The sequence below is a fragment of the Pimephales promelas genome, chromosome 7, assembly GCF_988280905.1.
Source record: "Pimephales promelas chromosome 7, fPimPro1.hap1.1, whole genome shotgun sequence".
Taxonomy (NCBI): domain Eukaryota; kingdom Metazoa; phylum Chordata; class Actinopteri; order Cypriniformes; family Leuciscidae; genus Pimephales; species Pimephales promelas.
The window spans coordinates 2,089,965-2,378,322 of NC_142775.1; the positions used below are offsets into that span (position 1 = coordinate 2,089,965).

The following is a 288,358-nucleotide window of genomic DNA, read 5'->3' on the forward strand; positions in this document are numbered from 1 at the left end:
TTCAGTGCTCTAGGAGCAATACTTTAAATTCCATTGCATGTGTTTTAAACACAACCCTAAATAGCCGTCTTCCTGTTGGGCTGGGGTAAAAAGTAAGAGTGTGAAGTAGGCTATATATGAAACGATGAGATCTATATGTGTACCAAGTTTCATATTATTACATGCAAGTGTGTTTGATTTATGGACCAAATTTTCAGACCAAGTTTATTGACCAAGTTAATCTGATTAATAAACTAATTATATAAAACTATTGTCAATGCACTACAATTAAACTAGTTATATGTCTTTACTTATAAAAAATAAAAATAAAAACGTATTTAAAAAATACCAGGCTTGAGAAATGTATTTTCTTTATGCAGGTCATACACACAGCAGTGAAATGGTTAAGCCCCCTCCCCCTGCACACTCACACACACACAGACAGCCAGCCAGCCAGCCAAAGACACAGAGACATGTAGGCTCAGAGTGACCATATTCAAACAAAAATATCTGAGTTTCTGTGGGTCCTAGCTAATAAGTGTAAATTAGAAAGTTGTCCGGCTCGAGGAGTACAATATACATACCAATTTTTGTAACTCTAGTTAAAACTAACAACCCCACTTTTGTCAAAAGGTGGCGCTACTGAGCCCTCACCACGCCCGTTTCTGAAACTTTGCACATGTCTACTGGCTAATAAATGTGATGTGTCTGTCGAGTTTCATGCATTTTGAAGCATGCTAAGGGTCTCAAAAGCATCCTAAAAGCATCCTAAAAGAAGGGTAAAGTTTGATGCGTCGCCACGGCAACAGTTTCAAAGATATCAAGAATCCATTCACAGGTCTACATCTATCGTATGTTTACATTATACAGATGAAGTTTGAAGCAAATCGGGTAAAAATAAAAGGGTGATATCAAAGCATTTTGAAAGTGACACACTTCCTGCTGCCAGTTGGTGGCGCTATAACTTTGACTCACAATAGTCACATCCATGTGATCGTCCTCTTACAGCGAACACACTGCTGAAGTTTCATCAAGATCAGTTAATGTATGCTGAAGTTATAACACACTTCCTGTTTCACGTTTCTCGCCATGATTTCGTTTCCTCGCCACGGACAAACCGTTCGAGATATCAAAAATCCCCTCGCAAACTTTCATCCTCAATGTCTTGACTTCACGCTGACCGAGTTTCGTCGAATGTGGATCAAAGCTCTAGGAGGAGTATATGACATTCCATTGCGAGCGTTTTACAAACAAACCTCAATAGCCGACTTCCTGTTGGGCTGGGGTAAAAAGTAAGAGTGTGAGGTATAGATGAAACGATGAGATCAACATGTGTACCGAGTTTCATATTATTACATACAAGCGTGTTTGAGTTATGGACCAAGTGTTCGGACCCCGTTCCAGGGGGCGCTGACGAGCCGCCCTACCACGCCCGGGTACCAGCTTCAGCCCGGCTCTGATGGCCGCGGGTTCTGACCCGTGTGCAAAGTTTCAAGAGTTTTCGAGCACGTTAAGGGCCCCAAAAGTGCCCAAAAGGTAGTAAAATAATAATTATTATAATAATAATAAATATAGCTGCGAGCAGCGATGGCGGGCCCAAGCCGGTGGCACCGCAACCCCGGTTCCTTTAGTTACCTAAAGGCACCCGGGTAGCGGTGCCGAAGGCTTTGGCCCTTTTATGATTAAATGTTAAAACGGCTTGCCATACTCTGTCATTTCGACTAGTCACAATTATGTTACAGATGTCTTAAATGATAATACAAACTATCCAAAATGTAATTACGAATAGACAGAAAGACGTTGTTGATATCTACAATGTTAATTCCGGACAGGCAAACTTAGCTTTTAAATGTTAAAAGGGCTTGCCATACAGGGACGTAGGCTCAGAGAGAGGCTCACCATATTCAAACCAAAATATCTGACTTCCTCTTGGTCCGAGCTAATGACTATGTATTAGAAAGTTGTCCGGCTTGAGGAGTACAATGTATATACCGATTTTTGTAACTGTAGATAAAACTAACAACCCCACTTTTGTCAAAAGGTGGCGCTATTTAGTCCTTGCACATTGCCCGTTTCTGAAACTTTGCACGTCTACTGGCTAATAAATGTGATGTATCTGTTGAGTTTCAAGCAATTTCAATTTCAATTTGACTGTTGAAAAGAAGTGCGCCGATTAGATACTCAGGATCGGTATCGGCTCTGACACTGCCATCTTTGACGAGGCTGATTCAAATTCTATATTGTGCATATACTATTCTGTTAGGCACAAAGGCACAAAAACTTTCTAAAGTACCATAAAGTTTTTGTGTACTGTATTATTAGTGTTCTGAAGCTATTATGTGATATAGAAATTAATATTTAAGTCATTAAATTCAAGAACACAAACTTTTCCCTCTCTGCGCCTGTCAGTCATTCTCCATTCAGCATTCAAACAGCACGTCACATTCGGTTACAGTCAATGATGAAACGATCTTCAATGATTCAATGTTAATCCTATTATACTGGATCTTTAAGATAAAGGTCTAAAGGTCTATATTTTCGAATGAAGAAACTTTTTCTTGCTGGACTTTATTGCTGTAACTTAATCGTGTTACTTTCTACCGGGTGTCGGACACTGTCGGTTAGATCACAACACTAGAGTCAGAGCACTATAATTGTTCTTCACGCACACAGTAACTGAAATTTAAAACCTTTAAAAGAAAAGGCTCAATAAACTATTGCATAGATAGATAATGTATAATACACTGTTCATAAATATGTATTTCCTTTGTGCTTTGAACTTTTCAATACGGACTCAATGCGCTGTAACTTCATGTGGCTTCAAGCACATCATTCTCCGCTCGGGATGCACATAAGTGCTTTGTGCTGCACCGTATTGGAGCCGTAATATCATAATGCAGTGACGTAATGACAGATTATTAATTGCCTTTCAATTATATGTTGCTTTATAGCAGCCATGGCTATATTTTTTTTTAATGATTTTTGTTATCTTGTTTTTCATGAATGTATTTTTCAAAAATAAGAGCAATGTGTATTATCTATTATTAATATGGTTTATAATAGCATTTTTGTCATAGATTATGACAAAGTAATCATATGATCCACCAGCGAGGAACCAGCAGAACAGAGTGAACATTCTTTCTGTTTAGTTCAATCCTACTTAATAGGAATTTATTTAAAATGCTCGCTCTACTCCACACCATTAATGTCTTGTGCGGACATCCGTATTTTGACTTTCGGTTTTAAGTAAGCGATTTAAAAGCTCCCAAGTCCCAGCGGAGTCACACGTTGATTAACCGGTGGGAATATACACAATAGGCCTACCTGATATTGAACACAAGAGGGCAGTATAGCACTACGTATGACTCAGATTATTATTTTTTTATGAATTTTACAACAATTCTGGCTGTTTTTGAACGTAAACACAATTCTTAAATGAAAAAAAAGGAAAAATTGGGGAAGTTATAATATTTGTATAATTTAATTTAGAAACAAATGATGTATAATTACATTTTTAGAAGATATGAGGCTTTTAGTGTTTACTTTTTTGACATTACTTTAATCTTTTGCCATAGTTGCACATGTCTATTGGCTAATAAATGTGATGTATCTGTTGAGTTTCAAGCAATTTCAAGCAAGCTAAGAGTCCCAAAAGCATCAAAAAATAATGTTAAAGTTTGTTTCGTTGCCACGGCATTTTGAAAGTGACACACTTCCTGCTGCCAGTTGGTGGCGCTATAACTTTGACTCACAATAGTCACATCCATGTGATCGGTCTCTTACAGCGAAAACACTGCTGAAGTTTCATCAAGATCAGTTAATGTATGCTGAAGTTATAACACACATCCTGTTCCATGTTTCTCGCCATAATTTCGTTTCCTCGCCACGGCCAAACCGTTCGAGATATCAAAAATCCCGTGGCACTTTTTCATCCTTAATGTCTTGACTTCACGCTGATCGAGTTTCGTCGAATTTGGTTCAGTGCTCTAGGAGCAATAATTTAAATTACATTGCATGTGTTTTAAACACAACCCTAAATAGCCAACTTCCTGTTGGGCTGGGGTAAAAAGTAAGAGTGTGAAGTATATATGAAACGATGAGATCTATATGTGTACCAAGTTTCATATTATTACATGCAAGTGTGTTTGATTTATGGACCAAATTTTCAGACCAAGTTTATTGACCAAGTTAATCTGATTAATAAACTAATTATATAAAACTATTGTCAATTCACTACAATTAAACTAGTTATATGCCTTTACTTATAAAAAATAAAAATAAAAACTTATTTAAAAAATACCAGGCTTGAGAAATGTATTTTCTTTATGCAGGTCATACACACAGCAGTGAAATGGTTAAGCCCCCTCCCCCTGCACACACACACACACACACACACACAGAGACAGCCAGCCAGCCAGCCAAAGGCTCAGAGTGGCCATATTCAAACAAAAATATCTGACTTTCTGTGGGTCCTAGCTAATAAGTGTCAATTAGAAAGTTGTCCGGCTCGAGGAGTACAATATACATACCAATTTTTGTAACTCTAGTTAAAACTAACCACCCCACTTTTGTCAAAAGGTGGCGCTACTGAGCCCTCACCACGCCCGTTTCTGCAACTTTGCACATGTCTACTGGCTAATAAATGTGATGTGTCTGTCGAGTTTCATGCAATTTGAAGCATGCTAAGGGTCTCAAAAGCATCCTAAAAGCATCCTAAAAGAAGGGTAAAGTTTGATGCGTCGCCACGGCAACAGTTTCAAAGATATCAAGAATCCATTCACAGGTCTACATCTGTCGTATGTTTACATTATACATATGAAGTTTGAAGCAAATCGGGTAAAAATAAAAGGGTGATATCTAAGCATTTTGAAAGTGACACACTTCCTGCTGCCAGTTGGTGGCGCTATAACTTTGACTCACAATAGTCACATCCATGTGATCGTCCTCTTACAGCGAACACACTGCTGAAGTTTCATCAAGATCAGTTAATGTATGCTGAAGTTATAACACACTTCCTGTTTCACGTTTCTCGCCATGATTTCGTTTCCTCGCCACGGACAAACCGTTCGAGATATAAAAAATCCCCTCGCAAACTTTCATCCTCAATGTCTTGACTTCACGCTGACCGAGTTTCGTCGAATGTGGATCAAAGCTCTAGGAGGAGTATTTGACATTCCATTGCGAGCGTTTTACAAACAAACCTCAATAGCCAAATTCCTGTTGGGCTGGGGTAAAAAGTAAGAGCGCGAGGTATAGATGAAACGATGAGATCAACGTGTGTACCGAGTTTCATATTATTACATACAAGCGTGTTTGAGTTATGGACCAAGTGTTCGGACCCCGTTCCAGGGGGCGCTGACGAGCTGCCCTGCCACGCCCGGGTACCATCTTCAGCCCGGCTCTGATGGCCGCGGGTTCTGACCCGTGTGCAAAGTTTCAAGAGTTTTCGAGCACGTTAAGGGCCCCAAAAGTGCCCAAAAGGTAGCAAAATAATAATAATACTAAAGAATAACGAGCAGCGATGGCGGGCCCAAGCCGGTGGCACCGCAACCCCGGTTCCTTTAGTTACCTAAATGCACCCGGGTGGCGGTGCCGAAGGCTTTGGCCCTTTTATGATTAAATGTTAAAACGGCTTGCCATACTCTGTCATTTCGACTAGTCACAATTATGTTACAGATATCTTAAATGATAATACAAACTATCCAAAATGTAATTACGAATAGACAGAAAGACGTTGTTGATATCTACAATGTTAATTCCGGACAGGCAAACTTAGCTTTTAAATGTTAAAAGGGCTTGCCATACAGGGATGTAGGCTCAGAGAGAGGCTCACCATATTCAAACCAAAATATCTGACTTCCTCTTGGTCCGAGCTAATGACTATGTATTAGAAAGTTGTCCGGCTTGAGGAGTACAATGTATATAGCGATTTTTGTAACTGTAGATAAAACTAACAACCCCACTTTTGTCAAAAGGTGGCACTATTTAGTCCTTGCACTATGCCCGTTTCTGAAACGTTGCACATGTCTACTGGCTAATAAATGTGATGTATCTGTTGAGTTTCAAGCAATTTCAATTTCAATTTCAATTTGACTGTTGAAAAGAAGTGCGCCGATTAGATACTCAGGATCGGTATCGGCTCTGACACTGCCATCTTTGACGAGGCTGATTCAAATTCTATATTGTGCATATATACTATTCTATGTTAGGCACAAAGGCACAAAAACTTTCTAAAGTACCATAAAGTTTTTGTGTACTGTATTATTAGTGTTCTGAAGCTATTATGTGATATAGAAATTAATATTTAAGTCATTAAATTCAAGAACACAAACTTTTCCCTCTCTGCGCCTGTCAGTCATTCTCCATTCAGCATTCAAACAGCACGTCACATTCGGTTACAGTCAATGATGAAACGATCTTCAAGATGATTGAATGTTAATCCTATTATACTGGATCTTTAAGATAAAGGTCTAAATGTCTATATTTTCGAATGAAGAAACTTTTTCTTGCTGGACTTTATTGCTGTAACTTAACCGTGTTACTTTCTACCGGGTGTCGGACGCTGTCGGTTAGATCACAACACTAGAGTCAGAGCACTATAATTGTTCTTCACGCACACAGTAACTGAAATTTAAAACCTTTAAAAGAGAAGGCTCAATAAACTATTGCATAGATAGATAATGTATAATACACTGTTCATAAATATGTATTTCCTTTGTGCTTTGAACTTTTCAATACGGATTCACTGCGCTGTAACTTCATGAGGCTTCAAGCACATCATTCTCCGCTCGGGATGCACATAAGTGCTTTGTGCTGCACCGTATCGGAGCCGTAATATCATAATGCAGTGACGTAATGACAGATTATTAATTGCCTTTCAATTATATGTTGCTGCGTCATTAAACATCTGTCCTATGCATTTCAAACATTTATAGCAGCCATGGCTATATTTTTTTTATGATTTTTGTTATCTTGTTTTTCATGAATGTATTTTTCAAAAATAAGAGCAATGTGTATTATCTATTATTAATATGGTTTATAATAGCATTTTTGTCATAGATTATGACAAAGTAATCATATGATCCACCAGCGAGGAACCAGCAGAACAGAGTGAACATTCTTTCTGTTTAGTTCAATCCTACTTAATAGGAATTTATTTAAAATGCTCGCTCTACTCCACACCATTAATGTCTTGTGCGGACATCCGTATTTCGACTTTCGATTTTAAGTAAGCGATTTAAAAGCTCCCAAGTCCCAGCGGAGTCACACGTTGATTAACCGGTGGGAATATACACAATAGGCCTACCTGATATTGAACACAAGAGGGCAGTATAGCACTACGTATGACTCAGATTATTATTTTTTTATGAATTTTACAACAATTATGGCTGTTTTTGAACGTAAACATAATTCTTAAATGAAAAAAAGGAAAAATTGGGGAAGTTATAATATTTGTATAATTTAATTTAGAAACAAATGATGTATAATTACATTTTTAGAAGATATGAGGCTTTTAGTGTTTACTTTTTTGACATTACTTTAATCTTTTGCCATAGTTGCACATGTCTACTGGCTAATAAATGTGATGTATCTGTTGAGTTTCAAGCAATTTCAAGCATGCTAAGAGTCCCAAAAGCATCAAAAAAGAATGTTAAAGTTCGATTCGTTGCCACGGCAACAGTATCAAAGATATCAAAAATTCATTCACAGGTCTACATCTGCCGTGTATTTACATTATACAGATGAAGTTTGAAGCAAATCGGTTAAAAATAAGAGATTGGTTTCAAAGCATTTTGAAAGTGACACACTTCCTGCTGCCAGTTGGTGGCGCTATAATTTTGACTCACAATAGTCACATCCATGTGATCGGTCTCTTACAGCGAAAACACTGCTGAAGTTTCATCAAGATCAGTTAATGTATGCTGAAGTTATAACACACATCCTGTTTCATGTTTCTCGCCATAATTTCGTTTCCTCGCCACGGCCAAACCGTTCGAGATATAAAAAATTCCTTGGCACCTTTTCATTCTTAATGTCTTGACTTCACGCTGATCGAGTTTTGTCGAATTTGGTTCAGTGCTCTAGGAGCAATACTTTAAATTCCATTGCATGTGTTTTAAACACAACCCTAAATAGCCGTCTTCCTGTTGGGCTGGGGTAAAAAGTAAGAGTGTGAAGTAGGCTATATATGAAACGATGAGATCTATATGTGTACCAAGTTTCATATTATTACATGCAAGTGTGTTTGATTTATGGACCAAATTTTCAGACCAAGTTTATTGACCAAGTTAATCTGATTAATAAACTAATTATATAAAACTATTGTCAATGCACTACAATTAAACTAGTTATATGTCTTTACTTATAAAAAATAAAAATAAAAACTTATTTAAAAAATACCAGGCTTGAGAAATGTATTTTCTTTATGCAGGTCATACACACAGCAGTGAAATGGTTAAGCCCCCTCCCCCTGCACACTCACACACACACAGACAGCCAGCCAGCCAGCCAAAGACACAGAGACATGTAGGCTCAGAGTGACCATATTCAAACAAAAATATCTGAGTTTCTGTGGGTCCTAGCTAATAAGTGTAAATTAGAAAGTTGTCCGGCTCGAGGAGTACAATATACATACCAATTTTTGTAACTCTAGTTAAAACTAACAACCCCACTTTTGTCAAAAGGTGGCGCTACTGAGCCCTCACCACGCCCGTTTCTGAAACTTTGCACATGTCTACTGGCTAATAAATGTGATGTGTCTGTCGAGTTTCATGCATTTTGAAGCATGCTAAGGGTCTCAAAAGCATCCTAAAAGCATCCTAAAAGAAGGGTAAAGTTTGATGCGTCGCCACGGCAACAGTTTCAAAGATATCAAGAATCCATTCACAGGTCTACATCTATCGTATGTTTACATTATACAGATGAAGTTTGAAGCAAATCGGGTAAAAATAAAAGGGTGATATCAAAGCATTTTGAAAGTGACACACTTCCTGCTGCCAGTTGGTGGCGCTATAACTTTGACTCACAATAGTCACATCCATGTGATCGTCCTCTTACAGCGAACACACTGCTGAAGTTTCATCAAGATCAGTTAATGTATGCTGAAGTTATAACACACTTCCTGTTTCACGTTTCTCGCCATGATTTCGTTTCCTCGCCACGGACAAACCGTTCGAGATATCAAAAATCCCCTCGCAAACTTTCATCCTCAATGTCTTGACTTCACGCTGACTGAGTTTTAGTCGAATTTGGATCAAAGCTCTAGGAGGAGTATTTGACATTCCATTGCGAGCGTTTTACAAACAAACCTCAATAGCCGACTTCCTGTTGGGCTGGGGTAAAAAGTAAGAGCGCGAGGTATAGATGAAACGATGAGATCAACATGTGTACCGAGTTTCATATTATTACATACAAGCGTGTTTGAGTTATGGACCAAGTGTTCGGACCCCGTTCCAGGGGGCGCTGACGAGCCGCCCTGCCACGCCCGGGTACCATCTTCAGCCCGGCTCTGATGGCCGCGGGTTCTGACCCGTGTGCAAAGTTTCAAGAGTTTTCGAGCATGTTAAGGGCCCCAAAAATGCCCAAAAGGTAGCAGAAAAATAAAAAGAAGAAGAAGAATAATAAATAATCCCAAGGAAAACAATAGGGCCTTCGCCCCTTCAGGGCTTGGGCCCTAATAATAGAAAAGAAAAATAATCCCAAGGAAAACAATAGGGCCTTCGCCCTTTCAGGGCTTGGGCCCTAATAATAATCCCAAGGAAAACAATAGGGCCTTCGCCCTTTCAGGGCTTGGGCCCTAACAAGTTCATATCAGGTAATGTTGCCATTCTTATAGAGTAATGAGATAGGATATGTTATGGTTAAAGTTGTTACTGTTTGTGGAAGCAGTTACTGTACAGTTACAGCACTTTTATTAGGGCCCAAGCCCTGAAAGGGCGAAGGCCCTATTGTTTTCCTTCCGATTATTAGGGCCCAAGCCCTGAAAGGGCGAAGGCCCTATTGTTTTCCTTGGGATTATTTTTCTTTACTATTATTATTATTATTATAATAATTATTATTTTACTACCTTTTGGGCACTTTTGGGGCCCTTAACATGCTCGAAAACTCTTGAAACTTTGCACACGGGTCAGAACCCGCGGCCATCAGAGCCGGGCTGAAGCTGGTACCCGGGCGTGGTAGGGCGGCTCGTCAGCGCCCCCTGGAACGGGGTCCGAACACTTGGTCCATAACTCAAACACGCTTGTATGTAATAATATGAAACTCGGTACACATGTTGATCTCATCGTTTCATCTATACCTCACACTCTTACTTTTTACCCCAGCCCAACAGGAAGTCGGCTATTGAGGTTTGTTTGTAAAACGCTCGCAATGGAATGTCATATACTCCTCCTAGAGCTTTGATCCAAATTCGACGAAACTCTGTCAGCGTGAAGTCAAGACATTGAGGATGAAAGTTTGCGAGGGGATTTTTTATATCTGGAACGGTTTGTCCGTGGCGAGGAAACGAAATCATGGCGAGAAACGTGAAACAGGAAGTGTGTTATAACTTCAGCATACATTAACTGATCTTGATGAAACTTCAGCAGTGTGTTCGCTGTAAGAGGACGATCACATGGATGTGACTATTGTGAGTCAAAGTTATAGCGCCACCAACTGGCAGCAGGAAGTGTGTCACTTTCAAAATGCTTTGATATCACCCTTTTATTTTTACCCGATTTGCTTCAAACTTCATATGTATAATGTAAACATACGGCAGATGTAGACCTGTGAATGGATTCTTAATATCTTTGAAACTGTTGCCGTGGCGACGCATCAAACTTTACCCTTCTTTTAGGATGCTTTTTGGATGCTTTTGAGACCCTTAGCATGCTTCAAAATGCATGAAACTCGACAGACACATCACATTTATTAGCCAGTAGACATGTGCAAAGTTTCAGAAACGGGCGTGGTGAGGGCTCAGTAGCGCCACCTTTTGACAAAAGTGGGGTTGTTAGTTTTAACTAGAGTTACAAAAATTGGTATGTATATTGTACTCCTCGAGCCGGACAACTTTCTAATTGACACTTATTAGCTAGGACCCACAGAAAGTCAGATATTTTTGTTTGAATATGGCCACTCTGAGCCTACATGTGTCTGTGTCTCTGTGTCTTTGGCTGGCTGGCTGACTGACTGGCTGGCTGGCTGGCTGGCTGTCTGTGTGTGTGTGTGTGTGTGTGTGTGTGTGTGTGCAGGGGGAGGGGGCTTAACCATTTCACTGCTGTGTGTATGACCTGCATAAAGAAAATACATTTCTCAAGCCTGGTATTTTTTAAATAAGTTTTTATTTTTATTTTTTATGAGTAAAGGCATATAACTAGTTTAATTGTAGTGAATTGACAATAGTTTTATATAATTAGTTTATTAATCAGATTAACTTGGTCAATAAACTTGGTCTGAAAATTTGGTCCATAAATCAAACACACTTGCATGTAATAATATGAAACTTGGTACACATATAGATCTCATCGTTTCATATATACTTCACACTCTTACTTTTTACCCCAGCCCAACAGGAAGTCGGCTATTTAGGGTTGTGTTTAAAACACATGCAATGGAATTTAAATTATTGCTCCTAGAGCACTGAACCAAATTCGACGAAACTCGATCAGCGTGAAGTCAAGACATTAAGGATGAAAAAGTGCCACAGGATTTTTGATACCTCGAACGGTTTGGCCGTGGCGAGGAAACTAAATTATGGCGAGAAACATGAAACAGGATGTGTGTTATAACTTCAGCATACATTAACTGATCTTGATGAAACTTCAGCAGTGTTTTCGCTGTAAGAGACCGATCACATGGATGTGACTATTGTGAGTCAAAGTTATAGCGCCACCAACTGGCAGCAGGAAGTGTGTCACTTTCAAAATGCTTTGAAATCACTCTCTTATTTTTAACCGATTTGCTTCAAACTTCATCTGTATAATGTAAATACACGGCAGATGTAGACCTGTGAATGAATTTTTGATATCTTTGATACTGTTGCCGTGGCAACGAAACAAACTTTAACATTCTTTTTTGATGCTTTTGGGACTCTTAGCATGCTTGAAATTGCTTGAAACTCAACAGATACATCACATTTATTAGCCAGTAGACATGTGCAACTATGGCAAAAGATTAAAGTAATGTGAAAAAAGTAAACACTAAAAGCCTCATATCTTCTAAAAATGTAATTATACATCATTTGTTTCTAAATTAAATTATACAAATATTATAACTTCCCCAATTTTTCCCTTTTTTCATTTAAGAATTATGTTTACGTTCAAAAACAGCCAGAATTGTTGTAAAATTCAGAAAAAAATAATAATCTGAGTCATACGTAGTGCTATACTGCCCTCTTGTGTTCAATATCAGGTAAGCCTATTGTGTATATTCCCACCGGTTAATCAACGTGTGACTCCGCTGGGACTTGGGAGCTTTTAAATCGCTTACTTAAAACCGAAAGTCAAAATACGGATGTCCGCACAAGACATTAATGGTGTGGAGTAGAGCGAGCATTTTAAATAAATTCCTATTAAGTAGGATTGAACTAAACAGAAAGAATGTTCACTCTGTTCTGCTGGTTCCTCGCTGGTGGATCATATGATTACTTTGTCATAATCTATGACAAAAATGCTATTATAAACTATATTAATAATAGATAATACACATTGCTCTTATTTTTAAAAAATACATTCATGAAAAACAAGATAACAAAAATCATAAAAAGATATAGCCATGGCTGCTATAAATGTTTGAAATGCATAGGACAGATGTTTAATGACGCAGCAACATATAATTGAAAGGCAATTAATAATCTGTCATTACGTCACTGCATTATGATATTACGGCTCCAATACGGTGCAGCACAAAGCACTTATGTGCATCCCGAGCGGAGAATGATGTGCTTGAAGCCACATGAAGTTACAGCGCATTGAGTCCGTATTGAAAAGTTCAAAGCACAAAGGAAATACATATTTATGAACAGTGTATTATACATTATATATCTATGCAATAGTTTATTGAGCCTTTTCTTTTAAAGGTTTTAAATTTCAGTTACTGTGTGCGTGAAGAACAATTATAGTGCTCTGACTCTAGTGTTGTGATCTAACCGACAGCGTCTGACACCCGGTAGAAAGTAACACGATTAAGTTACAGCAATAAAGTCCAGCAAGAAAAAGTTTCTTCATTCGAAAATATAGACCTTTAGACCTTTATCTTAAAGACCCAGTATAATAGGATTAACATTGAATCATCTTGAAGATCGTTTCATCATTGACTGTAACCGAATGCGACGTGCTGTTTGAATGCTGAATGGAGAATGACTGACAGGCGCAGAGAGGGAAAAGTTTACGTGTTCTTGAATTTAATGACTTAAATATTAATTTCTATATCACATAATAGCTTCAGAACACTTATAATACAGTACACAAAAACTTTATGGTACTTTAGAAAGTTTTTGTGCCTTTGTGCCTTACATAGAATAGTATATGCACAATATAGAATTTGAATCAGCCTCGTCAAAGATGGCAGTGTCAGAGCCGATACCGATCCTGAGTATCTAATCGGCGCACTTCTTTTCAACAGTCAAATTGAAATTGAAATTGCTTGAAACTCAACAGATACATCACATTTATTAGCCAGTAGACGTGCAAAGTTTCAGAAACGGGCATGGTGCAAGGACTAAATAGCGCCACCTTTTGACAAAAGTGGGGTTGTTAGTTTTATCTACAGTTACAAAAATCGGTATATACATTTTACTCCTCAAGCCGGACAACTTTCTATTACATAGTCATTAGCTCGGACCAAGAGGAAGTCAGATATTTTGGTTTGAATATGGTGAGCCTCTCTCTGAGCCTACATCCCTGTATGGCAAGCCCTTTTAACATTTAAAAGCTAAGTTTGCCTATCCGGAATTAACATTGTAGATATCAACAACGTCTTTCTGTCTATTCGTAATTACATTTTGGATAGTTTCTATTATCATTTAAGATATCTGTAACATAATTTTGACTAGTCGAAATGACAGAGTATGGCAAGCCGTTTTAACATTTAATCATGAAAGGGCCAAAGCCTTCGGCACCGCCACCCGGGTGCCTTTAGGTAACTAAAGGAACCGGGGTTGCGGTGCCACCGGCTTGGGCCCGCCATCGCTGCTCGCAGCTATATTTTTTTTTTTTTTTTTTCTTTTATTTTTCTAACGACTATTCGGGCACTTTTGGGGCCCTTAACATGCTCGAAAACTCTTGAAACTTTGCACACGGGTCAGAACCCGCGGCCATCAGGGCCGGGCTGAAGCTGGTACCCGGGCGTGGCAGGGGGGCTCGACAGCGCCCCCTGGAACGGGGTCCGAACACTTGGTCCATAAATCAAACACGCTTGCATGTAATAATATGAAACTCGGTACACATGTTGATCTCATCGTTTCATCTATACCTCGCACTTTTACTTTTTACCCCAGCCCAACAGGAAGTCGGCTATTTAGGGTTGTTCGTAAAACACTCGCAATGGAATTTTTAATACTCCTCCTAGAGCTTTGATCCAAATTCGACGAAAACTCGGTCAGCGTGAAGTCAAGACATTGAGGATGAAAGTTTGCGAGGGGATTTTTGATATCTCGAACGGTTTGGCCGTGGCGAGGAAACAAAATTATGGCGAGAAACGTGAAACAGGAAGTGTATCATAACTTCAGCACACATCAACCGATCTTGATGAAACTTCAGCAGTGTGTTCGCTGTAAGAGGACGATCACATGGATGTGAATATTGTGAGTCAAAGTTATAGCGCCACCAACTGGCAGCAGGAAGTGTGTCATTTTCAAAATGCTTTGAAATCACCCTCTAATTTTAACTCGATTTGCTTCAAACTTCATCTGTATAATGCAAATACATGGCAGATGAAGACCTGTAAATGGATTCTTGATATCTTTGAAACTGTTGCCGTGGCAACGCATCAAACTTTACCATTCTTTTAGGATGCTTTTGAGACTCTTAGCATGCTTCAAATTGCATGAAACTCGACAGACACATCACATTTATTAGCCATTAGACATGTGCAACGTTTCAGAAACGGGTGTGGTGAGGGCTCAGTAGCGCCACCTTTTGACAAAAGTGGGGTTGTTAGTTTTATCTACAGTTACAAAAATCAGTATGTATATTGTACTCCTCGAGCCGGACAACTTTCTAATTGACACTCATTAGCTAGGACCCACAGAAAGTCAGATATGTTTGTTTGAATGTAGAGAAAATCTCAGAATTTTGCCAGTCTCTCAGTGTCTCTCTGTGTGAGTGAGAGGAGGGGCGCCTGTCAGGTTAATTTTAACCCTTTATTTGCTGTGTGCAACTTCTCTGGCATTTTCGGGGGCCTTAACATCCTCTAAAACTCTTGAAACTTTGCACACGGGTCAGAACCCATGGCCATCAGGGCCGGGCTGAAGCTGGTAACCGGGCGTGGCAGGGCGGCTCGACAGCGCCCCCTGGACTGGGATTCGAAAATTTGTCCATAAATCAAACACACTTGCATGAATTAATATGAAACTCGGTACAATTAAAGATCACATCAGGCCAAACAACTTTCGTGCTCTAAGTTTTAAGAAGGAAGTTGGGAATTATGGGTTGTTTGAATAATTCTCCTAGGAGAAATACATCAAATTACAACGCATGTGTTTACCAATCACAACCAAACTCGGTGTGCATGAAGTCAAGACATTGAGGATGCTCAATTCCGGACGGATTTTTGATATCTCGAACGGTCTGGCCGTGACGAGGAAATGAATTTTATGACTAAAAAAGGACACATAAAGTGTGTTATAACTTTGCTCATTTTACCTACAGTTACAAAACTTTCCACGTATATTGTTCTCGTCAAGTCGATCAACTTTCCAATTTAAAGTCATTCGCTCTGAGCAACAGAAAGTCAGATATTGTAGTTTGAATGGATTTATTTCCCCTGCGATTCACTCTCTCTCTCTCTCTCTCTCTCTCTCTGTGTGGGTGTGTGTGTCTGTGTGGGGAGGGGAGGGCTGTTGTCTGTGTTTGTGTGTGTGTGTGTGCATGTGTGTGTGTGTGGGGGGGAGGGGAGGGCTGTTGTCTGTGTTTATGTATGTTTGAACCACACAGTGTGGCTGGCTGCGATTTTTCCTATAAGTCCTTGTCTCTAAGTCCTTGTCTTTTTGCATAACAATTTAGTATTTTTTTAAATGACAAAATAGGCATATAACCCCCATCTTTTAAATGTATAGTTTGCTTTAAATAAAAGTAAGATTGTATTTGTAATTGAAGCTGAATGAATTTAAAATTCTTGTGCTATATTTCAATATATTTGTTTTCCTTAAGATTTTAAAACACTAACTTCATTCTTTTCTGAATTACAAATATTTGTTTCTGTATAAAAAATACTCTGACTAAAAACACATTTGATGTTTCTTTTTCTATTTTTATTTACATGTATTTATGTATGTGTGTGTGTGTGTGTGTGTGTGTGTGTGTGTGTGTGTGTGTGTGTGTGTGTGTGTGTGTATAAAGTGCAGGTTTTTTTTAGATAAAGTAGAATTTCTATAACTATGTGTTGAACTGATAAATCACTGTGTGTTAAACACAATCTACTTAATACAGACAACTTCATTATAAAGATAAATAACAAATCCAAAAAAATATATGATTATAATCTATGACAAAAAAAGCCATTACAAACTATATTAGTGGTAAATACACATTGCTCTTTGTATTGTTGTAAAATACATTCATGAAAAACAAGATAACAAAAATCAAAAAGATAAATTATTTTAGATAATTATTTTAAATGTATAGCAGAGATGTTAAATGAGGCAGCAACATACAAACTTTCTAGAACAACATGGACCTGAATAGCTGGTTTTTATGGAGGACAGTGAAGAGGAAGAGGGTGCAAATCAAACAGCTCATTCTCAGACTACACAGCAAACAGCTTAAGTTTTTAGTGCTTTGTTTGAGGTTTTTAGTGCTCTGTCCTATCTTTTATCAACACATAATAGATAGAACAGAACAAGAAAGGCAATTAATAATCTGTCATTGCATTATGATATCAAAGGCTCAGTACAGTGTGGCACAAAACGCTTATGCGCATCCCGAGTGGAGAATGATGCGCTTAAAGCCACATGGAGTTACAGCGCATCGAGTCCGCATTGATGCAAGCTCTACAATACACTTCTTTTCGACAGTCAAAGTGGGGGTTACGTTTTTGCACGTCATACAGAATAACCCTAAAGGCACCAAGGTGGCGGTGCCACCGGCTTTATATTAAATATAAATATAGCTGTGAGCAGCGATAAAGGGCCAAAGCCGGCGGTACCACCATCCCGGTGCCTTTGGGTAACTAAAGGCACCGGGGTTGCGGTGCCACCGGCTTGGGCCCGCAATCGCTGCTCGCAGCTATATTTAGGGCCCAAGCCCTGAAAGGGCGAAGGCCCTATTGTTTTCCTAACGATTATTAGGGCCCAAGCCCTGAAAGGGCGAAGGCCCTATTGTTTTCCTAAGGATTATTAGGGCCCAAGCCCTGAAAGGGCGAAGGCCCTATTGTTTTCCTAAGGATTATTAGGGCCCAAGCCCTGAAAGGGCGAAGGCCCTATTGTTTTCCTTAGGATTATTATTAGGGCCCAAGCCCTGAAAGGGCGAAGGCCCTATTGTTTTCCTTAGGATTATTATTATTATTATTAGGGCCCAAGCCCTGAAAGGGCGAAGGCCCTATTGTTTTCCTTAGGATTATTATTATTATTATTATTATTATTATTATTATTTATACGACTATTCGGGCACTTTTGGGGCCCTTAACATGCTCAAAAACTCTTGAAACTTAGCACACGGGTCAGAACCCGCGGCCATCAGGGCCGGGCTGAAGATGGTACCCGGGCGTGGCAGGGGGGCTAGACAGCGCCCCCTGGAACGGGGTCCGAAAACTTGGTCCATAAATCAAACACGCTTGCATGTAATAATATGAAACTCGGTGCACATATAGATCTCATCGTTCATATATACCTCATACTATTACTTTTTACCCCAGCCCAACAGGAAGTCGGTTACTTTGGGTTGTTCATAAAACACTCGCAATGGAATTTGAAGTACTACTCCTAGAGAATTCAAACACACGGCACGAAACTCGGTCAGCATGAAGTCAAGGCATTGACGATGAAAGTTTGCGAGGGGATTTTTGATATCTCGAACGGTTTGGCCATGGCGAGGAAACGAAATTATGGCGAGAAACGTGAAACAGGAAGTGTGTTATAACTTCAGCATACATTAACTGATCTTGATGAAACTTCAGCAGTGTGTTCGCTGTAAGAGGACGATCACATGGATGTGACTATTGTGAGTCAGAGTTATAGCGCCACCAACTGGTAGCAGGAAGTGTGTCACTTTCAAAATGCTTTGAACTCACCCTTTTATTTTTTCCCGATGTGCTTCAAACTTAATCTGTATAATGTAAATACATAGCAGAAGAAGACCTGTGAATGGATTATTGATATCTTTGATACTGTTGCCGTGGCAACGCATCAAACTTTAAAATTCTTTTTTTTATGATTTTGAGACTCTTAGCGGCTTTTGGGGCCCTTAACGGGTTTGAAAACTCTTGAAACTTTGCACACAGGTCAGATCCCACAGCCATCAGAGCCGGGCTGAAGATGGTACCTGGGTGTGGCAGGGGGGCTAGACAGCGCCCCCTGGAACGGGGTCCGAACACTTGGTCCATAAATCAAACACGCTTGCATGTAATAATATGAAACTCGGTACACATGTTGATCTCATCGTTTCATCTATACCTCACGCTCTTACTTTTTACCCCAGCCAAACAGGAAGTCGGCTATTGAGGTTTGTTTGTAAAACGCTCGCAATGGAATGTGCAATACTCCTCCTAGAGAATTCAAACACACGGCACGAAACTCGGTCAGCATGAAGTCAAGGCATTGAGGATGAAAGTTTGCGAGGGGATTTTTGATATCTCGAACGGTTTGGCCGTGGCGAGGAAACAAAATTATGGCGAGAAACGTGAAACAGGAAGTGTGTCATAACTTCAGCATAGATTAACTGATCTTGATGAAACTTCAGCAGTGTGTTCGCTGTAAGAGGACGATCACGTGGATGTGACTATTGTGAGTCAGAGTTATAGCGCCACCAACTGGCAGCAGGAAGTGTGTCACTTTCAAACTGCTTTGATATCACCCTCTTATTTTTAACCGATTTGCTTCAAACTTCATCTGTATAATGTAAAAATACAGCAGATGTAGACCTGTGAATGGATTCTTGATATCTTTGATACTGTTGCTGTGGCAACAAATCAAACTTTAACATTCTTTTTTGATACTTTTGGGACTCTTAGCATGCTTGAAATTGCTTGAAACAGATAGATACAGATAGCTCGACAGATACATCACATTTATTAGCCAGTAGGCATGTGCAACTTTGGCAAAAGATTAAAGTAATGTCAAAAAAGTAAACAGTAAACACTAAAAGCCTCATATCTTCTAAAAATGTAATTATACATTATTTGTTTCTAAATTAAATTATACAAATATTATAATTAAACCAGTTTTTCCCTTTTTTCATTTAAGAATTATGTTTACGTTCAAAAACAGCCATAATGGTTTTAAAATTCAGAAGAAGAAAAAATAATCTGAGTCATACGTAGTGCTATACTGCCCTCTTGTGTTCAATATCAGGTAGGCCTATTGTGTATATTCCCACTGGTTAATCAACGTGTGACTCCGCTGGGACTCGGGAACTTTTAAATCGCTTACTTAAAACCGAAAGTCAAAATACAGATATCCGCACAAGACATTAATGTTGTGGAGTAGAGCGAGCATTTTAAATAAATTCCTATTAAGTAGGATTAAACTAAACAGAATGAACGTTCACTCTGTTCTGCTGGTTCCTCGCTGTTGGCGCGCACAGTTATGAATGCTTGTGCAGCCATGAGTTTTAGTTTAATTTTAAAATTAGCGCAATTTCGGGATTTGTATTATTTGAATTTATTTTTAAAAAACACAATGTTGAGTTTTATTGTAACACTGTTTAATCGCGCCCACGGTTATATTTTGTATATTATATATAATTATAATGTATTTCTGTATAAAATAATACTACAATAAAAAACACATTTGTGACCGAACTGATCCAGCAAAATTAGTCACAGTGACCCAAATTTAAAAATTGAGATTTTGATATTAATGGAAAGAGGACACTGTAAGCTTTCAAATGATACCTTGGTCATACCTTGAATGGTTGTAACGATATACAGATTTGAATTCTGGTCGTCTGCCCTTTTTTTCCAATTGAAAACCTAAGAAAATCGCTTTTAAAGTTTTTTTGCCCGTTTTTTTTTTTTTTTTTTTTTGATATCTTTCAAAATCCATAGCATTTTAAGGGATAAACTATTTATTTTATATAGCTTAATTTGACCTAGATTAACATATAAATGCAATTTAACGAGGCTGAAACTCAACTTATTTTTAATTTTTTTGAAATAAATAATTAAAAAGTCACTTTTACAAAAATGTTCTAAAATCAGAAAGATTAAAGAGGAGTCAGAGAGAAATTCAGTTTTCATACGGATTAGCCCACATAAGCAGAGAGCAGTCTGTTTTCTTTCATTTTGAATGGTTGTGTTTAAAAGTAGACATTTCAATATATATGTCTGTGAGGATACCTTATACGCTGACTTTCGGTTCATGAGACAAGCTTCAGTTCACGTGCCGCGCGTCTCCGCGTCGTGATTAGGCCTAGCCTATTGTCTGCAATTTATTTCTTATTATTAAATCCTAGTAATTGGTTGATGAAACATTGATTTAAATTAAGATAATTATTTTAAAACGAAATTTACTTTAAAGAAAGGCTTTGTGCTTGCATGTTTAAGCTATGTGAAAGTTTTAGTGCTGCTTCCAGAGAACGGTCACGTTCGGATTGTTTTTCCTCATAAATGCGAACACGGAAAATAAAATAAAGATTTTATGTTCTGGAGAGAGTCAACCCTTCTTCATCCGGTGAGTATTACTTTTGGTTTGTGCAGTGTGGTTCACATAGGCCAATTTATTAAAATATTTAATTATCTGGGAATTGGATGCTGAAATTGCCCAATTTAAAAAAAAAAATTAGTAATAATTTAAGTTTTGTGGTGTAAGTCTACGTATTTTATAGGCTAATGTTAACTTCAAATAAAAGTAATAGTAATTTAAAGATGTTGTAGCTAGCATTGGGTCTGGACGTGAAGGATAACTTCGGGAGTTGAAGGGACGTGTCGGTGTCGTGATTCTGTCTTCTCACACCGCGACACAGGTTCGTGGATCTGAGTGTCGCGATCGTTACAGCCTTACATAGGCTATATTCTTCTTGCAGATAAATATACTCACGCAGTTTAGGTTAGAAGCCTCCAGTGAGTTCAACGTTTCAGGGGATACCCGGGAAATGCTCAGAGGTGACGAGGGGAGTTGAGAAGAGCAATGTTTATTTCAGCGAATTTAAAGCTTTGACAACTTTAATCGTTATTTAAATACCTTTACTCAATTATCTCGACTACGAAACCCTGTGAGATTATTTTTGAATGTCTGTTCTTTGAAATTAGCAAAAAAAAAATATATATTTTTTTTTTGTTATTTCATGGTTTTTCCACATAATCGGCCCATATCTTAAAATGGAAGGTTGCAACTTCCGACTCATTTCGCCAGAGCGGGTCACATTTGATTTTTATTTTTTAAACAATGTAATGTGTAACCTAAAAATAAACAGATTATTTGATAAATGATATATTTAAATCTCCATATTGTAGCCTAATATCTGCAGGGCAGCCTAGTCTTAATAAATGTATGCTTCATTTTTCATTAGTAAATTTGATCAATAAATTCAATAATTTAGAATAATAAGACACTATAGGGCTGTTACCCTAGGTAAGGCTGATCAAATTAAATCGGTTACACAATAATGTTACGAGATTGGTTTAACAGGAGTCAATTAAAAATCGCTGTAAAGAACGACACTTTTAAACATAACCCTAAATCACCATAAGGTGTCGCCAGATGACCGTCTTAATGAACGAGTCATGGATTCAAAATGCTGAATCATTCAGTAATGAGAAAACACATTGCTTTGAGATGCGCGATGGGTCGCTGTGATCTTTGTTTAACTATTTTCTCTGCTGAAACAGAAAAAAGTCAATATTGCATCTACAAAGTCAATATTGCATCTAAAATGTAAGTGACTTGACTTGTGTGTGTGACTATGTTTGTTGTAGTGATAAGAGTTGCATCCTTGTTAAAGTTTAAGGCCTTGTGTTTTTGGATATATATCTTTCTTTCTTTTTTTTTTCTTTTTTTACAAAATATGCATATAACCCATATATTTTAGATTTATTATTTGTTTTAAATTAAATTAAGATTGTATTTTTGGTAATTGAACCTGAATGAATTTAAAAATGAATGTGCTATATTTCAGATCATATATTCGTTTTTCTTAAAATTTGAACTAACTTTATTCTCAGCTGAATTATAAATATTTTATTTCTGTATGAATTAAAAACACATTTGATTTATCTTTTTTAATCAATGTAGAATGTGTAACTGAAATATAAACAGATTAGGGCTCTGTTCGAGGACAAGTAACTAAAACCAATGCGACATGATGAATGTTTGTTTCCCAAACCATCTGAGTAACAGCTTACTTTTCTTTCTTACTATATTCTTTCTTAATATAAACTGTGCTGTAGAGCTTGCATCAGTCAAAGCAGGGTTACATTTTGCATGTCGTGCACAATAAACCTAAAGGCACCAGGGTGGCGGTGCCACCGGCTTCATATATATATGTATATATACAGTATATATATATATATATATATACAGTATATATATATATATATATATATATATATATATAGCTGTGATCCGCGATGAAGGGCCAAAGCCAGTGGCATGGCCACCCTGGTGCTTTTAGGTAACTAAGGAACCGGGGTTGCGGTGCCACCGGCTTGGGCCCTTCATCGCTGCTCGCAGCTATATTTATTATTATTATTATTATTTATACGACTATTCGGGCACTTTTGGGGCCCTTAACATGCTCAAAAACTCTTGAAACTTAGCACACGGGTCAGAACCCGCGGCCATCAGGGCCGGGCTGAAGATGGTACCCGGGCGTGGCAGGGGGACTAGACAGCGCCCCCTGGAACGGGGTCCGAAAACTTGGTCCATAAATCAAACACGCTTGCATGTAATAATATGAAACTCGGTGCACATATAGATCTCATCGTACATATATACCTCATACTATTACTTTTTACCCCAGCCCAACAGGAAGTCGGTTATTTAGGGTTGTTCATAAAACACTCGCAATGGAATTTGAAGTACTACTCCTAGAGAATTCAAACACACGGCACGAAACTCGGTCAGCATGAAGTCAAGGCATTGAGGATGAAAGTTTGCGAGGGGATTTTTGATATCTCGAACGGTTTGGCCATGGCGAGGAAACGAAATTATGGCGAGAAACGTGAAACAGGAAGTGTGTTATAACTTCAGCATACATTAACTGATCTTGATGAAACTTCAGCAGTGTGTTCGCTGTAAGAGGACGATCACATGGATGTGACTATTGTGAGTCAAAGTTATAGTGCCACCAACTGGTAGCAGGAAGTGTGTCACTTTCAAAATGCTTTGAACTCACCCTTTTATTTGTACCCGATGTGCTTCAAACTTAATCTGTATAATGTAAATACATAGCAGATGAAGACCTGTGAATGGATTCTTGATATCTTTGATACTGTTGCCGTGGCAACGCATCAAACTTTAAAATTCTTTTTTTTTATGATTTTGAGACTCTTAGCGGCTTTTGGGGCCCTTAACGGGTTTGAAAACTCTTGAAACTTTGCACACAGGTCAGATCCCACAGCCATCAGAGCCGGGCTGAAGATGGTACCTGGGTGTGGCAGGGGGGCTAGACAGCGCCCCCTGGAACGGGGTCCGAACACTTGGTCCATAAATCAAACACGCTTGCATGTAATAATATGAAACTCAGTACACATGTTGATCTCATCGTTTCATCTATACCTCACGCTCTTACTTTTTACCCCAGCCAAACAGGAAGTCAGCTATTGAGGTTTGTTTGTAAAACGCTCGCAATGGAATGTGCAATACTCCTCCTAGAGAATTCAAACACACGGCACGAAACTCGGTCAGCATGAAGTCAAGGCATTGAGGATGAAAGTTTGCGAGGGGATTTTTGATATCTCGAACGGTTTGGCCGTGGCGAGGAAACAAAATTATGGCGAGAAACGTGAAACAGGAAGTGTGTTATAACTTCAGCATACATTAACTGATCTTGATGAAACTTCAGCAGTGTGTTCACTGTAAGAGGCTGATTACATGGATGTGACTATTGTGAGTCAAAGTTATAGCGCCACCAACTGGCAGCAGGAAGTGTGTCACTTTCAAAATGCTTTGATATCACCCTCTTATTTTTAACCGATTTGCTTCAAACTTCATCTGTATAATGTAAAAATACAGCAGATGTAGACCTGTGAATGGATTCTTGATATCTTTGATACTGTTGCTGTGGCAACAAACAAACTTTAACATTCTTTTTTGATACTTTTGGGACTCTTAGCATGCTTGAAATTGCTTGAAACAGATAGATACAGATAGCTCGACAGATACATCACATTTATTAGCCAGTAGGCATGTGCAACTTTGGCAAAAGAATAAAGTAATGTCAAAAAAGTAAACACTAAAAGCCTCATATCTTCTAAAAATGTAATTATACATCATTTGTTTCTAAATTAAATTATACAAATATTATAATTAAAGCAGTTTTTCCCTTTTTTCATTTAAGAATTATGTTTACGTTCAAAAACAGCCAGGTTGTAAAATTCAGAAGAAGAAAAAATAATCTGAGTCATACGTAGTGCTATACTGCCCTCTTGTGTTCAATATCAGTTAGGCCTATTGTGTATATTCCCACCGGTTAATCAACGTGTGACTCCGCTGGGACTCGGGAACTTTTAAATCGCTTACTTAAAACCGAAAGTCAAAATACAGATATCCGCACAAGACATTAATGTTGTGGAGTAGAGCAAGCATTTTAAATAAATTCCTATTAAGTAGGATTGAACTAAACAGAATGAACGTTCACTCTGTTCTGCTGGTTCCTCGCTGTTGGCGCGCACAGTTATGAATGCTTGTGCGGCCATGAGTTTTAGTTTAATTTTAAAATTAGCGCAATTTCGGGATTTGTATTATTTGAATTTATTTTTAAAAAACACAATGTTGAGTTTTATTGTAACACTGTTTAATCGCGCCCACGGTTATATTTTGTATATTATATATAATTATAATGTATTTCTGTATAAAATAATACTACAATAAAAAACACATTTGTGACCGACCTGATCCAGCAAAATTAGTCACAGTGACCCAAATTTAAAAATTGAGATTTTGATATTAATGGAAAGAGGACACTGTAAGCTTTCAAATAATACCTTGGTCATACCTTGAATGGTTGTAAAGATATACAGATTTGAATTCTGGTCGTCTGCCCTTTTTTTCCATTTGAAAACCTAAGAAAATCGCTTTTAAAGTTTTTTTGCCCGTTTTTTTTTTATTTATTTTTTTTATATCTTTCAAAATCCATAGCATTTTAAGGGATAAACTATTTATTTTATATAGCTTAATTTGACCAAATAGATTAACATATATAAATGCAATTTAACGAGGCTGAAACTCAACTTATTTTTAATTTTTTTGAAATAAATAATTAAAAGTCACTTTTACAAAAATGTTCTAAAATCAGAAAGATTGAAGAGGAGTCAGAGAGAAATTCAGTTTTCATACGGATTAGCCCACATAAGCAGAGAGCAGTCTGTTTTCTTTCATTTTGAATGGTTGTCTTTAAAAGTAGACATTTCAATATGTCTGTGAGGATACCTTATACGCTGACTTTCGGTTCATGAGACAAGCTTCAGTTCACGTGCCGCGCGTCTCCGCGTCGTGATTAGGCCTAGCCTATTGTCTGCAATTTATTTCTTATTATTAAATCCTAGTAATTGGTTGATGAAACATTGATTTAAATTAAGATAATTATTTTAAAACGAAATTTACTTTAAAGAAAGGCTTGTGCTTGCATGTTTAAGCTATGTGAAAGTTTTAGTGCTGCTTCCAGAGAACGGTCACGTTCGGATTGTTTTTCCTCATAAATGCGAACACGGAAAATAAAATAAAGATTTTATGTTCTGGAGAGAGTCAACCCTTCTTCATCCGGTGAGTATTACTTTTGGTTTGTGCAGTGTGGTTCACATAGGCCAATTTATTAAAATATTTAATTATCTGGGAATTGGATCTCCTCCATAATGCTGAAATTGCCCAATTTTAAAAAATTTAGTAATAATTTAAGTTTTGTGGTGTAAAAGTCTACGTATTTTATAATGTTAACTTCAAATAATACTAATAGTAATTTAAAGATGTTGTAGCATTGGGTCTGGACGTGAAGGATAACTTCGGGAGTTGAAGGGACGTGTCGGTGTCGTGATTCTGTCTTCTCACACCGCGACACAGGTTCGTGGATCTGAGTGTCGCGATCGTTAGAGCCTTACATAGGCTATATTCTTCTTGCAGATAAATATACTCACGCAGTTTAGGTTAGAAGCCTCCAGTGAGTTCAACGTTTCAGGGGATACCCGGGAAATGCTCAGAGGTGACAAGGGGAGTTGAGAAGAGCAATGTTTATTTCAGCGAATTTAAAGCTTTGACAACTTTAATCGTTATTTAAATACCTTTACTCAATTATCTCGACTACGAAACCCTGTGAGATTATTTTTGAATGTCTGTTCTTTGAAATTAGCAAAAATATATATATATTTTTTTTTTTTGTTATTTCATGGTTTTTCCACATAATCGGCCCATATCTTAAAATGGAAGGTTGCAACTTCCGACTCATTTCGCCAGAGCGGGTCACATTTGATTTTTATTTTTTAAACAATGTAATGTGTAACCTAAAAATAAACAGATTATTTGATAAATGGTATATTTAAATCTGCATATTGTAGCCTAATATCTGCAGGGCAGCCTAGTCTTAATAAATGTATGCTTCATTTTTCATTAGTAAATTTGATCAATAAATTCAATAATTTAGAATAATAAGACACTATAGGGCTGTTACCCTAGGTAAGGCTGATCAAATTAAATCGGTTACACAATAATGTTACGAGATTGGTTTAACAGGAGTCAATTAAAAATCGCTGTAAAGAACGATACTTTTAAACATAACCCTAAATCACCATAAGGTGTCACCAGATGACCGTCTTAATGAACGAGTCATGGATTCAAAATGCTGAATCATTCAGTAATGAGAAAACACATTGCTTTGAGATGCGCGATGGGTCGCTGTGATCTTTGTTTAACTATTTTCTCTGCTGAAACAGAAAAAAGTCAATATTGCATTTAAAAAGTCAATATTGCATCTAAAATGTAAGTGACTTGACTTGTGTGTGTGACTATGTTTGTTGTAGTGATAAGAGTTGCACCCTTGTTAAAGTTTAAGGCCTTGTGTTTTTGGATATATATATATCTTTCTTTCTTTTTTTTTCTTTCTTTACAAAATATGCATATAACCCATATATTTTAGATTTATTATTTGCTTTAAATTAAATTAAGATTGTATTTTTGGTAATTGAACCTGAATGAATTTAAAAATGAATGTGCTATATGTCAGATCATATATTTGTTTTTCTTAAAATTTGAACTAACTTTATTCTCAGCTGAATTATAAATATTTTATTTCTGTATGAATTAAAAACACATTTGATTTTTCTTTTTTAATCAATGTAGAATGTGTAACTGAAATATAAACAGATTTGGGCTCTGTTCGAGGACAAGTAAATAAAACCAATGCGACATGATGAATGTTTGTTTCCCAAACCATCTCAGAGTAACAGCTTACTTTTCTTTCTTACTATATTCTTTCTTACTATAAACTGTGCTGTAGAGCTTGCATCAGTCAAAGCAGGGTTACATTTTGCATGTAGTGCACAATAAACCTAAAGGCACCAGGGTGGCGGTGCCACCGGCTTCATATATATATGTATATATACAGTATATATATATATATATATATATATAGCTGTGATCCGCGATGAAGGGCCAAAGCCAGTGGCATGGCCACCCTGGTGCTTTTAGGTAACTAAGGAACCGGGGTTGCGGTGCCACCGGCTTGGGCCCTTCATCGCTGCTCGCAGCTATATTTATTATTAGGGCCCAAGCCCTGAAAGGGCGAAGGCCCTATTGTTTTCCTAAGGATTATTAGGGCCCAAGCCCTGAAAGGGCGAAGGCCCTATTGTTTTCCTTGCGATTATTTTTCTTCTCTATTATTATTATAATAATTATTATTTTACTACCTTTTGGGCACTTTTGGGGCCCTTAACGTGCTCGAAAACTCTTGAAACTTTGCACACGGGTCAGAACCCGCGGCCATCAGAGCCGGGCTGAAGCTGGTACCTGGGCGTGGCAGGGGGGCTCGTCAGCGCCCCCTGGAACGGGGTCCGAACACTCGGTCCATAACTCAAACACGCTTGCATGTAATAATATGAAACTCGGTACACATGTTGATCTCATCGTTTCATCTATACCTCGCGCTTTTACTTTTTACCCCAGCCCAACAGGAAGTCGGCTATTGAGGTTTGTTTGTAAAACGCTCGCAATGGTATTTGAAATACTCCTCCTAGAGCTTTGATCCACATTCGACGAAACTCGGTCAGCGTGAAGTCAAGACATTGAGGATGAAAGTTTGCGAGGGGATTTTTGATATCTCGAACGGTTTGTCCGTGGCGAGGAAACGAAATCATGGCGAGAAACGTGAAACAGGAAGTGTGTTATAACTTCAGCATACATTAACTGATCTTGATGAAACTTCAGCAGTGTGCTCGCTGTAAGAGGACGATCACATGGATGTGACTATTGTGAGTAAAAGTTATAGCGCCACCAACTGGCAGCAGGAAGTGTGTCACTTTCAAAATGCTTTGAAATCACCCTTTTATTTTTACCCGATTTGCTTCAAACTTCATCTGTATAATGTAAACATACGGCAGATGTAGACCTGTGAATGGATTCTTGATATCTTTGAAACTGTTGCCGTGGCGACGCATCAAACTTTGCCCTTCTTTTAGGATGCTTTTAGGATGCTTTTGAGACCCTTAGCATGCTTCAAATTGCATGAAACTCGACAGACACATCACATTTATTAGCCAGTAGACATGTGCAAAGTTGCAGAAACGGGCGTGGTGAGGGCTCAGTAGCGCCACCTTTTGACAAAAGTGGGGTGGTTAGTTTTAACTAGAGTTACAAAAATTGGTATGTATATTGTACTCCTCGAGCCGGACAACTTTCTAATTGACACTTATTAGCTAGGACCCACAGAAACTCAGATATTTTTGTTTGAATATGGCCACTCTGAGCCTTTGGCTGGCTGGCTGGCTGTCTGTGTGTGTGTGTGTGTGTGTGCAGGGGGAGGGGGCTTAACCATTTCACTGCTGTGTGTATGACCTGCATAAAGAAAATACATTTCTCAAGCCTGGTATTTTTTAAATAAGTTTTTATTTTTATTTTTTATAAGTAAAGGCATATAACTAGTTTAATTGTAGTGAATTGACAATAGTTTTATATAATTAGTTTATTAATCAGATTAACTTGGTCAATAAACTTGGTCTGAAAATTTGGTCCATAAATCAAACACACTTGCATGTAATAATATGAAACTTGGTACACATATAGATCTCATCGTTTCATATATACTTCACACTCTTACTTTTTACCCCAGCCCAACAGGAAGTTGGCTATTTAGGGTTGTGTTTAAAACACATGCAATGTAATTTAAATTATTGCTCCTAGAGCACTGAACCAAATTCGACGAAACTCGATCAGCGTGAAGTCAAGACATTAAGGATGAAAAAGTGCCACGGGATTTTTGATATCTCGAACGGTTTGGCCGTGGCGAGGAAACGAAATTATGGCGAGAAACATGGAACAGGATGTGTGTTATAACTTCAGCATACATTAACTGATCTTGACGAAACTTCAGCAGTGTTTTCGCTGTAAGAGACCGATCACATGGATGTGACTATTGTGAGTCAAAGTTATAGCGCCACCAACTGGCAGCAGGAAGTGTGTCACTTTCAAAATGCCGTGGCAACGAAACAAACTTTAACATTATTTTTTGATGCTTTTGGGACTCTTAGCTTGCTTGAAATTGCTTGAAACTCAACAGATACATCACATTTATTAGCCAATAGACATGTGCAACTATGGCAAAAGATTAAAGTAATGTCAAAAAAGTAAACACTAAAAGCCTCATATCTTCTAAAAATGTAATTATACATCATTTGTTTCTAAATTAAATTATACAAATATTATAACTTCCCCAATTTTTCCTTTTTTTTCATTTAAGAATTGTGTTTACGTTCAAAAACAGCCAGAATTGTTGTAAAATTCATAAAAAAATAATAATCTGAGTCATACGTAGTGCTATACTGCCCTCTTGTGTTCAATATCAGGTAGGCCTATTGTGTATATTCCCACCGGTTAATCAACGTGTGACTCCGCTGGGACTTGGGAGCTTTTAAATCGCTTACTTAAAACCGAAAGTCAAAATACGGATGTCCGCACAAGACATTAATGGTGTGGAGTAGAGCGAGCATTTTAAATAAATTCCTATTAAGTAGGATTGAACTAAACAGAAAGAATGTTCACTCTGTTCTGCTGGTTCCTCGCTGGTGGATCATATGATTACTTTGTCATAATCTATGACAAAAATGCTATTATAAACCATATTAATAATAGATAATACACATTGCTCTTATTTTTGAAAAATACATTCATGAAAAACAAGATAACAAAAATCATTAAAAAAAAATATAGCCATGGCTGCTATAAAGCAACATATAATTGAAAGGCAATTAATAATCTGTCATTACGTCACTGCATTATGATATTACGGCTCCAATACGGTGCAGCACAAAGCACTTATGTGCATCCCGAGCGGAGAATGATGTGCTTGAAGCCACATGAAGTTACAGCGCATTGAGTCCGTATTGAAAAGTTCAAAGCACAAAGGAAATACATATTTATGAACAGTGTATTATACATTATCTATCTATGCAATAGTTTATTGAGCCTTTTCTTTTAAAGGTTTTAAATTTCAGTTACTGTGTGCGTGAAGAACAATTATAGTGCTCTGACTCTAGTGTTGTGATCTAACCGACAGCGTCCGACACCCGGTAGAAAGTAACACGATTAAGTTACAGCAATAAAGTCCAGCAAGAAAAAGTTTCTTCATTCGAAAATATAGACCTTTAGACCTTTATCTTAAAGATCCAGTATAATAGGATTAACATTGAATCATTGAAGATCGTTTCATCATTGACTGTAACCGAATGTGACGTGCTGTTTGAATGCTGAATGGAGAATGACTGACAGGCGCAGAGAGGGAAAAGTTTGTGTTCTTGAATTTAATGACTTAAATATTAATTTCTATATCACATAATAGCTTCAGAACACTAATAATACAGTACACAAAAACTTTATGGTACTTTAGAAAGTTTTTGTGCCTTTGTGCCTAACAGAATAGTATATGCACAATATAGAATTTGAATCAGCCTCGTCAAAGATGGCAGTGTCAGAGCCGATACCGATCCTGAGTATCTAATCGGCGCACTTCTTTTCAACAGTCAAATTGAAATTGAAATTGCTTGAAACTCAACAGATACATCACATTTATTAGCCAGTAGACGTGCAAAGTTTCAGAAACGGGCAATGTGCAAGGACTAAATAGCGCCACCTTTTGACAAAAGTGGGGTTGTTAGTTTTATCTACAGTTACAAAAATCGGTATATACATTGTACTCCTCAAGCCGGACAACTTTCTAATACATAGTCATTAGCTCGGACCAAGAGGAAGTCAGATATTTTGGTTTGAATATGGTGAGCCTCTCTCTGAGCCTACGTCCCTGTATGGCAAGCCCTTTTAACATTTAAAAGCTAAGTTTGCCTGTCCGGAATTAACATTGTAGATATCAACAACGTCTTTCTGTCTATTCGTAATTACATTTTGGATAGTTTGTATTATCATTTAAGACATCTGTAACATAATTGTGACTAGTCGAAATGACAGAGTATGGCAAGCCGTTTTAACATTTAATCATAAAAGGGCCAAAGCCTTCGGCACCGCTACCCGGGTGCCTTTAGGTAACTAAAGGAACCGGGGTTGCGGTGCCACCGGCTTGGGCCCGCCATCGCTGCTCGCAGCTATATTTAGGGCCCAAGCCCTGAAAGGGCGAAGGCCCTATTGTTTTCCTTGGGATTATTTTTCTTTACTATTATTATTATTATTATAATAATTATTATTTTACTACCTTTTGGGCACTTTTGGGGCCCTTAACGTGCTCGAAAACTCTTGAAACTTTGCACACGGGTCAGAACCCGCGGCCATCAGAGCCGGGCTGAAGCTGGTACCCGGGCGTGGTAGGGCGGCTCGTCAGCGCCCCCTGGAACGGGGTCCGAACACTTGGTCCATAACTCAAACACGCTTGTATGTAATAATATGAAACTCGGTACACATGTTGATCTCATCGTTTCATCTATACCTCACACTCTTACTTTTTACCCCAGCCCAACAGGAAGTCGGCTATTGAGGTTTGTTTGTAAAACGCTCGCAATGGAATGTCATATACTCCTCCTAGAGCTTTGATCCAAATTCGACGAAACTCGGTCAGCGTGAAGTCAAGACATTGAGGATGAAAGTTTGCGAGGGGATTTTTTATATCTCGAACGGTTTGTCCGTGGCGAGGAAACGAAATCATGGCGAGAAACGTGAAACAGGAAGTGTGTTATAACTTCAGCATACATTAACTGATCTTGATGAAACTTCAGCAGTGTGTTCGCTGTAAGAGGACGATCACATGGATGTGACTATTGTGAGTCAAAGTTATAGCGCCACCAACTGGCAGCAGGAAGTGTGTCACTTTCAAAATGCTTTGATATCACCCTTTTATTTTTACCCGATTTGCTTCAAACTTCATATGTATAATGTAAACATACGGCAGATGTAGACCTGTGAATGGATTCTTGATATCTTTGAAACTGTTGCCGTGGCGACGCATCAAACTTTACCCTTCTTTTAGGATGCTTTTTGGATGCTTTTGAGACCCTTAGCATGCTTCAAATTGCATGAAACTCGACAGACACATCACATTTATTAGCCAGTAGACATGTGCAAAGTTTCAGAAACGGGCGTGGTGAGGGCTCAGTAGCGCTACCTTTTGACAAAAGTGGGGTTGTTAGTTTTAACTAGAGTTACAAAAATTGGTATGTATATTGTACTCCTCGAGCCGGACAACTTTCTAATTGACACTTATTAGCTAGGACCCACAGAAAGTCAGATATTTTTGTTTGAATATGGCCACTCTGAGCCTACATGTCTCTGTGTCTCTGTGTCTTTGGCTGGCTGGCTGACTGGCTGGCTGTCTGTGTGTGTGTGTGTGTGTGTGTGTGCAGGGGGAGGGGGCTTAACCATTTCACTGCTGTGTGTATGACCTGCATAAAGAAAATACATTTCTCAAGCCTGGTATTTTTTAAATAAGTTTTTATTTTTATTTTTTATAAGTAAAGGCATATAACTAGTTTAATTGTAGTGAATTGACAATAGTTTTATATAATTAGTTTATTAATCAGATTAACTTGGTCAATAAACTTGGTCTGAAAATTTGGTCCATAAATCAAACACACTTGCATGTAATAATATGAAACTTGGTACACATATAGATCTCATCGTTTCATATATACTTCACACTCTTACTTTTTACCCCAGCCCAACAGGAAGTCGGCTATTTAGGGTTGTGTTTAAAACACATGCAATGGAATTTGAATTATTGCTCCTAGAGCACTGAACCAAATTCGACGAAACTCGATCAGCGTGAAGTCAAGACATTAAGGATGAAAAAGTGCCACGGGATTTTTGATATCTCGAACGGTTTGGCCGTGGCGAGGAAATGAAATTATGGCGAGAAAAATGAAACAGGATGTGTGTTATAACTTCAGCATACATTAACTGATCTTGATGAAACTTCAGCAGTGTTTTCGCTGTAAGAGACCGATCACATGGATGTGACTATTGTGAGTCAAAGTTATAGCGCCACCAACTGGCAGCAGGAAGTGTGTCACTTTCAAAATGCTTTGAAATCACTCTCTTATTTTTAACCGATTTGCTTCAAACTTCATCTGTATAATGTAAATACACGGCAGATGTAGACCTGTGAAAGAATTTTTGATATCTTTGATACTGTTGCCGTGGCAACTAAACAAACTTTAACATTCTTTTTTGATGCTTTTGGGACTCTTAGCATGCTTGAAATTGCTTGAAACTCAACAGATACATCACATTTATTAGCCAGTAGACATGTGCAACTATGGCAAAAGATTAAAGTAATGTCAAAAAAGTAAACACTAAAAGCCTCATATCTTCTAAAAATGTAATTATACATCATTTGTTTCTAAATTAAATTATACAAATATTATAACTTCCCCAATTTTTCCCTTTTTTCATTTAAGAATTGTGTTTACGTTCAAAAACAGCCAGAATTGTTGTAAAATTCAGAAAAAAATAATAATCTGAGTCATACGTAGTGCTATACTGCCCTCTTGTGTTCAATATCAGGTAGGCCTATTGTGTATATTCCCACCGGTTAATCAACGTGTGACTCCGCTGGGACTTGGGAGCTTTTAAATCGCTTACTTAAAACCGAAAGTCAAAATACGGATGTCCGCACAAGACATTAATGGTGTGGAGTAGAGCGAGCATTTTAAATAAATTCCTATTAAGTAGGATTGAACTAAACAGAAAGAATGTTCACTCTGTTCTGCTGGTTCCTCGCTGGTGGATCATATGATTACTTTGTCATAATCTATGACAAAAATGCTATTATAAACTATATTAATAATAGATAATACACATTGCTCTTATTTTTAAAAAATACATTCATGAAAAACAAGATAACAAAAATCATAAAAAGATATAGCCATGGCTGCTATAAATGTTTGAAATGCATAGGACAGATGTTTAATGACGCAGCAACATATAATTGAAAGGCAATTAATAATCTGTCATTACGTCACTGCATTATGATATTACGGCTCTAATACGGTGCAGCACAAAGCACTTATGTGCATCCCGAGCGGAGAATGATAGGATTAACATTGAATCATCTTGAAGATCGTTTCATCATTGACTGTAACCGAATGTGACGTGCTGTTTGAATGCTGAATGGAGAATGACTGACAGGCGCAGAGAGGGAAAAGTTTACGTGTTCTTGAATTTAATGACTTAAATATTAATTTCTATATCACATAATAGCTTCAGAACACTTATAATACAGTACACAAACACTTTATGGTACTTTAGAAAGTTTTTGTGCCTTACATAGAATAGTATATGCACAATATAGAATTTGAATCAGCCTCGTCAAAGATGGCAGTGTCAGAGCCGATACCGATCCTGAGTATCTAATCGGCGCACTTCTTTTCAACAGTCAAATTGAAATTGAAATTGCTTGAAACTCAACAGATACATCACATTTATTAGCCAGTAGACGTGCAAAGTTTCAGAAACGGGCATGGTGCAAGGACTAAATAGCGCCACCTTTTGACAAAAGTGGGGTTGTTAGTTTTATCTACAGTTACAAAAATCGGTATATACATTGTACTCCTCAAGCCGGACAACTTTCTATTACATAGTCATTAGCTCGGACCAAGAGGAAGTCCGATATTTTGGTTTGAATATGGTGAGCCTCTCTCTGAGCCTACGTCCCTGTATGGCAAGCCCTTTTAACATTTAAAAGCTAAGTTTGCCTATCCGGAATTAACATTGTAGATATCAACAACGTCTTTCTGTCTAGTCGTAATTACATTTTGGATAGTTTGTATTATCATTTAAGATATCTATAACATAATTTTGACTAGTCGAAATGACAGAGTATGGCAAGCCGTTTTAACATTTAATCATGAAAGGGCCAAAGCCTTCGGCACCGCCACCCGGGTGCCTTTAGGTAACTAAAGGAACCGGGGTTGCGGTGCCACCGGCTTGGGCCCGCCATCGCTGCTCGCAGCTATATTTATTATTATTATTATTATTTATACGACTATTCGGGCACTTTTGGGGCCCTTAACATGCTCAAAAACTCTTGAAACTTAGCACACGGGTCAGAACCCGCGGCCATCAGGGCCTGGCTGAAGATGGTACCCGGGCGTGGCAGGGGGGCTAGACAGCGCCCCCTGGAACGGGGTCCGAAAACTTGGTCCATAACTCAAACACGCTTGCATGTAATAATATGAAACTCGGTGCACATATAGATCTCATCGTTCATATATACCTCAAATTATTACTTTTTACCCCAGCCCAACAGGAAGTCGGTTACTTAGGGTTGTTCATAAAACACTCGCAATGGAATTTGAAGTACTACTCCTAGAGAATTCAAACACACGGCACGAAACTCGGTCAGCATGAAGTCAAGGCATTGACGATGAAAGTTTGCGAGGGGATTTTTGATATCTCGAACGGTTTGGCCATGGCGAGGAAATGAAATTATGGCGAGAAACGTGAAACAGGAAGTGTGTTATAACTTCAGCATACATTAACTGATCTTGATGAAACTTCAGCAGTATGTTCGCTGTAAGAGGACGATCACATGGATGTGACTATTGTGAGTCAGAGTTATAGCGCCACCAACTGGTAGCAGGAAGTGTGTCACTTTCAAAATGCTTTGAACTCACCCTTTTATTTTTACCCGATGTGCTTCAAACTTAATCTGTATAATGTAAATACATAGCAGAAGAAGACCTGTGAATGGATTCTTGATATCTTTGATACTGTTGCCGTGGCAACGCATCAAACTTTAAAATTCTTTTTTTTTTATGATTTTGAGACTCTTAGCGGCTTTTGGGGCCCTTAACGGGTTTGAAAACTCTTGAAACTTTGCACACAGGTCAGATCCCACAGCCATCAGAGCCGGGCTGAAGATGGTACCTGGGTGTGGCAGGGGGGCTAGACAGCGCCCCCTGGAACGGGGTCCGAACACTTGGTCCATAAATCAAACACGCTTGCATGTAATAATATGAAACTCGGTACACATGTTGATCTCATCGTTTCATCTATACCTCACGCTCTTACTTTTTACCCCAGCCAAACAGGAAGTCGGCTATTGAGGTTTGTTTGTAAAACGCTCGCAATGGAATGTGCAATACTCCTCCTAGAGAATTCAAACACACGGCACGAAACTCGGTCAGCATGAAGTCAAGGCATTGAGGATGAAAGTTTGCGAGGGGATTTTTTATATCTCGAACGGTTTGGCCGTGGCGAGGAAACAAAATTATGGCGAGAAACGTGAAACAGGAAGTGTGTTATAACTTCAGCATAGATTAACTGATCTTGATGAAACTTCAGCAGTGTGTTCGCTGTAAGAGGACGATCACGTGGATGTGACTATTGTGAGTCAGAGTTATAGCGCCACCAACTGGCAGCAGGAAGTGTGTCACTTTCAAACTGCTTTGATATCACCCTCTTATTTTTAACCGATTTGCTTCAAACTTCATCTGTATAATGTAAAAATACAGCAGATGTAGACCTGTGAATGGATTCTTGATATCTTTGATACTGTTGCTGTGGCAACAAATCAAACTTTAACATTCTTTTTTGATACTTTTGGGACTCTTAGCATGCTTGAAATTGCTTGAAACAGATAGATACAGATAGCTCGACAGATACATCACATTTATTAGCCAGTAGGCATGTGCAACTTTGGCAAAAGATTAAAGTAATGTCAAAAAAGTAAACAGTAAACACTAAAAGCCTCATATCTTCTAAAAATGTAATTATACATCATTTGTTTCTAAATTAAATTATACAAATATCATAATTAAACCAGTTTTTCCCTTTTTTCATTTAAGAATTATGTTTACGTTCAAAAACAGCCAGAAAGGTTTTAAAATTCAGAAGAAGAAAAAATAATCTGAGTCATACGTAGTGCTATACTGCCCTCTTGTGTTCAATATCAGGTAGGCCTATTGTGTATATTCCCACCGGTTAATCAACGTGTGACTCCGCTGGGACTCGGGAACTTTTAAATCGCTTACTTAAAACCGAAAGTCAAAATACAGATATCCGCACAAGACATTAATGTTGTGGAGTAGAGCGAGCATTTTAAATAAATTCCTATTAAGTAGGATTGAACTAAACAGAATGAACGTTCACTCTGTTCTGCTGGTTCCTCGCTGTTGGCGCGCACAGTTATGAATGCTTGTGCAGCCATGAGTTTTAGTTTAATTTTAAAATTAGCGCAATTTCGGGATTTTTATTATTTGAATTTATTTTTAAAAAACACAATGTTGAGTTTTATTGTAACACTGTTTAATCGCGCCCACGGTTATATTTTGTATATTATATATAATTATAATGTATTTCTGTATAAAATAATACTACAATAAAAAACACATTTGTGACCGAACTGATCCAGCAAAATTAGTCACAGTGACCCAAATTTAAAAATTGAGATTTTGATATTAATGGAAAGAGGACACTGTAAGCTTTCAAATGATACCTTGGTCATACCTTGAATGGTTGTAACGATATACAGATTTGAATTCTGGTCGTCTGCCCTTTTTTTCCAATTGAAAACCTAAGAAAATCGCTTTTAAAGTTTTTTTGCCCGTTTTTTTTTTTTTTTGATATCTTTCAAAATCCATAGCATTTTAAGGGATAAACTATTTATTTTATATAGCTTAATTTAACCAAATAGATTAACATATAAATGCAATTTAACGAGGCTGAAACTCAACTTATTTTTAATTTTTTTGAAATAAATAATTAAAAAGTCACTTTTACAAAAATGTTCAAAATCAGAAAGATTAAAGAGGAGTCAGAGAGAAATTCAGTTTTCATACGGATTAGCCCACATAAGCAGAGAGCAGTCTGTTTTCTTTCATTTTGAATGGTTGTGTTTAAAAGTAGACATTTCAATATATATGTCTGTGAGGATACCTTATACGCTGACTTTCGGTTCATGAGACAAGCTTCAGTTCACGTGCCGCGCGTAGCCGCGTCGTGATTAGGCCTAGCCTATTGTCTGCAATTTATTTCTTATTATTAAATCCTAGTAATTGGTTGATGAAACATTGATTTAAATTAAGATAATTATTTTAAAACGAAATTTACTTTAAAGAAAGGCTTTGTGCTTGCATGTTTAAGCTATGTGAAAGTTTTAGTGCTGCTTCCAGAGAACGGTCACGTTCGGATTGTTTTTCCTCATAAATGCGAACACGGAAAATAAAATAAAGATTTTATGTTCTGGAGAGAGTCAACCCTTCTTCATCCGGTGAGTATTACTTTTGGTTTGTGCAGTGTGGTTCACATAGGCCAATTTATTAAAATATTTAATTATCTGGGAATTGGATGCTGAAATTGCCCAATTTAAAAAAAATAGTAATAATTTAAGTTTTGTGGTGTAAGTCTACGTATTTTATAGGCTAATGTTAACTTCAAATAATACTAATAGTAATTTAAAGATGTAGCTAGCATTGGGTCTGGACGTGAAGGATAACTTCGGGAGTTGAAGGGACGTGTCGGTGTCGTGATTCTGTCTTCTCACACCGCGACACAGGTTCGTGGATCTGAGTGTCGCGATCGTTACAGCCTTACATAGGCTATATTCTTCTTGCAGATAAATATACTCACGCAGTTTAGGTTAGAAGCCTCCAGTGAGTTCAACGTTTCAGGGGATACCCGGGAAATGCTCAGAGGTGACTAGGGGAGTTGAGAAGAGCAATGTTTATTTCAGCGAATTTAAAGCTTTGACAACTTTAATCGTTATTTAAATACCTTTACTCAATTATCTCGACTACGAAACCCTGTGAGATTATTTTTGAATGTCTGTTCTTTGAAATTAGCAAAAAAAAATATATAATTTTTTTTTTGTTATTTCATGGTTTTTCCACATAATCGGCCCATATCTTAAAATGGAAGGTTGCAACTTCCGACTCATTTCGCCAGAGCGGGTCACATTTGATTTTTATTTTTTAAACAATGTAATGTGTAACCTAAAAATAAACAGATTATTTGATAAATGATATATTTAAATCTCCATATTGTAGCCTAATATCTGCAGGGCAGCCTAGTCTTAATAAATGTATGCTTCATTTTTCATTAGTAAATTTGATCAATAAATTCAATAATTTAGAATAATAAGACACTATAGGGCTGTTACCCTAGGTAAGGCTGATCAAATTAAATCGGTTACACAATAATGTTACGAGATTGGTTTAACAGGAGTCAATTAAAAATCGCTGTAAAGAACGATACTTTTAAACATAACCCTAAATCACCATAAGGTGTCGCCAGATGACCGTCTTAATGAACGAGTCATGGATTCAAAATGCTGAATCATTCAGTAATGAGAAAACACATTGCTTTGAGATGCGCGATGGGTCGCTGTGATCTTTGTTTAACTATTTTCTCTGCTGAAACAGAAAAAAAGTCAATATTGCATCTAAAAAGTCAATATTGCATCTAAAATGTAAGTGACTTGACTTGTGTGTGTGACTATGTTTGTTGTAGTGATAAGAGTTGCATCCTTGTTAAAGTTTAAGGCCTTGTGTTTTTATGAAGAGTTCAGATGCAAAAGCCTCTAAATGCCATTTGAAATGTTCTTCTTTAATGATGATTTTTTATCAAACTTGTATATTTAAGTTCAGTAATTTCACTTAAATAACAATTAATAGGTAATCATCATTGCCATTTAAGTGAAATCACTGAACTTAAATATACAAGCTTGATAAAAATGATCATTCTAGAAGAAAATTTCAAATGGCACTTAGAGGCTTTTGCATCTGAACTCTTCATATCTTTCTTTCTTTTTTTTTTCTTTTTTTTACAAAATATGCATATAACCCATATATTTTAGATTTATTATTTGTTTTAAATTAAATTAAGATTGTATTTTTGGTAATTGAACCTGAATGAATTTAAAAATGAATGTGCTATATTTCAGATCATATATTTGTTTTTCTTAAAATTTGAACTAACTTTATTCTCAGCTGAATTATAAATATTTTATTTCTGTATGAATTAAAAACACATTTGATTTTTCTTTTTTAATCAATGTAGAATGTGTAACTGAAATATAAACAGATTAGGGCTCTGTTCGAGGACAAGTAACTAAAACCAATGCGACATGATGAATGTTTGTTTCCCAAACCATCTGAGTAACAGCTTACTTTTCTTTCTTACTATATTCTTTCTTACTATAAACTGTGCTGTAGAGCTTGCATCAGTCAAAGCAGGGTTACATTTTGCATGTCGTGCACAATAAACCTAAAGGCACCAGGGTGGCGGTGCCACCGGCTTTATATATATATGTATATATACAGTATATATATATATATATATATATACAGTATATATATATATATATATACAGTATATATATATATATATATATATATATATATATAGCTGTGATCCGCGATGAAGGGCCAAAGCCAGTGGCATGGCCACCCTGGTGCTTTTAGGTAACTAAGGAACCGGGGTTGCGGTGCCACCGGCTTGGGCCCTTCATCGCTGCTCGCAGCTATATTTATTCTTTATCTTTCATGTGCAACATGTCATGTTAACAGCAGAAGCAGTAGTGGAAAAAACCATTGTAGTTACAGGAGACGCCAGTAGAGGGGGACGGTTGAATGAGATGACGGTGCAGCTCGCTTCCTCTCTTCAGTCATTATACACTTGACCTGAGGAAAGATTGTGTCCGTGCATTTTTCATCCAACTATCTTAAAACTATTCCCCTTTTCAGGTACGAATCAATATATAATTTGTGATGTTGTTGACCAGTGTGTTATGTGAATGTGTGCATGTGTCGAATAGAGTGTTTTAAGCACAGTTGATTACATGACGACGAGTAAACTAGCCTTGGTGATGCTAATCGCGACCTCGTGGGCGAACGCGCGGCACATAGTAATGTCAGTTATGCCGTGATACTGATCGTAGCTTGTGGTGAACACGATTATAAAAGATACTGAGTAGTATGTAAAGTAAAGGGTCGTGTATGTTATTAGTATAATGGTGTTTTGTATTGCATTTGTATTGCCGTATTTAACCGGTAGTGAAAGTGTTAAATGCTTCAGACATTATTACTGATAAGAGATAATGGTTAGAATTGAATATATATATATATATATAAAAATGTAATATTATTTTGTGTATGTAACTGTACTGACGTTGCATTTGTTGATATTGAGTCATTATACACTTGACCTGAGGAAAGATTGTGTCCGTGCATTTTTCATCCAACTATCTTAAAACTATTCCCCTTTTCAGGGCTTTTACACTTGCAAATACAACTTACTTTGGGATTATCTCTAACTCGTGTACCAAGAAAGCTTTAAAAACAATTGAAATATGTAATTTTTTAAATAATCTTTTCTGATAAGTTATGTACCCCTGTATTCCTTATTTGTTCTATATTGTGACTGTTTTCTTCTTTACGGAAGCCCTGAACTTGTCTTCAATTAAAAAAAATTACAAAAGTAGAAACGCTTGCGTTAACTTGAAAGCATAACAATTACAAAGGCGGACTCCATCGTGTTTCTGCAAATGTTTCTCTTGGCTTTGCGATCCTTTAATAATAAAAAGATGTTTTATTATTTTATTATTTTAAAAAGATGAGGTCAGAAAAGATGTTTAGAGTACATCTAAACCCGCCGCAGACCCCAACGTAAGCATGACGTGGTGAAAGAACGGTTCTAGTCCAGCAAAGAGTTGGTGCCGCTCTGGAACCAGTTCTCCTGGCCGCGAACCGGTTCTTTGTCAGTCGAAACACAAAGAACTGGTTCACGCGCACAGGCACCGGCTCCGAACCGGCTCTCAAAATGCTTTGGTGGAAAAGGGGCTAATGAGATGCGCACTCAGAAGTGAACACACTTTCTGTAGTCTTGCAGGTCGGGTCTTGGATGCTGTGTCTGTATACTCAGGGGAAATGCCCAGTGTGACTGCAAAGCTTTGTGCTTTTTCCAACACAGCCTTCCATTCATTGTGGGATCTGATGGTGTGAAGGTGCTCTTCGGTATTTGTTGTCTACAGAGCCAGGTTCCTCAAACCAACAAATGCATGACACTAGGCCAACATCAGTTAGTAAAGGTCAAAGTGAAGAAGCTGAAAGCACCAGTTAGGACACAGTCACAGACAGCCCAAACTCAGCTAGAGAATGCAGAAATAAAGTGAGAGGGAAGGAGATTTTTGGACAACTGGTCCAGGATTATGGCCAGAGTAGTGTTAGGTGGTACCTGGTCAAACCCGGTTCTGGTTGCGCATGCATGCACGTAATTTTAAAGTTGCGTCCTCTTCATGAAAGCGCTGAGACAAGGCGACCGGCGGCGCTGCTGATGTGTGTCTGTGTATATTAAACTGCAAAACGAATAAATATGAACCCTGAATGTTCTGCTTCTCTCTGTTTGAATGAGCGGCGCAGACGCACGGTTTCATTTAATGTTACCTCACACACACACACACACACACTGAAGCACGAGTGACGCTCACACTGTTTTCAGTCTCTGCCTCGCGATAGTTGTTGTCGTGGAGCGTCCAGTAGCCGCTCTGTAGAGGGGGGGTTATATCACAGTGTCTGGTTGTGTTTCCCTGGGTTGTCACTAGAGGTCCTCGTTCTCACGGTGTCTTTCACATTTGACTTCATTTCCCAGCATTTTGTCTGTCACTCATCAGTTCATTGCACTCAGCTGTTTCCCATCACATTGTTAGATATGTGTGTATATATTCCCTGTTTGTGTCATTATTCATTACGGAGTCCTTGTAATATGTCGCCAATTCTGAGGTCTGTGTTCCTGCTTGTTCCTGTTTTTGTTCTTGTTTTGATTGATGATTTTGGATATTTGACCCCTGTCTGGATGACTATGATGTTTGATTGCCCTTATTATTAAATATACTGCAATTGGACCTTCTGTTTTCCGTGTGTGGTTTCGTGACACATGGGACAGTGAGTTGTCTCTGAAGATGCAAATAGGTGTACTTGTTCTTGACCGAATTTCTCCCATAGGAGCTTCACCACCTCGGGGTGGAGTCTCCATTCCCCCGGCCTCAGCCTCAACTTTATATATACTGCCCTGAGACATTCATTTCCTTTGGGCACTGTTGTGGGGAATTTTAATCTCACATGTATTAATTGTTCTCCCTTATCAAGAGTGGAACTAGGCACCAGAGGACCGGCCGGGTAAGGGGTCATCTTAGACTGGGAGGGGTTGAGGGGGTTAGTAAATCTAACCTGGCATCATGAATCCTATAACTTTGTGGAAATTTACAGAGAAGGCTCGGCTTGCAGTAAATAACCTTGGGGAGGGCGATTTAGTCTTCACCCCGGCCTGTGTTCTGGGCGTCACTCTCTTCACAGTGTACCAATCTGTGTTAGCGACTGGGCCTATTCTTGCAAGAATAAACTTCTCTTTTCTTTTATTAATTTGACTCTCAGAGTGTCTCTTACGAAGTGATGTCTGTTTATTGAATTTTTGCCTTAACAATTGGTGTCAGAAGAATGGGATTCCTTGGAAGTGCCTTCTGGACCTGAGAGCGTACGGTGTTTGGCCACCTGGACTGAGCAGTTCCAGCTCTACCTCGTAAGCTTGAGAGAGAGGGGCCGACCGCTATCAGGCCCAGGAGAGGCTCCACTGTAATCAAAAAGAACCCGAGGCACAGAGAAAAGACATCCTGGTAAGACACAGCTAAATTCATTTTATATTAGGTATATAATTGAGAGGAACTGTACTGGCTGGGGTCTATTTCGGTGGTTGCGAATAAAAGAGTAGTCCAAGATTTATTGAGATCTGTTGGCAGGTCAAGAAATTTCATATGGACACTGAGTTTTCGTAAATCTGAAATTAATTGACATTTGTCAGATCAAGAGATTTCGCCCAGATTACGGTCCAAGATCACTTGAGAGCTGAAAGCAGGTCAAGAGATTTCAGGTGGACTTTAATCTGTGGGGTAACTGAGATCGTGCAGCGGGTCAAAAGATTTCCAGATAAAGCGCTGGTAGTGCACCTTGACCGATCTTGGGTTAAGAGATCGGATCTGTTGGAGACGTCCGACAGATTATTAGACGCGTCGAAGGGAAAATCCACGGGGGAAATAGAAACAGCCAGTATGAGGAAATCTCAGAGCAAGCTTGCCAGATATGATACACCGGTGTTTTGCCAAATGAGAAAACATTATGGGCAGAAGTGTATGCAAGATATTGACAAATTGATAAAGTATCATGATTTTCCCAGAGAGGGAACACTGAGCGCTACCAGACTAAAGTAGTGAAGGAATCAGTGGAACAGGGCAGCGAAAAGCAAACAGGCTGTTGTGGCTGCGTTCATCATGAATGTAAAAATGTAAAGACCGCTATGTCCAAAGATTCTGGAAATCAGTAAGGTTGATTGACATTGAAATAAGATATTGTTTTATAAAATTTTGATAATTTGGGTCAGGGATAATTTCCCAGGACAAGTGTGACCAAAGTAGTCAAGAAACTTTGTGAAAACAACTTAGAATATTTTGAGCATTTCGATAAGCAAATACAAAGCATGTTGTGAAAGAAATCCCAGCCCAGTTTCAGTTAAATATAAGTTTGTCTAAATTCAAAGAAACAAACTCATAAAACAGTCAAACAATTCAGATTACTTACAATGTGTCAGTTTTATAAACTCAGAAGAAAAAGAAAGTTCTACATAAATATAAAAGATAATAATTTGTTTAATATAAGTTTGCCCTTCTCAAACCAATGAATTATTTTGAGCATTTGGGTTTACAGTGAAGATTTCTGCATTTACTGTTGTAGAATCTGAACTCAGCAGGAATGAGGCTTTATGATGCTTTATTGACTTGATAGTTTGAAGTTTTGCACACGTCACTCAAACACAGAACCAGGAAGCAGGAAGAGTTCGAGAAAGAGAGACTAAAGTCCAGTCGAGCTGTTGTGTGTTTGTGTGTCTCATGCAGTAAAATGGCAGAAGCCAGATTTTCTCAGGATGAGCTCCTGTGTCCAGTGTGTCTGGATCTCCTGAAGGATCCAGTGACTATCCACTGTGGACACAGTTACTGTAAGATCTGTATTACAGACTGCTGGGATCAGGAGGACGAGAAGAGAGTCTACAGCTGCCCTCAGTGCAGACAGACCTTCAGTTCAAGACCTGCTTTAGCTAAAAACACCATGCTGGCTGAACTGGTGGAGAAACTGAAGAAGACTACACTTCCTGCTGACTGTTACGCTGGAGCTGGAGATGTGCAGTGTGACGTCTGTACTGGAAGAAAACACAAAGCCGTCAAGTCCTGTCTGGTGTGTCTGGAGTCTTACTGTCAGACTCATTTTGAGCGTCATGAGGATTATTTCTCCCGTAAGCCTCATAAAGTGACTGACGCCACTGGACGACTGCAGGAGATGATCTGCCAAACACATGATAAACTCCTCAAGGTTTTCTGCCGCACTGACCAGAAGTGTATATGTGTGCTGTGTTTGGTGGACGAACATAAAAACCACGACACTGTATCAGCTGCAGCGCAGAGGACAGAGAAACAGGTATGAAACTAGACACTGATGAAATAATGTTGACACTGTTTATATTGGCACCATATGATCAGGAAACATCATTCACACTGCAGACGTCACAGAAGTGAAGAGCAGCTGTAAGTGGACTTTCACCGCTGAGCGGATTTGTGCTTCACATTTAACTTAACAGAAAATATGGTGAAAATACACCTCAAACATTGATCAACACAAACTTTTGTAAAACAAGCTTTAAAGAAGCAACATAAAATAATGCAAAATATATCTCTGTCCGGAATAACACAAGTTAAATGCAGCGACAGACTCAAAGAGTTTCTGTTCAGTAAATCTGACTCAGTCCAGTTGAACTATATAGATCCGCAAGTCTGTTATTCAGCAGAAACTCTGTCATTGTGAAGCTTTCCATCTGTGTGTCAGTTTGACTTTTATGATGCTTATGCTTGCAGTGTGAAACAGAACTTCTGCTTCATGTAAATTCATGTTCAATGGTGGTAAAACTGATCCATCATCCCTTCAGGAGTTTGAACTTCCAGCCATTGGTTATTAATTCTCCTGTCACTGGATTCAACTCTTCTCATGATGATATAGTGAGAGTGTAAAGTGCATCTCTGTTATTGGTTTGTGCTGCAGAAGCAGCTGAAGGAGACGCAGAGGTCGTTCCAGCAGAGGATCCAGCAGAGAGAGAAAGATCTTCAGCAGCTGAGAGAGGCTGTAGAGTCTCATAAGGTGAGTCTGGAGAAGAAGAGAAGTTTGAGAAGTCTCAGTCAGGACTCACTGAAGCTCACTGTGTGATTGTGATGTGTGTCCTAACAGCGCTCTGCACACACAGCAGTGGAGGACAGCGAGAGGATCTTCACTGAGCTCATCCGCTCCATTGAGAGAAGCCGCTCTGAGGCGACACAGCGGATCAGAGATCAGGAAAAGACTGCAGTGAGTCGAGCTGAAGAACGACTGGAGCGACTGGAGCAGGAGATCAATGATCTGAGGAGGAGAGAGGCTGAGCTGGAGCAGCTTTCACACACACAGGATCACATACGGTTCCTGCAGGTAACACAGATCCAGAAGAACAGGATCATAGTGGACAAGAGCAAGAGACTCAGAGAAACATTTGATGAGAGCAGAATGAGCCTCTGACTGAAGTGTTGATCTGTGTGTTCGGTTATGATATAATCATCAGTCAGACTCTCATCTGATCATCTTCACTCACATCTCAACTTTTTTCTGATATCACATATAATGGGGAAATCAGTGAACTTGATGATAGTTTGAGTAATATTCATCAAAGTTGCATCAGATAATCTTCAAAATTAATAGAATTGACAGTATTTTCATAATTGTTTGCCTTTAACATGTTGAATCTTCATCTCTAATGTGACATAATGAATATGAGAAGAATGAAGCTGCTGGATTGAGGAGAGTTACTGCAGATCATCAAGAGCCGCACACATCTGACAGTAGAGCCGGTTATTGATGAAGTGTGGAGGTGATGAGCTTTGATTTGTGTTTTCTGTAGAGTTTCCAGTCTCTCTCAGCTCCTCCTGAATCTACAGACGTCAATGACAATCCCTTCAGTTCTTTCTCCTCTTTTGATGGCGTGAGAGAATCTGTCCGTCAGCTGAGAGACAGACTGGAGGATTTCTGCAAAGAGAAGAAGATCTCTGACAGAGGTAAAGTCCTGGAGATCCTGCTCTCAGAAATGATCCTCCATCATCTCAGATCATGCCAGAGAAGATCATATTAGAAATGTCTTAGGAACGGATGCAGGGATCATTTTCTCTAGACATGATAATCACACTCTTCATGTCTGTTATTTCCACAGTCACTCTCTCCAACATTGTTCCCAGGACCAGGAACGACTTCCTACAATGTAAGTCACTAAGAAAACCAGCAGAAAACTCTCTGAGTGCAGACTGATCTCATGAAATGACACGCCAATTCGTATTTCCATTTTTGGCGTGCTATCAACACGCATAATCGCTTTTCAGCGTGTTTATGAACGCAATGACTTAACGTTACATTACTGTATATATAAATATATGATCTACCCCAACCCCGTCCCTAATCCTACCAGATGTAGATCTACATTTTGCTTCGTTTCGATTGGACATTTAACGGCGTGTACAGACATGCGGAATCACTCGGACATTTAATGTCGTAGACATACAAACATACACGCGGATACACGGATAGCTCAAAATGCATAGAGATAACACGCCAGTTAACTTGAAAGTGGCATGTAGGTTTACGCAAAAGTAATGATGTCATGTTGCTGAGTGTGTTCATGTTCTTCCTGGAGAAGTGGAAGAAAACATGACAGAAGAGTTTTATAGTTGATCATGGAAATGATGATTTGCACACGATATCTGCTAAACTGAGACACTGAGAAGAGTTCAGCTACACTGAATAATTATAACATTGATTCAACCTGAATAATTCAAAGTATTTTTGAACTTGAGTCACCGTAAATCAGTCAATTTGGTTGAATTGTTAATTTTCCCTGCCAAGGAAAATATATATTTTTAAATAGTTGGAGCCAGATATTCAAAGTATTTTTGAGATGTCATCTTTTGAAATTATTCTGTACACTCAAAAACTAGTTTGTTTAACTTAATTAAATTAAGGGCAACTTTTCCACATAATTAGTTTAGGTCTGTATAACAAGAACAAGACTAGTTTTGATGAACCAACCTAATAGATTAAAGTTCCTGTCTTATACAATAACTAGCAAAAGCTTGCTCACATGCTATAGAAAAATGTGTATTATTATTTAATATTTATTATAATCGTGAGTCATTATTGTTTCACAGACAGGGTTTATATTAAGCCAGGATATCGGGCCTTTGTTCAATTAGAGCATTTAAATACCTTTTATAAACAAGCCTTAGAAAAAAAACACTACTGGTGTTCATCTTGAGATAAAACAATGGCACTGTCATATTTTAAGATATTTCAGTGCAAGTTGCTTCAGTTAAAACGGCTCAAACATGGATTTTAGTCTGGGACTAGCTTAAGCCTTGTCTGTGAAACTGGGGTATATGTAACATACGGGATGAGCACGTAAGAAGAGACGGGTCTCAGGGTACGTTCCCAGATAGCAAACTGACATTGAATCAACGTGGAAACATGACATCGAAACAGTGTTGATCTGACATTGTTTTGCTCATCGAATTAACGTTGAACCAACGTCAGACGCGTCATTCTTTCAAAACTAACGGAAAATCAACTTGAAATCAACGCGTTGTTTCAACGTTATGAAAGCAAACCAATTTTCGATTTTCATTTAGCTTTGAAGAATGCCGCGTCTGACGTTGGTTCAACGTTAATTCGATGAGCAAAATCAACGTTGTTTCAATGTCATGAGAGACGTCGTTTCCACGTTGATTCAGTTTGCTGTCTGGGTTTACACAGCAACAATGAACTAAAAATAGAAAAGTGTTTTTGATCTGAAGTGAGACGAAAACATTGTCAAAGTTTGAGTTTTCAGACCCCAAAACTCCATTGTCGTGTAAGTGAACGGCCAAAACGCATTAAAAAAGGCTGTGAAAGGGTCTTTACATTTGCCTAAAAATATAACTTTCATTGTTATAAAAAAACAAGCCAAGCTGAGGTGGAAAAAAGTAACACAGAAGTAACATACTTTTCTACTTTCTACTTTTCTAAATAAGTAAGTAACGCAGTTAGTTACTTTATAAGGGAGTAACAAAATATTGTAATGCTTTACTTTTCAAAGTAAGTTTCCCCAACACTGTGAAGATCACCTCAGTTGTGGGTAATAAGAGTTAAGAGAGCACTGATCATTCACTCCCGCATCTACATCTCCTGCCGGGACTGAGACTCGAACCCAGTCTAACCATTAAGCCACATCTCCCCCATCGACAGCAGGAGCGTCAGAGCTCTGTCACCAAACCAAGAATACACAGACTGAAGTGACCAACCCTGACAGACTCTCACAGCCTGAACACAAGCACCTCTTCTGCTATAACACCCTTTATTCAAAGAGGAAATCCTGATTTATAAAAGCTTTATGAGCCATAAATTGTATTTAGATATAAGAGTATTTTAATATTTAGATGAGCTCACAAAAATAGTTAACTGACAACTCCTAAATCTTTTGTAACTTCCTGAATTAATCATGAATTACAGAAGGAATCCTTAATAGAGGATTTATTAACACACTAACTATTACTATATGACTAAATAATAGTTTATTAATCATTTACCTTTCTAAATGATCTTATGTACCACTAACAACTCCTTATTAACTGTTTTTTAATAATGTAATGCATAATTTAGAAATGATAAACTGATCATTAATAAAGTATGAAAATAAAATTATTAAACACGTTATATTCTATCATTACATTTATTTTTATAAATCAAGAATAAAGCATTTATAGCTGTATTTATAAACTGCTTATTAATGTCTATTAATGTTTACACTCTAAAAAATGCTGGGTTGTTTTAACCCAATTTTGGGTAAAATATGGACGAACCCAGCCAATTGGGTTAAAAATATAATTTAAAAATGTAACCCAATGGCTGGGTTTGTCCATATTTTACCCAAAATTGGGTTAAAACAACCCAGCATTTTTTAGAGTGTACTAAATGATGAATTAACTATTTACTAATGCTTAACTAATGATTCATAACATGCCGTTATTGTAAAGTGTTACCAGTTCATTTAACAAGCAGCAAAAGTCATTTTTACAGTTTTACATTTAAAGATCAGACAGATTCATAATTCCTGATTCTGATGTGTTTTATCTCCATCAGATTCCCATCAGCTCAATCTGGATCTGAACACAGTGAATAAAGACCTCCGTCTGTCTGAGAGGAACAGAGTGATTACTGGCACTTTCATGGAGCAGTCATATCCTGATCATCCAGACAGATTTGATGTGTGTCAGCAGGTGTTGTGTAGAGAGAGTGTGTGTGGACGCTGTTACTGGGAGATTGAGTGGAGTGATGAAGTGTGTATATCAGTGTCATATAAGAGCATCAGCAGGAAGGGATCGGGTAATGAGTGTCTGTTTGGACGTAATGATCAGTCCTGGAGTTTGATCTGCTTTTCCTCCAGTTACTCATTCGGACACAATAACATAAAGACTGAACTCCCTGTAAAGCCCATCAGCAGCAGAACAGGAGTGTGTGTAGATAACAGGAGAAAAAGAGTGTGTGTGTATCACAGAGTAGGAGTGTGTGTGGATCACAGTGCAGGAACTCTGTCCTTCTACAGCGTCTCTGACACACTGATCCTCATACACACAGTCCAGACCACATTCACTCAGCCGCTCTATCCTGGGTTTAGGGTTTATAGGTGTGGATCATCAGTGAAACTGTGTTGATGAATCAGAATACACTGTAGAGAGATTCTACCCATAATGCTTTGAGCTGCATGATAAATCATAAACACTGAGATGTTATAGAGTCTCTTACTTTCTCTTTATTACATTAATAACATGTTCAGATTATGGTTGAGTAATTTTAACAGTATATTGTCCTATCTTTAATCAATAGTATATTAAACTGAATATATAAATGAATTGATCGTCCAGCTGCACAGGTTTTCATAATTATTGCAGATAATATAACAAATGAATAATTATTGATAGGCCTACTTCTTAAAAGGGCTTTGTGTTTCATTTATTAGGCTAGTCTACTGTCAATAATAGAACAAAATAATGAATTAACTAACACAAATTGAATTAATAAATAAATAAAATTTGACAAAAATGTTTTTTCTGTCTTCATTATTGCAACATGTCAAAAGACATCTCTCTCTCTCTCTCTCTCTCTCTCTCTCTCTCTCTCTCTCTCTCTTTCTCTCTAATAACTGCAATAATAACTGCATAAAGTCGGGGACACACTCTTTTATGTATGAATTATGTTCGGTTATATTCATATTATATTCGTATATATTTTTGTTGCAGTGGAGTTTTATTGCATGAGTGTGTAGCGGCGAGGTCGTGGCGGTGCGAAGTCGTGACGAGCTCATCCGGATCACAACATTTCACCAACTCTTTCTCCACCGATACGAGCATTAAGTGCTCAGTCTCTCATCACACATTGTGGTTCTCAGATAAGTTTTTACTTGTTTAAGGACAGAAAGAAAGCGTTCGCTGGAAGCTGTTGTGATCGGCAGGATCAGTGCGGACTAGAATAGTTTTATTAACTCACTGTAAGCCACAGGTAGAGACTGCAACTGAATGAAATCTGACAGAATAGTGTTGTCATTGGTTGGTTTTTCATCACAGTTAAAAAAAAAAATCCTTGCAGAGCTGATGTGGGACTCAAGGATGACTTCATCAACATGTGCGTAGAAATCCGCAATTTTCACCGAATCCATGAAGAAATTTGGTGAGCTTTCGTCAAAGCCCTCTAGCGAGTGTAAAATGGCATCGTTGTCGCTGAACCGGTGAGAGAATTCGGCAACTCAATCCAGTGCTTGACTCAATTACCCCTTTTCCACCCAAAAAAAACTGGTTGGGAACTGGTGCTGGTTCAAAGTTGGTTCGGAGTTGGTTCAACTGGTGAACCGCTTCAGAACCTGTTTGTTTTTCCACTGACTAGAGCGCCCAGGGAACGACGTCGCAACGTCACTGTGTACGTCACCATACGTCTTAGCTAGAAACGCTTGCAAATACAACTTACTTTGGGATTATCTCTAACTCGTGTACCAAGAAAGCTTTAAAAACAATTGAAATATGTAATTTTTTTAATAATCTTTTCTGATAAGTTATGTACCCCTGTATTCCTTATTTGTTCTATATTGTGACTGTTTTCTTCTTTACGGAAGCCCTGAACTTGTCTTCAATAAAAAAATGACAAAAGTAGAAATGCTTGCGTTAACTTGAAAGCATAACAATTACAAAGGCGGACTCCATCGTGTTTCTGCAAATGTTCCTCTTGGCTTTGCGATCCTTTAATAATAAAAAGATGTTTTATTATTTTATTATTTTAAAAAGATGAGGTCAGAAAAGATGTTTAGAGCACATCTAAACCCGCCGCAGACCCCAACGTAAGCATGACGTGGTGAAAGAACGGTTCTAGTCCAGCAAAGAGTTGGTGCCGCTCTGGAACCAGTTCTCCTGGCCGCGAACCGGTTCTTTGTCAGTCGAAACACAAAGAACATGTTCGCGCACAGGCACCGGCTCCGAACCGGCTCTCAAAATGCTTTGGTGGAAAAGGGGCTAATGAGATGCGCACTCAGAAGTGAACACACTTTCTGTAGTCTTGCAGGTCGGGTCTTGGATGCTGTGTCTGTATACTCAGGGGAAATGCCCAGTGTGACTGCAAAGCTTTGTGCTTTTTCCAACACAGCCTTTCATTCATTGTGGGATCTGATGGTGTGAAGGTGCTCTTCGGTATTTGTTGTCTACAGAGCCAGGTTCCTCAAACCAACAAATGCATGACACTAGGCCAACATCAGTTAGTAAAGGTCAAAGTGAAGAAGCTGAAAGCACCACAGTCACAGACAGCCCAAACTCAGCTAGAGAATGCAGAAATAAAGTGAGAGGGAAGGAGATTTTTGGACAACTGGTCCAGGATTATGGCCAGAGTAGTGTTAGGTGGTACCTGGTCAAACCCGGTTCTGGTTGCGCATGCATGCACGTAATTTTAAAGTTGCGTCCTCTTCATGAAAGCGCTGAGACAAGGCGACCGGCGGCGCTGCTGATGTGTGTCTGTGTATATTAAACTGCAAAACGAATAAATATGAACCCTGCATGTTCTGCTTCTCTCTGTTTGAATGAGCGGCGCAGACGCACGGTTTCATTTAATGTTACCTCACACACACACACACACACTGAAGCACGAGTGACGCTCACACTGTTTTCAGTCTCTGCCTCGCGATAGTTGTTGTCGTGGGGCGTCCAGTAGCCGCTCTGTAGAGGGGGGGTTATATCACAGTGTCTGGTTGTGTTTCCCTGGGTTGTCACTAGAGGTCCTCGTTCTCACGGTGTCTTTCACATTTGACTTCATTTCCCAGCATTTTGTCTGTCACTCATCAGTTCATTGCACTCAGCTGTTTCCCATCACATTGTTAGATATGTGTGTATATATTCCCTGTCTGTGTCATTATTCATTACGGAGTCCTTGTAATATGTCGCCATTTCTGAGGTCTGTGTTCCTGCTTGTTCCTGCTTTTGTTCTTGTTTTGATTGATGATTTTGGATTTTTTTGACCCCTGTCTGGATGACTATGATGTTTGATTACCCTTATTATTAAATATACTGCAATTGGACCTTCTGTTTTCCGTGTGTGGTTTCGTGACACATGGGACAGTGAGTTGTCTCTGAAGATGCAAATAGGTGTACTTGTTCTTGACCGAATTTCTCCCATAGGAGCTTCACCACCTCTGGGGTGAGTCTCCATTCCCCCGGCCTCAGCCTCAACTTTATATATACTGCCCTGAGACATTCATTTCCTTTGGGCACTGTTGTGGGGAATTTTAATCTCACATGTATTAATTGTTCTCCCTTATCAAGAGTGGAACTAGGCACCAGAGGACCGGCCGGGTCAGGGGTCATCTTAGACTGGGAGGGGTTGTGGGGGTTAGTAAATCTAACCTGACATCATGAATCCTATGGCTTTGTGGAAATTTACAGAGAAGGCTCGGCTTGCCGTGAATAACCTTGGGGAGGGCTATTTAGTCTTCACCCCGGCCTGTGTTCTGGGCGTCACTCTCTTCACAGTGTACCAATCTGTGTTAGCGACTGGGCCTATTCTTGCAAGAATAAACTTCTCTTTTCTTTTATTAATTTGACTCTCAGAGTGTCTCTTACGAAGTGATGTCTGTTTATTGAATTTTTGCCTTAACAATTGGTGTCAGAAGAATGGGATTCCTTGGAAGTGCCTTCTGGACCTGAGAGCGTACGGTGTTTGGCCACCTGGACTGAGCAGTTCCAGCTCTACCTCGTAAGCTTGAGAGAGAGGGGCCGACCGCTATCAGGCCCAGGAGAGGCTCCACTGTAATCAAAAAGAACCCGAGGCACAGAGAAAAGACATCCTGGTAAGACACAGCTAAATTCATTTTATATTGGGTATATAATTGAGAGGAACTGTACTGGCTGGGGTCTATTTCGGTGGTTGCGAATAAAAGAGTAGTCCAAGATTAATTGAGATCTGTTGGCAGGTCAAGAAATTTCATATGGACACTGAGTTTTCGTAAATCTGAAATTAATTGACATTTGTCAGATCAAGAGATTTCGCCCAGATTACGGTCCAAGATCACTTGAGAGCTGAAAGCAGGTCAAGAGATTTCAGGTGGACTCTAATCTGTGGGGTAACTGAGATCGTGCAGCGGGTCAAAAGATTTCCAGATAAAGCGCTGGTAGTGCACCTTGACCGATCTTGGGTTAAGAGATCGGATCTGTTGGAGACGTCCGACAGATTATTAGACGCGTCGAAGGGAAAATCCACGGGGGAAATAGAAACAGCCAGTATGAGGAAATCTCAGAGCAAGCTTGCCAGATATGATACACCGGTGTTTTGCCAAATGAGAAAACATTATGGGCAGAAGTGTATGCAAGATATTGACAAATTGATAAAGTATCATGATTTTCCCAGAGAGGGAACACTGAGCGCTACCAGACTAAAAGTAGTGAAGGAATCAGTGGAACAGGGCAGCGAAAAGCAAACAGGCTGTTGTGGCTGCGTTCATCATGAATGTAAAATGTAAAGACAGCTATGTCCAAAGATTCTGGAAATCAGTAAGGTTGATTGACATTGAAGTAAGATATTGTTTTATAAAATTTTGATAATTTGGGTCAGGGATAATTTCCCAGGACAAGTGTGACCAAAGTAGTCAAGAAACTTTGTGAAAACAACTTAGAATATTTTGAGCATTTCGATGCGGCTTATGAAAATCTGTCAATAATAATGAAGATTAAGAGACACTAATCTAACGGATGATGCAACAGATGTATCATAAGCAGAGAGTGTTAAACTTGTCAAAGTTAGTGTGAATCCTAATTGGAGAAACTTAAGTCAAATATGAAAAGTTATTGAGAACTAGAAACATGATTTATATGTACGATCAAATAAGCAGAAGCAGCTAAATGCTGATTAAACAAACAGCTTGAAGAGTTGACCATGAAAGAACTAGAAGCTGATGTTTTTCTTTCAAAAGATAAGTTTGAAACAGTTTGCTTATCTGAATCTGATGTGTACTGTGGCTGAAAACTGCCAGTGCAAAGAGACTCAATCTGAGTGAAAATTAGTAATGCCTTAATTCCCTGATGTGGGCAAAAGACAAATGTAAATAATGTTTATTTGAAACCTTATGTAATTTCTGGCAAAGATGCCTTAAGTTGGAATAGAGTTAAACGATGAGATAAAGTTTGATGTTAGAAGTTTATGAGCGTGCAGTACCAGTCCTGAATTCCTCAGTCTCTCTCTCATTCAATGTCAGCTAGAAGCTGTTATCTGAGCCTGTGTCATTAGTGATAATAAGCTATTTGTATTAAAACACAGTGTTTCAGTGGAAGATCATAGACACAGAGATGTTAAAGGACAACTCCGGCGCAAAATGAAACTTTAGTCAAATTATACATTGTTACCTAGTCAACCGTTATCTGAGATTTGTTTTCATGATTGTCGAATGTAAATAGTTTTATCTCTAAAAATAGTTTAGCTTATAACGCTAGTATAATGCTAGTATATAGGGCATAGAGTAATGACAAATAAAAATCGCTTGTTATTACCACTAACAAGGTTCAAAATAGCCCCACACTAACACGACAGCATAATAAGGGTCCCTACATTCAAACCGAAGCATTGAGAACTTTGTCAGTGTCCATACAGTTTAATAAGAAGATATTTTATACACACAGTCAACTTCGCGAATACAGGAAGAAGCCATCTTTGAAAAATAGTCTCTACCAGTCGATCTACGAACGCCGATCCAAGTGCGCTGGTGAGATGTGAATAAGGTGATAATGTGAGCGCGAACAGTAGGCTATGTACATATTGAAGAGAAGTAAACGGTTTGTGTTTGTGTTTCTTCTGGAAACGGACCATATGAGATTCTGCACAGTTCAGCGCAATTGGATCGGCGTTTAATTAATTATGATTAATTATTTTGAGCTTTTGGGTTTACAGTGAAGATTTCTGCATTTACTGTTGTAGAATCTGAACTCAGCAGGAATGAGGCTTTATGATGCTTTATTGACTTGATAGTTTGAAGTTTTACACACGTCACTGAAACACAGAACCAGGAAACAGGAAGAGTTTGAGAAAGAGAAACTAAAGTGCAGTCGAGCTGTTGTGTGTTTGTGTGTCTCATGCAGTAAAATGGCAGAAGCCAGATTTTCTCAGGATGAGCTCCTGTGTCCAGTGTGTCTGGATCTCCTGAAGGATCCAGTGGCCATTCCCTGTGGACACAGTTACTGTAAGATCTGTATTACAGACTGCTGGGATCAGGAGGACGAGAAGAGAGTCTACAGCTGCCCTCAGTGCAGACAGACCTTCAGTTCAAGACCTGCTTTAGCTAAAAACACCATGCTGGCTGAACTGGTGGAGAAACTGAAGAAGACTACACTTCCTGCTGACTGTTACGCTGGAGCTGGAGATGTGCAGTGTGACGTCTGTACTGGAAGAAAACACAAAGCCGTCAAGTCCTGTCTGGTGTGTCTGGAGTCTTACTGTCAGACTCATTTTGAGCGTCATGAGGATTATTTCTCCCGTAAGCCACATAAAGTGACTGACGCCACTGGACGACTGCAGGAGATGATCTGCCAAACACATGATAAACTCCTCGAGGTTTTCTGCCGCACTGACCAGAAGTGTATATGTGTGCTGTGTTCGATGGACGAACATAAAAACCACGACACTGTATCAGCTGCAGCGCAGAGGACAGAGAAACAGGTATGAAACTAGACACTGATGAAATAATGTTGACACTGTTTATATTGGCACCATATGATCAGGAAACATCATTCACACTGCAGACGTCACAGAAGAGCAGCTGTAAGTCGACTTTCACCGCTGAGCGGATTTGTGCTTCACATTTAACAGAAAATATGGTGAAAATACACCGTAAACACTGATCAACACAAACTTAACAAAAGAAACTCTTCTCATGATGATATAGTGAGAGTGTAAAGTAGGGCTGCAACAACTAATCGATAAAATCGATTATAATCGATTATGAAAATCGTTGTCAACGAATGTCATTATCGATTAGTTGGTCTGATTACGTCACGGGGATTGTTTACATGGAACATGCGCTTCTTACATGCGCTTCATGAGGCGCACATGCAGTCTCTCTCCCTCGCCGCTCTACCCTGTCTCGCGCGCGCAACACGGACGGTTTGGAGCACATTATCTTCTGTCTCGCATGCGCGCTCTTGATTCCGTGAGTTTGAACTAATTTGCGGGCATCAGGAAACCGCTATCAATATGCAGCATACACGAAAATCATTCACCTTTCGGCAAATTCGCCGTTTTGAAACCAAAATAGGTGACCTACGTTAATCGTGTATACTTTATGAAGCCATAGTAGTTGTATAATGTGAGATAGAAATGTATATTTAAGTCATTAAATTCAAGTTAACCTAAGCTTTTCCCTCCACTGCGGCTGTCAGTCATTCTCTATTCGGTGTTCAAACAGCGCGTCGCGTTACAACAGTTAACATGATGATCTCTTTCCAAGATGATTCAATGTTATTATTATAATTGATCCGTAGATAAAGGTATATGATGGTTTTTCTATCTTGCTAGACTTTTATTGCTGTAACTTAATCACTTTCTACTGAGTGTCTGTTAGATCACAACACTATAGTAGAGTCGGCGCAGTATAATTGTTCTTCACGTGCACAGTAGCCTAAATGAAATTTAAAACTGTTAAAAGAAAAGGCTTAATAAACTATTGCATAGATACTGTATAATACACAGTCAATATGTCTTTCTCTTTCCTTGGTGCTTTTAACTTTAAAGGGTTAGTTCACCCAAAAATGAAAATTCTGTCAGTATTTACTCACCCTCATGTTGTTACAACCCCGTAAGACCTTCGTTCATCTTCGGAACACAAATTAAGATATTTAAGATATTAAGATCACTCCTGCATACAGTCCATAGGCTTCTTGAGGGAATGACTCTTGCTGTCCACGAAAAGTCATTAAAGACATCGTTAAAATAGTCCAAGTGACTACAGGGGCTCAATCTTAAGTTTATCAAACGACGAGAACACTTTTGTGCGCAAAAAAACAACAAAAATAACGACTTTATTTCAACTATTCGTTTATTTCTCCCTCTGCGCGAGTCAGGTTACTAGTTTTAGCGTAAGCTTCTGTTATTGTACGTCACACGCATCACACACATGACCAGCGTCGGCCAATAGTGAGCCTACGTGTGACGTAGCTCTACGCAATCACACTACGTTAACTGACTTACAGGCTCATGGAGAAGGAAGTGAATAGTTGAAATAAAGTCGTTATTTTTGTTGTTTTTTTGCTCACAAAAGTGTTCTCGTCGTTTGATAAACTTAAGATTGAGCCCCTGTAGTCACTTGGACTATTTTAACGATGTCTTTAATGACTTTTCGTGGACAGCAAGAGTCATTCCCTCAAGAAGCCTATGGACTAGTATGCAGGAGCGATCTTAATATCTTAAATATCTTAATTTGTGTTCCGAAGATGAACGAAGGTCTTACGGGGTTGGAACAACATGAGGGTGAGTAAATACTGACAGAATTTTCATTTTTGGGTGAACTAACCCTTTAATGCGGCGGACACTGAAGAGCTGCGCGCCGCCCTGTGACTCCGTGTTGCTTCAAGCGCATCATTCAGCGCTCGCGATGCGCATAAGCACTTTGTGCAGCTCTTTCATGATCATGTCATAATACTTTTGCGCAATGAAAGCTTATTAATAGCCTTTCTTGTTCTGTCCTATCTATTATATTTTGCTTCCTCACTAAACAGCTGTGCTTTACATTTAAAACAGCTGTGCGTCTGATTTTTACGATGTTTTTCATGAATGTATAAGAACAATACAAAGAGCAATGTGTACGTTTTACCAGAGTTAGTGCTACACTTATTGTCTCTTATTTGTTCCCCACTAAGGAATGTTTTTTCACTAAATGTTCAGATTTTATAAAATTATATTGTGCACTTGTGATATTTCTAGGCTAAGTTTTGCTGAGTTATCCACTAATCTAGTTTACAATAGCATTTTTGTCATAGGTTATGGTCATATATATATTTTTTATTTGTTGTTTTTCTTTATAATGAAGTTGTCTGTATTAAGTAGATTGTTTAACACACAAAAGAGTGTGGTTTTTAGGGTTTTATTTTGTTATAATAAACAAAAAAATGGAATATAATTGTTTTATCCGATTAATCGATTAATCGAAAAAATAATCGTCCGATTAATCGATTATCAAAATAATCGTTAGTTGCAGCCCTAGTGTAAAGTGCATCTCTGTTATTGGTTTGTGCTGCAGAAGCAGCTGAAGGAGACGCAGAGGTCGTTCCAGCAGAGGATCCAGCAGAGAGAGAAAGATCTTCAGCAGCTGAGAGAGGCTGTAGAGTCTCATAAGGTGAGTCTGGAGAAGAAGAGAAGTTTGAGAAGTCTCAGTCAGGACTCACTGAAGCTCACTGTGTGATTGTGATGTGTGTCCTAACAGCGCTCTGCACACACAGCAGTGGAGGACAGCGAGAGGATCTTCACTGAGCTCATCCGCTCCATTGAGAGAAGCCGCTCTGAGGCGACACAGCGGATCAGAGATCAGGAAAAGACTGCAGTGAGTCGAGCTGAAGAACGACTGGAGCGACTGGAGCAGGAGATCAATGATCTGAGGAGGAGAGAGGCTGAGCTGGAGCAGCTTTCACACACACACAGGATCACATACGGTTCCTGCAGGTAACACAGATCCAGAAGAACAGGATCATAGTGGACAAGAGCAAGAGACTCAGAGAAACATTTGATGAGAGCAGAATGAGCCTCTGACTGAAGTGTTGATCTGTGTGTTCGGTTATGATATAATCATCAGTCAGACTCTCATCTGATCATCTTCACTCACATCTCAACTTTTTTCTGATATCACATATAATGGGGAAATCAGTGAACTTGATGGTGGCAGTTTGAGTAATATTCATCAAAGTTGCATCAGATGATCTTCAAAATTAACAGAATTGACAGTATTTTCATAATTGTTTGCCTTTAACATGTTGAATCTTCATCTCTAATGTGACATAATGAATATGAGAAGAATGAAGCTGATGGATTGAGGAGAGTTACTGCAGATCATCAAGAGCCGCACACATCTGACAGTAGAGCCGGTTATTGATGAAGTGTGGAGGTGATGAGCTTTGATTTGTGTTTTCTGTAGAGTTTCCAGTCTCTCTCAGCTCCTCCTGAATCTACAGACGTCAATGACAATCCCTTCAGTTCTCTCTCCTCTTTTGATGGCGTGAGAGAATCTGTCCGTCAGCTGAGAGACAGACTGGAGGATTTCTGCAAAGAGAAGAAGATCTCTGACAGAGGTAAAGTCCTGGAGATCCTGCTCTCAGAAATGATCCTCCATCATCTCAGATCATGCCAGAGAAGATCATATTAGAAATGTCTTAGGAACGGATGCAGGGATCATTTTCTCTAGACATGATAATCACACTCTTCATGTCTGTTATTTCCACAGTCACTCTCTCCAACATTGTTCCCAGGACCAGGAACGACTTCCTACAATGTAAGTCACTAAGAAAACCAGCAGAAAACTCTCTGAGTGTGTTCATGTTCTTCCTGGAGAAGTGGAAGAAAACATGACAGAAGAGTTTTATAGTTGATCATGGAAATGATGATTTGCACAGGATATCTGCTAAACTGAGACACTGATGATATATTGAACATAAAGAGTTCAGATACACTGAAAAATAAATAACGTTGATTTACCTGGAAAAAGAAATAATAATAATAATTCACACAAAGTATTTTTAACTTGATTCACTATAAATTAGTAATTGGTTTGAATTTATATATATATATATATATATTAGGGCTGTGCAAAAGTTAATTGCGATTAATCTCATCCAAAATAAAAGTCTGCATGTTTACATAATATATTTGTGTGTGCTGTATATAATTATTTTGTATATATAAATACCTATGCATGCATGTATATATTTAAGAATTATCTGCGCTTAAATTCTGTATATATTTATAAATACATAATCTATATTATATAAATATAAATATTTTCTTAAATATATACATGCATGTGTGTGTATTTATATATACAAAATAATTATATTCGGCACACACAAATATATTATGTAAACACAGACTTTTATTTTGGATGCGATTAATCGCAATTAATTTTTGCACAGCCCTAATATATATATATATATATATATATATATATATATATACAGAATATAAGGAATATATATATATATATATATATATACAGTATATATATTCCTTGGCAAGGGAAATTATAAGTTCAAACACATTACTGATTTATAGTGAATCAAGTTAAAAATACTTTGTGTGAAATATTATTATTATTATTATTATTTCAGTTGAATCAACGTTACTTGTTTTTAGTGTAGCTGAACTCTTTATGTTCAATATATCATCAATGATATAGAATGATATAGACTGTGTTTACAGCCATTGTTCAGCATGAGCGCTCAGGAGAACAATTTGAACTCTCAATATATATAGCTGTATATACATATATACTGTACTGAGACACTGCTGATATATTGAACATGAAGAGTTTAGATCGATTTAAAGATCAGACAGATTCATAATTCCTGATTCTGATGTGTTTTATCTCCATCAGATTCCCATCAGCTCAATCTGGATCTGAACACAGTGAATGAATACATCCGTCTGTCTGAGAGGAACAGAGTGATTACTCTCACTTTCCCAGCACAGTCGTATCCTGATCATCCAGACAGATTTGATGATGTGTGGCAGGTGTTGTGTAGAGAGAGTGTGTGTGGACGCTGTTACTGGGAGATTGAGTGGAGTGGATGGGTGTGTATATCAGTGTCATATAAGAGCATCAGCAGGAAGGGACGGGGTGATGAGAGTGTGAGTTTGGATCTAATGATCAGTCCTGGAGTTTGTTCTGCTCTTCCTCCAGTTACTCATTCAGACACAATAACATAAAGACTAAACTCCCTGTAAAGCCCATCAGCAGGAGAACAGGAGTGTGTGTGGATGACAGAGTAGGAGTGTATGTGGATCACAGTGCAGGAACTCTGTCCTTCTACAGCGTCTCTGACACACTGATCCTCATACACACAGTCCAGACCACATTCACTCAGCCGCTCTATCCTGGGTTTTGGGTTTATGGTGGATCATCAGTGAAACTGTGTTGATGAATCAGAATACACTGTAGAGAGATTCTACCCATAATGCTTTGAGCTGCATGATAAATCATAAACACTGAGATGTTATAGAGTCTCTTACTTTCTCTTTATTACATTAATAACATGTTCAGATTATGGTTGAGTAAGTGTGATCTTGAAGCTGATATAATATTCCCCGCTAAACTCAATCATTTAAATGTTGTTTTGTGTCATTATCTCTTATGTGTGTGTCTTGTGTAAATGTGTATGCGGATGTATATGTACATATAAGAGATTGTGTGTGTGTTTCTTTCCTCTTTTGTTCATTCATGAAAAGTAAAATAAAAAGTGTTACACTACAGGGCCGTTGAATACTTGAATCTGATTGGTTGACGAACGCTCTAAGATGTGCAATTATTTTCAGGGAAACGCACGCCTAAAGTAGTTCCGGCAGGTTTGACCGCATTACAGCTCCATATGACTGCGCGTAGTTGACTGTAATATCGGAAAATAGGATTCAGTTCATACAATTCATTTGCCAGCAGCCATATCACCCTGTAGCCCAAGACTGGTTGCCCACTGAAGCTAAGCAGAGCTGAGCCTGGTTAGTACCTGGATGGGAGACCTTCTGAGAAAGCCAGGTTGCTGCTGGAAGAGGTGTTAGTGAGGCCAGCAGGGGGCGCTCACCCTGTGGTCTGTGTGGGTCCTAACGCCCCAGTATAGTAATGGGGATACTATACTGTCAAAAAACAGCACCGTCCTTCGGATGAGACGTTAAACCGAGGTCCTGACTCTCTGTGGTCATTAAAAATCTAAAGTAGTGGTATAACCCCGGCATCCTGGACAAATTTGCCCAGTGGCCTCTGTCCATCATGGCCTCCTAATCATCCCCATATATATCAATTGGCTTCATCACTGTCTCCTCTCCACCAGTAAGCTGGTGTGTGGTGAGCGTTCTGGCGCAATATGGCTGCCGTCGCATCATCCAGGTGGATGGTTTATTCTGGTGGTGGTTGAGGAGATTACCCTCTCTATGTGAAGCGCTTTGTGTGTCCAGAAAGGCGCTATATAAATGTAATGAATTATTATTAATTATTAATATTAACAAGAAAAAACATGTGGCCCCATGCGCTTGATCTGCAATATCTGATGCCTAACTTCACAATCAATGGAAACATACAGTTTAATTGAAATATATAAAGTATATAGTCATATCTTTAATCCATAGTTTATTAAACTGAATATATAAATGAATTGATCGTCCAGCTGCACAGGTTTTCATAATTATTGCAGATAATATAACAAATAAATTATTATTGATAGGCCTACTTCTTAAAAGGGCTTTGTGTTTCATTTTTTAGGCTAGTCTACTGTCAATAATAGAACAAAATAAATAATTGATTAATTACAACAAATTGATAACATCTCTCTTTCTCTCTCTCTCTCTCTCTCTCTCTAATAACTGCATTAATCCACTGATCATGACTGATTATGCCCAAATTTAATGCGTGTTCAGCGGTGTGTGTGTGTCCCAGCATCAATGGCTCAATCCTCCGGTGACGTTGTGTTTGAGGTTTTCAAGTGAGCATGAGCAGCGAGTAACTCTAGAATGGCGTTTTGGCATTAGTAACGGAGCATGGGATTATGCGGATGAAATTAGTCCAAGAGTGTTTTAATGACAAAAACTTGATAAACGTCTTGAAATAAATCATCTGAACAATGTTTTGAGGTGTGGTAAATGAAATGACTCAACGTTCCTTCATTACTAGTCCTGATGTGGCATTTATGAATTAGTAACGGAGGCTTGAGCTCAACTGTTAAATTTAAGGTTTTAATCCGTGGCGGAAGGAAGTATTTCTGCACAAAAGAGTGTTTTAAAGACACTGTTGTTGTTTCTTATTTATTTACACACTTGTGTGTCGAACTGTATAAATGCACATCACACTCGTAGCCGTGTAGAGCCGCATCACACACCTACTCGTTTAATATCGCTCATTTAATTCCTCCAGACTAAAGATTTCTATAATAAGAAGAAGTCTTAATGTTCAATGAGATCTTTCCAGCTAAGCAACAAGATGCAATACAAGTTGTTTCCACATGCCATGGTTTATTATATGAATCACTATACACACCGACTAGTACATCATATGGAATGACAGCATAATATTACAACATATGAAACTGTCTAACTGATTAAAGAAAACCTCATTGAAACATTGAAGATGAAATACTCATGCATTGTGTAAATATTGAAATACCACTAGTGAAGTCAATTAAGCATAAATCATTTCATACAGTCTTTATCATTCTTGTATATATGATTTATTTTTACATTGATGCTCTTTTCAGATTATGCAGTACATGACTTCAAAACCTCCTCATGGATCGATGGAAATGCACATCATATTTCTTACTACTGCAGTACAATGTATAAAAGACTTTCTGCTTATGCCTTATAGCAGACGCTGCTTTCATACAATATTGTCCTTCTGAGATGTTCAGAGGTTGATCTTTTGTCATAAATGAAAGCTACTCATTCTTTTGGTGGGTCATTTTGATCATGGTCTCAGGTGAGCGGTACAGGAAGATGAGCTTGTCAAACAGTTGCTCTTCCATCTCCATCTCTCCAGCCTCTCGCACAACAAAGATGTCATTGCACAGTTTGAGCACGCGGTCCACACACGGCAGCTCCTCGTACATGATGGATCGAGAGATGCCTGTGAAGAATTCCCGCACAAACTTACCAATGACCAGCACTACGGACATGTACAGACCCACAATGCTGCAGCGCGACAGGAGAGAAAACGACAAGAGGATGGATAGATTTCAGATTTAAATCAACAGATGCAAGATGTTCTAGGAACGTTCTGGGAACCAAAAACTAACGTTCCCAGAACCTAAATTTGTTTGCTGGGATGTATCTAAGTTACGTACCAGACATGATCGGGATATTGTAAAAATGTCTTAAACTCACCCATATCCGGCTAGGAAGCCCACACTGGATGGGCTGACTTTATCATTGAACACCACCATCTCAATACTCTGGCATGTTCTGGCTGGAGACTCAGGAAAACACTCTTCCACCACCCACCACTGCGAGCCCATCCCTGCGGAGCTGCCGTTCCCCCGCTGCAGTTTGACGGACAGAGGACGGAAGAACTGGAGATGACCGTCATCCGAGCCTCTGGAACGCTCTGTGAATGATTCTGTTAAAGTCACGAAAACATCCTGCAGATCTGATGATCTAATGACCTTCATTTACAAGAGTTCATTTAGCAGACGCTTTTATGCAGAAAAACAATGAAGAGATTCCTCTTAAAGGGATAGTTCACCCAAAAATGAAAATTCTATCATCATTTACTCGCCCTCATGTTGTTCCAAACCTCTATGTGTTTATTTGTTCTGCTGAACATAAAGGAAGATATTTGGAAGAATGTTTTAATCAAACAGATCTCAATCCCCATTGACTACCATAGTAGGAAAAAATACATACTATGGTAGTATAACTCTATTCACACAATAGAGTTCAAGAACAGATGTACAGCAAAATCGAGCTAATGCAGCGCACACACACCCACACATTGGCTCTCATACAAAGGACAGACCGATTATAACTATGCGCAGGGGCGGAGTGGGACCAAAAAATCTACCGGGAAATTTCGTAGACCACGCTATGATTTTAATAGCAGATAACATTTACAATTTTACTGATTTAAAAGGAACTTTGTTGTACTAGTATGCTGGAGTAAAGTTCATAAATGGTCGTTCTTTCCCATAGTAATTTCTAAAACTATGTTGGGGGGACTCTGTGCCTCTAGGGGGGTTCGGGGGCATGCTCCCCCGCAAGAAAATTTTGGACATTTTAAGGTTAAATGCATCAATCTCGTGCTCTCTGAGAGATCGAAATTAAGAGCTTCAACCCATGAACTGCTCGTTGAACAAAGAAAAAACATTAATTTGTACCAGGACAATAATGAGGGCTCAAACATCTTTTTAGTTATGAGAGTCAGTCTGCATTACATTATCAATGGTGTTTTAGGATGCCGAACAATTATTATAATAATGTAATAATGATCTATAATTATTCCTATGACGTACTGTAAAATCCATTTATAGCCTAAATGTACTATGTAAATGAAAATGAGTATTTCAAAAGTATATTTTAACTTTCATTACACTATAATGTAGGAAAATTAAAATACTTTTGTCCTAATTTCTTCACTTGCAAGAAATAAACCCTTGAGCTTTTATTTAGGAGAAAACACCAGCAGCCTGACCATGCGATCGCGTGAGCAAAGTAATCACGCAGCACAAACTGAATGCTAATGTCAGTTATTATAATGGCGCAACGCCATATTCATGGTTTCAATTTTAGTTCGTTGGCAAAATATAATGCTAGACACCTTAATGTTTGGTTTTGCATCTTTACATATCTGTGTTGGGAAAAGGGAGAAGAGAGAGTTCGGCAAGGCGGATTCGAACTCGCGTTCAGCGCATAAAAAAGCTGCTTTCATACTTCACACCCTACGACCTAACGTTACGCCACTGAGGCTGCTTCAAGACGGGTGTCGTTTTGCTGTAAAGACAGGCACTTAGTGCAAATATATGCTCCGTTACAGAAAATGTAAAAAAAAAAAAAAATGTTTTCTTCCCTTAGCTTGGTCCATGGCGAACTTCCAATAGGCTAAATACATTTTATCAGACCGGGCCGGCCCTCGCGGCACTACCGGCCCACCGGGAAAACTCCCTATCTCCCTATTGCCACTCCGCTACTGACTATGCGATTGCTTTAGAAGTAAAGGAAGTAGACGATGCAAATCCTGCTGCTGGCCCACGGCGCGATCGCAGCGTAAACACGTGGTTCTCAAATGCACTCAGGTTATATTGAGCGCAATTCACTGCAGAAACAGGAGGAAGACCGTACTGAAGACGAGAGCAAAGAACGGTCCGGAGGATGAGAGAGAACGCCTTAAAGAAAGCGAGATGTTACTATTGCTCTTTTACTACAATTTCCATCTATTTTACATAACATAAGGTTAGGGAGGTTAGGGATCTGAATCACCTATTAATCATCATTAATCACGATGCATCGAGCTTTTCTCCCACCCCTAGCAGTAATGCGTGTTGCAGTAGCATCGTCATATCTGACTATAACATGATATATAGCCTATATAACACGCTCTCACTCGTTTATTTTTTAACATTTTTGGAGTAAAATTTACATATGTGGTTCAACAACCAGATGCATTTACACTTGTCCAGTTTTGTCTGGAATGCGGCCCAGACCTCCTCCTGAAGTAGTGTGAGCGATCGGATTCAAATCCGTCTCGAATGCGTTTCGGAGGGCATCTTTTCACGATCGGATAGCTGTCCATCACAGAAAACGCATGAAGTGGCCAGGTGTAAACAGCACCTTAGAAAGACTGTTTGTCTTTATAGACCACTTTCTTGAGTGTTTTTTTCCACTTTCTTAAATCAGTCACAAGTGTGGTTGATTATAATACAGAAGTGTTCAACACACCAAAGCCATCCCTGTAACAGGACAATTGCATATTTTTCACAACAGTACATATCTGATGATGTGTGTCTATTTCTTTGCTCTTTTGTTCCTGGAAAGCAAACTCTATTCCTTAATTGTGTCAATTTAAATGTCATTGCTCTATGCAACATTTCTAAATACACATTTTTTTTTTTTTGTAATTGGTCTAAAAAGAAGTAGCCACAGTCGGACAAATGGCCCTAAACGAAATTTCTGCAAATTAATAATCATATTAGTTTCAAATATAAAAATAAATGGTTTCACATATCAAATATCTTGTTCAAACAACCATCAACTACTATCTGCTCTATATTTCTAAATTCAATCTGAAATTATTAAAGGAGAACTCCGGCACAAAATGAACCTTTGGTCTAATTACACATTGTTACCTAGTCAACCGTTATCTGAGATTTGTTTTCATGATTGCCGAATGTAAATAGTTTTATCTATAAAAACAGTTGGTAACACTTTAGAATACGGTTCCTTCGTTAATGAATAACTACACAAGAACTAATGAGTAACACAATATTAACAATCCAGTAACTATTATTAATTAACAAGAAACTCTGATTAACGAACTAGTAAGTAATAGCGCACAGACAAAAGTGGTAGTTCACTATTAAATAATCCATGCATTACAAGTTGCTCAAGCAAGTGGTCAAATATTCACTATATTAAAATCGCAAATAATTTAAATTAAAACTTGAAATTGACAAAAGCAGCCGACTTGCCTTTTCTTTTGCATTTTAATTTTAAAACAATAGATCTTGCATGTCACAAATAACTTGTTTTTCCACCTCCACGATTGAGACGAGTGTTGTTCATTCTGTCGCCCTGGTTGAAGTAAATTGTAGTTTTCCTTGATTAATTGTGCATTTATGGTGAGATTACTACATTTGTATTTAATAAAATGCATTTATGGTGAAATTACTACATTTTCAGGTCAATCTTTATCATTTTGACCACCAGCATTTGCAGCACAGCAGAAATAGATTCGGTGTGGAAATGATCGCTGTGCTGTTATATGTACCACATCAGTGAAAAGTGAAAGCCCTAACCTGTTTACATGGTGCGTTAGGAGACTGCTGTGCGGCACTTGCTCTGCTTCAAGTCGCTAACAGGCATTTGAGCTTCTGCTGCTTCCTGATAAACACCAATCTTCATGCGCAGTGGCTGCACAAAATAGACATTTTAGGCGACGCGCAAAAAATAGTAAAAATATTAAGTATGTGTTTGTTGTACAGCCGCGAATCAGTTATTCACTGGAAACACATCATAATATATGAACGCACTAACAGCACGCTCCTGCACCGAGTACCAGCCCATAGTCCCTAGTTCCTGGGGAAGGTTCATGCGGTGGAAAACGCAGCTACAGATGCATCCCACATAGACACATTTGTAAACAAGATTCACAAGTTCACACTTACATATAATTAAGTAGAGTAAAGATTATGTGTATTTGCCATGCTGTCCGGGATAGGCTCCGAGCAGGGAAATTTGGCCCAAACCCAGAGTAATCCCCCCGGTTGTGCTTGGAATAGTTAGAGCTGCCCTGCTGAAAAATCCAGCTAAAACTAGCCTAGGCTGGTTGGCTGGTCTTAGTTGGCTTAAGCTGGAAGTAGCTGGTTTTAGTTGGTCACCCAGCCTGGCTTAGCTGGTCAAGCTGGTCTCCCAGCCTGGCTACCAACTTGACCAGCTAAGACCAGCCTGACCAGCTGAAAAAGTGTTCAAAACCCCTCTAAAACCAGCCTGATAAACCAACTAACCAGGCTGGGAGACCAGCCAAAACCAGCCAACCAGCCTTGGCTGGTTTTAGCTGGATTTAGAACTGAGGAGATGGGGGTGGTGGAGGGATGCTGATAAACTGTCAATGAACTCTGCTGTATATATAATGTTCAGAGTTCAGAGTTGATTAACTGAATGTGGTTCCTGTGTTAATTAGGGTTAATTATCTGATGTGCTTCTTCCAAACTTTGTTAATAAAACGTTAAAGAGACTTCCCCAGCAGACTTGTGTTATAATGCTCACAACACAGCAGACTGTGTGAGTTCAACTGCAACAGCAGATCTGACCATTATCACTCAGTTTAATTGACCTTTCTTCTTTGCAGAAACATGATGATAATTATCCACTTCTCTGTCAACTAAAATACATTTTCTCCTAGAGGCATAAAATAAGTTTGCAATTATTGCACGGTCATTCAGAAGTTATTCAGGAGTCTCGCACGTAATGGAGCGTCATCAGTGAAATGATTCTTTCCCCTATGAATATCTGACCTGCCCGGCAAAACCAAACCTTCTGCTTGAAGGTGACCGAGGACTTCTCAAAGGGTCAGTTAATCATCCTGGGGAGGACACAGATGTTTCCACAAAGTGTAACGACACGTTCCACTGACACTTTCTACTCATGCTGACCAACACAACAGACTTGGGACAACAAGTCATTCAACAGCTGAAGACCGTAAACTAGTGCAGGTGGAAGCAAACTCGACCCACAGGATCACACACATCCCATCCCGCCGCTCCAGCATCCACTCAGCACAGTACGCTACACCTCAAGGGACTGTACACAGAGGTGCATTTTACAGTTGTTCAACTTGGCTAATTTTAACTACCTAATTCAGTAAATGCTAATTGGTAACACAATGCTTTGATAGCATTAGCATAGAATTACAATTGCTGAATGAGTAGAACATATAACATCTGTTCTCAAACCAACTCATGCTCCACTCGTCACCATGATGGAAACTCCCTAAAAAACACCACATTACAAACTCTTCTGAATCAGCATAGCTATATCTCCCACTTAACATTAATCTTGTACAAAAAAATAAATAACACTTTATTTTAGCATTTACATAGCATGCTGAGAGATAGAAATCCCATCCCAATTTCAGTAAAATTTAAGTTTCTCTAAATTTCAAGAAACAATTTCATAAAACTGAAAACTATTAAACAATTCAGATTACTTACAATGTCAGTTTTGTGAACTTCAGAGGAAAAGGTTCTAAATAATCATACAAATTTGTTTAATTTAAGTTTACCCTTCTCAAACCAATGCATTATTTTGAGCTTTAGGATTTACAGTGAAGATTTCTGCATTTACTGTTGTAGAATCTGAACTCAGCAGGAATGAGGCTTTATGATGCTTTATTGACTTGATAGTTTGAAGTTTTGCACACGTCACTGAAACACAGAACCAGGAAACAGGAAGAGTTTGAGAAAGAGAAACTAAAGTCCAGTCGAGCTGTTGTGTGTTTGTGTCTCAGTATTCATGCAGTAAAATGGCAGAAGCCAGAATTTCAGTGGATCAGAATGAGTTCCTGTGTCCAGTGTGTCTGGATCTCCTGAAGGATCCAGTGGCCATTCCCTGTGGACACAGTTACTGTAAGATCTGTATTACAGACTGCTGGGATCAGGAGGACGAGAAGAGAGTCTACAGCTGCCCTCAGTGCAGACAGACCTTCAGTTCAAGACCTGCTTTAGCTAAAAACACCATGCTGGCTGAACTGGTGGAGAAACTGAAGAAGACTACACTTCCTGCTGACTGTTACGCTGGAGCTGGAGATGTGCAGTGTGACGTCTGTACTGGAAGAAAACACAAAGCCGTCAAGTCCTGTCTGGTGTGTCTGGAGTCTTACTGTCAGACTCATTTTGAGCGTCATGAGGATTATTTCTCCCGTAAGCCTCATAAAGTGACTGACGCCACTGGACGACTGCAGGAGATGATCTGCCAAACACATGATAAACTCCTCGAGGTTTTCTGCCGCACTGACCAGAAGTGTATATGTGTGCTGTGTTCGATGGACGAACATAAAAACCACGACACTGTATCAGCTGCAGCGCAGAGGACAGAGAAACAGGTATGAAACTAGACACTGATGAAATAATGTTGACACTGTTTATATTGGCACCATATGATCAGGAAACATCATTCACACTGCAGACGTCACAGAAGTGAAGAGCAACTGTAAGTGGACATAAAATAATGGAAAATATTATGCAAATATTATGTAGAGTGACCAGAGATTGTTATGAATTCTAAAGTCGAAGCTGAAATGCAGGAGTTCAGACTGTGGAAGAATGCTCTGCCCTTTTGTATTAGATCTGCATCTTCATATATATCTTTTTTTAAAGTTAAATCTAAGTTAAAAACACATTTTCTTGAGTTGGCTTGTGTTTTTATTCATTACATTGTATTGTCTTATTGTTATGTTTTTATTGTGCAGCACATTGTTCAACCTAGGTTATGGGTTATTAAAAAATGGACATTGTTCAGTAAATCTGACTCAGTCCAGTTGAACTATATAGATCCGCAAGTCTGTTATTCAGCAGAAACTCTGTCATTGTGAAGCTTTCCATCTGTGTGTCAGTTTGACTTTTATGATGCTTATGCTTGCAGTGTGAAACTGAACTTCTGCTTCATGTAAATTCATGTTCAATGGTGGTAAAACTGATCCATCATCCCTTCAGGAGTTTGAACTTCCAGCCATTGGTTATTAATTCTCCTGTCACTGGATTCAACTCTTCTCATGATGATATAGTGAGAGTGTAAAGTGCATCTCTGTTATTGGTTTGTGCTGCAGAAGCAGCTGAAGGAGACGCAGAGGTCGTTCCAGCAGAGGATCCAGCAGAGAGAGAAAGATCTTCAGCAGCTGAGAGAGGCTGTAGAGTCTCATAAGGTGAGTCTGGAGAAGAAGAGAAGTTTGAGAAGTCTCAGTCAGGACTCACTGAAGCTCACTGTGTGATTGTGATGTGTGTCCTAACAGCGCTCTGCACACACAGCAGTGGAGGACAGCGAGAGGATCTTCACTGAGCTCATCCGCTCCATTGAGAGAAGCCGCTCTGAGGCGACACAGCGGATCAGAGATCAGGAAAAGACTGCAGTGAGTCGAGCTGAAGAACGACTGGAGCGACTGGAGCAGGAGATCAATGATCTGAGGAGGAGAGAGGCTGAGCTGGAGCAGCTTTCACACACACAGGATCACATACGGTTCCTGCAGGTAACACAGATCCAGAAGAACAGGATCATAGTGGACAAGAGCAAGAGACTCAGAGAAACATTTGATGAGAGCAGAATGAGCCTCTGACTGAAGTGTTGATCTGTGTGTTCGGTTATGATATAATCATCAGTCAGACTCTCATCTGATCATCTTCACTCACATCTCAACTTTTTTCTGATATCACATATAATGGGGAAATCAGTGAACTTGATGATAGTTTGAGTAATATTCATCAAAGTTGCATCAGATGATCCTCAAAATTAACAGAATTGACAGTACTTTCATAATTGTTTGCCTTTAACATGTTGAATCTTCATCTCTAATGTGACATAATGAATATGAGAAGACTGAAGCTGATGGATTGAGGAGAGTTACTGCAGATCATCAAGAGCCGCACACATCTGACAGTAGAGCCGGTTATTGATGAAGTGTGGAGGTGATGAGCTTTGATTTGTGTTTTCTGTAGAGTTTCCAGTCTCTCTCAGCTCCTCCTGAATCTACAGACGTCAATGACAATCCCTTCAGTTCTCTCTCCTCTTTTGATGGCGTGAGAGAATCTGTCCGTCAGCTGAGAGACAGACTGGAGGATTTCTGCAAAGAGAAGAAGATCTCTGACAGAGGTAAAGTCCTGGAGATCCTGCTCTCAGAAATGATCCTCCATCATCTCAGATCATGCCAGAGAAGATCATATTAGAAATGTCTTAGGAACGGATGCAGGGATCATTTTCTCTAGACATGATAATCACACTCTTCATGTCTGTTATTTCCACAGTCACTCTCTCCAACATTGTTCCCAGGACCAGGAACGACTTCCTACAATGTAAGTCACTAAGAAAACCAGCAGAAAACTCTCTGAGTGTGTTCATGTTCTTCCTGGAGAAGTGGAAGAAAACATGACAGAAGAGTTTTATAGTTGATCATGGAAATGATGATTTGCACACGATATCTGCTAAACTGAGACACTGATGATATATTGAACATAAAGAGTTCAGATACACTGAAATATATAGAACGTTGATTCAACTGAAAAAAATTGAGGTAATAATTCACACAAAGTATTTTTGAACTTGATTCACTATAAATCAGTTATTTGTAAATCTGTAATTTGTAAAACTTATAATTTCCCTGGCCAAGAAAAAATAAAATAAAATAAATAAATAAATAATAATAAAAAAATATATATATGAAGAGTTCAGATGCAAAAGCCTCTTAGTGCCATTTAAAATTTTCTTCTAGAATGATCATTTTTATCAAGCTTGTATATTTAAGTTCAGTGATTTCACTTAAATGGCAATAATAATTACCTATTAATTGTTATTTAACTGAAATTACTGAACTTAAATGTACAAGTTTGATAAAAAATCATCATTAAAGAAGAAAAATTCAAATGGCATTTAGAGGCTTTTGCATCTGAACTCTTCATATATAAACCACAACAAATTCCTTGTTTGTTTGCACACACTTGAAATAAAGCTCATTCTGATATTGAGACACTTCTGATATATTGAACATGAAGAGTTTAGATTGATTAAAAGATCAGACAGATTCATAATTCCTGATTCTGATGTGTTTTATCTCCATCAGATTCCCATCAGCTCAATCTGGATCTGAACACAGTGAATGAATACATCCGTCTGTCTGAGAGGAACAGAGTGATTACTGTCACTATCATAGAGCCTCAGTCGTATCCTGATCATCCAGACAGATTTGATGAATATAATGCTCAGGTGTTGTGTAGAGAGAGTGTGTGTGGACGCTGTTACTGGGAGATTGAGTGGAGTGGACGTGTGTTTATATCAGTGTCATATAAGAGCATCAGCAGGAAGGGACGGGGTAAAGAGTGTCTGTTTGGATGTAATGATCAGTCCTGGAGTTTGATCTGCTCTTCCTCCAGTTACTCATTCAGACACAATAACATACAGACTGAACTCCCTGTAAAGCCCATCAGCAGGAGAACAGGAGTGTGTGTGGATAACAGAGTAGGAGTGTGTGTGGATAACAGAGTAGGAGTGTGTGTGGATAACAGAGTAGGAGTGTGTGTGGATAACAGAGTAGGAGTGTGTGTGGATCACAGTGCAGGAACTCTGTCCTTCTACAGCGTCTCTGACACACTGATCCTCATACACACAGTCCAGACCACATTCACTCAGCCGCTCTATCCTGGGTTTGGGTTTGGTTATGGTGGATCATCAGTGAAACTGTGTTGATGAATCAGAATACACTGTAGAGAGATTCTACCCATAATGCTTTGAGCTGCATGATAAATCATAAACACTGAGATGTTATAGAGTCTCTTACTTTCTCTTTATTACATTAATAACATGTTCAGTTTATGGTTGAGTAATTTTAACAGTATATTGTCCTATCTTTAATCAATAGAATATTAAACTGAATATATAAATAAATTGATAGTCCTTCTGCACGGGTTTTCATAATTATTGCAGATAATATAACAAATAAATTATTATTGATAGGCCTACTTCTTAAAAGGGCTTTGTGTTAGTCTACTGTCTACTGTTAATAATAATTAAAAAAAAACCCTGAATAAACAAACAAAAACGAACAAATTGAATTATTAAATAAATAATATTTACACAAACGCTTTTCTGTCTCATTATTGCAACGTCAAACAAATTGACATCATCTCTCTCTCTCTCTTTCTCTCTCTCTCTCTCGAGTGCATGCTGGGAGTGAGTGGGCGGAGTGTGTGGATGTGAGTGGTAGCCGATTGTGTCTGGTAAGAGTGCTCTTTTCAAACTTTTTCTTTTTTCTTTGTAAGTGTTTATGTTTGTGTTTCTTTGTTGTTGTTGAGTTTTTGTTTTGTTTTGTGAGGATAGTCTGCTTCCAGCATTTTGCTGGAAAGCATGGCGACTCCAAACACGATGGCTTTTGAAAATTTAACTCGGCGTCATGGAGTGAAGATTGATTCAAATGTTAACGTGGAAGATGTGTGTTTGGCTGCGGGGGACGTTGTGGGTCATGAACACATCGTGTCCGCTTCGCGAATGAATAGTGCGTTTGTGCTTTTTTTTAGCACTATTGAGAAGGCGAACGAATTAGTACAAAAAGGTGTTGTAATCAAAGGTTCACTCACGCCGGTGTTTCCTCTGAGTACTCCCGCTAAGAAAATAATGATTTCAAACATTCCTCCTTTTGTGAAAGATGAGAGATGATTGTGCAAGAATTGTCCCGTCATGGAAAGATAGTTTCCCCCATCAAAAAAATTCCACTCGGATGTAAATCTCCTCTAGTAAAACATCTTGTGTCTTTTAGGAGACAGGTGTTTATGATTCTGAAGGATGGTGAGGATGAACTTGACCTGGTCTTTAAATTTAAAATAGAAGGCTTTGATTATACTGTTTTCGCATCATCTGACACGACGATCAAATGTTTTGGTTGTATGAAAATCGGGCATCTCAGTCGTAATTGCCCTGATAAGGTGAATAAAAGCACAGAGCTGATTGATGCAGCTAAAGCGGGGAGCGCTGTGGATGAGAGTAGCGTGTCGGCGATTCCCGCGAGTACAGTGATCGAGCCGCTGGAGGGAGCGAGCAGCGCGGAGGTGCGGGTGTTTTCTCCTGTTGATGATGAAGGTGTTGTGGTGGAGTCTCTGGCGGCCGAGAACGCGGTGGGGTTGAGTACATTATCAGCGTTTGTAGAACAAAATAGAGAGATTATACAGGACAATCTGAGATTGAATGACTGTGAACTGGATATGGAAGTTGAATCTACATTCAAAACTCCAATTAAAAGAAGAAAGAGTCGAAATGATAAAAACAGTAAACAGGTCAAAAAAAGTGAAGCTGCTGAAGATGCTTCGGATGATGATGATGATTCTGATTCTAATGTTTCTGTGTGTTCTGAGGTTTCTGTCTGTTCCCAAAATGAAGCAGGCCAGGGAATGTTCTGTACAAAGCTGAAGATATTAGTGTTTTTCTGCAGGAAACGAAGGGGCTAAAAGGTGTGCAGATTGAGGATTATTTTCCTAATCGTGCACAATTTGTGAAAGACACAAGATATCTGATAAAGGAAGGGGCTTTCTCAGATCTTGAAGTGTATCGTTTACGGAAGTTTGTAAACAAGTTAAAAAAACAAATTCCTAGTAGAGATGACAAGAATGCCATGGTTTAAATCTCTAAGCTTGTTTTTTTTGACCTTATGCACACTCTCTGTTATTTCCCATCTTAGTTTCTTGTTGAATCTAAATAAAGCTATGAGTCAGCTAAAAATCGGAACTCTCAATTTAAATGGAGCTAGAGAAGTTCGTAAGAGGATGATGTTGTATGAATTTATTAACCAGAAGTCTGTTGATGTCATGTTTATACAAGAAACGCACAGTGATCAAAAAAATGAGGTGGATTGGAAAAGAGAGTGGGGAGGTCAACTTTTTCTTAGTCATAAATCCTCTATTAGTGGAGGTGTTGCAATTTTATTTAGTAAAAATATGACTCCAGTGTCTTATGAATCTATTGAAATTGAAAAAGGTCGTTTTTTAAAAGTTATTGTTAAATTTGAAAAAACTGTTATGGTTTTTTTAAATATTTATGCTCCTAATAATGGAGTGGAAAGAGTTTTGTTTTTAAATTTAATCAACACTACTCTCAAAGGCCTAAATACAGATGATTTTTTAGTTTTAGGTGGAGATTTTAACTGTACCGAGAGTGATAAAATGGATCGAAATCATTTAGAACCACATGTTGCATCTCAAAGAGTTCTCAAGCAAATCATTCAAACTTTTGATTTTTGTGATATTTGGAGAAGTATGCATAAACAATTAAGACAATACACATGGGTTCATTGTAAAGATAATTCTTTGTCTTTGGCACGTCTTGATCGGTTTTATAGTTTTAAGCACCAGCTCAATATTTTTAAATCTTGTCAAATTAATCCTGTAGGTTTTTCAGACCACAGTGCGGTTCTTTGTTCTGTCCTAGTTAGCCATGTGAAGTCAAGAAGTGCCTATTGGCATTTAAATACGTCTTTGCTTGATGACAAACATTTTAGAGAGTCTTTTACTTTTTTCTGGGATGTTTTTAAACAACAAAAGCACTTATATAGCTCTGTACAGCAATGGTGGGATTGCGGTAAAATACAAATTAAAAACTTTTGCCAGCAATACACTCTTAATGTTACAAAAGAAATAACTAGATCATTGAAGATTTTAGAGACTGAAATACTTGATTTGTACAGTTTGTCTGAATCTACAGGCAAAAAAGAACATATGGAAGCTTTGGCATCAAAGAAAACGTTATTTGCAAACATGTTGGACATTAAGGCACAGGGAGCGCTGGTTCGCTCACGTTTTCAGAATGTCACACAAATGGATGCACCTTCCAAATTTTTCTTCAGTATGGAGAAAAGAAATAGTCAAAGCAGAATAATTCATTCTTTGGTCTCTGATACAGGACAGGAATTAACTGAAGCTTCTGAGTTAAGAGAAGTTGCTGTACAGTTTTATAAAAAATTATATACAGCTGATTTGATTAGTGAAAAGATGAATATTAGTAGTTTTTTTGAAGGTCTGCCAAAGCTTGATGAAGAGAGCAATGAAAGTTTGCAAAAACCTTTGACAGAGCAAGAACTTTACACAGCAATGATGAGTATGGCGAATGGGAAATCCCCTGGGATCGACGGGTTACCCATTGAATTTTATAAAACTTTCTGGCCCATTTTAAGAGAAGATCTCTTATTAGTGTTTGATGGAAGTTTTATTAATGGGTTCCTCCCTCTCAGTTGCAGAAGGGCAGTTATCACTCTATTGCCCAAAAAAGGTGATCTTCAAAATATAAAAAATTGGAGGCCTGTATCTCTCTTGTGCTCAGAGTACAAAATCCTGTCTAAAACTTTGGCTACAAGATTGAGTAAAATTATAGGGAAGGTGATACACTACGATCAAACATATTGTATACCAAACAGATCAATTTGTGATAATATTACTCTAATCAGAGATGTTTTGGAAGTTTCAAAGTTGTTTGGTATAAATATTGGCCTTATTTCTTTGGACCAAGAGAAGGCCTTTGATCGGGTTGAACACCTGTATTTGTGGAATACTTTGCAAGCTTTTGGGTTCAATTCAAGTTTTATTGATATGATCAGAACAATGTATTGTGAAATTGAGAGTGTGATCAAAATTAATGGTAGTTTGTGTGCCCCCTTTACTGTACAGAGAGGGGTTAGACAAGGCTGTGCCATGTCTGGGCTATTATATGTGCTGGCTATAGAACCATTGCTTTTTATGTTACGGAATAAGTTAAAGGGTCTAACATTGCCACAGTGTAATAATGCTTTTTATTTATCTGCATAATGCTGATGACGTTATTGTTTTTATAAATGATAGTAATGATGTTGAAATGTTAAAAGAAGTTGTTAATGATTTTAAGGAGATTTCTTCAGCAACTGTAAATTGGGGGAAAAGTGATGCTTTATTGATTGGAAAATGGGAAGGAGATAACCCTACTCTACCAGGAGGCTTATTATGGCAAAAAGATGGGTTAAAATATCTTGGTGTGTTCTTAGGCAATGAAGTTTTCATGCAGAAAAACTGGGAAGGAATGGCAGATAAAGTAATAGGACGTTTGAAAAAATGGAAATGGCTTCTTCCACAGCTGTCTTTTAAAGGACGCACACTCATCATTAACAACCTCGCGGCTTCTTCCCTCTGGCATAGACTTGCATGCGTCGATCCTCCTGTCGGTCTCTTACCGAAAATTCAAGCAGAAATTGTGAACTTCTTTTGGGACAATTTGCACTGGATCCCGCAAAGTGTTTTGTTCCTGGCGAAAGAAGATGGAGGCCAAGGTCTAGTGCATTTGGCTAGTAGATGTGCTGCTTATCGTCTTCAGTTTGTGCAGAAGTGTATGCTGGGATCTGAAAGACTGGTGTGGAGACCAGTGGCTCAGTGCATTTTACGCAGAATAAGTGGACTTGGCCTGGACAATGTGTTGTTTTTAATGGATTCTAAAAAATTCGATTTTAGAGGAATTCCTGCTTTTTATCGAAGTCTTTTTAAAATATGGAGTCTGTTTAAACCTCAATGGATGGAACCATTAATGTCGCTGTACTGGTTATTGGAAGAGCCCATTGTGTGTGGAGCACGTCTTGATGTATCTGGGGATGAAATACCGGGTCTGAAATATTTATTGTACAGAAGTGGATCTCTACAGTTAAAACACATTATTAAAAATGCAGGTCCTGAATTTAAAGATGCAGAAGCAGTTTCAGCCTTTTTAAAGGTAAAATCTGAGCGATATGTTAAACTTTTTTTAGATAAACTACAGGGGGCTTTAAATGTACAAGAAAGAACTTTACTTGATGAGTACAACAAGAAATGTATATTTCCAGACTGTGAAGATTTTTTTCCAGATTTAAGTATTGTATCTGATCTTGTTTCATTTGACAATATTAATCCCTGGATGAAAAAGGAAATTGATGTACAAATTGATTTTTTTGAAGCTAAAGGGAAAGCATTGTACAGAAGTCTTGTCAAAGTGATGAATTTAAAATGGTTAAAGAATAGAAGCGATACTGTATGGAGAGACCCGTTAGAGATTACTGAAACAACAAAACCAGTGTGGAGGATTCTGTACAAACCTCCCTTACCTAAAAGAGTTGGTGATCTTCAGTGGAGGATACTCCATGGGGCTATTGCAGTTAATTCTTTTGTGGCAATGTTAAACCCAAATGTTAGTGAGAATTGTCCTTTTTGCAATGAAAGGGAGACTGTGTTTCACTGTTTTATGTTTTGTAATAGACTTTCTTTTTTGTTTAGCCTTTTAGAGCTTCTTTTTGAATCTTTTGAGGTGTGTTTTACAAAGCAGGATTTTATACTTGGTTGTATGTACACTATTAAGAAAAAATACAAATGTCAATTGCTTAATTTTATTGTTGGTATTGCAAAATTAGCTATTTATATAACTAGGAGAAATACAATTGAACAGAAAGGAGAACAAGAACTTATACCAGCTTTCAAAAAAATGGTAAAATCACGACTTGAAATTGAGTTTAATTTTTACAAACTAATGAGTACATTGAGTATTTTTGAACTTGAGTGGTGCTGTAATAATGTGCTGTGTTCATTAGTTGATAATGAACTGGTTATTTCGGAAGTGTTGATGTGAGTTTTTTTTGTGAAAATATGTGACCTTTTTTTGTGAATGTTTTTGATTGTCATATTTGTGTAATAAAGGATTGTTAAAATTCAAAAAAATTCTCTCTCTCTCTCGCTCTCTCTCTCTCTCTCTCTCTCTCTCTCTCTCTCTCTCTCTCGCTCTAATAACTGCAATAATAACTGCATAAAGCCGGGGACACACTCTTTTATGTATGAATTATGTTCGGTTATATTCATATTATATTCGTATTATAAACTCCTTTTTGTTGCAGTGCAGTTTTATTGCATGAGTGAGTAGCGGCGAGGTCGTGGCGGTGCGAAGTCGTGACAAGCTCATCCAGATCACTAGTCTGGTTAAAATCAGATTCTCAGCTGGAACTGAGTTATGATCTGGCAAAGCTTCATAGACGAATCGTCTCCAGAGGGGCGTCACCAACGGACATCACGGATAGACCTAAAACCAATCAGAGCGATAAAGGAGATGACGTATGCAGAGCGGTGGAGTGTCGTTCTTTGCTCGGTTTTTAACAAAAAGGAAACGTTCAAATCGCTTAAAACAGGCGCGATTGCTGATTCAAACGAGCTGCTCCTTTTTTTTAAACATCTTTGGTTTCATCCGCAAACGTTCTTCCGTTGAGAGCTTGAATAATAGACACTCCAGCCCAGTTGGTGGCGATAATGCACCTTTGCCAAATGCAAGCAAACCACTTGTATACACGCGACCTATGCACGCGACTGCAAACTACAGAAAGAATACAAACAGGCAGTGTTGTAGTCGACCTCACTCGAGTCCGAGTCGACACCGAGACCAGAGAGAGTCGAGTCCGAGTCAAGACCAAGTCCATAGAGAGTCGAGTCCGAGTCGAGTCCGAGACCAGAGACGGTCGAGTCCGAGTCGAGACTGAGACCAGTGAGGGTTGATTACCTAATTTACTTTTATTTACTTAGAGAAATCCTTTTTTTTTTTTTTTTTTACTGAATTTACTTAGAGTTGAATAAAATATGATCAGTTTAGGGTAAAAAGGCCACATAGTAGGTGGTGTTAAAAGTAATTTTATTAGCCTACAATTTGTCAAGCGCAGTTGTGCACTAGAAAATCACCAATTACTGGGCGTGTCAATCAATTTAAAGAAATATTTTATTAACATACATTAATAATCATGAAAAATATTTTGAATTGAACTCGAGTGGAATCGGGAATAAGTCCGAGTCCTAAAAAAAAAAAATGTTCGAGTACGAGTCAATTCCGAGTCCAAATGGACACGAGTCCATGACAAGACCAAGACCATTAAAATATGGTCTCGAGACCGAGTCCGAGACGAGTCCAAGTCTCGAGTACTACAACACTGCAAACAGGCTCATTTCCATTTCCAGGCGGCGGAGTAATAACGGACATCACAGAACATACAATACGAGTCAATGGAGTTGGACAAAAACTATGATAAAACCTGTTGGAAAGCATCTTTTGCAGCGATTTTAGTGTGAGCATATCAGTGAACATCCCAGACCACTCGGTGAGTTTCACGTCTTTGTAAACTAAAGTTTTATGCGTTTTTATGAATGATTGGGGGGGGGGGGGGTGCTAACACAGAAACCGAAAATTCTCGTGACAGCAGCATCTGTCGAAAAAACAATCCTAACCAATCTATTTAATCAGAAACGATCTTACTGTAAAACAGGGCTTTAATTGTAAAATACTGAACTTGTCCTTTAAATGCACATATACTGTAGCTGTTTAGTTTCGGTTACATTGGTTACTGAAAATGTCCTCGTTTTTGTCCACATCGTAAACTTTATTTATATAGAATTTATTTATATTCATAGAAGGACGTGCCCGCGGTTATGTAAATATAAATGTCTCATTCTAAGGTAAGAAAAACATTACGGTTTATTAAGAAAGTTCTTTATACACCACTGAACACATCGTTATGGATGTCATATTGCATTTCTGTTTTTTATTTTAAATACTTTTATAAATTTTTACACATTGCACCTTTAAACATTAAACATTAGGCTAATATTGTCTGCAGTGTGTTCACATCACATTTAAGTATCGGTACGGTACGCTTGGAAGCTCGATAGAGGTGGTACCAATGGACGATTTTAACAATGCCTTTACTATCTTTCTGGGCCTTGAAAGTGGCTGTTAAATTGCTGTCTGTGAACGGGTCAGAGACCTCTCAGATTTCATCAAATGTATCTTCATTTGTGTTCTGAAGATGAATGAAAGTCTTATGAGTTTGGAAAGGCATGAGGGTGAGTCATTAATTACAGGATTTTCATTTTTGGGCGAACTGACACTTTAATTTTCATTTTCTCTGCACTGAAGCTGTGTGTCGTGGCATTACTCCACAATCACCACTAGAGGGAGCGTTTGATCGATCGGTGTGGGATGTTGGAGTTCTGACTTGATTAGACATGTGTCTCTGCTTTCTCTATCTCCGTTCTTTACTCAACACAAGGTGTTATATTTTATTTAGCAAACGTCTTCTACATCTGTGTGACGCTTGCGTTGTGAAATCACAACAGATCAAATATTTTCCCTGCAGATGTGAGCAAGCTTATCGGTCCGATTCCTACAAGATGAGGCAGAAGAGCGTAACTCTCCGCTTGTTATGACAGGACATTAATAACGGCACAGCTGAATGCTGGGAGAAGTTGATCGGTATGTTCGAGATGAGTCGATTTTACAAACGCACAAGATTATTAAATACATCCAGTGTTGTGTTTGATTGACAGCTGTCCCTGACGTGTGCTCACACTCCGCTCGCTGTCTTTTGTCTGAAGGGTGTGTCGGTCCTGAACACACTAATACTGGGAGCAGCCGTTCACAATGGAGCAACTGTGAACAGAGTTAGACTGTAGTTTGAGTTCTGGCTTTATCATCATACTGTGTGTGTGTGTGTGTGTGTGTGTCGCAGTGGGTCACTGCAGTCTGACTGCAACCATATGTTCTGCATCAACAAGTAAAAATAGTCACACAATGACTTGAACACAAGTGTTAATCACAGTGGCTTTACCAAAAGGTACACTGACCTTTGACCCTGAACCCTCAGTCACACCCTGATCTCTGCCCAGATCTGTCTCTACACATTCACACAAACAAAGTGTGTGTGTGTGTGTCTGTATGTACACAAGCATTTCAAATGTGTTTACAACCTGACAACAGGAACACACACTGTAACTGTGTCATGTGAATCTCTGAGATGTGAATTTGTGCAAAAAACAGATGAGATTACTGAATTCAATTGTTTGTATACACAGATATATATATATGCATTTACAATGGGGTCCAAAATCCCGAGACCACTCATGGAAATTCTATTCATGTTCTTTTCTAATGGATTTATTTTTTTGTTACAAATTATATTATCAATTAAATTGAATAATTTAGCAGTTTCCTTTAACTACAACAGTATCTACATGCCACGTTGTACAACAGCTACAGCAAAATGTAAAATGCATGTGTGTACATATGACAGCAGAAGCTGAGTGCCACAGATTTGTGTTAAACCCAATGATCATGTTATGTAGCATTTTTACACTGTAAAAAAAAAAGGAAAATAAGATTTCTTTATAGAAAAATAAGAAAAAGTTGTTGTTTTTTTCAGTGGAAGCAAAGAAAATCTGATGTCACTGCAAAGAGTTCAGATGATCAATGCAACATTGTGACCAAGAAATAGCAGAATATAAAATATTTCATATGCATTTTACAGCATACAGACCTTTCTGTAAAACATGTCGGAACATAAACACTTAATTAGTGTAAATGTGAATAAATCAGTGTGGTCTTAGCCTTGACTGTACTGATGCATGGATATTCATTCAGGTTTATGATGAGAAGAGGTCTCCTACAATCTCTCTCTCTCTCTCTCTCTCTCTCGGAGATGAAAGGACAGATAGGCTAATAATGAGGACGATTTCTCGCCATAAATGATTCATTCTGCAGCGTTCTGGGAACATGTGAGGATATCAGTGGGTGTTTCGGGGTCTCTCTGGACTCCTGAGTTATTCTGGGAGATAATTAGTGCCTGTATGCCTGCACCGTCACGACACACACACACACACACACACACACACTCGCACACACACTCGCTCGGGTGCGGCGGAACTTCACCTGCGGCGAGTCCCTCCCTCATCCAACATACACGCGCGCACTGACTCACACACACACTCACTTCCGGACACGACTGTGCCAATCCCGTCCTCAGTGTGTGTTTTATCATGCAGCTCGCGCAGACCCACCAGTTCACAGGACTAAAGGACTGAACTTTAATCCGCGCTCGAGAGAGACTCGTCCGGCTTTTCTCTCTCTCTCCGCCCGGTGTGTGTGTGTGACAAAGGCGATCCCGTGGGAAAATCACGCGCCTTCACAAAATGGATAAAGGAACGGGACTCCTTCGTCCTGTGATTTTGTTTTTTGCTCTTGGTAAGTTGATTAACGTTAGTTCTTGATCAAGAAACGCCAACTCGAGTGTTTGTATGTAAATTAGTTTAGATAACAACAACAAAAAAAGTAAGTCATGGAACTAATTTCCTCTAAATACAAGCTCGTTCGTTTTCATCATTAAATAGCCATTCTTAAGATAAACAAACATATATGGTTGTTTCATCTTAATAGGCTATTTTAAGATGAAAATGATCTTGATGTGTTTTAGATCGACCTCAAACTTAGATTATTATCGTCAAAAGATATCAGCGCTTGAGATGTTTCCTTTAGTCTGCATTGTGTGATTTAACGAATCGGGTCTTGTCTAATATTGACTAATGTTAGGTGAAGTGATCCAGTGGTTAGTTTGGGTGTATAATGTGTTTACTGCAGCAGAGAGAGAGTAAACCTGTTTTAAACATCGTGTTTGGGCTATCAGTGGTTTTGCTTTAGGACTAAAGTTACTCCCCAAGTCCTAAAGCAAAACCACTGATAGGCGATACTAATCATGATGTTTGAAAAACAGGTTTAATCAAAAATGACCATAAAATCAAACATTAAATGACTATTAGGCGACTCTGAACCGTATGAGTCCAACAATATAGCTTCAAAGTGTATCTTAAGGTCAATTTTCTTGCTCGACACACAATAATTCACAAAAGGTGTTTATTTATTGAATAATTCGTTTCCAAATGTAGCCTCCATAAACATTGGTCTCATATAGAATAATATTTGAGTTTACATTGACAAATAGACTACATGTGGTCCTTCATTGTTGAATATTTGATTATGTGCTTGATTTGGGGATGAGGGAATCTTAGCACCTGCTAACTTCTACAACCTGACATGAATTTGTGCTAAAGGACTGTAAAGTTTTTCTGAATTCAGATCTGTGCTGATAATTTGTGTTGTCTTATCTGGCTCATTCCCTGCTCATCATTCATAATCCGCTCATATCTACTTTCACTGTGTCCTGGTGTAAGTACTGTAGTAGTGTTTGACCTCAGTTGCTTGACAGCAGGTTTTATTGTAGCATATATTTCTCTAGTGTCTACAGTGTTTGTCTTCCGAGTCCTCCACCTTACGAGAACAACCGATCCCTCATGAGGAAACGAGTTGTTACATGTCGCCTTCTCTCAGTTTTGGTTTCTGTCCCTCTGTTCCTCTCTTCTTCTGGTTCGTCTGTGGGTTTGTGTTCGTCTGCTGATGTAATTCGTCTTACGGCACTTAATTCCCAAACCCAATAAAATGTTAATATTCACCATTAGTTGCGACTGCATGTTTTTATTCCAGTGCTTTGAACCTAATATGGTCATTTGCAATAAACATTTCCATGAACAGACGCGTCTCTTTGAAGTTTACAGATGAACACCTTGAAAATGGACAATTTTGTCTTATGGAAAACGGAGTACAAATATTGATGACTCATCCTGTACTCGGGATTGATCATTTCCTCTGACATCACACTTTCTGTCTTCATGGTTGCTTAGTGTATTGAGTGCCATGGTTTGGACAAACGTGACTAAATTTGGTTTTTATGACTTCAACCCCTGGGCCTGTTTTTGTCAAAAGGTTTAATCCGGATAAAATTGATCCGGATTGATTTAGTAATCCTTTTTCGTGATCATGTAATCCAGTTTACTTTTGAGCCAGTCGCTAGTCCTTTTTCAAAGCAGCATCGGATTGGATCAATCTGATCTGGATAGGAATTTTTCAGGATCACCAAATCTGGTTAAGCAGTGCTCAAACAGGATAGGAAATCACAATGTAGAACTATAGATATATAAAGAGTAACAGGTAGACAAAATGAGTAATAAACTCTGTACATTGAGGATATTTATAAGTCTCAAATATAGATGTATTGAATAAAAAAAAAACGTAATGTCAAATACTCCACAATAATTTCAGACTTCCTCATCTGATGTGGACAAATTGCATGCATCACTAAAAAATATTCTAAAAACAAAAATGTTTGCGATTGTGATGAATATATATATATATATATATATATATATATATATATATATATATATATATATATATATATATATATATATATATATTATACACACACCAACATGACGTTTTGGTCATTTTTGACAGCTGTTTGGGGTATTATTTTATTTTATTTCCAAACTCTTTCTACTTTGCTGCCTACCTAATCACTGTAGCCTGACGGATGAACAAATAAAATAAAAACTTATGAATAAGATCTTGTAAGATAGTGCATGACCCAAATATAGTATTTTTTGATACATTTTTAAAGTTTTCATCACATTTGGGCATGAAATCCACACTGAATCCACCCTTCTGATGGGATCAGTTTAATCAAGATTTTTTGATCCAAATCCTTACACAAAAGTCCTGAAAAACCCAAACTAAAGGTTTGATCTGGGTCAAAACCAAGTTTGGATTACCTGATCTAGTCCGATTATGTAATCTGTTTCTTTCTTTTGGAAAAACCCATTTTCAAGATTTGATCCAATCCGTTATCCAAAATGAAAATTTGAAAAACCGGGCCCCGGGGTTTCACATCTGGTCCCAGACTAAAATTGCATGTTTGAGCTGGTTTAACTGAAAGTAATATATCTTAAATTATGTCAGTGCCATTGTTTTATCTCAAGATGCACCAGTAATGTTTGTAGGCGCATTAATAAAAGCTACTTAAATATCCTAATTGCACTAAGGTCCAATCCTGATTTAATCTAAGCCCTGTCTGTAAACCCATGCTGAAATTATTTTGGTCGGGTGATTATTTTTTTAATCTTATAACTTTTAAAAATGGCTAACGTTAAATGTCAAAGTGACATTCAGAGTAAAATCAAACATCTGGAGTTAAATAAATAAGGTGGTTTCTTTTAACGTAGAAATCTTTGGTGTAGTTTTTATTAGGGATGCACCGATAGTAACATTTTCGTAGATACCGATAATTCTTTATTTGAAAGTTAAAAACCGATATATTGGCAGATTAATCTAAATCCCAATTTTATATACTTTTTGAGAGCCTGATTACAAAAAAGTCAAGTCTCAACATTAAAATCAATGTCCAAATCACACTGTTATAATGTTCTCATTTTTACTTTATGTAGCCTGCATGTTGCAATGAACTGTATTTTCCTTTTTTGAAATTATTCCAATCACAAGCATAATTCAAAACTATCATGGTGAATGGTGAAGAGTCTCAGCTGAAGGAAATCATACATTATTTATCTGCTTTTTTAGCGGACATGTTTTATTATCAGGCCGATAACGACAACATTACAAATTAACATTATCGGCCGATATATTGTGGACGCCACTCTCAAAGTGGACGTCACTCTCTCTTTTTTTTTTTAAATGAATAAAGTCAAAGGTAAATGCTTGAAATTAGTTTTCTATACAAACATACATTGTGCCTAAATCTCTTTTTTTCACTTAATAAAAACTGTTTTAAACAGATGAGCTGAACAGGGCAGTGAAGAGAAAAAACAATCAAAGTGTCTTGCATACAAACAGTATTGTTTATAAGTATCCCAGGATGCTTTGCGTGGGTGGTGACTGTGTGTGTGCTGGCAAAATATTTTTGTGATCACTTGCATTTGCCATAGTTTTGATGACTTTACTTGTATTCTATAATGTGTAGATACTGTAGTTGTCCATATCTGATCTCTCGTGTGTTCTCGTCTCAGTGTTGTTCAGCGAGGGCCGTGTGGTGAAGGTGCAAGTCGGTCCTCTGGTGCATGTCGAGGGACAGGCTGTCTCCATCCGCTGCAACGTGTCCAACTACGAGGGGCCCCGGGAGCAGGATTTTGATTGGTCCATGCTCCAGGCCGGTGGTAAATTACTCAATCTCATCTCCACCCTCGACGAATCCTTCATGGACTCCTCAGTGAGGGACCGGGTCAACAGCGGGGACATCAGTTATGAGAAGCTGACCGATAATTCAGTGGAGCTCAGGTTCAAGAAGGTGCGAGCGACAGACAGCGGTGTGTATCGCTGCGGCACCCCGAGCACAGACTCCGTCATCAGCGGGAACTACCATGCCGATGTGGAGCTCAAGGGTGAGTGGCAGACGCTTTATCAGACGCTTTAGTAGACGCTTTAGCAGACGCTTTAGCAGACGCTTTACCAGTCGCTTTACCAGACGCTTTACCAGACGCTTTACCAGACGCTTTACCAGACGCTTTACCAGACGCTTTACCAGACGCTTTAGCAGGCGCTTTACCATACACCACTGGCTTTATGGGTGTTGCGCATCATAGTACCTAGGACTATTTTCGGAAGTTCCTGTTTTTTGGCGTGTACGCTCCTCAGGAACGATTTTAGTTCGTGAAACTCTTTTGGAGGAACTGATTAACTCCTTCTTCAGAGTCGGTCTAAACCAGCACTATAGGAAATACAGTGACGTTAGTGTTCGCTGATGGCCGAACGCACGTCAAACACCAGTACCCGCCGTTTTTAATAAAGCCGCGTAAACACACAGATTATAGCCTGTATATTTACTCCAGAATCTAACTCTATGAACATGTAAAACAGTGATAGATGGAGCTCTTAAACTCTACGCTGAGGAGAAAATCCAATGCAACTTGAGGGACCGAGAGAAACATGATTATGTATTTCTGCTCAGCGACACTAGATATCAACCACACGGCATACACTAATACCCTTTCATAACTGTCTACTATCTAATAATGTATTAAACAGGACTGTTAGACAGATCATAACTAATGAACAGAGAATGTGAGTCACGACAAGCGTGTCTTACGAGTTCATACTGGAGGTGCGACCAGGAAAAAGTTGGAAAATAAACTATTGTTTCTCTGGGAATCCCCCTGGTGGCGAGTTCATATAACTGAGTTCCTAAAACTACCCAGTGCAAAAGCCCCTTGTAAGCTTGTGTGAGACTAGAAAAGCAGGTTCATTTATTCATATTCTGCTCCCGACTTCAACAGTCCCGCTCCATCTGCCAGACCAAGCTGAAATCATTTATTTATAATAAAAATGTTGCAACGACTTTAGAATATACAAAGAGGAAATTGATACGCTTGTATATTGACTGCTATTTTGGCATTTGGAGATTATCAGTTAATAACTCAGAAGTGGCTGTACTGCATATCCTGTGCATCTGTGCACCGGGTGAATATTAGTATCGCAACGGGTCATTTAGATTCTGTGTTTTAAGTTATTCAAAACTCGCGTGTCTTTATTTGTTATAGTTAAGTTGAGTTGTATATTTAACCGTTACTTGTATCAGCTGCATGTGCTCGAGAAGTCTGTGTTGGCACGGACAAGCCCATATAGGTCCAGTGATCAGAGAAACTAAGGAATTATCTAATGCGAATGTAAATTAAACAGCAGAGGACTATCCTAACCGGCTGACACAAACATGAGTTGATGAAAGTAGAAAGCAGGCTTCTCCTACACTTCAGCTTGCCCGTAAAGAGAAATAATATCTTTCCTTTTCCCGTTGGAGCACTTTATTGAGGTTCATCATAGTTATACATCAGGCTTTTATGTGTAATATAGTGAGAATATAGAGGGGATTAATCAGCTCAGTTTTATTTAGATGCCCAAACTGAGCAAAAATATGCAATTTTGTGCAGACATTGATTTATCTGGACACAAAGTGAGATGTACGTCGGATGCAGGAGGACATTCAGGAGGACATTTCCAGGACATTCAGCCCTAGATACTTGTAACGTAAATCAATGAGATCTTTATAACAGTACAGCAGATACTGACATAAAACCAAATATAACTATATTTGCCAATAATAAGCCTTTGTAAGATGATATTTAAAATGCTTAGTTTTGTAGATTTAAAGCGTATAATGATGATTGAGGGATGAACAAATACACCTTCCTGATGATCATATTTGACATTCATGATTTTTCTAATAAAGGACGATAAGTGAAGCTGCTTCAGTAAGTGTTCATCTTGAAATATTCCTAACAATATCAAAGTTATTCTGGCGTTTCCTTGATAAATCAGACCAGATTTGACACACAAAGACACGAGCTGATGGAGGACGTGTGTGTACAGTTATACTGAAGACTTTAACTGGATACAACCATGTGAACTATCAGTGCGAGACGAACGACTGGACGACACAGCACTTCCTCAACACAGTGTGACTATATAAAACCTAGCCTACCCGAGCAGACCGGTTCACCATGAACGGCGTAATCGCTCATAGGGTTGATCTCAACGAATCGCACAATTTGAGATTACTGATATTTGAGATTATTCTGTAAATTCCATTAGATTTGTGTTAAATAACTCATTTGATCTCTTGAACTAAGTTTTATCAATGTTAAATATTCAAATTCATAAAGAGATCTGAAGATAAATGAGCATGAAGTTGATTCCTGTGCAGTTTGCTGATGTTGATCCTGTGTATCAGATACAGTCCATTTACATGTTTAAACTAGAAGCGCAAAGGAATGTGATTCGCTGCGAGGCTTGAAGTGTCACACAAATACAAAGACTTGTTCTTTGTTCAGAGTGAAAGTCTGTGGAGGTCTGACGCTTCTCTATAGATGAGATGGACAAAGTGAACTCATCCGCACCGACTAAGAAAAATATCAGCGCAGGGATAAAGTCTTTTTTATGCTTAAAGACCGTTCACCCAAAATAAAATACAACAAATCTTTATTTACTCGCTCACTTTAGAGTCTCTAAACCGATGTGCTGTTCTTGTCTTTTCTAAAACATCAGTTTGACTCTGTAAGAGTACAGTAAAAGTAGTCCGTATTGACTTGTACATCCCGAAGACACTTGATAGGCTTGTGTGCCGATTACTGATTATAGATCGGACTGATCCTGCATTATCTGTAGGGTTTCTGGGTCAGTAAATGACATCATGTTCCCGTCGAAGTGAACAATCCCTTTCATTTGTAGATTTAGAGATCGAGAAGAGCGTTAAGGACGCAGGAATTTCCCTAAAACGTTAACCGATAGAGACTGACACTGACAGACACAGAGCGTGAGAGAGGTCAAGGGTCAAGCGCTAACTGGCTCGTTTAGCCTGTTCTAACCACAGTTCAGCAGAACTAGATCAACATGAGTCGAAAGTGTGAGGAAACAAGCGACTGAAATGTCCTTTTGTTCTTCATGTGATGATGAGTTTAGGAGCTTCAGAATGAAAGTTTCAGAAATAAACACAATACATTTTATATTTATTTTATATAATTTTTTTGAAGATATTTGTTTTGGCCTGAAAGGAGTTGAAAGTTTGCATTTATTTGACCAAATATGGAGTAAAGAGTAAAACTATAAACTATTATTCCAGTGTAAATCATCTGTTTTCTATATAGCAAAGTGTAATTTATCCCTGTGATCAAAGTCCAGCATCATTACTCCAGTCTTCAGTGTCACATGATCCTTCACAAATCACTCTAATATGATGATCTGATGATCAAGAAACAGTGTAATGTATGTTTTTTCTTCATCATATCCCAGTAATATTGTATTAGTGCTGATTCCAGCTGTCTTGTTACAGGTGAAGTGTGCTATTTCTGCAACAAAATTACAATTTTGAAGAGCCAGACCGGGTTGAAAATAACATTTTGAGATTGGGGTGTGATTATCTGTTTGTCCTAACAATGGAAGACAGGTCTGGTGACGTGGAAATCGCACACTTCACCTGTAGAACCGCACATCTCCTCCTCCGTCTGCTTTAAAGCTGCAGTGTGTAATTTCTAGCGCATCTAGTGGTGAGGTTGTGAATTACACCCAACAGAAGTTACGGTGGCCGACAGGAAGTGATGTCGTCTGAGACAGCAGAGAGTCGCCAGTTGAGGTTTCTTTACAAAGATAAATTAAGGAATTGTGTTTACTTAATTATTCAGTAAAACAATGTTATTGTGAATATTATTGTAACGTGCTCATCATCGTGTCAGTGTTTTATTCGTTGACTTGAAAAACAACATTAGTGACGAAACGCGTTTGTCCGTTCAGGGCCGCCATAGAAACATGTCGATGTAAGGCGACCCGCGGTGTGTGTAGAGAGAAATGGCTCGTTCTAAGCTAATAAACACATAACGGTTCATTTAGTGAGGTCTTCATACACCACTGAACACAGTTGTGTATATGATATTGCATTTCTGTAACAGATCCTCCTGTATATCCCACAATGCACATGTTAAAGTGTCCTCTGTTGTGTCCAGTGATCGGGGACAGTCTGAAGGTTTCTCCCGCCATCACCAAGTCCGCGGTGTCCGAGGGAGAACCCCTGGAGCTTCAGTGCAACGTGACGCGAGGCTTCACAGAGCACACTTTCCTCTCCGTGTCCTGGTCCCTCAGAAGAGGCGGCACCGACCCGCTCGAGGACATCATGACCTTCGGGCCGGATGATAAGATCAGTGTCGGCAGCAACTACACGCAGCGCTACACGGACGGGGGGCTGCGCTTGGACCTTCGAGGAGGGGGATTTTACGGACTAGTCCTGAAGAGAACGAAGCCGTCAGACCAAGGGCAGTACGTGTGTGCGGCCCAGGAGTGGGTGAGGCAGGGGGAAGAGGGAAGAAGATGGAGGAAGATCCTGGAGAAGTCCGAGGACATGGGGAAGGTCGTGGTTACGCCCACAGGTGAGTCCCGGCTCTCTCTCTTCTCAGGCTTAGGGTTGCCGCGGTGAGGAAAATTTCCCACCGGTTAATCGACGTGTGACAACACCGGTAATCCCGGTGTCACCGTGGAGGGCAGGGCGGGGGGGTTAAATAGCTTTTAAATGCGTGCGCGTTATACTTTCACTTTCGAAATAAGCGTCAATTGCTTGAATGGACAAAAAAAACAACTCGCTGATAATAAAACTTTTATTTATAGACTTTTATTAGCATAACGAACGAATAAAAATAACCCCATGCATAGGCTGAAAAAAGTGAAAATCGGCAAAATGTGGGCCCAAACAAATAAGAACCATAAAACGTTTATTAACGAATAAGAAAATAAAATAGGCCTAAATAAATTACACAAAGTTTAAATGAGATAAAACCAATTAAAAAGAGACGAATATAAAATAAAAACTTCAAAACGGACCTTAGCCTACATAAATGACATACTTTCACTTTCGAAATAAGCGTCAATTGCAATTCAGCGTCAATTGCTGGAATGGACAAAAAAAAAAAAAAAAAAAAAAAAAAAAAAACTCGCTGACAATAAACTTTTATTTAGACAGCACTTTTATTAGAATAATAAACGAATAAAATATAGACAGGACTTTTATTAGCATAACGAACGAATAAAAATAACCCCATGCAGGCTGAAAAAAGTGAAAATCGGCAAACTGTGGGCCCAAAAAAAATAAAACGTTTATTAACGAATAAGAAAACAAAATAGGCCTAAATAAATTAAACAAAGTTTAAATAAGATAAAACCAAATAAAAAGAGACGAATATAAAATAAAAACTTTAAAAAGGACCTTAGCCTACATAAATGACAGCACTCTAAAAAAAAGTAAAACACTATAAATTGGCATTTATTAACATTAATATATATTGGCCAAAATATTGCCAAACAGGCGCTTTTGCATTGCGTTTTGACACCAAATCTTCCGCCATTATCTTGCTTTTCTGTAATTTGACTCGTTCTCGTCTCCACACGTGCTAAATGGAATCCTGATGCTTGCTGATCTGTGACGTGACGGCACGCGTTGCGCAGTTCATTTTTAATTATAATGCTCTCTTCAGAACTAAATAATTGAAAATTATTATTTTTAATTAATTCAAATAAATATTTTAGCAAAAACGAATACTTTAAAAAAAAAAAAGTCAAGACATCGCAGTGTCACGGTGGGAAAGTGATGTCACCGGTGATGGGGCTTAAAACCGGTAACACCGTCAACACCGTCTATCGCGGCAAGCCTACTCAGGCTGTACTGGATATTGTGACTGCGATCATGGGACTTGATCAGTGAAACATTGGGAAGCTGATGAATCCTGAATAAGGCTGGGTACCGAGTTCGGTACTTTTTAGGTACCGACTGTATTGTCTCGGTACTAGCGAGTATCGAAACATGTCTTGTTTTTCGGTACCAAATTTCGGTACCTAAGTGGTTAAATGATTAGGAAACAGAAAACTTTAGCATTGGTGCTTTTTTACATACTCAAAATATGAGCGTGAAAAAGTCAACAAACTGAAAAATAAAATGAAAATTTAGGTAATATTATATTATTAAAACTAGTTGCATAGAATTGGTATCGAAAAAGGTATCGTTCAGGTACCGGTATCGGTTCAAGGTATCGGTATCGAATATTTTGTTCAAGGTGTCGGTATCGAACATTTTGTTACGATACCCAGCCCTAGTCCTGATCCTTGACATGATTGTGAGATTGTGGGTTAAAATGAAGCTGGTATTATGCCATATGAGTAATGTGCTGTGCTATTATGAAATATGATTTGTTCTCCATTTTTGAAGACTTTAGATAAAGATGTGACAACATTTCCAGAAAGAAATAGCAAAAAAAAAAATTAAGTGGCCTTGGTCCTTAAAGTCCACCTGTAGTTCATAACTTATCCCTTTAAAACTCATCTTTGATCACCAAAATGACTATATTTAAATGGTTTTTTTTCTTAATGTCTTAAAATATCTTGACTGTAACTCGACACCCTTGCCTCATTCAGTATGCTCGGTCTATGAATATGCAAATGAGCCCCGCCTCCACTCAGAGATCCACTGGTTGTCGATCACACGTTGATCTGATTGGTTACAATGTGGTTTGTGACGTCAGAAATAGAGTGAGAGTCAGAAATGAGAGTGTGCGACTGAATTTTACATCCAGTCAAACATGAGCGACCAGTAAATTTGCCACACGTTAAACGCATGGTAAAGCGTGGAAGGGGGCGTCAATGAATCCGTGACAAGAATTGCGCACGTAAACGTCCATGGGAAGGAGACGGAGACAAATATCACAACCTGACGCGCGTCTGAGCAATCAGCGATCTATCGACTGTTAGTCGTTACCTAGCAGCGAATGCAAACAAAATGAAAGTGGAACGAAAATACGCCACTCGTAGGCTATATGATTAGGACCGTGGAGCCGCAGCAGCGATCCGAACCATTGACAGTAAAATAATGCCCCGAACTTGCCAGTCGCTGGCCGATCTCGCTCACGCAACTACTGTTACTAGGAGATCCAGTGAATAAATCCATTGAATTCGCCTCAGAATTAATAACACGAGATCCAGTGAGAAACACTCCGATTCGGCGCAGAGTTCTGTTATAAACCATATCAGATCAAACAGCGCTGACGTGAAAACCAGGAGAAACCCTTAGAAGGCTTTTTCTGTCCACAAATCAGCCTAACAGAACCATGGATTTAGGCTAATGTAGTAAGTTAACTCTAACCATAAATATGATGTGTAAAAAAAAAAAAAAAAAATAGTCAAATGCTTACAAGTAGGGCTGGGCGATATATCGCACAATATTATTATGCGCATCTAATCAGTAAAGCCGGTTCCTTGATTAGCAGTAAATCACCTTCACCTGCTTTCAGATGGAGCGGCATTTACTACAAAGAGCCGTAGTTCACTGACAAGCTGAGCCAAATCGCGTTAATATCGAGGACATATCGATAGCGATATTTAATGCGATATGGCTCAGCTGGTCAGTGAACTACTGCTCTTCTTCGTCAGGACAAAATCTCCCGTGTTAAACTAACACATCTGGGAGTGTATATGAGTCCACACTCAAGAGTGTTAAAGTTAATGAGATAATTAAGTGATTAAATGAGTGATGATTGAGCATTATTGAAGACACCTAAAGCAGAATCACTGAAGGAAAAAATCTAAAATTTTAAGCCACCGTTATGGAGATCAGTGTTTGCTTTAGTTGGGCTCTTGACCCTTATAATATATATTTTATATTTTGCTGTTGCATTTGAGTTATATCTGTCAGATGAACAAAAATAAACAATAATAAACTGATGTTGGTCATATAATGACATTCATCATTTGATATATAATTTATTCTGTTGGTTAGTGTATAACAGAGATTCTGCATAAATGTCCAGCATGTTAAATATAATAGACCGATTTCTCAAAAAAAACCTTTCCTTTAGGCACACACAGACCTCAAGATTCAGTCAATGCTTCTCAACAACGGTGACGAGTAGAATATTCAAGTAGGAAAAGTAAATTACACAGACAATTCAGATCATAATTTATTCAAACCGCAATGCATGATGGGAGCCATTAATGAGTTGTGATTGGTGGCAACAAGGATTAATTTTGTCACCACAATTGAGATACACAGGCTGATTATTGATATCTGTGTTTCTAAATAAAGATGAGAGTGATTTGATCAGAATATATATTAAAAATTTTAAATTATAAGAAAAATATAGATGTCCAATTCAACCACAAAACTGTTGCTAATAAATTAAAGCAAATCACTTGAATAGAATTCATTTTTCAGATCAAGCATGATTATGTCTAAGCATAATCAACACTATCAATAAAGTAAAAGTGTCAGGAGCCCAACTAAAGCAGACACTGATCTCCATAACGGTGACTTACAATTTGTGATTTTCTCCTTCAGTGATTGTGATCATCAGGTGTCTTCAATAATGCTCAATCATCACTAAATTAATCACTTAATTATCTCATTAACTTTAACACTCATATCGTCCATCTGAAAGTAGGTGAAGGTGATTTACTACTAATCAAGGAACCGGCTTTACTGATTAGATGCGCATAACAATATCGTGCGATATAGACCCCTTCACGGTTGACGTCACAGAAAAAAATGCGGTGCGCAGTGCGCATGTCGGGGTCAGAAAAGTTAATTCCATCGTGCTGTAACCATAGTTTAAACCAGCTACCGGAGAATTTCTCGTCAACATGCATACTTGTTGCGTCGATAAATACTAACTTGCGATAAATACTAACGATAAATACTAACATGCCTACTATGGTTTTTGTTTTATGTATTTTTACATCGGCTATGTACACTGTGCATGCTTGTTCTGTGTTGTGTCTTAATGAGTTTTTTTATGTTTTTTTTTTTTTTTTTACATCACGCACTGACGCGATTTCCACACATCTCAGCGATAATTGGTGAAATAACAGACACACGTTTAGTTTAGCAAGAATGACCCTGGAGGAAAGGTGACGGATGCTGGGTAAGTGATTAGTAGCCTAGTCGTGACAGTTTTCTAGGGAAATATAACCATCAAGTCAATCAGTCTACAGTGCATCCGTCTCCAATATGATAAATAATTAACGTTACCCTGCCATGCAGGTGCAATTTGCAGTATGGATGTAGCTGCTAGCCTTCCCGCTTGTTGATCACGACCCAGGCTTTACATAGAGGTCTTTTTCCCCTGGCGCTGGCTCGGTAAAACCTCCGCTTTTAACACACAAAAGTCATCGCTTATATCGCCATATAAAACCGTCTGAATCGTTATCGCACCCGTTATCGTTAATATAACATGCGCTGAGAACGGGCTGGTAATACCCGTGTGACTGCGATCGGAGTGCAATCTCAAGCGCGTGTCATGTTTCTATGGCAACCAAAGCAGAGCTTCCGCCAAACCGCGCTTTACATTTTCTCCAATGTTTATTGTCTAATCTTAAAGTTTTGGTGGTCTGATTCAGACTCAATGAAGAGCAGAGAGCACAGATATGATCAACCTGAACAAGCAATCGTTATTATAGTTCAAAAGGGCAAACAGTTAAAGTTATTATTATGCGAGTTAACTCGAGTCAGAATGTATGTACATGTGCAAGGCTGCATTTGTCATCCATCACCGTGACATCAAGTGGACTTTTAAAGCTGAAATAATGAGTGGATTAAGCTTGGAATAACGAGAGAAATAACATGGATAAAACTTTCTTGTCGGTGGATTAATGCATCAGTCAGTCAGTAACGTACAAGGAAGTGAGACGACGGCTACTAAAATTAGGTAAGACAAAAAGTTTTATTTTTCGCAACTCGTGTGAAATAATATGTGACGATCGGGTCCAGTCGGGTTTGTGTCTTCCTGCCGGGTTCGGGTCCAGTTTTCAAATAATAGGCGGGTCCAGGTCGGGTCCGGGCAGTACGTTTATGTCTCGGGTCTGCACGGGTCCGGGTCCAACTTTTGAAATGAACGACGGGTCCGGGTCGGTTCGGTGTAGCACATTACGGGTCTCTTTCGGGTCGGGCATGAGTTTTTGGACCCGTGAAGACCTCAAAGACAGTGCATAACTTGACACAATATCATGCCGGTCTATTAGCCGCGCCATTTTTCTGACCCCATGCTGCGCGCGCACCCAACAGAGGATTCCAATGTGTACAAACATTGAAGGGGTCTATATCGCCCAGCCCTACTTATAAGTAGCCTACATCTTTTCCCAGCACTTCAATAATAGGCTATCATATATAAATGTTTTATTTTTTGTATTTTTTATGTGATTACCAACACATATTTTTGTTCATCCTTTAAAGATGGTCCTAAAACGAAACATTTAAGATGTTGGAAAACTCTTATTTAAACACTTAAAAAAATAATAATAATAATAATAATACCATTTTAAACAGTAGGATGTTTATTGGCTATTTTCACTCCATATTTTCACTACTTTTATTAATTAATATTAAGACATTATAAATTATAATAACTAAAGTTAATTTCATCTACACCTTTTTTCTTATAACTTAAAATTTCATTATATATTCTGATCAAATCACTCTCGTCTTTATTTAGAAACACAGATATCAATAATCAGCCTGTGTATCTCAATTGTGGTGACAAAATTAATCCTTGTTGCCACCAATCACAACTCATTAATGGCTCCCATCATGCATTGCGGTTTGAATAAATTATGATCTGAATTGTCTATGTAATTTACTTTTCCTGCTTGAATATTCTACTCGTCACCGTTGTTGAGAAGCATTGACTGAATCTTGAGGTCTGTGTGTGCCTAAAGGAAAGGTTTTTTTTTTTTTTAAACAACTTTTGAGAAATCCATCAATTATATTTAACATGCTGGACATTTATGCAGAATCTCTGTTATACACTAACCAACAGAATAAATTATAGACATAAATGTCAAATAATGAAAGTCATTATATGACCAACATCATTGTATAATTGTTTATTTTTGTTCATCTGACAGATATAACTCAAATGCAACAGTAAATTAAAATAAAAAGTTTATAATATAAGGGTCAAGAGCCCAACTAAAGCAAACACTGATCTCCATAACGGTGGCTTAAAATTTTAGATTTTTTCCTTCAGTGATTCTGCTTTAGGTGTCTTCAATAATGCTCAATCATCACTCATTTAATCACTTAATTATCTCATTAACTTTAACACTCTTGAGTGTGGACTCATATACACTCCCAGATGTGTTAGTTTAACACGGGAGATTTTGTCATGACGAAGAGCCGTAGTTACCTGACCAGCCGTAGTTAACTGACCTATCGATATGTCCTCGATATTAACGCGATTTGGCTCAGCTTGTCAGTGAACTACGGCTCTTTGTAGTAAATGCCGCTCCATCTGAAAGCAGGTGAAGGTGATTTACTGCTAATCAAGGAACCGGCTTTACTGATTAGATGCACATAACAATATCGTGCGATATATCGCCCAGCCCTAGTCTATTGTCTGTTATGAAGCTTCTTTTATCAACCTCAATGTTTCTTAAGTGAAATAATGAATACATATTATATGAAATTATATCATTATTGTTAAAATGTTCTTTTGCACACACAAAAAAGATCATATGAAGAGCTCTTTTCCAAAACGCGATAAACGACATTTAAAAAAAAATGAGTTTGTCGTGTCATTCTGCTGTGGACAGAACCCTTTCACTGCTCTATCAAGCGCCAGCCCTGTTTTTAGCCTAAACACGATACATCCTCAAATTCGATGAGCGTTCTACGCAATCCAGCACGGCATGGCGGCACTCTGAACAGAGGTTTGTTTATGTTCATTCATTCCTCAAAATGAGTCCTAGTTTTTTAGTCGACTAGTAGTAGATCATTTAAGCCGTTTATCTAATCAGTAATCAGATATATTGATTTAATTAAATGGGAGAGAAACCATATGAGCGTTTTTAATTGCCTATTCCGCATCTTAACGTCTGCATAAAGCTTGCCACAAAGAACCGGCAAAAGTAATGATTATGCATGAAACATTTGAATTGTTTATTAATAAACTAGTGTTTTCTGTCAGTGTAAGCAGCAAAGATAAAGTTGATGATGCTTACTCGCCATCTTCGCAGTGAACGCGCATAGGCCTAGAGAGAAACGCATACTTCGAATTAGCCTACATACGCAGAGAGTTGCCAATTTATCGTTTTTAATTGTTTTGTTTAAAAGTAGACATTTAAAGCTTTCTGCAGCCTAGTTCTCAGGTCTGATCGTGTTTCGGTTCATATATGAGACGCGCTCCGGTTCACCTGCGCGCCTCTGTGTCCTGATTATATTGTCTGATATTTACTTCTAATGTATTAATCCAGTCAATTTGTTGATGAAACGTTTATTAAAATGAAGATATAATTTATATGAAACGAAATTTACAAGCTTTCTACAAAACACAACTTAATAAGTGGTCAATATCATGTCGGACGCACTCCAAATGTTTTCCGATATTGGTCAGCTTTTGAATTTTGATCCCCTTCATGGGGACATTCTAAAACGCTTAACGTGGCTTACTGTACTAAGACAGTGATATTAAAAGACCAAATTCAGTACACATCATATTAATAAACCATACTATGTATAAAAAATAAGATGAGTCCTGGCTATTAAGTGTTTTCTCAAAACGGTTTTCTATGGGAAGAAACTGCTTAACGTGTTAATAATCGTGTTGCGTTGATATCCTGGACTCATCTTATTTTTTTATACATAGTATGGTTTATTAATATGATGTGTACTGAATTTGGTCTTTTATTTATCACTGTCTTAGTACAGTAAGTCACGTTAAGCGTTTTTCACGTAAAGCGTTTTAGAATGTCCCATCTCAGGCGGTTCCCTTTTCATAGCCTACTCAACATAGATGAAATAATAAAAATAAGTAACGTAATATTATTAAACACATGTGAAAGGTAGCCTATGTTTGTTTTGTTTTTTTTTTTACTTATATTTACAGTAGGCCTAAGCGTCATGCTCCGCTTTGCTCACATGCTATGTAGCCTATATGTGTGTGTGCATGTGCTGGAGGGGTGCCCATCCCTTTTTTGAATATCGTTATCATTATTGATCATTTTTAATAATTCGTTTTTTCATGCATATGTTGAAATTGGTACTATTTGTTTGAGGTTCGACACTTTACTAAAGTGACTTTACTAAAAATTATACAAAAAAAATGATGGATTTATAGCGTTTAAAAAAAAATTTAAATTAACTTTTAATTTATCATTAACAATATTGTTGTTTGATTTAATAATTATTGTTCAAAATGTTCAGACTGAACCTAGTTCAGTTGTACTGTACATTAACAGTGCAGTCGATGCTGTTGTTTACATCCGAGTGCCTCCATAATGGCCGCTCATCCGGGTTACCGCCCAGAACGTGACGTCGGTGAAAACCCTCAGATCACTCTGCTAGCCCACCACTGCTAGTCAGCAAGTAGCCTACACTCGCAAACAGAACACTTATCTCAAACAATATATGTATTTAACTGTTCTTACCTATGTAAACATAATGTTGACCTCCTTGCAGCAGATGACTTGTGAAGTGTGCACGTACGAGTGCGCGCTGCGAGAACGAGCAGAAAGGAAGAGCAGTTCTGTTTTTTGGCCACAGGTGTCAGTCGCGAGTCTAAATTTCAGGAAAACGCATGTAGCCTCTTTAAAGTCATATCAAATTATAAATAGTGGTGATGAAAAGTTTTCTTTGTTTTGATCATTATGTGACTTGAGAAGAAGAAGTTGCTGTTTGGTCTGGACTTCCGGTGGATGCTGGTGATCCTGACGGGAGGAGCGAGTTCCCTGCTGGTTCTCTTCATCATCTGTCTCGTCTGTGTCTGTCGCTGCCACGCACGCAACAAGAGGAAGGCCACAAGTAAGCGTTGGTGTGCTTTCAGTCTGTGTTTTGATGTTTTCTGTTCAGTTCATGTTTGAGTTTATGTTCATCCTCTTGTCTGTTAAATAGGTCAGTTCTACATTCTGTCCCTGTTTGTCACTATGTTTAATAACTAATTGATTTGAGTTCAGGTGTATCTTGTCGATTATCTTGTTTGCACATTTAAGGGTACATTTACAACGATATGTTTGAAACTGAGAAGTTCCCTTTCAAGGGAACTCGAGCTGCATTCAGACGCAGTGGGAATGCTCAGTCCACATAATCAACATAATCAGTCCAATAGAAGTGCGAAACGTAATAGGTGGGTGACGTCATAGACCAGGAAGCTATAAAGCACCCCTGAATACAGTCTGCGACAGCTTCTGTGCCTTCAGCAAGCGCTCTCTGTATACTGTCCTTGTCCATTTGATGTCTGTCAAAGCACACACTGTATATATTACAATTAGGGCTGGGCGATATATCGCACGATATTGTTATGCGCATCTAATCAGTAAAGCCGGTTCCTTGATTAGCAGTAAATCACCTTCACCTGCTTTCAGATGGAGCGGCATTTACTACAAAGAGCCGTAGTTCACTGACAAGCTGAGCCAAATCGCGTTAATATCGAGGACATATCGATAGCGATATTTAATGCGATATGGCTCAGCTGGTCAGTGAACTACTGCTCTTCTTCGTCAGGACAAAATCTCCCGTGTTAAACTAACACATCTGGGAGTGTATATGAGTCCACACTCAAGAGTGTTAAAGTTAATGAGATAATTAAGTGATTAAATGAGTGATGATTGAGCATTATTGAAGACACCTAAAGCAGAATCACTGAAGGAAAAAATCTAAAATTTTAAGCCACCGTTATGGAGATCAGTGTTTGCTTTAGTTGGGCTCTTGACCCTTTTGTTATAAACTTTTTATTTTAATTTGCTGTTGCATTTGAGTTATATCTGTCAGATGAACAAAAATAAACAATTATACAATGATGTTGGTCATATAATGACATTCATCATTTGATATATATGTCTATAATTTATTCTGTTGGTTAGTGTATAACAGAGATTCTGCATAAATGTCCAGCATGTTAAATATAATAGACCGATTTCTCAAAAAAAACCTTTCCTTTAGGCACACACAGACCTCAAGATTCAGTCAATGCTTCTCAACAACGGTGACGAGTAGAATATTCAAGTAGGAAAAGTAAATTACATAGACAATTCAGATCATAATTTATTCAAACCGCAATGCATGATGGGAGCCATTAATGAGTTGTGATTGGTGGCAACAAGGATTAATTTTGTCACCACAATTGAGATACACAGGCTGATTATTGATATCTGTGTTTCTAAATAAAGATAATAGTGATTTGATCAGAATATATATTAAAAAAATTAAGTTTAAGAAAAATACAGATATGCAATTCAACCACAAAACTGTTGCTAACAAATTAAAGCAAATCACCTGAATAGATTTAATTTTATAGAGCAAGCTTAAATTATGTCAAAACATAATCATGCCCTATCAGATCACAGATTTCTTATTTGCCTGCTATAAATCAATAGCAGCAAACAAACAAAATTTAAAGTGTAAGTATACATACAGTCGGCAACGTGTCATAGTTGGGGGGCGTGGTCGGCGTGGGGGAAAGCAGCGCGACCATCCTATGTATTTGAATGACAAAAATGTCATATTGTGAGTCATTTATGCCTGCCGACCGGCAACATTACATTGCAAAATTAACTGTAATAGGTTATGATTGCCCTTATTTAGTTAAAAACTGGGTCAATGACCCAACCAAATGGCCGGAGGTGTCGTTTCCAGACTATTATATCTGGTTGAATCTTCAGGTAAGACATCGCGGAAGCTACCGGCAACACAAGCCTATTACTCAATCAACTTGCGTATAACTTATAAGTCCATAAAACCATGTCACTTACCAATTGTACGTATGCTTCACTCAAAACTATTAATCCTTTTGTAAAACGGTGATCAGTTAGTAGCTACGAAGTTGCAGAGGGACTTTGCTGACAGTTATCCAAATTCTCACAGACTGCAGTCTGATAACCTTCAGCTGATAACGCTAATAGCATCCCTTATGAAAAACAACTAAAGGAATCTTGTAGTATTTTAGGACAAAATATTGTAGTAACGTTAATATTCCTATAGGAATACTATAGTATTTTGGGACATAGCCTAGAAGTATAGAGGTATTAATGAACACCACAGAAGTATTATACACTACTATAGAATACTAATAGCCATAGGATTACTATAGTTATTTTCCGTAAGGGATGTAACGTCAGACAAATCTGGCCCACTGCCTAATACGAGTTAAACATCTACTACACTATATCACACGGACCTCTACTCACACAGTAATCTAATAAGATATGATTAATTTTGCCATTTTGTCCTCCTATCCAGTTCTGTATGTATGTAAGAAAGGCTGTAGAACTTCAATTTATAATTTGTTTCATTAATTTCATTCCCAGACCAACCGACTGTATCTATAAGTGTCAAGAGCCCAACTAAAGCAGACACTGATCTCCATAACGGTGACTTACAATTTGTGATTTTCTCCTTCAGTGATTCTGCTTGTGATCATCAGGTGTCTTCAATAATGCTCAATCATCACTAAATTAATCACTTAATTATCTCATTAACTTTAACACTCTTGAGGGTTAATTTAACACTCATATCGTCCATTTGAAAGCAGGTGAAGGAGATTTACTACTAATCAAGGAACCGGCTTTACTGATTAGATGCGCATAACAATATCGTGCGATATATCGCCCAGCCCTACTACAAAGAGCCGTAGATCACAGACAAGCTGAGCCAAATCGCATTAATATCGAGGACATATCGCCAGTGATATTTAATGCGATATGGCTCAGCTTGTCAGTTAATTACGGCTCTTCGTACACAGCAAAAACTCCAGTGTTAAATTAACACACCTGGGGGTGTATGAGTCCACACTCAAGAGCGGTAAAGTTAATGAGATAATTAAGTGATTAATTGAGTGATGATTAAGCAGAATTACTTAAGGAGAAACCCAGAATTTCAGGTCACCGTTATGGAGATCAGTGTTTGCTTTAGCTGGGCTCTGGACCCTTACGCAATACGCATTAAGTTCATATTTTGTTTGGCTGTTGATCTGAATTATACCTGTCAGATGAACAAAGAAAACAGAGATCAAATGGTGTTGGTTATATTATAACATTCATAATTTGAACTAAATTGAAATTTGTGCTGTTGGTTACACTATAACTGAGATTGTGCATGAATATTCAGAATTTAAGATAAAGGATTTCTTAAAAGTAAAAAAAACCCCAAAAACTTTCAATTAGGCACACACAGACCTCAAGATTCAGTCAATGCTTCTCAACAACGGTGACGAGTAGAATATTCAAGTAGGAAAAGTAAATTACACAGACAATTCAGATCATAATTTATTCAAACCGCAATGCCATTAATGAGTTGTGATTGGTGGCAACAAGGATTAATTTTGTCACCACGATTGAGATACACAGGCTGATTATTGATGTCTGTTTTTCTAAATAAATACATTTGGAAGTGATTTTATCAGAACACATTTTTTTTAAATGTTTTGAACTACAAGAAAAATACAATTATCATATGATGTAGAATCACAAAACTGTTTCAACAAGTTAAACCAATTAATCTGAATAAGTTTCATTTTTCAGATCTAAGCATAATCAACACTATCAGATCACAGATGTCTTATTTGGCTGCTATAAATCAATAGCAGCAGACAAACAAAATTTAAAGTGAAAGTATAAGTGTCAAGAGCCCAACTAAAGCAGACACTGATCTCCATAACGGTGACTTACTGTGATTTTGTCCTTCAGTGATTCTGCTTGTGATCATCAGGTGTCTTCAATAATGCTCAATCATCACTAAATTAATCACTTAATTATCTCATTGATTTTAACACTATTTGGGGGTTAATTTAACACTTATATCGTCCATTTGAAAGCAGGTGACGGGGATTTACTACTAATCAAGGAACCGGTTTTACTGATTAGATGCGCATAACAATATCGTGCGATATATCGCCCAGCCCTAATTACAATGGTGAAACAAGAATTCAAGCATTGTGTTGTCCCTTGCCCTCGTTTTCTCATGGGTGGGGACACATATCAGCTTTCTGTTGCTTGTTTGGGAGTGGAGTCAGTCAGTTCTCAAGGGAGCTGACTATGAGCATTGCGAGAAGCTGTCTATGAGGATGCTCCGCTCTCGGCCCTTACCTGCTGGATCCAGTGCCTCTTCCCAGGAAGGAGCCCGTGCTGCAGCTTCTCCTTCCCAGGTCAAGGCACCAATGCTGAGACTATCCAGTTCTGAGGAACTGGATGTCGTCAGTATTGATATGGGGGATTATGAGTCTTCGCCAGCTCATACCTCCGCCTCCGGTGATGATGAGCCTATGGAGGTTTTATCTTGTGCTGTAGCTAGATTAAATATTTAATTGCCAGCCGATGATTCAGAGAGTGTGATTAAAAAGAGTTTACTTGATGAAAGATTTTTACCATCTAGAACACAGCCTCCACGTCGGGGACTCCCATTTTTTCCCGATCTCCACACTGAGGTGTCGAGATTGTGGAATAAGCCGGCTTCATACAGACTATTTAACCCACAATCATCTAACTATAATAATGTGTTAGGTGCTTCTGATTATCGTTATTTGACAGTGCCTCGAGCTGAAGAGACGCTCGCGAGCTATCTCTCTCCTGAGTCAGCGTCATCATTGAAAGCCCTAATGTTACCCACCAAGCCTCTTAAACCTACTTCATTGCTGGTGGGTAAAGCTTATTCGGCAGCAGGTCAGGCTGTGTCATGCCTGCACACAATGTCTATACAGCAGGCACACCAGGCTGATCTGCTGAAAGATATCGATGAACGTGTGGAAATCAGCGCTGACACAATTTGAGAATTTGTCTCTCCAGGCCATTAAGGAGATGGCCAAGTCAGTGGGCAGTTCTATGGCAGCCCTGGTCGACATGGAGTGCCATCTCTGGTTAAATCTGTCTGAAATAAAGGATAAAGATCGGTCTGTTCTTCTGGACGCCCCACTTTTGCCTACAAGTTTATTTGGTGATGCTATTAACTTTGTCGTTGATAGATTTCAGGATGCAAAAAAGCAATCTGCTGCAGTCCAGAGGTTTCTTCCTTGACGTTTCGATGTCCCCGAAAAACTGGGCAAAAACGTTTATAAAGTCAGAGCAGTCTCGTCCGAGTACTAGCTCCTCACAGCGCAGAGTGCATCAAAAACAGAACATCGCCGCTCTGGCTCCTCCACAATCAGGGGGACCTGGGTGGCGGTCGCAGTCCAGGCCAGCTAGGGGTAGGCAAGATCTGAGGACTGTAATCTTTAAGAAAGCCTGGGGTAAGAAGAAGTCCCGACTCACAAAGTGTCAGACTTCTGAGGATGGTCCCCTCTGGGGGGCGGCCTCTGGGGTGGGTGGGTTTCTAAGGAGTGTCGCAGCGCTGCTACATCGGTTGTTCCCTGCCGGATCGCCACTTCAGGGCACTGAAGTGTCTGTTCAACCAAATCCCGAGGCCAGTATCGAGAGACTGGTGCCCTTAGTAGAATTTCTGGCAGCCTGGAAACTATTTCTCAGTGGTTCCTGCATATAATAGAAAAGGGGTACAGATTTCAATTCGGTTCTCGTCAACCCAGATTTGGACCCTGAGCAGGCTCGGGTCATGGAGCAAGAAGTACTGACTCTTCTGCAAAAAGGGGCTATAGAAAGGGTTCCTCCTCACCGCAGGGAGTCTGGGTTTTACAGCCAATACTTCATCGTTCCCAAAAAAAGATGGGGGGTTGCGTCCTATTCTAGATCTGCTTCAGCTAAACAGCAGAGTTAAGAAACTCAAGTTCAAGATGCTTACACTCAAACAGATTGTATTACAGATTCAGTCCAAGGACTGGTTTGTCACAATAGACTTGAAGGACACTTAATTTCATGTATTCTCAAGGTCGGATATCCGGGACTTTTACTCCTGTGCGCGCATAGCAACGCGGCGAAGGGTAAAACAAATAAGCGCCCGCCATTAAGCAACACGAAAGCGGAAGATAAACAAGCCCCTAAAATAAATCTAAATAGAAATGTAATCTCAAATGCATGGACAAATTGAGGGACAAATCAAAGAATAGCAAAATAATACCACTGCAGAGATGGCCACTCAATTTTCTGTTGCTATGTTGTACATTGCTATGCCTGGTGGCAGCTCTACACTGATAAGCAACAATGAAATGCACTAGTTGTGTGGGGAATAAGATACATGTATGCAGTTAGCCTTTTTTTGGCTTTTTTGAAAGAAAAAAAAAACTGTGTCCCTCACTGACATTGTACAAGCTGAGCCATTGACAGGCTGAGCTCATTACAGCCATTTACAGACTCAGCTGGATGCCGATAGGGACAATATTGTAATCTTAAACCTACAAGTGATAGCTTTCTGTGGTACCTGGTCAATGCAGGTGCTAGGAGACTGTCTATATTGATAAGACATTCTGTGTAGAAGATGAAGATATGTGTTCATATAGCTGCTAGCGCCTTTCACAGACATAAGGTTAGCTAGTCACAAAGCACTTAACTTTAGTGTTTTATTACATTCACTTCTCACCACCGACATACATTCGTATACACATATATCATTCATCATTAATACAAAGTAGTCCGTTAGTAGGGGTATATATCGGGGCCTGCATGACGATTCGAAACGATACCAATTCCTTAAGCCAACGATTCGATTATTTTCGATACTTCAAAATTCCCCGCGATACAATTCGATTAATACTCGATATTTTTACATGATGTCTATTAAGTTTCAAATAAATTTAAAAAAAATTATATTTTGCCTTTTATTGAGAATACAGAAACAGTATTCTAGTGTGCATGTTGTGAACAGCAGATGTAACAGTTACTGCATCTACAGTTACAATAAAGTGCCATCAGATAAATTATAATTAGAACAAAATAAAAATAATTAAGTCTAATGCTTACAGTGCAGGTCTACTATGGCCAATTAGCCTATTCACTGTTATAACAAACAAACAAACAAAGACTGACCTCTACAGCCAAAATTTCAAATACATCAACCCTGCAGTTATCCGGATAATAAGTGTTCTGATCTTACTGATTTTACACCTGGCCACATAAATGTGTTTTTGCAAAATGGATATAAATCCGATCTTTAACTCCCGCGTTATACGCAGATTTAATGGATTGCACGCCACCAAAAGCAACAGATATGACCTGAATTTTATTGATCATCAGCTAATTTCCAAATCAAAGACAGCAAAAAGAGAGAGTGGCAACAGCCCTAGTAAGAGATCATGTCTTTAGAGATCGTTTCTTTACTTGAAGATGATTGTGTGTTAGGCGTCTGTGACTTACTTTCACTTTTTTTTGCGATGTTTGCACGTTGGCTTGATGAATAGACGCTCAGCTGCTCATCTGCGGTGATGCTTGTCGCAGTAGCGCCTTCATATCTGACTATATCATGACATATACCCTATATAACACGCTCTTACTCGTGTATTTTTTTTAACATTTTTGGCAGGAGTAAAATATACATGTGGTTTCAAAAACCAGATTGCGTTTACACCTAGTAAAGATCAGAACACAATGCGAGCCAGACTACCTCCAGATGTGGTCAGGCAGATCCGATCACAACGTTACACCTTGCATTAACATGCCTTTTTTTATTATCCGGATAACTTATCTGGATACAGATCGCATTTTAATACCAGGAGTAGGCTAAATGGGGTCTCAGTTTCAGCGCGCTGTGACTGTTTCATTGTTCTTTAAAGGGGACATATCATGCAAAATCCACTTTTTTAGCCCTTAAATGCATTTTGTTGTATATTTGGAGTGTTTATAAGTACAGAAAAGATGAAGTTATTCAAGAGGGACTTACTTTCCCAAGCAGGGGGCATGATATTTCACCCTCGCTCTGAGTTGAGGAAACTCTCGACTGAGGTCGTTGAGACCATCCTTCAAGCCAGAGCTCTTTCCACGAGAAAATTATATTCTTTGAAATGGAAACTGTTCTCTACATGGTGTGGAGAACGTTTTTTAAATCCTGTTAACTGCCCGGTTGATACAGTTCTTGATTTCCTACAAAACTGTTTCTCTGTTGGATTATCTCCCTCCACCTTAAAGGTGGACGTAACGGCTATATCTGCCTATTGCTCCCCTCTGGGGGCTTCTTCTCTTGGGAGAGATCCTCTTATCACTTGTTTTCTTCGTGATACATTTAGGCCTGCATTGCACTCTAGAGCACCGGCTTGGAATTTGGCCATTGTACTTGAGGGTCTGGCATTGGCTCCCTTAGAGCCAATCAAAGAGGTTTCAGAGAAGGTCCTTACACTAAAAACTTTATTTCTTCCGGCTATTTCTTCTACCAAGAGAACTGGAAATCTGCAAGCACTGTTAGTGGCTCCTTCATGTTTGGAATTTGCACCTGGTATGGTGAAGGCATTTTTACATTCCTAAGGTCCCCACAAATGGGATGGAGGATATTGTGCTGTAGGCTTTTTGTCCTCCACCGTTTAAGTCAAGTCAAGTCACATTTATTTATATAGCGCTTTTTACAATACAGATTGTATCAAAGCAGCTTCACAGTGATAACATGAAAATAATACAACACGGATCAATAATATTGTTGAATATTAAATGTCCCCAACTAAGCAAGCCAAAAGCAAGGCAACAGTGGCAAGGAACCAAAACTCCATCAGGCGATTGAATGGAGAAAAAAACCTGAACCCAGGCTCAGTCGGGGGCCAGTTCTCCTCTGGCCAACGAAGGAACAGTGATTACAAAACAAATTGGATTGAAACATTAAAGGGGGGGTTGACTGCGATTTCACTTTTTTGATTTTAAATAGTGTGTAATGTTGCTGTTGGTGCATGAACAGTATCTGCAAAGGTGCAGCGCTGAAAGTTCAGTGTAAGTTTAGAGATATCGTCTTTTAAAAATCAGGAAGTATATTGCCTACAAAAACGACTCGATTGGGACTACAGCTGGGTTACGGTACGTCACTAACCCACACATTTGCATCAACCCCTCCCTCAGAATATGCAGAAAATGGCATGCGCATATTTCTGCGGCACGTCGACTCATCCAGTGTGTTGTTCACGCAGCTGTCAGGTCTTCTGTGTTCAAGCTTCCCATGGACGCTATACTTCCTCAACAATGGATACAATTTATGTTTGATTATGTTCCTGAAAACGACGATCGTAATTTAGCTCTCTGTGCTGCGCATTTTACTGAAGACAGCTTCCAGAATCTCCATGAGTTCATCACCGGATTCAACAAGAAACTGTTACTAAAACATGAAGCAGTTCCGACTTTAAAACCAGAGGCAGCAGTTGTTGGGCCACAACCTGTAAGTAGGCTAAGACTTCATCATTTTAAATGTATTTGCATGTATAATTCCAGACGTAGCCTTGTGTTTTATTTTTTTCAAATGCCAGCGCTGGCTTTATAGCCACTACTAGTTAGCATAGCCTATGCTTTTTGTGTCTACGACAAACGCGTACAAACATTATGGACCTGAATTTTATGTTTAATGTTTTAAATGTTTAGTACTAATGTTTTAAACGTATTTTTCATGTATATATGCTTTATGACGTTATTTTCGATTTGATCAAGAACGTAAACATGCCAACGGTGTTTGAGTACATTAGTAGCCAGTCAGTTGCTATTGTTGCCAGTCAGATGCTATTGTGTAAAACAAACGTGTATAAAGTTAAAAAATGTAGCAAATTATCATTCAGAAACGTTTAGTAAGAGCCGTGTGTGGTGAGGTTCTGCTTCTGCCTCAAACTGATACTGCAGTTCGACACATATTTACATCTGGACCGGAGCTCATGACATACATGTTTTGCCCGTAAAGGTAATGGGCGTTAACCTTCCGGACAACGTGAGCGACAGTTAAGCCAATCACAACACACCGGCCCAAACTAACCAATCTGAGCCCACTACGTGTTTCTGAGGGAGTGTTTTCATAGAATCAGGGAGTGAACCGCTCGTTCAGGGGACAGAGGAGAGCGCGGCTGACAATAAATGTGAAGTTTATGAAAAATAAGACTTAAAAAAAGAAAAAGCACGAATACATGTTATATTGCACCCCATAAATACAATCATGCAAAGAAAAAAAGCAGTCAACCCCCCCTTTAAGAGAAATTGTCCATTTCCATCTGTTTGGAAGTCGAAGTAATCACGCCGGTTTGGAGACGAGATGTTGAGGATCAGTGCCAATGGCTGTCGTGTCGATGAGGGCAGCACTTAAGGATGAGTCGGGATGGGTCCAGGCGCAGGTCCACCATGGAGGGTCCCTCGGGATAAACAGAGAAACTGACATTAGCTTAGACGCCATCCTTCTTTTGATGTACATCAGGATTTACGGGACGTGTTCCCGGTTCCGGCTGAAGTCGATAGTGTGTTATGTGTATGCTAGGCCAAAGAGATGTTTTCAGTCTAGATTTGAACTGACAGATTGTTTCTGCTTCCCGGACAATGTTAGGAAGATTGTTCCAGAGTTTTGGTGCTAAATAGTAAAAGGATCTACCACCAGCAGTCGATTTTGATATTCTAGGTATTATCAACTGGCCGGAGTTTTGAGATCGCAATAGACGTGAAGGACTATAATGCGTTAAGAGCTTGCTCAGGTACTGCAGAGCTAAACCATTTAGTGCTTTATAAGTAATCAGCAATATTTTAAAATTTATACGATGTTTAATAGGCAGCCAATACCCCAGATCAGGAAAATCTCAATCTGTTATGTACCGTTAGCGCTTTGGATGCCTGCATTCACAGAGCTGCTCTGTGGCAGAGATCAGAGCAGTTATTTGTCTGTTTCGGTTTGACCAAGAAAGGTTGCCCTGCATTGAGACAAGTAATGAGCGAGTGGGTAGTTGAGGCTATCTCTATTGCTTATGAGGCGGCCGGACGGTCCTCACCTAGGATACAGTTCGGGCCCATTTTACTAGGAGTGTGGCTGCCTCTAAGGCTTTAATTTCAGGTGTTTCGCTTCAGGACATTTGTAATGCAGCAGGTTGGTCCTCACCACACACATTTGTCAGATTTTATGACCTAGACCTTTCCACTCTTGGGGCTAGGTTGCTTGCTTCTTAGTGTGCGCAAGGACTTCACACAGATCGGGCATTTTTCATTATGGCGTAGTGGGTATGGGGTTCCCACCGTGTCTCAACGCAGCTCAAGTTTCCTTGAAAGGGAACGTCTCAGGTTACGTATGTAACCCTGGTTCCCTGAGAGGGAACGAGACACTGCGTTCTCCTGCCATACTTCCTGCATGCCCTGATCGACTTGCTCCAGACTTTTTCAGAAGCTGTCGCGGTCTGTATTTGGGGGTGCTATATAGCTTCCTGGTCTATGATGTCACCCGCCTATGACGTCTCGCTCTTCCATTGGACTGATTATACATGTGCTTCACGACGCAATCACGCAGGGCGTTCCCACCGCATCTCAAGGCAGCGTCTCGTTCCCTTTAGGGAACCACGGTTACATACGTAACATGAGACATTCTCCTTTTGAGTTCCCTTTCGAGTTCTTTTGTTGCGTCATGACGTAACATGTGACGGCATTACCGGAAGCATAAAAGCAGCACTGGCGCAACACACACCAGCTTTCGCTCTTCAGCAAGCGCTCTGTGTAAAACTGTCTCTGTCTATTTGGTGTTGTTTATCTGTTTGAAAGTGAATTATAACATGGCGAGTGAACAATTCAGTAGATGTGTGCACCCCTGCCCTAGATACATCACGGGTGGGGACACACATCAGCTTTGTGTGAATTGTTTGGGAGTGCAGCATGCACAAGCAGCTCTCGAGGGGGCTGCTTGTGAACACTGTGAGGCACTATCTATGAGAATCTTCATCATCTTCGATGATGATGGTCAAGCTCGCAATCCCCGCGGTTCAGGTCCCGCGTCCGTTGAGGCGGTGCGGACGCTTAGATCGTGGGGATCGCAAAAGGATCTTGCAGATGAGAACGAGACTGCTGAGGCACTTTCTCGTTCTTCATCTGCAGATTCAATAACGCTCACTCACAGTGCAGAAGCCCGCTCTGCGGCTTCTTCTGCCCGTGGCGAGTGCCCGGTGTTGGAATTATCCGCTTTTGAGGAAGTGGATGTTCTCAGCTTCGGGAGCGAGGAACACGTGTTTAACTCGCCAGCTCATGTTCCCGCATACAAGGAGTTGGCAGAGGTTGTGACGCGTGCTGTGGCCAGATTAAACATTAGCTGGCCACAAGATAAGCAGGAAGATTCTCGTCAAAGTAAATTAGACGAGAGATTTCTTTAGCACAGATCACAACCTCAGCGCCGGGATTTGCCATTTTTCCCAGATCTCCATAAAGAGATGACGAGATCCTGGGAACTTCCTCTTCTGCGAGATCCTTCTCTCGCATCTCGCACAGTACATCATGCGATTATAGCAATGATGTGGGTGCGAGGGAGGTGGGGTATGGCAAGATGCTGCAGATGGAGGAAGCATTGGCGAGTTATCTTTCTCCTGAAACGGCATCTTCATTAAAAACCCTGCGCTGCCCTGCCCAGCAAACCATGTAGAGAAACATCAGCATTGGTTTGCAGGGCATATATGGCGGCTGGTCAGGCATACATTAGCTATTTTGCGTCTCTGCATTCATTAGCTATTTTGCTGGCGTACCATCTCCTTAAAGATTTAGATGAAGGCGAGGGCCCATCACCAGCAGATGTTGCAGAACTGAGGAAGGCCACAGATTTGTCTCGACGGGCCACTAAAGAAACAGCTCGCGGCATTGGTCGTTCCATGGCAGCGATGGTGGCTACGGAGAGGCACCTATGGTTAAATCTGTCTGTAATAAAAGATAGGGATAGATCTTTTCTGCTGGATGCCCCGCTTTCGCCTTCTGGCCTGTTTGGCGACGCAGTATCAACTGTCGTCAACAGGTTTCAGGAGGCAAAGAAACAAGCCGCGGCGTTCCAGTAGTATCTCCCTCGCCGCACTAAATCTTTTAGGAGGGCTGGTCCCAGTGGCCAGCCCCAGCCATCTACCAGCTCCTTGTATAGGCAAGAGCAGAAAGAGAGTGTTGCCTCTAGAGCCCCTCCTCCGGGAGCTTGGCAACAGAGAAAAAGGCTCTCAGTCAAAACCTGCCACCCAGAAGGGCGACTCGAGGGCTGTCCTTCAGGCTAAAGGCCTCATTATGCTTCTGCGTCAACTCCACGGCGTAGCTACGTCGTCACCACTACGGCGTCGTGGCCGCTTTATGCTTCTCCGTGAGGTTGTGGTGCATCGCGGTGCATTTCTCCGCCAGAACGCTAGGGGGGTTCGCGAATCTCTTTGGTTCCGTGCGCCGCGAGCGAAAGAGAGAGAATGTTGTTTTTGCAGCTGCCAGCTAGAGCTAATCGACGTTGAATAACAAGACGACACAAACTTTATCCCCACAGAATCAACACGGATGTCCAGGGCCCGTTCCACCCATAGACAGTAAAATAAAGGTTCCACCCGAGCTGCCATAACAATACCTGTTCGGAATGACTTGAAGGATTTTTTTCAGTCTCCACATTGAACTGTGCTATGGCAGGATATAATGTGTCCCGTGGCGGACTTGGTTAGTACTGTATTATCAATGATGTAACCGTGAACATTGTATTGAAAATAAATAACAAACTGTGTTTCAAAACAAACGTCGATTTATTGATTGATTGAAGTTTATTGCGAGCAAAAAAGATAGAAAAGAATATATATATATATATATATATATATATATATATATATATTATATACATATATAATACATATAGACATATATATTAACAATGAAATAAATTTATTTCAATTTTATTTATGAAATAGTTTATTTTTCGTTTAATTATTTATTTACTTTATTTATAAGAGTATTATAATTATCAGAACGAGGGTGCAAATGTTAAAAATAGCGCTAATAGCGGGAGGGGGAAATCGGAAAAGCTACACTCCTGAATTGATGTATAATCTGACCAATCAAAGCCCTTGCTGTCTGCGTCGCCTCGACTTGTAGTTACAAATTTTTGGAGGTGCACGTCGAGCTACGGCGGAGGGGTCGGAGAGGGGTTCGCGTCGACGGATAGGGGTCTGCGGGGGTACGCCGTCGATTCGACGAAGAAGCATAAAACAGGCTTAAGAGAGCAGGGAAGAGGTCCTAACCGAGGTGGTAGGACCTCAGAGGGCTGTCCTCCCCGCTGTGAGGCAACTGAGGTTGTTTTCACAGCGGAGCCCTCAGAAAAAAGATGCTGTCCCACCATCTCTGGTGCTTCGGGTCACATCAATTTCCAGCGAACATCTAATGGGGTGTCCACCACAAAAAGATCAAAGACAACAAAAATTATGGTCACAAAAAATTTCTCATCCAATGCCTGCCGTTATGTCGCTTCAGGAAGTCGAGAAAAGTGTCCAGAAAATACCCGAGACCAGTCTCAAGAGACTGTTTCCCTTAGTAGAATTTATGGAAAATTGGCAAAATCTTCCGAATATTTCTATGTGGGTCCTGATTATAATAAAAAAAATGGTTACAGACTGCAGTTCGATCACAGACGGGGGGTTTGCAGGGGTAGTGCCGACTACAGTGGTTCCAGAACAGGATCGGGTTATGGAACAAGAAATACAGACTTTTTTGGCCAAAGGGGCCATAGAAATCGTTCCTCTACCAGACATAGAGTCAGAGTTTTTCAGCCGTTACTTTATAGATCCAAAGAAGGATGGAGGAATGAGGCCGATTTTAGACTTAAGACATCTGAACCTGACTCTGAGGAGGTTCAGGTTCAAGATGATCACTATTCCCATCATAGTGAATCAAATCAGATCCAAAGATTGGTTTGTCACCATAGATCTAAAAGGCGCTTATTTTTACGTATCCATCCTTCCATGTCACAGGAGGTTCCTAGGGTTCGCTTTTGAAGGCAAAGCGTACCAATATCGGGTTCTTCCGTTCGGCCTAGCACTCTCTCCCCGAACGTTCACAAAATATATCAGGCATGTGATTGGCTAAGGACAAAAAAGCAGGAAAATATACCGAGCCGCATCCCATCCCCCCAATCATTTTGGCTGCATATTCCGATATTTTTTCCGCAAAGTGAGAACAAATATTTAGTCAAAGCCAAATATAGTCTTCACTGTGTAAATTATAAATTGATTCATATTAAAGCTACTATTAAAGTTCTCAGTCAAGAGCAGTGAGTGATTTTTTCCTTTGTGTTTTGTTGTTTTATTAACATTAAATAGATAGTTCTCCCAAAAATTGTAATTGTCATCATTTACTCTCTCAAGTTGTTTTAAACCTGAATAAGTTTCTTTCTTCTGTTGAATTTATTTGGAAGAATGTGGGTAACCAAACAGTTGATGTACCTCACTGATTTCCATAGTACATTTTTCCCTATGGAAGTGAATGGGGAGTAGCAACTGTCTGGTTACCCACATTCTTCAAAATATCTTCTTTTGTGTTCAGCACAAGAAATAAATTAATACAGGCTTGGAACAACATTACAATGAATAAAAAATTACAGAATTTTTATTTTTGGGTCAACTATCCCTTTAAGGACAAAGGGCTGCATGTTTATTATTAGGGCTACTGTCACTTTAAGACCTGTATGTGACGCGTCTAATATACACGTGCATTTGACAAGCAGATTTTTGACAAGTGATTTCCATAATACTTTTTCCCTATGGAAGTCAATGGGGACCAGCAACTGTCTGGTTACCCACATTCTTCAAAATATCTTCTTTTGTGTTCAGCACAAGAAATAAATTAATACATGTTTGGAACAACATTACAGTAAATAAATTATAACAGATTTTTTTCATTTTTGGGTCAACTAACCCTTTAAGGACAAGCGGCTGCATGTTTATTATTAGGGCTACTGTCACTTTAAGACCTGTACGCGACACGTCTTATACACGCGCATTTGACAAGCAGATTTCTCTCAATTTTCTTGGTTTGCTTTCAGTTTAGACATAACCACATCTTCTTCTGTAAACCGTGTGTGTATTTGAGAGTATTAGCGAAATAACTTAGTCCAGCAACCAGGTGCTGTTAGACAAGCTTTTAGTGCATGTGTGCGTCGGGTGTTCGCGCTCAGAACAGCGCATCAGCAGTGAATTGGGTTGGGTACCGAAACTCGGTGCCAATAGGGAACTGGTTCTGACGTAAACGGTAGTAACCAGACTGAATTAGAATTAACATTTCGGTGCCTGAACATTTTGGTGTCTGTGGCATGAGACGCACACACGCAGCCTTTCGCTGTCTCCCTCTCCCTCTCCGACGTGCGCACACTTTACGGTTTATTGAAGCACTGTCTGATCTGTCTTGCACGCGCGCTCTTGTTCGCTCGCTCTAGATTCCGGGAGATTTGAACTAATTTGCGATCATCCGGGAGCCCTTATAAATATGCAACAGACTCCTGGAACATCTGCTGATAGCGAGGAGATTAAACACACGTGAAATTTAGCCTACACGTGAAATGTTTGGCTGCATTTCACGTGTAAAATTACGCGTCAGAATAACGATTGTCTATGGATATAGAATCACCATTCGCGCCACGCTCACGTCGCTCACGTCGTTATATTATATTAGCGCGCGCATCATCTGCTCCTCAGAGTTCTCTGCCGAAAAAGGAAGCTTGACGGCTGTGCGAGATATTTGGCAGCGAACGCAGCGTCTCGTTCCCTATTCAGAGAACATGGGTTACACAGAGACGTTCTTTTTCATATGTTTACTCAAAGCTGCGTATAAGACGCAGTGGGAACGAAATCTCAAACTGGCTAAGAGCTTAACTAGTAAATGACAAGATAACTTAGCATGACTAGTTAAAGCAGACAAAACATGGAAACCTGTAGCCATGTCGATATTATATTACCCTGGTAGTAATCTCTATTAATCTCCAGGATAATTACATTGTTTAATATAATATTGTTTTATTTGATATTATTTAAATATGAACTTTTATTTTATATTGGTTTATTTATTATTACCATATGTTACTTGTATTTATATTGTAAGTTAATATTGTGTCCAGTTTGGCCCTGTAAATAAAGGGGTTTTATTATTTTTTGACAAAGTGTGTGCGGTTCCGTTTCAAGAACCGTTTAGGCACCGGAACCATTTAAAAAATACTGAGTAGGTTCTGGTATCGGATAAAACCCAACCGATACCCAACCCTAGCAGTGAATGACATTTAACCGGCAAGGCTTTAAAGCACATGCAAACAATGAACTTTTGTGAACTCACTGAACTGATTTGGCCGTTCCTCTGCGTTAATTTTTTATATGAGTATTTGTCGCATTGTACACTAATGCTGTTGAGACAGAGGCATCAGAACTAAAACTGATAGAATGCACGATATTCATATTTCTACCAAAGCAGTCAGCAACTTGCTTGGAGCAAGGATCATAGCGCAAATTTGAACTTTATCGATATATTGTCCAGTCCTACTGGGGACCTAACGGTGATGTTCTTGTAAACTGACAACGATAACAACGGTAGCGCGAGAGCGACTGAGGTACGAAATTGAGCAGGTGAACAAGCTGAACGCAAGTACGTCCTTGTTGATGCTTGGAAAGGAAGGAAGAATCTGTACGCACGTCAACCAGTTATGTTCTCATATCCTCTCCTTTTCACTCCGGCAGCCGACTCAGCCGACACCCGTCCCCCTCCCCCCTTTATTTTTATTTTTTTACAGATCTGCATGATTCACTTAGGTCACATTTTCAGGTCGGAAAATCCAGAATTCTGGATTAATCTGAAAACATCACATCCCTGATGTATGGATGCAGCTCTGGCTCCAATGAGACTCCAGGGCATACGTATACTAAATTACATCGACGACTGGCTTATTTTGGCTCAGTCGCGGGAGATGGCAATTCAGCATCGAGATGTCGTCCTTGCTCATATTAAAAGTTTTGGGTTGAGACTCAACACAAAAAAAGAGTGTGTTAGAAACAGTTCAGAGAACTACGTTTCTGGGGGTGGTATGGAATTCGGTTACGATGCGGGCACAGATGTCTCCCGCACGTATCGAGACAATTCTGACCATGATAACTGGGTTAAGACTAGGCCAAGCCATCACTGTAAAGCAATTTCAAAGAATGCTGGGCCTCATGGCAGCAGCATCAAACATAATACCTTTGGGCCTTCTCCACATGAGGCCCCTTCAGTGGTGGTTGAAAACCAAGGGGTTTTCCCCGAAGGGAAATCCGTTCCGTATGATCAGGGTTACGCGCAGATGCCTTCGTTCCCTAGTAATTTGGAAGAAAACTTGGTTTCTGTCCCAGGGACCAGTATTAGGAACGTCATGTTGCCGGAAAACCATTTAAACAGACGCCTCCCTTACTGGTTGGGGCACGGTAATGGACGGCCGCTTTGCCAGGGGTCTGTGGCAGGACCATCATCGCTCTTGGCATATAAATTGCCTAGAGATGTTGGCTGTGTTCAGGACTTTGAGGAGCTTCCTTCCACACATCAAGGGTTACCATGTCTTGATACATTCGGACAATACATCAGTGATAGCCTATCTGAACCGACAAGGGGGACTCAGATCGCGACCTCTATCCAGACTGGCGCATCATATAATTTTATGGTCCCAAGGGAAAATATTATCCATCAGAGCAATATATATCTCAGGGGTTCAGAATCAGGGAGCAGACATCCTGTCGAGGCAGGGGCTGAGGCCCGGGGAATGGAGACTTCATCCGGAAGTAGTTAAGTTAATATGGGAGAGGTTTGGACCAATGGAAGTGGATCTGTTCGCGTCTCGAGAGACGTCCCACTGTCTACTTTGGTTCTCCCTCTCACATCCAGCCCCACTGGGGTTGGATGCCATGGTACAGGCCTGGCCAAGGCTTCGCCTGTACGCTTTTCCACCCGATCGCTCTGCTTCCGGGAGTCCTGGAGAGGGTCCGTCAGGAGGGCATCAATTTTCTTCTGATAACCCCGTTCTGGCCGGCCCGAGTATGGTTCTCAGACTTAGTGTCACTTCTGATAGGTCAACTGTGGCAGATTCCTCTGAGGAGGGATCTGTTGTGTCAAGCAGAGGGCACAATATTCCACCCTCGCCCGGAGCTGTGGAAGCTGTGGGTCTGGCCCCTGAGGGGGCTCAGTACTTAGAAGCTGGGCTGTCAGAAGGAGTAGTTGAAACCATACTTATCTCTAGGGCTCTATCCACCAGGAGATTGTATGGCCTTAAAATGGAATGTTTTCTCTATTTGGTGTAGAGAACATGACATAGATCCAGTTAACTGCCAGGTGGCTTCAGTTCTGGTATTTCTTCAAGACCGCTTCTCGGCGGGTCTCTCCCCTTCCACTTTAAAAGTATACGTGGCTGCCATTGCGGCTTTCCATGCACCTTTACACGATGGGCCTTTGAGGAGGCATCAACTGGTCATAAGGTTTCTCTGTGGTACTTGGAGGATGAGACCGACAGTTAGGTCCAGGGTTCCTGCCTGGGACCTAGCAGTGGTTCTCGAAGGGTTATCCCTGGCCCCCTTCAAACCACTTCAGTCGGCTTCACCGAAGGACTTAACTTTTAAAATGGTGTTTCTCTTAGCTATTACCTCTATTAAAAGAGTGGGAGATCTTCAAGCCCTGGCAGTGACACCAGCCTGCGTGGAGTTTGCCCCTGGCATGGTCAAAGCCATTTTACACCCTAAACCTGGCTATGTGCCGAAAGTGCCATCTAATGTGGCTCAGTCTACGGTTCTTCAAGCATTTCATCCTCCACCTCATGTGTCGGCAGAAGAGGAAAGACTCCATTTCCTTTGTCCTGTCAGAGCTTTAAGAGTTTACCTTGAGAGGTCCTCTTCCTGGGGGAGGTCGGACCAACTTCCCGTGTGTTTTGGGTCACCTAGAAGGGGACAACCTGCTTCTAAGCAAACTATCAGTAATTGGATAGTTCAGGCTATTACTTTAGCCTACAGGGTGCATGATCTACCTTCACCTTTGGCTATTAGGGCTCACTCTACTAGAGGTATGGCATCCTCTAGGGCCCTTCATGAAGGAGTTCCCATTCATGAGATTTGTGAGGCAGCCAGATGGGCTTCTCCTCACACTTTCATCAGATTTTATAGTCTGCACCTCCCTAGTACGCCTGGCGCACATGTGCTTTCGTCCTAGTTGAGTGCCTATGTCAGTTTCACTCCGGGACAGGTCTATTCGTTGCGTGGCCTAGTGGGCATTTATTCCCCAAAGTGTCGATTCTCAACGCAGTGTAGAGTTCCCTCAAAAGGGAATGTCTCAGGTTATGACTATAACCCTTGTTCCCTGAGAAGGGAACGAGACACTGCGTCGTTCTTCCACGCCCCTTTTAGACCTTAGAGCGTCTTGCTTCATCACAAGACTGCTGTGTGTTGCACCAGTGCTGCTTTTATGCTTCCGATAATGCCGTCACATGTTACGTCATGACGCAACACCAATCAGAATTGGACTATTTTCATTCATACTTCAGAGACGCATGCTACAGAAGCGTCCCCAAGTGTCGATTCTCGACGCAGTGTCTCGTTCCCTTCTCAGGGAACAAGGGTTATAGTCATAACCCCAGACGTTTTCCGCGCAGAGACGACACCATTGTCAAAGCGAGCCCCATTCACGTGGATCCACAAAAACAAATAAAAATACTGTATTCTGCTTCCAGGCCAGTTGATGGCGATGAAACCATATAGACTGAACATGTAATAGGCATCTGCATGACATCATCGTCTTCAGAGATTTGCGTTTTTGTTGTTTACACAACACCATTTTGAAACCCATTTTCAAATGTTTGCATCTTCAGGTAACCAATATGCCGCTGTCGTGTAAACGAATGGCCAAAAAGTTTTATGTTTTTAGTTGAAAGCCGTGTCGTGTAAACAGCCACCTCTGTTTTAGTCAGTTCCAATTGTCTAGCATTATTTCAGTTCTCTGTGAAATGTGATTGAGGTAATAATTGGGTGTGTTTCATAACCATGCAAATAAGTATAGATGAAGCGGGGATCAAATATCTGAATATTCTCAAACCAACCAGTCGTTTCACGTTCTGCTGTCTCTGTCTGTCTCCGCAGAGGAAGCTGAGTTTCGACTCGTCTCTCTAATGCCGGACTACACAGATCAGCCTGATGTTCAGTACATGCAGAAAACTGAGTCCAACAGACCGTCCAAAAGCGTGCAAGACCAACACAACTAAAGCTGAAGGAAAAATACACCAGTCAAAACACACTTCTACTCATTCTTCATTATTACAACTTTTAACAATTTAGAAATACTAGATACTTCAAGATGAGTCATGAAAACAATGAAGTAGCTCATGGAAGCCTAAAAAAAATCTTCTATGTCAAGGCGTGATGTTTCTGTGTGTGTGTGTGAGAGAGATTTTAGTTTATTCTGTAAGTTTGTTTGGGTATGTTTGAGTTTATATGACTTTGTTTTATGTCAACTTTTATTCTGAACAAACAGAATTACTAGTTTCATAAATACTCTGTAAGTGTACTGTATGTTTCTCACTGAATCTAGGTCATTTCCTTCAATTATATGCAGATCTATGTGAAGTTTTGTGATCGGGCTCAGCGAGACCACAACAGACTTTTTGCACTTTTCCTGTTTTAACTGATGTCACTGAATTGTGGTTGAGTTCAGAAAACAGCCTAACACATGATCTCTGGCACACATTTAAAAAACCTTTAATTTCCTGCACACTTACTGTTAACACACACCTGAACAAAAACAAATTACAAGTTAGCAAAGTCACGTAAAAGGTAGATTTTTTTATTCATGAAACAGAAACTGGTCCACTTTATGGAAATTGTGCCCTTATTATGTCTTTTATCTCACCATTTAAATAAGTTAAATTTTAATGTTAAGGTTTCTCACATGTGATAAGTGTAAATGTAATACTGACACTTGGTTTGAATGTGTGAATATGTTGGGTATATGTGCTTTCCTCTGTCTGCCTTCTTGATCTTGTTGAAATGTATTTGAATTTTCCATTGTACCTCCACATGACCCGTGAACAATCAAATTAATAAACATATTATTGCGCAAGTCTTGCATCCAACTGAAAAGTGAGTGGGATGGGGTTTTTCAGCCCAGCGCAGTTGGTGTTCGGACATTCAATTTGTGGCCCCCTTAAGCTTCTGAGTGAGCAAGTACTTGAGAACGAGGTTGCACTTATACAGGTGACTTGAGTATGCAGATTCTCTCTGTAAGTGTTTGAACCATGCTTGTGAACGCGCAAAGTTGAATCTAGCAAGCTCAAAAGCTGTTATGAAAGATTTTTAAAATTGCAAAAAGCGTTGTTTGTTTGTTTTGTCCGGGAGAGTCAGTGCTGACTTTGTTAACAGTTCCTGGATCGTCTCTGTAACGGATCACAGAGACAGATGTAAATGCAAAAGACTTTTTATTAGTGTGTACACAGACACGATGGTCAGACACAAAACACAGGTAGTCAAACTCCACAGGTGCAGGTCGAGCGATCAGTGCTGGATGGAAGGGTGACACAGGGAGCTCGGTGAGCGACTGGTGAAGGTGATCCGTGATGACTCAGTGAAGTGCTTGGTATCCAGTGCAGGTGAAGAGTCCAGACGAGACGAAATACACAGGGAATCCACAAGCCAACACGAGCACAGGAACACACCGGGGAAAACCACAACGATCTGACAACATGAGACACCAGTTACTGAACTTATAAAGGGACAAACGGATTGAAACCAGCTAGCGCTGCTGATCAGCAGTGATCAGTGACCACGCCCACAGACACACACACACACACACAAACAACAGCACGCGAGACGAGAGAGAGACAGTCAATTCATGAACAGTGACAGTCTCTGCAATCCCGATTTACTGCAGACATCCCAAGTCTCCCGGAAGTTCCGGGAGTCTCCCGCATATTGATAGCGTCTCCCTGATGCCCGCAAATTAGTTCAAATCTCCCGGAATCTAGAGCGAGACATAGATACTGCGCGCATAACATACATAGTGCGCTGCGCGTGCACTGTACAGGTTAGCCCTCCCTCCCACCCCCATAATTCTGCTACCGAAACCTCCCGGAAATGAATTCTTGCAGGTTGGGATAACTGTTACTGATCCCTACACAATAGAAAACAAAAAACGAGTGAAACAAATTACGTCCTGTCCTGAGAACACCAGATCGTTGAAAGAAAATGCGACTGTGTCACATTAACATGCTGAAGCCTTAAGCGAGAGATCAAGTTGAAGCGCCAGTTAAGAGCGTGACATTGGTGGCCCCTTCTGTTCTCCAGAGCAATGTTAAGGATTAAGTTGGAAGAATTCCAGAGCTGGGAGAAATCTTGCGAAACTCTAACAAACTCAACAATTTGAATAGCTTTCTTGGTCACCTGTCAGGTTATCAAAGAGAAGGTGTTATAAAAATTAAATGACAGCTTTCCCAGTATTTTCTCTGATGTCTCGTCGTGCACTTTGTTCCATGACATCGTCATTGGAGATGCGGCTCCAATTAGTTTTTCCGATTGCTTACACACTAAAATTAGAACTTTCCCACAATAAGCAAAAGCTTACACTCAAGGAGCAAAACACCAGCCTAGATTTGCACAACTGTAAGCACATTGTCAGCTTCACACTTTTTGCAAAACATTACTAAACACACTTGTATGCATTTGACACAGAAATTTATCATGATGTAATTTCCTTTTTAAGGCTTTCAAATAAACACACACATGAACCAATTGGTTAAACACAGCCACCAGGTGTGCACACACACTGGTGCTTAACTGTAGACACACCAATCAGGTTTAAGTACTATAAAAAGGCAACAGCTAAGTTCACCTGTCTTCAAAATGGACGGTGTCAGAGGAAGAGGGAGAGGAAGAGGGACACCTGGAGGAGTGATAGGACATGCACAAAGAAGAAGACAACCAAATTCAGACAGGGTGTAGGTCCTGCGGCGTGAATATGTGGTGGTACGTTTTATTCACTGATGGTTGCAAAATGGAACACTTTTGTCAAAACTATTCAATGTCTTATAAAAACCTTAATTTGCTGTCATAACATGTACACAACCATCAGTAAACTCGAGTCCGTTCCAGAGCCATGTCTCAAGATGGCCGCCGACGTTCCAGAATCTCAAGATCAACACAAATCTCTCTTTGTTTTAGGCATTTTGGATCAATTTTGCACTTCAGAATCATACATTTTCATGAAAGTCATCTTTCTGTAGCACTTACATGTTGATAATAAGATAAAGTTCAATATAGAGGTTTATGAAAAAGACTTTGGAACTGACTCTGATTTTAATGTTCACTTGAAAAAGGGTCAGTGTAAGATAAAAAACACAGCTTAATATAGTCGATTCATATAAAATTAGTAATTAACTATATATTTTTTTTTTTATATTTTTCTTGAAATGAATGTATGAAAAAATGGTATTCAAAAAATTATTCATGTTCAAAGAGCACACCTACCTCTCTGTGTCCTGGTCCATCAAGAAAGGGAGCGGACTGTCAGAAGAAATCTTGACAATTGGTCCAGATCATAAGATCAAAGTAGGAAGCAACTACATTCAGCGTTACACAGACGGGGGGCTTCGCTTGGAACTTCCTGGAGGTGGATTTTATGGACTACTCCTCAAGAGTGCAAAGCCGTCAGACCAAGGGGAGTATGTGTGCTCAGTCCAAGAGTGGGTGAGGCGGGTAGGAGAAAGAAACTGGAGGAAGATTCAGGAGAAGTCTGAGGTTCCGGTTAAGCCCACTGGTGAGTCAAATTCATTTTCCAAAATATTATATTATTCATTATTAATTATTTGTTACGTAAATGAAGTTTCATTTATTTTCAAATTTAAATGTTGCAATGTCGTAACAGACTAATAAAACATTATAACCTATTTAAGGTCTGCATGCAACAAATGATGAAAAGACAAGGAGAATGATGGAAGACAAAGAAAAAGAAGTGAATCGCAAAAATGAAAATATATTTATATATATTTATATTTATATAAATTTGTCAATTGTAAAATTATTCAATTATTGATAAATTTGATACATTTGCAATTACCCTGTCTCTTTTTGCTTTTTAACTTAACTTACTTAGCCAAAGTATTTACTTGCTTAATTATTCACCTGAAAATACCTTAAATGCAGTACAACAATAGAAATAGTGAACTGTTGTATGATGTACCCATGGTACATGGATGCGAGTATGTGTTGTGTGTGTTCTAAGACATAATGAAAGGATCAAAGCAAGATCCTAAAAAAAGGACATTGGACATCTTGGCCAAGTCCAGTTTAGGTCATTAATGAGATAACTGGTAACACTTTACAATTCATTTGTTAACGTTAGTGAATGCATTAACTAGCATTAACAATGAGAAATATTTTTTTACAGCATTTCTTAACCTTTGTTAATTTTAATTTATAAAAATGTTCATTTTAGTTCAGCCTGAGAGATATTTGCATGGAAAATCTCCAAGTACAAATGGGTATATAAGGCAGCATGCAACTCACTCATTCAAGCTGATCTTTTGTATAACTCCGCACTCTGACTATCATCGTTCGTGTGCGCTAAACAAGAGAGAAGTGTCCTATGTTGGTGTGAAAGCCTGTTTAGCAGTTGTTGCATATACTTTGCACAGCTAAGTGCAGCGACTACACCCTTGGGCACTTAAAAGAGAATTTTTTTCCCTAAAAGAGCAAATGATTCTGCCATCATGTCCTTGTTTTTTCTTGTCTTTTGGCAGGATCATGGCAGACCCATGTTTTATGTACAAACGCATGGCCTGATGTTTGGGCCATGTTCTTGTGTTGTCTCATTACGTAACCCTGCCCCTTATCCTCATCTTGTCATTATTATCTAGTCAGCTTCACCTGTCCTCGTCATTAGTGTTCCCCTATTTAATCCCCTTGTGTTTGCTGTCCAGTGCTGGTTCATTGTCAAACTGTGTATCATACTTTGTGTGAGACAAACCGTGAGTAACCTGTTGAAAGTCTTGTCTAGAAAGAAGTGTTTGATCCGGTCTTAGTTGTTAGCTTATAGTCTGAGTCTTAGTGTAGTGTTGTTTTCCCTGCCTTGTTTTGCCCCATCGTGGGTTTTGTTTTCTGTTTTTGTCATTAATAAATCCTTTTTGAGTTATTTGCTGTCTGCAATTGGGTTCGTCCTAGATCCTCATGACAACAGGTGACTAATGGTGCTTTTCCACTGCATGGTACGGTACAGTACGGCTCACTTCGGCTGGTTTTAAATGTTTTTTTATTTATTTATTTAACCTTTATTTAACCAGGAAGTCCCTTGAGACTGAGTCTCTTTTCCGAGGGAGACCTGGCCAAGACGGCACACCAGATTCAATTTATATACAAAATACAACAGTCCAAAACAAACAAACAATCATCACACAGAAAAGAAAAGAGCAGGTCACATATGGCAGTTACATTTTTGAGTTATATTGCATTTTAACATGGCCTTAAATTCATTTAATGGAACTAGATCATTTAGATGTAACAAATTTTGCAAATTATTCCAGGACCATGGCGCAAAGTAAGAGAAGGCTTTTTTTCCCATCTCAGTAAAAACCCTTGGAACCTGGTAAGAGAACCATCTGGTGGAACGGAGAGAAAAACTACTAGAGTTCTTCTTAAGGAGATTACATAAATATGCCGGCAATTTACCCAACATGGCTTTATATAGAAAAATATGCAAATGAAGTTGTCTACGTAGATTTAGTGACGTCCAGCCTACCAGTTCATACAGCGTACAATGATGAGTACGGTAACCAGAGTTATAAAACGTAGAACACAATGATACACAGAATCTAAAAGGTGCAGAGTACTAGAGGCAGCATGCATGTAGACGACATCACCATAGTCCAAAACACTTAAAAAAGTGGCCTGCACAAGTTTTTTCCTAGCTAACAAGTTAAAACAAGCCTTATGCCTAAAGTAAAACCCCAGTTGTAGTTTCAGCTTTTTTACAAGCTTTTCAACATGAACTTTGAAAGAAAGTTTGTTGTCCAGCCAAAAACCTAAATACTTATATGAGGAAACGTTTTCAATTAGGTCACCATCTAGTGTGTTAATGGTTATTTTATCTGAGGATTGGGAACGAGCCCTAGAAAACATCATAGATTTAGTTTTCTTAGTATTTAGCACTAGCTTGAGACCATGTAGTGAGATTTGAAGCTGATTGAAGGCTAACTGAAGGTAATTTGAAAAAAATGGTACCACCTCTATCGAGGTTCCAAGCGTACCGCACCAATACTAAAATGTGACGTGAACACACTGAAGATCACTGATTGGTCAGACAGAATCGTCACTACCAGCGTCATCGTATTTGCAAGACATCAAACCTGCTAGATTTAAACAGCCACCGCTGTAGCACCTGTTTTAAAACTACTTGCTTGACCTGCTTAAAGAAAAATGACTATGAGAGATCCTCCAGCCAGGGAATAGAACAACTGGCAATGGCAAACAGATCTATCTAAGCGGCTCTGAAGATTCCCCATGTCAGCTGGACCAGCTGGGGTTGGAGTCGCCATTCTCCTGAAAGGAGCGGTTGTCGTGAGAGCTCGGTTGAGCGCACCCGGGATGTGAACGGCCCGAACCGACCTCAGATACTTCTGACTCCATTGGAGATGGCGGGCAAGTCGCGACATACAACGGGAGCGTAGATCACCTTGATGGTTGATGTACACTACAGCAGTGCTGTCTGAACAAACCAGTGCATGCTTGAGCCGAAGCAGCTCCTTGAGGCGGCACAAGGATAAGCGTACTGCTTGCAACTCTAGGCAGTTGATGTGCCAATGCAACTGAGGCCCCGTCCACAGACCAGAGACTGCATGCCCGTTGTACGTCGTCCCCCATCCGATGGCAGAGGCATCCGTGGAGACCACAGCCTGGACACATGGACTAAGGGCACCCCGGCCCATAGAAAGGCAGGGTCCGACCAAGGAATGAAGGTTTGGCGACAGTGCGGGGTCACTTTGACCTGGAACGTGCCGCTCTGCCACGCCCATCTCAGGACCCGATTGCGAAGCCAGCGCTGAAGCGGTCTCATATGCAACAGGCCGAGCGGCGTTACTGCGGCTGCCATATGCCCCAGGAGCCTCTGAAATTGCTTCAGTGGGACCGGTGACCTGCCTCGAAAAGACCTGAGGCAATTGATCACTGACTGGACGTGCTCTTCGATGAGGCGCGCAGTCTGACTGACCGAGTCCAGCTCCATACGGAGATAAGAGATCCTCTGCTTGGGGCAGAGTTTGCTCTTGTCCCAGTTGACCTGAAGTCCCAACCGGCCTAGGTGCCAAAGCACCATGTCCCTGTGATCGCACAACAGATCTCGCAAGTGAGCTATTATCAGCCCGTCGTTGAGCTAGTTGAGAATGCGAACGCCATGTACTCTCAAGGGAACACTGGCCGCCTCCACGACTTTCGTGAAGATGCGGGGTGTAGGACCTTGTACTGATATGCCCGACCCTCGAACGCAAACCGAAGAAATGGTCTGTGTCTGTGGCCTTCAGGTCGATTGCTGCAAACAAATCCTGGGGACGGGTGCACTCGAAGATCCGCTTCTGTGTAAGCATTTGGAACGGGAGCTTTTGAAAGGACCTGATTCAAAACACGCAGGTCCAGGATCGGTCGTAACCCACCGCCTTTCTTGGGTACAATGAAGTAAGGGCTGTAGAACCCAGACCTCATCTTGGCTGGAGGGAGACTGGGAGCTGTCAGCCAGCAGCTCGATGGCACTCGGCACGCTGAGCGGCGCAAGCCTTTACGAGAAGGGGGAGACAAACAACGTGCCGACATGGTCAGGCTCTCATGAGAGAACATAAACCACCCACGAACGCAGTCTCATCATGCTTGCCCAGGCACGTGAAACAGTGATAGTCGCAGTCAAATCAGGACAAGAAACGACCGCATCCAGAAACACACGGGTGAAACGTCATCCTGAAAAGGACGCGATCTTCACCCGTGTTGCTCTTTTCACAGAAAACGCCCACTTATTGTGCTGAAGCATGCAGAGAGAAACGCGACAACACAGCGGGGAAACTGCAAGCCCGCTTACCAATATTCATTGGCAATATTGGCAATATTGCCATATTCATTGGCTCGTTTTAATTCACTCGAAGGCAATTAGTCTCCCTAGCGTGATCCCAAATTCATAGGAAACTCCTCCGACGAGACATAGGAGTTCCCATACGAAAGGGAACTGCACTCTACAGAGACAGCACTTGTAAAACTTTAAATGACGTCTTAATGGCTACTGACTCGGGTGACTCTGTTGTACTTGTGCTTTTAGATTTAAGTTCTGCATTCAATACTGTTGACCATGACGTCCTGCTTTCTCATTTAGAGCAAGTTGTCTGCATCAAAGGAACTGCTCTAAGTTCATTTCAGTCATACCTTAAAAATACAAGCTTCTCGATCAATATAGGAGGATGCCATTCGGGTGTGGTCCCCCTTACTTGTGGGGTCCCCTAAGGCTCTATTTTTGATTAGCATGGCTTGTATTATAATTTTTATGCAGATGGCACACCTCTTCATTTTCTGCTATAGCACAAAAATGGTTTGGACTCTGTCAGTGCTTGTCTTTCCGATGTCAAAGCCTGGATGTCGTTACATTTTTTTAAATCTAAAGGGTGAAGCAGAGATCATCATGTTTGGCCAAAGCATTTTCATTTAAATTCTGGTTTCTTATCATCTTCAGTTAAATCATGTGTAAAAAACTTGGGAGTCACAGACTTTTAACCGGTGTTAGCAAAAGCAAACATATTACTCCTGTTTAATGCCTTTATGTCACCACCCTGGGATGGTTCGGCCCACACCGCGAGGAGCCAACACCACGGGTACAACAATGAACGGACTAAGAGACCAATGAACAGGTTAAAAAGGAATGTTTTTATTAATTTAAGAAGTCTAGGAATGTTGAGAGCAGGTGGTTTCGTTGTGCAGGCCTGGATGGAATCAGAGGTCACTGGACTCCGTAACACTCAATTGGTCACACAAGGGAGGTCACTCTTCAAAGTGACTGCTTCTCTGTGGAGCTCAGGCAGAGAGAATGAGAGGTCAGGTGGCTCACCAACATAACTGCAGCGGTACTGCTTCTCTGTGGAGCTCAGGCAGAAAGAATGGGTCTCGGTCGCTCATCAGCGTGTTCGTAGCAGAACTGCTTCTCTGTGCGGCTCAGACAGAGAGAATGAGAGGTCAAGTTGCTCAGCAACGTAACTGCAATGATACTGCTTCTCTGTGGGGCTCAGGCAGAAAGAACATAAAGAAGCGTAACTGCTTCTCAGGCAGAGAGAATGTACAAATGGTGGGTTTGGTTATAATAAAGTACGATCAATGGTGTTACTTCTCCATCCAGACGTTTATTCCATGATACGTTATAATGGTAAAATAGGCTAAATAAAGCTGTATTTCTTACAGTGTTCAGTTAAGAATGGTAACAGAAAACCAGGTTCAATAACACTGTAATACTTCTCTTTTCAGACGTTTATAAAAGGATGAATTAGGCTGGACCACCTAGGCATTACACTCCCACCCTCGTACACTGCAATCCACACAGGCAAACACACGTGAATAGACCTTTTTAAGAGATCATAATCACTTCACTCACATCAATAGTTCCGCCCCCCTCAGATTGTCACCCGTGACATTTACATTGGCTCCCAGTCCACTCTAGAATTGACTTTTTCAGACTTGTGTATACCATTGTAAGACTGGAAACTGGTTAAAGAGAAAATATCTGACCAGTGGCCTCTAAAGACAATGGCAAATTAACATTTGACCCCCTACCCCCTTCCTATGAGTGTCATGAACGGTAAAGAGAACAGGAAGCAATTGCAGATAACACAGGATTTATTGGTAACCAGCTCAGGATGCAGACACGGGTGTGGACAGATAACGCAGGGACTTCGATGGTCAGAGTGCGGTGAATCCTCGTGAAGTGCAGTGCAAAGACGAGACGAAACAATCCAACACCGAGACGACGAATCCACAGGAACAGGAAGACAGGGAAACCAGGAACAAGACTCAACACCGACACCCAGGACATCAAACAACGATCTGACAAAGGGAATGAGAATGCAGTGAGTATTTAAGCAGTGTGGGGATAAGCTGCAGCTGGTGATGATTAATGATGATCAGCTGGAGCGGATGAAGGAATGACAACACACTCACGCCCATTACACATGTGCTTTCATACCACAACACAAACACGAGACGATAAGGAAACATTGGATCTGTATACCGTGACAGTACCCCTCTCCTAAGAACGCCTCCTGGCGTTCTCAGAACTCCTTACCTGTCGATTGTAGTCATCGATCAAGGAGTGATCCAGAATGTCTCTGGCAGGTACCCAACTTCTCTCCTCCGGACCGTAACCTTCCCAGTCCACCAAGTACTGGAATCCGCGCCCCCTCCGCCTGGAATCCAGAATCCGATTTACCGAATAGGTGGTATCCCCATCTACGAGACGCGGCGGGGGGGGAACCGGGACTGGCGGATTAAAGTGAGAACGAAACACGGGCTTAATTTTGGAAACGTGGAATACGGGGTGAATTCTCCTGTACGCAGGAGGTAGATTAAGGCGGACTGCCACCGGACTAATGGATTTGGTGACAGTAAACGGGCCAATGAATTTGGGAGCGAGCTTATTCGAGACGGAGCGGAGAGGAATGTTCTTGGTAGAAAGCCACACTTTTTGACCGACGACGTATACGGGAGGCTTCGACCGGTGGCGATCGGCTTTAGCCTTGGTGCGCGCCCCCACTTGGAGTAAAGTCTCACGGGCTCTAGTCCAAGTGCGGTGACACCTCTGGATAAAGGCGTGAGCAGAGGGGACCGCGACTTCGGATTCCAGACTGGGAAAAATAGGTGGCTGGTATCCTACACTACACTCAAACGGAGATAGGCCCGTGGACGACACTGGTAAGGTATTGTGGGCGTACTCCACCATGGAAAGATGCTGGCTCCATGAGGAAGGATTCTTGGATACCAAACATCGTAACACTCTCTCCAAATCTTGGTTGGCTCTCTCGGTCTGGCCATTGCTCTGAGGGTGAAACCCTGAAGACAGACTAACTGTCGCCCCCAGTAATTTACAAAATTCTCTCCAAAATTTGGATACAAATTGGGGTCCTTTGTCAGAGACCACGTCCGTCGGGAGGCCATGTAAGCGAAAGACGTGGTCAACGACTGTCAACGCTGTCTCCTTAGCTGAGGGTAATTTGGGTAAGGGAATAAAGTGAGCCGTCTTAGAGAACCGGTCCACCACTGTCAAAACTACAGTGTTACCCTGAGAGGGTGGGAGGGCGGTGATAAAATCTAGAGCGATATGGGACCAGGGTCTCGAAGGGACTGGCAGCGGTTGGAGGAGCCCATCTGGGGGTCGATTGGAAGTCTTACCAGTAGCACAGACCGAGCAAGCCAAAACAAAACTGTGAATGTCACGAGCCATACGTGGCCACCAGAATCGTTGCTTAACTAAAAAGTTAGTACGATTAACTCCTGGATGACAAGCTATGTTGGAACAATGACCCCACCGGATGATGTCTGACCTTAATCCCTCTAGCACAAATAAATGACTCGGTGGGCATGCGGGCGGAGGCGTTACCCCTTCTAAGGCCTTCTTGACCTTCGATTCGATCTCCCATACGAGTGTGGAAACAAATAGACTTTCCGGTAAAATGCACTCAGGAGTAGACGGGCGTTCGGAAGAATCAAAAATGCGAGATAATGAATCGGGTTTGATGTTTTTAGAACCCGGGCGGTATGAGAGAGAAAAATCAAAACGACCGAAAAAGAGTGCCCACCGAGCCTGCCTAGAGTTGAGTCTTTTAGCGGTTCTGATGTACTCCAAATTCTTGTGGTCGGTCCAGACGATAAAGGGTACCCTCGATCCCTCTAACCAATGTCGCCATTCTTCCAACGCTAACTTGACTGCCAACAACTCTCTGTTACCAATGTCGTAATTACGTTCGGCTGGGGATAAACGATGAGAAAAAAACGCGCAAGGATGCATCTTGTCGTCTGTGGGAGAGCGCTGGGACAGAACTGCACCTACCCCCACCTCTGACGCATCTACCTCCACCACGAACTGCCGTGAATAGTCAGGGGCAACGAGGATGGGAGCAGAAACAAAGCGGCTCTTGAGGTTGGCAAACACAGCCTCGGCTGTATCTGACCACCTGAACGGAGTTCCGGGGGAGGTCAAGGCAGTCAGAGGCGCAGCTAGTTGGCTGAAGTTGCGAATGAACTGCCGATAGAAATTGGCAAATCCCAGAAACCTCTGTAGGGCCTTACGGGAATCTGGACTTGGCCATTCTACCACAGCCTTAACCTTGTCAGGGTCCACACGCATTCCCTCAGACGAGATGATGTGTCCTAGAAAAGGAACAGACTGTGCATGAAAATCGCATTTCTCCGCCTTGACAAAAAGCCCATTCTCTAACAACCTCTGAAGCACTTGCCGTACGTGTTGCACATGTTCCTGGAGAGACGAGGAAAATATCAATATGTCATCCAGGTAAACATATATGAATTGATCTATCATGTCTCGCAACACGTCATTGACAAGTGCCTGGAAGACTGCTGGGGAGTTGGACAGCCCGAAAGGCATGACCAAATATTCAAAGTGCCCCCTAGGGGTATTAAATGCAGTCTTCCATTCATCCCCCTCCCTGATGCGGACCAAATGATAAGCATTACGCAAGTCCAATTTCGTGAAGATGGATGCTCCCTGCAACCTCTCGAAGGCTGAAGACATCAACGGCAAAGGATAAGTATTCTTTACCGTGATGTTATTCAACCCTCGGTAATCAATACAAGGTCGCAGAGATCCATCCTTCTTCCCCACAAAAAAGAACCCCGCCCCCGCTGGTGAAGAGGAAGGGCGGATGAATTTGGTTGCCAGAGAATCAGAAATATATTTCTCCATGGCCTCGCTTTCTGGAACAGAAAGCGAGTATAATTTGCCTTTAGGCGGAGACTTACCTGGCATTAACTCTATGGCACAGTCATAGGGACGATGAGGAGGGAGAGAAGCAGCCCTAGACTTACTGAACACTTCCTTCAGATCATGGTACTCTTCGGGCACGTTAGACAGATCTCCCGCTTCCTCCTGAAACACACAAACAGGCACAGACGGACAGGCAGACGCAAGACAAGACTTATGACATTCCTTGCTCCACTCCAGAATAGATTTATGATGCCAGTCCACTCGGGGGTTGTGACGGATGAGCCAGGGGTGACCAAGAACGATGGGTGCCAAGGGTGAGTCCAGGATATAAAAAAAAATAGTCTCAGTGTGATTGCCAGAAGTGATGAGGGTGATGTCTTCGGTAGTGAATGAGATGGTGGGAAGTTCCTGACCATTTAGTGCGTGGACAGCAATCTTCTGTGTGAGTGGTCTGAGTGGAATCTGGAATTTATGTGCAAACGTGCTGTCCATAAAATTGCCCTCAGCCCCAGAGTCCAGAAGTGCCTGACAGTCGTGCTGGTGAACTGACCATCTCAGTCGTACCGGAAGGAGTGTAGATGTGGATGAGGTCTTCTCGACAGAGATCCCACCCGATAGTAGCCTCATACTTACTATCGGGTTAGGTCCTTTTACTGGGCAGTTATCAGCAAAATGTCCCGAACCACCGCAGTATAGGCAAAGGCCCTGGGACCTCCGCCTCTCCCTCTCCTCCCGGGAAAGCCGAGCTCGACCCACCTGCATGAGTTCGTGATCGAAGACAGGGCTGACCATGTCCCTGCCGCTGGACCGTTGCTCCTCAATCCCTTCAGGAGGACGGTTAGACGCCACTCTGCCTCCGACTCGGGAAAATCGCGCATCCACCCGAAGAGCAAGCTCGATGAGTCCGTTCAATGACGTGGGTAGGTCCAGGGCGTAGATCTCTCGTTGGACATGGTCAGCCAACCCATGCAGGAACATGTCCCACTGCGCCTCCTCGTTCCAATGACATTCAGCCGCCAGGATTCGGAACTCGATGGAAAAGTCCGAGACCGACCTCTCCCCCTGACGAAGGTCGGCCAGCACCCTGGCGGCCTCTCTCCCCGCGACGGCTCTGTCAAAAACTCGTCTCATCTCTGCGGAGAGAGATTGGAACGAGGCGCAGCAAAGGTCTTGATTCTCCCACACCGCCGTTCCCCATAACGCCGCCTTTCCGGTCAGTAACATAATGACAAAAGCCACCTTGGCTTGTTCACTCTGGAACGTTGTGGGCTGTAGGGCGAACTGCATAGAACACCTTGTCAAAAACGCTCGACAGTAAGCAGACTCACCCGCATAGGGCTCCGGGACCGGTAGGCGTGGCTCAGATGGCGTGAGGAAGTCCGGTGGTGTGGGGGGAATGGCTGGTGTGGGCGGTGCAGCGGGAGCACGAAGAAGTTGGACCTGCTGGGTGAGCTCAGACACCTGCGTTACCAAAGCTTGAATCACACAACCCGTGTCATTGATGTTTTTCTCATGAGAGTCCATTCTCATGATGCAGTGGTGGACGAACTCCTCCAGCGAAGAAGGTGTCTCTCCTGCTGCTTCCATGGAAGGGTCAGATCGTTCTGTCATGAACGGTAAAGAGAACAGGAAGCAATTGCAGATAACACAGGATTTATTGGTAACCAGCTCAGGATGCAGACACGGGTGTGGACAGATAACGCAGGGACTTCGATGGTCAGAGTGCGGTGAATCCTCGTGAAGTGCAGTGCAAAGACTAGACGAAACAATCCAACACCGAGACGACGAATCCACAGGAACAGGAAGACAGGGAAACCAGGAACAAGACTCAACACCGACACCCAGGACATCAAACAACGATCTGACAAAGGGAATGAGAATGCAGTGAGTATTTAAGCAGTGTGGGGATAAGCTGCAGCTGGTGATGATTAATGATGATCAGCTGGAGCGGATGAAGGAATGACAACACACTCACGCCCATTACACATGTGCTTTCATACCACAACACAAACACGAGACGATAAGGAAACATTGGATCTGTATACCGTGACAATGAGCACCTCATCTACATTTTCTCTCGCTCTCTACAAGAATACAAGAATATATATGGTTTTAATGTGAAGGTGATAATCTTTAAGGATTGTTTAGTATCATTTTAAATGTCTCAGGGTAACTGGTAATGATGTCTCATTCCCAAATAAGTAAATCAAAAGGTAGTAAAGTTCTTAAGAATATAGAAATATCTTGCATACAGAAGGGTATGCCCTTGAGTTAACACCTTCGGGCCCTCTGTCTGAATGCAAATTACAACTAAGCAAATGGTTACCTGCTGGTAAATTTCCACTGGAACTTGTGTCACAGGCGAGGGGCGTACTGGTACCCAGCCAGCCAACACCCCCCGAACTACCACACCCCCTTGAGGAGCTACCCCTCAAGACAGAAGAGGCCAGACAACAGACGATACAATTTGAGCTTTTATTTATTAAGGGAATGTCACGAAGATGCCAGCATTAACTCTGTGCAGTGCACACACAGGACTGGATAACAGCAGGGAAGGTACTCAGGTCAGCAGCTCTGATGCTTCAACACAGACAGGAGAACAGATGAAGATGTCAACAATAACCGTAATTTGTACTCACAGGAAGGCCCGAATAACAGCAGAGGAGATATTCAATTCAGCAGCTCTGATATACTTCAGCACAGACGAAGATGTCAACATTAATTCGGTATTTTGCACTCACAGGGCTGATTAACAGCATGGGGAGATACTCAGTTCAGCAGCTCTAATATAGCAAGACAGGATTCCATAAACTGGCGCAGTTACGTCAAGGGTAGCAATTTATCCACTCGATCGCCCAAACAGTCCGCGGGGATCCCACACTCGTGTTTACACTGCAAAACACTCGAATTTGGGCTCGAATGGGTACCTTGATAAGTGGAATCTCCTTGCGCTGGCGTAAACAGGAATCTACTTCACCGTCGGCTCCACGTCACTTATTTTCTCCGTCAAACACTCCCGATTTGGGGGTTAATAAGGTCGGATAACCACCTCCCAAACAACAGACAATCTTCTCCCGTCCTCAGTCCTTCTCCGTCCTTTCTGTGCCGCCCGCTGTTTCTTCCTCTCTCCCCTGTCTCCCTCTCTTTCCCATGTCCGCGTCTTTTATGCTTCTCGCGCCCTAATCGCCGTTTGGGGTCTTCCCCTCGCAGGTGTCAATGATTTTGCCCGATTAGCTCTCGCTGCATTTCCGCCCGTACGGGCGTCACCGGAAACGGCGTGTTGTTACACCGGAAGTGTTCCCCCCTGGCAACAACTCCCGTACAGAAAAAGGTTCCAACCCTGGTCACCTCGTGACACTTGAAATAAGGTTGGGCTATATAAGGAAAATACAACAAGAGTTTGGAGGTGCATTTTCTGTATCAGATCAGCCCATGATGCTGTGTCGTTGACTCAGCATTCATGCATCTTAATGTCGGGTAAAAGGATTCTTCTTTGTTCTGGAAACATTTGATGGTTTGCATTGATTATCTTATGGAATTGTAATAATACATTTACCTGACATAATAAATTGTTATTTTGATTATTCTAACAGACTTTGACTTCATTTTCATTAGAGTTAAAAGGAATAGTCAAACATTAACGTATATTTAATGATGCTCAGATATCATTGTTAAACCTTTTTCATTTTACGGAGTCAGATGAAACGAGTTAATACATAAGATTAAATGTGTTGCATTTAATTAAAAATCACTTTGCCATGAGAAAGATGGAACACGCGTGAAACCTTCACCACGAATCGAACACCACATTTGGATTTTGTGGCCTTTTACAGTGGTGACCCTGATGACGTCGCAACAGATGGATCACTGTAACTGCAATGCCAATACAACACTAAATAGACAGAAACAGTATCACAAACAGTGCGCGCTGAGGACACTGAAGCTAGTGCGATCTATTTATAGGTATGTTTTATAGTTTCCTGGTCTGTGACCTCGTCACCATGATGGAAACCCCCTTAAAACACCATATAACAGAATCTCTTCTAAATTAGCAGGAAATCATTAACCACTGCTACATCTCCCACTTAACAATAATCTTGCACACAAAAAAAATTCAAAGAAGCAAACTCATAAAACAGTAAAACAATTCAGATTACTTACAATGTGTCAGTTTTGTAAACTCAAAAGTAAAAGAAAGTTCTACATACATATAAAAGATAACTAAGTTGTTTAATTCAAGTTTACCCCTTCTAAAACCAATTAATTATTTTGTGCTTTTGGGTTTACAGTGAAGATTTCTGCATTTACTGTTGTAGAATCTGAACTCAGAAGGAATGAGGCTTTATGATGCTTTATAGACTTTAATCAGATTGTAAAATGGACTGAATTAAAGCTCTTTATGAACTTGACGTGAGATGCCGACTGACATGTGTGCTTATGGAAAGAAACTATATGAGGATATATGCGCATATATGAAACCTATATGCAGTTTATATGCACATATATGATAATATATATGCTGCATATGTGTGTATATATGACACATATAGGCAATTTTAGGTGCATATATGCACATATATGATAAGATATATGCTGCACATGTGTGTATATATGACACATATAGGCAATTTTAGGTGCATATATGTGCATATACAGGCCATATACTGTAGGTCTCCTGCATTGCTTCTTTATATCCACATAAGTGCTATATACAAGAGTATCCTGTAGCTCATGGCAGGATCTGGTCATTTGTAGCTCATCCACTCTAAACAATGCTGGGTTGTTTGAACCCAAATTTGGGTGAAATGGACAAACCCAAATGTTTGGTTAAAAATGTAATTTCAAATTTTAACCCAAATTCAACTTTCACTTTTTCAACTGTACATTTTTTTAATTGCATTTTTAACCCAACATTTGGGTTTGTCCATGTTTGACCCAAAGCATTTTTAGAGTGTATATGTTACTATATTGCTCAAATAAATAAATAAATAAATATTTATATACATATCAGAATGACTTAGTGGAAAAGAAGGAAATGTATAACAAAAGGGTTTGTTGTTTTTTCATTTTACCAAAAAGCCCTTTTTCCAATTTCAAGTCACTTTCCCATACACATCCACACATTCACCGATACATCCACCAAATGCAATGCAAATTGCAATGTTTTCTGTATTGTCTGAATGCAGTTTTTTTTTTCTGGCTGAAAGGTCATTACAGTCAAAAAAAAAAAAAAAAGTGAATAGAACGTACATTCAAATAATCATCATCATCCCACCATCTATCTGAGCAATTCACAGTGGTTAATAAATTCGAATGCTGCTGCACTGCCGATTGGCCGCTACAGCGCCCCGTAGTTGATGACGTCACCCGCCTAACGCTTGACGTTATCCGTATCCGATGAGATGAAGTCAAGTTTCGCGCCGGAAGATAACGGCTGGGAGTAAAAATTGCGATTTCAGCATTGGAGATCCTCTAAGTCCTACTTATCACCAATCGTATAGTATTCCTAATTTTATATTTATTTTCAGGGTGGAAATTGCGGTGGCAGAGAAGTATAAACTTAGCATTTATTTTTTGCCAAACACACCTGTTTCAGCCCATACACTTCCTATGTTGTTAGCTGGTGAGGTAACGTAACGTTACTGTGGGTGCTAAAATAACTTAGCCGTTGATAAGATTCAATTTAGAATTAACGTGTATTTATTTGTTTCTTTCTGGAGGAATTCGTAGAGGGTTATCAAAAGTCATGGCCTAGAGAACATAACGTCATGAGAATAAATGATACTTCTCTGCCAACGGCTCAAGAAGGCAATCGGCTCCAGAAAAAAAAAAAAATACCTGTGGAGTTTGAATTTGGTCGAAATTGGTGAAAGAAAGAGCCGTATCAATGGGCTTGCCTTTACAGTTGCAGGAAATGTCTTTCAAATAGTAAACATTAACGTTAGGGCATTACTATTTTGATTAAGTGATTGTAATTGGTTTTTTTTTTCTTTATATAACCTCTTTCTAGAATTACCTCAAATGAAAAGTTACCTCACCATTATTGCTCAAAAAGGTAAGTTCCTCTGATTTTGCTTTTTAAAATTGTTTCTCTAGCAGAGCTGTAGAGACTTGTGATGTTGGGCTGATTGATAGTGTTAATTATTTGATTTAAGTTATTTGCACTTTAATTTATTGAAGATAATAACTTTTATTTTTCTTCTATGAACAAGACTGGAAGGAGTCCTGTTGAGGATTTAGATTCCTCCTCTTTTGAAAAGTGCAACCGGTGAGTAACCCCCTTGAATTTTTATTTATTTATTAATAAATATCCCCATCCCGACACCCTATCCTCCTCCTCCTCTCCTTTAAGAACATTTAGGGCAATTATTAATTTGTTTCATATTATTATTTTGTGTAATATTATTATTTTGTTTCTTTATCATTAATCTGCATTCATACATAAAAACATATAAACTATTGGGAAGCTAAGCATAAGAATCAATATGAAACAATGCCAATAAATGAATAAATTATTTTTCAGATTGAAGTTATAAAGGGCTCTGGGGTGTTTTGCCAGGCAGAAGTGTGGAAAGCAGCCCTCCTTGCCACCTCTGCTACTGCCATGGTGTGGAATCTGCTGCTGGGCACATTTGATCTGGAGACTTTGCTAAAAAACAACCTGAATGGTACAAAACATTCTCCTAATCTCTTCTGTCCATAAAAAACAATTAATATTCTGTGGAATAAATTATGTTTGTGTGCGGGCATACCATCGCTTTTTTACTTGCCATTTTTGTATTTCCTTGCACCTCAAGAAAATGTGATGTGTATATAAAAAAAGTATTGCTTTCACAAGCTTCATTTTAACCCCCTTTTATAATAATTTTGAAATTTTACTTTAAGGTGGGAAGCCAACCAGAGGGGATGGGGAGCAGCTGGTCGCCCTTGACCAAATTAAAAAGGCATCATTATTGGTGAGTAAATGTATAAAAGTTTTGTTTTCCCTTCTCAACGCATTAGGATTTTATAAGTTCACCACTTTAACCATAGCCTACTTGTATCAATGTTTATTAGGCATCAATTGAGACTGTATAAGGGATTATTGTTACTATATCTACTTGGAACCTATAATACTAATTCATCGCTTGCTCAGTTCTTGATCCTAACTTTCCTTTTCTTAAGCCACGTTTCAGATTTTTCAGAATCTTCAGAATCTTCCAATTGACATGTTTACATGACGCATTTTTTAAAATGATCAACCTTTTATCAAAAAATATGTGTCCGATCACATCTGTACTGTAAGCACTTTGGGTTCCTGATGAAGTACTATATTCTTCTTCTTCTTCTTCTTATTATTATTATTATTATTATTATAGTGTCTTATTATTTTTGTCTTCTCTAGATGCTACATTGAAGAAGTGGCCGTCAGCCAGCCGAGGGGAGATGGGCACGTCTATCAATTCAAAGCTCATGGAGCTGAGAAGGTCAAAAAGATTTTTTTGTCTTATTTTTGTTTTTGTACTATTTGATCTTAAGTAAATAAATAATCTAAATGCATACATTTTGGACTATTATTTATGTTGCCTAGTAGCTATGGATTTTAATAATTATTCTAATATAGGTAAACATGTTGGTGCATGTATAAATGCACCTATATGTGCACATATATGCGTACATACATATACATATGAAGAGTTCAGATGCAAAAGCCTCTAAATGCCATTTGAAATTTTCTTCTTTAATGATGATTTTTATCAAACTTGTATATTTAAGTTCAGTGATTTCACTTAAATGGCAATGATAATTACCTATTAATTGTTATTTAAGTGAAATTACTGAACTTAAATATACAAGTTTGATAAAAATCATCATTAAAGAAGAAAATTTCAAATGGCATTTAGAGGCTTTTGCATCTGAACTCTTCATATATAGGTACATGTATGCATGTATACATGCACCTATATGTGTACATATATGTGTGCATACATGTACCTATATAGGTGCGTATATATGTGTACATATATGCACGTATATATGTACATATATGTGCATATATGTACATATAATATAGGAAAACGGCCAATTTTATATATGTCACATATATTAAAAACATATATCAAAACCTATATTAAAACATATATGTTTATATAGGTTTTTTCCATGTCTTGAATCACTGTCACATGCACAAGCTTAGAGCAATATTGTAAGTAACTAATACATTTTTAACTAGCAGAATAATAATGCATCACGATACACATAGTTGACTGCTTGTATGTTGTGAGAAATGTGTGTGATCTGTGTTATGTACTTGTATACATGCCCCTTGTGAAATTAATAAAGTTGATAAAAAAAGTCAAGTAAATAGTCTCACTTTTAGTTACGTCTTAACTATTATAATATTTCGAAGGGCAAAAACATGAACTTTAACCATTGGTTTTACTTTTTCAATCAGCTGTCAATTCAGCGCGAGCAGTAGCATAGCATTAGTACCTCAGCTCCACCCGCATCTCGCCTCTTTGCCCATTTTAATTGATCCTGTTAGGGACGAGAGGTGACGCACTGCCAAGATTGCGACGGCCAGGCCCGCCCACTTTAGGCTTCAAAAACGCTCTTCAGAAACCTACGGGTGACGTCACGGACACTACGTCCATATTTTTTTACAGTCTATGCACAGAACCAGGAAACAGGAAGACTTTGAGAAAGAGAAACTAAAGTGCAGTCGAGCTGTTGTGTGTTTGTGTGTCTCATGCAGTAAAATGGCAGAAGCCAGAATTTCAGTGGATCAGAATGAGTTCCTGTGTCCAGTGTGTCTGGATCTCCTGAAGGATCCAGTGACCATCCACTGTGGACACAGTTACTGTAAGATCTGTATTACAGACTGCTGGGATCAGGAGGACGAGAAGAGAGTCTACAGCTGCCCTCAGTGCAGACAGACCTTCAGTTCAAGACCTGCTTTAGCTAAAAACACCATGCTGGCTGAACTGGTGGAGAAACTGAAGAAGACTACACTTCCTGCTGACTGTTACGCTGGAGCTGGAGATGTGCAGTGTGACGTCTGTACTGGAAGAAAACACAAAGCCGTCAAGTCCTGTCTGGTGTGTCTGATCTCTTACTGTCAAAGTCACCTTGAACAACATGAGAGTTGGTTTAAAGGAAAGAGACACAATCTGACTGACGCCACTGGACGACTGCAGGAGATGATCTGCCAAACACATGATAAACTCCTCGAGGTTTTCTGCCGCACTGACCAGAAGTGTATATGTGTGCTGTGTTCGATGGACGAACATAAAAACCACGACACTGTATCAGCTGCAGCGCAGAGGACAGAGAAACAGGTATGAAACTAGACACTGATGAAATAATGTTGACACTATTTGACTTTTATGATGCTTATGCTTGCAGTGTGAAACAGAACTTCTGCTTCATGTAAATTCATGTTCAATGGTGGTAAAACTGATCCATCATCCCTTCAGGAGTTTGAACTTCCAGCCATTGGTTATTAATTCTCCTGTCACTGGATTCAACTCTTCTCATGATGATATAGTGAGAGTGTAAAGTGCATCTCTGTTATTGGTTTGTGCTGCAGAAGCAGCTGAAGGAGACGCAGAGGTCGTTCCAGCAGAGGATCCAGCAGAGAGAGAAAGATCTTCAGCAGCTGAGAGAGGCTGTAGAGTCTCATAAGGTGAGTCTGGAGAAGAAGAGAAGTTTGAGAAGTCTCAGTCAGGACTCACTGAAGCTCACTGTGTGATTGTGATGTGTGTCCTAACAGCGCTCTGCACACACAGCAGTGGAGGACAGCGAGAGGATCTTCACTGAGCTCATCCGCTCCATTGAGAGAAGCCGCTCTGAGGCGACACAGCGGATCAGAGATCAGGAAAAGACTGCAGTGAGTCGAGCTGAAGAACGACTGGAGCGACTGGAGCAGGAGATCAATGATCTGAGGAGGAGAGAGGCTGAGCTGGAGCAGCTTTCACACACACAGGATCACATACGGTTCCTGCAGGTAACACAGATCCAGAAGAACAGGATCATAGTGGACAAGAGCAAGAGACTCAGAGAAACATTTGATGAGAGCAGAATGAGCCTCTGACTGAAGTGTTGATCTGTGTGTTCGGTTATGATATAATCATCAGTCAGACTCTCATCTGATCATCTTCACTCACATCTCAACTTTTTCCTGATATCACATATAATGGGGAAATCAGTGAACTTGATGATAGTTTGAGTAATATTCATCAAAGTTGCATCAGATGATCTTCAAACTTACCAGAATTGACAGTATTTTCATAATTGTTTGCCTTTAACATGTTGAATCTTCATCTCTAATGTGACATAATGAATATGAGAAGACTGAAGCTGATGGATTGAGGAGAGTTACTGCAGATCATCAAGAGCCGCACACATCTGACAGTAGAGCCGGTTATTGATGAAGTGTGGAGGTGATGAGCTTTGATTTGTGTTTTCTGTAGAGTTTCCAGTCTCTCTCAGCTCCTCCTGAATCTACAGACGTCAATGACAATCCCTTCAGTTCTCTCTCCTCTTTTGATGGCGTGAGAGAATCTGTCCGTCAGCTGAGAGACAGACTGGAGGATTTCTGCAAAGAGAAGAAGATCTCTGACAGAGGTAAAGTCCTGGAGATCCTGCTCTCAGAAATGATCCTCCATCATCTCAGATCATGCCAGAGAAGATCATATTAGAAATGTCTTAGGAACGGATGCAGGGATCATTTTCTCTAGACATGATAATCACACTCTTCATGTCTGTTATTTCCACAGTCACTCTCTCCAACATTGTTCCCAGGACCAGGAACGACTTCCTACAATGTAAGTCACTAAGAAAACCAGCAGAAAACTCTCTGAGTGTGTTCATGTTCTTCCTGGAGAAGTGGAAGAAAACATGACAGAAGAGTTTTATAGTTGATCATGGAAATGATGATTTGCACACGATATCTGCTAAACTGAGACACTGATGATATATTGAACATAAAGAGTTCAGCTGCACTGAAAAATATATAACGTTGATTCACCTGAAAAAAATTAAGGTAATAATTCACACAAAGTATTTTTAACTTGATTCGCTATAAATTGTTTGAACTTATTATTTCGCTGGCCAAGGAAAAAAAATATATATTTATAGTAAACTGCACTCAGATTTATACAAATTTAAAACATATACAAATGTCATTTATAGAGCATAGTGCACAAATCTGTACAGTCTTCTGTTTCAGATGAATATCACATTATTATTATTAATATTATTGTTTATTTTATTTATTTATGGTTATTAGTCTCATTTAAACCACAACACATTCCTTGTTTGTTTGCACACACCTGAAATAAAGCTCATTCTGATATTGAGACACTGCTGATATATTGAACATGAAGAGTTTAGATCGATTAATAGATCAGACAGATTCATAATTCCTGATTCTGATGTGTTTTATCTCCATCAGATTCCCATCAGCTCAATCTGGATCTGAACACAGTGAATAAACACCTCAGTCTGTCTGAGAGGAACAGAGTGATTACTTACACTTCTGTTTTCCTACAGCCTCAGTCGTATCCTGATCATCCAGACAGATTTGAAGGATATAATGCTCAGGTGTTGTGTAGAGAGAGTGTGTGTGGACGCTGTTACTGGGAGATTGAGTGGAGTGGTGATGTGTGTATATCAGTGTCATATAAGAGCATCAGCAGGAAGGGATCGGATAATGAGTGTGTGTTTGGATATAATGATCAGTCCTGGAGTTTGATCTGCTCTTCCTCCAGTTACTCATTCAGACACAATAACATACAGACTGAACTCCCTGTAAAGCCCATCAGCAGGAGAACAGGAGTGTGTGTGGATAACAGAGTAGGAGTGTGTGTGGATCACAGTGCAGGAACTCTGTCCTTCTACAGCGTCTCTGACACACTGATCCTCATACACACAGTCCAGACCACATTCACTCAGCCGCTCTATCCTGGGTTTAGGGTTTTTGGTGGATCAGTGAAACTGTGTTGATGAATCAGAATACACTGTAGAGAGATTCTACCCATAATGCTTTGAGCTGCATGATAAATCATAAACACTGAGATGTTATAGAGTCTCTAACTTTCTCTTTATTACATTAATAACATGTTCAGATTATGGTTGAGTAATTTTAACAGTATATTGTATATCTTAATCAATAGAATATTAAACTGAATATATAAATAAATTGATCGTCCAGCTGCACAGGTTTTCATAATTATTGCAGATAATATAACAAATTAATAATTATTGATAGGCCTACTTCTTAAAAGGGCTTTGTGTTTCATTTATTAGGCTATAGTCTACCATCAATAATAGAACAAAATAATGAATTAACTAAAACAAATTGAATTAATAAATAAATAAAATTTGACAAAAATGTTTTTCTGTCTTCATTATTGCAACATGTCAAAAGACATCTCTCTCTCTCTCTCTCTCTCTCTCTCTCTCTCTCTCTCTCTCTCTCTCTCTCTAATAACTGCATTAATAACTGCATAAAGCCGGGGACACACTCTTTTATGTATGAATCATGTTCGGTTATATTCATATTATATTTGTATATTTTTGTTGCAGTGGAGTTTTATTGCATGAGTGTGTAGCGGCGAGGTCGTGGCGATGCGAAGTCGTGACGAGCTCATCCAGATCACAACATTTCACCAACTCTTTCTCCACAGATACGAGCATTAAGTGCTCAGTCTCTCATCACACATTGTGGTTCTCAGATAAGTTTTTACTTGTTTAAGGACAGAAAGAAAGCGTTCGCTGAAAGCTGTTGTGATCGGCAGGATCAGTGCGGACTGGAATAGTTTTATTAACTCACTGTAAGCCACAGGTAGAGACTGCAACTGAATGAAATCTGACAGAATAGTGTTGTCATTGGTTGGTTTTTCATCACAGTTAAAAAAAAAATCCTTGCAGAGCTGATGTGGGACTCAAGGATGACTTCATCAACATGTGCGTAGAAATCCGCAGTTTTCACCGAATCCATGAAGAAATTTGGTGAGCTTTTGTCAAAGCTCTCTAGGGAGTGTAAAATGGCATCGTTGTCGCTGAACCGGTGACAGAATTCAGCAACTAAATCCAGTTCTTGACTCAATTACCCCTTTTCCACCCAAAAAGAACTGGTTCGGAACTGGTGCTGGTTCAAAGTTGGTTCGGAGTTGGTTCAACTGGCGAACCGCTTCAGAACCTGTTTGTTTTTCCACTGACTAGAGCGCCCAGGGAACGACGTCGGTACGTCACTGTGTACGTCGCCATACATCTTAGCTAGAAACGCTTGTGTGACAGATGGAAATAAGGCGTTGTATCAATAAGTCAGGATAAACAGTTGAGTAATAGTAATAGTTAACAAGTTCATAGTCAGGTAATGTTGCCATTCTTATAGAGTAATGAGATAGGATATGTTATGGTTAAAGTTGTTATTGTTTGTGGAAGCAGTTACTGTACAGTTACAGCACTTTTATTATTCTTTATCTTTCATGTGCAACATGTCATGTTAACAGCAGAAGCAGTAGTGGAAAAAACCATTGTAGTTACAGGAGACGCCAGTAGAGGGGGACGGTTGAATGAGATGACGGTGCAGCTCGCTTCTTCAGTCATTATACACTTGACCTGAGGAAAGATTGTGTCCGTGCATTTTTCATCCAACTATCTTAAAACTATTCCCCTTTTCAGGTACGAATCAATATATAATTTGTGATGTTGTTGACCAGTGTGTTATGTGAATGTGTGCATGTGTCGAATAGAGTGTTTTAAGCACAGTTGATTACATGACGACGAGTAAACTAGCCTTGGTGATGCTAATCGCGACCTCGTGGGCGAACGCGCGGCACTTAGTAATGTCAGTTATGCCGTGATACTGATCGTAGCTTGTGGTGAACACGATTATAAAAGATACTGAGTAGTATGTAAAGTAAAGGGTCGTGTGTTATTAGTATAATGGTGTTTTGTATTGCATTTGTATTGCCGTATTTAACCGGTAGTGAAAGTGTTAAATGCTTCAGACATTATTACTGATAAGAGATAATGGTTAGAATTGAATATAAAAATGTAATATTATTTTGTGTATGTAACTGTACTGACGTTGCATTTGTTGATATTGAGTCATTATACACTTGACCTGAGGAAAGATTGTGTCCGTGCATTTTTCATCCAACTATCTTAAAACTATTCCCCTTTTCAGGGCTTTTACACTTGCAAATACAACTTACTTTGGGATTATCTCTAACTCGTGTACCAAGAAAGCTTTAAAAACAATTGAAATATGTAATTTTTTAAATAATCTTTTCTGATAAGTTATGTACCCCTGTATTCCTTATTTGTTCTATATTGTGACTGTTTTCTTCTTTACGGAAGCCCTGAACTTGTCTTCAATTAAAAAAAATTACAAAAGTAGAAACGCTTGCGTTAACTTGAAAGCATAACAATTACAAAGGCGGACTCCATCGTGTTTCTGCAAATGTTTCTCTTGGCTTTGCGATCCTTTAATAATAAAAAGATGTTTTATTATTTTATTATTTTAAAAAGATGAGGTCAGAAAAGATGTTTAGAGTACATCTAAACCCGCCGCAGACCCCAACGTAAGCATGACGTGGTGAAAGAACAGTTCTAGTCCAGCAAAGAGTTGGTGCCGCTCTGGAACCAGTTCTCCTGGCCGCGAACCGGTTCTTTGTCAGTCGAAACACAAAGAACATGTTCGCGCACAGGCACCGGCTCCGAACCGGCTCTCAAAATGCTTTGGTGGAAAAGGGGCTAATGAGATGCGCACTCAGAAGTGAACACACTTTCTGTAGTCTTGCAGGTCGGGTCTTGGATGCTGTGTCTGTATACTCAGGGGAAATGCCCAGTGTGACTGCAAAGCTTTGTGCTTTTTCCAACACAGCCTTCCATTCATTGTGGGATCTGATGGTGTGAAGGTGCTCTTCGGTATTTGTTGTCTACAGAGCCAGGTTCCTCAAACCAGCAAATGCATGACACTAGGCCAACATCAGTTAGTAAACGTCAAAGTGAAGAAGCTGAAAGCACCAGTTAGGACACAGTCACAGACAGCCCAAACTCAGCTAGCGAATGCAGAAATAAAGTGAGAGGGAAGGAGATTTTTGGACAACTGATCCAGGATTATGGCCAGAGTAGTGTTAGGTGGTACCTGGTCAAACCCGGGTCTGGTTGCGCATGCATGCACGTAATTTTAAAGTTGCGTCCTCTTCATGAAAGCGCTGAGACAAGGCGACCGGCGGCGCTGCTGATGTGTGTCTGTGTATATTAAACTGCAAAACGAATAAATATGAACCCTGCATGTTCTGCTTCTCTCTGTTTGAATGAGCGGCGCAGACGCACGGTTTCATTTAATGTTACCTCACACACACACACACACACACACACTGAAGCACGAGTGACGCTCACGCTGTTTTCAGTCTCTGCCTCGCGATAGTTGTTGTCGTGGAGCGTCTAGTAGCCGCTCTGTAGAGGGGGGGTTATATCACAGTGTCTGGTTGTGTTTCCCTGGGTTGTCACTAGAGGTCCTCGTTCTCACGGTGTCTTTCACATTTGACTTCATTTCCCAGCATTCTGTCTGTCACTCATCAGTTCATTGCACTCAGCTGTTTCCCATCACATTGTTAGATATGTGTGTATATATTCCCTGTCTTTGTCATTATTCATTACAGAGTCCTTGTAATATGTCGCCAATTCTGAGGTCTGTGTTCCTGCTTGTTCCTGTTTTTGTTCTTGTTTTGATTGATGATTTTGGATTTTTGACCCCTGTCTGGATGACTATGATGTTTGATTGCCCTTATTATTAAATATACTGCAATTGGACCTTCTGTTTTCCGTGTGTGGTTTCGTGACACATGGGACAGTGAGTTGTCTCTGAAGATGCAAATAGGTGTACTTGTTCTTGACCGAATTTCTCCCATAGGAGCTTCACCACCTCTGGGGTGAGTCTCCATTCCCCGGGCCTCAGCCTCAACTTTATATATACTGCCCTGAGAAATTAATTTCCTTTGGGCACACAGTAGGATCTGGTGAGCCAGAGACCACCGATGTGATGTCCATGCGGACAAGCACGTGATGGCCCCTCAGGTGTGGGAGGAAATGTTTGAGAGCTTGAAACACCGCCATCATTTCTAGACGATTTATGTGCCAAGAAAGTAGATGGTCCTGCCCAGTGGTGGAGGAAGTACTGAATCTCAGTACTTAAGTAAAAGTACAAATATCGAGATAAATATTTACTTTAGTAAAAGTAGAATTAACACAATGACAACCATACTTAAGTAAAAAGTAAAAAGTACCTGATTTTAAATGTACTTTAAGTATTAAAAGTAAAAGTACTTGCATAACAATTTATTCTCTTAATGTCTATTTTCTAATGATTAATAAAACATTTAATTCTAAATCATTCAACCTATACTCCTATAATGATGTTCAATAATGATGGAAAAAAAATAGTTGTCACCATTTCTGAAACAAGCTTGCAATTAGGCAAGCTACGCATCATACTTATCCTTACTATATGTTAATAACTATGTTTGGCAGTAAACGCGATTAATTTATGGTGTTCTTCTGAACCTCTTGGCTTGCCATAATCCTAACCAAACGTATATCACACAAAGTGCGTTTCCTATGCACGTAAAAACAAATTTTCGCGTATAATTTGCACGATAAACACACTGCGTGCGAGACGCATTTAGTGTGATCGGGTTGATGTATCTATGGCAACCAAACGTCACTCACTGGTGAGACAAACGTGCAACGGACGGACGGTCAAATTACGTTTTTGGTACGGGAAAAACTGATCAGAAAATGTAACGAAAATGTAACAGAAGTTGTAGAAATCTAGTGGAGTAGAAAGTATAATAATTGCTGCAAAATGTAACGAAGTAAAAGTAAAAAGTATGCACTATTTATTTTACTTAAGTAAAGTAAAGATACGTGAAAAACAAAGTATTTGTACTTCGTTACATTCCACCACTGGTCCTGCCACAGACCTTGCGGCCTCAAAGGATGTCTATAAAAAACAAACTTGACGGGAGAATGTGCGCACCTTTAAGCAAACTTTGAGCCGTGCGTACGCACATTCTGGAGACAAAGGGAATTGGCGACACCCAAGGGGGTAATCCATCGACCGGAAGTTGAAGCCTCGCGGGAGCTGACATCTTGTAGCAGAACTTCACTTGCGTTAGCATTCCCATTGACTCCCATTCATTTTGGCATCACTTTGACAGCGAATAACTTTACATCTGAGGCGTTTGAAGACCCCGTTTGTCCTTTATTTATTTCTAAAGAAACACGACAATGTATAAAATGCTCCATTAACTTGTAGCTTTTGTTATGGCCCCGTAGAAGCAGTTTTAGTGAAAGTAGGCTAACGATTGCGTCATACCCACGCGACTCTCTGTCGCACAGTATAGAGATTACCGTATGGACAGGAGGAGAAGCTCGCGCGCAATCGGGAAAACGTGGAGGCAAAATGACAAAATAATTAATCAGAATACCTAGCAGAATTGTCTCCTTCTCCTAGCTCATGGACAGCTCCTACTCACACTCGCCGCCTCTGCATGTTTCGGACGGGAATGATTCAGATTTCTCATGCCACAGCACTAGAAGACAGACGGGTCACTCACGTCACATCTACGTAGTCAAGCTCTGTTTGAGTCTGCACGTCAGGGACGGAAGTGCTAAAAAATCACCAAAAACAGGCTTCAATCGTCTCAATGGAGTTCCAATGAGATCGCTCTGTCCATTTCTTTTACTGTCTATGGCGACACCAATGGTGAGCTGGAGTTAAATTTCTTTTTTTGTCACTTTTAGACCGAAAATCTAAAGAAAATTATAGCCTATAGGCTACAGAAAGATACTAGCCTACAAATATAATTTCACTCACCAAGCCTATCACTTGAAGCCAATTTTCATGCCTTCTTAAATGTCCGCGTCAGCGAGCGCATTGGACCGTTTAGTGAAACTGACGCACATATAGCCTATAATCTAACAGCAGATGAAGTAAAACCGTAAATCTTCATGAGTAATAAATACAGTGCATGTTCTCAATAACAGTTTAAATAAATGAAAGAATGATTTAAACTATGTTTTACTTCTGATATAAACATTTAGATTAAATATGCCAATCTCATTAATTGAGTTAAACACTTACATGAAATCATTACTGAGAAGTTATAAAAAAAAATATATTCAATAAATAGAAATAAATATTTGTTGTGGATGCAATGCTTTTGAACACTTTCCCTCTGGCATGCTGTGTTTTAATGTTTTAACTAGAGATAATTGCTAATCATGTCTATCTGTTTCCATTAAAAGTTGAATTAATTAAAAATACTATTTGGCCAGTGGAAAAGATTGAGAAAATCTTTCTGTGAAATGTATTTTACACTATTTGATTTATTCGCTCAAAAACAAGGCAAGGATATAGGCTACCAAAAAAAAATTGTGTTGTGACATCCTAACGTGTTGTTTCTTAACATGGTATCACGTGGATGAATAATCATATGCAAATGATATGCAGATGAGGATATGCATATTTAAACTAGGCGTTTAGCTCCATATATGGTTATGTTGAGACGCATGTGCGCACAATCTTCGGCTGACTAGGATTTATAAAGTGAATTCTGCGCAGGTCTGAATATTTTTTGGCTTTGGGGCGCACGTACACTTTTAGTGAAGATCCTACGCACAGTTTTATAAATGAGACCCGTCTGTGACCTCGTCACCATGATGGAAACCCCCTTAAAACACCATATAACAGAAACTCTCTGCAAATCATTAACCACTGCTACATCTCCCACTTAACAATAATCTTGCACACACACACACACACAAAAAATATATATACCACTTAATTTAAGCAAATACAAAGCATGCTGTGAAAGAAATCCCAGCCCAGTTTCAGTTAAATATAAATTTGTCTAAATTCAAAGAAACAAACTCATAAAACAGTCAAACAATTCAGATTACTTACAATGTGTCAGTTTTATAAACTCAGAAGAAAAAGAAAGTTCTACATAAATATAAAAGATAACTAATTTGTTTAATATAAGTTTGCCCTTCTCAAACCAATGAATTATTTTGAGCTTTTGGGTTTACAGTAAAGATTTCTGCATTTACTGTTGTAGAATCTGAACTCAGCAGGAATGAGGCTTTATGATGCTTTATTGACTTCATAAACCTGTTTTACACACGTCACTCAAACACAGAACCAGGAAACAGGAAGAGTTCGAGAAAGAGAAACTAAAGTGCAGTCGAGCTGTTGTGTGTTTGTGTGTCTCATGCAGTAAAATGGCAGAAGCCAGATTTTCTCAGGATGAGCTCCTGTGTCCAGTGTGTCTGGATCTCCTGAAGGATCCAGTGGCCATTCCCTGTGGACACAGTTACTGTAAGATCTGTATTACAGACTGCTGGGATCAGGAGGACGAGAAGAGAGTCTACAGCTGCCCTCAGTGCAGACAGACCTTCAGTTCAAGACCTGCTTTAGCTAAAAACACCATGCTGGCTGAACTGGTGGAGAAACTGAAGAAGACTACACTTCCTGCTGACTGTTACGCTGGAGCTGGAGATGTGCAGTGTGACGTCTGTACTGGAAGAAAACACAAAGCCGTCAAGTCCTGTCTGGTGTGTCTGATCTCTTACTGTCAAAGTCACCTTGAACAACATGAGAGTTTGTTTAAAGGAAAGAGACACAATCTGACTGACGCCACTGGACGACTGCAGGAGATGATCTGCCAAACACATGATAAACTCCTCGAGGTTTTCTGCCGCACTGACCAGAAGTGTATATGTGTGCTGTGTGCGATGGACGAACATAAAAACCACGACACTGTATCAGCTGCAGCGCAGAGGACAGAGAAACAGGCATGAAACTAGACACTGATGAAATAATGTTGACACTGTTTGACTTTTATGATGCTTATGCTTGCAGTGTGAAACAGAACTTCTGCTTCATGTAAATTCATGTTCAATGGTGGTAAAACTGATCCATCATCCCTTCAGGAGTTTGAACTTCCAGCCATTGGTTATTAATTCTCCTGTCACTGGATTCAACTCTTCTCATGATGATATAGTGAGAGTGTAAAGTGCATCTCTGTTATTGGTTTGTGCTGCAGAAGCAGCTGAAGGAGACGCAGAGGTCGTTCCAGCAGAGGATCCAGCAGAGAGAGAAAGATCTTCAGCAGCTGAGAGAGGCTGTAGAGTCTCATAAGGTGAGTCTGGAGAAGAAGAGAAGTTTGAGAAGTCTCAGTCAGGACTCACTGAAGCTCACTGTGTGATTGTGATGTGTGTCCTAACAGCGCTCTGCACACACAGCAGTGGAGGACAGCGAGAGGATCTTCACTGAGCTCATCCGCTCCATTGAGAGAAGCCGCTCTGAGGCGACACAGCGGATCAGAGATCAGGAAAAGACTGCAGTGAGTCGAGCTGAAGAACGACTGGAGCGACTGGAGCAGGAGATCAATGATCTGAGGAGGAGAGAGGCTGAGCTGGAGCAGCTTTCACACACACAGGATCACATACGGTTCCTGCAGGTAACACAGATCCAGAAGAACAGGATCATAGTGGACAAGAGCAAGAGACTCAGAGAAACATTTGATGAGAGCAGAATGAGCCTCTGACTGAAGTGTTGATCTGTGTGTTCGGTTATGATATAATCATCAGTCAGACTCTCATCTGATCATCTTCACTCACATCTCAACTTTTTTCTGATATCACATATAATGGGGAAATCAGTGAACTTGATGATAGTTTGAGTAATATTCATCAAAGTTGTATCAGATGATCCTCAAAATTAACAGAATTGACGATATTTTCATAATTGTTTGCCTTTAACATGTTGAATCTTCATCTCTAATGTGACATAATGAATATGAGAAGAATGAAGCTGATGGATTGAGGAGAGTTACTGCAGATCATCAAGAGCCGCACACATCTGACAGTAGAGCCGGTTATTGATGAAGTGTGGAGGTGATGAGCTTTGATTTGTGTTTTCTGTAGAGTTTCCAGTCTCTCTCAGCTCCTCCTGAATCTACAGACGTCAATGACAATCCCTTCAGTTCTCTCTCCTCTTTTGATGGCGTGAGAGAATCTGTCCGTCAGCTGAGAGACAGACTGGAGGATTTCTGCAAAGAGAAGAAGATCTCTGACAGAGGTAAAGTCCTGGAGATCCTGCTCTCAGAAATGATCCTCCATCATCTCAGATCATGCCAGAGAAGATCATATTAGAAATGTCTTAGGAACGGATGCAGGGATCATTTTCTCTAGACATGATAATCACACTCTTCATGTCTGTTATTTCCACAGTCACTCTCTCCAACATTGTTCCCAGGACCAGGAACGACTTCCTACAATGTAAGTCACTAAGAAAACCAGCAGAAAACTCTCTGAGTGTGTTCATGTTCTTCCTGGAGAAGTGGAAGAAAACATGACAGAAGAGTTTTATAGTTGATCATGGAAATGATGATTTGCACACGATATCTGCTAAACTGAGACACTGCTGATATATTGAACATGAAGAGTTTAGATCGATTAAAAGATCAGACAGATTCATAATTCCTGATTCTGATGTGTTTTATCTCCATCAGATTCCCATCGGCTCAATCTGGATCTGAACACAGTGAATAAACACCTCCATCTGTCTAAGAGGAACAGAGTGATTACTGGCACTGATCTCATAAAGCAGTCGTATCCTGATCATCCAGACAGATTTGATGGATATAATCCTCAGGTGTTGTGTAGAGAGAGTGTGTGTGGACGCTGTTACTGGGAGATTGAGTGGAGTGGAAGTGTGTTTATATCAGTGTCATATAAGAGCATCAGCAGGAAGGGATCGGGTAATGAGTGTTGGTTTGGACGTAATGATCAGTCCTGGAGTTTGATCTGCTCTTCCTCCAGTTACTCATTCATACACAAAAACATAAAGACTGAACTCCCTGTAAAGCCCATCAGCAGGAGAACAGGAGTGTGTGTGGATAACAGAGTAGGAGTGTGTGTGGATCACAGTGCAGGAACTCTGTCCTTCTACAGCGTCTCTGACACACTGATCCTCATACACACAGTCCAGACCACATTCACTCAGCCGCTCTATCCTGGGTTTGGGGTTTATGGTGGATCAGTGAAACTGTGTTGATGAATCAGAATACACTGCTGAGCAGCTAGGACCTATATTTTATAACATTTTTGTCTGGTCCTTACAAATACAAAAAGTACCTGCACGGTGGAAGCAGTCTACTGTTATTCCACTGAAAAAAAAGCAAAATGCACAGATGGTAGACGATTTTAGACCTGTGGCGCTTACATCATTAGTGATGAAATGCTAAGAAAAACTAGTTAAGAGAGAAATTATGAAAAAGACTGAGAGTTTTTTAGACCCTCTTCAATTTGCGTACAGAAATAAACGAGGTGTAGAAGATGCTGTTGCAACTCTCTTACATTTAGTATTTCAACATTTAGAGAAGCCGAAAACTTTTGTCAAATGACTTTTTATTGATTTTTCATCTGCCTTTAACAATATTCAGCCACATATTTTAGTTGATAAACTTATTAAGGAATTTGGGTTGGATTTTTATTTGGTAGGATGGATTTTAGATTTCCTTGTACAAAGAAGACAGAGAGTCAAAGTAAACGACTGTTATTCTAAATGGTTGGTGTCATCCACTGGGTCACCTCAAGGATGCGTCCTCTCTCCTTTATTATTTATTCTGTACACTAATGACTGTAGGAGTGGTTTTAGTAATAGGCACATCTTAAAATTTGCTGATGACTCTGTAATTGTTAGCTTATTGAGTGAGGAGGATTCTATGCATGGTCCTGTGGTTGATGACTTCGTTGCTTGGTGTCAGAATGCTTTTTTAAAACTTAATGTCTCAAAGACTAAAGAGATGAGTATTGATTTTAGAGTGAGAGGGAAATTGATTGATGATAAGCAAATAATTATAAATGGAGAGGGCATTCAGAGTGTTGAACAGTATAAGTACTTGGGTACAGTATTAGATAGTAATCTGAATTTTTCCGCAAATACTGATGCCTTGTGTAAGAAGGGACAGCAAAGGTTGCATTGTTTGCGAAAATTAAGGTCTTTTAATGTGGATAAAACATTGATGTGTATGTTTTATAGATCCTATATTGAGTCATGTATATCCTATTCATTGATGTGCTGGTTCAATTCTCTGAGTGTGAAAAATAAAAATCGAATTGAGAGGATAGTAAATCAAGGAAATAAAATAACGGGGAGGAAGCAGATGACCATGGCTAAGTTATATCAGAGACAGGCTTTGGGTAAAGCACAGAATATTCTGAAGTTTCTCACCCGCTCTACTATGAGTTCGTACTTTTTCCGTCTGGTAGTCGGTATAGAATGCCGCTTAGTAAAACGAATCGTTTTAAAAATTCATTTGTTCCATCAGCTGTAAAGCTTTTAAATTCTATGTAAATGTATTTATTTGTGAATGCGTATGACCAGTGTTTTTTTTTTTTATGTGTATGCCTGTTTTGCTTCAACCAAATTGCCTTCGGGAAATGAATAAAGAGGAACTGAACTGAACTGAACTGTAGAGAGATTCTACCCATAATGCTTTGAGCTGCATGATAAAACAAACACTGAGATGTTATAGAGTCTCTTACTTTCTCTTTATTACATTAATAACATGTTCAGATTATGGTTGAGTAATTTTAACAGTGTATTGTCCTATCTTTAATCCATAGTATATTAAACTGAATATATAAATAAATTGATAGTCCAGCTGCACGGGTTTTCATAATTATTGCAGATAATATAACAAATGAATAATTATTGATAGGCCTACTTCTTAAAAGGGCTTTGTGTTAGTCTACTGTCTACTGTTAATAATAGAAAAAAAACCTGAATAAACAAACAAAAACGAACAAATTAAATTATTAAATAAATAATATTGACACAAACGCTTTTCTGTCTCATTATTGCAACATCAAACAAATTGACATCATCTCTCTCTCTCTCTCTCTCTCTCTCTCTCTCTCTAATAACTGCAATAATAACTGCATAAAGCCGGGGACACACTCTTTTATGTATGAATTATGTTCGGTTATATTCATATTATATTCGTATTATAAACTCCTTTTTGTTGCAGTGCAGTTTTATTGCATGAGTGTGTGGCGGCGAGGTCGTGGCGGTGCGAAGTCGTGACAAGCTCATCCAGATCACTAGCCCGGTTAAAACCAGATTCTCAGATGTAACTGAGTTATGTGCTCTGGTAAAGCTTCATAGACGAATCGTCTCCAAAGGGGCGTCACCAACGGACGTCGCGGATAGACCCAAAACCAATCAGAGCGATGAAGGAGATGACGTATGCAGAGCGGTGGAGTGTCGTTCTTTGCTCAGTTTTTAACAAAAAGGAAACGTTCAAATCGCTTAAAACAGGCGCGATTGCTGATTCAAACGAGCTGCTCCTTTTTTTTAAACATCTTTGGTTTCATCCGCAAACGTTCTTCCGTTGAGAGCTTGAATAATAGACACTCCAGCCCAGTTGGTGGCGATAATGCACCTTTGCCAAATGCAAGCAAACCACTTGTATACACGCGACCTATGCACGCGACTGCAAACTACAGAAAGAATACAAACAGGCAGTGTTGTAGTCGACCTCACTCGAGTCCGAGTCGACACCGAGACCAGAGAGAGTCGAGTCCGAGTCAAGACCAAGTCCATAGAGAGTCGAGTCCGAGTCGAGTCCGAGACCAGAGACGGTCGAGTCCGAGTCGAGACTGAGACCAGTGAGGGTTGATTACCTAATTTACTTTTATTTACTTAGAGAAATCCTTTTTTTTTTTTTTTTTTACTGAATTTACTTAGAGTTGAATAAAATATGATCAGTTTAGGGTAAAAAGGCCACATAGTAGGTGGTGTTAAAAGTAATTTTATTAGCCTACAATTTGTCAAGCGCAGTTGTGCACTAGAAAATCACCAATTACTGGGCGTGTCAATCAATTTAAAGAAATATTTTATTAACATACATTAATAATCATGAAAAATATTTTGAATTGAACTCGAGTGGAATCGGGAATAAGTCCGAGTCCTAAAAAAAAAAAATGTTCGAGTACGAGTCAATTCCGAGTCCAAATGGACACGAGTCCATGACAAGACCAAGACCATTAAAATATGGTCTCGAGACCGAGTCCGAGACGAGTCCAAGTCTCGAGTACTACAACACTGCAAACAGGCTCATTTCCATTTCCAGGCGGCGGAGTAATAACGGATATAACGGACATCACAGAACATACAATACGAGTCAATGGAGTTGGACAAAAACTATGATAAAACCTGTTGGAAAGCATCTTTTGCAGCGATTTTAGTGTGAGCATATCAGTGAACATCCCAGACCACTCGGTGAGTTTCACGTCTTTGTAAACTAAAGTTTTATGCGTTTTTATGAATGATTGGGGGGGGGGGGGTGCTAACACAGAAACCGAAAATTCTCGTGACAGCAGCATCTGTCGAAAAAACAATCCTAACCAATCTATTTAATCAGAAACGATCTTACTGTAAAACAGGGCTTTAATTGTAAAATACTGAACTTGTCCTTTAAATGCACATATACTGTAGACACTGTTTAGTTTCGGTTACATTGGTTACTGAAAATGTCCTCGTTTTTGTCCACATCGTAAACTTTATTTATATAGAATTTATTTATATTCATAGAAGGACGTGCCCGCGGTTATGTAAATATAAATGTCTCATTCTAAGGTAAGAAAAACATTACGGTTTATTAAGAAAGTTCTTTATACACCACTGAACACATAGTTATGGATGTCCTATTGCATTTATGTTTTTTTTTTTTAAATACTTTTATAAATTTTTACACATTGCACCTTTAAACATTAAACATTAGGCTAATATTGTCTGCAGTGTGTTCACATCACATTTAAGTATCGGTACGGTACGCTTGGAAGCTCGATAGAGGTGGTACCAATGGACGATTTTAATAATGCCTTTACTATCTTTCTGGGCCTTGAAAGTGGCCGTTAAATTGCTGTCTGTGAACGGGTCAGAGACCTCTCAGATTTCATCAAAAATATCTTCATTTGTGTTCTGAAGATGAATGAAAGTCTTATGAATTTGGAAAGGCATGAGGGTGAGTCATTAATTACAGGATTTTCATTTTTGGGCGATCTGACCCTTTAATGTTCTTCCATGAGCATGACTCTGTCCTGAAGCCGTGTGTCGGTGGCATTACTCCACAATCACCACTAGAGGGAGCGTTTGATCGATCTGTGTGGGATGTTGGAGTTCAGACTTGATTGTTATATTTTATTTAGCAAACGTCTTCTACATCTGTGTGACGCTTGCGTTGTGAAATGACAACAGATCAAATATTTTCCCTGCAGATGTGAGCAAGCTTATCGGTCCGATTCCTACAAGATGAGGCAGAAGAGCGTAACTCTCCGCTTGTTATTATGACAGGACATTAATAACGGCACAGCTGAATGCAGGGAGAAGTTGATCGGTATGTTCGAGATGAGTCGATTTTCCAAACGCACAAGATTATTAAATACATCCAGTGTTGGTGAGAGCATTGTGTTTGATTGACAGCTGTCCCTGACGTGTGCTCACACTCCGCTCGCTGTCTTTTGTCTGAAGGGTGTGTCGGTCCTGAACACACTAATACTGGGAGCAGCCGTTCACAATGGAGCAACTGTGAACAGAGTTTGACTGTAGTTTGAGTTCTGGCTTTATCATCATACTGTGTGTGTGTGTGTGTGTGTGTGTGTGTGCGCGCGCGTGTGTGTGTGTGTGTCGCAGTGGGTCACTGCAGTCTGACTGCAACCATATGTTCTGCATCAACAAGTAAAAATAGTCACACAATGACTTGAACACAAGTGTTAATCACAGTGGCTTTACCAAAAGGTACACTGACCTTTGACCCTGAACTCTCAGTCACACCCTGACCTCTGCCCAGATCTGTCTCTACACATTCACACAAACAAAGTGTGTGTGTGTGTCTGTATGTACACAAGCATTTCAAATGTGTTTACAACCTGACAACAGGAACACACACTGTAACTGTGTCATGTGAATCTCTGAGATGTGAATTTGTGCACAAAACAGATGAGATTACTGAATTCAATTGTTTGTATACACAGATATATATATATATATATATATATATATATATATATATATATATATATATGCATTTACAATGGGGTCCAAAATCCCGAGACCACTCATGGAAATTCTATTCATGTTCTTTTCTAATGGATTTATTTTTTTTGTTACAAATTATATTATCATTTAAATTGAATAATTTAGCAGTTTCCTTTAACTACAACAGTATCTCCATGCCAAGTTGTACAACAGCTACAGCAAAATCTAAAATGTGATATATATATATATATATATATATATATATATATATGTATATGTATATGTATATGTATATATATATATATATATGTATATGTATATATATATATATATATATATATATATGACAGCAGAAGCTGAGCGCCACAGATTTGTGTTAAACCCAATGATCATGTTATGTAGCATTTTTACACTGTAAAAAAAAAAAGGGAAAATAAGATTTATTTGTAGAAAAATAAGAAAAAGTTGTTTTTTTTTCAGTGGAAGCAAAGAAAATCTGATGTCACTGCAAAGAGTTCAGATGATCAATGCAACATTGTGACCAAGAAATAGGGCAGAATATAAAATATTTCATATGCATTTTACAGCATACAGACCTTTCTGTAAAACATGTGGGAACATAAACACTTAATTAGTGTAAAATGTGAATAAATCAGTGTGGTTTTAGCCTTGACTGTACTGATGCATGGATATTCATTCAGGTTTATGATGAGAAGAGAAGGTCTCCTACAATCTCTCTCTCTCTCTCTCTCTCTCTCTCTCTCTCTCTCTCTCTCTCTCTCTCTCTCTCTCGGAGATAAAAGGACAGATAGGCTAATAATGAGGACGATTTCTCGCCATAAATGATTCATTCTGCAGCGTTCTGGGAACATGTGAGGATATCAGTGGGTGTTTCGGGGTCTCTCTGGACTCCTGAGTTATTCTGGGAGATAATTAGTGCCTGTATGCCTGCACCGTCACGACACACACACACACTCGCTCACACACTCGCTCGGGTGCGGCGGAACTTCACCTGCGGCGAGTCCCTCCCTCATCCAACATACACGCGCGCACTGACTCACACACACACTCACTTCCGGACACGACTGTGCCAATCCCGTCCTCAGTGTGTGTTTTATCATGCAGCTCGCGCAGATCCACCAGTTCACAGGACTAAAGAACTAAAGGACTGAACTTTAATCCGCGCTCGAGAGAGACTCGTCCGGCTTTTCTCTCTCTCTCCGCCCGGTGTGTGTGTGTGTGTGACAAAGGCGATCCCGTGGGAAAATCACGCGCCTTCACAAAATGGATAAAGGAACGGGACTCCTTCGTCCTGTGATTTTGTTTTTTGCTCTTGGTAAGTTGATTAACGTTAGTTCTTGATCAAGAAACGCCTGTATAACTCAAGTGTTTGTATGTAAATTAGTTTAGATAACAACAACAAAAAAAGTAGTAAGTCATGGAACTAATTTCCTCTAAATACAAGCTCGTTCGTTTTCATCATTAAATAGCCATTCTTAAGATAAACAAACATATATGGTTGTTTCATCTTAATAGGCTATTTTAAGATGAAACTGATCTTGATGTGTTTTAGATCGACCTCAAACTTTATTGATTGATTATTATCGTCAAAAGATATCAGCGCTTGAGATGTTTCCTTTAGTCTGCATTGTGTGATTTAACGAATCGGGTCTTGTCTAATATTGACTAATGTTAGGTGAAGTGATCCAGTGGTTAGTTTGGGTGTATAATGTGTTTACTGCAGCAGAGAGAGAGTAAACCTGTTTTAAACATCGTGTTTGGGCTATCAGTGGTTTTGCTTTAGGACTAAAGTTACTCCCCAAGTCCTAAAGCAAAACCACTGATAGGCCATACTAATCATGATGTTTGAAAAACAGGTTTAAGTGCCAAAGTTTACCTTTCAAATGACCTTAAAATCAAACATTAAATGACTATTAGGCGACTGTAAACCGTATGAGTCCAATAATATAGCTTTAAAGTATTTCTTAAATGTAAATTTTTTGCTCTCGACACAATAATTCACAAAAGGTGTTTATTTATTGAATAATTCGTTTCCCAGATTTCTCAGATAGAATAATATTTGAGTTTACATTGACAAATAGATTACATGTGGTCCTTCATTGTTGAATGTTTGGTTATATGCTTGATTTGGGGATGAGGGAATCTTAGCATCTGCTTGAAAACTTCTACAACCTGACATGAATTTGTGCTAAAGGACTGTAAAGTTTTTCTGAATTCAGATCTGTGCTGATAATTTGTGTTGTCTTATCTGGCTCATTCCCTGCTCATCATTCATAATCCGCTCATATCTACTTTCACTGTGTCCTGGTGTAAGTACTGTAGTAGTGTTTGACCTCAGTTGCTTGACAGCAGGTTTTATTGTAGCATATATTTCTCTAGTGTCTACAGTGTTTGTCTTCCGAGTCCTCCACCTTACGAGAACAACCGATCCCTCATGAGGAAACGAGTTGTTACATGTCGCCTTCTCTCAGTTTTGGTTTCTGTCCCTCTGTTCCTCTCTTCTTCTGGTTCGTCTGTGGGTTTGTGTTCGTCTGCTGATGTAATTCGCCTCGCGGCACTTAATAACCCAATAACATGTTAATATTCACCATTAGTTGCGACTGCATGTTTTTATTCCAGTGCTTTGAACCTAATATGGTCATTTGCAATAAACATTTCCATGAACAGACGCGTCTCTTTGAAGTTTACAGATGAACGCCTTGAAAATGGACAATTTTGTCTTATGGAAAACGGAGTACAAATATTGATGACTCATCCTGTACTCGGGATTGATCATTTCCTCTGACATCACACTTTCTGTCTTCATGGTTGCTTAGTGTATTGAGTGCCATGGTTTGGACAAACGTGATTGAATTTGGTTTTTATGACTTCAACCCCTGGGCCTGTTTTTGTCAAAAGGTTTAATCCGGATAAAATTGATCCGGATTGATTTAGTAATCCTTTTTCGTGATCATGTAATCCAGTTTACTTTTGAGCCAGTCGCCAGTCCTTTTTCAAAGCAGCATCGGATTGGATCAATCTGATCTGGATAGGAATTTTTCAGGATCACCAAATCTGGTTAAGCAGTGCTCAAACAGGATAGGAAATCACAATGTAGAACTATAGATATATAAAGAGTAACAGGTAGACAAAATGAGTAATAAACTCTGTACATTGAGGATATTTATAAGTCTCAAATATAGATGTATTGAATAAAAAAAAAACGTAATGTCAAATACTCCACAATAATTTCAGACTTCCTCATCTGATGTGGACAAATTGCATGCATCACTAAAAAATATTCTAAAAACAAAAATGTTTGCGATTGTGATGAATATATATATATATATATATATATTATACACACACCAACATGACGTTTTGGTCATTTTTGACAGCTGTTTGGGGTATTATTTTATTTTATTTCCAAACTCTTTCTACTTTGCTGCCTACCTAATCACTGTAGCCTGACGGATGAACAAATAAAATAAAAACTTATGAATAAGATCTTGTAAGATAGTGCATGACCCAAATATAGTATTTTTTGATACATTTTTAAAGTTTTCATCACATTTGGGCATGAAATCCACACTGAATCCACCCTTCTGATGGGATCAGTTTAATCAAGATTTTTTGATCCAAATCCTTACACAAAAGTCCTGAAAAACCCAAACTAAAGGTTTGATCTGGGTCAAAACCAAGTTTGGATTACCTGATCTAGTCCGATTATGTAATCTGTTTCTTTCTTTTGGAAAAAACCCATTTTCAAGATTTGATCCAATCCGTTATCCAAAATGAAAATTTGAAAAACCGGGCCCCGGGGTTTCACATCTGGTCCCAGACTAAAATTGCATGTTTGAGCTGGTTTAACTGAAAGTAATACATCTTAAAATATGTCAGTGCCATTGTTTTATCTCAAGATGCACCAGTAATGTTTGTAGGCGCATTAATAAAAGCTACTTAAATATCCTAATTGCACTAAGGTCCAATCCTGATTTAATCTAAGCCCTGTCTGTAAACCCATGCTGAAATTATTTTGGTCGGGTGATTATTTTTTTAATCTTATAACTTTTAAAAATGGCTAACGTTAAATGTCAAAGTGACATTCAGAGTAAAATCAAACATCTGGAGTTAAATAAATAAGGTGGTTTCTTTTAACGTAGAAATCTTTGGTGTAGTTTTTATTAGGGATGCACCGATAGTAACATTTTCGTAGATACCGATAATTCTTTATTTGAAAGTTAAAAACCGATATATTGGCAGATTAATCTAAATCCCAATTTTATATACTTTTTGAGAGCCTGATTACAAAAAAGTCAAGTCTCAACATTAAAATCAATGTCCAAATCACACTGTTATAATGTTCTCATTTTTACTTTATGTAGCCTGCATGTTGCAATGAACTGTATTTTCCTTTTTTGAAATTATTCCAATCACAAGCATAATTCAAAACTATCATGGTGAATGGTGAAGAGTCTCAGCTGAAGGAAATCATACATTATTTATCTGCTTTTTTAGCGGACATGTTTTATTATCAGGCCGATAACGACAACATTACAAATTAACATTATCGGCCGATATATTGTGGACGCCACTCTCAAAGTGGACGTCACTCTCTCTTTTTTTTTTTAAATGAATAAAGTCAAAGGTAAATGCTTGAAATTAGTTTTCTATACAAACATACATTGTGCCTAAATCTCTTTTTTTCACTTAATAAAAACTGTTTTAAACAGATGAGCTGAACAGGGCAGTGAAGAGAAAAAACAATCAAAGTGTCTTGCATACAAACAGTATTGTTTATAAGTATCCCAGGATGCTTTGCGTGGGTGGTGACTGTGTGTGTGCTGGCAAAATATTTTTGTGATCACTTGCATTTGCCATAGTTTTGATGACTTTACTTGTATTCTATAATGTGTAGATACTGTAGTTGTCCATATCTGATCTCTCGTGTGTTCTCGTCTCAGTGTTGTTCAGCGAGGGCCGTGTGGTGAAGGTGCAAGTCGGTCCTCTGGTGCATGTCGAGGGACAGGCCGTCTCCATCCGCTGCAACGTGTCCAACTACGAGGGGCCCCGGGAGCAGGATTTTGATTGGTCCATGCTCCAGGCCGGTGGTAAATTACTCAATCTCATCTCCACCCTCGACGAATCCTTCATGGACTCCTCAGTGAGGGACCGGGTCAACAGCGGGGACATCAGTTATGAGAAGCTGACCGATAATTCAGTGGAGCTCAGGTTCAAGAAGGTGCGAGCGACAGACAGCGGTGTGTATCGCTGCGGCACCCCGAGCACAGACTCCGTCATCAGCGGGAACTACCATGCCGATGTGGAGCTCAAGGGTGAGTGGCAGACGCTTTATCAGACGCTTTACCAGACGCTTTACCAGGCGCTTTACCAGACGCTTTACCAGACGCTTTAGCAGACGCTTTACCAGACGCTTTAGCAGACGCTTTAGCAGACGCTTTACCAGACGCTTTAGCAGACGCTTTACCAGACGCTTTACCAGTCGGTTTACCAGACGCTTTAGCAGGCGCTTTACCAGACGCTTTACCAGACGCTTTACCAGACGCTTTACCAGACGCTTTACCAGACGCTTTAGCAGACGCTTTACCAGACGCTTTACCAGTCGCTTTACCAGACGCTTTAGCAGACGCTTTACCAGACACATTACCAGACGCTTTAGCAGTCGCTTTACCAGACGCTTTAGCAGTCGCTTTACCAGACGCTTTAGCAGACGCTTTACCAGACGCTTTACCAGACAGTTTACCAGACGCTTTAGCAGACGCTTTACCAGACGCTTTACCAGACGCTTTACCAGACGCTTTAGCAGGCGCTTTACCAGATGCTTTACCAGACGCTTTACCAGACACTTTACCAGACGCTTTAGCAGGCGCTTTACCAGACGCTTTACCAGACACTTTACCAGACGCTTTAGCAGGTGCTTTACCAGACGCTTTACCAGACACTTTACCAGACGCTTTAGCAGACGCTTTACCAGACGCTTTACCAGACACTTTACCAGACGCTTTAGCAGGTGCTTTACCAGACGCTTTACCAGACACTTTACCAGACGCTTTACCAGACACTTTACCAGACGCTTTAGCAGACGCTTTACCAGACGCTTTACCAGACGCTTTACCAGACGCTTTACCAGACACTTTACCAGACGCTTTACCAGACACTTTACCAGACGCTTTAGCAGGCGCTTTACTGGACGCTTTAGCAGTCGCTTTACTAGACGCTTTACCAGACGCTTTACCAGACGCTTTACCAGACGGTTTACCAGACGCTTTAGCAGGCGCTTTACCGGACGCTTTACCGGACGCTTTACCAGACGCTTTACCAGACGCTTTACCAGACGGTTTACCAGACGCTTTAGCAGGCGCTTTACCAGACGCTTTACCAGACGCTTTACCAGACGCTTTACCATACACCACTGGCTTTATGGGTGTTGCGCATCATAGTACCTAGGACTATTTTCGGAAGTTCCTGTTTTTTGGCGTGTACGCTCCTCAGGAACGATTTTAGTTCGTGAAACTCTTTTGGAGGAACTGATTAACTCCTTCTTCAGAGTCGGTCTAAACCAGCACTATAGGAAATACAGTGACGTTAGTGTTCGCTGATGGCCGAACGCACGTCAAACACCAGTACCCGCCGTTTTTAATAAAGCCGCGTAAACACACAGATTATAGCCTGTATATTTACTCCAGAATCTAACTCTATGAACATGTAAAACAGTGATAGATGGAGCTCTTAAACTCTACGCTGAGGAGAAAATCCAACTCAACTTGAGGGACCGAGAGAAACATGATTATGTATTTCTGCTCAGCGACACTAGACATCAACCACACGCCATACGCTAATACCCTTTCATAACTGTCTACTATCTAATAATGTATTAAACAGGACTGTTAGACAGATCATAACTAATGAACAGAGAATGTGAGTCACGACAAGCGTGTCTTACGAGTTCATACTGGAGGTGCGACCAGGAAAAAGTTGGAAAATAAACTATTGTTTCTCTGGGAATCCCCCTGGTGGCGAGTTCATATAACTGAGTTCCTAAAACTACCCAGTGCAAAAGCCCCTTGTAAGCTTGTGTGAGACTAGAAAAGCAGGTTCATTTATTCATATTCTGCTCCCGACTTCAACAGTCCCGCTCCATCTGCCAGACCAAGCTGAAATCATTTATTTATAATAAAAATGTTGCAACGACTTTAGAATATACAAAGAGGAAATTGATACGCTTGTATATTGACTGCTATTTTGGCATTTGGAGATTATCAGTTAATAACTCAGAAGTGGCTGTACTGCATATCCTGTGCATCTGTGCACCGGGTGAATATTAGTATCGCAACGGGTCATTTAGATTCTGTGTTTTAAGTTATTCAAAACTTGCGTGTCTTTATTTGTTATAGTTAAGTTGAGTTGTATATTTAGCCGTTACTTGTATCAGCTGCATGTGCTCGAGAAGTCTGTGTTGGCACGGACAAGCCCATATAGGTCCAGTGATCAGAGAAACTAAGGAATTATCTAATGCGAATGTAAATTAAACAGCAGAGGACTATCCTAACTGGCTGACATAAACATGAGTTGATGAAAGTAGAAAGCAGGCTTCTCCTACACTTCAGCTTGCCCGTAAATAGAAATAATATCTTTCCTTTTCCCGTTGGAACAATTTATTGAGGTTCATCAAAGTTATACATCAGGCTTTTATGTGTAATATAGTGAGAATATAGAGGGGAATAATCAGCTCAGTTTTATTTAGACGCCCAAACTGAGCAAAAATATGCAATTTTGTGCAGACATTGATTTACCTGGACACAAAGTGAGATGTACGTCGGATGCAGGAGGACATTCAGGAGGACATTTCCAGGACATTCAGCCCTAGATACTTGTAACGTAAATCAATGAGATCTTTATAACAGTACAGCAGATACTGACATAAAACCAAATATAACTATATTTGCCAATAATAAGCCTTTGTAAGATGATATTTAAAATGCTTAGTTTTGTAGATTTAAAGCGTATAATGATGATTGAGGGATGAACAAATACACCTTCCTGATGATCATATTTGACATTCATGATTTTTCTAATAAAGGACGATAAGTGAAGCTGCTTCAGTAAGTGTTCATCTTGAAATATTCCTAACAATATCAAAGTTATTCTAGTGTTTCCTTGATAAATCAGAGCAGATTTGACACAGAAAGACACGAGCTGACGGAGGACGTGTGTGTACAGTTACACTGAAGACTTTAACTGGATACAACCGTGTGAAATATCAGTGCGAGACGAACGACTGGACGACACAGCACTTCCTCAACACTGTGTGACTATATAAAACCTAGCCTACCCGAGCAGACCGGTTCACCATGAACTGCGTAATCGCTCATAGGGTTGATCTCAACGAATCGCACAATTTGAGATTACTGATATTTGAGATTATTCTGTAAATTCCATTAGATTTGTGTTAAATAACTCATTTGATCTCTTGAACTAAGTTTTATCAATGTTAAATATTCAAATTCATAAAGAGATCTGAAGATAAATGAGCATGAAGTTGATTCCTGTGCAGTTTGCTGATGTTGATCCTGTGTATCAGATACAGTCCATTTACATGTTTAAACTAGAAGCGCAAAGGAATGTGATTCGCTGCGAGGCTTGAAGTGTCACACAAATACAAAGACTTGTTCTTTGTTCAGAGTGAAAGTCTGTGGAGGTCTGACGCTTCTATATAGATGAGATGGACAAAGTGAACTCATCCGCACCGACTAAGAAAAATATCAGCGCAGGGATAAAGTCTTTTATCCCAAAATAAAATACAACAAATCTTTATTGACTCGCTCACTTTAGAGTCTCTAAACCGATGTGCTGTTCTTGTCTTTTCTAAAACATCAGTTTGACTCTGTAAGAGTACAGTAAAAGTAGTCCGTATTGACTTGTACATCCCGAAGACACTTGATAGGCTTGTGTGCCGATTACTGATTATAGATCTGACTGATCCTGCATTATCTGTAGGGTTTCTGGGTCAGTAAATGACATCATGTTCCCGTCGAAGTGACAATCCCTTTCATTTATAGATTTAGAGATTGAGAAGAGCGTTAAGGACGCAGGAATTTCCCTAAAACTTTAACCGATAGAGACTGACACTGACAGACACAGAGCGTGAGAGAGGTCAAGGGTCAAGCGCTAACTGGCTCGTTTAGCCTGTTCTAACCACAGTTCAGCAGAACTAGATCAACTTGAGTCGAAAGTGTGAGGAAACAAGCGACTGAAATGTCCCTTCTGTTCTTCATGTGATCATGAGTTTAGGAGCTTCAGAATGAAAGTTTCAGAAATAAACACAATACATTTTATATTTATTTTATATAATTTTTTTGAAGATATTTGTTTTGGCCTGAAAGGAGTTGAAAGTTTGCATTTATTTGACCAAATATGGAGTAAAGAGTAAAACTATAAACTATTATTCCAGTGTAAATCATCTGTTTTCTATATAGCAAAGTGTAATTTATCCCTGTGATCAAAGTCCAGCATCATTACTCCAGTCTTCAGTGTCACATGATCCTTCACAAATCACTCTAATATGATGATCAAGAAACAGTGTAATCTCACATGTATGTTTTTTCTTCATCATATCCCAGTAATATTGTATTAGTGCTGATTCCAGCTGTCTTGTTATTGTCTTGTGCTATTTCTGCAACAAAATTACAATTTTGAAGAGCCAGACCGGGTTGAAAATAACATTTTGAGATTGGGGTGTGATTATCTGTTTGTCCTAACAATGGAAGACAGGTCTGGTGACGTGGAAATCGCACACTTCACCTGTAGAACCGCACATCTCCTCCTCCGTCTGCTTTAAAGCTGCAGTGTGTAATTTCTAGCGCATCTAGTGGTGAGGTTGTGAATTACACCCAACAGAAGTTACGGTGGCCGACAGGAAGTGATGTCGTCTGAGACAGCAGAGAGTCGCCAGTTGAGGTTTCTTTACAAAGATAAATTAAGAAATTAGGTTTCCATAATTCAGTAAAAAATGTTATTCCGACTATTATGGTAACGTGTTCATCATCGTGTCAGTGTTTTATTCGCTGACTTGAAGAACAACATTAGTGACGAAACGCGTTTGTCCGTTCAGGGCCACCATAGAAACATGTCGATGTAAGGCGACCCGCGGTGTGTGTGTAGAGAGAAATGTCTCGTTCTAAGCTAATAAACACATAACGGTTCATTAAGTGAGGTCTTCATACACTACTGAAAGGGTTAGTTCACCCAAAAATGAAAATTCTGTCAGTATTTACTCACCCTCATGTTGTTCCAACCCCATAAGACCGTCATTCATCTTCGCAACAGAAATTAAGATATTTAAGATATTAAGATCACTCCTGCATACTAGTCCATAGGCTTCTTGAGGGAATGACTCTTGCTGGCCTCCAAAAGTCATTAAAGACATCGTTAAAATAGTCCAAGTGACTACAGTCGCTCAATCTTAAGTTTATCAAACGACGAGAATACTCGTGCAAAAACAAACAAAAATAACGACTTTATTTCAACTATTCGTTTATTTCTCCCTCTGCGTGAGTCAGGATACTAGTTTAATAGCGTAAGCTTCTGTTATTGTACGTCACACGCATCACACACACATGACCAGCGTCGGCCAATAGTGAGCCTACGTGTGACGTAGCTCTACGCAATCACACTACGTTAACTGACTACAGGCTCATGGAGAAGGAAGTGAATAGTTGGAATAAAGTCGTTATTTTTGTTTGTTTTTGCGCACAAAAGTGTTCTCGTTGTTGATAAACTTAAGATTGAGCCCCTGTAGTCACTTGGACTATTTTAACGATGTCTTTAATGACTTTTCGGGGACAGCAAGAGTCATTCCCTCAAGAAGCCTATGGACTGTATGCAGGAGCGATCTTAATATCTTAAATATCTTAATTTGTGTTGCGAAGATGAACGAAGGTCTTACGGGGTTGGAACAACATGAGGGTGAGTAAATAATGACAGAATTTTAATTTATGGGTGAACTAACCCTTTAACACACAGTTGTGTATATGATATTGCATTTCTGTAACAGATGCTACTGTATATCCCACAATGCACATGTTAAAGTGTCCTCTGTTGTCTACAGTGATCGGGGACAGTCTGAAGGTTTCTCCCGCCATCCCCAAGTCCGCGGTGTCCGAGGGAGAACCCCTGGAGCTTCAGTGCAACGCGACGCGAGGCTTCACAGAGCACACTTTCCTCTCCGTGTCCTGGTCCCTCAGAAGAGGCGGCACCGACCCGCTCGAGGACATCCTGACCTTCGGGCCGGATGATAAGATCAGTGTCGGCAGCAACTACACGCAGCGCTACACGGACGGGGGGCTGCGCTTGGACCTTCGAGGAGGGGGGTTTTACGGACTAGTCCTGAAGAGAACGAAGCCGTCAGACCAAGGGCAGTACGTGTGTGCGGCCCAGGAGTGGGTGAGGCAGGGGGAAGAGGGAAGAAGATGGAGGAAGATCCTGGAGAAGTCCGAGGACATGGGGAAGGTTGTGGTTACGCCCACAGGTGAGTCCCGGCTCTCTCTCTTCTCAGGCTGTACTGGATATTGTGACTACGATCATGGGACTTGATCAGTGAAACATTGGGAAGCTGATGAATCCTGAATAGGGCTGGGTACAGAGTTTGGTACTTTTTAGGTACCGACTGTATTGTCTCGGTACTAGCGAGTATCGAAACATGTCTTGTTTTTCGGTACCAAATTTCGGTACCTAAGTGGTTAAATGATTAGGAAACAGAAAACTTTAGCATTGGTGCTTTTTTTACATACTCAAAATATGAGCGTGAAAAAGTCAACAAACTGAAAAATAAAATGAAAATTTAGGTAATATTATATTATTAAAACTGGTTGCATAAAATTGGTATCGAAAAAGGTATCGTTCAGGTACCGGTATCGGTTCAAGGTATCGGTATCGAATATTTTGTTCAAGGTGTCGGTATCGAACATTTTGTTACGATACCCAGCCCTAGTCCTGAACCTTGACATGACTGTGAGATTGTGGGTTAAAATGAAGCTGATATTATGCCATATGAGTAATGTGCAGTGCTATTATGAAATATGATTTGTTCTCCATTTTTGATGACTTGAGATAAAGATGTGACAACATTTCCAGAAAGAAATAGCAAAATAAAATTAAGTGGCCTTGATCCTTAAAGTCCACATGTATCAACTTTGACTTTAAGACATTAAGTTAAATATGGGGTTAAATGAACTAATGCTCTAACTAGGGCTGGGTAATAAATATCGATTTCTCGATATTAATCGATTCTCGTTTTTACGAACCGATATCGATTCTTAAATCTCAACAATCGATTAGTCATCCTGTTTCATTTGAATGAATGGATCATTGTATCGCGGCTGCGCGCATCCAACAAATCGCAATAATCGTTGTCATTTGTTACTATTGATATGAAACAAAGTCTCAATTTTCAAATTCAAAAACATAAATAGTGTTTTGTTTTGGCGCTGTGGCGTGAGATCGCTCTGCAGTCTTAACCAATTGTTAAGGCAAAAATTCAATAAAACAGACATCGCTGCGTAAGAGACACTTCAGAGTCAAATTAATAAAAGAAAAGAGAAGTTTATTCTTGCATGAATAGGCCCAGTCGCTAACACAGATTGGTACACTGTGAAGAGAGTGACGCCCAGAACACAGGCCGGAGTCTGTCTTTAAAGCTCTTCCAAGGTTATTCACTACAGGCCAAGCCTCCCTGTAAAATTCCACAAGCAATGGATTCAAATGCTAGGTTAGATTTACCGCTAACCCCCTCTATCCTCCCCAGTCTAAGATGACCTCTGACCCGGCCGGTTGTCTGGTAATTCCCAAACACTGTAAATCATCGTCATAATTGCACATGTTTGGACCAAACACGCCAAATTAAACCATGCAAGTGCAGGGCATTATGGGTATTCCCTATCAGTAATAGATGAAATAATATGAAATTTAAAGTGTTTCTAGCTTTATAAAAGCAAAGTTTGCTTCGTAGCTAAACGCAGTATCACAATACCATACCATCATGTTTCTAATTAAGATCATACAGCTCAGATCTGCATCTGCTACGTGTGTTTTGGTACGGTAGATTCGCCGTCTGAGACTGAGATTATAATGGTTGTCTGGGTTACACGAACTGCTACTTTAACTGTTTTTCATTAATGCTGGGATTTGTAGGAGAAGTGATTGCCTGTAGACTTCAGACAGGAGACAATGGCGCTTTCTGAGTCCCTGTTATTATGAAGCATTATGAACAATGATAGCGAAGTCTACGGGATTTCCAGACTGTAGCTGTGACCTTTTATTACAGCCCTCCTGCCTCTTTCACGAGGCTCTCGCTGCAGTCAATGTGCTCATTTCAGCTCCGCTGGCCGTGGCATACACATATTGCCAATCCCTGAACATATTCAAAGTTAGACTGTGTAAATATGCCCAGTGTAGTGCACCAAAAAGTACAGTTGGATCAGTTAATCGTTAATCGAACGAAAAGGTTGATCAAGTAATGATTAATTGATCATTTGCATCCCTACTTTGGATAAAACCATCTGTCAAATGCATAAATGTGAATGTAATGTACTTTACCCTACATCAACTCTAAACTGTGTAGTAATACTAGATGTGGAGAGCAGGCAGTTTTAACTGTGGTGTGTGTGTGTGTGTGATGGAGTGTGTTTTGTTTGCAGTTGACCCTGATTTTATCTCGGTTCCTGACCCTCTCACCGGCCTCCAGACGTGTGTGTGTGTGTGTGTGTGTGTTTACCACTACACTTCACCCCTCCTGCATGAGAGCAGATCTCGTTTTAGAAAGCTGTATTTGATCGTACGAATACAAGAGCGTTTACATACACTGGGAATACTTCAGATTTGAAAACAGTTTCTTCTACAATAAGTTGATCAAAATTGACAATAAAGACATTTATAATGTTAAAAAAATAAATGCTGTTCTTTTGAACTTTCTATTCATAAAATAATCTTAAAAAAATCAAATGTATCGGTTTCCACATAAATATGAAACAGTAAAACACTGATAATAATCATAAGTGTTTCTTGATCATCAGATCATCATATTAGAGTGATTTCTGAATGATCATGTGACGATGAAGACTGAGAAGATTCTGTTTTCATCACAGGAATACATTACACTTTACTGTATATTCACATAGAGAACAGAAGATTTACACGTGAATAATATTCCACAGTTTTACTGTGTTTTTTTTATTCAATAATGCAGCCTTTCAAAAACATTTTAAATGAATCATCATTATTTATTCCAAGCTTTTGTCTGACAGTGTGTCTCCACATCCACTTTGTGTTGTGTTCATGTCTCTGATCATAGTTCGCTGCCAGCGGAGGTGATGAGGATAATCTGTTATCTGTGAATGATTGATCAGGCCTTGTCCTGCTGGACTGACAGTCTCTTTATTTACAGTGTCAGATGACGGAAAGAGAAGTGAAACGTTTCTTGTTTAACATGTAAAGTAGGGCTGGGCAGTATAGCTGACAAATGGACACAATCTTTTGTTTTCATCGAGGCTTTATATATTTGATAAGATAATGTGTGTGTTCAGATGTGCTGACTTAAGTTGTATTAATCAACCGTTTGTCTTCTAACTCACTTTATAATGACCTTGTTGTGTCAAAATGGTGAGATGTACAAGTGCGCTGGTGAGATGTGAATAAGGTGATAATGTGAGCGCGAACAAGTAGGCTACGTGTACATATTGAAGAGAAGAAAATGGTTCGTGTTTGTGATTCTTCCGGAAACAATGGACCATATGAGATTCTGCACAGTTCAGCGCACTTGGATCGGCGTTCGTAGATCGACTGGTAGAGACTATTTTTCAAAGATGGCTTCTTCCTGTATTCGCGAAGTTGACTGTGTGTATAAAATATCTTCTTATTAAACTGTGTGGACACTGACAAAGTTCTCAATGCTTCGGTTTGAATGTAGGGACCCTTGTTATGCTGTTGTGTTACTGTGGGGCTATTTTTAGCCTTGTTAGTGGTAATAACAAGCGATTTTTATTTGTCATTACTCTATGCCCTATATACTAGCATTATACTAGCGTTATAGGCTAAACTGTTTTTAGAGATACAACTATTTACATTCGGCAATCATGAAAACAAATCTCAGATAACGGTTGACTGTGTAATCAGACCAAAGGTTCATTTTGCGCCGGAGTTCTCCTTTAAACAAAGCAGTCTAAAATGAGGAACACCACAGAAAATAACAGCACACAATATCTGCAGTCCATAAAGCGTATAGTACACAATCATAGACAGATCTGGATTAGTTAAGGGCTTGTGCCTCAAGGGAAAGTTAACAAGCATACATTTGCCTTTATTCTCTCTTTCTGTTAAGTGTAGGCGTCACACCCTCTGAACAAATACACTTTAATGAATAGTAGTTTTACTGAGCTTCGAAACGTCTTCATTACTCCTGTTCGTTTTCAGGGATTTCCAGTAGATTGCATTTTCACTTCACGTGACTCTGATAATTACTTGTATAGTCAAGTCACATTTATTTATATAGCGCTTTTCACAATACAGATTGTATCAAAGCAGCTTCACACTGATAACATGAAAGTAGCACAACACAGATCAACAACATTGCTAACCACTAAATAACCCCAACTAAGCAAGCCAAAAGCAAGGCGACAGTGGCAAGGAACCAAACTCCATCAGATTGGATGGAGAAAAAACCTTGGGAGAACCCAGACTCAGTCGGGGGCCAGTTCTCCTCTGGCTTACATTCATATTGTTTAAATATAAATATTGTTTATGAATCAAACGGCGCCATAACATATCGCAGGCGTTGAGTCGTCTCATCACAGGCGTTGGGGCATCCGAAATCCCCGTGAGAGGCTGGACACAAAACTGGACCTGACGAACGCCATTTTTCTCGGGACAAGCGTCCCGAGATAACAGCAGAAAGGCAGATGGGAAATAATTAGCATAGCTGATGTTCATAATGATTTCCGTTATAACTCACAAACTCTCCGTAACCCGAACTCTCCGCAACCCAACCATACGCGCCGACCCGTTTGTCTAAGAGGCTGTCGAGCCCCACTGGTGCGTTAAGCAGTTTCAGTGGCAAACGGTTCCGTATGGCGTAACAGAGGACTAGAAGGTAAGCATTATGTGAATGCTTGACTAAAGAGATGCGTCTTTAATCTAGTTTTAAACTGTGTCAGCGAGTCAGAGCCTCGGACCGTATCGGGAAGGCCATTCCAGAGTTTTGGAGCTAAATGCGAGAACGCCCTCCCTCCTTTAGTGGACTTCGATATCCTAGGAATGACCAGAAGCCTTGAATTTAGTGATCTTAAGGAACGCGGTGGATTGTAGGGCGAAAGAAGGTCCGTTAAGTACATAGGTGCTAAACCATTTAGGGCTTTATAGGTCAGTAGCAGTATTTTGTAGTTGATGCGGAACTTAATAGGCAACCAGTGTAGAGATGATAAAATCGGTGTTATATGATCATGTTTTCTTGACCTAGTAAGAACTCTAGCAGCTGCATTTTGTACTAACTGTAGCTTGTTTATTGAGGATGCAGGACAACCGGCTAATAAAGCATTACAGTAATCTAGTCTCGAGGTCATGAATGCGTGAACTAATTTTTCTGCATCAGAAATAGATAGCATGTTACGTAGCTTATATAGTCATAATTATTGAGTCATACCCTAATTATCTAATTACGTCACACAAATAGTGTATTTAAATAATGAAATGTCAGTCGTGCTACAGGACCAGCTGCACATGTGACATCAAATATACCCTGATATAATATTTTGCATGAATGGACTGTATTTCCTGACTGTACTATGACGGGATGGTGTATTAAAGCCTGGTTTCTCAGTCTCTCTACTAATGTCTTACTGTGAAACATTACAGCTCATGTAAATGTGTGTGTGTGTCTACAAAGCGCTGGTTGCGTGCTCGTTCTGCCGCCGGTGAGAGGAGACTCATGTCAAGGGTTTCTGTGCTTTATTTCTGAAGTCTCGTCTCCCTGAACGTTAAATGTTAATCAGTGTTTTGCATATTGAAACTGCGCTGTGAATTCAGCTCGGGGAGTTTCCATGTTCAGGATATTCAAAGCTTTGCCACGTTATGTTTCTGAACGCAGTAGAGCTGGTGGGCTTGGGTGTGTTTCAGAGGACATGTGTGTGTGGATGTGATCAAGTGTGATCTGGGTCAGAAGCAGAAACTGGTTCAGAGACTAATTTTATCACTTCCGGTCCTTTGTGTTTATTAGAACAGTCCTTACAATAGAGGACCAAATAAAGTGTTTCTTAAACATACAAACAGGTGTTTCTTCTCAAAGCACACAACAGCTGGGTACAGTGACTCCAGTGTGTGTGTGTGTGAGAGAGAGATTACCCTAGCTTGAACAATGACAGCTGATAATGGAGAGAATGTGCACCCCTGCCCTTCCCTTCTCACCCAGAGGAGAGCTAACGAAACGAGGTCGGCTAGCATACCTCTACTGTTCCTAAAACTACCAGATCTCACTGGTTTTCATTCTTTTCATTAATTTTTTTTATGTGAAATGGCAGTAAAGAGGTGATTCTAGCATTCAAAGAGTTGTTTGGAGCCAAGCAGATGAAAAATGTTTCATTAAACAAGAAATGAAACATAATCTAATAAATAATAACCAAGGCATGTTTTTCCACCCTAAGTGTTTAATGTCACGTTTGTACTCTAATATATACCAATTAATAGTAAACGGCAGTAATAATTCTGATATGCTCAATTTCGTCAAAAGTGTTTAGTCAGTAAGATTGTTTTAATGTTTTTGAAAAGTCTCTTCTGCTCATTTATGCATTTATTTGATAAAATACTGTAAAAAACGGTGAAATATTACTCCAGTGTAAAGTTTTAGATCAGTAAGATTTTTTATGTTTTTAAACGAAGTATCTTCTGTTCACCAAGGCTGCTTTATTTGATGGAAAAAAAATGACAAACAGTAATATTGTGAAATATTATGACAATTTAAAACGACTGTTTTCTATTTTAAGATATTTTAAAATGTCATTTGAAAGCTAAATTTTCAACATCATTACTGTTCACTTTTCAGTGTCACACGATCCTTCAGAAATCATTCTAATATGCTGATTTTATGCTCAAAAAACATAAATTATAATTTTCAATGTTGAAAACAGTCGTGTACCATTTCTCCCCCTAAATTCTATGATGAATAGAAAGTTCAAAAGAACAGCATTTATTTAAAATATTATCTTTTCTAACATTATAAATGTCTTTACTGTAACTTTTGATCAATTCAACTCATCCTTGATGAATAAAAGTATTTTCTAATATATAAATAAATTCTTACTGACCCCAAACTTTTGAATGGTAGTGATTAATGTTAAAAAAGCTTTCCATTTCAGATCAATTCTGTTCTTTTGAACTTTCCATTCATCAAAGAATCCTGAAATAAAAATGTAAAAAACTGTTTTCAACATGGATAATAATCATAAATGTTTCTTGAGCATCATATTATAATAATGTCTGTAGGATCATGTGACACTGCAGACTGGAGTAATGATGATAAATTCAGCTTTGATCACAGGAATAAATTACACTTACACTATATATTCACATAGAAAACTGCTGTTTTAAATCGTAATAATATTTCACAATATTACTGTTTTTTTTATCAAATAATTGCAGCCTTGCTGAGCAGAAGAGACTTCTTTTAAAAACATAAAAAATCTTACCGATCTAAAACTTTTGACCGGTAGTGTATATATTAAAGTGTAATGTATTCCTGAAATGTTCAGCATCATTACTCCAGTCTTCAGTGTCACATGATCCTTCAGAAATATGAGGATCTGATGATCAAGAAACAGTTATGATTATTATCAGTGTTGAAGACAGTCGTGCTGATCCATATTTCGGAGGATTTTTTTTACAGGATTCTAGTGAATAGAAAGTTCAAAAAGAACAGCATTTATTGGAAATAGAAATCATTACTGACGCTTTTGATCAATTGAATGGATGCTTGCTGAATAAAAGTATTATTTTATTAAATAAAAACGCAATGTCTGGACTCAAATGAAGCACTGGCTGCTTTCACACACACAGCCTCCACCGGCGAACAGGACTTTACAAACATACTGCTAAATAGATCCGGCATTAAAGCGGAGCGTTTCACTCAGATATGGGGAAGAAAAGACGATCACTACTGGCGTCTCATGCCCACTTTAAAACTTTGCTTTGGTTGTTTGAACAATGGGTTGAGGTGGGACTATCTGACCAATGGTACGTTTGAATGAAGGGAAATAAAGCTGAAAATGTATACATTTTGTTGCATTGTTCATTAGAGCCAGACCGATATATCGGCAGACCGATATTATCGTCCGATATTAGGCATTTTCCAAACTATTGGTATCGGCAGTTATAATGGCCGATAAATGAATATTTCATAAATAAAATAAAAACGGACGAAACACGCTTGACCCATGTCATGAGTGTTGGAGTTGTATAGTTTGTCCACCAGAGGGCGCTCTACACCGTTCCTGTTGGCAACACTCGTTGAGTTGGTCACGAGACATACATTGCTTAAATAACAATTAAAAGATCATCCCCATCAGTTCTCTTAACTCAAATAAGCATGACAACATTTGTGACTATCATGTCCAGTTTAAAAAAATAAATAAATAAAATATCGGCTGATATTTCAGAATATTGGATTTTAAAACCCAAAAATATTTGTATCGTCATCGGCCTTCAAAATCCTTTATCGGTCGGGCTCTATTGTTCATACTTGGTCATTAGCTGTAGGTGAATGTCTTTTTTGTGGCTTATTGTCTTTATTTCCCTTCGGTCTCCCGCAGATCTGCAGTTCAAGGTGACCCTCACGGCCTCCGTGAACCCCCAGGCCTCCAATGACCCCGCTGAACTGCTCTGCCAGGTGCTCGACCTCCTCCACCTTCAAGATGGCCGCCTGGCCGTGACCTGGTCGTACTCCACAAACACGCCAGGAGACGTGTCCCAGAAGAAGATCACGATAGCCTCTCTGAATGAGGAAGGAGCTCTGATCCCTGGGAGCGAGTACAAGCCGAGACTGGACAGCGGAGATGTAGCGGTGAGCAGGAGAGAGTCCAACGTCTTCGTTCTGCGACTGCTTCAGACTCGAGACGCAGACATGGGCTCGTATTCCTGCGCCGTGAACGCATGGATGCCCACTCGGCAAGCCGGATGGGAAAAAGCGAAGGAGGTCCAGTCCACTCCTGTTTCTGTTCAGTGGACACCACAGAGTAAGCACTAGATCCCTTCCTTTTATTGTCCATTACATAGGGGTGTTACAATATATTGCAATACAGAAATCCAACAATATGTATCGTGGATAGTTCATCCAAGAGATTTAGGCTGAATCCCAATTCAACCCTTGGCCCTACCCCTTGTTTTCGAGTGTACCCCTTGGCCCTTAAAACGAAGTTACAAGGGCCAAGGGGTTGAAATATTCCCCTACGAAATGGAACAACCCTTCATGAGTTGTCGGCGATGGCTCTGCCGTTACAGGATTTCTCCATGACAACAACTGACAATCAGCGCAGCCGCTCTTAACTTTGAATAAACATGATGATTATAACATCCCTTCCTCGAAATGTATGTCTTTTCTGATCGGAAAGGTAATTTATTATACCATTTCTTAATTTAAACGACGATAGTGTTATTATAAGAGTAAGGGCCAATCCCAATTCTACCCCTTACCCCTTCACTTTCCCCTTCCCCTCCGTTTTGCGCGTCCACGTGAAGGGGTAGGGCTGTCCCAATTCTCTTTTGGTTGGAGGGGGAGGGCTAGGGGAAAGGGCCAGATAGCCCTTCAAACGAAGATTTTTCGGGAGCACACTTCAAACGAAGGGGTATGAGAAGTGTCACTGCTAACCCAGGCTACAGACGCAAAATGGCTGCCCAAGCAAAAAAGGAGACCCATAAATGTAAGTATTTGTGGCTTTAATAAGTATTGTAACGACAAATAATGATTTGCTTTATGTTACATTCAATATTGTGTTCATATTTACGGTCAGTTTCTTCACAGAAACGTTTGTAAAAAAAAAAAAAAAAAAAAAATCGCTCAAATTACTGTAGTTTGCTAACGATAGTCCCGCAACATATTTTCGTCGTCTCCGTTGTTTCCTGCGAACTTCACAAGATGCAAGAAAATAGCTGCAACCCACGCGACTGAGATAACTGCAGTTGTCGACGGGATCTTGGAAGTTGTGATAAACATCGGCGCATCTCCTGTGACGTAGGCGCTAGCGACGACTTATAATGACGTTTAACGGAGGCCTAGTGGTGTCCCATTTCTTAGGGGAATATTTTCACCCCTACGCATTGCCACTCTGTTTGAAGGATCAAGGGGAAGGCGAAGGGGTAGGGCTAGGGGAAAGTGAAGGGGTAAGGGGTAGAATTGGGATTGGCCCTAAATAAAGTGCGTGGTGAAATCATCTGGCGCTAAATTTAAATGTTTAACCGTTTGCGATCCATCTCGCCGGTGATTTCCGATGCGTTCCATTAACTTTTTTTTCTTAGCCCTCCGTTTGGAGTGTGCCTCTGAAAAATCTCCGTTTCGAGGGCTATGTAGCCCTACCCCTTCGCCCTACCCCTCGATTTCAAGAAGAATCGGGACACCCTACCCTTAGACGTGAACGCGCAAAACGGAGGGGTAGGGCTAAGGGGTGAATTGGGATTGAGCCTTAGTGTCAGTACTACATTAAATCACTATTGAATATCACTATCGTTACTATTACGTCTAGTTTGATGAAGTTGGCCAGAAGTTTACTCTAAGCATGTACTTTTGAATGTGTTCGCCCAGCCGGTCGCTCTCTCTTCATCTTTAGCCCATGAGCTCAGAGCTCCCAGCATCTGTGACCATTGCACCACTTTTATCATGCTTTTACAAAGCATCAAAGCTCGCTGTTTGAAAGTGTCCTCTGTCTCTCGTATTTCAGCGCTCAATAAGGGAGTTTAATTGTGTCTGTGATGCCGTCTTCTCTGTGAAGACAGATTTAGCACACAATGGCCGCTCTGTCTGGGACTGGACGCTTTCCACTATATTTTCACTGAAGCTGTGCTCTGAAACTATATCTGATGATGATAAAACAAGAGTTTCTGATGCTTGTTTGGTGGCGAGCACCTGTAAGGTGTGATGGCGTCTGTTAGGGTTCTTTGTTTACCGTTTCTGGAGGAATCGTATGGCAGAAAGTTGTGAAATTTGGCACACTGGCTGAGGAATGTCTAAACTTACCTTATGGAGATTTTGGGATCGATCTCTTAAATCCACCAACAGCTCATTCCCTATGAACTTGCTGTGGTTATATTATAGTGCTATTCCTACAAAGTTTGTCAAGTCTTTTACCAAAATATGGTCAGATGATCTTCAGATGAAGCATCTTACATTTTTAAAGGATTTCCAATCAATCTCGGTCAAATGTGAATGGTGAGCAGTGGGACCCGGAGAAGATACTGACGAGTGAGGGAAATACAGGAAGAAAGACTCAAACTTATGTTGTTTTTAAGGTGCAGAATGTTATACGTTTTTATTCGTCCGTTGCACAAACAAAAAAGCAGTTTACACGTTTCAATGTCTTTCGATTGCAAGCAACAGTGTGGCACAGTACCTTCCTGTAACATAACATGCCACAATGTGAGGTCTTGGGGAATTGGGAAAAGTAGCCTATTACCCTAGCCTAGAATATCTAGACGCACCCTAGCGGCAGCAAAAGTTATTTTGCAGCCAGTGTGGTCTAGCAACTCTCCGTTGACTTTCGAAGTGGAAATACCAAACTCGGGTCAGGCCAATCACATCGTGTATAGAGTTGGTGGGCGTGGCTTAACACAATGACGGCAGAGTTGTGACGGTTCTGCGCCGTGATTTCCCGTCTACTTGAAAACAAACAAGATGCGGCTGGCGAACAGCGGCCTTTCGAATCGGCTTTGGCCGCGACTCTGGAGGACTGGGGGTTAAGAGAACGTCACTTAAGTCATTTTTACTAAAGGAAGATATGTTAGGAGTTTTAACGAGCGGCTACGGAAAAAGTTCTGGTTGGTTGTAGTAGGGATATTGAAGGACAACCGTTTATCCCGCCCCTCGGATTGAGGTATGCCAATTGTGAGTTCCCAGACTTAACATCTTGATGTAGGTCTGGCTTGCCAGGCTACTATTACCCCACAGGGAGACTGAATCCAAGCCGACGTTGGCCAAACGAGTGCGTCTAGGCCGAAAAGCTGAGCTTGAACACTTCAGAAGGAGTGAAGGTGATTGTCAACTAGTGGAAGTACATCTCTGTCTGTATCAGCTGGTATCATCTATTCCTGTCATTCAAAGAGGAAAAACACGAGCTGTAAACAAAGCAGTGGTTGCTTTATCAGTCATTCTGATCCCTTTCTTCATTCCAATCGGCTCAGGCCATTATGAACATATTCAAATGATCTGGTGAAATATAATAACCGCCTTCTGTCTGTACCGTCGTCTTTGCTTGCTTTCGCTTTTAATCACGTGCTCTGATTCGTTGGCCAAGCTGAACAGCCAATCAGAGTTGTCTCTCTCACTGACGCCCTGGTTCAACATACTGATGTGGCCCAAAAAAACCCAACGGAGACCGACTAGAGCAGGGGTAGACAAGCTAAGGCCTAGAGAGCCGTTGTCCTGCAGAACTTAGTTCCAACCCTAATCAAACACGCCTGAACAAGCTAACCAATGTCTTCAGGATTACTAAGGCTATAGACAGGAGAGGTCTTTGTCAGTGTTGGAGCCAAACTCTGCAGGACAACGGCTCTCTAGGACCGAACTTGCCTGCCCCTGGACTAGAGCCAGCGGTGCGGATCTCAAGTCAAGTCAAGTCACATTTATTTATATAGCGCTTTTCACAATACAGATTGTATCAAAGCAGCTTCACAGTGATAACATGAAAGTAGTACAACACAGATCAATAATATTGTTAAATATTAAATATCCCCGACTAAGCAAGCCAAAAGCAAAGCAACAGTGGCAAGGAACCAAAACTCCATCAGATTGGATGGAGAAAAAAACCTTGGGAGAACCCAGGCTCAGTCGGGGGCCAGTTCTCCTCTGGCTTACATTCATATTGTTTATATATAAATATTAAATATAAATATTGTTTATGTATAAAACGGCGCCATAACATATCGCCAGCGTTGAGTCCTCTCATCACAGGCGTTGGGGCATCCGAAATCCCCGTGAGAGGCTGGATACAAAACTGGACCTGACGAACGCCATTTTTCTCAGGGACAACCGTCCCGAGATAACAGCAGAAAGGCAGATGGGAAATAATTAGCATAGCTGATGTTCATAATGATTTCCATTACATCGGAGTAGATATTAAAAACCACAATCTCACAATCTCTCCACAACCCAACCATACGCACCGACCCGTTTGACTAAGGCTGTCGAGCCCCACAGTAATGCGTTCAGAGAAAACGAAGACGAACCAACTCTTGAAAACACCCTGACTCCTGACATCGCGGCTTCTTGGGACTGAAAAATCTGCATAGAAGGGATCGTGACAAAACATATCTTGCAGGAAGATCCATTGCATGTAGACGTCTACCTCCGAACAGGAGATTTAAACCAGACTGTGTGTCATTGCCACCATGTTGTGTGAGTTTGCTGATAGTGCAAAAACAATGTGAGCATAAGAAAAAAGTATAACGTAATGCATTGAATTCATGTCGTCTCATATTGCTGGAGTTAAACCGAATTGATTGATTGATTTGTTCAATTTCCTGTCCGCCAACTCTTAAAGGGTTAGTTCACCCAAAAATGAAAATTCTGTCAGTATTTACTCACCCCCATGTTGTTCCAACCCCGTAAGACCTTCTTTCATCTTCGGAACACAAATTAAGATATTTAAGATATTAAGATCGCTCCTGCATACAGTCCATAGGCTTCTTGAGGGAATGACTCTTGCTGTCCACGAAAAGTCATTAAAGACATCGTTAAAATAGTCCAAGTGACTACAGGGGCTCAATCTTAAGTTTATCAAACGACGAGAACACTTTTGTGCGCAAAAAAACAACAAAAATAACGACTTTATTTCAACTATTGGTTTATTTCTCCCTCTGCGTGAGTCAGGTTACTAGTTTAATAGCGTAAGCTTCTGTTATTGTACGTCACACGCATCACACACATGACCAGCGTCGGCCAATAGTGAGCCTACGTGTGACGTAGCTCTACGCTATCACACTACGTTGACTGACTAGAGGCGCATAGAGAAGGAAGTGAATAGTTGAAATAAAGTCGTTATTTTTGTTGTTTTTTTTGCGCACAAAAGTGTTCTCGTCGTTTGATAAACTTAAGATTGAGCCCCTGTAGTCACTTGGACTATTTTAACGATGTCTTTAATGACTTTTCGGGGACAGCAAGAGCCAGTACCTCAAGAAGCCTATGGACTAGTATGCAGGAGCGATCTTAATATCCTAAATATCTTAATTTGTGTTCCGAAGATGAACGAAGGTCTTACGAGGTTGGAACAACATGAGGGTGAGTAAATACTGACAGAATTTTCATTTATGGGTGAACTAACCCTTTAAAATAGTTCTTTAGGTCTGTGTGACTGCCTCACCCACTGGTCAGAGTTGCACGATCTGCTCTCAGTGTTTGAACGGCTCGGTCTGGAGTAAGGTCATGCCTTGCCCTCAGATGAGAACACAAACACACATCTGTCTGTTTTAGATGGGTAGAAGCTCTGAGGGAAGTTTTAGGACTGTGTTTTTCAAATGTTTAATCTGTTTTTATGTGTCTTTTCAGTTCCAGTTTTGCGAGTAGTAGCCCATCGTGTGAGAGAAGCTTCAACCGGTGGATCCACGTTTGAGATGACCTGTCAGGTGACGGGCCAGAACCTGAGGAACCCCGGCTACACCGTTCTCATCCGCTTTGAGGAGACCTTGGGCGGCAAGTCCCGGAAAGTGCTGTCGCTCAGCCAGGACTCGGTTCTGCAGTCGGAGGAGTGGAGCGAGCCGAGCCGGGTCGACAGCGTGGTTCTGGAGAAGACCGGGCAGCTGGAGTACCGCTTCCGCCTCTACGGGGTCCAGGTCACGGACCGCGGCTTCTATTACTGCGACGTCACGGCCTGGACTCGGGATCAGAAACAAGAGTGGATCAAATCCGTCAGCGCCGAGTCCAACAAGATTGAGATTGCCTTTGTACACACAGGTATTACACTGATAACTAGACTAGAGTACAGTGAGCGTTAACACTCAGAAGAGTGATGCTGAATTGGCTGTAGGTGTGTTTACTTCTACTTATTACAGTTTCTCACACACACTAATGCTGTAGTTCCCTCTGTCTGATTCTGGATGACTAGAGCTCTATAGTCTCTCCCTCAGGGCAGATTCCTGCTGCCCACAGAGACACACACACACACACACACACTCTCGTTCATAGGCAGCTTTTTAAAACATCATAGACACTTCTGATGTGAAAGCTTGTTCCAAAAGCTAAACTAAAGCCAAATATGAATGCAAGATTGCATGATCCTTCACAATGAAGACTGTTCCTTGATGGAAAAAATAAATCCAACATGGCAGAGCAAACGAATGAAATGTTGATTATAGAGTGCTACAGTGATAGCATAGTTTTGTAGAACCCAAAATCACCCTGTTTTTTGTTTTTCATACAAAAATTCCACTATGGTCTGTGTCCAAACACATAATTATGATTCTTACACGTTGTGTTAACCTGATAACCTTCACAAATTAACTCAACTTTCATGAATTTTGACCTATGCCTGACCCATGGCTGATCCCTGGCTGATCTATGGCTGACTTATGGCTGGGTCTTGAGAGCTTTCCCACCCTTTCAGGGAAATATATCATTCTTGTAAATACAGTTCCCTTGATGTTTAACAATTGTTCAATAATTATTGTAAATGTGATTTTGTTTCATCATGCATGCGGATGTCTAGAATAAGCACCCTTTTGTGTTAATAATACATTTAAGAAGGAAACACGTCTAGACAGAAATCGACAGGACGCTGTAACTACTTGACTCTTTTGTCTGTTGAAAAAGCCCTGCATCAATATTTCATTCACTGATAAAGTATCTGTAATAATAGCTCAGACTAATTAAAATGTACCCAACGTGTGTGTGTGTGTGTGTGTGTGTGGTATGCACTTTAATATGCAGAGTATTGCATCATTGCAACTTTTCAAATCAATTGAGAGCTGAATCTCTCATGCAAAGCCCTATTACAATTTTCACTGTGAGGAATTTAACTAGTCAATCACTTTGAGATTCAAATTCGGTCAGGAAGCTGCACATGTACACAATAGGCTTAGAACCTTGGAACTCTCGCTCTCTTTGGAACTCTATTTCTCTTAGAACCTTGGAACACTCTCTCTCTCTCTCTCTCTCTCTCTCTCTCTCTCTCTTTGGAACTCTTTCTCTTTGGAACTTTGAAACTCTCTCTTTTACAAAGTTTTTTTCATGAATTAGAACAAAAGTATGCAGAAACTGATTTTTGAAATATTTATAGAAGTCGTCTACATACATTTAAAAATGTTGTAATCTAGGTAGATTTTAATAACTGTGTGTGTGTGTGTTTCCATATCTGCAGGTCCAGTGTTCAACATATCCATTCATTCAGAAGCAAACAATGTGTTACCAGGAGACACCGTCCAGATGAAGTGCATCATTTCCATACTGAACGCTTCTCCTAACACTGGCAAGTGCTGAGATACTTCCGTAATGAATATACATAGAGTACAATAGCGTTTCTCTTTATCATTTCAAACCTTCTGATGTCTAATTCTAATTTCAAACAAATTTGATGTCATTTGATAATTTATCTAATCCAATGACATTGCATTTTAATTTTGGTTTATGTCCAAATATATACGTCTAAGTAATGAGAATAAGATTTTATTGTCCAGGAATGTATTTTGGGTGAACTTGAATCTCTCTCACATTCTGCTTAAAGCACTGATGTAAGAGAATAACAGAACCTCAAAAGTAGCCGAGTGCTTTAACTATTTCAATTATTTAAAGTTTTTTTGTAAAACATTTTTTAGCTTTTGTCCAGTCATTAGTGTCTATGTTCTGTTCAGTCTTGACTGTAATCCGCTCTCTGGATGGCCTGTTTTAATATCAATATTCAGGTTTTTCTTAAAGTCACATGTTGTTGCTCATGTTTTGTGGGTTTTTGCAGTTATCCACAGGCAATATTATAAACTAATGCCTCGAGTGGTAAATGATTACCTCGATAACTTCGCCCCTGAGTCACATCCTGTATCACGTCTTTACTTTTGTTGCTGTTGCTTAATAGTTACTCATAAATACGTTATGAGCTGTTATATGGGGTAGTAAATTGAAGTAATTCTTTATAATGATTAAAGTGCTTAAACTTACTATTACTTATTGGTCTACTATTAAAAAAATAGGCATTTTGGCATTTGTACACATTTTTGGTGAAAATTTAAATCTGGTAAAGTGTGTTGAGTGGATCTCAGAGCAGTAGCTGAGTCTATAATGAACAAACCGTACAGTGTGTATGAAGAGTTCAGATGCAAAAGCCTCTAAGTGCCATTTGAAATTTTCTTCTTTAATGATGATTTTTATCAAGCTTGTATATTTAAGTTCAGTGATTTCACTTAAATGGCAATGATAATTACCTATTAATTGTTATTTAAGTGAAATTACTGAACTTAAATATACAAGTTTGATAAAAGTCATCATTAAAGAAGAAAATTTCAAATGGCATTTAGAGGCTTTTGCATCTGAACTCTTCGTATGTAAGTGTCATAAATGATGTCCTTGTGGTAAACTGGTACTCTTCAGATTTTGGCCGTCCGTCATTTAAAGTCGACTTGAAACAGAAGTTGCTCTCCTCTTTTCTACCCTATTGTGACTAGGCGTGTGCAAAACTGACAAAAAAAATCATTTCTATTTTGTCTATGATGATAATTAGTCAATGTTTTGCCGAGTGTGTTTATTGTGCTGGTACCTTGGCAGGTTTAGCACAGAGACTTTATGTTCTGTGAAGTTGTCTATTCAATTGTGAATTTTCAAATGATTTTTAACCTTTTTATAGGCATTTTTATTTTTATAAAGCCATTTTCCTAAACTAATTAAATGTATGCATCATATTTTGTGTCAAAATTCTTGCATTTAGTCAGTAAATTTAATTTTGATTTAATAAAAAATCATCTTTTTCACAGACTGTTTAATGCAGCTCAGAGGGACATCCATGCATTTAACCTGCAGTTACACATGCATAATGTTTTGATGTCTTAAAAATATTAATATTAAATGTTTAATGTTTAAGTAATTTTAAATGTTAAATTAAAAAAAAACTATTAGTAAGTGGCAGCAAATCACTTTTAATAAGCTAGTCTGAGTTTCATTTGAATGTTCATCCAACTGCTGATTCATTCAGGTCTTAATGAGTGAGTCATTGAATCATTCATTCAACGGATTCGTTCGTTCAGTAACAAAACACATCCGTGTGTTCCTCAGTGATTGAACTATTTTCGTTGCTGAAATAGACATCACGTGATGCATGTGTGTAACTCACTTTACATACATACATAATGTATGTTAACGCACATAATGTCAGATCACACACAATTAAAACAACAATCACGATATTATAGTAGTCAATATAACGCCTAATTGTGACGCACATCCAAGTGAAACAAGAACAAATGTGGGCGGGGCTTGATTGTGTCTGTGGGGAATTGATTGGTTGTTTGGATGGTTGTGGTTTGCTATTGGCTGATTTCATGTGAGTGACACGTTGCCCCGCCCACATCATCAGAGAAGAGAAGCTGCAAACAATAATGATGTGTGCACATACATATAAATAGTGCAACAATATTGCACAAAACAATTAAAATAAACAATTTTGATTTCATGGTGACTTTAAAACACAACCTCTTGTTTGTGAATTGTTTTAGCTTATTAATTGTGATATCAACTTCCAAAAACTGGTATTAGTTCTGTTTGAAATAGTAGAAAACACACACATCGACATAAAACACCTAATCCGAAACCTAATACACACACACACCCAGTACAGTAGCTGTTAGTGTGAGGAAGCGTGAATGGAGAGGGACGTTCAGGAAACTCTCCTGATTGGCTGTTTTGTCATTGATGTGGACAGACTAATTGCTTGTTGGTGGTGTATTGGCATGGCTCACATGAGGTGCAGTGTTAAGATGCAGTGTACACCCTAAAACTGTTATTATGCTGCCTTTCAAGAACTGCAGTGTCCTATTGGGCGCATGTGTGAAGTGCTCCTGAACATGTTGAGGAACATACAGACCGTATCAGTCAGAAATGTTGCTCTCTTGAGGTTGAATGTTGGGTAATGAAGAGGCGAAGCGTTCCTCCGTCCTCCGTCTGAAGCCGCAGACAGGCACACACTTGCTGAAGTCATGTCAGCACAATGTTCACACTTCTCTCCTCAGTTCTAGAGAAACGAGAGATGTTTTTGTGCTGTTTTATTGTTCTGCTTCTGAAAAGATTGTCGCCCTGAAGGAAAAGGTTTCTGTTCCCATTGTGTTTCTTTAAGTGTAATCCCCAGGGAGTCGAGCAGCAGCAGACCGAACAGTGTCTCGGGGGATTTGTGTTTTTAAAGAGCTGTTCCCCGAAGAATGAATCCTCAGTCATCATTTACACATCCGTGTGTCACTCAATCCGCTCGTATTTCCTGTTGGACAGCCCACATGACTCATACACATTATTCCTAGGCTTCTGAAGCCGCACAGGACGTTGTGTTTGAGGAACATGAAGCAGTCTAATCATTAACTCACCCTTGTTTGAACTGCATTGATATCCAGTTCAAGGACTTAAAGCTGCAGTGTGTAATTTCTGGCAGCATCTAGTGGTGAGGTTGTGAATTGCACCCAGCAGAAGTTACAGTGGCCGACAGGAAGTGATGTCGTCTGAGACAGCAGAGAGTCGCCAGATTACGTTTCTTTACAAAGATAAATTAGGGAATTGGGTTTAGTTAATTATTCAGTAAAACAATGTTTTTGCGAATATTATTGTAACGTGTTCATCATCGTGTCAGTTTGGGCTGTCAATCTTCCTCTACAATACTATTCGAATTCCATTCCTTATTTTATTTAATATTCAAATAATATTTGAATATTAAATGCTAAAATGTATCCTATTATTAATATTTATGACATTATAGTGCTTACGGATAGCCAATGCCACTATAGCATGTGGTTGTTACATGTTCAGTCCACTAGAGGGACATCTAATACATATTTTATTTATGCTGAATATGGTTGAAGCGCTTCCGATGGTTTTCGGCTGATATCTCAGCGAAAACACCACCAAAAATATTGAAACTTATATCGTTCTTTTCAGTTCCACTAGACGGTTTCAACAAGCTCGATGCGCTCCGAATCCGTTGAGATATTTGCGTTTTTCACTTCATAGGCGCTTTGGGGGCTTTTTACGTCGTTAAACATTTAGGCTAACGTGTTTGACAGTTGTTATTATGATACACCATGGATAACGTACACACTTCTGTTACGATTCAAAAACTTTATTGTTCATCAGACGAAACAAAGGCATTTCATTTTCACGTGCGTGTAAGCCAAGGCGGCGAAAAGGCAAGATTGCAATTTAAAGGACATTTAAAAAAATATACATAAAGCAATTTTCGAACAGTAACTTCAGCATTCGAATAATATTGATTTTTTTTTTTTTTTTCAATATTCGAATTATATTCGAATTTCGGAATTCGTTCCAACAGGCCTCGTGTCAGTGTTTTATTCGCTGACTTTAGTTTCTATACATGTAGAACAACATTAGTGACGAAACGTGTTTGTAAGGCGATTCGCGGTGTGTGTGTAGAGAGAAATGGCTCGTTCTAAGCTAATAAACACGTAATGGTTCATTAAATGAGGTCTTCATTCACCACTGAACACATAGTTATGTATATGATATTGCATTTCTGTAACACAGCCTCCTGTATATCCCACAATGCACCTTTAATAAAGACATTCCTCAGAATATCTTCTTTTATGTTCCACAGAAGAAATAAAGATGCAGTTTAGTTGCAGTAAAAGCCTGTTTACTTCGGGAATTAAAGGGGAACTTGGCAACTCTTCGCTGAGTTCCATTTTTGTTGTGGCATGTAAAAAAAAAAACCACATAATAGTTGGGAACGACGTGTTCACCTCGCTTTGGGGGAACTATTCCTCTACAGCTAGTGTGAAATCACATTACAGTGTTTAATTTTTAATTAAACTCATAAATCTTAATGCCGCATTGCTTGTTCTTGCGCTCAGGCTGACTAATGTCCTCGGTAATGTATCGGAGAACATGTGCTCCCGGTGAAGGGGAGCGAGGGCCGGGAGAGGAAGGGACCCGCGAGGACGAGCTGAACCCGAAGCGAGAGTCAGCGCTGCTCGCCCGCTCTTCTGTTCTGCAGAAAGAACACCGTTTTAAGGCTCGTTTTGGCCTAGTTGTGTTCAGTGGTGGAGAATAAGGCCAGCGCGGCTCCCTTAGGCCTCGACTCTGAGAACACACTCTCGGATCAGAAGCAGTCCTGCGCTAACTACTGAGGCTATGAAGCAAACTTTTTTTACTTTGAAAACAGGATTTTTATTTATTATTTAGGCATTTGCAATGGTGAGATATGTTTTGTGGCTATGAAAATCTCTTTGTATGCGCATAAAAATATCTCGTTTCGCAAGGCAGGCGTTTGAGGTGTGGGAAACGCCACACTAGTGGTCATTTTGTGTACTCTCATAAAGGGCTGAAACGATTAGTCGACAATAATAAATTGTCGACAAATATCGTTGTTGTCGAGTAGTCGTTTGATCTCACTTGACCTTATAAGGGCGTGCAATATCGCGATTTGACCGCTGTGGCGCTAGAGTGTAATGCAGCCCTTTACAAATGCTATTGCGGTGAAAGAAAAACAGCGAGTGTAAATGAATCCGAACTAGCAAGGTTTGGGAAAGTTTCACAAAACTTAAAACCAACAATGCTGTCATTGTAATACATTTTATATTTATAATAATGGTTTGCAGATTAATATTTTACCATTCTTTGTGTCCTGAAGTAAATATCCCTTTTCTGTTTCTGTTCTAAGAAAAACAATGCAATGTAGAGAGCATTTGTATGTGGACCGAAATCTGAAAACTTAAAGAGAATGACCTGTTAAAGGGTTAGTTCACCCAAAAATGCTCGCCCTCATGTTGTTCCAAACCTCTATGAGTTTATTTGTTCTGCTGAACACAAAGGAAGATATTTGGAAGAATGTTGTAATCAAACAGATCTCAATCCCCATTGACTACCATAGTAGGAAAAAATACATACTATGGTAGTCAATGGGGATTGAGATCTGTTTGATTAAAACATTCTTCCAAATATCTTCCTTTGTGTTCAGCAGAACAAATAAACACATAGAGGTTTGGAACAACACGAGGGTGAGTAAATACTGACAGAATTTTCATTTTTGGGTGAACTAACCCTTTAAGTTGGCTCAAAGTTCATTAAAACAATTATTTCAAAAGCTGAACTGATTTTTTTTTTAATATATTATAGTAAGAGTATCTATAACTCAATGTTTTAACTAATTGAAAAAGCTGAATAATTGTTAGCGGGGAAAATAATCGACGATTAGTCGATTAATCGTTCTAATAATCGTTAGATTAATCGATTATCAAAATAATCGTTTGTTGCAGCCCTATAAAAGCAGTGATGCTCAATTCAGCCCGCATCTGGCCGGTCATCGCATTAGCATTAGAAGCCGTCATGAAAAGAAAAGCCACACTTATCCAGTAATTGTAGGAATCAGTCGGCTCAGCCAGTTGTTGTCTACCCTATATATTTAGACACACACATATATATATATATATATATATATATATATATATTCGGTTGAAATGACTAATCGGGTCCGGTGCTTCTACCAACCCAGAGAACATGAGAAGTGAAACCCAGTAACTTAGTTTAGTTAAGCCTTTCTCTGCAAACATGTCAGAAAATGTCATTAATCTGCACGTTTACACACACACCAGCCGGCAATTGGTTTCGCAAGCGACTTCGGAGACCAGCACGGGTTATTCCTGATCCTAGATCAGTGAGACTGGTGTGTTTGTTATTGCTGGAGTTTCTGAAGCTCGTGTAAAGACTCCGCCCTCATCTGAATGGAGGCGGAGCAACAGCTCATTTGCATTTAAAGGGACACACACAAAAACAACGTGTTTTTGCTCGCACCTAAAAAGGAGCGAATTTGACGAGCTAAAATAAATGATCTTGAGCTGAAATTTCACAGACACGTTCTGGGACACCAGATCTTGTGAAAAGGGGCATAATGTCGTCACCTTTAAGCCAGTGTCAAACTATATCAATATCAAGCTAAATATATAACTAAAAAATTCTAAAATTGTCCCGAACTCGGATATAAATATGACGGTCATATGGATCTTCACATGTTGTGCAGTTCACATGGGAGTCTTGTAGTTCTCCACTGGGTTGTGAGTGGCGTATCAGAGTGCTGTGGTGATGGTGGTTGTCAGTTTCTGATTACCCAACGGCCTTCATTGAGATTCCTCACATAGCAGAGCGTCCGGCGTGTCCGGGCCTGTCTCCTCACAGCAGTCTGTGCAGTGCTATTCAACCACTTTACACACACTCTTTAGCTTGGTTTACTTTCCATACACATCATAGATACACTTGTGGTTGTGGTAAATGTACATGAATAATCTGCAGCAATCTGCGGCGCGGGTGTTTGAAGTGCTGAAACACATCGCCTGTGTACAAGAGCGTCGAATCCACTCGAGATACACCACCTGTCACAAGTTACGAGTAATTATGATGTTCATAAATGCTTTAGAGAGAATAAGTCTCTTCTGCTAACAAAGGCAACATTTATTTGATCAAAATACAGTAAAAACTGTAAATTATTACAGTTTTAAAATTATTCCTGTGATGAAAGCTGAATGTTCAGCATCATTACTCCAGTCTTCAGTGTCACATGACCCTTCAGAAATCACTCTAATATGAGGATCTGATGATCAAGAAACAGTTATGGTTATTATTAATTTTGAAAACAGTTGTGCTGATCCATATTTTTGTGGAACTTCATACATTTTATTTTTTAGGATTATTTGATGAATAGAAAGCTCAAAAGAACAGCATTTATTTGTTATGGAAATCTTATGTAACGTTATAAATGCTGGTAAATTTAATTCATCCTTGCTGGATAAAAATAAATAACTGTTCAATGTTTAGCAGCACAATATTGATAATCATCATACATGTTTCTTGAGCATCATATCAGAGTGATTTCTGAAGGATCACGTGACACTGAAGACTGGAGTAATTGTTTTGCATTCACAGGAATAAATTACATTTTAAAATATTGTGAAATCATTACAATTTAAAATATCGGTTTTCTATTTTCTTATATTACTGAAAAATATTTTATTAAAAAAAATGGTAGTCATATTTTTTTCTTGCTAATTATTCTAAACTTTTTCACTTTTGTGTACCTCTCATGAATAAAGAGCCCATTTGACTTCAATAATCAAACACATTTCTGAGTAAAATGTTTTGATTGAATGACAAAATTTGCAGAGCAACACAATTCAGTGTGTTTAAACGTCATTGTTTCCCATGTTGAATTGAGCGGTTTCCCCACAGGTGATGTGGCGTTTGACGTGCGCTGGTTCCAGGACTCCGGCTGGGCCGTGGATAACGGAGGAGTGTCGCTCGTGAGTATGGACCACTGGGGGGTGGTGAAGAAGAGCTCCAACCACAGCAGCCTGGAGCGCACCGACCGCCACACGTTTGTCCTCAGCCTGCACAAGACTCAGGACAGGGATGCGGGAGAATACCGCTGTAGCGCCACTCCCTGGCTCCTGTCCCCCGCCACTGGAGCCTGGAGCCGCGGGGAAGACCTCACCTCGACGTCCACGTTCCTCTCCGTACAGATGCAATGTAAGATCCTAAACGGAATCTGGTCTAGGGATGGGATTGTTAAAGGGGTCATAAAATGCATTTTCAGATATTGTATTACAATTCTGGAGGTTAGTTTACTAAGTTTAAAGAGCCCCTATCATAGCATTTGAAATGTTCCTATTTTTGTTTTAGGAGTGCCCAAAAACAGTTTAACGTGCATGCAAGGATAAAAACACTTTATTTGTCTTATAATATGCATTTATTTTTAACTGATTTGCTCACCGACTCCCAAATGATTCGTACAACGACTCATTTTTCCAAACCACTCCAGTTTGCGTGACGCTAATCGGCGGTAATTGGTCAGATGACCCAGTCAGTTATTGTTTGTTAGCATAACGCATAAACATATTGATAAAGCACTGCAGTACTACAAGACGCTCTATTCTTTATGACGACTCCAATAACAGCGACAAACATTTTACATATTTAAAAAAAAATTGACATTGGAGACCTAGAAGCTGCGCTGAGCATCACACACACACAGAAACACGTGCACACACATACTACCTCGCGCCCGACGCAACAAAACCGTTCAAAACCCATAAAAGCAACAATTATTAATAATACTTACAGGTTGTGATTCGAAGGAGGAAGCTGATCCATATACGCTGGGTCAGTAAGTTACTGAGCCCTCCTTCAGGAACAACCGCTTGCGAATCCACATTTGAATTCATTTATGTTTTTGAACGATTAATTAAAATGATGAGAACCCAATCGGGCCATACTGTTGTGGTATCGTTGCAAAAATGAACTCTGACCACCGATTCTTCACATGCTCGTCCCTGGTAAATGAAAACAAAGTGGCTGAACTATCTTTGCATTGTAGAACACAGCGTCTTCTCGACATGATGCTATGATGAAGTATTTGAATGTGTAGACTTCAAGTTTACACTTCGGCCATTATGTATCTACATCACGACTAACCAGCTAATGACTCGTTTCAAAAACAATTCATTTCATAGACTCAGAGTCGACTCTCACTTTTGAAAGACAATAACTTTATGTACGGTGCACTTTCAGATCTAAATCTTTGCAGGATGTTTTCTCATTCCCTTAGAGCTATATTCCACACCATATGAACAGTCATTTTCAAAAATCCATGATGGGGGCTCTTTAAGAATGGTAATTTTCCATCCTTGTTTTCACTCGGCCACACATTTCCTCTTAAGAGGTGTTACGGCAGTTCATCGCACCATATCCATGCCCTCCCCCTCAGCACGTGTCATGTATGTTTTGACATTCAAGATGGAGAGCGTTGTAATAGAGCCGTGTGTGTTTGAGCCAGAGTCAAATTAAAACGAACCAATGCAACCACAGCGATTTCCCCCGAGGACAAACTATTTGACACTGCCAGAGCTTTCGATACAAAATATTTAGGAGAAAGCAGCAGCATGTTGAGTAAAGCCCCCCTGTATTTTATATCTGTATCCCTTAAAACTCATCTTTGATCACCAAAGTGACGTATTTAAAGGTTTTTTTCCTTGAATTTCGTGATGCCTTAAAATACCTTGAATGTAGCTCGACACCCTTGCCTCATTTAGTATGCGCGGTTCTATTAATATGCAAATGAGCCCCGCCTCACTTCACTCACTCACTCAGAGATCCACTGGTTGTCGATCACACATTGATCTGATTGGTTACAAGGTCGTTTGTGACGTCAGAAACACCAGCGATTTCAGTCTTTTTGAGACGGTCTTTGGTTCACTGAAGTTTTAAGGAGGAAATACTTTGAGTTTACACATGGTTTGTCTTAAAGCATATTAAAAACACCACATAGACATATAGGCATCTTGATTTGCCATTTCATGACCTCTTAATTCTCGTTCTGAATCTGATTCCATTAATAAGAATGGTTCCTTAATCAAACTGTTACAGCTTAAAGAAATAACCTGTACGCTGATGTTTTTCTATCCAACACAGTTCATAGTCTGTCAAAAAAACAACATGAAATCACCATAATAGTTGCATAAATGCACTATTTGCCAAGGTTTTTTAAAACTTCAGTATATTTCTGTGAGAAATATAAGATCACAGTTGATCTTGTAGCGGTAATTCCCACTCTAAACAAAAATATGAACATTTACTTAGACAGCATATCTAACTTTATGCATGCAATGCAAAACTTAATGGAGACAATCGCCGGAAAGGGTCAAAAATAGAGGTTATGGAGAAACACATGGGAAGATGGCGATACTGGAAACACTGTCTTCCAGATCCACTGGCCTGTTGCAACCACAAATCTCCCTGTATCGTCCTGACCTCTGTAAGATACATTGGGAAGAGGGTGAAGTGAGCCAGCAAGAAAAGACTTTCTGGACTCCACTCTCTTCAGAGTAGTCTCAGCTTTATTAGTTTGGGTCTCACAGAAGACGAGTATAATGAGACGGCTCTGGCTCTAGAGATCCACTGTCCTGCATTCGATCAAGCGAATCAAGGTCTCCAGGATCAGCAGAGATCTACAGGCAGCTGAGTTTGATCAGAGATGGAGCTAAAAGAGGATCTCGAGTTGCCCAGATCTGCTCATGTACTGTATAGACAAGGGCTGAATCTGAAATCGTCCCCTATTCCCTCAAATAGGGCATTATTTGAAGGGACAGACATTTGTAGTGGTGTCTGAAGCCATAGTGTCCACTCATTCTATCCCACAATGCACCGCAGTATCGGTGTATAGCTGATGTATGCTCCACGCCTGTCCGAATTCACTCACTCTTATTCATTCACTTCTTCAAGTGAACTATATTAGTGGACTAGCGTAAGGAATAGTGATTGGGGGTTTAGGGGGCTATTTTGGATTCAGCCCAGGAGTGTCCAATCCTGCTCCTTCCAGAAGAGTTTAACGTCAGCCCTGATCAACACAGCTGAACCTGGTCTTCAGATGACCAGAAACTTCCAGTCAGGTGTGTTGGAGATAAAATCTGCAGGAGCAGGATTGAACACGCAAATTACAGGCCACAATTACACATAGCCGGTTATTTACAGAAACAAATATTTCCCTCTCTCCGTTTTCAATAACATTGTGCACTCAACCTCGTTTTAAAAAAAGCTCGCATAAATACGCCGTTGAGAGCCATCATAACTATGTCAAATTTTTTTAATTTCTTCAATGTAAAGCACTTTGAATTACCATTGTGTATGAAATGTGCTATATGAATAAACTTGCCTTGCCTAAATCCCCGTTTCTCCCAGCAACACATAACCAGCGCGTTATCAGAAATCTCCACTTTGGCCGGAGTTTTTAGAAATAATCCTTTTCTGTGATTAAAAACGAGGTTTTCGTGTAAATGAGAGGCCAAACCAAAGGGAAATATCTGTGTCTTCCCTCTTTGTAAACGGGGAAATAGTTGGACAGCCAACTATCAAGCACTAGATGAAGGTCTCCACGGTGTCCACTATTAAAGCAAGCTTAGGAGGAGCATCTGGGGATGAGGATTTCTGAGGACTTCTGGGAGTCTGCCATGATTTGTTGCCAAGTGTTCACACTGTCCCAACAGATACAACAAACCTCAAGTCAGAATGTCTTTACGTGTAATTTTTCGCCTAAAAACGTATAAAACGAAAGGTTGAGGGTGAAGCCGTGGTTGCTGCGACACGAAAGACTTGAATTTATGCAGAGAACTGCAATTGATCTGGACAAACTGTTTCATTAGATTAAATACTCCAGCTCTGATATGTTTATTGTTAATGCTAAAAGTCAGTTGCAGTGATAGACCAACGCCACTTTTGCGTTATCGAAGGGTAACGCCCCCTTTTGGGGGAAAACACCTCTATACTGTCTATGGGAAAACAAACGGATTCCCATGAGAACAGAACTCGCACTAGATCTGCAAAGTTTCTTGATAGCAAAAATGGCACAAACTTCAAGAAGCTAACGTTACTGAATACGGGGTTACAGAGGTGTCCCTTTGAAATGGTCGAAAACTGGATTAATGACCCCACACAGCGGCCAAATATGGACTATTCAGACATCTAACGTTACCACTATCTTGTGGAATCGCCAAGTAAGTAGCCTTTTTTTTTCATTAACACTCACAGTATGACAAACTAGACGATGAATGGATCATATTTAACTTGATTTAAGCTATTGACATAGTCTAATAAGGTAACGTTAGCTGCTAACAGCTTAGTCTTTCTAATAGCTAGTCGACAACAAAACTGTCAATAGCTTAAATCAAGTTAAATATGATCCAAGTGACATGGCCTCATCGTCTAGTAGTTTGTCATAGGCTACTGTGAGTGTGTAAATGATAAATAAATAAATAAAAAAGGCTACTTACTTGGTGATTCCACGAGATAGTGGTAACGTTAGATGTCTGAATAGTCCATATTTGGCCGCTGTGTGGGGTCATTAATCCAGTTTTCGACCATTTCAAAGGGACACCTCTGTAACCCCGTATTCAGTAACGTTAGCTTCTTGAAGTTTGTGCCATTTTTGCTATCAAGAAACTTTGCAGATCTAGTGCGAGTTCTGTTCTCATGGGAATCCGTATGTTTTCCCATACGCAGTATAGAGGTGTTTTCCCCCAAAAGGGGGCGTTACCCTTCGATAACGCAAAAGTGGCGTTGGTCTATAGCATTTATTTTCCTTACATATATGTCAGGAGTGCAAAATAATCAATTCATAACTTGTGATATTCTCAAACACATTCATATGTCACACAACTGCACTGAACAGCGTCGGTTAGGGCTTTTAGTCCAAAAGTGTGCATTCTTGAAGAAATCTGATTTAAGAACACTGGCAACGCACTGATCGGACAAACTCTGACAGACATGTCTTTGCGATGTGAATTGACCCTTCGCAGGGAGTTTGATTGACAGGCGATCGGACCAATCATAATCCCCCATCCGCCGAATCCACCATTTTTGTCTGACAAAGCAGGCAGGATACTTAGATTAACGTCAGTGGATTTGAACTTGAGAAACGGTGTGTATTGACGTTTTTTCCGCGGTTAAAACAACATTCCTTCTGATGTTCATTCATGAATTGGCCATAAAACTACGACATATCTTCAGAAATCTACATCCCCAGTCGCTCCTCCCAGACATTGCGTCCATAGCTGAACTCGCCTCCTCATATGCTGTCGAAAGCAGTACCCACTTTTGAAGGCTCAGAATATGTGCATTTAACGATGAAGAATCTTGAATACCACATGTTCCCATATGTGTTTGTCATCATGAGCATTGGTGTTTGACTGTGTGTGTTGTCCTGCAGTGTGGGAGTCTCTGAAGATGCCGGTGGGATACGGTGTGTTTGCTGCTGTGATCGCTGGGGTGCTCTCAGTGCTGCTGGGTCTACTCGTCGCACACTGCTGTTTCTCCAGGAACCCCATGCACACGCCTCGCCCCCGAAACAAGCTCATGGACCTGGAGATGGACTAAACCAGGCCTCCGTCCCCGACCCTGCCCAAAAACACTTCAACCAACTCTGGGACTGGATGTGGATATGCACATTGCTTAACACGAGACGGAGAACCTGATAAAATGCAATCCGAGGATTGAGCCACGGCTCCATGTTCCAACTCGAGAGCAATACACTTATTATTCTCAGGAATAAAGCACTGACGGCCCCATCCAAGGTTTTTTTTACCCCCTTGTAACTTATAACACATTCTGATTGCTGATAGGATGAGAGCATCGGGAATGAGAACTGTCGTTCGGTACAAACATGTGACTGCACTATGACCAAACCAGCGATGTTTGAGTTTGTACAGTTGATTTGAGCAATTAATAGGAAGGACTCTAAGGAAAGAGCCAGGAATCTCTCAGTTATGACTGTGGCAGAGACTGATCTTGTAAACCGCTGCAGTCCCGGAGGATTGGTGTGTCACGTCCACTGTGACCCTGCCCGTCTGTCAAGAGTTATGAACCTAACATGACTGAGCTTTCCTCTCAGCGGCGCAGCGTAGCGTTGATCCACGGGATGGCTGATGGACGGCTGCATCCGTCTGGGATCCAGAAGGGAGCACTCGAGGGAACGGACCCAACTGACCGCCAATCCCCGCTCGTCTTCCCTAAAGAACGCTTGTCTGGCATTTCAAAGGCTCTGATAACTGATACCAACACACTGTTGGCATTAACTGTTTCCTCACTCTCTCTTTCCTGCCCACAACAATGAGAAATATCTGTATCCATCTCAGTTTCCTTGCATTTTCCCCCTCTTGTCAGAATCCACTCATTATGCCGATTCTCGCGCTGCTGACCCGCACTGCCACTCTTATGCTGGATCCTCCTGTCTTTCTGAGAAGGGAAGTGTGTGTGGAGTTTCCAGCTCTTCAGAGACTCATTTATAGACCTATGTCTCCAAGATGGTTTACTTTTATATACAGTAGTTCTGTTATGGATATTAAAATGTTTTTTTTTATTTGTTGCTTTATTTTAAATTGTGTGAAATTTTATGCGCTTTAACCATCTTCTTTTTTTTTTTTTTTTGCTAAGAGGAAATAAGTATTTTCTGTTGATCAGTGACTCATCCCAGTTTTCAATGGCAAACCAACAAAAGTGTATTTCTTAATAAAACTAAACTATAACACTGTTGACTTGAGCTCTGTTTATCTCAAATCCGTCGCGAAGCGTCTGGGGAATGCCTCCGTCTCCTTTTTAAAAATTTATGAAGATTTGTTTTATATGCATAAAATGCAGTCACATTTCTTTCCTTTCCTGATGACTAGCACTTTCTCATTTCATTTCAGTTGTACTTTCCTTCATCTACTCTTCTTCTGGTCGTTGTCCTCTTTCCTTCATCTACTCTTCTTCTGGATGTTGTCCTCTTTCCTTCATCTTCTCTTCTTCTGGTCGTTGTCCTCTGTCCTTCATCTACTCTTCTTCTGGTCGTTGTCCTCTGTCCTTCATCTTCTCTTCTTCTGGACGTTGTCCTCTTTCCTTCATCTTCTCTTCTTCTGGTCATTGTCCTCTTTCCTTCATCTACTCTTCTTCTGGTCGTTGTCCTCTTTCCTTCATCTTCTCTTCTTCTGGTCGTTGTCCTCTTTCCTTCATCTTCTCTTCTTCTGGACGTTGTCCTCTGTCCTTCATCTACTCTTCTTCTGGTCGTTGTCCTCTGTCCTTCATCTTCTCTTCTTCTGGACGTTGTCCTCTTTCCTTCATCTTCTCTTCTTCTGGTCATTGTCCTCTTTCCTTCATCTACTCTTCTTCTGGTCGTTGTCCTCTGTCCTTCATCTTCTCTTCTTCTGGACGTTGTCCTCTTTCCTTCATCTTCTCTTCTTCTGGTCATTGTCCTCTTTCCTTCATCTTCTCTTCTTCTGGACGTTGTCCTCTTTCCTTCATCTACTCTTCTTCTGGTCGTTGTCCTCTTTCCTTCATCTTCTCTTCTTCTGGTCGTTGTCCTCTGTCCTTCATCTTCTCTTCTTCTGGTCGTTGTCCTCTTTCCTTCATCTACTCTTCTTCTGGTCGTTGTCCTCTGTCCTTCATCTACTCTTCTTCTGGTCGTTGTCCTCTTTCCTTCATCTACTCTTCTTCTGGTCGTTGTCCTCTGTCCTTCATCTACTCTTCTTCTGGTCGTTGTCCTCTTTCCTTCATCTACTCTTCTTCTGGACGTTGTCCTCTGTCCTTCATCTTCTCTTCTTCTGGTCGTTGTCCTCTTTCCTTCATCTTCTCTTCTTCTGGTCGTTGTCCTCTGTCCTTCATCTTCTCTTCTTCTGGTCGTTGTCCTCTTTCCTTCATCTACTCTTCTTCTGGTCGTTGTCCTCTGTCCTTCATCTACTCTTCTTCTGGTCGTTGTCCTCTGTCCTTCATCTACTCTTCTTCTGGTCGTTGTCCTCTTTCCTTCATCTACTCTTCTTCTGGTCGTTGTCCTCTGTCCTTCATCTTCTCTTCTTCTGGACGTTGTCCTCTTTCCTTCATCTACTCTTCTTCTGGTCGTTGTCCTCTGTCCTTCATCTACTCTTCTTCTGGTCGTTGTCCTCTTTCCTTCATCTACTCTTCTTCTGGTCGTTGTCCTCTTTCCTTCATCTACTCTTCTTCTGGTCGTTGTCCTCTGTCCTTCATCTTCTCTTCTTCTGGACGTTGTCCTCTTTCCTTCATCTTCTCTTCTTCTGGTCGTTGTCCTCTGTCCTTCATCTTCTCTTCTTCTGGTCGTTGTCCTCTTTCCTTCATCTTCTCTTCTTCTGGTCGTTGTCCTCTGTCCTTCATCTACTCTTCTTCTGGTCGTTGTCCTCTTTCCTTCATCTACTCTTCTTCTGGTCGTTATCCTCTTTCCTTCATCTTCTCTTCTTCTGGTCGTTGTCCTCTGTCCTTCATCTACTCTTCTTCTGGTCGTTGTCCTCTTTCCTTCATCTACTCTTCTTCTGGTCGTTATCCTCTTTCCTTCATCTTCTCTTCTTCTGGTCGTTGTCCTCTGTCCTTCATCTACTCTTCGTCTGGTCGTTGTCCTCTTTCCTTCATCTTCTCTTCTTCTGGTCGTTGTCCTCTGTCCTTCATCTACTCTTCTTCTGGTCGTTATCCTCTTTCCTTCATCTTCTCTTCTTCTGGTCGTTGTCCTCTGTCCTTCATCTACTCTTCTTCTGGTCGTTGTCCTCTTTCCTTCATATACTCTTCTTCTGGTCGTTGTCCTCTGTCCTTCATCTTCTCTTCTTCTGGACGTTGTCCTCTTTCCTTCATCTTCTCTTCTTCTGGTCGTTGTCCTCTTTCCTTCATCTTCTCTTCTTCTGGACGTTGTCCTCTTTCCTTCATCTACTCTTCTTCTGGACGTTGTCCTCTTTCCTTCATCTTCTCTTCTTCTGGTCGTTGTCCTCTGTCCTTCATCTTCTCTTCTTCTGGACGTTGTCCTCTTTCCTTCATCTACTCTTCTTCTGGTCTTTGTCCTCTTTCCTTCATCTACTCTTCTTCTGGTCGTTGTCCTCTGTCCTTCATCTACTCTTCTTCTGGTCGTTGTCCTCTTTCCTTCATCTACTCTTCTTCTGGTCGTTGTCCTCTTTCCTTCATCTACTCTTCTTCTGGTCGTTGTCCTCTGTCCTTCATCTTCTCTTCTTCTGGTCGTTGTCCTCTGTCCTTCATCTACTCTTCTTCTGGTCGTTGTCCTCTTTCCTTCATATACTCTTCTTCTGGTCGTTGTCCTCTGTCCTTCATCTTCTCTTCTTCTGGACGTTGTCCTCTTTCCTTCATCTTCTCTTCTTCTGGTCGTTGTCCTCTTTCCTTCATCTTCTCTTCTTCTGGTCGTTGTCCTCTGTCCTTCATCTACTCTTCTTCTGGTCGTTGTCCTCTTTCCTTCATCTACTCTTCTTCTGGTCGTTGTCCTCTGTCCTTCATCTTCTCTTCTTCTGGACGTTGTCCTCTTTCCTTCATCTTCTCTTCTTCTGGTCGTTGTCCTCTTTCCTTCATCTTCTCTTCTTCTGGACGTTGTCCTTTTTCCTTCATCTACTCTTCTTCTGGTCGTTGTCCTCTGTCCTTCATCTACTCTTCTTCTGGTCGTTGTCCTCTGTCCTTCATCTTCTCTTCTTCTGGTCGTTGTCCTCTGTCCTTCATCTTCTCTTCTTCTGGACGTTGTCCTCTGTCCTTCATCTTCTCTTCTTCTGGACGTTGTCCTCTGTCCTTCATCTACTCTTCTTCTGGTCGTTGTCCTCTTTCCTTCTTCTGGTCGTTGTCCTCTTTCCTTCATCTTCTCTTCTTCTGGACGTTGTCCTTTTTCCTTCATCTACTCTTCTTCTGGTCGTTGTCCTCTGTCCTTCATCTTCTCTTCTTCTGGTCGTTGTCCTCTGTCCTTCATCTTCTCTTCTTCTGGACGTTGTCCTCTGTCCTTCATCTACTCTTCTTCTGGTCGTTGTCCTCTTTCCTTCTTCTGGTCGTTGTCCTCTTTCCTTCATCTACTCTTCTTCTGGACGTTGTCCTCTTTCCTTCATCTTCTCTTCTTCTGGACGTTGTCCTCTGTCCTTCATCTTCTCTTCTTCTGGACGTTGTCCTCTGTCCTTCATCTACTCTTCTTCTGGTCGTTGTCCTCTGTCCTTCATCTTCTCTTCTTCTGGTCGTTGTCCTCTTTCCTTCATCTACTCTTCTTCTGGTCGTTGTCCTCTGTCCTTCATCTACTCTTCTTCTGGACGTTGTCTTCTGTCCTTCATCTACTCTTCTTCTGGTCGTTGTCCTCTTTCCTTCATCTTCTCTTCTTCTGGTCGTTGTCCTCTTTCCTTCATCTTCTCTTCTTCTGGACGTTGTCCTCTTTTCTTCATCTTCTCTTCTTCTGGTCGTTGTCCTCTTTCCTTCATCTTCTCTTCTTCTGGACGTTGTCTTCTGTCCTTCATCTTCTCTTCTTCTGGACGTTGTCCTCTTTCCTTCATCTTCTCTTCTTCTGGACGTTGTCCTCTTTTCTTCATCTTCTCTTCTTCTGGTCGTTGTCCTCTTTCCTTCATCTACTCTTCTTCTGGTCATTGTCCTCTTTCCTTCATCTTCTCTTCTTCTGGTCGTTGTCCTCTTTCCTTCATCTTCTCTTCTTCTGGTCGTTGTCTTCTGTCCTTCATCTACTCTTCTTCTGGTCGGTGTCCTCTTTCCTTCATCATGACAAAAGCTGCTGGCTTTCTTTATTAACAGAAACCTGCATTATTGATTACATTAAATGAAATGAATTAACCACACCTTGGGCTCTATCTTGCACCCGGTGCAAATGACTTTATAGACTGACGCATTTATCTTTCCTATTTTGCACGCGCGCAAAGTGGGTTTTTTTCCTCCACAGACGCACGTCGGTAAACTAGGAAATGAACTTGCGCTCCCTGGGCGGGTTGGGGCAAACAATCCCTGGTGCTATTTTGCAGTTCCAGAAAACAATTGCGCCAATGACCAGAAAAAACCTGGTCTAAAGTCAGTGGTGCGTTGCGTGTACATTCAGATGCTATTTTAAGTGCGCCTGCTTGGCCATAATACAGAGTGTGAACAACGTGCATACACTGTAGATGATTCTCTCAGCTACACAGATGCATTTTACTTTTTGCAAATGATACATTATTATAAGAAAAAATATATAAACATGAGGGAAATCATAGTTGTGTCCATGATAATGGGGAAAAATAGGCATAAAGCTTACACATTTACCCAAATTATTATATGCATGTTTAACCGAAGCTAATTTGGGTGTGTTTGTCCCATCCCCAATGTCCCTTTTCTTTCTTTTACGGCCCTGATGAGAACATCGATCTGTGAACCGATTGTGAAGCGCGTCTGGTAAATGCGCCGTTATAATAGTATTACGCCATGGAACAAGCGCACCTCGTTTATCACGCTCTCAAAGGGAATGTGATATGATGCTCTTATTGGTTTATTTCCATTACGCCCAAACCACACCTATGAATAATGAAGCTACTCCAGACCAACCCCTTTTAGATTTGCGTCGAGCGCAAAAGGCATTTATCCCGCCGGGAAAATAGCAACAGCGCTGGCATCCGCCCACAAAGTTACTTGCACTTCAGATCGTTAAAAATAGGGCCCCATGTTTTCTTTGTGACTCCAGATATTTCAAGAGCTGTATGTTCTTCAATAAAACTTTGAGTTTACAACTTAATTTCTTTTATTTCAATAATTAATATAATGAAATAATTCAGGGACAAAGCCCACTATAAAAGCGTTTTTAAAGTAGTTGAGATGAAGTTTTGTTCTTTAAGTCTAATTTATACACCGATCATCTTCCTCTTTGATCGGGTCTGTTTGCAGGGAGTGTATCTAATAATCACTCATGTTGAGTTCCATCTTCTGTAGAGTGTTACATTGTGAAAGAGGCGTTCACCCATTTATACATGACATACCATTTTGAAGTTCCACATTTTGAAGTTAATTTATGTAATCATGTATTTGTCATTGTCAGTTCAACAAAAACTTCTGTGTTACCTGCGTAACTCCCTCAACAAGTCTCAACATGGGAAATCCCCGTCTCTTCTCTTGAATGCTAATGAAAGTTTACAGTCGCACGTCATTGTGTGACGTCAGGCAGAGTTTATTTCCAGAGCGTCTGAACCTGTTTAACGTAAACAACTTTGCCTTGACCTTCGACCCTGAGCCGTGCTTTCATGTTTCTGATGTGCAAGTCATCGCTATCCTTCATTTGAACCAACTAGTTTATGAACTTTAATGTCTTTTAATCACACACACTTGACTATCTGAGAAGGCTCATTCTTGTGCTGTACATCATATGCACCTTTTGATTTCAGCCCAGACCCTACTCTACTAAAGCACTGATGTTTCGAGTAGTTAAGAACAGCTCTGGCAAACATTAAGGTTATTTGAGAGAGGGTAAATAGGGGCGTGCTCGCCATGGCAACAGTGTAAACAAACTGACATCAGATCTGCTCTTCCCGCAGTCATGATTGTCCTGTTGTTCCCACTGAATCTAATTGAAACAATTAAGGGAAAAAATACCCACCAATCATAGCACTTACAGTAACAATTAGTGGAGGGCTTGAACATGTCTTGACATGATTAATGTCTCATGACAAAGTGAAGTCTACTACACTACATCACTATGGTTGACCAACACCAGAAAGCACCCGTTTCTCAGTACTTGCCTGTGAAGTGAACTACATCTGCACAAGCTTGTGTAGAGTATGATACGCTCTTCAGGGTGAGGATTACATCACTCTGAAGAGCGCCGTTCTGTAAAATCACATTAGCTTTGTGTTTAGCATGTTGTAGTGACGTCTTAGTAATAGCTATGGAAGCTTGTTTCCGCCACTGAATAAAAAAATAAAGTAAATAATTGCGACCTTTTATCTCACAATTCTGACTTTTTTTCTCACAATTGCAAGATAAAAAGTCAGAATTGCGTGATATAAAGTCAGAATTTGGAAATATAAAGTCAGAATTGCAAGATATAAAGTCAGAATTGCGAGATATAAAGTCAGAATTGCGAGATATAAAGTCAGAATTGTGAGATATAAAGTCAGAATTGCGTGATATAGTCAGAATTGCGAGATATAAAGTCAGAATTGCGAGATATAAAGTCAGAATTGCGAGATATAAAGTCAGAATTGCAAGATATAAAGTCAGAATTGCGAGATATAAAGTCAGAATTGCGAGATATAAAGTCAGAATTGCAAGATATAAAGTCAGAATTGCGAGATATAAAGTCAGAATTGCGAGATATAAAGTCAGAATTGCAAGATATAAAGTCAGAATTGCGAGATATAAAGTCAGAATTGCGAGATATAAAGTCAGAATTGCGAGATATAAAGTCAGAATTGCGAGATATAAAGTCAGAATTGCGAGATATAAAGTCAGAATTGCAAGATATAAAGTCAGAATTGCGAGATATAAAGTCAGAATTGCAAGATATAAAGTCAGAATTGCAAGATATAAAGTCAGAATTGTGAGATATAAAGTCAGAATTCCGAGATATAAAGTCAGAATTGCGAGATATAAAGTCAGAATTGCAAGATATAAAGTCAGAATTGCGAGATATAAAGTCAGAATTGCAAGATATAAAGTCAGAATTGCGAGATATAAAGTCAGAATTGCGTGATATAAAGTCAGAATTGTGTGATATAAAGTCAGAATTGTGTGATATAAAGTCAGAATTGCGAGTTATAAAGTCAGAATTGCGAGATATAAAGTTGCAATTGCGTGTTATAAAGTCAGAATTGCGAGTTATAAAGTCAGAATTGTGAGATATAAAGTCAGAATTGTGAGATATAAAGTCAGAATTGCGAGATATAAAGTCAGAATTGCGAGTTATAAAGTCAGAATTGCGAGATATAAAGTTGCAATTGCGAGATATAAAGTCAGAATTGTGAGATATAAAGTCAGAATTGCGAGATATAAAGTCAGAATTGCAAGATATAAAGTCAGAATTGCGAGATATAAAGTCAGAATTGCAAGATATAAAGTCAGAATTGCAAGATATAAAGTCAGAATTGTGAGATATAAAGTCAGAATTGCGAGATATAAAGTCAGAATTGCGAGATATAAAGTCAGAATTGCGAGATATAAAGTCAGAATTGCAAGATATAAAGTCAGAATTGCGAGATATAAAGTCAGAATTGCGTGATATAAAGTCAGAATTGCAAGATATAAAGTCAGAATTGTGAGATATAAAGTCAGAATTGCGTGATATAAAGTCAGAATTGTGTGATATAAAGTCAGAATTGTGTGATATAAAGTCAGAATTGCGAGATATGAAGTCAGAATTGCGAGTTATAAAGTCAGAATTGCGAGATATAAAGTCAGAATTGTGAGATATAAAGTCAGAATTGCGAGATATAAAGTCAGAATTGCGTGATATAAAGTCAGAATTGCGAGATATGAAGTCAGAATTGCGAGTTATAAAGTCAGAATTGCGAGATATAAAGTCAGAATTGTGAGATATAAAGTCAGAATTGCGAGATATAAAGTCAGAATTGCGAGATATAAAGTCAGAATTGTGAGATATAAAGTCAGAATTGCGAGATATAAAGTCAGAATTGCGAGATATAAAGTCAGAATTGCGAGATATAAAGTCAGAATTGCGAGTTATAAAGTCAGAATTGCGAGATATAAAGTTGCAATTGCGTGTTATAAAGTCCGAAATGCATGATATAAAGTCAGAATTGTGAGATTTAAACTATTCTGAGTGCTGGGAAAGTTAGTCTTTTTTTCCCCTTAAAATTGGCCTAATAAGTCGCAATTGCGAGTTTATATCTCACAATTCTGAGAAAAGATGTCAGAATTTCGACATATAAACTCGCAATTATGTGTTATAAAGTCAGAATTGCGAGATGTAAACTCGCAATTGTGAGAAAAAAAAGTCACACTTCTGTCTTTTTTTCTCAGAATTGCGACTTTATATCACGCAATTCTGACTTTATATCTCGCAATTCTGACTTTATATCTCGCAATTCTGACTTTATAACACACAATTCTGACTTTATATCTCGCAATTCTGACTTTATATCACGCAATTCTGACTTTATATCTCGCAATTCTGACTTTATAACACACAATTCTGACTTTATATCACGCAATTCTGACTTTATATCTCGCAATTCTGACTTTATATCTCGCAATTCTGACTTTATATCTCGCAATTCTGACTTTATATCACGCAATTCTGACTTTATATCTCGCAATTCTGACTTTATATCACGCAATTCTGACTTTATATCTCGCAATTCTGACTTTATATCACGCAATTCTGACTTTATATCTCGCAATTCTGACTTTATAACACACAATTCTGACTTTATATCACGCAATTCTGACTTTATATCTCGCAATTCTGACTTTATATCTCGCAATTCTGACTTTATATCTCGCAATTCTGACTTTATATCACGCAATTCTGACTTTATATCTCTCAATTCTGACTTTATATCTTGCAATTCTGACTTTATATCTCGCAATTCTGACTTTACAACTCGCAATTGCGACTTTATATCACGCAATTCTGAGAAATAAAGTCAGAATTGTGAGATATAAACTCGCAATTGTGAGAAAAAAAGTCAGAATTGTGAGATAAAAAGTCACAATTATTTATTATATTTTTTTATTCAGTGGCGGAAACAAGCTTCCAAAAATAGCGTTAGAATTTGACATTGAAGATTTTTGTATACTTTTGATTTTCACGAGTCAATGTGTTTATGCTTAAAGTGCATGTTTGAAGACAAATACACTGAGAGCAAACGCGTACCTTTCCCAGCAAACACAGCATTTCCTTAGCATTAGCGCGTCATTCACATTTGGTTGTGTTGATCAGATTCAATTCCTAAAATTCCAGGAACGTTCTCTTCAAGTTATTTGTTTTTGTGAACGCTGAATGTTTTTACATGACACTGAGACTCCAACGCATGTAGGCCTGTCAGACACGGAGCGCCACTTCCAATGAAGCCTGTATTGTTGGAAAGGCGTAATCAGCAAGTTTACCATCAACACAGACTCTGTTTTGTTTGTGTCTGCCGTATTTCTACACTCGCCTCAACTCAGAAACTCATTTCCTAGCTTCCCGCTCGTAATTCTGATTTTGTGACAGCGTTTATGTGCATTCAGCTCATAAATACGACCTTGACTTGAATGACTCCACAGCAGTTTTGATTTGCGTGTTATCTACTTAAATTTGCACACTTCTGATTGGTTGAATTGTGAGGAGTGAAGTATACTTCTAAAGTTTATGCTATATGTCTAACTTCTCAGATACGGTTTTCAACTTTTGACAACTTTTTGGAGGATTGATGGTGACCATTTTTACTAAGGCTTATATAATAAATGACGTGCCAAAAAAAGCCATTTTACGAGCCAGCAGATGGCGCTGTTTTCAATACTCCAGGATTTAAAAGTGTAACAATTTACAGATGTAAGCTTTAATGACCAAATGTATTTATTTATTTATTAATAAAATACATATCAGTTAAGCAGCATACTGAAAGAGATAATGTCAATATATGATGTAATAAAATTGTGATAAAACATAATTAAGCCATTGGGAACATTTAGGTCTGATGGACCATCAGTATGTCTGGCACAAATATCTTTAAAAAACAAAATAGAACTTTGTGTTTCTCTGTCAAAATATGAATTATGTTACTGTATTATTGTTTGATGTCTATATCTGCTAATTGTTTGTCTTGATTCTTACCCCTTACCCAATATGAAAATCGTGACCAGCATGATGTAGTCTTTGAAGTATCAGGCCATTTTTGGTCAAAATTGGGATGCTTTTATTGTGAAAACTGAAGCTTGATGAACCGGGTGACTTTCCAGCAGAACAATGATCCTAATATACATGCAAATCTACCAACGCTTAGCTCAGGTAACACCAGCAATCTCCAGTTTTACATCCCTCTGGAAATATATGTATTCAAATTTCCACAATGTGTGTTATGTTTAGTTGATGGGGTTTCATAAAATTTTGTTCTCTAGAAAAACTCATAGATCAGGGGGGTTGAATAATTTTATTGATTGTTGTAAGAATTAATTTATGATTACTTTTAAGATGGGATCATGTTATGTTATGTAAAACTTACAAAATTATGAATATATTACATTTTAGCTATTGTGTGAATGAATAATCAGGGCTGGAAAAGACACTGTTACACATATTGACAGACTTGATTCGTTGATTTATCCTGAATGTTTTGTTTTGTTTTTTTTAAATCAGTTTGGAAGTGTTTGAGCCACAAGAGGGCGTCCTAACAATATCTCATTGGAGAGAGTGATTCCTTCAACGCTTTATTGACACCAGAACAATATTTACTGTGGAAAGTAACTTTAGTTTAATACCTGGGGGTGAGCACAGTATGCACAGCTGCAGGTTTTTTTTTATCAGCATATCCTCGTTATATTTATATTCACATTCACATTGTGATCAAGGTCAGCAGTCTGTGATCACATTATGTTCTTCCTCTGTATATTAGCTCAACACAGCGGCTTCAGTTCATGTGACGCAGGCAGAAATGTGAGGATTTCGTACAGTAAACGTGTTTGTTAAGTAAAGATATGATTGATCATTACCTACATTTCTCTAATATTTGAAAGTATAAGCATGTGTAGTTTGAATATTTGAAAAACACTGTGAAATTGAACATGGTTGAACATCATTTGGTTTAAATAATGTTCCTGTGGAGTTGAACATCACTGGTGAGGTATTGACTGATTCAGATATTCCCTTCAGTCCTGCTCAAAGCATATTTGTGCCGCTGTGTGTAAGACACTGGTCAGTTTACAATTGAATAAAATAACCACAGACAAGCAGACGCTTGTCTCTTTATAATTTTAGTGAATCAAATTTCAGCTTTGCCTGGTGTCTATTTTGGCCGAAGTAGGCAAATGTGTCAAACTCTTTTCTGAATCTTTTTTGTGAAACATTTCTACACTCTCAGAAAAAAAGGTACAAAAGCTGTCACTGGGGCTGTACCTTTTCAAAAGTTAAACTTTTGTCCATTTTAGGTGCTGATATGTACATTTTAAGTGTTGATATGTACATTTTAGGTGCTGATATGTACATTTATGTGCTAATATGTACATTTATGTGCTAATATGTACATTTAGGTACTAATATGTACATTTTAGGTGCTAAGTACATTTTAGGTGATAATATGTCCATTTCAGGAGCTAATATGTACATTTTAGGTGCTAAGTATACATTTTAGGTGCTAATATGTACACTTGGGTACTAATATGTACATTTTAGGTGTTAATATGTACATTTCAGGAGCTAATATGTCCATTTTAGGTCCTAATATGTACATTTTAGGTGCTAATATACATTTTAGGTGCTAATATGTACCACTAAGGTACCAATATTCAGCTTTTGGGTACAAAAGTGTACCTTTTGAAAAGGTACAGCCCCAGTGACAGCTTTTGTACCTTTTTTTCTGAGAGTGTACTGTGGGTCTCTTAGATTGTGACATTCATATACTTCTGCTTATTTATGCTATCTTGTTTCTGCTTCTTCTTGACATCTAATCTGATCTTGAGATTCAGTCCTCTTTCAGAATAACCGTATAAACATGGAAAGCCAGACATTTCCGTCAATGGCAGGGAAAGAGTTCAGATTTGCCTGTTTTTGAGACAAGGAGACTTTGGGTAATCATATATTTTACAACCCCTCAATTACTCTAATCTTACATTTAATCAAGAGATCCACAGTAAATGGTACAAAGAGCAAAAAAGGTGTTGCCTACTTTTGCTGAAATACACACCAGGCTCTAGACAAAGCTCAAATTCACTAAAATAATAGAGTAAGAGACACTGGCGTCTGCTTGTCTGTGGTTATTTTATTCCATTATAAACTGACCAGTGTCTTACACACAGCGGCACAAATATGCTTCCTCAAGCACTTTAAGGCTCTCCACAGAGAAGTGAATATCTGAAACAGCAGACTGATCTCATGAAATGGCATATGTATGACACGCCAATTCTTATTTCCATTTTTGGCGTGCTATCATCACACATAATCGCTTTTCAGCGTGTTTATGAATGCCGTTGACTTAACGTTATTACTGTATATATAAATATATGACCTACCCCAACCCCGTCCCTAAACCTACCCGTCACTGGGGTTAATAGCAGAGTCTTCCCCTATACCATCCTAGGAAACAAAAAGATCGCTCCCCAGATGTAGATCTACATTTTGCTTCATTTCGCTCGGACATGTAACGGCTAGACATCCAAACACACGGATAGCTCAAAATGTGTATAGGGTAACACTTTAGAATACGGTTCCTTCGTTAATGAATAACTACACAAGAACTAATGAGTAACACAATATTAACAATCTAGTAACTATTATTAACTAACAAGAAACTCTGATTAACGAGTAAGTAATAGCGCACAGACGAAAGTGGTAGTTCACTATTAAGTAATCAATAACTAGCCTACTATTTTTTTAATACTTCCCAGAGAACTACTGAAAAAGTTTATTAACAATCTAGTAACTACTATTAACTAAAAGAAACTCTTATTAACGAATTAGTAAGTAATAGCTCACAGATGAAAGTGTTACTAGATACTTCTGTGGGAATTACTAATTATTTGGATCCGTATTATAAAGTGAAGATCATTGGAACTAACTAGTAATTACTCAAGTGTTACTAAAGACATTTTCTAAAAGTTACTAAAGTTCACCAAAAATCTCAAACGGTTGCACAAATCATGACTAGATCATGTAGCAACACTTGAGTCATAACAAATTAGTTCCAATGATCTTCACTTTATAATACGGATCCAAATAATTAGTAATTCCCAAAGAAGTATCTAGTAACACTTTCATCTGTGAGCTATTACTTACTAATTTGTTAATAAGAGTTTCTTTTTGTTAATAATAGTTACTAGATTGTTAATATTGTGTTACTCATTAGTTCTTGTGTAGTTATTCATTAACGAAGAAACCGTATTCTAAAGTGTTACCGTGTATAGACAACACACCAGTTGACTTGAAAGTGGCGTGTAAGTTTACGCAAAAGTCATGATGTCGTGTTGGAAACAGTCAAACCCTCACCAGTGATGTTCTCTCATCTCAACTCCACTGGGAAATTATTTAAACCAGATTTAACGTTCAACCTTGTTAAACTTTAGAGTGTTTTTCAAATATTCAAACTACTTGCACACCGAGTCTGAAGTTTTCGTAAGCGTTTTTTTTTTTCGTATTCATGATTCGGTGGCTCTGAATTGTCAAAACGCCATTCAATCTGCTCACTACAGATGCGAAAACGCAGAAAATCGAACCAGATTAATTTTGTTTTATGACGGACAAAGTTTGGGGAGGCAGTGTGCAAGCGTGATTGACACAACGTGAGGTCGTATTCATTTTTTAACGCGCGAAAATTTCAGACGCGAATTGGGCCTGAAATGATATGCGTCCGCTCAGCAGCAGAAGTACGGCGGGCTCCAGTCCATGCCTTCATACTCCAGTAATCGACGGGCGTTCTCTGGTCATTCTCTCTGTGGGGCCTCGGGCTCTAGGATTAAAATGGCCTTAGTACTCTCTAGCACTGCTGTCTTCATGGGCTCGGTCTCCCAGTATACTGTGGATCCCGGCTCTTGCTCCGTGGTGGGCATGGCCGGTGCTCGGCTGGGCTCTGGGTCTGTAGTTGGGCTGGCGGTGTTCTCTTCATTATTGAACATGGTAAAGGAAGACCCGGGCCTGCTGTCTCCGGTTAGGCACCCCTTAGTACACTCATTCAATCTGGTCTGGATAAACACACAGAAGGAGCGAGAAGTGAGTAAGGCACGCTGGGTCTAAAAAGTCTTTCATGAGATCGGCCTGATTCTTGGAATCAACTGGGAAGTCCATGTTTTTCTCTTCTCCTTCAGTGCTCTGTCATGAGAGGTCTGCACGACAAAGGAGTAGCATAATGAACAGTCTTCATAACTTCAAAAAATAACTGTTCATAAAATATGCGGCACTGAACAATAACCAGAAAGAATGTCTAGGTAACTAATATAACCTGAAGGAGGGAACGGAGACGTTGCGTCGGACTGACTGATTGGGATCTCACCTGAGAGTTTCACACACTCCGTTTGCGGTGCGTATGTGGTTCGTATTTTTTGTTAACAGGTTAGAGCTTTCACACTGCACACGGGTTCAGTCCGTCGATCCGTTCCAGTTGCGGTGCGTATACAGCAGTGCAGAGATCGTTTCCGCACCGAGTGCTGCAAACGCAGAAATAAAGTGACAGCGCATGCTTCGTCGTCAAAATGAACACAGATTGACCTGGAAATGTAGTAGTTTCACCATAAATGGATTTAATTATACTACTTGTCATCTTTTTAATTTAAGACCTGGGTTTTAAGCAGTGTTGTAGTACTCGAGACTCGGACTCGTCTCGAGACCATGTTTTAATGGTCTTGGTCTTGTCATGGACTCGTGTGCATTTGGACTCGGAATTGACTCGTACTCGAACATTTTTTTTTTTAGGACTCGGACTTATTCCCGGACTTAAAATATTTTTCATGATTATTAATGTATGTTAATAAAATATTTCTTTAAATTGATTGACACGCCCAGTGATTGGTGATTTTCTAGTGCGCAACTGCGCTTGACAAATTGTAATAAAATTGCTTTTAACACCACCTACTATGTGGCCTTTTTACCCTAAACTGATCATATTTTTTAAACTCTAAGTAAATTCAGTAAAAAAAAAGGATTTCTCTAAGTAAATAAAAGTAAATTAGGTAATCAACCCTCACTGGTCTCGGTCTCGACTCGGACTCGACTCTCTATGGACTCGGTCTTGACTCGGACTCGACTCTCTCTGGGCTCAGTCTCGACTCGGACTCGAGTGAGGTGGTCTCGAACACTGGTTTTAAGCAAGGAAAACTACAATTTACCTCAACAAGGACATAATGGACGACACTCTCATTTGTGGAGGTAGAAAAACAAGTTCTCTGTGACATGCAAGATTTATTCTATTAAAATTTAAAAGCAGAAGAAAAGGCACGAGAGTCAGTTTTTTTGGTCAATTTTAAGTTTTAATTTAAAATGTTTGCGATGTTAATATAAATACATGGTTAAATATTTGACCACTTGCTTGAGCAACTTAATATATAGAAGAAATGCATGGAATTATATGACGTTGATTACATTGTGTTTAAACGTGCATGCGTCCATTCAAGTTTGTAAAAGTGTACAAAGAGAATCGCAATGATGACAAAACTTTTATTTTACTAAAAATTTGCCGCATAACTTCTGAATTTGAAATAAAAATAGTGAGTAGGCTATGTGTTTGTGGTAGAGCCGCGGATCAGTTATGCACTGCAAACGCAGCATATATGTGAAAGCACTTGGACTAGATAGGCATCGGTAAACTCACCGCATACGCACTGCAAACGGAGTATGTGTGAAATGGGCGTTACATTAAGTTTCTCGCTGAGGAGCTGAGACTGAGTTCCAGAGGAGGTAAAGGAGTAATGTCACCGTTCACCCCTTCAGGAAACAGTGTTTACATTAGTAACCTAGATGTTCCCTATCAGTCAGTCACGTTCAACGCTTCGTCGGACTGAACTGATGTATTGGGATCCCCATGGAAAGTGCTGCCCCTTCCAGCGAATGCATTGGCTTGTTTTTGTACCACTCGAAGGTCATTGGCAAGATCCCAATACGTCAGTTCAGTCAAACGTAACGCCAAATAGGATAGGATAGGATAGGATAGGATTAGCCTTTATTGTCTCCTAATGGAGAAATTCATCTTTGGCCTTCGGGAAACAGATGTAACACAGTATACATTATACATAACACATAACACACAAAACATGAAGTACAAATTATATTAATGTTAAAAATAAATGTCACACCCGACATGATTGACCTAATTAGTGTCACACTTAAATTCTAACCCACACACCCTAGTTGATCGTTCAGTATTTTAATAGAGAGCGGTACAAATGAAAATTTAAACCTATTTAATCTGCAGTTTGGTAACCTGTACCTTCTGCCTGAGGGCATCATCTCATACTCACTGCATAGGACATGATTCGGATCGTTGATTATTTTAAAACTATGTTTCTTTACCGCCTCCACAAAAAGCTAATTAAGAGTAGTCGATTGCACTTGCCCGATTATTTTCCCTGCCCTTTTAATCAATGTTTGGAGTGATGATTTTAATTTAACTGACAGGTTACCAAACCAAACTACCATACCATATCGAACAATAGACTCAATAGCTGCCTTATAAAACAGTAGCATAATATCCTTGTCAACTCCATGGACTCTTAATCTTCTTAGAAAGTGAAGACGCTGACATAATTTTGAGGAAACATATTCCACTTGATGTGACCATTGTAACTGTTTATCTAATTGAATTCTAAATATTTATACGATGTTACTTGTTCAATCGGAACTCCTTCAATTAGAATAGGGCTTAGGTCACCTATAGACTTAGGATCAAAAATCATTTCCTTGGTTTTATTAACATTAAGGAGCAAGTTATGCTTATTGCACCACTTCACCATCTCCTCTATCTCCTGTGTATACATACCAATATAAATGTGACTGACTGATAGGGAACTGAGCATTTAAGTACACACTGGGATAATTAACGGAACAAGAAACAGGTGGGTAACTCTAGCTACAAACTAGCAACAAGAAACTAGGAAAACATGGGACGGGAATTAAATAAAAAATAAAGAAAACTAAACATAATCGTGACACCAGCCCATTTTACATGCAAAATCCAATTAAATTTATGGTCTGTACAAATATTATGATTGCATGTGTGTATATGCGCTGCCTGTATACATGGTTATACAAGTATCCCGGTTTTTGCGCATTTCCTTTCCTGCTGTTTTTGGGCGATCAGGTTGTCAAATGGCCCTCTCTCTCAGCAACCTGTACCTCGCATGAAACAATCGCAGTAATAAGCAAATGACAGCAATTTACACAGACAAGTTTGACTCTCCTCTCTATGCACCACTTTAAAAATATTTTCATATTTTGCATATTTTTAGTCAGTGTGTAATATCAGTCTTGCTCCATGTAGACTGCTGATCTGACATATGCAGCGAGGGAAATGAGGCAAGTGTGACGAGTGGCGCGAGACAACAGGAAACCAATAATCAGTCCTTCTTCCTCTATGCCTGATGTGTCACAGTCACTTGTGTCAGAGATTATGTATTAGGTTTAGGTTCTCTTGCTGAAACCTGTGTTAACCTGGACTGAGGAGATGAGGGAGAAAGCGAAAGGATCGATCAGTTTAAGGATGTTGGACTTCGGGTGCCGGCTGTGGCACCTGACGCTGTTGCTGTGTCTCACAGGACTCCTGCAGGGGGGTAAGACTGAACACCACCTCATTATACATGCAAACTGAATTTATCATTTACATACATGTTTTACATGGTAATTATGTTTAAAAAATATCTAAATGTAATTACAGCTGTAATTAATATCTATATTTACATCAATAATTACACTTAAACCTTAAACCTACCCATACTACGAAATCTGTCCTAACCTTACCCGTATCCCACCTCGATAAGCACAAGTGCAATACAAATCCAATTTACGTCATTGTATGATCAATCAAAATTAACTTCAGCTGAAAAATTACTTTTTCTATTCTAGAGCTGCTGTAAAACCAAAACAATCTCTGTTACTTCAATTTCGTATTATCACTGTAAAGCCGCTTTGGGACAATCTACTTTAAAAAGCGCTATATTCGCTTTAAAAAAAAATGAAAGTTAGTCATACATGTTTGGAACAACACCAAGGAGAGCAAATGATGACAAAATGCAAATTTTGCGTGAAATATTTAAGGTATGCCTGTCTAATGCATGTCTCCACACAGATCTGTGCTACGGTCAGCGTCTGGTCCAGATCCAGGAAGGTCCTCTGTATAGAGTGAAAGGATATCCCATCTCCATATCCTGTAATGTTAGTGGATTTAAAGGCCCATCTCAGCAGGATTTTGAATTTAAGGTCATGAAATCAAACGCGCCTATAAATATCATCAGTACTAAAGAGACAGACTTTCCCTATGCAATATTCTCCAAAAGAGTAAGGGAAAAAGATATTGAGATTGAGAGGTTGTCAGGATCTTCAGTTCTCTTGAGGATCAAAAATTTGCTTGAAGGGGATGCGGGTGATATCTTCTGTGAAACTCCAAACACTGATCCCATATATTTTGGAAGTTATGAAGCAGAAACAAAACTTCATGGTAAGATATTTCTTTATCTTGAGTGTTTTAGTGATTAATCAGATGATTTGGCCAGTTTGAGATTATTGACATGTCATTGGCAGATCTATATCTAGAGAGATCCATCCAATAACTCGTTGTGACTAATGTTTTCAATATAAAATCCACAGTGATTGAGGACACCTTGAAGGCATCGTACTCTGGCTCTTCCTCTCAGAGCTTGTCTGAAGGTGATCCTCTTCAGCTTGAGTGCCAGGTCTCCAGCGAGACTTATCAGCACACCCATCTGTCGGTCAGCTGGTTTCTCCACAGTGGAGCCGATGAGAACCCCCGACCAATCATCACTCTGGACAAAGATCTGACTGTAAAGCCAGGAGCTGGATTTGAGGATCGCTACCACGCAGGTCTTATCAGCATGGATAAGGTGGAGGACACAACCTACAGACTGAAGATGTCACAAGTGCAGCAGTCTGACCAGGGGAACATCTACTGCAGAGCCAGTGAGTGGATCCAAGACCCAGACCGTTCCTGGACAAAGATTGCCCACAAAACCAGCACAACATGTAACGTGGAGGTCAAACAAATTGGTAAGATTTATATTTAGTAATTTAGAGTTTCGCAAACGGTTTTACTTCAGTACTTTACACCTAGTTATGAAATTGTGTATCTGTGTAAGAGAACCTTGTACATCTCAGAAAAAAAAGTACAAAAGCTGTCACTGGGGCTGTACCTTTTCAAAATGTGCTAATATGTCCATTTTAGGTGTTAATATGTACATTTTAGGTGGTAATATGTACATTTTAGGTGCTAATATGTACATTTCATGAGCTAATATGTACATTTTAGGTGCTAATATGTACATTTCATGTGCTAATATGTACATTTTAGGTGCTAATATGTACCACTAAGGTACCAATATGTAGCCTTTGGATACAAAAGTGTAGCTTTTGAAAAGGTACAGCCCCAGTGACAGCTTTTGTACCTTTTTTTCTGAGAGTGTGTACATCTCATGCTTTCTCCTGCCCCTGATGAAGGTTCGTTCAGTGTCTTCATGAAGACCTCATTGGGGCCTCTACAGGTGGGAGATGCACTGGACATCCACTGCAGTGTGAAGGCACAGAGTCTCTCTGGTCATTTGTTTTCTGTGACCTGGCTGAAGAACCAGAAGAGCGTGGCTCAGATCGGATCTTCTGGGATGCTCACCGTGTTTGAGAGTTATAAAGAGAGAGAGAATACAGCGGAGATGAGAGCAGTGAAAACCAGTTGCACGGACTACTTGCTGACCATCCGTTCGGCTAGGGCTGAAGACCAGGGCGAATACCAGTGTGAAGTCTGGCAAGAAGAGATGAATGATGATGGCACCTTCAGAAAAATACAAAAACAAGTGTCCAGTCCAGAGACTGTGAACATCATGGCCAAAGGTAAATAATGCCCTAGTGTTTCTCCTCTACAGTCAAGTGGACTTTATTGTGTTGCTTAGGTGTTCTGGTCATTTCCACGGTCAAATGGTGTACATTTTCTTTCTGTAAAGTACATCCTGGTCATCTACCATGTAAAGAGATACAAATAAATAACTCAATTATATTTTATTGGATCACAAGACACTGAGATTGCCTGTTTATTTGCCCATCTGGTCAGAGAGTGATCTGAAGCTGGTCATGGTGACGGAGGATGCTGTGACTGAGGGAGATACACCCCATATGGAAAAGAAACAGAAAAAAATTGTAAGAATTTCCTTTTGCCTACAATAGTAAATGTTTGTGTTTTATATGCATTATATGTCTTATGATAGTTATATGTCTCATATTATGATTTACTCATGAAAGTAGCCACTTTCGCATTTTTCTCATACAACGTAATTATATGAATTAAGTATGAATCAAACAAACAATATATATGCTGTTTATAAGGAAAGTACATGGCAAAGTATGTTTTTCATATATGTTCCATGTAACTTTTGCATTTTTAATTACTATGTAAAACATGTCTTAGTTATAAAGACATATACATTTTATATATTAATATTTAAAATTACATGTATCTTTCTTGTGCGTAAAGTATCTAATTTAAACGTAAAATATGCTTTCTTTATATGTTTTTTATAAGTTTGTTGTATGTCAGCCAAGTAACATGTCCATGTAAAATCATATCCTTTTTTTATATATATATACCATTATATAGGTTGTCTATTAATATTTTCATGTAAACTATGCTTTCTTTATGTTTTTTAAATAAAATTCTTACGTCAGCCAATGAACATAGCAGCATTAAAAACATACACTGAAAAAAAGTGTCTCATTAGATCAAAGTAAAAAAATTGCATCAACTTGTTACATCTAATTGATTTACTACTTAACTTAAAATTTTTACTTTGAAGAGAATTAAATATTCAATTTATTCATTACTCAGCTGAAGCAAAAATATCTTTGAATCAAATAAAGTTTTTAAGTTTAATGAAGTCTCAAATTATACTTTGTCTCAATGTTTTGTCTTTGTATTAACTTAATTATTTTACTTTACATCTAACCAAATATCCAAACAAATACAATATTTAAAATATTAATATAATATAAAGAAATGTATTTACTTTCAGAATGTGTAATTTTATCATCTAAGAAAAATGACTTCAAGCATCAAACCTTTGACAATTTATTTGGTCACAATACAAATGTTTTTACAATGTGTACAGTATCCTCATTCAAATACACACTGTCTAACAATGTAAACGCATCATAAACTTGACAATTTTTGTCATAAAACATTTCTACAATGTGTATAGTATTGTTTTAGTATCCATATACATAGACACATTGGATACAATGTAAATTCACCATAAGTATCAGTTATGGGTTTGAGGAGAAACAATTTTCATTTTTGGGTAAACTATTTAACTAACCCTAGATAAAACAAATCCGGTTTAGTAACCAGTACAGTTAAATTTGTATAAAAGGCTTTTTATGCAGTCCAACATCTTCAAATAAATGTACTACCAGCAGAACATTGTAGCTGGGTCAAAGGATACAAATTTACTCCTGCAGCTTTGAAGAGAGGTTCTGCACCCTTCGGCTCATCTGCTTGTCCATGATGCACATGATTATTTTCTGAAAGATAAGATAAGATAAGATAAGATAGTACTTTATTGTCCGTGTACACGTAAATTTGTCTTGCAACCCAAACCCCAACAATTATAACACACACAAACTAAAAACAAAACATACAGTCATCAATAAAAAGTATACCAAAGTACTTAAATAATATTATGGGCACTCCGCCCTGCAAGAGTGTTCTTCAGCTACAAGTGGGGGGGAAACTATCGCTTCTTTCCCCTCATGCGTTGATTCAGCATCGATATTGACAGAGGAACAAATGAGTGTTTGTATTTGTTCTTCCTGCACTCTGGGACCCTATAGCGCCTCCCAGAGGGCAGGAGTTGATACTCCTTATTCAGCACATGAGAGTAATCTTGGGAGATTTTATGAGCCAATCGTACAGTATGTATTTCATGACTTTCAATAAACGCCTTCTCAACCGACTGTCCCACCAATTTTGAACAAATTCCCAGGAGCCGAAAAATCCTCGCCTTCAATTGAGCTGAGAGGCCCCCAAACCACACTGCTCCACCATACTGCAGAATGCTTCGAATAGTTGACACAAAGAAAAGAGACAGGATTTCGCTACTCGCTCCGAATGACCTAAGTCTCCTTAAAAAATAAATTCTCTGCTGTACCTTGCTGCAGATGTAGTCTACATGATAGGTCCAGGAAAGGTTGCTGTCCACATACACTCCAAGATATTTGAATGAAGATTTCTGTTTTATGATTTGATTGTGAATAATTAATGGTGTAATGTGGCACTCATGAGGGGTGCCGAAGATGATCTCCTCCGTTTTCTGTGTATTGAGGATGAGGGCGTTTTGATCACACCACTTAACAAGATTGTTCACTGTTTGCACATAAAGTTCCGCCCCTTCCCCCTCCTTCATCAAAGCTACGAGCGCAGTATCATCAGAAAATTTGATGATATGATGGTTGGGTGCAAAGGTAGCACAGTCGTTGGTATAGAGTGTGAAAAGCAAAGGAGGGGCACCGCAGCTGGTTGTGACCAAGGGTGAGTAGGTGTTATTAACCCTAACCAGTTGTTGCCTGTTAGTGAGGAATGAACAGTACCAATGAATGAGATATGGATTCGTACTTAGCTCAGGTAAAGGCCTCAGAAGGTATACAGTTCAGTGCATAAATGAGTCCAAACATCATGGCACAGGCACATGCAACAGTGGGCAACTCCTTTAGTACTTCCACACCTTCAATGACAATGGAAATGTCCAGTGCATGACTAAGAGCATCACTTTCACGGATCACCGAGAATGCCATAGTGGTCTTTTCAAATTCTCTCCGCCTCCTCCCTCTGGTCAGCCTGACCAGACGTCCCGTTTTTCCTGGGATAGTCACATATTTCAACTCTAATTTTAGTGTTCCGACTTATCGTTAATATACACACACACACACACACACACACACACACACACACACGCACACACACACACACACATATATATATATATATATATAGGGCTGTGCAAAAGTTAATTGCGATTAATCGCATCCAAAATAAAAGTTTTACATAATATATTTGAGTGTGCTGTATATAATTATTTTGTATATATAAATACCTATGCATGCATGTATATATTTAAGAATTATTTGCGCTTAAATTCTGTATATATATAAAAATACATAATCTATATTATATAAATATTTTATATAGGAATAACACATTTTCTTAAACATATACATGCATGTGTGTGTATTTATATATACAAAATAATTATATACAGCACACACAAATATACTATGTAAACACAGACTTTTATTTTGGATGCGATTAATCGCAATTAACTTTTGCACAGCCCTAATATATATATATATATATATATATATATTCACATACACGTAGCCTTTCGAAAACGAAACCTATAATATTATAGGTTTCGTTTTCGAAAGGCTACGTGAATATGTATGTTATGTTCAAAACTGTGTAACGCACATGTGACAGAGAGGGAGAGAGCGAGAGACCTTGCAAGTGTGTGCTATAGAGTACGCATTAATACGCATGCGTTTTACACGCCGAATTGAGGCAAATGGTGCCCCTACCAAGTATTGAGTACATACGGTAAATGAACATACTTTCCAGAAGGCCAAAAATTCACTAAATCTTTTTTTTATTATTATTGGTCTCATGAAGTATTCTAATTTGTTGTGATTGAGTGAATTGGTGGGTTTTTGTTAAATAAGAAGTGACGTGCCAAAAAAAGCCATTTTACGAGCCAGCAGATGGCGCTGTTTTCAATACTCCAGGATTTAAAAGTGTAACAATTTACAGATGTAAGCTTTAATGACCAAATCTATTTATTTATCTATTTATTAATAAAATACATATCAGTTAAGCGGCATACTGAAAGAGATAATGTCAATATATGATGTAATAAAATTGTGATAAAACATAATTAAGCCATTGGGAACATTTAGGTCTGATGGACCATCAGTATGTCTGGCACAAATATCTTTAAAAAACAAAATAGAACTTTGTTTCTCTGTCAAAATATTAATTATGTTACTGTATTATTGTTTGATGTCTATATCTGTTAATTGTTTGTCTTGATTCTTACCCCTTACCCAATATGAAAATCGTGACCAGCATGATGGATTCTTTGAAGTATCAGGCCATTTTTGGTCAAAATTGGGATGCTTTTATTGTGAAAACTGAAGCTTGATGATCATTGGACTTTCCAGCAGAACAATGATCCTAATATACATCCAAATCTACCAAAGCTTAGCTCAGGTAACACCAGCAGTCTCCAGTTTTACATCCCTCTGGAAATATACAGTATGTATTCAAATTTCCACAATGTGTGTTAGGCCTGTGTTTAGTTGATGGGTTTTCATTAAATTTTGTTCTCTAGAAAAACTTACAGATCAGGGGGGTTGAATAATTTTTATTGATTGGTTTAAGAATGAATTTATGATTACTTTTAAGATGGATCATGTTACAGTATGTTATGTTATGTAAAACTTACAAAATTATGAATATATTACATTTTAGCTATTGTGTGAATGAATAATCAGGGCTGGAAATGGTGCGTGTCAGACCAGGAAAGACACTGTTACACATATTGACAGACTTGATTCATTGATTAATTATAAATGTTTTGTTTTGTTTTTTAAATCAGTTTGGAAGTGTTTGAGCCACAAGAGGGCGTCCTAACAATATCTCATTGGAGAGAGTGATTCCTTCAACGCTTCATTCAGTGCTTCAACACCCATATGCTAGGTGTAATGACACCCGAACAATAGATTTACAGTGGAAAGTAACTTTAGTTTAATAGCTGGGGGTGAGCACAGTATGCAGATACACAGCTGCAGGTTTTTTTTTATCAGCATATCCTCGTTATATTTATATTCACATTGTTATCAAGGTCAGCAGTCTGTGATCACTTTATGTTCTTCCTCTGTATATTAGCTCAACACAGCGGCTTCAGTTCATGAGACGCAGGCAGAAATGTGAGGATTTCGTACAGTAAACGTGTTTGTTAAGTAAAGATATGATCGATCATTACCTACATTTCTCTAATGTATCAAGTATAAGCATGTGTAGTTTGAATATTTGAAAAACACTGTGAAATTGAACATGGTTGAACATCATTTGGTTTAAATAATGTTCCTGTGGAGTTGAACATCACTGGTGAGGTGTTGACTGATTCAGATATTCCCTTCAGTCCTGCTTAAAGCATATTTGTGCCGCTGTGTGTAAGACACTGGTCAGTTTACAATTGAATAAAATAACCACAGACAAGCAGACGCTTGTCTCTTTATAATTTTAGTGAATCAAATTTCAGCTTTGCCTGGTGTCTATTTTGGCCGAAGTAGGCAAATGTGTCAAACTCTTTTCTGAATCTTTTTTGTGAAACATTTCTACACTCTCAGAAAAAAAGGTACAAAAGCTGTCACTGGGGCTCTACCTTTTCAAAAGTTAAACTTTTGTCCATTTTAGGTGCTGATATGTACATTTTAAGTGTTAATATGTACATTTTAGGTGCTGATATGTACATTTATGTGCTAATATGTACATTTAGGTACTAATATGTACATTTTAGGTGCTAAGTACATTTTAGGTGATAATATGTCCATTTCAGGAGCTAATATGTACATTTTAGGTGCTAAGTATACATTTTAGGTGCTAATATGTACACTTGGGTACTAATATGTACATTTTAGGTGTTAATATGTACATTTCAGGAGCTAATATGTCCATTTTAGGTCCTAATATGTACATTTTAGGTGCTAATATACATTTTAGGTGCTAATATGTACCACTAAGGTACCAATATTCAGCTTTTGGGTACAAAAGTGTACCTTTTGAAAAGGTACAGCCCCAGTGACAGCTTTTGTACCTTTTTTTCTGAGAGTGTGCTGTGGGTCTCTTAGATTGTCACATTCATATACTTCTGCTTATTTATGCTATCTTGTTTCTGCTTCTTCTTGACATCTAATCTGATCGTGAGATTCAGTCCTCTTTCAGAATAACCGTATAAACATGGAAAGCCAGACATTTCCGTCAATGGCAGGGAAAGAGTTCAGATTTGCCTGTTTTTGAGACAAGGAGACTTTGGGTTATCATATATTTTACAACCCATCAATTACTCTAATCTTACAATTAATCTAAGAGATCCACAGTAAATGGTACAAAGAGCAAAAAAAGTGTTGCCTACTTTTGCTGAAATAGACACCAGGCTCTAGACAAAGCTCAAATTCACTAAAATAATAGAGTAAGAGACACTGGCGTCTGCTTGTCTGTGGTTATTTTATTCCATTATAAACTGACCAGTGTCTTACACACAGCGGCACAAATATGCTTCCTCAAGCACTTTAAGGCTCTCCACAGAGAAGTGAATATCTGAAACAGCAGACTGATCTCATGAAATGGCATATGTATGACACGCCAATTCTTATTTCCATTTTTGGCGTGCTATCATCACACATAATCGCTTTTCAGCGTGTTTATGAATGCTGTTGACTTAACGTACTGTATATATAAATATATGACCAACCCCGTCCCTAAACCTACCCGTCACTGGGGTTAATAGCATTTATGAGTCTTCCCCTATACCATCCTAGGAAACAAAAAGATCACTCCCCAGATGTAGATCTACATTTTGCTTCATTTCGCTCGGACATGTAACGGCGTAGACACTCAAACACACGGATAGCTCAAAATGTGTATAGGGTAACACTTTAGAATACGGTTCCTTCGTTAATGAATAACTACACAAGAACTAATGAGTAACACAATATTAACAATCTAGTAACTATTATTAACTAACAAGAAACTCTGATTAACGAGTAAGTAATAGCGCACAGACGAAAGTGGTAGTTCACTATTAAGTAATCAATAACTAGCCTAATATTTTTTTAATACTTCCCAGAGAACTACTGAAAAAGTTTATTAACAATCTAGTAACTACTATTAACTAAAAGAAACTCTTATTAACGAATTAGTAAGTAATAGCTCACAGATGAAAGTGTTACTAGATACTTCTGTGGGAATTACTAATTATTTGGATCCGTATTATAAAGTGAAGATAATTGGAACTAACTAGTAATTACTCAAGTGTTACTAAAGACATTTTCTAAAAGTTACTAAAGTTCACCAATAATCTCAAACGGTTGCACAAATCATGACTAGATCATGTAGTAACACTTGAGTCATTACTAGCCTAGTTAGTTCCAATGATCTTCACTTTATAATATGGATCCAAATAATTAGTAATTCAGAAGTATCTAGTAACACTTTCATCTGTGAGCTATTACTTACTAATTCGTTAATAAGAGTTTATTTTAGTTAATAGTAGTTACTAGATTGTTAATAAACTTTTCCAGTAGTTCTCTGGGAAGTATTAAAAAATAGTAGTTATTGATTACTTAATAGTGAACTACCACTTTCGTCTGTGCGCTGTTACTTACTAGTTTGTTAATTAGAGTTTCTTGTTAGTTAATAATAGTTACTAGATTGTTAATATTGTGTTACTCATTAGTTCTTGTGTAGTTATTCATTAACGAAGAAACCGTATTCTAAAGTGTTACCGTGTATAGACAACACACCAGTTGACTTGAAAGTAGCGTGTAAGTTTACGCAAAAGTCATGAGCTCGGTGGCTCTGAATTGTCAAAACACCATTCAATCTGCTCACTACAGATGCGAAAAACGCAGAAAATCGAACCAGATTAATTTTGTTTTATGACGGACAAAGTTTGGGGAGGCAGTGTGCAAGCGTGATTGACACAACGTGAGGTCGTATTCATTTTTTAACGCGCGAAAATTTCAGACGCGAATTGGGCCTGAAATGATATGCGTCCGCTCAGCAGCAGAAGTACGGCGGGCTCCAGTCCATGCCTTCATACTCCAGTAATCGACGGGCGTTCTCTGGTCATTCTCTCTGTGGGGCCTCGGGCTCTAGGATTAAAATGGCCTTAGTACTCTCTAGCACTGCTGTCTTCATGGGCTCGGTCTCCCAGTATACTGTGGATCCCGGCTCTTGCTCCGTGGTGGGCATGGCTGGTGCTCGGCTGGGCTCTGGGTCTGTAGTGGGGCTGGCGGTGTTCTCTTCATTATTGAACATGGTAAAGGAAGACCCGGGCCTGCTGTCTCCGGTTAGGCACCCCTTAGTACACTCATTCAAACTGGTCTGGATAAACACACAGAAGGAGCGAGAAGTGAGTAAGGCACGCTAGGTCTAAAAAGTCTTTCATGAGATCGGCCTGATTCTTGGAATCAACTGGGAAGTCCATGTTTTTCTCTTCTCCTTCAGTGCTCTGTCATGAGAGGTCTGCACGACAAAGGAGTAGCATAATGAACAGTCTTCATAACTTCAAAAAATAACTGTTCATAAAATATGCGGCACTGAACAATGACCAGAAAGAACGTGTCGGTTACTAATATAACCTGAAGGAGGGAACGGAGACGTTGCGTCGGACTGACATTGGGATTTCGTCTGAGAGTTGCAGCGTGCAAACACTCACATTAAGTTTCTCGCTGAGGAGCTGAGACTGAGTTCCAGAGGAGGTACAGGACTAATGTCTCCATTCACCCCTTCAGGAAACAGTGTTTACATTAAGCCTAGTTCACACTACGTGATTTTAAGCCCGATTTGCAAATCGTTGAGTCGCCGACAAGTCAGGGTGTTATCGCGTGCAAATCGCGGGCGATTAGCGGACGATTAACGCTCGCCAATCCGTTAGTGTGAAAGAGCCAACAACGCATCAAAGACAGCTCGCAGACAGGTCACCGAGCTCAGAAAAATATCTAGCATGCTAGATATCTCGAGCAGTCGCGCGACTCAATCTCAGTGATGTCATGAGTACAGCCAATCATAGCAACGCATGGGTTGAGGACACCAGGTAAATCTTACTTTTTCTTTTTTGCATTTTTTTTTTCTCAGAGCAGATCGTCGAGCAAACAGTGTGCAGCACTAGTTTCTGTCTGACGTCCATATTCGCGTGTTGTGTTCTTCTCTGCAGTTTCGCGTCATTTCTGGTTCGTTTTATTGCGTGGTTTTTCGTGACAAAACATGGTTTCTAGACCAGATAGAATCGTGTTGTTGTCAACTCGTTATTTGTTTGATTATTTTCAGGATTTAGACAGTACTATAGTACTGAAACAGCTCTCATTGAGTCACAAATGATTTGCTCTTATCATCCGATCGTGGTTGTATCTCTATGTAGTGCGTTGTTAACTCGTGTAGTGAGTTACCTCCTGTTGTGGATCAATCACGTTGTGTTGTGTGGTGTGAACAGCTAAACAACTTGAACACTCATGATTTCACTGAGAGCAAGTCATGTAGTGTGAACTGCACAGTTCAGCCCGACATTTTAAAATCATGTAGTGTGAACTAGGCATTAGTAACCTAGATGTTCCCTATCAGTCAGTCACGTTCAACGCTTCGTCGGACTGAACTGATGTATTGGGATCCCTATGGAAAGTGCTGCCCCTTCCAGCGAATGCATTGGCTTGTTTTGTACCACTCGAAAGTGATTGGCAAGATCCCAATACGTCAGTTCAGTCAAACGTAACGTCAAACGTGACTGACTGATAGGGAATTGAGCATTTAAGTACACACAGGGATAATTAACGGAACAAGAAACAGGTGGGTAACTCTAGCTACAAACTAGCAACAAGAAACTAGGAAAACATGGGACGGGGGATAAAAAAAAAAACTAAACATAATCGTGACACTAGCCCATTTGCAAATCCAATTCAATTTATGGTCTATACAAATATTATGATTGCATGTGTGTATATGCGCTGCCTGTACAAGCATGCCGGTTTTTGCGCATTTCCTTTCCTGCTGTTTTTGGGCAATCAGGTTGTCAATGGCCCTCTCTCTCAGCAACCTGTACCTCGCATGAAACAATCGCAGTAATAAGCAAATGACAGCAATTTACACAGACAAGTTTGACTCTCCTCTCTATGCACCACTTTAAAAAATATTTTCATATTTTGCATATCTTCAGTCAGTGTGCAATATCAGTCTTGCTCCATGTAGACTGCTGATCTGACATATGCAGCGAGGGAAATGAGGCAAGTGTGATGAGTGGCGCGAGACAACAGGAACCCAATAATCAGTCCTTCTTCCTCTATGCCTGATGTGTCACAGTCACTTGCGTCAAAGAACATGTATCAGGTTTAGGTTCTCTTGCTGAAACCTGTGTTAACCTGAACTGAGGAGATGAGGGAGAAAGCGAAAGGATCGATCAGTTTAAGGATGTTGGACTTCGGGTGCCGGCTGTGGCACCTGACGCTGTTGCTGTGTCTCACAGGACTCCTGCAGGGGGGTAAGACTGAACACCACCTCATTATACATGCAAACTGAAGTTATCATTTACATACATGTTTTACATGGTAATTATTTAAAAAAAAATCTAAATGTAATTACAGCTGTAATTAATATCTATTTTTACATCAATAATTACACTTACACCTTAAACCTACCCATACTACGAAATCTGTCCTAACCTTACCCGTATCCCACCTCGATATGCACAAGTGCAATACAAATCAACATAAGTATGTGGAAAGCAAAACATTTCCAAAACATCCAAGCTGTATTTTTTTAATACAATGGACGTGGATGGTGACGACTTACAAGTCTAAAAATGACAAATGAAAACCATAGAGTTACACAGCTTAATGCAATATATATATATATATATATATATAGTATAAAGCTTGTGCTTGCTTGTGCTGCTATCGAGGTGGGATACGGGTAGCTATATGCAATCTCTTCTGAATCTAAACAATAGCTTTGTGCTATTTAAGTGATATTTACAAAAAAAACTTTCTTAAATCCTATTTTTCAGTTCTACATATTCAGACTTCCTGTGTGACAAAATGACAGAGAACTAATGCTGTCACACCACTAATATATAGAAAAGAGTCTGGGTGTGCATAAGAATTGCAAAAAAACAAAAAAAGAAAACAGACTCTGTGTATCACTAACTTTACAGAATAGACTGGGCTGATGTATAAAACTATACTCATGCTTGCCACATAACCATAATACTATATAAAATATAACTTTTGGTCATGTGATGTTGCTTAACTGTATCATATCATATGTTATAAAAACTCCACATGAGTTTTTACCGCTGTATGTTCATTGAGTTTCTATGTGTGAGCTGCGCTCTCCTCATAAGACGCGAGTGTTGATTAGCAGTCAGAATATATTTACTTTTTTAAAAAAATACTTTTTTAACGATAATAAGTTAAAAATTAAATTACATTTTAAATGAACAAATATTGTAAGTAAACAACAATAGGCCAAGTTTAGAAAATCTTTTTTTTAAATAATAAATCTATTTTCAGGTGTGCCAGCTGCAACTGTGGATGGCACCGGCACACCCGTGGCTTCGCCTATGGCTCACACAAATCTATCATATAAGTTCAGTTGATTTATAGGATATATAGTGCATGGATAACTTTTAAGTTTCTCGCTGAGGAGCTGAGACTGAGGGTGCTTTCACACACCTTCCTCTTTTAGTTCAGTTGAATTGCACTAGAGTTCGTTTTTCCCCTTGGTGCGGTGCGTTTGGGCAGGTGTGAAGGCAGCAATCGTACTCGGGTGCACACCAAAAGCGGACCACACAACCGTACCGAGACCGTTAGAACGCTTTCAAACGAACTCTGGAGTGGTTTGTTTGTGGTGAGAACGTGATCCGACCTCGAAAAGACCCAACTGCCAAAGAACTGCGCATTTTTGGACTAAGCCAGCTGCCGTAGTAAAAAAAAACTATTATTTAGATTGTCAATAGCGCTCAGTTTAAGCCATGACTGACTCATCACGTTCTGCACTCTCACTAAAACTCTCATCATAAACACTGCAGTTATCACCGTAAGAGTGAATCTCTTATGTATATCGCGTCTATACTTTGTTGTTTATGAGGGGATTTGTGAAAGGATAAAGCTCGTGCTGATTCTGAACATACATTGTGAGTGAATTCTCCACATGTCAGCCGGATTTTGCTCCTTTGTTTACTACCAGGAGCTCTGTTGGAATTTTCATGCATGTTAATTCTGACCAATCAAAGTGCAGTCATGGAAATATGTTCAAGACATATCTGGCCAACGAGTAATGTGGATTTTGTCACATGTCAAATTGCTGCCCCTTCCAGCGAGTGCATTGGCTTGTCTTCCTCATTTGGCAAGCCCCCATTCACGTCATTGTATGATCAATCAAAACTAACTTTAGCTGGAAAATTACTTTTTCTATTCTAGAGCTGCTGTAAAACCAAAACAATCTCTGTTACTTTAATTTCCTATTATCACTGTAAAGCCGCTTTGGGACAATCTACTTTAAAAAGCGCTATATGTGCTTTAAAAAAAATGAAAGTTAGTCATACATACTTGGAACAACACCAAGGAGAGCAAATGGTGACAAAATGCAAATTTTGCGTGAAATATTTAAGGTTTCCCTGTCTAATGCATGTCTCCACACAGATCTGTGCTACGGTCAGCGTCTGGTCCAGATCCAGGAAGGTCCTCTGTATAGAGTGAAAGGATATCCCATCTCCATATCCTGTAATGTTAGTGGATTTAAAGGCCCATCTCAGCAGGATTTTGAATTTAAGGTCAAGAAATCAAACACGGATTTAAATATCATCAGTACTAAAGAGACAGACTTTCCCTATGCAATATTCTCCAAAAGAGTAAGGGAAAAAGATATTGAGATTGAGAGGTTGTCAGGATCTTCAGTTCTCTTGAGGATCAAACAATTGCTTGAAGGGGATGCGGGTGATATCTTCTGTGAAACTCCAAACACTGATCCCATGTATTTTGGAAGTTATGAAGCAGAAACAAAACTCAATGGTAAGATATTTCTTAATGTTGAGTGTTTTGGTGATTAATCAGATGATTTGGCCAATTTGAGATTATTGACATGTCATAGGCAGATCTATATCTAGAGAGATCCATCCAATAACTCGTTGTGACTAATGTTTTCAATACAAAATCCACAGTGATTGAGGATACCTTGAAGGCATTGTACTCTGGCTCTTCCTCTCAGAGCTTGTCTGAAGGTGATCCTCTTCAGCTTGAGTGCCAGGTCTCCAGCGAGACTTATCAGCACACCCATCTGTCGGTCAGCTGGTTTCTCCACAGTGGAGCCGATGAGAACCCCCGACCAATCATCACCCTGGACAAAGATCTGACGGTAAAGCCAGGAGCTGGATTTGAGGATCGCTACCACGCAGGTCTTATCAGCATGGATAAGGTGGAGGACACAACTTACAGACTGAAGATGTCGCAAGTGCAGCAGTCTGACCAGGGGAACATCTACTGCAGAGCCAGTGAGTGGATCCAAGACCCAGACCGTTCCTGGACAAAGATTGCCCACAAAACCAGCACAGCATGTAACGTGGAGGTCAAACAAGTTGGTAAGATTTATATTTAGTAATTTAGAGTTTCTCAAATGGTTTCCCAGATAGCAAACTGACATTGAATCAACGTGGAAATATGACATTGAAACAACGTTGATCTGACATTGTTTTGCTCATCGAATTAACGTTGAACCAACGTCAGACGCGTCATTCTTTCAAAACTAACGGAAAATCAACTTGAAATCAACGCGTTGTTTCAACGTTATGAAAGCAAACCAATTTTCGATTTCATTTAGCTTTGAAGAATGCCGCGTCTGACGTTGGTTCAATGTTAATTCGATGAGCAAATCAACGTTGTTTCAATGTCATGAGAGACGTCGTTTCCACGTTGATTCAATGTCAGTTTGCTATCTGGGTTTGCTTCAGTATCCAGACTTTACACCTAGTTATGAAATTGTGTAACTGTGTAAGAGAACCTTGTACATCTCATGCTTTCTCCTGTCTTTCATAAGTGGCCCCTGAGGGAGGTTCGTTCAGTGTCTTCATGAAGACCTCATTGGGGCCTCTACAGGTGGGAGATGCACTGGACATCCACTGCAGTGTGAAGGCACAGAGTCTTCCTGGTCATTTGTTTTCTGTGACCTGGCTGAAGAACCAGAAGAGCGTGGCTCAGATCGGATCTTCTGGGATGCTCACCATCTTTGACAGTTATAAAGAGAGAGAGAATGCAGGGGAGATGAGAGCAGTGAAAACCAGTCGCACGGACTACTTGCTGACCATCCGTTCGGCTAGGGCTGAAGACCAGGGCGAATACCAGTGTGAAGTCTGGCAAGAAGAGATGAATGATGATGGCACCTTCAGAAAAATACAAAAACAAGTGTCCAGTCCAGAGACTGTGAACATCATGGCCAAAGGTAAATAATGCCCCAGTGTTTCTCCTCTACAGTCAAGTGGACTTTATTGTGTTGCAATTCAGTTGCTTAGGTGTTCTGGTCATTTCCACGGTCAAATTGTGTACATTTTCTTTTTGTAAAGTACATCCTGGGCATCTACCATGTAAAGAGATACAAATAAATAACTAAATTATATGTTATTGGATCACAAGACTCTGACATTGCCTGTTTATTTGCCCATCTGGTCAGAGAGTGATCTGAAGCTGGTCATGGTGACGGAGGATGCTGTGACTGAGGGAGATACACTACAGGTCTCCTGCTCGGTGTCGGGATCCAATGGTCCTTTATCAGTGTCATGGCAACACAAGAAAGACTCCGGGGATTCCTTCAGTGATGTCATTAGTCTGACCCATGAGGGCGTGATGAAAGATATTGGGACAAAGTATCAGAGCAGAAATGTTCGAACACAACAATCTCCAGCTGGAAACTTTACCCTGGAGATCGGAGCATCTGCAACATCTGACAGAGGCGAATACAGGTGCGTTGTGTCTGAATGGACCGTACAGAGCAATGGAGAGATGACGAAAGCCAACACCCAGTCTCAGCAAAGAGCCATTTTAGTTCATTCTGTTGGTAAGGCTGTTATATAATCACACATTCTTTGTTGTTACTTATTCGTTATTTCTACAGCATGTTACTGATATCAGAGTATGAATAATCACTGCAGACATTTCGTTTCAGAATCTCTAATGACGGTGATCTTGAAAAGTCGTACAACAAATGTGCCTATAAATTCTTCAGTAGAATTACTATGTATAATCAAAGGGCCTAAAGTGTCTCTGGCTGTACGCTGGATGTTTCAGCCGCCCAATTCAACTGTACAGAGGAATATTTTATCCATACGCCACACTGGAGAAATCGCCTGGGGAGCAGATCGGAGAAACTATCAGCTGTCCATTCAGACACAGCCATCAGCCACATATTTTTTACTCATAATCCCACAAGCCAGCAAGCAACAAGAAGGACAATACCAGTGCCAAGCTGATGCCTATCAAAATAATTTTCAGAAAGCCATGAAGAACTCCAACCTGTTGGCAGTGACTATACAAAAACCTGGTAAATACAGCATTTTTCATTAAGAAGATACAATCTACATCAAACATTTGAACACACATTAGTCTTTATACTCTCATATCTTTTGATCTTAAGGCCTATGCTGAACTGCTTAAAATTTGTTTTGTAGACAAATATAAGTTGTTAAGTCTGATGTTACATTAGGTGTAAATAACTATCCCAAAATATCCCAACCTGGTCACACTATTATTGACGATATTTACTTACTATTAATTTAGGTTAGAGTTAGATTTAGGGATAGTTGCATGTGAAGTCTACACTGAACAGGCAAATGAAACCACTATGGTTCAATGGTCAGGAAGGTATAGGACAACCTGGAGTACTAAAGTACGCCTGGCCATTTTGTCGTAAATTTGCTGTAAATTTTGTCGTGCCACTGGACTTCAGTGGCTTCAGCGGCCAAGAGGGTGGGGTTGCACCAGTACAACAGCTTCCCAACAAAACCTTTTACTCGTGCAGGTATTGTGCAGATATTCCTCACATTCCCCCTTCTTCAATTACCTCTGTTCAAGCCCTGGTGTGATTGTATTGAGTAAGGAAGGATCCATCAACGAACCAGAGGGAGGCTATGCTTTCAGTCAGCCTTCACCCCGCCTGATGGAGCTACAGCTAAGCTTCACTGCAGACATGGAGCCAGAGCCTGCCGTGGACAATGAGCCAGTACATCAAGCTGAGCCACACCTTGCCCCAGAGTCTGAGCTCATGGACATGTCTGACCAGGTGCACGAGATTGCTACAATGCCCTTAGGTCTTCCAGCATCTCAGCATGAGGATTCCCCTTCTCTGCCTCCAGCCACAGAGCCCCGGACTCCACCCTGATCCTCAGACCCATCGGCTCGGACTTGGTCAATGCTCAGGTCCACCATGGTCCTTCATCCCACCAGTTTCACCATGCTCCCTCGTCCCCCACCTCAGCCCTGGTCAGCTGGATTTCCACCACTGGATTCCTGTCTTCTGGCTGTGCCTCCACCCATCATGCCTTTGGCTTCACCGGGCTCCAGCACCACCATTGTCCTCGGTCACACTGACTCCACCTCAGGTTTCTGGGTCTCTGCCTCGAATTCAAGACTGAGCTCCAAAGCTCCACCTTGGCCTTCCAGACCTGTGGTGTCACCCTAACTCCATGTGTCCTTGGCTTCATCTGGGTCTCCACCAAAACTGCCTCCTTTTGCAGGAGATCGCATCCCTGCTCCCTGGCCTCCACCATGGCTCCTTCCTTCTGTGACCCCAGCTTGGACCACCGTGCTGGCTGTGGCCTGAGTCCCTGCATGGCCTCTCCTGCTCCTGCTCCTGACCGTTATTGTCCCTCTCCTCTTTCACATTCTCCTTCTGATCCCCCTCCCTCCCTTCTCGGTTGGACCTTGTATGGTGCGAAGACGTGCCTTTACAGAGAGAAGCGTACTGTCAGGGTTATCTTCTGTTCTCCCTGTGCCTGCGATTTGACCCAGTTTAATCCCAGCGTGTCTGATTTAATGATTCCGTTCACCTGTTCTGTTAATTAACTCGTTATTTACCTTGTTTAGTTCTGGTATAAGAACTCCCTGTTTTGTTGAGTTCTTTGTCCGATCTTGTCAGTATTAAGACGCTGTTTCGTGTTAGTGGCTATCATTGTTGGATTAAATTTCCTGGTATTCTCCTTCATTTGAAGGAGCAGCAACCCGTGACGCAGACCTGCATAAAACACCTTGATATTACACCGTCCAGTTATTCCTTCAACAAACATCTATGTCACAAATTGAAATATTAGCATAATGCCCGACCAAAAGCATCCACAAAGAAAGAAGATGAGGATTTAGTGAATTGTAGTGTCGCCACCATGTCTTGGAGATGCGTTTTTTCCATGCAAAGGCAAAACCCTGTTCCTTGGCCTACTGAAATTGGATGAAATTAGGAATTAGTCATGAAGATGTATTTGTAACGCTGTTCCTGAGCAGTAAAACCCAAAAGTTAGCTTGTGTACAGAGCATTTTACAGACAACAGCTTTCTGAACCTGGGACTATATTAGAAATATACTGTATACTTTATAAAATGTTTTAAACTGTATTTTATGTTGTCACTTCAGGACATAAAGCTTTTACAATGCGAAGACAAAATAAAAAACGAGAGATAGAAAAGGAGAACTGGAAACTTAACCACGGCTAAGACAGAACAAACACATGTGACCACATATGCCAACTTTGTGTCTGTGTTTCAAGCATGTAAATTATATAACATGGCCTTTGTACATGTCCTTTCCCAAAGCTGCAATTTACCATACCCTACTGCTTTTATAAAGCATTTAGATAACTGTAGATTCAGCAATGTATTGAATATTTCTCTCTCTCTATTCTCCTCACTTTTATAATGTTTACCAACAGTCAGCATAATGAGCTTGTCCATACTCAAGTCTCTGCTGGAAACCACGGTCAACACTGATGCTAAGATTGAATGCTCAGTCTTGACGACAACCACAAATACTTCTCGTTTCACGATAACATGGATGATTGGGACCCAGATGCTCTTAACTATGGACCTAGATGCTGTTATCAAGTTTGGCCCCGCCGCTGGATTAGAGATGGACCAGAGAATCCGCATGGAAGTAAGAAAGAAACAGACCTTCCAGCTGACAGTCCATCAGACCAGAACATCTGACAGTGGACAGTATCTCTGTGAGGTGGAAGAGTGGCTTCAGGATCCTCTTGGTGACTGGTATTCCCTCAAGAAAATGTCTGGTTTCACAGAGCTTATTGTCAATGAGAAAGGTGAAGAACACACACACACAATCTTTATCCAAAATAAACACATACATTCTCATCAATTCTTGCTTTCTGTAGGAATCAAACCCATGACCTTGGTGTTGCAAGCACCGATGCTTTACTGTTTGAGCTACAATATCCTTACAATGCTTTAAAAAAACTTGGGTCAAATAAAAGTCTAAACAATGTGTTTCCAATATTTTCTTTTATGTTTCAGCCAGTGATTTCAGAATGAATAAAGCTAACGCTCAGCTGAAGGTTGAAGAGGGAGAGCAGCTAGTGTTGAATTGCTCAGTGGAGGGTATTGGGTCTGATTCCACACTTCGCTACTCCCTTACCTGGTTATTTAACCGAGATCAGTCCTCCAGTGTGGCACTTCTGACCTATAGTTACGATGGGCGTCTGAAATTTATCAGCTCTGACTCCGAGTTTGGGGGACGACTCCACTTCTCCAGCCCAGCAGTGGGTGTCTTTCAGTTGGCTATACATAGAGCCATCCAGGAGGACAGGGGGCGCTACTACTGTCAAGTTCAACAGTACCAGCTGGACTGTAAAGGTCAATGGTCATCTAAGGCGAGCGACAAGTCAGGTTACACAAATGTTAGTGTTCAGCTTATAGGTGAGTATTCTATATTTTCTGAAATCATCAAAAATTGATTTAGATCATTTTTATGCTGATTTTTCTTTTCTTAAATTAAATCAGAGAACAAGCTGCATGTGCACAAGGAGGACAAAAGCGTCAGTATCACCAATCTGCAAGAGGGGGTCACCGTTGACTGCATCATTGACTCACGGTCCAGTGATGTATCTGTGTTTGAGGTGACTTGGTCCAGGGGTCAGAGAAACGAACGACCCATCATCATCTTCAAGGCCAGCCGTGACGGAACCTTACACAGTGCAATCGATGACAAAGATCTGGTGTTTAGACGCCCAAGTGCCATGCACTATAAGCTGACTGTGCCAAACATCAACCCTGCTGACACTGGCCTCTACTATTGTGAGGTTGCTGAATGGATTCAGACAGCTGCGAACAAGTGGAGAAGGATTGGTGATGACAAGTCTGGAGAGCTATCCGTCCATGTGGACACTGCGGAGAGCAAAAAAACAGACAGCTTTACCATGGACAGGACTGAAGAGTATCTTACCATCAAAGAAGGAGAGCAGTTTGAGCTTGCATGCTCTTTGAAAGTAGAAAAAGAGGATCCTACACGTCACTACACTCTCAAATGGGTGTTTAATAGTCTGGAATCTACCAGCGGGATAACTTTATTGTCATACTCTTATAATGGTCGTCTACAGTACCTTACAGAAAACAAGCAACTTAAGGACAGGTTACGCTTCTCTAGACCCACTTCTAGTACTTTCAATCTGGTCGTATTAAACTCAGATCCAGCCGATAGTGGAAGCTACCAGTGCCGAGTTGAGCAGCACCAGCTCGAGTGTGAGGGCCAGTGGAAACTAACGGCACAAGCCCAATCAGGCTCAACGAACGTCACGGTTCACAGTATTGGTAATACATCCATTTACACCGTATCCAGTTTTCCTCAATTAGTAGTCTTATTAATAACTTACCAAACCCTGTCATATTGCTTATGGCTATCAACATAGGACCGTCTTTAATGGTGTCACTGTTTGACCAGTTGTGTTTCATTTAAACAGAGAGTAAACTGCAGGTTAAGAAGGAGAACCGAATGCTCAACATCACCAACCATCAGGCTGGGTTCACCATTGACTGTGACATTGACTCTCAGTCCAGTGATAAGTCTACCTTTGAGGTCACCTGGTTCAAGGTTCAGGAGGAAGGACCACTCGCTATATTCACTGCCAGGCGTGATGGTACTTTACACAGTGCAATCGATGATAAACAACTGGTGTTTGGACGACCACTTGCCACATACTTCAAACTGACGGTGCTGCAGATCCAGCCCACTGATGCGGGGCAATACTACTGTCAGGTAGAGGAGTGGCTTCCCATCGCTGACAACTGGAGGAAACTGGTTTCAGATACATCTGGAAAGCTTTCTGTCCATGTCCACACTGAAGGTAACTATCAACAAACTCACATGTCTTTATACTAAAGATACTCTAAAGGGTTAGTTCACCCAAAAATGAAAATGATGTCATTAATGACTCTCCCTCAGGTCGCTCCAAGCCCGTCAGACCTCCGTTCATCTTCACAACACAGTTTAAGATATTTTAGATTTAGTCCGAGAGCTTTTTGTCCCTCCATTGGAAATGTGTGTACGGTATACTGTCCTTGTCCAGAAAGGAAATAAAGACTGAAAAATAACATTACCCAATAACGAATTAGTGGATACATTGTTGGGAAAATTTTAAATGTTTTTTTTTATTTTATTTTTAAAGGCCCCAAACGAATCACATGTTTTTATATTGTCTGGAATTGTATTCCATTGTATTGCAGCTTTGATAGAAAAGGCTGCCTGCCCAAATGCTGAATAGCGAAAGGGTACAGTACAGCTATATACGGAAACTATTCTAGTGGTCCTCACAGATTTTATAAACTGTGCATAAATTTGAGAATAATCTAAAATTTTCAAAATTTTCAAATTTCAAAAGAGAGTATAGTTCCCTGAATATCAGCCTAGAAAATCACAACTTTACATTTTCCGTTTGTCTTAGTGCTCGATGTAACTATAGAAGAGTCAAGTTTTAAATAGAACAAAATATCGAAACTCTTTGGTAATTTTTTGGGGAGAAATGCTAATGGTCTGGTGCACTTCAATGATGTGTGCTAAGCTATGCTAAAAGTGGTACCGCCAGAACCGGAGATCGGCTGAATGGATTCAAAAAAGGTAAAACTCAACAATTTAACTCTGGGGGACTTGTAAAATGAGCCTATTTCTAAAAAAAAGTGGAGTAATCCTTTAATGGATCAGCATCCATCTTGTTGACCCCTGTGACACAGACACTTTCAATGAAAGTCAGCAAACTCCAAGGACATCTTATTAACCCTGAGAGAGCCAGTTTCTTAGTTAACGCAAGATCCCCCAGAAGAACATACACATTACGGCCACGCATATGTATTTCGAGGCAAGCTCTTCAGTCATAAATGACTAATACAGAAAATGACACCATGACAACATTAAGCCTATTTGACTTTAAAAATCACTCACGGCACATTCAACCATAAATCTAATGTATAGAACAACAAACATATTGTTTTTCTAAGAAAAGTAAAATCTAACATTTGATTTGTTTTCTCAGGTGTTCCTGTGAAACAGATTAACCCGTTAGGACCAGCAATGGGAATCACTATTCCTCTGATTTGTGTTCTTGTGTTGGTTATTATACTGTTGTTGAGAAGAGAGCACAAGAGGAATTGTGATCTGAAGAAAAAGAAAGCGTGTCTGTGGGCTGAAAACAACCCTCTCACCCCTGTGCCGGAGGTCAGTTCTCCTGAGGCGGATCCTTCCTGATCACCACAGTCACAGTATTAATTACTCTCAACGCACTGTTACTGAGGATCGTCGATTTTAACTCAGCTACAAGTTTATTTACTCATACATTTAAGGCCAGATAAATAGAATATACTTACTCAGCTGGTGTTTGGGGATTTCTTTATTTTACATTCACATCGAGTGTCTGCCACCCAGACAGCAACTAGTGTTGGCCCAGATCCGGCACATGTGGATTCAACGCGTACCGAACAGACCCGTGGCTAAAACAGAATCAAAATCATGCTAAAGTAAATAAGAATGTCCTCAAACTACGCATCGAAATGTATTCTTTTTAATAATAATTTATTACTGGTATTTGTTGTTATGACCATGATGGATGTAACAGGCTTGTCTTTATAATTTGATTGTTTGGTTTGTAAATGTTTTCGTTGAACTCGATTTTAGATGTATTCTCTTTGCAGCTATTAATTCACTGCAAATATTACATGGCGGGCACAAACCATATTTAATCATATATTATGCAGACTAGGTTTACCTTGTGCTCATGGTTTATGGGGATGAATGTGTCATTCAGCCTGCCCATGCCTCTGTGAAAGATGATTTTTTTTTGACAAACAAATCGGCCAATAGTTTGTCTGCATGCACAGTTAATAACAGCCCTGTCAGAACGGATCCAATGACATATTTTCCATTTGTAATTGCATAATTTGCAGTTTTAATGCACAGTATTATAGTGTTCACATTGGAATTGTGCGTTGTAAACACATCTATCAATTGTTACTGTTATGATGATGCTATATTTTCAAATAAAATCATTGGCTTTTACTCTCCAATCCTCTCTTTATGGTTGCTTCACACGCTGTAAAACCCAATAAGTTAACTCAACTCAAACTGATTGCTATATATATATATATGAGTTTTGTGAACTTATATATATTGAGTCATATTCACTCATAATTTAGTGTTGTTTAGTCACTTTAAATCTAATCACCTCTAAAAAACTACATAGCTACTCAAATGGTTTGAGAAAACCGATTGCCATAATTTTTTTAAGTTGATTAAACTCAAAACACATCAAAACCAGGAAGGAGCTGATCTTAGTGTTTGTCGTAGAGCCGGTCCACGGATGCCAAGGTGTCTTTCAGCAGTCTGATGGTAGAAGATCTCTGCATCCCACTTCAACCGGATAGATTTCCACTTTCCATCCTCGTTGTTGAGCGTCTGCTGCCAGTTCTATAAAGTGCAGTTTCTTGTGTTCATAGGCCTCATCTGTTGAATTCTCGTCATAAACAGACTTCAATGAAGGGGTCCAGAGAACCAAGTCTGGCCTAAGCGTGGTGTGGAAAGATTAGTTGCTGGCCAATATCGACTAGCATCTTCCAGTCCCGGGCCATGGCTAGCTGTCCAGCTTCTGGTTTTGTAGGGGGATGTTTTGTAGATAAAGGGTTGGGGCTGTGATGGACTTGATTGCTCTTAGGGGCAAGGAGTTCCTCTGGCTCTCAAGATCTGCTGCCAGACACTTGAGGACATGGTAGTGTCTCCAGGTGTAACGACCTTGTGTGAGGCTTGTCAGGGTATTGTGAATTACCTATCTGTGTTATGGTGTTGTATAACCAGTCCACTAGGGGGACTACGAGAGTTCTAAAGGTCAGCGTAATACAGCGAAGAGTAAGAGAGTTGATTCTGATGTAAACAAGCTGAACGCAGTTGTTCCATGTGGCTCTTCAATAAATCGACAGAACACAAGTAATGCCTCCTTGCAAATGCTTATAAGACAAGGCTAGTCTTACAACAGACCAAGATGTGCTTAAGAGTCGCTGGAGTTGGGCAGAGGGCACAGGTTGGGTCCTCACCATACCACTGGTGGAGTTTTTTTGGAGATGGGAGCACATCATAGGTCGCTCTGATGATGAAGCTGATATTCCTTGCCTCCATTTCCAAAAGCTCCCTCCAGGTAAGCTTTCTCCTCTCCTGGCCTTCCCACATCATCCATTGTCCCTGCTTGGCAAGAGAGACAGCCTTTGCTGTCTGACCTCCCCGACCCCCATTTTCCTCCTCTCTGATGTTGAGGCCTTACACCAAACTGGCTTGCTTGCCATAAGTCCAAGGCCTCCTCTTCCCAACTGGACGTGCCCTACAATGTAATGTCTCTGTGCCTCAGGGATGACTCAGCTTGCTGCACCGCGTCAGATGGTTCCCGTTTCTGTCCAGTTAACAGAGGTGGAAAAGCATTGCTGATGGTCTGGTCTCCGGAGTCCTTCAAAGTCATCTGGAGTCTCACTTTAGAGCACTTGTACTCTTCGGTGAGGCTCGTGATAGGCAGTTCAAGGACCCCTTTGCAGTAGAGGCTGATGTTAGTCAGACAGCGTGGGACGTCAAGCCATTCATTCACGTATGAAGTCATGGTTCGCTCCATTTTCTCCACAGTTGTTATTGGGAGCTTGTTAATAGTGAGTGGCCACATTACCCGAGGGAGAAGTCCAAATGCAGGCACCAGAGCTTGGTCTTTGTGCCTGAGGCTTGCATTGTACCGTCTACCCAGGTTTCTCAGACACTGTTGGTATCAGGTCATCACTAAAATCCTGTTTACTAAAATTAGAAAATACCGAAAAATATTACTTTCCGCTGAGAAATCTGTGGTCTACTCACAGCATTATAAACAAAATAATATGTCAGCTTGGATTATGTCTATTTCTTTAGTTTTTGCCATGTGAATGACGCAGCACTATCTCACGACCAATTCGTACGAATTCGACGAATGATTAAAAAGTGGCTAATTCGTACGACCTCACTCGTACTAATTCGTACGATTTGTCTAAACCCACGTGATGGTTAGGTTTAGGGGCGGGGTAAGGGGTAGGTCATTCGTACGAATTCATACGAATTGGCCAATTCGTAAAATATGTACGATTTAGCAAAATCGTATTAATTCGTACGAGTGAGGTCGTATGAATTGTTACGAATTAGCCACTTTTTAATCATTCGTCGAATTCGTACGACTTGGTCGTGAGATCGGGTTGGAATGACGTTTAGTGCAGTCAGTCAGTCTGATACAGTAAATATCCAAAATTACGCGGGACAGCCTTGTCTATGTCAAAATGTAAGAAAACGCACCAAAATATAAGTGTGGTGTAAGTTACTCACAGCACAAGCACTGGTGCTGATTAAAAAAAGTAAATTCAATGGCAATGTCGCCTTGGCTTGTGGTTTCTGTGATGTAGTGACACAAATTACGTAACTTTCTACAGTAGTAAGTAAGTTTACTTAATTCAGCTAATTGTTAGTCGGTCTTCTTAAGATGAATAGTCGTGACAATACAACGATAAACCGTATAAAAGTGCTCTAAAGAGGATGAAGCAGGTGCCATGCTTGATGTTAAATCTCTTCATCCCGTTCCGAGTTACCCCGTGATCTGGGGGTTAATGGGCAGATTGAAATAAATACGATGCGTGAGGGAGAACGCATTGAAGAGGCCTAAATGTAGGCTTCGTATGAAGCTGAAAACTTTAAAGGTATTTTTTTTAACGTTTATTTCATGAGCTATGGAAACAGGCCTTATACAAAAGTGATTTCTTGAAAAATAAAATTTCAAAGAAATTAGAAAAAAAAAATTGCAAACCCACACACTGGTTTCTAATTTACATTTAATATTATTTTATTTTCAACCATAAACATAAACTGGTTTAAATGAATTAAATTCAACTTAAATATTTAGAGCTAAATAATTAATAGGTTATTCATAACTTATTTGGTTTAAGTTCTACTTAATGCATTGCAGTTTTTGAGTGAATATCATTTTTTTTTTTTTGATTGCTAAACCACAGTGGAGCACAACTGGAGCTACATGTGCAAAACTCTAACTACAGTCTGCACAGCAGCAGTTCATGTGGACCAAACTCTAGATCATTTTTCATTGCTTGAACACAGTTTTCAAAACTCTACACACTTATCCCATGACTTTAACCACAACCTGCACAACACTGTGGATTTTTGTTCAAATGCTAACACACTGCTGTCAAAACTGTGAACCACTCATTCAAAACAGAATAAATCAGCCTTGTGCCTTTAAACACTGCTGATTTTCAAACAATTTCAGCTGAAAGTCTAAAAACTTGTGGCCTAATGCTTGAGAGAGGCAGGGTTACAGTATTACAGTATGTACTTTTAGTTTCTACCTTTTTTCTCATTACTGTAATTCAGTAAATTACTACAGACTATTGAAGCAAACTGCTAATTTTCAATTGTTATGTTCTAAAAATGTAAATATATCAAATGAAAGAATGTCACTCTTTTCTTTGAAGAAAATATTACTTTGTATGAAGTCTGAAATTGTTGAAACTGTAAAGATGAAAAGTTTGTATTTTCTGTATTGGCGTTTGATGCTACTGTTTTTCCTCTCAGTGTGTTCTGAGTGTCAGTGTGTGTTATCTCAGTGAGGGTTGTGCACACTGAGCCTGTTTTGAGCCGTGTGTTAAGAGTTGTGCTCAGGTGACTGTTGGTAATGCAGACTGTAGTTAGAGTTTTGCACATTTAGCTCCAGTCGTGCTCACTGTCGTTTAGCAATCGAAGTTAAATTAAATGTAGGCTACTCATTTCGTTTAGTGACTTGCAGTGTTAACAGCACCTGTGGTTACGGATTGAGGTCACGACACACACGGTTTAGACATCTCCATGTGAGACAGGAAGTCGAGATGCTCTGAGATCTGTTTGACAATCACCATGGGGTGGATGTGGTTTTTGTTGCTTATGTTAGGCTGTTCTCACAATGAAGGCACAAAGGAAACGCTTTCTTTGCAAAAATGCATTGCACGACTGAAACCACTAAAATACATTAGTCTACTAAAATGGTTATGGAAACTTTGTATTAGGGAAAAGTCATGTTATGGTTTATTATTCATGTATAGGACTGCCGTTATTCCTCTCTCTACAGCACGAATTTAAAACTTCACCATCAACATAACATTTATTTGATCACATACGGTTAAAACAGTAATATTGCAAATTAAAGATTTATTCAACAGTCCACATAGACTATTTCAAATATAAAATAAACATAGACAAGTATAAGAAACACATAGTAAGAAGGTATTTCCAATGAAGAGGGCCATACAGGTCCTAAATGATGAGGTGTAAGCTACTTATATTTTCCCAAGAAGAAAAAAAAAATAGGCGTTTTTTTTTTTTTTTTTTTTTCAAAGTCAAAAGTCAAAAATTTTAATGTCTAATTGATAGATGTTGTATGACGTTTACCTGCTGCCCCCAAAAAGTTCCTATGGCCTCAAATGTTGTAAGAGGAAACAACTTTTTTTTATATATCTCTGCAGGTTATTTACACACACACACACTGTTGAGAGATCTCTACATAACCACATTTCTCACTTCCCACTTATATTTTAGTGTTACTTTCTTCTGAGTTTAATATGCAGAGACTCTGTGAGTCATTCACAAAATATACATATAAACATAAAAAGGTTAATGTTATATAAAAAAACTTTATTGTTTCTCACAAAAAGGTTGTATTGTATGTCAAATAAAGTCACCTTGGCTTTATTTACACAGCACTTTTTACAGTACAGATAGTTTCAAAGTATCTTTACAGAGATAACAGCAGTACAGCAGATCCAGAAGGAAACATGTCCACAGTCCCGCTTCAGTGAGTTCAGTTCTCATTACCTTCAACACTGCTTCAATGGTACTTTAACTCTGTAGCGTTTCGGTGTACTATTATTTAAATCTTACCTGTTTCATTTACGCATGACTGACAAATATAAATCACATTCGGTTTATTAATACAACTAAATAAATCATATGTTTCATTTATATATGGCTGAAAAATATGAATCACATTCAGATTATTAATTGTTTTATGTCAAAACTATGTAATCCAAATGGATGGAAATTTGATATGCAATTCAAATACATAAATCTTATGTTTAGACATCAAATTTATTTCAATTGAGTGCATGAGTTTATTTCCAACCAGCTCCAACACACACCTGAACCTGTAGTTTTAAATAAGATAAAGGACTTGCGTGAGGTTGAAGCTGAAGGGGCTGATATAAAACCATGACTTTCGTGCAAAACATGCAAAAACCCTCTTCAAACACCCCTGTTGTATTACATTAAACACAGAATCAACTGAATTTGGAACAACATGAGGTGGAAAAATGACTGATTTTTAATTGGTAACAATTGTCACGGTTGGTTAATCAAGGCGAGAAAAGGTCTAAATAATCACTAATAAAACCCTGAAGAAACTACAAGAACACTGCAAACCAGTTTAACCAGAGGACAGCAGAGAGAGCGAGTCCCAGAGAAACTAGTACCAGTCCAGCTCTCTCCATTACCAGCCATACAGCGCCATCTAGTGTTGGCATAAAGCAACAACATTATTGCATAACAAAATACACTTTACATTTGCAAAAGGACATTGCTCATCTTTGAGTAAAAAAAGATTAAAAAATGATGCCCTTAGAATACTATGCATTTTGCGCATTAGAATTAGACTAAAAAGAAGCCACCATTAAACCTACTTCAGAAGTGCAAGTTTACATACCTGTCCTAAGCGTAGACAACATGTATAAGACTAAAAATGAGACTGTTCTGGCTTACACTAAGGCTTGGGGTCAGTAGAGGTTTTTTAACCCATTCAGACCCTGTGTCCATTACAATGGACATCACATGTCAGCCCCCTTTTTTAACTTCTGGAGCATTTCACCTAGTTTAAGCCTGCAGTCCATGAGATTGGACGTTTGTCACCCAATCAAATGCCAGTAAAGTTCTGCATGTAGTAATTATATATATATATAAACTCTACATTGAAGAGAAACATGGCAGCACTTCACTCCAAACACAAAAGCAAGCAACATTTTCTAAGGTGTATTTACATATTTTTGCCAGTATTTCATAGTTTGTATGTAAAATAGAAAGATTGAACTTATTAATTAAAGTTAAAAATCAACTGTAGAATTGCACGTTTTAAATCAGGATTTTTTTAAATGTGTCTGTCCATTACAATGGACAGTAGGTTTGAAAGCCTGTTACTGAAGTCACATTTTCAGTAATGCTGATTGAAATTTCTTTTATAAAAAAACATATATATCACAGATACATTTTTGAAACTTTTTCATGTGCAGAATATACAGTTCTGAAGTGCTTGAACATAACTGATGAAAATATCTCAGATGTGGAGTAATGAGGAAGATGGAGATGTAAGAAAAATATCCATATTTAAAACTTTATAAAGTAAAATACAATACAATTTGTAAAGCACATTTAAAACAACCGAGGTTTGCCAAAGTGCTTCAATATGGATTTGACTTAAATCTAAAGTGCAAATTAAATATGAATATTTTAAATATTTTATATTAATATATATTTTTTATGGATAGATGCACTTTTATGATGGATAGATGCACTTTTAATGGGGTTTCGGAAAGTGTATTTGATAGACATTTTAAAGTCCCTGTAAAGTCAAAATTAAGTATGTGTTCTGAGTTTGTCACACCACAGAAAAATGTGTAATTAGCCACCCAGCCAAATTTGAATGATAAAAAAAGTCGGGAAGTACATAAAATAAGCTATCAAAATCATGAAAAAATGAGCAGATTCTCTGCTCTCAAACGCTGGGGGCGTGTTCGCTGGCTGCGCTGAAACCACGCCCACTCACGGGAAAGCTGTTGACGGTGATATTAGCTAATTAGCTTTTGGAGACGGGAGGATGAAAGCTGAGGCGGGAGATCGTCGTTTCGGCCCCGTTCATCAGCGGATTATCAGTGAATTATCAGTGAATTCCAGTTGTCTCTGAGGAAAGTTTATAAAACGATCCAGTGTAAAATGATCACTACAGAGGCGGGTGTTGGCGGTGATCAGCTCTTCATCAAGGTAACGTTAAAAACCTCTTCTTGACGTGATCGTTTTTAGGGGAATTTAAATGAAGATACCGATCTGTTTTGTACATGATCGCATCCAGGTAGTAGCCCATGCATGTCCGTGTCGAAGGCATAGCTAGCTAGAAAACTGTAGGATCAGTTGTAGTAACTAATAGTACTGACAGTCACTCGCGATTGAGCGATGAATGCGAATGTTGTGCTCGGGGAGTGTGTGTGGAGAGAGGGAGATCAGACTCTGTGCGTCATCAAATAGGGGCGTGTCCAGCAGCTCATGGGTTCTAGTGCGTCACGGAGCCCTGTTTTAGCCCCGCCCAATTAATCCGTAAAATTGCAATGGTGAAAAACTGTTTAAAGGGTTAGTTCACCCAAAAATGAAAATTAAGTCATTAATTACTCACCCCCATGCTGTACCAACCCCGTAAGACCTTCGTTCGTCTTCGGAACACAAATGAAGATGTTTTTGATTAAATTTGAGAGCTGTATAACTACCACATTGGCTCCTAAAGGACTGCCTCTTGATGGCCCAGAAAGTCAATGAAGAAAATGTTTAAATATCCCAAGTGACTACCGTGGCTCAACTATATGTTTATCAAGCGACGCGAATACTTTTTGTGCGAAAAAACAAACAAAAATAACGAGTTTATTCGACTATTTCTTTTCTTCCTTGTAGGCCAGAACGAGACTTCCTTAGATTTCCACGACGCATGCGCGAGAACTGCGATCTGCTCACACCAGCTTACACTACTTCAGATCGCAATTCTCGCGCATGCGTCGTGGAAATCTAAGGAAGTCTCGTTCTGGCCTACAAGGAAGAAAAGAAATAGTCGAATAAACTCGTTATTTTTGTTTGTTTTTTCGCACAAAAAGTATTCGCGTCGCTTGATAAACATATAGTTGAGCCACGGTAGTCACTTGGGATATTTAAACATTTTCTTCATTGACTTTCTGGGCCGTCAAGAGGCAGTCCTTTAGGAGCCAATGTGGTAGTTATACAGCTCTCAAATTTAATCAAAAATATCTTCATTTGTGTTCTGAAGACGAACAAAGGTCTTACGGGGTTGGTACAGCATGGGGGTGAGTAATAAATGACTTAATTTTCATTTTTGGGTGAACTAACCCTTTAACGGTCTAACTCCACATTTCAGTACTTCACAGTTCACAGACTTTGTAATATGTTTTAGCAATACATATGTAACATTTATAATGTGTTTAGAACTTTTTTGTAGAATTGACTTTACAGTGACTTTAACTAAAGTTCCTGTCGTGATAAAAACTATTTTACTGCACTCAGCAGGCAGGGTCCGTGGCACCAAGCGCCGTCCCAAAATTCCACCGTCCGTGAACCCGCTATTTTTAAATGCTACGTGGGACCTCAATAGCCTCCATTTTTGCACTCAGGTCTAAGTCTCATGGCCCTCTGTCAGAATCCAGAGTTTCAAGAAGATCAGAAAAACTTATTTTCGATAAGAATTTACGATACATTTGTGGGGAAAGCCTCAGTGCTTCACAAAGCTTCATTTCGCCATCACTACTGCTTGTAGTCAGTGAAATCTTTATTGACTTCCAAATAAAGAATAGCATATCAAAAAAAATAATAATAATAATAACATGAACAAAATTCACTCAAGGTGACCCTCTTCACCAGAACTGCTTTCACAGAAAAACATACATTCCTTTAGGGTCAACCATTTTACAGTAATAGGGAAATTAAATAATGTTCACACATATAATTCATAACTACACTTAAAATGAAAATAATATTCAAAATACATCAACCTTAATTATACAAGGAAAATAATACAAATTATAAACAAATACATTTCTACATACAACGAACATAAACACATTAAAACATGAAACAATAACCCCCTGCTCACACTGAGAAATGGACTATGCCTACACTACCCAGAATTCTTTGGGATGGCATAAAAAGAGGAACAGGAAGGCCGCCCTTCCTCTTAACACCCACCCTTGGAAACCATGCTGCAGACATGAACCCATAAGGTTAGTTTTCCTAAATTAATGATTTATGTAAATACCAAAATAAAAGAAATAAAGAAATAAAATCTTGGTGTTTTTTATCAGTCTAATGTGCACCTCAGACTAGAAAAAGTCACCAAATAATGAAAAACAAACGAATATAAAGCAAACAGACACAGGGCATACACTGCCATCAGGGGTAATTTAGGACTTTGTCACAGTTATAGTCATTTATATTGTATTAGATTTATTAGGGGATTAGAGTAATATATAATTCATTGTGTGTATAGTTTTTACCTGTTTAGGCATTTTTTGTGGTATAGTTTAATTTAAGCCTATATTAATTATTAATAAAATAATTCTTACCGATAGCCATGATATTATATAATTCATATATTTGTAGCTGTAAATAAGTTATTTATTATGGTCTGCATACTGTTGGGTACCACATTGCAAGTAAATGCAATAGTTTTTTTGGTTTAGGCTACTTTAGCTTACTTATTGATACTGTTATGTTTAAATAAATAAGCTAAAACCAACGGCCCACCTCAACTTGTCGATTTAATTTAATAATCTGGCCCTGGAATGAAACTAATTGAATAGCCCTGATCTAGAGCCTCCATTTTTGCACTCAGGTCTAAGTCCCATGGCCCTCTATCAGAGTTTCATGAAGATAAGAGCAACTCAAAATTTCGACCCGAAAAAAAAAAAAAAAAAAAACGAAATTGGTACCCCTTTCGTTTTTTTGTGAGAAAAAATAAGTTTCTCCAATCTTCTTGAAACTCTGGACTCGGATAGTGGGCCATGAGACTTAGACCTGAGTGCAAAAATGGAGGCTCTAGACCCTTCCAGAGCTGAGATATCGAAACTCAAAATGTCGACCCGAAAAAAAAAACGACAGTGGTACCCCTTTCGGTTTTTTTTTCCGGGCGAGAAATTAAGTTTCTCCAATCTTCTCAAAACTCTGGATTCTGGTAGAGGGCCATGAGACTTAGACCCGAGAGCAAAAACGGAGGCTCTAGACCCTTCCGGAGCCAAGATATCGAAACTCAAAATTTCGACCCGAAAAAAAAAACGACAGTGGTACCCCTTTCGTTTTTGTTTTTTTCGGGCGAGAAATTAAGTTTCTCCAATCTTCTCAAAACTCTGGATTCTGATAGAGGGCCATGAGACTTAGACCAGAGTGCAAAATGGAGGCTCTAGCCCCTTCCAGAGCTGAGATATCGAAATTCAAAATTTCGACCCGAAAAAAAAAACAACCCTTTCGTTTTTTGTTTTTTTTCAGGTGAAAAATTAAGTTTATCCAATCTTCTCAAAACTCTGGATTCTGATAGAGGGCCATGAGACTTAGACCTGAGTGCAAAATGGAGGCTCTAGACCCTTCCAGAGCTGAGATGTCAAAACTCAAAATTTCGACCCGAAAAAAACCGACAGTGGTACCCCTTTCGTTTTTTGTTTTTTTTCGGGCGAGAAATTAAGCTTCTCCAATCTTCTCAAAACTCTGGATTCTGATAGAGGGCCATGAGACTTAGACCTGAGTGCAAAAATGGAGGCTCTAGACCCTTCCAGAGCTGAGATATCGAAACTCAAAATTTCGACCCGAAAAAAAAAACGACAGTGGTACCCCTTTCGTTTTTTTTTTCAGGCGAGAAATTAAGTTTCTCCAATCTTCTCAAAACTCTGGATTCTGATAGAGGGCCATGAGACTTAGACCTGAGTGCAAAAATGGAGGCTCTAGACCCTTCCAGAGCTGAGATATCGAAACTCAAAATTTCTACCCTAAAAAAAAAACGACAGTGGTACCCCTTTCGGTTTTTTTTTCCGGGCGAGAAATTAAGTTTCTCCAACTTTCTCAAAACTCTGGATTCTGATAGTGGGCCATAAGACTTAGACCTGAGTGCAAAAATTGAGGCTCTAGCCCCTTCCAGAGCTGAGATATCGAAACTCAAAAATTCGGCCCGAAAAAAAAAAACGACAGTGGTACCCCTTACGTTTTTTTTTTTCGGGTGAAAAATTAAGTTTCTCCAATCTTCCCAAAACTCTGGATTCTGATAGAGGGCCATGAGACTTAGACCTGAGTGCAAAAATGGAGGCTCTAGCCCCTTCCAGAGCTGAGATCGAAACTCAAAAATTCGGCCCGAAAAAAAAAACGACAGTGGTACCCCTTACGTTTTGTTTTTTTCGGGCGAAAAATTATGTTTCTCCAATCTTCCCAAAACTGTGGATTCTGATAGAGGGCCATGAGACTTAGACCTGAGTGCAAAATGGAGGCTCTAGCCCCTTCCACAGCTGAGATATTGAAACTCAAAAATTCGGCCCGAAAAAAAAAACGACAGTGGTACCCCTTACGTTTTTTTTTTTGGGCGAAAAATTAAGTTTCTCCAATCTTCCCAAAACTCTGGATTCTGATAGAGGGCCATGAGACTTAGACCTGAGTGCAAAAATGGAGGCTCTAGCCCCTTCCAGAGCTGAGATACCGAAACTCAAAAATTCGGCCCGAAAAAAAAAAAACGACAGTGGTACCCCTTACGTTTTTTTTTTTCGGGCGAAAAATTAAGTTTCTCCAATCTTTCCAAAACTCTGGATTCTGATAGAGGGCCATGAGACTTAGACCTGAGTGCAAAAATGGAGGCTCTAGCCCCTTCCAGAGCTGAGATATCGAAACTCAAAAATTCGGCCCGAATAAAAAAACGACAGTGGTACCCCTTACGTTTTTTTTTTTCGTGCGAAAAATTAAGTTTCTCCAATCTTCCCAAAACTCTGGATTCTGATAGAGGGCGACAAGACTTAGACCTGAGTGCAAAAATGGAGGCTCTAGCCCCTTCCAGAGCTGAGATATCGAAACTCAAAAATTCGGCCCGAAAAAAAACCACAGTGGTACCCCTTACGTTTTTTTTTTTTCGGGCGAAAAATTAAGTTTCTCCAATCTTCCAAAAACTCTGGATTCTGATAGAGGACCAAGAGATTTAGACCTGAGTGCAAAAATGGAGGCTCTAGCCCCTTCCAGAGCTGAGATATTGAAACTCAAAAATTCGTCCCGAAAAAAAAACGACAGTGGTACCCCTTACGTTTTTTTTTTTCGTGCGAAAAATTAAGTTTCTCCAATCTTCCCAAAACTCTGGATTCTGATAGAGGGCGACAAGACTTAGACCTGAGTGCAAAAATGGAGGCTCTAGCCCATCAGAGCTGAGATATCGAAACTCAAAAATTCGGCCCGAAAAAAAAACGACAGTGGTACCCCTTACGTTTTTTTTTTTTCGGGCGAAAAATTAAGTTTCTCCAATCTTCCAAAAACTCTGGATTCTGATAGAGGGCCAAGAGATTTAGACCTGAGTGCAAAAATGGAGGCTCTAGCCCCTTCCAGAGCTGAGATATTGAAACTCAAAAATTCGTCCCGAAAAAAAAACGACAGTGGTACCCCTTACGTTTTTTTTTTCGGGCGAAAAATTAAGTTTCTCCAATCTTCCCAAATTCTGATAGAGGGCCATGAGACTTAGACCTGAGTGCAAAAATGGAGGCTCTAGCCCCTTCCAGAGCTGAGATATCGAAACTCAAAAATTCGGCCCGAAAAAAAAACGACAGTGGTACCCCTTACGTTTTTTTTTTTTGGGCGAAAAATTAAGTTTCTCCAATCTTCCCAAATTCTGATAGAGGGCCATGAGACTTAGACCTGAGTGCAAAAATGGAGGCTCTAGCCCCTTCCAGAGCTGAGATATCGAAACTCAAAAATTCGTCCCGAAAAAAAACGACAGTGGTACCCCTTACGTTTTTTTTTTTTTTGGGCGAAAAATTAAGTTTCTCCAATCTTCCCAAAACTCTGGAATCTGATAGAGGGCGACAAGACTTAGACCTGAGTGCAAAAATGGAGGCTCTAGCCCCTTCCAGAGCTGAGATATCGAAACTCAAAAATTCGGCCCGAAAAAAAAACGACAGTGGTACCCCTTACGTTTTTTTTTTTTTCGGGCGAAAAATTAAGTTTCTCCAATCTTCCAAAAACTCTGGATTCTGATAGAGGGCCAAGAGATTTAGACCTGAGTGCAAAAATGGAGGCTCTAGCCCCTTCCAGAGCTGAGATATCGAAACTCAAAAATTCGGCCCGAAAAAAAAACGACAGTGGTACCCCTTACGTTTTTTTTTTTTTTGGGCGAAAAATTAAGTTTCTCCAATCTTCCCAAATTCTGATAGAGGGCCATGAGACTTAGACCTGAGTGCAAAAATGGAGGCTCTAGCCCCTTCCAGAGCTGAGATATCGAAACTCAAAAATTCGTCCCGAAAAAAAACGACAGTGGTACCCCTTACGTTTTTTTTTTTTGGGCCAAAAATTAAGTTTCTCCAATCTTCCCAAATTCTGATAGAGGGCCATGAGACTTAGACCTGAGTGCAAAAATGGAGGCTCTAGCCCCTTCCAGAGCTGAGATATCGAAACTCAAAAATTCGGCCCGAATAAAAAAACCACAGTGGTACCCCTTACGTTTTTTTTTTTTGGGCGAAAAATTAAGTTTCTCCAATCTTCCCAAATTCTGATAGAGGGCCATGAGACTTAGACCTGAGTGCAAAAATAGAGGCTCTAGCCCCTTCCAGAGCTGAGATATCGAAACTCAAAAATTCGGCCCAAAAAAAAACGACAGTGGTACCCCTTACGTTTTTTTTTGGGCGAAAAATTAAGTTTCTCCAATCTTCCCAAATTCTGATAGAGGGCCATGAGACTTAGACCTGAGTGCAAAAATGGAGGCTCTAGCCCCTTCCAGAGCTGAGATATCGAAACTCAAAAATTCGGCCCGAAAAAAAAAACGACAGTGGTACCCCTTACGTTTATTTTTTGGGCGAAAAATTAAGTGTCTCCAATCTTCCCAAATTCTGATAGAGGGCCATGAGACTTAGACCTGAGTGCAAAAATGGAGGCTCTAGCCCCTTCCAGAGCTGAGATATCGAAACATAAAAATTCGGCCCGAAAAAAAAACGACAGTGGTACCCCTTACGTTTTTTTTTTTGGGCGAAAAATTAAGTTTCTCCAATCTTCCCAAATTCTGATAGAGGGCCATGAGACTTAGACCTGAGTGCAAAAATGGAGGCTCTAGCCCCTTCCAGAGCTGAGATATCGAAACTCAAAATTTCGACCCGAAAAAAAACAGGGATGTGATTTTTCCGGATTAATCCGGAATTCCGGATTTTCCGACCTGAAAATGTGACCCACGTGAATCATGCAGATCTGTAAAAAAAAAAAAAAACGGGGGGTGGGGGGTGTCGGTTGTCGGCAGCCGGAGTGAAAAGGAGAGAATATGAGGACATAACCCACAACTGGCTGACGTGCGTACAGAAAGTTCCTTTCAAAGTATCAACAAGGACGTATTTGCGTTCAGCCAGAGAATGTCTATTTGGTTCAGCTTGTTCACCTGCTCAATTTCGTATCTCAGTCGCTCTCGCGCTGGTATCGTTGTCAGTTGACAAGAACATCACAGTTAGGTCACCAGGGCTGGGCGATATATAGATATTTTTTTAAATTTGCGCTATGATCCTTGCTCCAAGCAAGCTGCAGACTGCAGCTATCGTGCATTCTGTCAGTTGCAGTCCTGACACCTCCGTCTCAACAGCATTAGTGTACAACGCGACAAATACTCGCTGAGGAACGTCTACATCAGTTCAGCGAGTTCACAAAAGTTAATTTGCATCTGCTTTAAAGCCTTGCCGGTTAAACATGTCATTCACTGCTAATGTTCTGAGCGCGAACACCCGACGTGCACATGCACTAAAAGCTTGTAACAGCGCCTGGTTGCTGGACTAAGTTATCTTTCGAGTAGTATTATTTCGCTAATACTCTCAAATATACACAAGGTTTACATAAGAACATTTGGTTATGTCCAGGGGTTAAAGTGGTCCGGAACTGCGTTCCGGCACCTCAGATAAATAAATAAATAAATAGATTAATTAATCTCAACGAATCTTGCTTCTCCCGATATGGACCAACTTCCCTTCCTCCCCGCTGAACGCGAGCGATAAGCACAAAACATAAACTATATAAAGTATAAACTGTATAAAGTATAACAGCATTAAAGTATAAACTATATAAAGTAGCTATAAACGCCTCGTCCGTTTGGAGAGGTGCGCGCGGAGCCCCGCGCTCGTGCGGACGCGTCTAGTTATACACAAGGCTTTACAAATGCTTGAAATGCACTTGCGGTGGTTGAGCGCGGTAAAGTTAGTTTTAGGTCCGAAATATTTCGCCTGACATTTGTTTTCCCTATAGCCGCTGTTCTAGGGTCTTACAAAGAGATCAATAGCAGGATTAGTTTTAACAAACCATTGTATATCGACATTAATATTTGTTCATTAATATTCAAAAATCACCTGCGTGCATTTAATGCTGCATAGAATCCTGAGAATGTTTTCACGGGTTTGCACAGCGCATGATGAGGGAACGTCTGCCAATTCCACCAAATAATTTGTATTATTTAAAATTACTTTTTTAAATTCCAAAGCTTGTATTAGGTGGCAATACAGACCTGGTAGCCTTGAGTAAATTAACTTGTTTAAGATAATGATTCATGAAACATATAATTATCAATTATTTACTTCACTGACAGATGCAAATGAAAGACTATCAGTCAAAGTTCAGGGGGTTTAGGAGTTTAGGAGGGGAAGAAATAGGGCAGGATAAGGAGACTGAGAAAAATAAAGATGTAGATGAGAAGAGAGCAGGTAGGCTATTGACAAAATAATCGAATGCCCACTGACATGGTTTTAAAGCTATTTATTATCCTTTTTTTGGCCTTCAAAAGTCTTAAATGGCACATAATTTGGTCAGAGAAATCAAAATTTTCTCGGGGGAGGCCAACTGAAAGCAAACCGAGAAAATTGAGAGAAATCTGCTTGTCAAATGCTCCGTGTATATTAGACGTGTCGCGTACAGGTCTTAAAGTGACAGTAGCCCTAATAATAAAAATGCAGCCGCTTGTTCTTAAAGGGATAGTTGACCCCAAAATAAAAATTCTGTCATTATTTATTCACTGTAATGTTGTTCCAAACCTGTATTAATTTATTTCTTGTGCTGAACAAAAAAGAAGATGTGGGTAACCAGACAGTTGCTGGTCCCCATTGACTTCCATAGGGAAAATGTTAGTATGGAAATCACTGGGGTACATCAACTGTTTTGTTACCCACATTCTTCCAAATAACTTAAACAGAAGAAAGAAACTTATTCAGGTTTTAAACAACTTGAGTGTAAATGATGACAATTACAATTTTTGGGAGAACTATTAATGTTAATTAAACAACAAAACACAGAGGAAATCACTCACTGCTCTTGAGAACTGTAATAGTAGCTTTAATAAGAATCAATGTGTCATTTATACACTGAAGACTATATTTGACTTTGATTGAACAATTGCTCTCACTTTGCGGAAAAGATATTGGTATATATATCGATCGGGGGGGGTGGCTCGGTATATTTTCCTGCTTTTTTGTCCTTAGCCAATCACATGCCTGAAAAACCGACAGTGGTACCCCTTTCGTTTTTTGTTTTTTTTCGGGCGAGAAATTAAGCTTCTCCAATCTTCTCAAAACTCTGGATTCTGATAGAGGGCCACGAGATTTAGACCTGAGTGCAAAAATGGAGGCTCTAAACCCTTCCAGAGCTGAGATATCGAAACTCAAAATTTCGACCCGAAAAAAAAAACGACAGTGGTACCCCTTTCGTTTTTTTTTTTTCGGGCGAGAAATTAAGTTTCTCCAATCTTCTCAAAACTCTGGATTCTGATAGAGGGCCATGAGACTTAGACCTGAGTGCAAAAATGGAGGCTCTAGACCCTTCCAGAGCTGAGATATCGAAACTCAAAATTTCGACCCGAAAAAAAAAAACGACAGTGGTACCCCTTTCGTTTTTTTTTTCAGGCGAGAAATTAAGTTTCTCCAATCTTCTCAAAACTCTGGATTCTGATAGAGGGCCATGAGACTTAGACCTGAGTGCAAAAATGGAGGCTCTAGCCCCTTCCAGAGCTGAGATATCGAAACTCAAAAATTCGGCCCGAAAAAAAAAACGACAGTGGTACCCCTTACGTTTTTTTTTTTCGGGCGAAAAATTAAGTTTCTCCAATCTTTCCAAAACTCTGGATTCTGATAGAGGGCCATGAGACTTAGACCTGAGTGCAAAAATGGAGGCTCTAGCCCCTTCCAGAGCTGAGATATCGAAACTCAAAAATTCGGCCCGAATAAAAAAAACGACAGTGGTACCCCTTACATTTTTTTTTTTTCGGGCGAAAAATTAAGTTTCTCCAATCTTCCCAAAACTCTGGATTCTGATAGAGGGCCATGAGACTTAGACCTGAGTGCAAAAATGGAGGCTCTAGCCCCTTCCAGAGCTGAGATATCGAAACTCAAAAATTCGGCCCGAAAAAAAAAAAACGACAGTGGTACCCCTTACGTTTTTTTTTTCGGGCGAAAAATTAAGTTTCTCCAATCTTCTTAAAGCTCTGGATTCTGATAGAGGGCCATGAGACTTAGACCTGAGTGCAAAAATGGAGGCTCTAGCCCCTTCCAGAGCTGAGATATCGAAACTCAAAAATTCGGCCCGAATAAAAAAACGACAGTGGTACCCCTTACGTTTTTTTTTTTCGGGCGAAAAATTAAGTTTCTCCAATCTTCCCAAAACTCTGGATTCTGATAGAGGGCGGTGAGACTTAGACCTGAGTGCAAAAATGGAGGCTCTAGTCCCTTCCAAAGCTGAGATATCGAAACTCAAAAATTCGGCCCGAAAAAAAAAAAACGACAGTGGTACCCCTTACGTTTTTTTTTTTCGGGCGAAAAATTAAGTTTCTCCAATCTTTCCAAAACTCTGGATTCTGATAGAGGGCCATGAGACTTAGACCTGAGTGCAAAAATGGAGGCTCTAGCCCCTTCCAGAGCTGAGATATCGAAACTCAAAAATTCGGCCCGAATAAAAAAAACGACAGTGGTACCCCTTACATTTTTTTTTTTCGGGCGAAAAATTAAGTTTCTCCAATCTTCCCAAAACTCTGGATTCTGATAGAGGGCCATGAGACTTAGACCTGAGTGCAAAAATGGAGGCTCTAGCCCCTTCCAGAGCTGAGATATCGAAACTCAAAAATTCGGCCCGAAAAAAAAAAAACGACAGTGGTACCCCTTACGTTTTTTTTTTCGGGCGAAAAATTAAGTTTCTCCAATCTTCCCAAAACTCTGGATTCTGATAGAGGGCCATGAGACTTAGACCTGAGTGCAAAAATGGAGGCTCTAGCCCCTTCCAGAGCTGAGATATCGAAACTCAAAAATTCGGCCCGAATAAAAAAACGACAGTGGTACCCCTTACGTTTTTTTTTTTCGGGCGAAAAATTAAGTTTCTCCAATCTTCCCAAAACTCTGGATTCTGATAGAGGGCCATGAGACTTAGACCTGAGTGCAAAAATGGAGGCTCTAGTCCCTTCCAGAGCTGAGATATCGAAACTCAAAAATTCGTCCCCAAAAAAAAACGACAGTGGTACCCCTTACGTTTTTTTTTTCGGGCGAAAAATTAAGTTTCTCCAATCTTCCCAAAACTCTGGATCCTGATAGAGGGCCATGCGACTTAGACCTGAGTGCAAAAATGGAGGCTCTAGCCCCTTCCAGAGCTGAGATATCGAAACTCAAAAATTCGGCCCAAAAAAAAAAAACGACAGTGGTACCCCTTACGTTTTTTTTTTTGGGCGAAAAATTAAGTTTCTCCAATCTTCCCAAATTCTGATAGAGGGCCATGAGACTTAGACCTGAGTGCAAAAATTGAGGCTCTAGCCCCTTCCAGAGCTGAGATATCGAAACTCAAAAATTCGGCCCGAATAAAAAAAACGACAGTGGTACCCCTTACATTTTTTTTTTTTCGGGCGAAAAATTAAGTTTCTCCAATCTTCCCAAAACTCTGGATTCTGATAGAGGGCCATGAGACTTAGACCTGAGTGCAAAAATGGAGGCTCTAGCCCCTTCCAGAGCTGAGATATCGAAACTCAAAAATTCGGCCCGAAAAAAAAAAACGACAGTGGTACCCCTTACGTTTTTTTTTTCGGGCGAAAAATTAAGTTTCTCCAATCTTCCCAAAACTCTGGATTCTGATAGAGGGCCATGAGACTTAGACCTGAGTGCAAAAATGGAGGCTCTAGCCCCTTCCAGAGCTGAGATATCGAAACTCAAAAACTCGGCCCGAATAAAAAAACGACAGTGGTACCCCTTACGTTTTTTTTTTTCGGGCGAAAAATTAAGTTTCTCCAATCTTCCCAAAACTCTGGATTCTGATAGAGGGCGGTGAGACTTAGACCTGAGTGCAAAAATGGAGGCTCTAGTCCCTTCCAGAGCTGAGATATCGAAACTCAAAAATTCGTCCCCAAAAAAAACCGACAGTGGTACCCCTTACGTTTTTTTTTTCGGGCGAAAAATTAAGTTTCTCCAATCTTCCCAAAACTCTGGATCCTGATAGAGGGCCATGCGACTTAGACCTGAGTGCAAAAATGGAGGCTCTAGCCCCTTCCAGAGCTGAGATATCGAAACTCAAAAATTCGGCCCAAAAAAAAACCAACAGATGTACCCCTTACGTTTTTTTTTTTGGGCGAAAAATTAAGTTTCTCCAATCTTCCCAAATTCTGATAGAGGGCCATGAGACTTAGACCTGAGTGCAAAAATGGAGGCTCTAGCCCCCTTCCAGAGCTGAGATATCGAAACTCAAAAATTCGGCCCGAAAAAAAACGACAGTGGTACCCCTTAGGTTTTTTTTGGGGCGAAAAATTAAGTTTCTCCAATCTTCCCCAAACTCTGGATTCTGATAGAGGGCCATGAGACTTAGACCTGAGTGCAAAAATGGAGGCTCTAGCCCCTTCCAGAGCTGAGATATCGAAACTCAAAAATTCGGCCCGAAAAAAAAAAAACGACAGTGGTACCCCTTACGTTTTTTTTTTCGGGCGAAAAATTAAGTTTCTCCAATCTTCTTAAAGCTCTGGATTCTGATAGAGGGCCATGAGACTTAGACCTGAGTGCAAAAATGGAGGCTCTAGCCCCTTCCAGAGCTGAGATATCGAAACTCAAAAATTCGGCCCGAATAAAAAAACGACAGTGGTACCCCTTACGTTTTTTTTTTTCGGGCGAAAAATTAAGTTTCTCCAATCTTCCCAAAACTCTGGATTCTGATAGAGGGCCATGAGACTTAGACCTGAGTGCAAAAATGGAGGCTCTAGCCCCTTCCAGAGCTGAGATATCGAAACTCAAAAATTCGGCCCGAATAAAAAAAACGACAGTGGTACCCCTTACATTTTTTTTTTTCGGGCGAAAAATTAAGTTTCTCCAATCTTCCCAAAACTCTGGATTCTGATAGAGGGCCATGAGACTTAGACCTGAGTGCAAAAATGGAGGCTCTAGCCCCTTCCAGAGCTGAGATATCGAAACTCAAAAATTCGGCCCGAAAAAAAAAAAACGACAGTGGTACCCCTTACGTTTTTTTTTTCGGGCGAAAAATTAAGTTTCTCCAATCTTCCCAAAACTCTGGATTCTGATAGAGGGCCATGAGACTTAGACCTGAGTGCAAAAATGGAGGCTCTAGCCCCTTCGTACCCCTTACGTTTTTTTTTTTCGGGCGAAAAATTAAGTTTCTCCAATCTTCCCAAAACTCTGGATCCTGATAGAGGGCCATGCGACTTAGACCTGAGTGCAAAAATGGAGGCTCTAGCCCCTTCCAGAGCTGAGATATCGAAACTCAAAAATTCGGCCCAAAAAAAAAAAACGACAGTGGTACCCCTTACGTTTTTTTTTTTGGGCGAAAAATTAAGTTTCTCCAATCTTCCCAAATTCTGATAGAGGGCCATGAGACTTAGACCTGAGTGCAAAAATTGAGGCTCTAGCCCCTTCCAGAGCTGAGATATCGAAACTCAAAAATTCGGCCCGAATAAAAAAAACGACAGTGGTACCCCTTACATTTTTTTTTTTCGGGCGAAAAATTAAGTTTCTCCAATCTTCCCAAAACTCTGGATTCTGATAGAGGGCCATGAGACTTAGACCTGAGTGCAAAAATGGAGGCTCTAGCCCCTTCCAGAGCTGAGATATCGAAACTCAAAAATTCGGCCCGAAAAAAAAAAAACGACAGTGGTACCCCTTACGTTTTTTTTTTCGGGCGAAAAATTAAGTTTCTCCAATCTTCCCAAAACTCTGGATTCTGATAGAGGGCCATGAGACTTAGACCTGAGTGCAAAAATGGAGGCTCTAGCCCCTTCCAGAGCTGAGATATCGAAACTCAAAAACTCGGCCCGAATAAAAAAACGACAGTGGTACCCCTTACGTTTTTTTTTTTCGGGCGAAAAATTAAGTTTCTCCAATCTTCCCAAAACTCTGGATTCTGATAGAGGGCGGTGAGACTTAGACCTGAGTGCAAAAATGGAGGCTCTAGTCCCTTCCAGAGCTGAGATATCGAAACTCAAAAATTCGTCCCCAAAAAAAAACGACAGTGGTACCCCTTACGTTTTTTTTTTCGGGCGAAAAATTAAGTTTCTCCAATCTTCCCAAAACTCTGGATCCTGATAGAGGGCCATGAGACTTAGACCTGAGTGCAAAAATGGAGGCTCTAGCCCCTTCCAGAGCTGAGATATCGAAACTCAAAAATTCGGCCCAAAAAAAAAACGACAGATGTACCCCTTACGTTTTTTTTTTTGGGCGAAAAATTAAGTTTCTCCAATCTTCCCAAATTCTGATAGAGGGCCATGAGACTTAGACCTGAGTGCAAAAATGGAGGCTCTAGCCCCTTCCAGAGCTGAGATATCGAAACTCAAAAATTCGGCCCGAAAAAAAACGACAGTGGTACCCCTTAGGTTTTTTTTTGGGCGAAAAATTAAGTTTCTCCAATCTTCCCAAATTCTGATAGAGGGCCATGAGACTTAGACCTGAGTGCAAAAATGGAGGCTCTAGCCCTTTCCAGAGCTGAGATATCGAAACTCAAAAATTCGGCCCGAAAACAAAACGACTGTGGTACCCCTTACGTTTTTTTTTTTTGGGCAAAAAATTAAGTTTCTCCAATCTTCCCAAATTCTGATAGAGGGCCGTGAGACTTAGACCTGAGTACAAAAATGGAGGCTCTAGCTCCTTCCAGAGCTGAGATATCGAAACTCAAAAATTCGGCCCGAAAAAAAAACGACAGTGGTACCCCTTACGTTTTTTTTGGGGGGGCGAAAAATTAAGTTTCTCCAATCTTCCCAAATTCTGATAGAGGGCCATGAGACTTAGACCTGAGTGCAAAAATGGAGGCTCTAGCCCCTTCCAGAGCTGAGATATCGAAACTCAAAAATTCGGCCCGAAAAAAAAACGACAGTGGGTACCCCTTACGGTTTTTTTTGGGGCGAAAAATTAAGTTTCTCCAATCTTCCCAAATTCTGATCGAGGGCCATGAGACTTAAACCTGAGTGCAAAAATGGAGGCTCTAGCCCCTTCCAGAGCTGAGATATCGAAACTCAAAAATTCGGCCCAAAAAAAAACGACAGTGGTACCCCTTCCGTTTTTTTTTGGGCGAAAAATTAAGTTTCTCCAATCTTCCCAAATTCTGATAGAGGGCCATGAGACTTAGACCTGAGTGCAAAAATGGAGGCTCTAGCCCCTTCCAGAGCTGAGATATCGAAACTCAAAAATTCGGCCCGAAAAAAAACGACAGTGGTACCCCTTACGTTTTTTTTTGGGGCGAAAAATTAAGTTTCTCCAATCTTCCCAAATTCTGATAGAGGGCCATGAGACTTAAGGCCATTGCACACCGAGTCCGAAATTCGCATCCGAAATTTTCGCACGTTAAAAAAAAAATTCGACCTCACGTTATGTCAGTCACGCTTGCACACCGCCTCCGAAACTTTCGTCCGTCATAAAATTAATCGGATCGGGTTCGATTTTCTGCGTTTTTCGCATCCAGAGCCAGCATTTTGAGAGGTCTTTTGACAATTCAGGGCCGGGGGGAGCTCGTCCTCATTGCACAAATGCACCGTGCTTTCAGTTTCGGTTTTCAATTCGATCAAGTGTTTATGTTCTCTTCTCTATATTGGATTATGAAATTAATAAACCTCCCCTTTCAATCAGATTGAAATTTAGGATCGGAAAAAGTGTGATTGAGCAGCCTATTCGATATGTATTATTTGGGAACAATATACATAACAGCCTAGCTGTTCTGTCTGCCCAGCGCTTCCACCGGGCCGCGCGCGGGTGTGTGTGTGTTTGTGTGTGTGTCCATACCTGGTCCATACCAGACACACTGCCAGTCTCCGTTCAGAATCGATTGGTTCACGGAAATTGGTGGTCTTGTTTTTAATATGTGGCTCCAGAATCGCTAGCAAAGCATCGAACTGTCCCACTGACATTCTGAGGTAAATTTTGAATCGCTCAGGATAAATTCGCAACTCCTTGATAAGGAACTCTCCTTCCTCTCGGCGCAATTTCAGGATTGGATGGACGTAATATTTTCTCTTTCTTCTCTTTTCACTAAGAGAGAGGGCAAAAATCATCCTCACTGCTTGACGAATCCATTTGGTATTTTTGCGTTTTTTATCGGAAAGGTTTAATAAATACGCAACGGACTCGGTGTGCAAGGTTTCTATGCGTGACGAATTTTTAGGCTGACGAACACGAAAATACGCATACGGATATTTCGTGCTCAGTGTGCAATGGCCTTTAGACCTGAGTGCAAAAATGGAGGCTCTAGCCCCTTCCAGAGCTGAGATATCGAAACTCAAAAATTCGGCCCGAAAAAAAAAAACGACAGTGGTACCCCTTACGTTTTTTTTTTTTTGGGGCGATAAATTAAGTATTTCCAATCTTCCCAAAACTCTGGATTCTGATAGAGGGCCATGAGACTTAGACCTGAGTGCAAAAATGGAGGCTCTAGCCCCTTCCAGAGCTGAGATATCGAAACTCAAAAATTCGGCCCGAATAAAAAAACGACAGTGGTACCCCTTACGTTTTTTTTTTTCGTGCGAAAAATTACGTTTCTCCAATCTTCCCAAAACTCTGGATTCTGATAGAGGGCGACAAGACTTAGACCTGAGTGCAAAAATGGAGGCTCTAGCCCCTTCCAGAGCTGAGATATCGAAACTAAAAAATTCGGCCCGAAAAAAAAACGACAGTGGTACCCCTTACGTTTTTTTTTTTTCGGGCGAAAAATTAAGTTTCTCCAATCTTCCAAAAACTCTGGATTCTGATAGAGGGCCAAGAGATTTAGACCTGAGTGCAAAAATGGAGGCTCTAGCCCCTTCCAGAGCTGAGATATTGAAACTCAAAAATTCGTCCCGAAAAAAAAACGACAGTGGTACCCCTTACGTTTTTTTTTTTCGGGCGAAAAATTAAGTTTCTCCAATCTTCCCAAAACTCTGGATTCTGATAGAGGGCCATGAGACTTAGACCTGAGTGCAAAAATGGAGGCTCTAGCCCCTTCCAGAGCTGAGATATCGAAACTCAAAAATTCGGCCCGAATAAAAAAAAACGACAGTGGTACCCCTTACGTTTTTTTTTTTCGGGCGAAAAATTAAGTTTCTCCAATCTTCCAAAAACTCGGGATTCTGATAGAGGGCCAAGAGATTTAGACCTGAGTGCTTTGGAAGGGGCTAGAGCCTCCATTTTTGCACTCAGGTTTAAGTCTCATGGCCCTCTATCAGAATTTTGGAAGATTGGAGAAACTTAATTTTTCACCCCAAAAAAAAAAAACGTAAGGGGTACCACTGTCGGTTTTTTTTCGGGCCGAATTTTTGAGTTTCGATATCTCAGCTCTGGAAGGGGCTAGAGCTTCCATTTTTGCACTCAGGACTAAGTCTCATGACCCTCTACCAGAATTTGGGAAGATTGGAGAAACTTAATTTTTCGCCCAAAAAAAAAAACGTAAGGGGTACCACTGTCGTTTTTTTTTTCGGGCCGAATTTTTGAGTTTCGATATCTCAGCTCTGGAAGGGGCTAGAGCCTCCATTTTTGCACTCAGGTCTAAGTCTCATGGCCCTCTATCAGAATCCAGAGTTTTGGGAAGATTGGAGAAACTTAATTTTTCGCCCAAAAAAAAAAACGTAAGGGGTACCACTGTCGTTTTTTTTTCGGGCCGAATTTTTTAGTTTCGATATCTCAGCTCTGGAAGGGGCTAGAGCCTCCATTTTTGCACTCAGGACTAAGTCTCATGGCCCTCTACCAGAATTTGGGAAGATTGGAGAAACTTAATTTTTCGCCCCAAAAAAAAAAAACGTAAGGGGTACCACTGTCGTTTTTTTTTCCGGGCCGAATTTTTGAGTTTCGATATCTCAGCTCTGGAAGGGGCTAGAGCCTCCATTTTTGCACTCAGGTCTAAGTCTCATGGCCCTCTATCAGAATCCAGAGTTTTGGGAAGATTGGAGAAACTTAATTTTTCGCCCCCCCAAAAAAAACCTAAGGGGTACCACTGTCGTTTTTTTTTTTGGGCCGAATTTTTGAGTTTCGATATCTCAGCTCTGGAAGGGGCTAGAGCCTCCATTTTTGCACTCAGGTCTAAGTCTCATGGCCCTCTATCAGAATTTGGGAAGATTGGAGAAACTTAATTTTTCGCCCCCCCAAAAAAAACCTAAGGGGTACCACAGTCGTTTTTTTTTCGGGCCGAATTTTTGAGTTTCGATATCTCAGCTCTGGAAGGCGCTAGAGCCTCCATTTTTGCACTCAGGTCTAAGTCTCATGGCCCTCTATCAGAATTTGGGAAGATTGAGAAACTTAATTTTTCGCCCCAAAAAAAAACGTAAGGGGTACCACTGTCGTTTTTTTTTTCGGGCCGAATTTTTGAGTTCCGATATCTCAGCTCTGGAAGGGGCTAGAGCCTCCATTTTTGCACTCAGGTCTAAGTCTCATGGCCCTCTATCAGAATTTGGGAAGATTGGAGAAACTTAATTTTTCGCCCAAAAAAAAAACGTAAGGGGTACCACTGTCGTTTTTTTTTCGGGCCGAATTTTTGAGTTTCGATATCTCAGCTCTGGAAGGGGCTAGAGCCTCCATTTTTGCACTCAGGTCTAAGTCTCATGGCCCTCTATCAGAACTTGGGAAGATTGGAGAAACTTAATTTTTCGCCCAAAAAAAAACGTAAGGGGTACCACTGTCATTTTTTTTTTCGGGCCGAATTTTTGAGTTTCGATATCTCAGCTCTGGAAGGGGCTAGAGCCTCCATTTTTGCACTCAGGTCTAAGTCTCATGGCCCTCTATAAGAATTTGGGAAGATTGGAGAAACTTAATTTTTCGCCCAAAAAAAAACGTAAGGGGTACCACTGTCGTTTTTTTTTTGGGCAGAATTTTTGAGTTTCGATATCTCAGCTCTGGAAGGGGCTAGAGCCTCCATTTTTGCACTCAGGTCTAAGTCTCATGGCCCTCTATCAGAATTTGGGAAGATTGGAGAAACTTAATTTTTCGCCCCCCCAAAAAAAAACGTAAGGGGTACCACTGTCGTTTTTTTTTCGGGCCGAATTTTTGAGTTTCGATATCTCAGCTCTGGAAGGGGCTAGAGCCTCCATTTTTGCACTCAGGTCTAAGTCTCATGGCCCTCTATCAGAATTTGGGAAGATTGGAGAAACTTAATTTTTCGCCCAAAAAAAAACGTAAGAGGTACCACTGTCGTTTTTTTTTTCGGGCCGAATTTTTGAGTTTCGATATCTCAGCTCTGGAAGGGGCTAGAGCCTCCATTTTTGCACTCAGGTCTAAGTCTCATGGCCCTCTATCAGAATTTGGGAAGATTGGAGAAACTTAATTTTTCGCCCAAAAAAAAAACGTAAGGGGTACCACTGTCGTTTTTTTTTTTCGGGCCGAATTTTTGAGTTTCGATATCTCAGCTCTGGAAGGGGCTAGAGCCTCCATTTTTGCACTCAGGTCTAAGTCTCATGGCCCTCACTGTCGTTTTTTTTTCGGGCCGAATTTTTGAGTTTCGATATCTCAGCTCTGGAAGGGGCTAGGGCCTCCATTTTTGCACTCAGGTCTAAGTCTCATGGCCGTCTATCAGAATTTGGGAAGATTGGAGAAAATTATTTTTTCGCCCAAAAAAAAAAACGTAAGAAAAACTGTCGTTTTTTTTTCGGGCCGAATTTTTGAGTTTCGATATCTCAGCTCTGGAAGGGGTTAGAGCCTCCATTTTTGCACTCAGGTCTAAGTCTCATGGCCCTCTATCAGAATTTGGGAAGATTGGAGAAACTTAGTTTTTCGCCCAAAAAAAAAAACGTAAGGGGTACCACTGTCGTTTTTTTTTCGGGCCGAATTTTTGAGTTTCGATATCTCAGCCCTGGAAGGGGCTAGAGCCTCCATTTTTGCACTCAGGTCTAAGTCTCATGGCCCTCTATCAGAATTTGGGAAGATTGGAGAAACTTAATTTTTCGCCCAAAAAAAAACGTAAGGGGTACCACTGTCGTTTTTTTTTCGGGCCTAATTTTTGAGTTTCGATATCTCAGCTCTGGAAGGGGCTAGAGCCTCCATTTTTGCACTCAGGTCTAAGTCTCATGGCCCTCTATCAGAATTTGGGAAGATTGGAGAAACGTAATTTTTCGCCCAAAAAAAAAACGTAAGGGGTACCACTGTCGTTTTTTTTTCGGGCCGAATTTTTGAGTTTCGATATCTCAGCTCTGGAAGGGGGCTAGAGACTCCATTTTTGCACTCAGGTCTAAGTCTCATGGCCCTCTATCAGAATTTGGGAAGATTGGAGAAACTTAATTTTTCGCCCAAAAAAAAAAAACGTAAGGGGTAACACTGTCGTTTTTTTTTCGGGCCGAATTTTTGAGTTTCGATATCTCAGCTCTGGAAGGGGCTAGAGCCTCCATTTTTGCACTCAGGTCTAAGTCTCATGGCCTTCTATCAGAATTTGGGAAGATTGGAGAAACTTAATTTTTCGCCCAAAAAAAAACGTAAGGGGTACCACTGTCGTTTTTTTTTTTTGGGCCGAATTTTTGAGTTTCGATATCTCAGCTCTGGAAGGGGGCTAGAGCCTCCATTTTTGCACTCAGGTCTAAGTCTCATGGCCCTCTATCAGAATTTGGGAAGATTGGAGAAACTTAATTTTTCGCCCCCCAAAAAAAACGTAAGGGGTACCACTGTCGTTTTTTTTTCGGGCCGAATTTTTGAGTTTCGATATCTCAGCTCTGGAAGGGGCTAGAGCCTCCATTTTTGCACTCAGGTCTAAGTCTCATGGCCCTCTATCAGAATTTGGGAAGATTGGAGAAACTTAATTTTTCGCCCAAAAAAAAAAACCGTAAGGGGTACCACTGTCGTTTTTTTTTCGGGCCGAATTTTTGAGTTTCGATATCTCAGCTCTGGAAGGGGCTAGAGCCTCCATTTTTGCACTCAGGTCTAAGTCTCATGGCCCTCTATCAGAATTTGGGAAGATTGGAGAAACTTAATTTTTCGCCCAAAAAAAAAAAACGTAAGGGGTACCACTGTCGTTTTTTTTTTGGGCCGAATTTTTGAGTTTCGATATCTCAGCTCTGGAAGGGGCTAGAGCCTCCATTTTTGCACTCAGGTCTAAGTCTCATGGCCCTCTATCAGAATTTGGGAAGATTGGAGAATCTTAATTTTTCGCCCAAAAAAAAAACCGTAAGGGGTACCACTGTTGTTTTTTTTTCGGGCCGAATTTTTGAGTTTCGATATCTCAGCTCTGGAAGGGGGCTAGAGCCTCCATTTTTGCACTCAGGTCTAAGTCTCATGGCCCTCTATCAGAATTTGGGAAGATTGGAGAAACTTAATTTTTCGCCCCCCAAAAAAAACCGTAAGGGGTACCACTGTCGTTTTTTTTTCGGGCCGAATTTTTGAGTTTCGATATCTCAGCTCTGGAAGGGGCTAGAGCCTCCATTTTTGCACTCAGGTCTAAGTCTCATGGCCCTCTATCAGAATTTGGGAAGATTGGAGAAACTTAATTTTTCGCCCAAAAAAAAAAACGTAAGGGGTACCACTGTCGTTTTTTTTTCGGGCCGAATTTTTGAGTTTCGATATCTCAGCTCTGGAAAGGGCTAGAGCCTCCATTTTTGCACTCAGGTCTAAGTCTCATGGCCCTCTATCAGAATTTGGGAAGATTGGAGAAACTTAATTTTTCGCCCAAAAAAAAAACCGTAAGGGGTACCACTGTCGTTTTTTTTTTCGGGCCGAATTTTTGAGTTTCGATATCTCAGCTCTGGAAGGGGCTAGAGCCTCCATTTTTGCACTCAGGTCTAAGTCTCATGGCCGTCTATCAGAATTTGGGAAGATTGGAGAAAATTAATTTTTCGCCCAAAAAAAAAACCGTAAGGGGTACCACTGTCGTTTTTTTTTCGGGCCGAATTTTTGAGTTTCGATATCTCAGCTCTGGAAGGGGCTAGAGCCTCCATTTTTGCACTCAGGTCTAAGTCTCATGGCCCTCTATCAGAATTTGGGAAGATTGGAGAAACTTAATTTTTCGCCCCCCCAAAAAAAACGTAAGGGGTACCACTGTCGTTTTTTTTTTCGGGCCGAATTTTTGAGTTTCGATATCTCAGCTCTGGAAGGGGCTAGAGCCTCCATTTTTGCACTCAGGTCTAAGTCTCATGGCCCTCTATCAGAATTTGGGAAGATTGGAGAAACTTAATTTTTCGCCCCAAAAAAAAACGTAAGGGGTACCACTGTCGTTTTTTTTTCGGGCCGAATTTTTGAGTTTCGATATCTCAGCCCTGGAAGGGGCTAGAGCCTCCATTTTTGCACTCAGGTCTAAGTCTCATGGCCCTCTATCAGAATTTGGGAAGATTGGAGAAACTTAATTTTTCGCCCAAAAAAAAACGTAAGGGGTACCACTGTCGTTTTTTTTTCGGGCCGAATTTTTGAGTTTCGATATCTCAGCTCTGGAAGGGGCTAGAGCCTCCATTTTTGCACTCAGGTCTAAGTCTCATGGCCCTCTATCAGAATTTGGGAAGATTGGAGAAACTTAATTTTTCGCCCAAAAAAAAAAACGTAAGGGGTACCACTGTCGTTTTTTTTTCGGGCCGAATTTTTGAGTTTCGATATCTCAGCTCTGGAAGGGGCTAGAGCCTCCATTTTTGCACTCAGGTCTAAGTCTCATGGCCCTCTATCAGAATTTGGGAAGATTGGAGAAACTTAATTTTTCGCCCAAAAAAAAAACGTAAGGGGTACCACTGTCGTTTTTTTTTCGGGCCGAATTTTTGAGTTTCGATATCTCAGCCCTGGAAGGGGCTAGAGCCTCCATTTTTGCACTCAGGTCTAAGTCTCATGGCCCTCTATCAGAATCCAGAGTTTTCGGAAGATTGGAGAATCTTAATTTTTTGCCCCCCAAAAAAACTTAAGGGGTACCACTGTCGTTTTTTTTTCGGGCCGAATTTTTGAGTTTCGATATCTCAGCTCTGGAAGGGGCTAGAGCCTCCATTTTTGCACTCAGGTCTAAGTCTCATGGCCCTCTATCAGAATTTGGGAAGATTGGAGAAACTTAATTTTTCGCCCAAAAAAAACGTAAGGGGTACCACTGTCGTTTTTTTTTTTGGGCCGAATTTTTGAGTTTCGATATCTCAGCTCTGGAAGGGGCTAGAGCCTCCATTTTTGCACTCAGGTCTAAGTCTCATGGCCCTCTATCAGAATTTGGGAAGATTGGAGAAACTTAATTTTTCGCCCCCCCCAAAAAAAACGTAAGGGGTACCACTGTCGTTTTTTTTTCGGGCCGAATTTTTGAGTTTCGATATCTCAGCTCTGGAAGGGGCTAGAGCCTCCATTTTTGCACTCAGGTCTAAGTCTCATGGCCCTCTATCAGAATTTGGGAAGATTGGAGAAACTTAATTTTTCGCCCAAAAAAAAACGTAAGAGGTACCACTGTCGTTTTTTTTTTCGGGCCGAATTTTTGAGTTTCGATATCTCAGCTCTGGAAGGGGCTAGAGCCTCCATTTTTGCACTCAGGTCTAAGTCTCATGGCCCTCTATCAGAATTTGGGAAGATTGGAGAAACTTAATTTTTCGCCCAAAAAAAAACGTAAGGGGTACCACTGTCGTTTTTTTTTTTTGGGCCGAATTTTTGAGTTTCGATATCTCAGCTCTGGAAGGGGCTAGAGCCTCCATTTTTGCACTCAGGTCTAAGTCTCATGGCCCTCTATCAGAATTTGGGAAGATTGGAGAAACTTAATTTTTCGCCCAAAAAAAACCCGTAAGGGGTACCACTGTCGTTTTTTTTTCGGGCCGAATTTTTGAGTTTCGATATCTCAGCTCTGGAAGGGGGCTAGAGCCTCCATTTTTGCACTCAGGTCTAAGTCTCATGGCCCTCTATCAGAATTTGGGAAGATTGGAGAAACTTAATTTTTCGCCCCCCAAAAAAAACGTAAGGGGTACCACTGTCGTTTTTTTTTCGGGCCGAATTTTTGAGTTTCGATATCTCAGCTCTGGAAGGGGCTAGAGCCTCCATTTTTGCACTCAGGTCTAAGTCTCATGGCCCTCTATCAGAATTTGGGAAGATTGGAGAAACTTAATTTTTCGCCCAAAAAAAAAAACCGTAAGGGGTACCACTGTCGTTTTTTTTTCGGGCCGAATTTTTGAGTTTCGATATCTCAGCTCTGGAAGGGGCTAGAGCCTCCATTTTTGCACTCAGGTCTAAGTCTCATGGCCCTCTATCAGAATTTGGGAAGATTGGAGAAACTTAATTTTTCGCCCAAAAAAAAAAAACGTAAGGGGTACCACTGTCGTTTTTTTTTTGGGCCGAATTTTTGAGTTTCGATATCTCAGCTCTGGAAGGGGCTAGAGCCTCCATTTTTGCACTCAGGTCTAAGTCTCATGGCCCTCTATCAGAATTTGGGAAGATTGGAGAATCTTAATTTTTCGCCCAAAAAAAAAACCGTAAGGGGTACCACTGTTGTTTTTTTTTCGGGCCGAATTTTTGAGTTTCGATATCTCAGCTCTGGAAGGGGGCTAGAGCCTCCATTTTTGCACTCAGGTCTAAGTCTCATGGCCCTCTATCAGAATTTGGGAAGATTGGAGAAACTTAATTTTTCGCCCCCCAAAAAAAACCGTAAGGGGTACCACTGTCGTTTTTTTTTCGGGCCGAATTTTTGAGTTTCGATATCTCAGCTCTGGAAGGGGCTAGAGCCTCCATTTTTGCACTCAGGTCTAAGTCTCATGGCCCTCTATCAGAATTTGGGAAGATTGGAGAAACTTAATTTTTCGCCCAAAAAAAAAAACGTAAGGGGTACCACTGTCGTTTTTTTTTCGGGCCGAATTTTTGAGTTTCGATATCTCAGCTCTGGAAAGGGCTAGAGCCTCCATTTTTGCACTCAGGTCTAAGTCTCATGGCCCTCTATCAGAATTTGGGAAGATTGGAGAAACTTAATTTTTCGCCCAAAAAAAAAACCGTAAGGGGTACCACTGTCGTTTTTTTTTTCGGGCCGAATTTTTGAGTTTCGATATCTCAGCTCTGGAAGGGGCTAGAGCCTCCATTTTTGCACTCAGGTCTAAGTCTCATGGCCGTCTATCAGAATTTGGGAAGATTGGAGAAAATTAATTTTTCGCCCAAAAAAAAAACCGTAAGGGGTACCACTGTCGTTTTTTTTTCGGGCCGAATTTTTGAGTTTCGATATCTCAGCTCTGGAAGGGGCTAGAGCCTCCATTTTTGCACTCAGGTCTAAGTCTCATGGCCCTCTATCAGAATTTGGGAAGATTGGAGAAACTTAATTTTTCGCCCCCCCAAAAAAAACGTAAGGGGTACCACTGTCGTTTTTTTTTTCGGGCCGAATTTTTGAGTTTCGATATCTCAGCTCTGGAAGGGGCTAGAGCCTCCATTTTTGCACTCAGGTCTAAGTCTCATGGCCCTCTATCAGAATTTGGGAAGATTGGAGAAACTTAATTTTTCGCCCCAAAAAAAAACGTAAGGGGTACCACTGTCGTTTTTTTTTCGGGCCGAATTTTTGAGTTTCGATATCTCAGCCCTGGAAGGGGCTAGAGCCTCCATTTTTGCACTCAGGTCTAAGTCTCATGGCCCTCTATCAGAATTTGGGAAGATTGGAGAAACTTAATTTTTCGCCCAAAAAAAAACGTAAGGGGTACCACTGTCGTTTTTTTTTCGGGCCGAATTTTTGAGTTTCGATATCTCAGCTCTGGAAGGGGCTAGAGCCTCCATTTTTGCACTCAGGTCTAAGTCTCATGGCCCTCTATCAGAATTTGGGAAGATTGGAGAAACTTAATTTTTCGCCCAAAAAAAAAAACGTAAGGGGTACCACTGTCGTTTTTTTTTCGGGCCGAATTTTTGAGTTTCGATATCTCAGCTCTGGAAGGGGCTAGAGCCTCCATTTTTGCACTCAGGTCTAAGTCTCATGGCCCTCTATCAGAATTTGGGAAGATTGGAGAAACTTAATTTTTCGCCCAAAAAAAAAACGTAAGGGGTACCACTGTCGTTTTTTTTTCGGGCCGAATTTTTGAGTTTCGATATCTCAGCCCTGGAAGGGGCTAGAGCCTCCATTTTTGCACTCAGGTCTAAGTCTCATGGCCCTCTATCAGAATCCAGAGTTTTCGGAAGATTGGAGAATCTTAATTTTTTGCCCCCCAAAAAAACTTAAGGGGTACCACTGTCGTTTTTTTTTCGGGCCGAATTTTTGAGTTTCGATATCTCAGCTCTGGAAGGGGCTAGAGCCTCCATTTTTGCACTCAGGTCTAAGTCTCATGGCCCTCTATCAGAATTTGGGAAGATTGGAGAAACTTAATTTTTCGCCCAAAAAAAACGTAAGGGGTACCACTGTCGTTTTTTTTTTTGGGCCGAATTTTTGAGTTTCGATATCTCAGCTCTGGAAGGGGCTAGAGCCTCCATTTTTGCACTCAGGTCTAAGTCTCATGGCCCTCTATCAGAATTTGGGAAGATTGGAGAAACTTAATTTTTCGCCCCCCCCAAAAAAAACGTAAGGGGTACCACTGTCGTTTTTTTTTCGGGCCGAATTTTTGAGTTTCGATATCTCAGCTCTGGAAGGGGCTAGAGCCTCCATTTTTGCACTCAGGTCTAAGTCTCATGGCCCTCTATCAGAATTTGGGAAGATTGGAGAAACTTAATTTTTCGCCCAAAAAAAAACGTAAGAGGTACCACTGTCGTTTTTTTTTTCGGGCCGAATTTTTGAGTTTCGATATCTCAGCTCTGGAAGGGGCTAGAGCCTCCATTTTTGCACTCAGGTCTAAGTCTCATGGCCCTCTATCAGAATTTGGGAAGATTGGAGAAACTTAATTTTTCGCCCAAAAAAAAACGTAAGGGGTACCACTGTCGTTTTTTTTTTTTGGGCCGAATTTTTGAGTTTCGATATCTCAGCTCTGGAAGGGGCTAGAGCCTCCATTTTTGCACTCAGGTCTAAGTCTCATGGCCCTCTATCAGAATTTGGGAAGATTGGAGAAACTTAATTTTTCGCCCAAAAAAAACCCGTAAGGGGTACCACTGTCGTTTTTTTTTCGGGCCGAATTTTTGAGTTTCGATATCTCAGCTCTGGAAGGGGGCTAGAGCCTCCATTTTTGCACTCAGGTCTAAGTCTCATGGCCCTCTATCAGAATTTGGGAAGATTGGAGAAACTTAATTTTTCGCCCCCCAAAAAAAACGTAAGGGGTACCACTGTCGTTTTTTTTTCGGGCCGAATTTTTGAGTTTCGATATCTCAGCTCTGGAAGGGGCTAGAGCCTCCATTTTTGCACTCAGGTCTAAGTCTCATGGCCCTCTATCAGAATTTGGGAAGATTGGAGAAACTTAATTTTTCGCCCAAAAAAAAAAACCGTAAGGGGTACCACTGTCGTTTTTTTTTCGGGCCGAATTTTTGAGTTTCGATATCTCAGCTCTGGAAGGGGCTAGAGCCTCCATTTTTGCACTCAGGTCTAAGTCTCATGGCCCTCTATCAGAATTTGGGAAGATTGGAGAAACTTAATTTTTCGCCCAAAAAAAAAAAACGTAAGGGGTACCACTGTCGTTTTTTTTTCGGGCCGAATTTTTGAGTTTCGATATCTCAGCTCTGGAAGGGGCTAGAGCCTCCATTTTTGCACTCAGGTCTAAGTCTCATGGCCCTCTATCAGAATTTGGGAAGATTGGAGAAACTTAATTTTTCGCCCAAAAAAAAAAACGTAAGGGGTACCACTGTCGTTTTTTTTTCGGGCCGAATTTTTGAGTTTCGATATCTCAGCTCTGGAAAGGGCTAGAGCCTCCATTTTTGCACTCAGGTCTAAGTCTCATGGCCCTCTATCAGAATTTGGGAAGATTGGAGAAACTTAATTTTTCGCCCAAAAAAAAAACCGTAAGGGGTACCACTGTCGTTTTTTTTTTCGGGCCGAATTTTTGAGTTTCGATATCTCAGCTCTGGAAGGGGCTAGAGCCTCCATTTTTGCACTCAGGTCTAAGTCTCATGGCCGTCTATCAGAATTTGGGAAGATTGGAGAAAATTAATTTTTCGCCCAAAAAAAAAACCGTAAGGGGTACCACTGTCGTTTTTTTTTCGGGCCGAATTTTTGAGTTTCGATATCTCAGCTCTGGAAGGGGCTAGAGCCTCCATTTTTGCACTCAGGTCTAAGTCTCATGGCCCTCTATCAGAATTTGGGAAGATTGGAGAAACTTAATTTTTCGCCCCCCCAAAAAAAACGTAAGGGGTACCACTGTCGTTTTTTTTTTCGGGCCGAATTTTTGAGTTTCGATATCTCAGCTCTGGAAGGGGCTAGAGCCTCCATTTTTGCACTCAGGTCTAAGTCTCATGGCCCTCTATCAGAATTTGGGAAGATTGGAGAAACTTAATTTTTCGCCCCAAAAAAAAACGTAAGGGGTACCACTGTCGTTTTTTTTTCGGGCCGAATTTTTGAGTTTCGATATCTCAGCCCTGGAAGGGGCTAGAGCCTCCATTTTTGCACTCAGGTCTAAGTCTCATGGCCCTCTATCAGAATTTGGGAAGATTGGAGAAACTTAATTTTTCGCCCAAAAAAAAACGTAAGGGGTACCACTGTCGTTTTTTTTTCGGGCCGAATTTTTGAGTTTCGATATCTCAGCTCTGGAAGGGGCTAGAGCCTCCATTTTTGCACTCAGGTCTAAGTCTCATGGCCCTCTATCAGAATTTGGGAAGATTGGAGAAACTTAATTTTTCGCCCAAAAAAAAAAACGTAAGGGGTACCACTGTCGTTTTTTTTTCGGGCCGAATTTTTGAGTTTCGATATCTCAGCTCTGGAAGGGGCTAGAGCCTCCATTTTTGCACTCAGGTCTAAGTCTCATGGCCCTCTATCAGAATTTGGGAAGATTGGAGAAACTTAATTTTTCGCCCAAAAAAAAAACGTAAGGGGTACCACTGTCGTTTTTTTTTCGGGCCGAATTTTTGAGTTTCGATATCTCAGCCCTGGAAGGGGCTAGAGCCTCCATTTTTGCACTCAGGTCTAAGTCTCATGGCCCTCTATCAGAATCCAGAGTTTTCGGAAGATTGGAGAATCTTAATTTTTTGCCCCCCAAAAAAACTTAAGGGGTACCACTGTCGTTTTTTTTTCGGGCCGAATTTTTGAGTTTCGATATCTCAGCTCTGGAAGGGGCTAGAGCCTCCATTTTTGCACTCAGGTCTAAGTCTCATGGCCCTCTATCAGAATTTGGGAAGATTGGAGAAACTTAATTTTTCGCCCAAAAAAAACGTAAGGGGTACCACTGTCGTTTTTTTTTTTGGGCCGAATTTTTGAGTTTCGATATCTCAGCTCTGGAAGGGGCTAGAGCCTCCATTTTTGCACTCAGGTCTAAGTCTCATGGCCCTCTATCAGAATTTGGGAAGATTGGAGAAACTTAATTTTTCGCCCCCCCCAAAAAAAACGTAAGGGGTACCACTGTCGTTTTTTTTTCGGGCCGAATTTTTGAGTTTCGATATCTCAGCTCTGGAAGGGGCTAGAGCCTCCATTTTTGCACTCAGGTCTAAGTCTCATGGCCCTCTATCAGAATTTGGGAAGATTGGAGAAACTTAATTTTTCGCCCAAAAAAAAACGTAAGAGGTACCACTGTCGTTTTTTTTTTCGGGCCGAATTTTTGAGTTTCGATATCTCAGCTCTGGAAGGGGCTAGAGCCTCCATTTTTGCACTCAGGTCTAAGTCTCATGGCCCTCTATCAGAATTTGGGAAGATTGGAGAAACTTAATTTTTCGCCCAAAAAAAAAAACGTAAGGGGTACCACTGTCGTTTTTTTTTTTCGGGCCGAATTTTTGAGTTTCGATATCTCAGCTCTGGAAGGGGCTAGAGCCTCCATTTTTGCACTCAGGTCTAAGTCTCATGGCCCTCACTGTCGTTTTTTTTTCGGGCCGAATTTTTGAGTTTCGATATCTCAGCTCTGGAAGGGGCTAGGGCCTCCATTTTTGCACTCAGGTCTAAGTCTCATGGCCGTCTATCAGAATTTGGGAAGATTGGAGAAACTTAA

At 39.8% G+C, this 288,358-nt stretch overlaps 8 protein-coding genes, 1 long non-coding RNA gene and 1 pseudogene across 15 annotated transcripts; 9 read left to right on the top strand and 1 right to left on the bottom strand.

Annotated features, from left to right (window-relative positions):
• The first annotated feature begins 46,014 nt into the window (after window positions 1–46,014).
• On the top strand, window positions 46,015–52,368 carry LOC120475101 (E3 ubiquitin/ISG15 ligase TRIM25). 2 transcript variants are annotated; one of them, XM_089132901.1, is made up of 6 exons: window positions 46,015–46,647; window positions 47,266–47,361; window positions 47,449–47,682; window positions 48,149–48,302; window positions 48,455–48,502; window positions 51,409–52,368. In XM_089132901.1, exons 1-6 carry the CDS (start codon window positions 46,075–46,077, stop codon window positions 51,978–51,980), a joined length of 1,677 nt encoding a protein of 558 aa, XP_088989027.1. In that variant the 5' UTR covers window positions 46,015–46,074; the 3' UTR covers window positions 51,981–52,368. The 2 variants fall into 2 exon arrangements, with proteins under 2 accessions (XP_088989027.1, XP_088989028.1); XM_089132902.1 differs by lacking the exon at window positions 48,149–48,302 and having other exon boundaries at window positions 46,016–46,647; window positions 51,409–51,450.
• Window positions 52,369–57,848: 5,480 nt separating this feature from the next.
• LOC148978230 (E3 ubiquitin/ISG15 ligase TRIM25-like) lies at window positions 57,849–64,288 on the top strand (annotated as a pseudogene). Its single transcript, XR_016169192.1, has 6 exons — window positions 57,849–58,500; window positions 61,076–61,171; window positions 61,259–61,494; window positions 61,964–62,117; window positions 62,270–62,317; window positions 63,416–64,288. The product of XR_016169192.1 is annotated as an E3 ubiquitin/ISG15 ligase TRIM25-like (transcript).
• A 1,731-nt stretch (window positions 64,289–66,019) lies between these two features.
• Window positions 66,020–72,458, bottom strand: LOC148978231 (piezo-type mechanosensitive ion channel component 1-like). Of its 2 annotated transcripts, XM_089132907.1 has the most exons (3): window positions 72,441–72,458; window positions 66,904–67,123; window positions 66,020–66,711 (listed from the first exon to the last, which is right to left on the bottom strand). In XM_089132907.1, the coding sequence occupies exons 2-3, from the start codon at window positions 67,032–67,034 to the stop codon at window positions 66,459–66,461; spliced, it is 384 nt and encodes a 127-aa protein (XP_088989033.1). In that variant the 5' UTR covers window positions 67,035–67,123; window positions 72,441–72,458; the 3' UTR covers window positions 66,020–66,458. The 2 variants fall into 2 exon arrangements, with proteins under 2 accessions (XP_088989033.1, XP_088989032.1); XM_089132906.1 differs by lacking the exon at window positions 72,441–72,458 and having other exon boundaries at window positions 66,904–67,339.
• A 242-nt stretch (window positions 72,459–72,700) lies between these two features.
• Window positions 72,701–77,034, top strand: LOC120470584 (E3 ubiquitin-protein ligase TRIM16). Of its 2 annotated transcripts, XM_089132904.1 has the most exons (6): window positions 72,703–73,330; window positions 74,054–74,149; window positions 74,237–74,470; window positions 74,937–75,090; window positions 75,243–75,290; window positions 76,055–77,034. In XM_089132904.1, the coding sequence occupies exons 1-6, from the start codon at window positions 72,752–72,754 to the stop codon at window positions 76,675–76,677; spliced, it is 1,734 nt and encodes a 577-aa protein (XP_088989030.1). In that variant the 5' UTR covers window positions 72,703–72,751; the 3' UTR covers window positions 76,678–77,034. The 2 variants fall into 2 exon arrangements, with proteins under 2 accessions (XP_088989031.1, XP_088989030.1); XM_089132905.1 differs by lacking the exon at window positions 74,937–75,090 and having other exon boundaries at window positions 72,701–73,330; window positions 76,055–76,114.
• A 9,685-nt stretch (window positions 77,035–86,719) lies between these two features.
• Window positions 86,720–208,559, top strand: ptgfrna (prostaglandin F2 receptor inhibitor a). 2 transcript variants are annotated; one of them, XM_089132913.1, is made up of 8 exons: window positions 86,720–87,006; window positions 90,675–91,046; window positions 95,154–95,573; window positions 185,908–186,330; window positions 191,847–192,251; window positions 193,654–193,761; window positions 201,711–202,007; window positions 207,238–208,559. In XM_089132913.1, the coding sequence occupies exons 1-8, from the start codon at window positions 86,955–86,957 to the stop codon at window positions 207,402–207,404; spliced, it is 2,244 nt and encodes a 747-aa protein (XP_088989039.1). In that variant the 5' UTR covers window positions 86,720–86,954; the 3' UTR covers window positions 207,405–208,559. The 2 variants fall into 2 exon arrangements, with proteins under 2 accessions (XP_088989039.1, XP_088989038.1); XM_089132912.1 differs by lacking the exons at window positions 86,720–87,006; window positions 90,675–91,046; window positions 95,154–95,573 and adding exons at window positions 167,052–167,375; window positions 171,004–171,375; window positions 177,168–177,587.
• Window positions 144,137–146,171, top strand: LOC120492431 (uncharacterized). Its single transcript, XR_005625448.2, has 5 exons — window positions 144,137–144,425; window positions 144,941–144,985; window positions 145,143–145,198; window positions 145,454–145,598; window positions 145,816–146,171. It is a non-coding gene; the product is annotated as an uncharacterized LOC120492431 (long non-coding RNA).
• On the top strand, window positions 147,641–151,156 carry LOC120475070 (E3 ubiquitin-protein ligase TRIM16). Its single transcript, XM_089132916.1, has 6 exons — window positions 147,641–148,247; window positions 148,499–148,594; window positions 148,682–148,915; window positions 149,382–149,535; window positions 149,688–149,735; window positions 150,365–151,156. The coding sequence occupies exons 1-6, from the start codon at window positions 147,669–147,671 to the stop codon at window positions 150,913–150,915; spliced, it is 1,662 nt and encodes a 553-aa protein (XP_088989042.1). The 5' UTR covers window positions 147,641–147,668; the 3' UTR covers window positions 150,916–151,156.
• On the top strand, window positions 158,136–162,826 carry LOC120470583 (E3 ubiquitin-protein ligase TRIM16). The gene is made up of 6 exons (XM_089132919.1): window positions 158,136–158,784; window positions 159,036–159,131; window positions 159,219–159,452; window positions 159,919–160,072; window positions 160,225–160,272; window positions 160,506–162,826. Exons 1-6 carry the CDS (start codon window positions 158,212–158,214, stop codon window positions 161,048–161,050), a joined length of 1,650 nt encoding a protein of 549 aa, XP_088989045.1. The 5' UTR covers window positions 158,136–158,211; the 3' UTR covers window positions 161,051–162,826.
• A 17,470-nt stretch (window positions 208,560–226,029) lies between the features above and the next one.
• Window positions 226,030–228,890, top strand: LOC148978232 (immunoglobulin superfamily member 2-like). Its single transcript, XM_089132922.1, has 5 exons — window positions 226,030–226,190; window positions 226,706–227,074; window positions 227,224–227,640; window positions 228,049–228,474; window positions 228,692–228,890. The coding sequence occupies exons 1-5, from the start codon at window positions 226,085–226,087 to the stop codon at window positions 228,802–228,804; spliced, it is 1,431 nt and encodes a 476-aa protein (XP_088989048.1). The 5' UTR covers window positions 226,030–226,084; the 3' UTR covers window positions 228,805–228,890.
• A 9,801-nt stretch (window positions 228,891–238,691) lies between these two features.
• On the top strand, window positions 238,692–250,991 carry LOC120479068 (immunoglobulin superfamily member 2-like). Of its 2 annotated transcripts, XM_089132920.1 has the most exons (11): window positions 238,692–238,937; window positions 241,099–241,467; window positions 241,617–242,033; window positions 242,489–242,890; window positions 243,119–243,502; window positions 243,611–243,985; window positions 246,362–246,745; window positions 246,957–247,358; window positions 247,443–248,249; window positions 248,399–248,782; window positions 249,965–250,991. In XM_089132920.1, the coding sequence occupies exons 1-11, from the start codon at window positions 238,832–238,834 to the stop codon at window positions 250,174–250,176; spliced, it is 4,242 nt and encodes a 1,413-aa protein (XP_088989046.1). In that variant the 5' UTR covers window positions 238,692–238,831; the 3' UTR covers window positions 250,177–250,991. The 2 variants fall into 2 exon arrangements, with proteins under 2 accessions (XP_088989046.1, XP_088989047.1); XM_089132921.1 differs by lacking the exon at window positions 247,443–248,249.
• The last annotated feature ends 37,367 nt before the right edge of the window (window positions 250,992–288,358 follow it).

Coding starts and splice junctions, on each gene's coding strand:
- LOC120475101 (XM_089132901.1), top strand. CDS start 46,075: ATGGCAGAAGCCAGATTTTCTCAGGATGAGCTCCTGTGTCCAGTGTGT. Junction 47,362..47,448: donor AGGCTGTAGAGTCTCATAAG/GTGAGTCTGGAG, acceptor GTGTCCTAACAG/CGCTCTGCACACACAGCAGT. Junction 48,503..51,408: donor CAGGAACGACTTCCTACAAT/GTAAGTCACTAA, acceptor TATCTCCATCAG/ATTCCCATCAGCTCAATCTG.
- LOC148978231 (XM_089132906.1), bottom strand. CDS start 67,187: ATGAAGGTCATTAGATCATCAGATCTGCAGGATGTTTTCGTGACTTTA. Junction 66,712..66,903: donor GGCTTCCTAGCCGGATATGG/GTGAGTTTAAGA, acceptor GTCGCGCTGCAG/CATTGTGGGTCTGTACATGT.
- LOC120470584 (XM_089132904.1), top strand. CDS start 72,752: ATGGCAGAAGCCAGAATTTCAGTGGATCAGAATGAGTTCCTGTGTCCA. Junction 73,331..74,053: donor CGCAGAGGACAGAGAAACAG/GTATGAAACTAG, acceptor TTTGTGCTGCAG/AAGCAGCTGAAGGAGACGCA. Junction 75,091..75,242: donor GAAGAAGATCTCTGACAGAG/GTAAAGTCCTGG, acceptor TTATTTCCACAG/TCACTCTCTCCAACATTGTT.
- ptgfrna (XM_089132913.1), top strand. CDS start 86,955: ATGGATAAAGGAACGGGACTCCTTCGTCCTGTGATTTTGTTTTTTGCT. Junction 87,007..90,674: donor GATTTTGTTTTTTGCTCTTG/GTAAGTTGATTA, acceptor TTCTCGTCTCAG/TGTTGTTCAGCGAGGGCCGT. Junction 186,331..191,846: donor TGTTCAGTGGACACCACAGA/GTAAGCACTAGA, acceptor GTGTCTTTTCAG/TTCCAGTTTTGCGAGTAGTA.
- LOC120475070 (XM_089132916.1), top strand. CDS start 147,669: ATGGCAGAAGCCAGAATTTCAGTGGATCAGAATGAGTTCCTGTGTCCA. Junction 148,916..149,381: donor ATCACATACGGTTCCTGCAG/GTAACACAGATC, acceptor TGTTTTCTGTAG/AGTTTCCAGTCTCTCTCAGC. Junction 149,736..150,364: donor CAGGAACGACTTCCTACAAT/GTAAGTCACTAA, acceptor TATCTCCATCAG/ATTCCCATCAGCTCAATCTG.
- LOC120470583 (XM_089132919.1), top strand. CDS start 158,212: ATGGCAGAAGCCAGATTTTCTCAGGATGAGCTCCTGTGTCCAGTGTGT. Junction 159,453..159,918: donor ATCACATACGGTTCCTGCAG/GTAACACAGATC, acceptor TGTTTTCTGTAG/AGTTTCCAGTCTCTCTCAGC. Junction 160,073..160,224: donor GAAGAAGATCTCTGACAGAG/GTAAAGTCCTGG, acceptor TTATTTCCACAG/TCACTCTCTCCAACATTGTT.
- LOC148978232 (XM_089132922.1), top strand. CDS start 226,085: ATGAGGGAGAAAGCGAAAGGATCGATCAGTTTAAGGATGTTGGACTTC. Junction 226,191..226,705: donor CACAGGACTCCTGCAGGGGG/GTAAGACTGAAC, acceptor GTCTCCACACAG/ATCTGTGCTACGGTCAGCGT. Junction 228,475..228,691: donor TGTGAACATCATGGCCAAAG/GTAAATAATGCC, acceptor CCATCTGGTCAG/AGAGTGATCTGAAGCTGGTC.
- LOC120479068 (XM_089132920.1), top strand. CDS start 238,832: ATGAGGGAGAAAGCGAAAGGATCGATCAGTTTAAGGATGTTGGACTTC. Junction 243,503..243,610: donor CATTTTAGTTCATTCTGTTG/GTAAGGCTGTTA, acceptor ATTTCGTTTCAG/AATCTCTAATGACGGTGATC. Junction 248,783..249,964: donor TGTCCATGTCCACACTGAAG/GTAACTATCAAC, acceptor TTGTTTTCTCAG/GTGTTCCTGTGAAACAGATT.